The sequence below is a fragment of the Hoplias malabaricus genome, chromosome 12 (assembly GCF_029633855.1).
Source record: "Hoplias malabaricus isolate fHopMal1 chromosome 12, fHopMal1.hap1, whole genome shotgun sequence".
NCBI classification, from domain to species: Eukaryota; Metazoa; Chordata; class Actinopteri; order Characiformes; family Erythrinidae; genus Hoplias; species Hoplias malabaricus.
Window position 1 is genome coordinate 36,821,754 of NC_089811.1, and position 235,468 is coordinate 37,057,221.

The 235,468-nt window shown below is 40.2% G+C and overlaps 6 protein-coding genes across 14 annotated transcripts in view; 2 read left to right on the plus strand and 4 right to left on the minus strand.

The window, feature by feature from the left end:
• Window positions 1-14,981: 14,981 nt before the first annotated feature.
• LOC136664145 (cell surface glycoprotein CD200 receptor 1-A-like) lies at window positions 14,982-22,090 on the minus strand. The gene is made up of 7 exons (XM_066641222.1): window positions 21,750-22,090; window positions 20,022-20,096; window positions 19,331-19,633; window positions 18,448-18,705; window positions 17,998-18,118; window positions 16,569-16,635; window positions 14,982-16,450 (listed from the first exon to the last, which is right to left on the minus strand). Exons 1-7 carry the CDS (start codon window positions 21,817-21,819, stop codon window positions 16,358-16,360), a joined length of 987 nt encoding a protein of 328 aa, XP_066497319.1. The 5' UTR covers window positions 21,820-22,090; the 3' UTR covers window positions 14,982-16,357.
• A 31,421-nt stretch (window positions 22,091-53,511) lies between these two features.
• Window positions 53,512-58,527, minus strand: LOC136710439 (uncharacterized). Its single transcript, XM_066685937.1, has 5 exons — window positions 58,455-58,527; window positions 57,570-57,866; window positions 55,317-55,577; window positions 54,807-54,915; window positions 53,512-53,599 (listed from the first exon to the last, which is right to left on the minus strand). Exons 1-5 carry the CDS (start codon window positions 58,525-58,527, stop codon window positions 53,512-53,514), a joined length of 828 nt encoding a protein of 275 aa, XP_066542034.1.
• A 28,134-nt stretch (window positions 58,528-86,661) lies between these two features.
• cfap91 (cilia and flagella associated protein 91) lies at window positions 86,662-121,598 on the plus strand. 6 transcript variants are annotated; one of them, XM_066641165.1, is made up of 18 exons: window positions 86,698-86,835; window positions 86,967-87,044; window positions 94,456-94,532; window positions 96,310-96,467; window positions 96,858-96,935; window positions 97,252-97,308; window positions 97,691-97,875; window positions 102,819-102,996; window positions 105,117-105,274; window positions 105,863-106,045; window positions 107,037-107,170; window positions 108,691-108,804; window positions 109,150-109,221; window positions 110,590-110,736; window positions 111,820-112,041; window positions 112,677-112,822; window positions 118,053-118,144; window positions 120,654-121,595. In XM_066641165.1, exons 4-18 carry the CDS (start codon window positions 96,334-96,336, stop codon window positions 120,887-120,889), a joined length of 2,136 nt encoding a protein of 711 aa, XP_066497262.1. In that variant the 5' UTR covers window positions 86,698-86,835; window positions 86,967-87,044; window positions 94,456-94,532; window positions 96,310-96,333; the 3' UTR covers window positions 120,890-121,595. The 6 variants fall into 6 exon arrangements, with proteins under 6 accessions (XP_066497261.1, XP_066497262.1, XP_066497259.1 ...); XM_066641162.1 differs by lacking the exons at window positions 86,698-86,835; window positions 86,967-87,044 and adding an exon at window positions 91,882-92,069 and having other exon boundaries at window positions 120,654-120,898; window positions 121,321-121,592; XM_066641164.1 differs by lacking the exon at window positions 86,967-87,044 and having other exon boundaries at window positions 86,662-86,835; window positions 120,654-121,598.
• A 1,737-nt stretch (window positions 121,599-123,335) lies between these two features.
• On the plus strand, window positions 123,336-169,549 carry nr1i2 (nuclear receptor subfamily 1, group I, member 2). 2 transcript variants are annotated; one of them, XM_066686164.1, is made up of 9 exons: window positions 123,336-123,518; window positions 136,803-136,987; window positions 139,893-140,023; window positions 146,062-146,231; window positions 148,362-148,636; window positions 150,550-150,695; window positions 160,286-160,402; window positions 161,057-161,162; window positions 164,480-169,549. In XM_066686164.1, exons 1-9 carry the CDS (start codon window positions 123,516-123,518, stop codon window positions 164,619-164,621), a joined length of 1,275 nt encoding a protein of 424 aa, XP_066542261.1. In that variant the 5' UTR covers window positions 123,336-123,515; the 3' UTR covers window positions 164,622-169,549. The 2 variants fall into 2 exon arrangements, with proteins under 2 accessions (XP_066542261.1, XP_066542262.1); XM_066686165.1 differs by having other exon boundaries at window positions 164,495-164,624.
• A 1,495-nt stretch (window positions 169,550-171,044) lies between these two features.
• On the minus strand, window positions 171,045-222,952 carry gsk3ba (glycogen synthase kinase 3 beta, genome duplicate a). Of its 2 annotated transcripts, none has more exons than XM_066686187.1 (11): window positions 222,103-222,952; window positions 197,134-197,327; window positions 192,440-192,523; window positions 185,187-185,297; window positions 184,607-184,737; window positions 181,104-181,210; window positions 180,077-180,174; window positions 179,267-179,362; window positions 176,872-177,058; window positions 175,442-175,540; window positions 171,045-174,848 (listed from the first exon to the last, which is right to left on the minus strand). In XM_066686187.1, the coding sequence occupies exons 1-11, from the start codon at window positions 222,188-222,190 to the stop codon at window positions 174,778-174,780; spliced, it is 1,266 nt and encodes a 421-aa protein (XP_066542284.1). In that variant the 5' UTR covers window positions 222,191-222,952; the 3' UTR covers window positions 171,045-174,777. The 2 variants fall into 2 exon arrangements, with proteins under 2 accessions (XP_066542284.1, XP_066542283.1); XM_066686186.1 differs by having other exon boundaries at window positions 179,255-179,362.
• Window positions 222,953-230,360: 7,408 nt separating this feature from the next.
• Window positions 230,361-235,468, minus strand: part of gpr156 (G protein-coupled receptor 156) — a 26,526-nt gene continuing 21,418 nt past the window's right edge. For both annotated transcript variants that reach the window (XM_066685830.1, XM_066685832.1), the window contains exon 10: window positions 230,361-233,815. In XM_066685830.1, coding sequence (XP_066541927.1) covers window positions 232,475-233,815 — 1,341 coding nt within the window. In that variant the 3' untranslated portion in view covers window positions 230,361-232,474. The remainder of the gene's footprint in view (window positions 233,816-235,468) is intronic.

Below are 235,468 nucleotides of genomic sequence, written 5' to 3' on the forward strand. Positions count from 1 at the left end.
TTGTGCAAGGAAGCAATTAGGGGCAAATATATTTAACAATGACTGTTACTTTATTATTATTCTGTTTCTATAAGTAGTTGCAGTTTTGTATGAATGTATAAATAAATTCCAGTGGAGCTTGAAAGTAAAAGATGTGTACATGTGTCAGTAGGAAGAGGGGGGTGGGGATGAAAGGGGGGATGAAAATATTCTCCTCTACAAAGGGGGGAATGGCAGAAAAGTCTCAGAACCACTGCATTACGGGTTTCTTTGTTGCCTCACTAAATAGCACAATACTAATGATTACAGCCTAGTTTTTTTTTTAACAATTTATTAGTGGTTTTTAGAGCTGGATCTCTCAGCAATGTTTGATCAGATTGTAATGATGGTGTGTTTGGATAGGTGAGATCCCACATATTGTTATGCTGTGGGGATCATGTCTGTATGTTAAAGAATTTAACAGCACTCATAATATGACCCATGATTAAGTTTCCCTTGATTATAACTGCATAAACATTAGTGTATCAGAGCAGAATTAGTTAAATGTCAGGTTCACAACAGTTAAAAGTTTTAAGTCTAATAATAAAGTAAAAAGCATGCACATTAATGGGTTCGTTTTTTGTTCATTGTACATATTTAAATATTAAATATATATGCTCATTAATTTTAAAGTTAGATTTTTTGACATATGTTTAGTTAAATTTAAATTAAATTAAATTAAATTAAATTAAAATAAAGCAGAAATTTAAAAATATGCAAGGATTGTACAGCATTGAAAAAATCTTCATTTTAAACTTTGCATCTAAGGAGTGAGCAGTTAAAACACTACAATTAAAATAATTACAAATACATTTTTAATTAATAATATGAGTGTTTGAGTGTGTAAACTTGAAGTCACTGTGAGAAGGTTTTACATCATCTTCATGCCCAATACGAGCTATTCATAAAATCGTCTTTGCACAAGGGAACATTCACACATTGGTGAACTTGAAGCTCTAGAGACTGAAGTGACTATATTAAACCTTAACACATTTTTTTTCATGAAATCTATACTTTTATGTCATCTTTAAATAAAAAATGACCTGCAAGAAAAACTAAGGATTTAAGGAAACAAAATTAAGTTGCAAAATAACTTCTTTAAAGAAGAATCAGGAAAGGGGTTTTAACAAAAAGACATTTTTTCTGTTCATTTATCTACGAATTGCAAATATTTCCAAATCTCTTCTTGAAGAAACCCAGCATTTACCTTTAAAATCTAATCCCTAGTTCATCTCAGTATCCTCACTCCTTAACACTTTCTATGCTTCATATTTAATGATTTTTCCTTACTAAACATGAAAACAGGCAAAACTAAATTAACCTGATGATATACTTCCAATGTCCCATACAAATTTGCAGTATGAATTTGAAGTATGAATCAGTGTAGTGTCAGTTTGACCCCAAGCTGTTGATGCTGTATAAAACATTTCAGAAACATCAATATTTAACAAACTTATTTCTTTGGCTGTTGTAGATGACACTGAGGTCTCTTTAGCATGCAATTTTATATTTTATTAAAAACTCACTTTTATGAGACCTGATGAATAAACTTAGATAAAGCTTTAATTTAATAATAAATAAATGTATCATTTAATTTTGCATATAAAATTGATTCTAATGATTTTCTGGAGTTTTAAAATGCTAGTGTCAAAGTGTCTCTAAGAAAAACTAATTGAAGATTGCTGGGGGCTATATGAAGCTCTGAATTTACCAATTTTTTACATTAGAATGTTGCATTAACGTAAATCACATGCCGATATAAAAATTGAGAATGACTACATGTTACTTAAATTATATTTCTGGATGTAGATGCTATCATTACATACAACAGTTTCATTCATTCATTATCTATAACCGCATATCCAGTTCAGGATTCATGGTGGGTCCAAAGCCTACCCGGAATCATTGGGCACAAGGCAGCAATACACCCTGCAGTGGGCACCAGTCCTTCACAGGGCGAAACACACTCACACTTCCGGACACTTTTGAGTCGCCAGTCCACCTACCAACGTGTATTTTTGGACTGTGGGAAGAAACCGGGGCACCCGAAGGAAACCCACAGGGACACAGGAAGAACACCCCAAACTCCTCACAGTCACCCGAAGTGTGACTGCAATACTACCTGCTGCACCACCGTGCCACCCATGCAGCAATTTGACTTAAACAAAATGAATTACATTTTGTATGTCATATTTCAGTGTAAATAGACAAAATGAGCTGTATACTGACTGGAGAAAAGCCAGTGTCAGGAATTAAGTTTATAGTGTGTTCCTTAAAAAAAGAACACATAGCTTTAAAATTGGGAGAGTGTGGTGTAGTATGTTGTAGGACGTGGTGGCTTTAGAAAGGTGTTTGGACAGAAAGATCTCCTTAGATAGAGCTATGTGTGGACTGCTGTGTTTAGAGGGCTGTCTTTTTAGTAACTGTTTTGCATCTCTGAACAGAACCACGGTTGTATTTTTGTTTTAATAATACTACCCATTAATAATCATGTCCATGAGAATGATGTAGAAATAGTGTTAACACATTCAAATAAGCACAACACACTCCACACAGTTCCATCACTGTGTCTGACATTTCCGTACCAAAATACCTTTGAGGTTTATTTAGCTTCTGCGGCACAAATTTGAGAGGGAAGGTTTTGGGATCATAAAGTAACATAGTGTGTCATAACACACACACCAGGGAATATTAAGGTTTCAGTTCTTGATATGTGTTCAGTATAAGCCACATTAGACACTTATAAGTGGTATATTAATTGCAATTTAAATGAATATCTGTAACAAATGTGTTATTTGTTGTAATAATAACATCAAATGCTGTTATAAATTAGATAAAGCAGCATAAAAATGTGAAGCATGGAAATGTTTTCCAGTGGAAAGATATGATTCACTTTTATGCAGCAGGAAATACTAGACCTTTGGAGTCAGTTTTAAATGTGAATAGATTTTAAGAAAATCTATAAATGACATTAGCTACAATCAGACACACTGTTGGAACAAATTTAAATGTGAAAAAATACTATGGTCTGTCATTTACAGTATCAACATTTCAAAGCAAACAACTTCAGAGAGACCAGTGACACAGAATCAACTGTTGTACAATGAACTCCCATCACATAGTCACTGGCAGTGAATTTCAGTCAAATGTTTTTACGATTATTCCTTCTTTTGTACAGTTGTGGAGGTTAGAGGTTTTGTTCTGATAGAGATGATATAAAAAGGCAGTCCATCACCAGTGGACTACATTAAGGTTGTGTTATTTTCTAAATAACATTCCTGCCATTTCAATAACAATGACCTTTGAATGAACTTTATGCTTCTAACACACTTTTACACACTTTTCAAAAATGAATGGGACGTTTTTAGGAAGTAACACACACCAGGGGATAATTTAAGTTCTTGAAACATGTTCAATAAAATTTTCATTATACATTTCTAATTTTCTTATTTATTGCATTTTTAAATTAACATCAGTAAACATTTGTTATGTTTTTCATAATTAAGTGTATATAATGTTATGAACTAAATAAACTAATACCCAAATTAGCTTGTAAGTGTAGAACTGGCAGCTTTAGATCTCTGTATGTCCTAAATGAGTATATTGCTTTAGATCTAAAAAGAGTTCATAACTCATACATAATAATGAGTTTAGTGCTATATTTTTAAGTGCACTAAGTAGTGTCAAACTAGAGAGAATAAGACACATAGAACAAGGATTTTAGTTGTGTGTCCTCTTCTAAAGTAAATGTGGGTCTCAGTGAAATGTCATAAATGTAATACATTAATATAAAACCTGTTATTTGACCAGAATTATTCAAGCCTTAGCATGTAACTGCATTTGGATCTAGTAACTAAGTTTGGGTGTGATTTTCTTTCTATTTTTCTGTGCTGAGTCTGAGGATAAGGCCCTTTCCGTTTTGCTGTGGTTTTCAGGGTTGGTTCAGGCAGTGATGAGCTTCTCACCACATGTAGTTAGTGAGAGGTTTCTTCTGCTCACTGCATGTTTGGGTTTGGCAGATTCATTCTGGTATTCATGCCCATCATTTACAGTTAAACATATTTTTCTCATTCACCTTTTTTGGATTTTAATTTATTTGCATTTATTTAAAAATCAGAATACATTGTGGGTGCCCCTCATACAATGTAGCCGAGGCAATACAGAAAATTAAAAAATAATGTATTTATATAATTTAAAACTACAACAATAACAAAAGTTCAGGTATGACTAAAATTCTAATAACAAATAAAGACTACAATCATATAAAGTGTTGAAAAAATTAAATCAAACAATGGCAGGCTGAGGTGGTTAGGACTTTAAAGATTCTGTGACTTCAGCAAACAGAGCAGACTCTTGTTTTAGGTTATCCATTCATTGTCTGTAAGTGCTCATCCAGTTCAGGGTGGTACCATTGCTTTGTTTTGAAAGTGATTATTTATTACTCTTTACGTTTTCCCATAAAGGACCTGTTTGTACTCGAGTGGGTCCTCCACATAGGGGCAGCTATGGAATAAATAGATTTATTACAGAAACTCTGATATATCTGTTGATAAGCAAATAAGAGTAATAAGATCCATAAAATGTTACCATTTCTACAACAGTTGTCAGGCTGTGAGAAACTACAGAGATCTTAAAGCATCATAGACATTATATGATGCAGCTGTAGACTTGTCACTGAAGACAGGAAAAAGATAAACACTGATAAATGGCTGCCAGCAACTGAGAACTGATGATAAGAATCATCAGAACACTGCTGGAAATAAAACAGTTGTCAGGTGTAAGAGAATCTAAAGATAGACCCCCTCGAAATTCAAATATCACCAGTGGCCTACACCTAAATTATCATTTAATTTTTAGTACCACTGTTTACTGTTCAGCCTTAGCAGTGGGTATAAAGGGTTTCTCAGTATGAGCATATGTTTAAATTGAAAAATACAGCTTATTAAACAGAATATATGCTTTAGTGACTACTTTATTTTAAGTATTACATCAAATAATGTTTCAGTAAACAATCCTTGGACGCCTTCCTGGTGAGGTGTTCCGGGCATGTGCGCGAGGCCCCGGGGCAGACCAAGAACAAGCTGGAGAGACTACATGTCTAGAATGGCCTGGGAACACCTCGGTATACCCCCGGAGGAGTTGGAAGCAGTGGCTGGGGAGAGGGAGGTCTGGGTTTCTTTACTCAGACTGCTTCCCCCATGACCCAGACCAGAATAAGCGGTGGAAAATGGATGGATGGATGGATCAAATAATGTAATTTCTGGCTAAATAAGCTGTTTACAAAACATTTCACATATATGGCTTTGTTGGAAGGGCTCAGTTGTAAAATAACCTCATACTTAATGCATTGTATTGTTTTGATATCATGCTCTCACTGTTGGAGCATCACTTCCAAAACGTCTAGTCTTCTAAATACAGATACAACTTCTGAGATCTTTCTTTGGCTTCACTACTACCTCTATGCCACCCCACAGTTTGAGAAACACTCTTTAAGAGGTCTGAAATCCCATAGACATTTATCACTGCCCCATAAAACCACTTTTAACTCTGTAGCACAAACCTAAAAATTCATCAACACACTCTTCCCTCTCAAGTGAAGGCTTAAAAATACATCTGCCACAAAGGTTTTTTTAGAACAATGCCTTAAAAAAAACTTTTGGTTCCCTTATTTATTACAAGATGTGTGGGTTTGCAAAACCTATTTAAGATTTAAAGCATGTCAAATGTTAAAAAGGAATTTCAGTGTTACACTCTGAAAATGGTCCATTCCAGGGAATGGTTCATAGTTGTGTTGATAGTAACCAGACATCTGGAGCACTAAAGTTTGAAACACACTCTCATAGAAAAGCATTAAAAAGGATAGATACAAATACATCATCTGATGGCAGACACATTGTTTAATGATAGTTATGTGCAATGTTTTTGGCCAAAATTATTTTTAAAATCTAGTCATTCTGCAGGATGCTGTAAGCCATAATAATATTAATATTATTAATAATTATAATTAATATTAAAATTAAATAATAATAATATAATCCCAAAATATTTTTACATTTTCTAAACTTTTACAATTGTCACTATTTTATACAAAGGGTTCTATGTGTGATGCCATAGAAGAACCAATTCTGGCTCCATAAAGAACTATTTTTAGTAATGCATTTAAATGGGTGAAGAACCTTAATGTCAAGCAGTTTTAAAAATCTTTAAAAGGTTCCTCCCAATAACACATCTATTAAACAAACATGGTTCTTTACGGAACCAAAAGTGGATCTTCTATTGCATCATTCAAAGAACACTTTGTAGCCCCTTTTTGTTTTTAAGTATGTGTACTGTGAATAAAGCTGATGAAAAGTTCAGCAAGAAACAAGGAGGTCACTTTTAATGTCATTTTAATGCATACTTTTTTTTTATCTAGAAGAAACATGCAGTATGTTTTCACAATGAATGTCCTTGTGTGGTTAGTCCATGTTGGTGTATGTGAATGCAGGTAAAAATTTGCTTGAGGCAATAAAAAAAGAGACCTTGCTGCATAGCCCTTGTGCACAGAAACCACTGTGTACAAACCGCCGCAAGCTACAGATTACATCAGAAAACATAGTGTCAGATAGTGCTTTTCAATTTTCTATATCAGCCAAAAATACAAGGCATGAGGACTAGCAAAAGGTCCTAAAAAAGCAGAAAAGCTGGTGTCTTGGATGCTATGAGCTGATATCAGAGACAGTGCATAGACACTACTGTATTTGTCTAAGTTGAAAGAGGGCCTGGTTGTTTGTCTGAAGGAAGCTGATCAACAAGAAAGATAAAGCCTGTTGACAAACACTGTATTATTGTTTTAGGTCAGATGAACCCAACAGGCTGTCTGGCTCTTAGGAGTGCTTTTCTATATTATGAGCTTCACATGGTAAAACCTTTTATGTTAAAGGAATAAAAATTCATTTTAACTCTGAAACATTAAACATTATTGATACATGTTAAAATAATAAGTAATAAATTAAAGTGCATTTCACATGAGATGAAGAATCAAATTGTGATGCAGAAAAGTGGTGCAGATACCTTAGTGTTTGCTCTTCTCTCCATGGTGATACATCAGCCAGGCCAGGCCAGGAGCTCAAGTGAACAGGACTGGCCTCTGTTTGGGCTCACTGTATTTGGCTTTGCTCTCTTGTGTGCATAGTAAGGCTGCATTTCCTCTCATTATGCAAGCCAACACATGCAAACATAAGCTTGCATTAAAGATGTGAACTTGCAAGTGTTCTCCTTCGAGCATGTTCAGCTGTTCTGTGGGTTGCTTTAATGGCAGTTGGAAATGTATTCACATTTTCTTTCTCCAAGTTTAATTACATTGAGTGTGATTGGTGGATTCCTAGCTAACATGTGAAGCTGGTAAAACATGAATCATTCATTATCTGTAACCCTTATCTAGTTCAGGGTCGCGGTGGGTCCAAAGCCTACTTGGAATCATTGGGCACAAGGCAGGAATACACCCTGGAGGGGGCGCCAGTCCTTCACAGGGCAACACACACACATTTGAGTCACCAATCCACCTACCAACGTGTGTTTTTTGGACTGTGGAAGGAAACCAGAGCACCCGGAGGAAACCCACGCGGACACGGGGAGAACACACCAACTCCTCACAGACAGTCACCTGGAGCTGGAATCGAACCCACAACCTCCAGGCCCCTGGAGCTGTGTGACTGCGACACTACCTGCTGCGCCACCGTGCCGCCCTAAAACATGAATTAATTGAATGAATTTAAAAGCAAATAAAATGGAATAACAGCATTGAAAATTAGGGCTTTTATTACCATAAAGCTTTTTTTCCTGAAATTATCATTTATGGAGGAAGGCACTGTCTGAAATCAGTGTTTTTATAATCGTTGCCTCCTTTTTACTCCAATATTTTCAAAGTGTTAATTATTTTGACAAGCACTAGCTGTACTGTTGTCCTGGTAACATTCTGAAATATTTCTGTTTTTAAAGTCTGCCTCTAATGTGACTCTGTTACAAACATTTTATTTTCAAGTTTGTGAGACAGCAAGCCATCAAAGTTTCAGTCTGTGATTATTTGATTTCCAGTAACAAACTAGACGAGATGCTTTATTTTGAGAATGAAACTGAAATAATATGACTCTGATGTTTACACAGCTTTGCCAGATTCATTCTTACATTGTTGTCTTTCTGTGGACCAGGACTCACCTAAGGAGGATGTTCTCTATGCCACCATAGACCATGGGGAGAAACCGACAACAATGCAGTTAAGAAACTCACTCTCTGGCAGTGACTGTGATTATGCTGTGGTACGACTGCCCTGTGAGACCTCCACCAGAATGGACAACAGTGAGGATGGTGCTGATGACTATGTGCTCATGAGCTGAGCTTAGAAACATTGGACTTTTAACAAATGTAAATATTAGTTATTGTTTTAATGGACAGATCAACGTGCTCTATGCATGTGGGCTTGTGTGCACACACACACAATCTTAAATCTGTGAATTGTGAGGATGTTAGACTTCTGATTATTTTGTGGAGACTCTCACCCAGAGCTAGTACCACTAGCTTAAACCTTAACTGTAACACAAACTTAAACTTCTATGTCTTAAAATGTAATGATTTACATTGTGGGGACCAGTTGATGGTCTCCACAAGTAAGACAAATCTTTACAATGTGAGCTGTAAACAGGTTTTGGTCCTCACAATGTGATACCTTCCTTGTTCACTGACACACACACACACACACACACGCACACACACACACACTTATTAGTGTGAATAACACAATACAATGACAGGGTATGGGTTCATGCATATGTACTATGTACTATGTGGTATATGTGAGCACATATGTGGCCAAAAGTTTATAGATGCTTTCTCTGTGTTTCTTTTATAATTAATGGTATTTACAGGGAGGTTGGCCCCTGTTTGGGAGGGCTTTAAACTTGATATTGGGACACCGCACTGAGGATTTGTTTGAACTCCACCATGAGAACATTAGTGAGAATGATTTGTTCAAGAATCATAACTCGATTTGGATTCTCTAATGGATTGGCATTCCACTGCTTCTAAGATAAACAATGTGGGCTTTGAACTCCTCTAATTGATGCTTGACATTAAGCTTGTTGTCCTTAGGCTCATGTACCCTGGATTTAACTAACAATTCTCTTCTATTGGAATGATTCAGGCTGTGTGTCCACAGAGGAACATCAGGGTAAGCATCTTCAAAGTATCACGAATCAGGAAATTAACATCCAGAAGAGGTTTCTGCAAACATTTGGACAGTTAGTGTATAATAAATAGGTTCTAATCCTAAGGTTAATTTTCTGTAACCTTTATCCTGATTAGTGTTGTGGTATGTCCAGAGCCTACCTTAAATCAGAAGGCAAGAACACACCCTAAAGCGGATGCTAGTTCCACACTCTCACAGTCACACACACACACACTCATGCCTATAGATACTTCTGAATGTGTGTTTTTGGACTGTGACAGGAAACCAGAACACCTGGAGAAAACCCAAGCAGACATAGGGAAAACACACATCCTCACAGAGAGCAGGGCTCAAACCCACAATCCCAGGACCTTGAAGCTATGTGACAGTGACACTACCTGTTGCACCACCATGCCGCCCTTGTTTTACACATTAAGTTAAATAAAGCAAAACATCTGTACACACACACACACACACACACACACACATATGCAGGCTGTGCCGTAGTTTCTCCTGTGGAAATTATTTGCATGAAGATCAGTTAAACCAAATATCACCACACCTTTTTTCTCTCTGGCTCTTCTGAAGGCTATTAACTCTTTCAGTGATCTCTTCTACATATATATTTATAAACATATACATATCATTTCTTAAATATATTGACCTATCAGTTTTGTTTTTGTGTGCAAATCATTCTCATCACATTTCTAAGTTAATCAAATATATTTAATGTAACTAAACTATTGTTTGTGTAATAAACACTCTTTGTTGTAAAATGTGTTTCATTCGTCTGTGCTGAATTACATAGCATTCACAGTAAATTACAGTAATTCAGTTATCAATAATTTAGTCAGTAGATAGCTGTAAAAATATATTTTATAGGAATTATTTATAAGTTTAAATGCTCTGTAAAACCTTACTCCACAGGTGCACATCATTCCAGACCCACATTTACATCTCAGAGTCATTTTCTGAAACTGGAAGGACAGATCTATGGAAAATATAGATCTGAAATGAAAGCAGGGCTTGGTCTTCTCCTCTTTCTTTTAAAGATGACCTGATGATGACTGTGTGGATACACATTGTCTTCCAATTTTGCCTTGATGTATTTTTTCCATCTTTAAACAACTGAATATTCTTATTTGTGTGCTCCTATGCCAAAGTTTGCTTTGGAAATAACTTATGTGTGAAAGACTCTGGACGAATTAGAAGTGGTAGTAAAATTAAAGAAACACTTGGTATTATTTTTATTTCACCTCAAAATGAAACCTCAGCACTGCAGAGACTGCAATATGTAGCTTTTGGATGAGGGTAGGAGTTCACCCCCACTCTCTCCTCCTTAATTGTCCTCCTAGTGCTGTAAAAGTGAAGTCACTGTGGGGGAAGCCCAGGACAGGGCCGTAGCTAAATTAGACAAAAGTCCACACAGTCAGAGAGAGCTAATTCCCTGCATGCAAGTGCACATGCGCAGACACACTCTTCTTTCTGACTGTTCTACACAAACGCACATTCCCACAAGTCAGACTCAGAGCTGGAGGAAGAAGGGATTTGGGAGAGCAACGTATCGATGAGCAACAAGCAAAATCACCAAGTCTTGTGCTACTCCAATTTAACATTAGATATCTTAGGTTCTTCATACAGCACAATGATCTTAAATTAAAGATGGTATTTGGGGCAAGATATTTATTCAACTGCAGGCTTTAAATTCCATGTGTATGTTCCATATCTGAGAATCTCAAAACACCCCAAAACCCCAAGCATCAGAAACAAGCTTCTACAATTATATGGTTCAATAATATATATTTGGGTGTTTAGTATAATAGATTTGAAATGTCTTTGCCTTTTCTGATTTACCTGCAAAATCTTAAATAGATCCAATAAACTGTTCTGCAGTTACACAGCATTTTCTTAATGTAGACAAAAATTGGCCAAAATGTTTAAAACACTCAAATCAAGTGAAAAAAGACAATGTGCTTGATAAAAACAAGTAAACATTTTCTAAAATGGACAATATTCCTGGCGAGTGAGAGATCTTAGCACGTCGCCAGGTTTTGTCCTTTTCTGATCCCTACTATTGGTTTACAGAGGTATCAATCTCTTCTGACCCGCCTACGAAGTGCCGTGAGCGAATCACTGAGCAGCGTCCAGCAGCGCACCCCCCCCCCACCCCCCCGTTATTAGGACCCCACTCACAACCCACAGCTGCTCATTGGTGCACAGTAGTGATGGGAATTTCGGCTCTTTTTGGGGAGCCGCCTCTTTTGGCTCGGCTCTTCATAAAGAGCCGGCTTTTTCGGATCCTAAATGGCTCTTTGTTTTACCACTTATTTCCACTGGTACAGAACAATATTACCTACATTTTACATGACTATATGGACAAAATATTATTGTTCAATATTAAAAATAATAAATAGTGTTGCAATGGCCAATTGTTTTATGGCTGTCTTGTAATAACTCACTGATTGCACTCACACATTCAATTGTATAAATAACTGGATTTTTATTTAAACACCTTAATAAAAAAATCACTTGTAAACTCTGAAGTATAGCCAATGGAACCCAAAAGGTAGGTATTACAAAATAGCTTATTAAATTAAATAATCCATTATTTACCATTTACCCATTATTCTGGGTAATAAAATAAACAAATACTCTGCAAAGTGCAAAACAGCAGCATTCAACGGTAGTGATTAAAACAACCACAACTGTCAACAAACATTTAACTGATTTTATATTTTCTTCAACTATGTTTTGGAAGGCAGATTGGCATTCAGGAAAACCAAGTGTCTCAGCTCGGAGGGTTGGAGGGTTGGAGCTTGCTTGTTGTTCTCTGATTGGTTGAATGACAAGCCTTAGAAAAAAATGGCTCGGTCTTAGACGTGAACCGGCTCTCATCGTTCACTTACAAGAGCCGGCTCTTTGAACCGGTTCGTTCGCGACCGACACATCACTATGGTGCACAGCTACTGAAATTAAGAAGAAAAACCCTCAGATTTGAATTTGCCAAAACCTTAGGTCACATCATCCCTATGTCTGGGCGCTACCATTACACTAGAAATAAAAGCACGTTTACTGTGGTGTGGTCAGTGAGAGAATTACGGAGATTTAAATATTTATATAATATTTATAATGTTTAAAATGCTTAGTTTTAAAGGGAGGTGTGTAGCTGTTCAGTACCGAGCGGAGTGGGCTAGGTTTGTTTTCATCCAGAGAAAGATAGACAACTGAACATCGATGCACAAGTAGTTGGATTACTTCAGAAATCAGAGTTTGTGTTGTGTGATAAGAATGTGACGCTATCAACTAATTGATTTGGATTTACAAACCCACTAGAGGCATGTCCACCTCCAGATAACAACACAATCCTGGTAGGTGTATTAAATCCAGCTGGCGATCACTGGCTCACAACAAAAAAAAAGTAATTTTCCTAAAACCAATTTATTATGACCGAAGTCCTAAAAAGGTATTTGGGACAGCAATAAAACTGTGTTGGAAACTACTTAAACAATGTTAAATCTCACTGGGGTGCATTGTGTATTACATACACACATTTTACTTTTACTTTAATTTTTATTTTTTAGTGATTGTTACTGTAGCATGAGGTGAGTCCTGTTTTGGTGTGTAGATTCATTCAGTCCCTGCCCATACAGAGTTCACTGTGCCTCACCAGGCTTTTCATACCAGAGACCCAGTGTCATTTTTACTGAAAAGTGTGGTCTCTAACCACTACTGCCTAGAACTTAGAACACCACTAACTCCCAGTAGATGGAGCCATACATTTCCTTCTGAGGCCCTGTCAGGAAACACACCCACCCTATTTCATCACACCAAATGTAGTTTAGAAGCAGACTTATTTGAGTTATAAAATCAGGGGAATCCCATATTTGCTAAACAATCATCTCAAAAGGTGTAGTATGATTTCATAGGCTTCTCTGCCGAGGGTGTGTCAGAGCCATATCTGATGCTATTTCTGAGTTTTTCGTTCCTATGACACTTTCCAGTCTGATTCATTGGAAATAAAGGAGGGGAGATGAGCACACACAAGGCTTCAAACCTCTCTGAATCTTAATGTACAACAACCTGCAAAGAACATACCAGGTTTACGGTAAAAGAGTGAGGCACATTTCTCTGTAGTTAAGATGTTTCTTGGTGGATTGGGATACAAATACAGACCCTAACACCATGGTGTTTTACTCCGAGAACACTTTGGTGTTATTCACAGTAATACTGACTTTCTGATAGGATGTAGTGTTACTTAATTATTTTAAGGAAAAAAAATTGTTGAGCATAAGATGCTATTAATTTACCATCCAATGCTATCAGGTGAGCACTGGATACTACTGAGTGAGCACAAGATACAAGCAAGTGAGCACCAAAACCTACAGACTGAGCACCAGATACCAACATTTGGTCAGCAGATACTGCAGAATAAGCCCATGATCCTATTAAGGGAACAATAGATACTCAAAATTGATAATTAGATCATATTTGGAAGGCACCAAATACTATTTGGTAATCACCAGATACTACTAAGTGACCATTAGTCAAAATATAGTAGGCTCAAGATTGTTTGAGAAACAACATGTATTGTATGTATTGTATTTTTATTCCCAAAATGTAGTCATGCACAAGCACAAGTCATGACTTCCCACCACATTGTTACCTCCATTCTGGGTGAGCCTGAGGACTCTGTCCTCTCCCAGACTTCTGAAAAAAGCATCACCCATACTTAAACTTGTAATCTAATGTCCTGAAATCCAGGGGACAGTCAAAGAATTGGGGAAAAATACAATGACAATATACAAATATTCAATAATATGACTTGTTATTTTTCAGCATTCATGCTAATGTTGTAGTGATGTGAGCAAATGTGTGGCTTCTGATGGGCATGAGGCCTGACTGTCTAACTGCCTGATTATCAAGAGATCAAGGGTTCCAATACAGAGTGAAAGGTGTAAGAATGTGAAGTATTCTGCCCCCAGGTGGGAATAATGTGTGACAATTTATGAAATAACTAAAATGGAGGAAGAACCAAGTAAAAATCCACCAAAAATGTCTTTATATTATAGTTTTTATAGTGTTCAGCTTGCACAATGTGTTAATGACAACTTGCAGTACTAAAAATGATGAGAACCGTGTATGGTTCTACTGCTTTTTCAAAGTAGAAAGTAATTTAAAAAAAAAAAAACAAGCACCAGTTAGATAAACTGGGGTTAAAATGTTTTTCATTGCAGTCCTTGATGTTTTAGATATTTCAGAGGGTACCCAGTATCAGGATCCGTATTTGTTTTAGTTTAGTTTTGTTTAGTTTTTACCCCATTCACATGTTCTCCTTGTGTTATCTTAGCCATGGGCGATACACAGGTGCAGATCCTTGTGTTGCTCTTTATATTCTTAGTATGTTTAGTTCTGTCTTGTTGCTCATAGTAAATGTGTCTTCTCTCATGTTTAGTGTCTTCCCTAGGTTTAATAAATCCTTACTCGTCTTAGCATAAGCCTTCATTTCCATGGTTTCCATGTCCAAATCATGACACCCAGTGAGGGTGTGAGTTACTAACTATCTCTGTACTTACGACGGGGTGTTTTTCTTTTTTCAGCGTGTTTATAATGATAAAAAAGCGCTAGATTGTGCAGTTGGTGCTCTGCAGATTATAAAGAGAAACACCACGTGACATTCAGAGGGGAACAGAGGAAGGAAGAACCCACAAACAAAGGAAAAAACTCAGCAAACTGAAAAACATCTTACCATGTTTAAAGCACATGTTTATCACCTTTAAATTATGTACAACGCAGCAAAGATATACAATCAACCACCATTGAAATACATGAAATAAATCAAGCTTCTCTTTAAAGTGTACATGGTTCTGGTCTGAACTTTGATTTAAATATAATGAAATATTGGAATTCAAATACTAAGGTGCTACATACAGTAATGCCCATATCAAAGGCCACACTTAACAGCCATTATTTATAGGTTAAGTATTGCTGAAGAAATACAGCATATAAGACAAATGATAAATGTTAAAGATTCCAGGTTTATAAGGAAAACAAATGAAAAATATCCAGATCAAGTTTAGATAAGTCCTGAGTTTAGGACTCTATCCCCCATACATGACCATGCCTAAAATGTCGCCAACCAAATATCAGAACTCAAATATTAATCTATGACAGAATTTAAACAAATCAGCTGCCGGTGCTCATTGAACAATGCACTCATCTCTTCAGAATCCAGACTTGAACATCATTAATTGCATGTGGATTATGAAAAACCACATTCACCCAAATTTTAATACAGAATGTAGGTATTACAGTACAGTACAATGCAGATTTCTCTGGAAGTGTTTTTAAATATAATACTACATTAACATTTTCTGTGCAATTGTTCATTATATTTTCTACTTTTCTGTCTGAAATGACTGTAAATTCTATAATGATGTGTGATATTTGACTTTGCAAAACAGCGTAACACAGAAGTCCTGGAAAACACTGGTGAATATTTCACAACCAAATATATGTGTATTTTAATATGTGCTGAGTTGCATTGTGGGACTAGTGAGCATGCCATAAAGAGTTTTTACAGTGTGACTGTCTCAGTTTCAGTAGCAAAATTTCCCGGTCTCTTGTGTTAATGTAATTGTATATAAGAAACAATTCTCTTCCTTCCACTCCATCAACACTCGTAGTCCACTGGATTTCAAGGCCATGGCAAAACCCTGTGAATGGTCCTCAGATTCAAGCCTCCCTTTGTAACTGGGTGTTGTGTTAACATTTGTGAATTCGTCTGATTTCTGGACAAACTTGTAGTAACACCATCATGGCTCATGATGAGTCTTGGTATTGTTAAGCGAGGGCAAATCCTTCTCTTTCCACTCCATCTCTTGCATTGACTCACTCTGGTTTGCATTTCTCTCATCAGGGCCTTGTGGAGGCTGCTTTTTGGATGGGGGTTTCATTAGGCTTTTTTTCCAGCTGTATTAGCATTTGCACACACATGCTTTTTGTCCACAGAGTAGGTGTGCAACCATGAGCAATGCATTTCTCATGTGCAAATCTCACCACACTTTGCACTGTATACTTATCTTCAATAATCCTGCAGTCTCATCAAACTGTGAGAGTGTGTGTTTGTATCTCCTCGGTTCAGGCATTGATGAGTTCAGCAGAAGAGTTGTAGATGGAGTTCACTCTTTGCACATAACTAGCATAGGGCTCCACTTCTTCAGGATCACGAGGCTGAACGAAAAGATTATCATCATCAGTTCGTTACATCACATGCAAAGTTACCCATTTAAAACTTCATTAACATTCACTCACAGAAATGACAGCATTATCACATAATGACATTATTTACCTGTGGAGTTTTCTCCTCTCTTGGTGCTTGTGAGATTTGGGGTGTGCAGCAAACTCTTCTAAACACACTGCAAATGAGTACACAAGCATTTAAATCTAATCCTTACCTCCTTATGTAAGTGCAGTTTATAAAATCGAACTGTTCCAGGAAAACAGTCCATTTTCAGCTGTAGGCAATTCATTTAATGTAATTAATTTACATAACATATGCATTTAATCTAATGTACTATGCGTTTATGTAATTTAAATAAACAAAGTACAGCCAGCTCAAATGTTATGGCTCACTGTATTTGCAATAAAGTAGTAAAAATAATTTTATATTGTTGTATTTTAAGTTGTTAAATTTAACTGAGATATTTAATCAATTTGTTATGCCCTATACATTATATTTATGTGCAGTATATGAGTAAACAAACAATGAATTCTTTTAAAAGTACAAACAACAAACTTCGAGGAAGTCTATATTTGAAATATCCAAAGTATTTTCCATAAGAATAATCTGGCTTTTCGAAAGAAAATAAGGTAACACTAACACACACATGCAGTGATTTTCGCTTTGTGAATCCTCAGAATATTAAAAAAAAAATGCTACCACATAAAATCCACATCCAACATATGGAATCACTGTTTTCAGTAACACTATATCAATTTTCATACAGTTATAGGTGCAAAATATTCTGATATGATATTATCCTACAGGTATTATATCATTTGTATGAAGATGAATGAAGCAGCCAATTATTCCTCAATAATTCAGAAAGCTCTAATGTTTAAAAGTTATTTTTATGTAAATTAAGTATATTATTTAAAGTAATATTTATTAATTTGATCACAAAAAACGAACCAAGTGCTAGTATATGTAATAATAATATTAATAATAAAAATAATAATAATAATAATAATAATAATATAGAAAACATTACATATTGAGCATTAATGTTTAGTATTTACTATTTATTAATTGAAAGAGCTGTGCTAATGGTTTAATGGAAAGTTCAATGACCTGAAACGTTAAAGCAACCTGATCACAAAAATTTTCTTTTTCTTTCCTTTTTGTTAAATGGATCAGCTTTTTGATCAGCTCATCTCCAAAATGCGGTTTACATTTGTTAGTATATAATATTTTCTACAAAAATGTATGTCTATACTTTACATATATTTATGCATTATTACTGAATAACAATTGCTTGGAGATTTTTCAAACCTTTGAAAGCTAATGTATATTATTTGCAACTGAAAATAACTTGTAACAGTTTCTATTAAATATTACCTATAAAAAAAAGCCTAAAAGTAAATCTGTTAAAACTGGACCCTTAGCCTGAGTATGGTGTCAATCTAAAAATATTTATGCAGATTTTTAAACACTCAGAACTGTAGATAAACAGACAAAGCACAGTGTGATCAGAGACCATTTTCAGGAAGTGCCCCACCTTAACTGCCCCAGCTTATCACGCATGAGGTAGAGGCCGGTGAGAAGAGTCACGATGGAACATGTGGCACACACACCCAGGAGAATAAAAGGCCACTTTATATAAGTGTCTGTTGAGACATCTATAACAGCAATGAAATATTAATAGTTAATTAGTATATTAGTGATTAGTATAAATTGACTAATCAAATGTCAAATGTTTTTTTTTTTTTTTTTTTCCATCCAATATATTGTTAAATGAAATAACACAATTTATAAAATTAAAGCATTATGTTCATAGCAATTTTCAGCTTGTCCCAGATATAATAAACTAAATGGGCCCACCAGGTTGTTTAAAAGGAGGATAGAACAATTAAATTAAATATGAGAAATGAAATAACTTAAATATATCTGCAATTCCCTCTCTCCCTTTCAACTGTTTTATAAATCCTAGGGTGTTAGAGAAAACTACCTGAAAACTTAAAGGTGTTCTGCAAGTGGTTGGCAGTAGCCACACAGATCAGGCTCTTGTGAGAAACATTTTGTGGCAGCTCTATCCAACTTGTCACTGTGTGGAGTCCACTAGCTTCTCGGGTTAATTGATGCTCAGGTGGTGAGTTCCATGGTTTTTCCCAGTGAATGGAAGTTGCTGCTGCTTTACTCTGAGTTTTACAGAAAGCAATGGTACGACCATCCTTAACTTCCAGCCAGCCAGACAAATTTAAAGGGCCTAACGTCAGAACAAAAAAGTCATGTTAAAAATATTAACACTTCTGCACAGCAAATTCTCCAGTGTTAAATCAACACTATTAATGTTAACACTGAGAGTGATAAATTATTACATTGTTAATTTAACACTAATAGTGTTGATTTAACACTGGTGAATTTTCTGTGTGGCAAGGCATGGATCATCTTATGAGATTTATTTTAACTAAAATAAATTACACAAATCTACACATTACACAAATCTAGTATTTTCAAAAAGAAATATCTTAGCTACTTTCTTACAGCAAAGTCTGTATCTATTAAAATATGCTCAGTGTATTATACAGTATATTTATCCAGGCTCTCGCTTTGGAGAGCTATATTGTTTGAGGACAAAATCTACACACCAAATTCACCAGTGTTAAATCAAAGCTATTAGTGTCAAATTAACACTGAGAGTGTTGATGAGCATTAAATATTTTACACTGTGTTGAGTTAACACAGGTGAATTTGCTGTGTACAAAAGCTACTTTTATGTGTTTTATAGGAGAGTTCTAATGGTTCTAATAGGAGAGGTTTAATGTTTAAAAGACTTTAATGTGTCATCAGAAAATCAATGGAGTTTCTATGTGAATATAAAGTTCACTTACCCCATACAGACACATGAACTGTTTCTAGTAAAGCCCCCCCAGTGTAGGACACATCACAGGTGTAAGTTCCTTCATCTTTAGTGGAAAAGTGAGGAATAATCAAGCTGTATTCTTCTGTATTAATATATTTTCCATCTTCACAGCTGTTGTGGTCTGAGTCATTTTTGGCCACAGCAATACTACAGTTCTTCTCTGGTGTGCTGATTTTCCAAATTACATAAATCATCTCCCTCCATGGTATAGTTGTGTTGGTGCACAGTAAAGTGACTAATTTATCCTTTTCAACGCTCTCATTCCTGAAACCTGTAAAATGTATTCAGCATAAAATGCACTTTACATATTAGTATTTTACATATTATTATAATCACATACAACACACATTCCACATTGTACAATTAATTGTTTTAATACCAAATCTTCTGGAATATTTGAATGAATTTCTGTCCTCACTCCTAAATAAAAGTGCAATTTTTTTCATGTTACTTTTTAAAAACGTAACTTCCTTTTTATACCACACTGGCCTTATCCTTTGGGGCAAATGTGTGTAAGGAAATATATCACTTCCCCTCATCCCAACCAGAAATAGCACATGTAATTCTCGTCACAAACAAATGACGAATACAAGTGTTTCTCGTCTGCCCACAGATCAGTTTTCTAAAAGCATTGTTGTGGTGTTAGTTCAGTGTATTACCTTCAAGTTTTTCTGGTGCAGAATGGCTGTTTGGTGTTGTTTTGTTAGAATTCAGAGATGATGTTACAATAGGTCCTAGAAGTTAAGAGCCCACAGAATGTTAGTAACAGATTAATATCCATGCGACATAATTAGTTTCATATCTGAGTACACGATGTTATTTTATGTGTTAAAGTTAGTCGCAAAAAATGAGAGCTGTTAGATTGTGTCAGGTTTCAGGATCAGTGTTAGTCAGACCACTTAAGACAAGAGAATCATCTTGTTCAGAGGAACAATTCAAAGCGTAGATGCTAAAACAGGAAAAAGCTTTTTGAATCGACAGTATACCTAATGTTTTAAAGCTCCTCTCAAACTGACAGTTATAATAATCTAAATGTCATCTCCCTCCATGTTCCACTTCAAATGTTCCACTGCAGTTAGGTTTAAGCTCATGGAGTGCATCTTATTCATGTTTTCAGTTTCATATGTAAGGTGGTCTAAAAAAAAAAAGTGCAAACAAACAAAAGAAACCTCAGTAAGTTCCCCCTAAGAATCCCCCCAGGGAGGAAGCCAGCTGCGTCATGGTAAACACACGTGCTGCAGCACCTCTGTGTACACAAAAGTGAGGAAAACAGATTGTGCCACAGCCAAGATGGTGCCATCCTCCGCATAGTGCAGAACCCACTGAGTTTCATGGCAAATTTTCTTCCACTGTGGGTGAAACTATGCCAACAGGTTTCCCTCTTATGAACCACAACTGTAACTAATTTCTAAAAAATTAATTCAAACACATCCGAGTGATTCACTCAGCATTTACATTTTACTGTAAAACAGGTTTGTGTAAACTTGTAAAAAGAGATGTATTACAAATTAAAGCAACGCAATGTAAAGGGTGCACTTTACAAAAAAAAAAACAAAATTATTATTATTATATAAACTATAATACTTATAAACTATAAAACTTATATAAATATATTTTATATATACACACACAAACTGTTCAAGTGTTAGCACAAATTTAAGAAAAGGTAATATTAAATATTCTTGTAACTCCAGCACTCCAGCAAATAAAAAAAGAACCCATAAATCCAGCAATAAAAAAAGAAAACAATTGAAAAACAATTATAAAGACAATGTTCTTCTGTCAGTGATGATATATATCATCATCATTGACGTTTTATATATATATTCGCTGTCCAAAGAAATACATATATCTCCAAAGTTATTTTATAGCAAATGAAAAAACATTACTTTCAATTGAAGATATTGTAAAAAGATTATGTTCCAGATGATTCTGGAGCCTTTCTTTTGGTCCTTTCATCATGCAGTTTTCACGCAATGTGAAAGACATATGCTGTGTTCAAAAAACGGAAATGATTTTCTTTGAACAGCAACAATATAAGTTACAATTATAAATCAATATATTTCAGCTCAAGTCTTTTTGGGCTGTTTCTGTTGTTAATGACATCCCTGTGATGTCTTCTGTTTAATTTATAATATGATGATCGGAAACAGTTAGGAATGTAGTTGGTTTTTCCTCTGAGGATGACATACAGTAATGAGCTAACATTCAAGAAAGTCAGTAAGTGCCCCTGTTACCTGTAATATTTATATGTAATTATCATTTAAAGAAAGCCAGTTGATAACCAAGAGAACGCATACCGCCTGGAGAAACAGCTGGATGCAAAATTGAAATTCTTTGTACCTACTGTAAGAAAACACAGGCCAAATGGGAGCAGAAAACCACACCTGATGTAAGGGTTCCAGAAAGATAGATTGCCAGAACCAACACCATTCTCAACATCCACTTCTTCTCCATGATTCCAACGCTGATGTCTAAAGGATGGAACAGTTAATTTCTCAATGTCACTGCCACATGTGTGGCCCGTGTCTCTCCTATGAACCTGACACACTTGAGAGGTTCTTGCTGTGACTGTGCTCAGCCTTCTCCGCTTCTGATCTAAAACCTCAGCAAAGTTCTGCAAGACCTTAAACTTGAACCTAGGGTTCTTCTAAATCTTGTTGAGCAGCTGCATTCCTTAGTCCCTCTCTTTCTGTGTCTGGCGTGTTTGATCCTTTAAGCTTTTGCTTCTCTCAGCTCTGTGACGTGTCCTCAGACACACTCTAATTCAATTTAGCATTTCTCATACAGTTCCTTCATATGACAATGTCAACTTCCTGCACCCTCAACCACCATTGTCACATGAACACATTTTCCTTAGATCAATGCTTTACACGTTTTCTCTCTCTCACACACACACTCGTTCTCTTACTCTCTCTCTTTCACACTCTTTTGCTGTTTGTAAACCATGACCAGATAACTTTCAAATCTGTGCAAATTTCAGTCTAGTGTCTCAAGGCACTCCTTGCTTAAGCCTTACATAAACACATTTTAAGCACCCCTAAAGTTATCATATAAACCTAGAAAACGACTTAGAGTGGTGAATATTAGTTAACGTTTTTATTACAATAAAATAAAATAAATGTAACACATAACACACAGAGATGGAAAGACATATGTATTGTTGTTTACATAGATATACCCCCTTGGCCCCAAGCACTTCCACTTTAACAAGAATAATATTAATAATAAAGTAAAAAGCTGTATGTGTAACCCCACATTTATTCAGAGATACTGTTCCAGCTTTAACTGTTGCAGCAGCTAACTGTAGCTCTATTATCCTGTGATAATACAAGGCTTGTAAATTTACATTTTTCATTCCACAGAGGCTGAATTTTAGTTTTATTTATTTTCAATTTACAATGGGTGATTTAAGGCAGTGTTTCATTCAATTTATTTTTCAACTTAAAAATGTTAATGACACTGAAGTTGGCTTCTAATTCAAATGTTATAAATCACCTTAAACAATGAAGCACATAGCTACTGTGTTCTGTAGGTGTAAAGCTATTATCTATATATTTTAAAATACTGGAGCATGATTGATTCACACTCTGTCACGACTTTCAAAATTCAGCTTCTGCATGATGCATCATGAATGATTTTTTCTGTTGTGAGGAGAAAGGACTGGATTTAAATGTCACCTGCTTTTGCTGCTGGAATAAGCTTATGTACAGGTGCATCTCAATAAATTAGAACATCAACAAATTGTGAATTTATTTCAGTAATGCAATTCAAAATGCGAAACACATTGTATAGATCCATTATAAACAATGTGATCTATTTCAATCATTTATTTCTTTTAATGTTGATGATTATGGCTTACAGCCAATGAAAACCCAAAAGTCATTATCTCAGAATATTAAAATAATCAACACAAAAAGTTTTCCAAAGCCTTTAAAATGGTCTTTTTCAGTAGGCTACACAATAATGGGGAAGACTTGACACCCTCCTGCTGTATCCAAATATTCATTCATTCATTCATTATCTGTAACCCTTATCCAATTCAGGGTCGCGGTGGGTCCAGAGCCTACCTGGAATCATTGGGCGCAAGGCAGGAATACACCCTGGAGGGGGCTCCAGTCCTTCACAGGGCAACACAGACACACATTTACTCACACACACACCTACAGACACTTTTGAGTCGCCAATCCGCCTACCGACGTGTGTTTTTGTACTGTGGGAGGAAACCGGAGCACCCGGAGGAAACCCACGCGGACACGGGGAGAACACACCAACTCCTCACAGACAGTCACCCGGAGCGGGAATCGAACCCACAACCTCCAGGCCCCTGGAGCTGTGTGACTGCCACCGTGCCGCCCTGTATCCAAATATATTAATATTAAAAATTTGCACTTTGAGATTTCTTTGAAATGTAAATTGAATTACAAAAAAAAAATGTATAATAGAAAGTGGAAGGATAAAGTGTAGTAGAAAAAATGCACAAGCAACAGGGAAAACCTCAGACTTGAAATGATTGTCAAGATATATGCCATATATATATATAGCAGGTGAGACAGCAGCAGAAGCGTCTCACCTGGGCCCAGGAGAAAAAGGACTGGACTCAGTATTCAAAGTTTTCAGATAAGAGTAAATTTAACATTTCATTTGGAAATCAAGGTCCCTGTGTGTGGAGGAAGAGTGTGAAGTTTCCACAATCAGTGATGGTTTGGGGAGTCGTGTCATCATCTGGTGTTATATCAATTCAAATGTCAGCACAGCCATTAGAGAACTTCATGCTTCCCTCTGCTGACAACCTTTATGGAAATGTAGATATGTAGATGGAGATGTTCACACTGCCATAAGTATCAACACTATATAAGTATCAATATTAGTGCATATACTTTACATACTTTTCAGTAGGCCACTATTTCTGTTTTAAAAATTATTTCTAAAAATCTTCTTATATAATATTCAAATTTTCGGAGATTTTGGGTTTTCATTGGTTGTAAGCCATAACCATCAACATTAAAAATAAATTTATGCTTGAAATAGATCACTCTGTTTGTAATGAATGTATACAATGAGTTTCACATTTTGTATTGAATTACTGAAATTAATTAACTTTTTATGATATTCTTATTTGTTGAAATGCACCTGTAGATTACTGTGTATGATGTTATGTTCACTGTCTAACTATTCCATTTTAAAATTCATTATTTTCTAACTGTAATCCTAACAATTGTATTTATCATTTTATTTATCATTTTTTCTTTTACATGATGATATATTTCTTCACAGTCCAATGAAAAAGATGTATCTTTAGTTTATTGCATCATTTGAAACAATGGGTTGAAGGGTTTTTATTACATAGTGACTACACACACACACACACGCTATATTTGAACTTCAGTTTGGGTGTAATGTAATGTCAGCCCACTCTTTGCAGCTAATACAGCTTCAATTCTTCGGTGAAGGCTTTCCACAAGGTTTGGGAGTGTATTAAGCCAAATGTTTGACTATTTTTTCAGAAGCACATTTGTGAGGTCAGGCACTGGTGTTGGACGAGACCTGATTCACACTCTCCATTCTAATTCATCCCAAAGGTGTTCTATCAGGTTGAGATTAGGACTCAAGTTCAGTCAAGTTTGTCCACACCAGATTTGCACATCTATGTCTTTATGGACCTTGCTTTGTGCACTGGTGCACAGTCATGTCGGAACAGACTGTTCCCACTGTTCAAACTGTTCCCACAAAGTTGGAGCAGGAAATTGTCCAAAATCTCATGGTATGCTGAAGTATTATGAATTCCTTTCACTAGAACTAAGGGGCTGAGGGCAGCTCCTAAAAAACCAACCCCACACCATAATCCTCCTCTCCACCAAACTTTACAGTCAGACATGCACCATTCTCTGAGCAAATGCCAAACACAAACTCTGGTTGGATTGGATTGCTAGATGGGGAAGCTTCTTGGTTGTGGTTGCTCCATTGACTAGAATTATTAGTCCTTCTGTTCCATTCATTTGGACAGCTGCCTGCAAACATGCATTTCAAAGTGTTGAAGTGCCTTTAACCCTTTAACCTTTTTTGTTTTTTTAAGAAAAATTTTCCTGTGTTTGCACCACAGCAGGTAGTCATTTTACACTGGGGTATAGTCTTTGAAAAATGTTTGGCATTACACTTAATAATGAGTAAAATATGATTACATGCTCTCAACCATTGCAGGGGTCCGACACAGTCAGTCAGATTTATTAAGAGGCCCACCTATGACAGAAATTAGACACAAAGGTGCTGGAGGAATAACTTGACACACACAACATGACTGGCAATAACTGGAAAAGTGACAATAAAAAAATTTTAGAATGCGATTTTAAGCTTTCATAACACCCAGATAATAATAATAATAATAATAACAATAATAATAGTAATAATAATAATAAAACATTATATTTATATAGCACATTTTTTATTTCCAATTTATATGTTATTTGCACATATAGTCAGGTTCACTGTCACGCCCTCGTCCTGTCATGTCTGTTTTCCCCGCCATGTGCTCTCTCAGCACATGGCGCTGTTTGTTGTTGCCCTAGTCCCGCCTTTGTTCCGCCTCCTTGTCTGTGTCTCATTTGTTACCCTGCCCTCTCATTATCTGTCTCAGGTGCATCCCGTCTGTGTTTAGTATTTAAGTCCCCTTGTATCACTTCCTCTTGTCGGTCATTCGTTCTTGTACTGTTTCGGTCCCAGTTATCTAGTCTGTCATGTTATCAAGTCTGTCTGTCTCTGCAGTTTCTCCGTCATTGTTTTCCACGTCGTCGTTTCATGTTGTCGTTTCATTTCCTCTGTCGTTGTTTCGTTTTGTAGTCTGCTTATCTCTTTAGTCTGTCTTTCCTGTTTGCCCTATTTAGCTCCCCGTGTCCAGTTTAGCCTGCTTGGCTCCCTGTTTGTTGTCTTTCTGTTAAAGTGTCTTTGTTTTGTTTCGTTAATAAAGTACTGTGATTTAGCAAGTGCGTCCACCTCCGTCAGTCCGCCTATATAAGGACGCAGCTAGCACAGACAAGTATTTTCGGATAGTAGCGTCTAGGACTTCAGAGGAGCCGAATTATGGACAGAGAGACTGCTCCAGCGTGAATTGTAGGAGCTGGCATAAGAAGCGTGCTGGAGTCTCCCCCTCGCTGGTGGATTACCCCCTCAGGTCCGGGGAAATTTTTTTTTTGGGTGGGGGCTGTTAGCCTCACCTCCCTTGTCCTGAGGTCGGAGGCTAACAGCCCCCACCCTTAACCCCCCCCCCCCCAAAAAATTTCCCTGGACCTGAGGGGCGCACCTCTGGGGGATCCATGGTTAAAGAAATCCCTCAAGAGTGCGCCCATCAGACCCCCTAAACCCTTAACAGCTCCAGTACAGGATGTCGTCGCAGGGCCCCCTGCCTCCATGGACGTCGTCGCAGGGCCCCCTGCCTCCATGGACGTCGTCGCAGGGCCCCCTGCCTCCATGGACGTCGTCGCAGGGCCCCCTGCCTCCGTGGACGTCGTCGCAGGGCCCCCTGCCTCCGTGGACGTCGTCGCAGGGCCCCCTGCCTCCGTGGATGTCGTCGCAGGGCCTCCTGTCTCCGTGAACGTCGTCGCAGGGCCCCCTGCCTCCGTGGACGTCGTCGCAGGGCCCCCTGCCTTCGTGGACGTCGTCGCAGGGCCTCCTGTCTCCGTGGACGCCGTCGCAGGGCCCCCTGCTCCCAAGGACGTCGCTGCACTCCCTCCTGACCTCCAGGAGAAGCATGCAAGCCTCTTGGCACATCTGGAGGTCTCCATGAAGGCGGCACCCGCCGCTCCTGTCTCCGTGAAGGCGGCACTCGCCACTCCTGTCTCCGTGAAGGCGGCTTCCACGGCCGCTTCTGTCCCCGTGAAGTCGGCTTCCTTGCAGGACAGTGAAATTTAGACCCACACCACAAGATATTGTGAAGGGACCCACAAGTCCCATGCAGACCCCTAGTGTCAGAAACATGGGTGGTACAGGCTGGGCTTCTAATGGAGTATATGCACACAACAACCTGAGGGACTCAGGAGCAGTGTGAGGGTTTGAGACCAGCTGCAGTGCTTAGGCTGAGGCAAGCTCATTCGTCTTCAGGTCCACTTCATGCAATCTAACCTCTTTCTCACAGAGAAGTTCAGCCCGGTGCTCTGGGGGATGCAGTGCAGTCTGCACAGTAGATATGAACCAGCTGAAATCGCATAGTTTATTCAAAAGACACTTTTCCATTGCTGTTTTGTGCATTTGCTCTTTAGCGATAGTCAAACGTCTCTAATTCATCCAAGTGTAAAACTCTTTTTACTCTATTTGGGTGTTTTTGCAAATTTTGGGATTTTCCCATTGAGGTGTTTTTTGTTTTTTTTGTGAGCATTTTCAAAATTTGCAAAAATTTGATGGATGGGAAAACCTGCCACTGCAAGTTATTTCTGATTTCCTCTGGCCTTGTTCACGCAGGAATTAGTGATTGTATAACTTGGCATTTCCTATATGTACAGCCTGGGTCTTTTGATTCATTATAGCATGAAAACATGACACGAAGGCATGCCTTTTCAGGGCTATACAACATTATATGATTCAGAATAACACAGGGAATATATATTCCAGAAAAAACAGGAGCATCTAAGAACAAAGATAATGGATAATGTATACAGATACTTTGTGTTTGTGTGGCACATTGAGCCAGCAGTCAGCCTGCTAGAGATACCCACACTCAGCATGCCTGGAAGATAGCAGGCAGTTAGCCAGAAAATTAATATCATGCACAAAGAAAATGAAACAAAATTTGTGTGTATTTTAAAAATTGTTTTAATATTTATAGTTTTTCAATATATGGGCATTAAAGCCCTTCACAATCTAGAAGAACCTTGAGAGGGACATTTCTTTCAAATGATCTTTCAAGATATGTTTCCCAGAATTAGCCTAGCGTATCTTTATAATACAGTGCCAATTCCAAATGAATAATGCACAAATGCAAAATAAATCAGGGTGTAGTTCTGAATAGTTACACAGTTTAATGCAGTTTATTGGTTTTATATGTACAGTGACAAAATAGTCTCAGAGTTAACTAGGTACTGCCCTAGAGTACAGACACAATGTTAAATCAGTTGGAAGGTATTTAAGTGATGAAGCTAATATACATTTCTCTACATTTCTCGTGCCTCTGAGCTCTACCATGATGTACAGGACTGTTGTAAGTGGCAACAAACAGAACATCAAACCTGAGGCTTAAGAGATTGTATCACGTTCTAATTACCCATGTCATCAAGTGATCATCTGTGATGTCTTAGATAACTGAGGGCAGAGGAAGCATATGCTTGCCTTTACCCTCCCAGGTTTGTGGTGGGATGGCTTTTACTAGGGGAGTCTTACTAACAAGTGAAACTTGCATGAAATAAATTGGATAGATCATGAGATTAAATAAATAGAATATGAAACTTCATTTGCCAAGTTTCACACATTCTGTGTAGGCAGATGCTGTATCAAAGCTGTTGCTTTTGCTGATGCAAGTGTGAGCATGTAGTAAGTGTTGCATTGTTGCCAGGTTGATAAAAAAAGGAATGGAACAAAGGGTGTTTTTTGGTTTTGTTCCCTCTTTCAATTTACATTGCAGTTTTGAATTTGCACCTTGGCCTATTCTCTACATTGGTGTATAGCAGCTTTAATAGCGTCCTCTTAATTTCACTGTGGGTGACAGAATTAATCAGGAAAGAAACTGATACATGTAGGCATCTAAATTTTTTTGACATTTTGTTTTGCATACTACGACAGTTAGCCTGTGTTAATTTAGTTCAGTGAGAGATGTTTTCTCTCACCATATTCAGTGAGAGAAAACATGTAAGACACTACATGCAGTTCATACAGGGCCAGTTGTACCACATTTTTTATTTTATATTTTTATTGTAACTGGTACTATATCAGTTATCCAAGTTTTGCATTTAACGCTCTTTTGGAACTTATGGCCCATTTCCTGTATATGTATCTGCTCACGTATGGTGTGCCTATGCCAATATTAGTCTATCAGTGGCATATATGTCTCATATGCAAGAAATGTCTCATATGCATGCTATATGTGCATATTAAGCACATGAAGTCTCATTGTGAACGCCATGTTATAAATTATACACAATGTATCCACATATTATTGGTTCCAAATCCAATAATGTCACAAGGGTAGGTGTAACGGTGGTCAAGGAGCAAGGGAAGGAGGTAAATGCAGAAGACTTTATTAACAATAACCAAAAGGAAACTAGACAGAGGCTAAACGCTAAACACAAGGGCTAAACACTAAACAAGGCCTATACCAGGGGTCGGAAACCCGTGGCTCCAGAGCCGCATGCGGCTCTTTGATCCCTCTGATGCGGCTCAGCTTTTGAAAATAATTAATGAGTATTTAATTAAAATTTATTTTATTTTAGTTTGTTCATTTTCAAAATGTAATTCTATGAAGATTATGGTGATCTTGTAACATCTAAAATATTTAATATTTAATATTTAAAATATTTTTGTCGCTCTTAAACACGTCACAACTTCCAATGTATGACACCCGCCAGTGTGCGGTTTCTTGAACTTTTTGAGCTGACTGCACAGCGCCAGTACAATAATGACGGCACGCAGAGAGAGGACAGCATTTTTGTTTGCTGCCAGTGGATAATTTAAGTTCGCCATATTTTTTCCATTACTACATGGACTCAAATAGACATTGAGTATTTTTACTTAACCGTCAACACAACGTCTTTTTTTCGGAGTTAAAAATGTTTTGTTGCATGCAGAAAAGTTATTTCATTTTCTCTGCAGTCGTTCATTAATTTCATAAATGTAACACAGTATAGTTTGTTTATACACAGCACAAAGGCAAAAAAACCCTGTTATATACAGTGTTATTTCATTTAAAATTTCAAAAGGGTTTTGTGGCTCCCAGTGTTTTCTTTACTGTGTGAAATTGGTCCAAATGGCTCTTTGAGTGGTAAAGGTTGCCGACCCCTGGCCTATACATAACAAAGTGGCTAACACTAAACAAGGCTAAACTCAACAGAGCAGGCTAAACACAAAGGCTATAAACATGAAACCAAAACCTAGCAAGGCCATGAACCATAAACATATATACTACCACGATGACCCAGAAACAGGAACCACTGACGTGGACTTTAAAAAGACAACACAAACAAGAAACCCCTGGGACAGATAACGAGGGAGCAGGAACACAAATGAGGCACAAGAGGGAGGAACCAAGGCAGAGACAAGGAAGACAGGAACAAAACAAAGAGCCATGTGCTTATAAATACTTGACAGACAAAGGAAACAATGATACACAGACAGCAGGAAAACAGTAGACAGGGCTATACATGACAAATAACCTGCAAGATGCATGCTCACATGACAATGTTCATGCTTTAAAAACTTGTACTACTCTATTGTTTAAGAAATAATGAGAAGAAAATATGTATGTAGATGTTCAGTACAGATTTGAATTGCAAACAAGGTGAATAATTCACAAATAGTGAGTGCTGGACATAAATGGAGGACCTGTGAAATGGCAGGAGGCTACTGTAGTCACATGCAGCAAATTTAATATTTGTTTTCGGAACTTTCTGGAATTTATTTATTTATGTATTTATTTTGTTGTTTCCATGGATGTGGAACATGCAGATGTGGAGGGATGACTATTATCATACTACATAATAATAAATAGAATAGTATTGTTCCACAGTTATACCCATGAGCTTGAGGTTAGGGAAGTGAGCTTGAGACCAGAGGGTTGCTGATTCAATTCCCAGGACTGGATTAATTCATGGCTGAAGTGCCCTTTGAGCTAACCCCCAAAGTGCTCCCCTGGCACTGAGGTGGTTGGCAGCCCCCTGTTCCAGCTGTGTGTGTGTTCACTGCCCCTAGTGTTTGTGAAGAATTGCTCACTAGTGTGTGTTTGTGTGTTCATTGCCACAGATGGGTAAAATGCAGAGAACAGTTTCCCTAAGGGGATCAATAAAGGTGTTTCTTCTTCTTCTGTGTAAAATTTGGTGCCTTTCATGAGAATGTTGTAGCTTTCATGAGAATGTGTCAAGAAGAATATCAAGACATATGTTTGGGGTGTGAAAATGAATAGAGAAAAATAGCCACTGCTTACATATTTAGGGCTGGATTCATAGACATGTATTAAGCTTAGACTTGTACTATGTCTTCCAAAAAAAAAAAAATACAATTCAAAATTCTTGGCTTTTCAAATAAATTCCATTGCAACTTTTATTAAAAGATTTACAAAATTATAAACTTAAAATGTCCATCTCATGAAACAATAAGTAAACATGGATGATCAGTTAACTCAGAAATGTAAAAAATTAGTGATCTGCTGTTATTCACAGAATACAGGAAATAGCATTTCATATGTGCACTTCAAATGAGCATTCTTACCTTGCTGAGAATCGAAACACTGCACAAAGACTTATCGGTGCAAAAATCAAGTGAAGAGCTGGGGAATGCAAGCGAATTTCCTTTACAAGAAAATAAAATTGTTTTGTAAAAAAAAAGAATAGGTTTCATAAAACATTGATCTCCCTCAAAGAGAATGTTTGATTTAAATAACATTCGACCAATATAGCTACAGGGCCAAAGTGAAAAATTTGAGTGCGTTTGTTGGTGTGTGTTACTAGCCTGCTGAAAGATAAACACCATTAAAAAAAGATTAAGAAAGCAGCTCCTCAAATATTCATTGGAACGTTGCAGGTATTCCCAAGCACGAGGACAGAGCTTCTCAGGAGAGTTTGAGCAACCAGACGTTGGGTGTACTGTAATGGCCAAGCCATGTCCAATTCTCAGTCCAATCTGTTGGCACAGTTTGGAAACTTTACATTAGGCTCTGACGTTGGATGAATAGATCACAGACACTACTCCAACTCATCCCTAAGGTTTTGCATGCATTTCCACTGCTGCACAGCCCAATTCCAGGGTAGTTTTATATCCCTGTAGATGCTCCAGTGGTCCATTTTTAAATGCTTTACTCTCCATGGAAATGTGTGTGTGTGTGTGTGTGTGTGCGTGGGCATGCGTGCAGATTTGAATGTCTATATACACAACAAACACTTTGAAGTAGCCGAATTCTCTATAACAGGGGCAGACAAATATATTGTTTATTGTTTACTTAAACAGAGTCCATAACCTTTTAAACTAAGCAAAGTGACAGTCATTGTCAAAGCCGACTGTTAATATGTTCATAGACCAATGCTTTAGAATGCAAGAACTTTTAATCTGATAAGTCCAGTGCATACTCTGCAATCATGTGCATTGTGTGACAGATTATACAGGATGCGGTTAGAGATGCCCCCTATAACCATTCTATGCTATTAGGGCTCAGCCGAGATGAGGAGTATGTGGTGAAATTTAGCTGATTACACTTGCACATTTAGTGCAAACCATGAAGATGACAGTAGCCATGTTTTTGCTGACATGCGGAAATGCACCACAGACCCTTCAAAACCACCAACACTGGCTCATTATGAGTCATCGCTACTTGTTTTCATGCCAAAGTTATAACCCTTTAAAAAGTGATTGGGAAAAATGCAGAAAATTAATTGAGGGTTGGACTCCCTGAGGAAACACGGGTGCTACATTTTTTCATTTTTTCTGGGATAAGGATTTTTGTGTCTATTCCAAAAAAAAAAAAAAAAACATACAAATATACAACAAATTGGGGATTTGCAAAGTCACCGGCTGCATTTCATGGAGGGGCTGTGCTAGTGGAAATGCAATCAGTCGAGTCGAGTTGAGCCAATGACATGCAGTGGAAAAGCACCGTAAGAGGATAGTGTGGTCTGTATTTATCAAAAGCCGCATTTAGTTTCAAGTAGATCAAGCAAAGAGGCACAGGCATGATCAGAAACAAGAAAAAGGTAACTTGTTAAAGTCTCTGTGCTATTATGTGGCCTGAATCCAGATTGAAAATGTTTACATAGATGTGATTTGTTTGGCTACCGCTTTTTCTAGGATCGTAGACATGAATGAAAGGTTAGAAATATGTCTTTGCTGCTGCTCTGTTGGGCATGCCGACCCCGTGGGGCCGCTGTCTCTACTGCTTCCCTACGCTGCCACCGGTCAAGTCTGACTGGCATCCCCGTACTGCTATGCTGTGCGTGGCGGCTGAGTCTGGCTCCTGTCTTTGCTTCTACTCCGACAGAGTAACTATTTACCACCACTGTTCTTCTGATTCTTCATCTAAATCAAGTGTAACTACTATTGTTGCCCTACTTTACTAATCCTCTCTCTTCTCTAATAATGAAGTTGTTAACTGCTCTGGCCCTGTTATTGTTTGTACCAGTCCTTCCTAAGATTCAGTTCTTCCCACAGCCCCCATTACATCCACATTACATGACGTACAGTGCTGCTGAACTGAAGAAATGCAATAATAATTTTTATCGCCTTCCTAAACTCACTGCTACAACCGCCAGTAAAGCTGGCATACTGTCTCAACGCCACTGTGTTCACCGGGTTTCCAGACAGCTACGCAACAGAACTGTCAGTTTTTCTGGTGGAACAAATATATGCTCATTCTGTACTATATCTCGTCCAGCTGCACATTCTGTATATCGTACCCCTATTCGTTCTAACTTGTGCTCTCTTACACCCCTCTCATCCTCTGACTTCTTTTGCATTGTTAAATGTTTGCACTCTTTCTGACAAATCATCTGTACTCCAGGAATGTATACTAGATAATAGTGTTGACATGTTTTTCCTAACTGAAACCTGGCCACCAGCAGGCACCCCCTCCTAATTTCAAGTTTATATGCAGACCTCGCCCTTCTGGGCGCAGAGGTGGTGTCAACTTCTCACACTTGTGTGTTCATTTTCACCTCGCTTGCTGCTAGTTGGTGACTTTAATATTCATATAAATAATTTAGACCTTAACCTTACTAATGCTTTCCTCTCACTTCTTGACTGTTTTCAATTCATATCAAATATACGTTTTCCCACACATGACAAAGGTCATAATCTTGACCTCATCTGTTCATCTTCCTTACCTGTTTTGAATCTTTGTCCTCATCAAATTCCACTATCTGATTACAGGCGTATTACGTTCACAGTGCCGAAGGCTGTCCCTCGTTATTCCAATCAAAGACGCAACCCCCCCCCCCACTTCTCCTGAGGAACATGCCACACTGTTAAATTCTGCACTCATTGAGTCTTTTTTTTTTACGCACCATGAAGCAGACTGGCTGTCAGCTGGAGACACTTTGCTGGAAATCTAAGCTTTTTGTTCATGCTGAGGCCTATAAGCAGCACCTAGCTGCCTACAGAGGTGCCTTACATGCAGCCAAATCCTATCTGTCCTATCTTCTATCTATCTGTCCACCCTTATTAACAATGCTAATACAAAAACGCCGCATCTCTTTTCAACAGTCACTAAACAATTTAAAGCTCCTAACAGTGTTATAGCTGCTTCTCTGGCTCTGTGATTCATTTCTACATTTCTTTGAATCTAAAGTTCAACAGATCAACAGTGATCTTGTGTCTTCTGCTGCTGATGACTCTTCACTTTACACTTCAACTTTCCATTCTCCAGGTGTTAACACATTCTCCTTTTTTCTTTCTGCTTTTCATACTGTTGACTCCTTTTTCACTGCTAATATTTTAATGAAATCCAAAGCTACAACTTGTTCACTAGATCCTCTCCCTTCATCTTTAACTAAAGCCTGTCATTCTGCCCTGGTCCCTCATCTCACAACAATCTCACACTTATTAATCAATCACTGCGCACTGGTCTGGTTCCATCTATCTACAAAATTAATGCAGTCACTCGTCTACTTAAAAAAACGTGCTTGGATCCGCTGGCTCAAGTTAACTTCCACCCATCACTAACCTTCCCTTTCCGGCCAAAGTCCTCAAACATACTGTTGCTAGTCAAATTCAAAACTAACTTGAAACTAACGATCTCTTCTAACAATTCCAGTCTGGTTTCTGTCCCTTCCACAGCACTGAAACTGCCTTAATAAAATTTTTGAATGATCATCTTTTAGCTGTGGATTCTGGCTCTCTCTGTATCCTATTACTGTTAGATCTGAGTGCAGCTTTTGACACAGTAAGCCACTCCATTCTTCTATCCAGGCTGTGGGAGCTGGGCGTTGATGGTTCCGCCCTGGATTGGTTCACATCCTATCTAACTGACAAAAGACAGTTCATTACCCCTTCTGGTCACACTTCTCCAATTACTCAAGGGGTACCTCAGGGATTAGTTCTTGGGACCCTTCTTTTCATTGTATACATGCTTCCCCTTGGACATATCTTGCGTCATTTTAATCTCAACTTTCACTGATATGTGGATAACATCCAGATTTATTTTAGTACCCAATCCATTAGTAACCTGCGTCTTCGTTCGTAATCTGGGTGTCAACCTGGGTGTCTCAACTCTTTCACCTGGTGCCCACATCAGTTCTATAATCAAAACGTCTTTTTTTCATCTGTGTAATATCTCCACAATCAGGCCATCTCTTTCTCAACCTCTTTCTCTTTCATGCCTTCACCTCCACCTCTTTGGCATCAGCTCTTCCTCTGTCCACAGACTTTAGATTGTTCAGAACTCTGCTGCCCGCCTTTTCACTTGCACTCGCTCTCACCGCTACATCACCCCTGTTCTCCAACATCTTCACTGGCTTCCCATAAAGTACCGTATTCAATTCAAAATACTTCTTTTCAATTACAAAGCTCTCAATAACCTTGCTCCTTCACATCTCTCTGCTCTTCTCCATCCCTACAAACCCATGCACACACTCAGGTCTTCCTCAGCTGAGCTGCTCACTGTCCCTCCCTCCAGCCTCCACAGCTACGGTGATCGCTCTTTCACTAGATCTGCTCCGTGACTCTGGAACTCTCTTCCCCCTTCAGTCCAGCATTATCCAACTCTCTCTATATTCAAATCAAACCTCAAAAAATATATATTTTCTCCCCTGTTTATAAAACTCCTCAAACTTAATCAGTTCACGCCTGTTCTGTTTGTTAATATTTTGTATTCTGTATTTGCTCTGTTTTGTTTGTCTTTGAATGTGTTCTATGTTTTAACTACTGTAAGTGTCTTTGAGTTCTTGAAATAATAAATATAATGTATTATTATTATTATTATTATTATGTCCATAATTTGACAATTCACTGGGGTGGAGGTTTGGTTTCTTAATCAAAGGTTTAGTAACTGCTAAATTCAAAGCTCTAGGCATGTTACCAATTACCTAAAGTATTTTTAGAAGAGGTTTGATTATAACAGGCAATAATTATTTAAGTAGGTGTGTTTGAAATGCACAGTTTGTTTGATGAAGAACATTTTTTTTTTAAATTCTGATTGCTTAAAGCCCCTGGGAACCCATTTTGAAATTGTGTTGGGTTTTTTGTTGTATAATTCTAAACTCTGGGGTTATGTGAAACTTTCAGCAAAGTTTAAATAAAAAACAAAAAAACAGAAATATGATAAACCTCTCCTCAAAAATGACAAAAACACGTTCCTCGCGGTTCTCTGAGAACAGTGTGGGTGTGGTCCAAACTAATAACTAATAACTAACAGTTCTCTATTACTGGAGAACAGAAAGTTGTTTATGTTACCATGGCAACACAGCCTCTAGACAGAGCAGTCGCTGTTTTTTCTGGGTTTTTATTCTGAATTTTGGATGTCATTTTACACAAGGTACAAAATAAAATGGCACAGCGGGTAGAATTGGCATTATACAGCCATTCATATTCGAACCTACGAACTACTTTTGTATTTTATGTGTCTGGGGAGTGGTTTCGTGTGATTATTTATGTTATTATATATTTTAATGTAGCCAGGTAGTAAACTAGGTACAAATATTTGAGATGTGTGTGTACCTTTTTTACATATTTTGAGTAAAATCTAATTTAACACTGTTTAGAATTTACCAAACCTTTCAATACAGTTGCAGTAAGTCTAAACTCCATAGTGTATTTTCAGGTCCTTATGTTTGGTCAGCTATACCACAGATATTTGATGAGCACCAGACATATAGTCTGTGTACCTGAGCAGTATAGGTGCTGACCTGGTTATAGTTATTGCTTTATTTATTTTACCTTTGAGGTTCCTTGTGTGTAGGAGACCAGTGACTTCATTTTTTGATTATCTGTTTTCTTTTAATTTATTCTAACTATTTTAACAGAGTGGGATCTATCAAAATAAAATTCCCAGAAAAATCTTTTCTCATTTGGTTTGCGTTTTTCCCCCTGATGACATTAACATAATTGTACCTTCTAGAGTGTCTCCAAACTTCAATCTCAAGTAACACCCAAGTTTATTTATTCATTCATTATCTGTAACCCTTATCCAGTTCAGGGTCGCGGTGGGTCCAGAGCCTACCTGGAATCATTGGGCACAAGGCGGGAATACACCCTGGAGGGGGCGCCAGTCCTTCACAGGGCAACACACACACACACGGACACTTTTTTGAGTCGCCAATCCACCTACCAACGTGTGTTTTGGACTGTGGGAGAACACACCAACTCCTCACAGACAGTCACCCGGAGCGGGAATCGAACCCACAACCTCCAGGTCCCTGGAGCTGTGTGACTGCCGTCACCCAAGTTTTGAATTATACAAAATAAACACAATTTCCCAAGGGCTTTAAATGGGGAAGTGTTTCTAACCTCTCTTCTATAATTATCTTTTGTGCTATATCAGACACATCAGATAGCAGACTGGAGTCAGTACTACTGGTTGAAATTTTTGTCTAAATTTTTGTTCTAATGACATATCAGGCTCAGGGTAAACAGGATCTCATGCTCCCATTACTCACAAGAAAACTGCATGCACAAGCTTTTATGACTAAGGCTGAAGAACTATTTTTAGCCTCAGGGCTCCTTGCTAGGAAACACGTGAGCATGAGCTGGCCTTCACCAATTTAGGAAGACAAGTTCTTATTTTGACATTGTTCCCTCTGAGGCGAGAGAAGAAAACTAGGTATGATATATTTTCTCTGTGGAATACACTTGTCTCTGCCAGAACAGAGCCTTGTATCTGTTTTTAAAAGCATCTCTCCTTTGCCTTGTGTCAAAATGTCATGACAGCACAGTCTAATTCACTTAGAGGGCCTGGATTATACCCCTTTTTCCACAACCCAGTTACCTCTGGTCTAAATGAAAAGCTTTTGGAAACACAGCACTTGCCTTTCCCTGTGTTAACAGCCATGCTCAGAATGACTACTTTCAGTACCTTTTAGGAATGAGCCTTGTTTTATTCCAAAGACAGAGTGCCCAGAAGTGAGGGGTGAGGAGCTGTAACACCGTTGTTTTATTTGACAATAGGTGGGTAGTAAGAGCTTTATCTCCCCCCAATATGTGTATCACATGACTTAAAAAAATACAATAAAATACTAATATATATATATATATATTCATAAAAGGCTGTAGTATTCTAGTGTGTTGTAACACTTGTATTGACCTAATTATTATAATTCTAACCTTGCAGCATGAGACAATTTAAAACTGGTGCACTGAAAACACAACAAACCACAGGCATCAAGTCCCTGAAAACTGTCTTCAGCACTTACTCTTGATAATGATCACAGTGGTCTCATTAACCTACTTGTGGTCTTCTTTGGCGGTCTCACCCAAGGGCTTTATGACTTTAAAACCTCAGAGAACGTTATCATAGACAGCAGACCAACAGATCAATATGTTTGTTTTTTGTTGAATCAATATGCTTCATTTCATCTGCAGCATATTTGTTCTTTTAATTCACATAGTTCTATAAATAAAGCTTAAATATATTCACCTTTTTAGTTTAGAGAATGGAATGTTATTTATATTTAAGGAACAAAACTGGACTTTAAAACCACTATTGTACCCACAGAGTGTAGGGTCAGTATATTGATGAATGGTTACAGACTGTAGGCCCTTTTCTTCAGAGCTAAAGCCTCTGATTCAGTTGACCACACCACTTTAATAAAAAGGTTTGGTTGTGTAGAGTTCACAGATAACTCCTTAGATTGGTTTACAGACTATCCTTCTCTAAGATCACAAAATGTATGTTAACAGCATGTGACAGAGAAGCTGTTTTATACAGTGCTTGTGTGAATAATTAGTTCCCTCTACACTCTCAGAAATAAAGGTATATTAGAGGTACGTTACTGGTCACTAAAGGTACAACAATGTTTTAAAGTTCCTAAAGGTTCATAACATTCTCTTCTCCAGAAGGAGAGGTGAAAATTTGTAAAATTTCATTACAATCATTTCATTCATTCATTGTCTGAAACCGCTTATCCATTTCAGGGTCATGGTGGGTCCGGAGCCTACCCGGAATCACTGGGCGCAAGGCGGGAACACACCCTGGAGGGGGCAAATTTCATTACAGAACTGCGTGAAACAAATAAAAAATAAAAAAACATAATATACGCCCTGGAAATGAGGGCCATATGAAATCAACACAATTTTAATATTTACAATTATAATAGAATAAGGTGCGTTTATATTCCCTAATTAAATGTACAAATATGTTCCCTTGAGGGTACCACCACAGAGACTAATTTTCTGACAGTGTAGGGAACAGCACATGGCTGTGGGTGGCTGAGGACAGGCAAGCCTACACACTGCTTCTGTTTATCGTAGCATCAAGACGGTGTGGGGGAGGAACCCAGATTAGCATATAGTCTCTTCCCAGAAATGACAAAGCAAGCTGAGGAGCAGGGTGCTCATTACCGGACTCATGAAGAGGATGCCGGAAGCTGAAAACACACAGGCTTGTTTACTCTGAACCTGTCAGAGGTGGAAGGTACCAGTGTGAGACATGAGTTTACAACAACACATTCCTATAAAATGATCTGTTTCTTCGGTATCTGAACGTACCCTAACCATAATGGGTTCTAGGTCCACAAAAAAGGTTTAATGATTTCTGTGAAATAAGAAAATACATGTCTGCACTGTTTATCACTTATTGCATTTAAAACCAAAGTTTGTAATTTTAATCAAATAACACTTTTTATAAAATAAAATTTCCTCACCAGTTGTTGCTCTCTGATTGTGTGCTCAAAAGTGATCTAATATGTTTACAAAGCCCCAGTCAAACTGTCTTGGTCTCGTATGCTAGGCTCTCTCTCTCTCTCTCTCTCTCTCTCACTCTCTCTGTTCTCGGTCTCTCTCTCTCTCTCCCTCTCTCTCTCACTCTCTCTGTTCTCTGTCTCTCTCTCTCTCTCTCTCCCTCTTTCTGTTCTCTGTCTCTCTCTCCCTCTCTCTCTCTCTCTCTCTCTCTCTCTCTCTCTCTCTCTCTGCTCATGGCAGAGGTATCTGGAGTTGTTTTAGACAATGGAGAGAAGTATGAACCGAGCATGTAATGCACAAACCAAGATAAGGATATTGCTATATTCCTGCTATAGGTGGGTAATGTTGACTTATCTTTGCTGTCTCAGATTACTTACGATGTGTACGAAAGGTGCTCTATAAATAAACTTGCCTTGCCTTAAGATGGAAATGTCTCCAAATTCAGAAGACGGCAACTGCATTACTGAAAATACACAAATGAGATTATGTGTTAATTTAAATACTGTTTATAAAATTACAGACAAGTTAAACTTAAGCCACATACAAACAATCATTATTTTTCTCCCAAATTTAGCTTTCCACCTTAAAAGATTCCTTCTGAATGTTAACAAACCAGAGCGAACAGAGTTTCCCCACAATCGTAAATTTCCATTTAAAGCTTGTAAGAACTATATTAATATACTTATTTAATTTTAAAGTTGTGTTCTCCTGTTTCCTCCCACGGTCCAAAAATGATCTTGGTAGGTGAATTGGCTATTCAAAAGTGTCCGTAGGTGTGTGTGTGTGTGTGTTGCCCCCTCCAGGGTGTGTTCCTGCCTTGCGCCCAGTGATTCCAGGTAGGGTCCAGACTCACCACCACCCTGAACTGGATAGTGAATGAATGTGAATGAATTTTAAAGATTTGTTTGTCTAGATCGAGATACATCCCAGTGGTTAGCGCCTCTGGAGCTGACCTGAAGGATTACCGTGTACACGGGAAGTGACAGTGAATACAACCAGTCATTTTTTTTCACATAGAATGAGGGGAAACTCATTTTTTGAGGGGGAAAAATTCTACAGTCCCATGACTGCATTAGCATCATCATGGAGGTGGCGTCCTAACAGACCGCTCCAACACTGGTGCCGTCAAGGTCACAGTGAATTACTAAGCAACTCTTTTTACTGTAAAGCTACTAATAGTCTCTCCTGATACAGCCACACGCGTTTACACACACACATTCCTACACAGCTCGTCTGTGCGTGCAATCTTGAAAGCACAACCGAAAAGCAAACAATCAGCCATGAACAGTATAGCATTTATTTCATAAGGTCACATAATTTCCAGCAAGCGTGTTACCACGCATTGATACAGCAGCAGATCTGTGGTTTCAGTAGGGGCTCAGCAGTGTAGGTGTGTGAGCTGACAAGTGTTAAGACAAGCTCAATCTGCCACATTTCTGTTTCAGCCTCAGAGGTGGAGAAGCCCATCCTGAGAACTGTGTCACTTCTTGTAACCTGCAAATATCAGGTAACACATAATGAGTAAGCTCTAGTCTCTCAGAACAGAATAACATCCTTCTTTATTAAAGGCATAATATGTCCTTTTCAACACAAAAAATAGCAAACATGCTAGGCAGGAGGTGTTAGCATGTTGAGGTTTTGTTTTCATTTATTAAACTGAAAATAATTTGTAGATTTAACCCTAACCCTAACCTCACAAAAGGAGAAGAGGTGGCAGCACACAGCAGGTCCTAGAACAGGAAGCAGAAAAGAGGGGTGAGTGTGTCTGTGCCAGTCAGGTGCTTGCACAAAAATAGAACCATGAATTTTTGAGCAGTTACTAAAAAAATTGGAACTGTGCTCATTTAGGGGAAATGTGTCTTTCATGGACACTAGAATCTTCATTTGATTCTTTCTCTCATGTGAGCGCCATCATTTTTATGAATATTTTTTGCATAAGTCCATGTACATTTCAGGCTTGTGTATCCTTGAGAATGAATGTCCAGAATGCCTCCTGTTTGAAAAGCTAGGACAAGCACAGACTATTTTTTTTTAACAAAACAGAGGCACCTAGACCCATAGCAAAACATCTCACTGTCTGTCTTTGTCTCTCAGATTCTCAGGATGTGATGAATGCTCTCTGGACAAATGGCCAGAACCCAGACTATGGAGAGAGATTAGTCTCAAAATACTTTACAAATGCGTAAATGTTAATCCACAAATTAAAATCACAAATATGTTTCACTGTTCACATACGAATACATCCCAATCTGTGTCTCACAGTCTGCAGTTTGTACAAATACAGTTCCATTCATAAATTATATACATAAAATTATTTTGAGACTAATCTCTCTCCATACCAGACTTTCCCTTGATGATACCCTGCAGCACATCTGGCTCATGCACATTTAGCCAACACCAGGATTTAATTTCGAGTATGATTCAGATCCTTTTGTACAGAGTTGTAACAATGAGTGTTTTCTATTTACAACAGTGTGTGAAAGTTTAGACCCATTTCACATAGCATACACGGTAGCATACAAATATCATTTAGCTTTTCTTTTCTTTTTTTTGCTCAGCTGGACAACCAGCAGCTTTGTCTCTTCACCCTACAGATCTGCACATTTTATCAGGTTAGAAAAATGAACACAATAACAAAATCATTTGTATTTTTATAATCTTGTCATTATTTGCAAAATGAACTCTGCAATAATTAGTCATTAGATTCTATAAATAGTGTCTACTGTTGTCACCAATTAAGGACATACAGGGCGGCACGGTGGCACAGCAGGTAGGTGTCGCAGTCACACAGCTCCAGGGGCCTGGAGGTTGTGGGTTCGATTCCCGCTCCAGGTGACTGTCTGTGAGTAGTTGGTGTGTTCTCCCCGTGTCCGCATGGGTTTTCTCCGGGTGCTCCGGTTTCCTTCCACAGTCCAAAAACACACGTTGGTAGGTGGATTGGCGACTCAAAAGTGTCCGTAGGTGTGAGTGAATGTGTCTGTGTTGCCCTGTGAAGGACTGGCGCCCCCTCCAGGGTGTATTCCTGCCTTGCGCCCAATGATTCCAGGTAGGCTCTGGACCCACCGCGACCCTGACTTGAAAAAGCGGTTACAGATAATGAATGAATGAATAAGGACATACACAGCTGCTTATACGAAAAGAACAGCTCATAGTGAACCACTGAACCTTACATTTACATCTACATCCCATTCAGTCATTGACCGTAACCTTTTATTGAGTTCAGGGTCATTGTTTGTGCAGAGCCTACCCAGAATCACTGGGTGCAAGGCAGGAACACACCCTGGACAGGGCACCAGTCCATCTCAGGGCATCAGTAGAAAGTCTGGTATGGAGAGAGATTAGTATCAAAATAATTTTATGTATATAATTTATGAATGGAACTGTATTTGTACAAACTGCAGACTGTGAGACACAGATTGGGATGTATTCGTATGTGAACAGTGAAACATATTTGTGATTTTAATTTGTGGATTAACATTTACGCATTTGTAAAGTATTTTGAGACTAATCTCTCTCCATAGTCTGGGTTCTGGCCATTTGTCCAGAGATTATTCATCACATCCTGAGAATCTGAGAGACAAAGACAGACAGTGAGATGTTTTGCTATGGGTCTAGGTGCCTCTGTTCTGTTAAAAAAAAATAGTCTGTGCTTGTCCTATCTTTTCAAACAGGAGGCATTCTGGACATTCATTCTCAAGGATACACAAGCCTGAAATGTACATGGACTTATGCAAAAAATATTCATAAAAATGATGGCGCTCACATGAGAGAAAGAATCAAATGAAGATTCCAGTGTCCATGACTAAAAATGGTGTACAAAATGTCTTCCATGTTAAATGATTCCAAATAAGTGAACAGTTAAGCATCTTCTAAAGCCATGTTGGGACAATAACTGATCAGACATAGTGTATGTGTGTGTTTTGACACTTACTTTGTGACAGATATCAGGGGATTTACAGCTCCTGGAGGACAATATCCGTTAAGTTGTTAAACAGGAATTTTCCACTCAGGAGGAGGAACAGTGTGACTCCAGTTTGCCACACTGTGAATGGTAATGTGATAATGGTCAATTATTTGTCACTGTACAATGTACAGCTAAATATGCCTTCCGCATTTAACCCATCTGTGGCAGTGAACGCACATACACACACTAGTGCACTGGGGTGAACACACCCAGAGCGGGGGACAGCCATCCCTGGCGCCCAAAGAATGTTTGGGGTTCAGGGCACTTCAGCCATGGATGTTCCTTCCCTGGTCTCTAACTGCTGTAGGGGCCCACTGTTAAAAAGCTCCCACAACCAAAGTCCATTAGGGACCATTTGGGGTGGATGTTTAATATGACCTGAAACAGCTACTTGAGGATTTACTAAACATGAAAAAGAATATAGATTTAAATCAGCAGAGGCAGGCCATTAAAAATGTGTGCACAACAGAACAATGTGCTTGTACTGCAGGACATACTTTTTTCTGTATCAGAGATTCTATACCAAACATGACTGCCCTCGTGTGGAGGACCCACTCTATGAAGCATAAACTAGTTCACTGAGGGATGTCAGAGCAATTTTTCCACCTCTCATAACATTAACAAACATTTGTAAAATAACAAACACTGGTGAAAATGACAGCAACATTGTCTCTCACCTTGGTTTCCTTCTTACTAAAAATCCTCCTCTGTCCATCAGGTAATCGACCAGGTCTCAAAATAGTGTTGTACCTGTGGCACCATCTTCATATGCAGCTTTCAAAGACATTTGCACCACTTACAGTGGATTTTCTCTCTATTCTTCATCCACTGACTATAACAGTACACATTATTCCAGTTGTTTAAGACCAGTTCTGAAGTGTAGTACAGCCAGGCAGCCTCAGAAACAAACACATAGATGTACACAAGGGGGCAGCAGAGCACTCATAAGTGCTACAAATATCTTAGCATTTTTCTTTCATGTATGTTTTTTTCATCCAGCACATCACACAAAATCCACCTCTCAGCACCTGCTGTTTGTCAGGAGCTCCTCCCACCTTCAACATATGTCATCTGAAGGGAGTTGTGCTAGGCAGGGCCGTCAGTAGGGATTAATAGCTAAGCTTTCACCAGGAGGGTCTAGGGGTAGCTGCCTCATAGCAGCAAGTTTCTTTGATGATGGTACAGATTAAACAAAGCCACAATGTTATTAACAGAAGCAGGTCCCAAATACTGAGAATATAGACTGGTACAAACAATGTGCATTTGTTTTATAGTTGTAGTTCTGTTTAAAAACCTGGATGTCAAACCTGCATCTTCATTCAATCAAGGTTAGTCTCCTCTAAGTGTTTCTCTCTTTCATCAGGAAAGAACATAAACATCAATTCAGTCTGCGCTAAACACTGCAGTGTTCAATGTGTAAACATTATGACTGGCTTTTCCAGCAGCTTTACTTTACCTTCATCTAAAATCAGGTTTCCTCTGCTACATAGTACTATTTCAGCTAGTGCTTCAGTGGTATTTCAGTTTGATTAATTAAAGATTGTAACAAGCATTCAATTAATGTCTTTACTTTTGTCTTGAAAAGACACTCACTGTCAGGAAACTTACTACACATTTTCTGTCAAGAATGCAATACAGCCCTCGTAAAACAGGTCTAACAACATCCACGGTGCTAGACTTCCATCTGGAGGATATAACCTTTGTGACATTTTTCTTTTTGGTGAGAGCGACCCTTTAGGTCATTTTTTGGCCTGAGGCTTTTTTGTTCCTCGTGTGTAAAGATGGGCCTTGATTCAGGTTCTAGGGAGTCAGCAATGAGCTGCTGAGTCGAAGCATTAAAAAAAACATTGTGTGAATCTGTGTAAACTCGCAAGGTCTGCAGGGATGTTTGATAGCCACCGACAAGAATAGACTGGATTTATCAAACTACAGATAGTTATTCATAAATTAATGTATTCCTTAAATGCTGTCTATCCATCCATTATCTGTAACCGCTTATCCAATTTAGGGTCGCGGGGGGTCCAGAGCCTACCTGGAATCATCGGCGCAAGGCGGGAACACACCCTGGAGGGGACGCCAGTCCCTCACAGGGCAACACAGACACACACACACATTCACACCTACGGACACTTTCGAGTCGCCAATCCACCTGCAACATGTGTTTTTGGACTGTGGGAGGAAACCGGAGCACCCGGAGGAAACCCACGCGGACACGGGGAGAACACACCAACTCCTCACAGACAGTCAGCCAGAGCGGGAATCGAACCCACAACCTCCAGGCCCCTGGAGCTGTGTGACTGCGACACCTACATGCTGCGCCACCGTGCCGCCCTTAAATGCTGTCTGAACTCTAAAATTAGCACTTTTAGGATTAAATAAGCGTTGGATATTAAGGGTTAAGAGAATTTATTCAATCCAAAAACACATTCCTACAGCTCATTATAGCCATCCCACCTTCACCAGACGTCATATGAGTTTTTATTTATTTATTTAATTTATTCATTTTGCTAAATGTTGTTGTCATTCAGACGTGGCTTTTTTTCAGCCTTATCATAGATGTAAATGTGGGCTCTGTTTGTTCTGTCTGAATTAGTCCAACTTTAACCCAGGGAAGAAGTCATTTTTTCAGACCATTTATCACATTTCAACCAATTCTCGACATAGAGGGGTCTCTTTTTTAGACATCTTTTACATTACATTATCAACCAAATATAAATGTGTGAGACCAATGACTTTTTTTAACAGTGCACATCACTGATATAATTACAAATAATAATTACAATTATTACAATTATTGAATAATTACAAATATTAGTCCAAAGAAAATAAATGTATTTCTGAAAGGTTGATATTTAATGCTGTTTGCTGTATTTGTGTTTTTCAGGCAAAAATCGCCTCTCTTTGAAAATAAGATCCAACACACCTTAGATTCTGCACAAACTCAAAAAAAAAAAAAAAAAGTACGGTAGAGATACATTATTTGTCACTAAATGTACAAACAGTTTAAATGTACCTTTAACAGTAGTTTTTGAGTCCAGTTTTGTTCCCTAAAGGTACATTATATTCTCATCTCCAGAAAAAGATGTGAATATTTTTATTCAAAACAATTTTAATACAATTATTTTAATGAACCCTTCTAATTGTGATGTGAAATAATGAAAACATGAAGCAGTGTTTCAGCATTATGAAAGCTAAGAGAAGCACAGCAGCAAGACATTTTAAGGTGGTGGAGAGATGATTTTGTTACAGAACTGATGAGACTAAGATGTAGAGTTAAAGAAGATTTCTCATGTTTCTTGCACTTGCAGTGGGAACAACAGCAATAGCACTACAGTTGTAATGAAGGTTGATTGTTGAATGTGCTGATACAGATTTTAGCAGCAAACACTCCTGTATGTCAGTGAAGACATCAAAGACACAGAGACATAGGATGATATTCTGGATATTGTTTTATTAAGTGGATTGGTTTGACATTAAAGTTGAATCATGGAATATTGAGCAGTAGACTTGAATGACAAAGTTACAGAAGAATGATGAATAGTAATTGAGTCTGAAATGAACAACAGACCCTTACAAAAAAGAACTACAGTTACTTTGCAATTAACTACAATTACACTGCAATATTTTGCAGTATAAAGCAGTTTCAGTGAAGTACCTCATGGGCAAAACATAGTTATCATGCAGTTTGTATACTGCACTACTGAAAATACTGCAGTATTAGGTTTCCAAGGAACTGCATGTGTGAGCAGAACTGCATAATTTTTGTAAGGGAACGTACAGTATTAACTAGGAATCATTTCTACATGTTAATGTTGCTAGAATTAACTAATACAAGAAGTATATATACACATATACATAAATGGTGAGATAAACAAGGCTAATACACGCAACACCCATTAATATTATACCAAAGCACAAGCTATAATATCACATTAACGGTTGCACAGCTTAAACAATGGGTTTTTAGCGCTCCCATGTGGACAAAAAGAGTAGCAACAAGCTCTGAGCAGAAACTGATTATACACCAGTGAAATCGACACAGATTTATCACATTTTCACCAATTTACACCATCAATACTAACATAGAACAGCTCAATATCGTAAAATATATTAGAAAATATTACCAAACCTATGAATATTAAAGGAAATACAGATAGATACTGAAGCTACATTTCTACAGACCTAGCATACAATTAGAGCTAAGTTATTCTCAAAGAAATGAACATAATAGCTTACTTTTTGTGACAGACTTAAATGAAGGAAATAAACCCACACCGGACCAGCAATGGCAATTCTTTGTTGCAAGATGGCGCTGCTGCTTACAGCAGAGTCGGCCGTTGGCATATATGCTGACCAATGCGGAGGTGGCTTTGTGATTGTTTAACAGTGATGGGAATTTCGGCTCTTTTTGGGGAGCCGGCTCTTTTGGCTCGGCTCTTCATAAAGAGCCGGCTCTTTCGGCTCCTAAATGGCTCTTTGTTTTACCACTTATTTCCACTGGTACAGAACAATATTACCTACATTTTACATGACATGTATAATCTATATGGACAAAACATTATTGTTCAATATTAAAAATATTGCAATGGCCAATTGTTTTTATGGCTGTCTTGTAATAACTCACTGATAACTGCACTCACACATTCAATTGTATAAATAACTGGATTTTTATTTAAACACCTTAATAAAAATAAAAATCACTTGTAAATTCTGAAGTATAGCCAATGGAACCCAAAAGGTAGGTATTACAAAATAGCTTATTAAATTAAATAATCATCCATTTCTGGGTAATAAAATAAACAAATACTCTGCAAAGTGTAAAACAGCATCATTTAACGGTAGTGATTAAAACAATCACAACTGTCAACAAACATTTAACTGATTTAACATTTTCTTCGCCTACTTTTTGGATGGCAGCTTAGCTTTCAGGAAAACCAAGTGTCTCAGCTTGGAGGGGTTGATCCGGTTTCTTCTCTCTGTTATTATCTGCCCAGTTTTTGAAAAGATTCTTTCAGAGGGTACTGATGTCGCTACAATAAGATAAAACCGTACTTCCAGCATTGCATCCTCTGAGGGAACTCTTCTTGCAGTGTCCTCTGTGGCTTGCTTGTTGTTCTGATTGGTTGAATGACAAGCCTCGGTCTTAGACGGGAACCGGCTCTCATCGTTCACTTACAAGAGCCGGCTCTTTGAACCGGTTCGTTCGCGACCGACACATCACTATTGTTAAAGGGCTTTTCTAATTTCAAGGGCCTTTTATACAACAGTGATCCAGGTTAAGGGCAGAGAATTAGTAGACTAGTGGCAGGGGCTGAGGTTGTATGTTGAATAATAAAGTAGATGTATTGATTATCTGAATAAAGATTACACTTCAGTGTGAGCAGAAATTATAGAACCAAGTGCGGAGTACTACTTGATCAACAGGAGCAATGCAGGCTTTGTTTCTGCCAGTAGTCAGTGCTGCATGTCTGTTAGGCTTCGTTCACACAGCAGGTAAATGTGGCCCAAATCCAATCAGTTTCATCATATGTGACAGAGATGTGTTGTTTGTGTGGCTGTGTGATCAACACAAATTGCATTGACTGACTTTTTAAAATCAGATTTGGGCCACTTACGTATGTGATATTGAGATCTGATCCATATCCAGTTTGTGGCAATGTGTCTTTGAACGGTTAGATCAGAATTCATGTAACTTTTAGAAAAGAGAGGTTTTGTGACACAGCGCTGCACAGTCAGGTCCCATTCCTTCATTCATTTCAAAAACGAAAGTGCTTTGTATGAAACAGATGGAGATTTCCTTGTGGTCAGTGCCTGAAGCATTGTCCTTTGGGCGTGCAGGTCAGTTTAGGAGCATGATCTGTTCAGACTGATGCCAGGTAAAGGTGACACTATATGTCTCAGTGTGAACAGCAGAACAAAAATATCAGATTTGGGCCACTTTTACCTGCTGTGTGAACGTAACAATAGACTTGATATGAACCAGGATAAGACATTACCATGTGTAATACAATCATATGATCAATGATATCAGAAGCACCCCTTAGGTCTAAGAGAAGTGAAATTTTCATGAGGCCAGTGTAACCGCCTGTTAACTAGGGCTGGAGGATATGGCCAAAATTTATATCACAATGTACTGTAATTTTGATACAGTATAAAATCCACTGAAAAACTTCCCAGAACAAACAAGAAGCGTGACATTACCATCAACATAAACCTACTGGCCATAAACCAAAAGTTTAAATTGAGTGCTGAACTGACAACAGCGCCCTCTAATGACCATCAGTCAGTGACAGATGCTGTAAATAATGTATATTGAAATATTGAAAATGTGTTTAAAATTCATATCATTGTTATTGAAACATTTTATATTGCGATGTATATTGATATTGAATTATTGTCTCGCCCTAGTCTGTACTGTAATGAGAGTGAACACCTGACTGGAAAGTCTTCAGAAGATTACTGCTGTACATGTGTGAAAAGCAGGTCAGAATGGGTGTTTTAAGGATGGGTGTAACAGAATCAGTTCTTAGGCTGAGAGGAACCTGATCAGAAGCCAGTGAGTAGTTTGTTGTGTGAGAAATGAGAGCAGCAATGACAGGAAGATGAGCTTTGAGATGTAATGTGAGCACTGGATCTAGAGTATAATGTACTGAATTTAGTGGAGTTGATGTGTGGTGACTGAAGAGACCAATCCAAGATTTACAGCTCCTATCAAAACAGGAGAGTGATGAGGTCAGTGAGCCTGTCCATCACTAACACAGTTTTAATTTGCACATGTACACTTTAATTACTCAAAAGACTCTAAAGGCAATGGATTACTGAACAATTAAAATGTGTGAAACAAAGAGTGAATGACTTGCCTCGTTCAGTCAGGAACAGTGGCCCATTATTTTTGCTCACTTATAGATCCATGAGAGCTTGGACAGCAAATCCAAAATTTACCAGGGGAATACAAACAACATTAATGAAGAACAAGGTAAGAATATAATGACTGTTAAATAATATGACTCTATTTGATACTGATGATTGGTGTGTATAATGACTTTCGACCACCTGTGTTGTCTGTTGACCTCACCACTTTTTGCCTGGTATGTTCCTGGAGTAAGTAAGCGTGGCTTAGGGTTAGAAGGAAACAGGTATTCAGTCTTGAGTAAGTTCCTTTTTATGTTGAGAAGAGTCTTTACAACCCACTTCTGCTGCTGAGTCTCCTACTTAACCATTACTTAGGGGGTCAGCAGCAGAAGTGGGTTGTGAAGACCCTTCTCAACATTAAAAGGAACCCACTCTAGACTGAATACCTGTTTCCTTCTAACCCTAAGTCACATATATATATATATACGTATATATACACATTAATACTGTTGTGGTAGTTAAAGCTTGAGAGAACATCAACTAAATAACATCTGACAGAACAAATCCAAGGACTCGACTGCATCTTATCATTCATGCTACACTGATGCTTACACTGCTTTGGTTTTTATAGTTTGTATAACATTTCTCTTCAAATATTGGCTGTGCAAATACGTTTTAATGGTTTTTGTGTAACAAACATTTTGCGTCTCTTTTGTCATTTTGTGGCAACTGTTTTACGGTATTTAAAATAACAAAAAATAACCTAAAATATGCATCGTTTGAAAATGGCATGCGAGAAGAATTCATTCATCAGTACATTCATTATGAGTTCCATCAAGAAACAAATGCTGCAAAAGCCTCTGCATCGATTTGTCCTGTTCCTGGGTATAATATTGTATCCTAAAGTATGAGTGATTTTTGGTTTAGACGATTTAAATATGGTGATTTCAATGTTAGCAATTATAAATGTAGCATATCAATATCTAATTGTTAGGGTTTTTTTTTTATTCTAAATGTCATTTTAAAGACTATGCAACAGTTAATACAACGTGAAAAGAGCAAGAGAATGGTGAAATATTGAATTACAACCAGACATTACATAAATATGCATTAAACTTTATTTGTTCACTAAAAAGGTCTGTACTCTGAATAAGATAATTCCAAGTCCATTTCTTTTACCTCCTAATCATGAGTACTAATGTTTCCTTTCTTCAAGGTGGACTTCATGGAGGTGGAGTTTGCAAACTGAAGAATGAGACTTAACTGGTTTTAAGGATTTGAGACATGCCTTGGACCTGAAATGGTTAACTTGAAAGGATGCTTTTTTATTAAATATTTCTATCAGGTTTGGCATTAATCTGTAAGTCATTTTTAATTATTATGTCACTTCAGAAATGTTATATTTGGAGGTATATCTACAGTGAGTGGTACAGTGAAAATAGCACAGAATGAACTTGAACAAATGGGGGAACAAATACTTTCATAGCTGGGCTGCTGTGATAGCACGTGATAAACTGGATAAGTGTGAACAAAGGGAGAGGATTCTATAACAAGACAAACTCAGAAAGAACACCAGGGACTGTTATTTAAATTAACTGTGACTTTTTAACATTATTAGTTCATACATCCGAACCACAACATTTTGAATGATGACCCTGAATTTATTGCCTCTAAATTCATACATTGATACTAGCATCTATCTTTTTACAATATAAGTGCATTCACCTGTGAATAGTTCTGAAATTACAAATCCCTTACAGTCCACAGCTTGGTGCTCTTTACATTTCACCTAAAAATACGTCCACCACAGAGTCCTAACTGCACAGATAAACTGTCTTAACAGAGCATTCTTAACCTACAGTCCTTTTTCTCATATTAAAGTACAATATTATGAATATTTCACAAATATAGGCTGTGGTGATTATGGTGATGTACTGATTGATTTCTTTATTAATTCACAATGATACAGCAGCAAAGGGACGGCAAAAGTAAGATGAGAAAATGTGCTAAACTTAAACATTCTAAGAACAGAGAAAGCACTTGCAGGTAGCAGTTACATTAAAGCCAGTTTCAGTTTTAAAAACAATTGTTACATTAAGCTTAGTTTAATTACTAATGTCTTGCTAGTGTTAGGGTTAGTTGACAGTTGTCTGTTTGTGTGTGTGGAGGTGGATCAGATGAGTGGCTGGTGAATTTCACTCTTTCATAGAGTACCACTTCATAGACAGGAGGCTGAAAGAAATGTTATACTTCTTACATTTCATGTGTATCTTAGAAGTTAAAGTAGTCGATTTAATTGAATGACTGAAGTAAGAATAACGTTATCACAAAATGCTGGGCATTACCAGGTGGGGTTCCTCCTTCTTAGGTGTCTGTGAGGTTTCGGATGTACAGCAAAGCTCTCTAAACACAGCAAATCAATAAACAACACCATAAATAAGAGTACAGTTTGGTTGTCTACTAATATCTGGTAATTTACTGCTCTCGACTCTGTCCAAATGTTCAGTTGAAGTAATATATTTACTGTACTCAATGTTAAATGTCCAAGTAAAATGTTAACTGTGTTATTGTAGAAGCACTGCAGTCTCTAGCAGTGCTGAAGCCAGTATATTCTGTGGCTAGTGCTGCCCACCGCTCCAGGCATGTGTGCTCACTGCCCCCTAGTGTTCACTAGTGGGTGTAAATGTGTGTTTCACTGCATGGACTGAGTTAAATGCAGAGAACAAGTTCCTCTGTGTGCAAGCACGTGGCCAATAATGTGAATCCTCAGAATATTTAAAAAAATGCTACCACATAAAATCCACATGCAACATATGGAATCACTGTTTTCAGTAACACTTTATCAATTTTCATACAGTTATAGGTGCAAAATATTCTGATATGATATTATCCTACAGGTATTATATCATTTGTATGAAGATGAATGAAGCAGCCAATTATTCCTCAATAATTCAGAAAGCTCTAATGTTTAAAAGTTATTTGTATGTAAATTAAGTATATTATTTAAAGTAATATTTATTAATTTGATCACAAAAAATTAACCAAGTGCTAGCGTATGTAATAATAATAATAATAATAATAATATAGAAAACATTACATATTGAGCATTAATGTTTTGTATTTACTATTTATTATTGGAAAGAGCTGTGCTAATGGTTTAATGGAAAGTTCAATGACCTGAAACGTTAAAGCAACCTGATCACAAAAATTTTCTTTTTCCTTCCCTTTTTGTTAAATTGATCAGCTTTTTGATCAGCTCATCTCCAAAATGTGGTTTACATTCATTAGTATATAATATTTTCTACAAAAATGTATGTCTATACTTTACATATATTTATGCATTATTACTGAATAACAATTGCTTGGAGATTTTTCAAACCTTTGAAAGCTAATGTATATTATTTGCAACTGAAAATAACTTGTAACAGTTTCTATTAAATTTTACTTATTAAATATTACCTATAAAAAAAAGCCTAAAAGTAAATCTGTTAAAACTGGACCCTTAGCCTGAGTATGGTGTCAATCTAAAAATATTTATGCAGATTTTTAAACACTCAGAATTGTAGATAAACAGACAAAGCACAGTGTGATCAGAGACCATTTTCAGGAAGTGCCCTACCTTAGCTGCCCCAGCTTATCACGCATGAGGTAGAGGCCGGTGAGAAGAGTCACGATGGAACATGTGACACACACACCAAGGAGAATAAAAGGCCACTTTATATAAGTGTCTGTTGAGACATCTATAACAGCAATGAAATATTAATAGTTAACAGACCTGTTAGAAGAACACAACTTAGGGAAGGATTTTTAAAAGCAGTCTTCAGATCATGGGTGAATTTAGGGCATTCATCAATTGACTAATCAAATGTCAAATGTTTGTTTTTTGTTTTTTTTTTCCATCAAATATATTGTTAAATGAAAAATACAAAATTTGTAAAATTAAAGCATTATGTTCATAGCAATTTTCAGCTTGTCCCAGATATAATATGAACTAAATGGGCCCACCAGGTCATTTAAAAGGAGGATAGAACAATTAAATTAAATATGAGAAATGAAATAACTTAAATATATCTGCAATTCCCTCTCTCCCTTTCAACTGTTTTATAAATCCTAGGGTGTTAGAGAAAACTACCTGAAAACTTAAAGGTGTTCTGCAAGTGGTTGGCAGTAGCCACACAGATCAGGCTCTTGTGAGAAACATTTTGTGGCAGCTCTATCCAACTTGTCACTGTGTGTCCACTAGCCTCTCGGGTTAAGTGATGCTCAGGTGGTGAGTTCCATGGTTTTTCCCAGTGAATGGAAGTTGCTGCTGCTTTACTCTGAGCTTTACAGAAAGCAATGGTACGACCATCCTTAACTTCCAGCCAGCCAGACAAATTTAAAGGGCCTAACGTCAGAACAAAAAAGTCATGTTAACAGCAAAGATTTGTCTATGCCAATCAATCATTTCTGAACACGTACCTAACAACTTCATATGCAGCATCTCTGCTACAAATCTCTAAACAGATTTAAGGTTGTAATTTTGATTTAAATGATTAATTTAATGAAAAATAAATAAAGCAAAATAGTAAAGGTCAAGTTCCAAGTATCATTACAAACACATTTCTAACAGCAACAAACAGTGGTGCGATTACTGCTAAGGTGACGTGTTCACTGGACAGATTAAGAGCAGGCGATCTAGACAACTGGCACATTGCACTATACAAATTAATCAGAAATCTAACTTGACAGTGTCATCTAACGTTAAGTGTTTTATTTCTTTGGTCACCTCGTGTAGAAATACCACCAGTTACCACTAGATCCATAAAGCTTTCTCTTTATCTACACACTGTACTGTGTTAGTGGAGAGCTTTATCCAGGAGTTCATTATAAAGGTCTTCTTTAATTAAGTAATAAACTCTGGTCATAAATAAATAAATTGCCATTGAGCCGCCCTCACAGATATTTTGAAGAGAGACCAAGTTCATATATAAATCTCTACACATTTTTCACTCTTCAGTGTTCAGAGATGTTATTTTAGGAGCAGGAGTTCCTGAATATAGAGTGTTGTGAAGTTTATGGAAGTTGTACTGAACAGATCGCTAACTGCTCTCTCTACATGGCTCTGGCTGCTCTGGTATCCGTACAGGGCTGTGCCCAAAATTAATCAGTGCCCTATTCACTATATACTTCACTACATAGTGAACAATGTAGGGAATAGAATAGGGCAGTGGCTCGTTTGTTTACTACATGCTGGCATTTTTGTTACATTTCTTGCTCATGTTGGATATTTGTGCATTGTTGATGATTTTATCTGATCTATTCTGTAACAGATGTGTCAAAAAGTGAAACTCATATTATTAGATTAATTACAGACTGACTTCTAGGTTCTTCATTGGCTGTAGGCCATAATAATCAGCATTTAAAGAAAAAAAGGCTTAAAGTAGATCACTCAGTTTGTAATGAATCTATGTAACATGAGTTTCACTTTTTAAATGCATTCATTCATTATCTGTAACCCTTATCCAATTCAGGGTCGCGGTGGGTCCAGAGCCTACCTGGAATCATTGGGCGCAAGGCGGGAATACACCCTGGAGGGGGTGCCAGTCCTTCACAGGGCAACACAGACACACACGGACATTTTTGAGTCGCCAATCCACCTACCAACGTGTGTTTTTGGACTGTTGGAGGAAACCAGAGCACCCGGAGGAAACGCACGCGGAGAACACACTAACTCCTCACAGACAGTCAACCGGAGCGGGAATCGAACCCACAACCTCCAGGCCCCTGGAGCTGTGTGACTGCGACACTACCTGCTGCGCCACCGTGCCACACTACTTTTTGAATTACTGAAATAATTAGCACTAGGTTTTATAAACAAACCTAATTTTATGACAATTCTTATTTCCAATTTTATCGATTTAAACCAAATGTACATCATGTCTCTAAAAGATATACCTACCATAGTGAAATACTTGGGTTATTTGCCAGATTGCGTGTTCTTTATATAAAATACACAGAATATCGGGTTTAAGCTTTAATCTATGCAAAGGCATGTGTACATTTATTTTATTTGATTTTATTTTATTTTTTCCCCTTACCTGTTAAGGAGAAAATTAGCCTTGTCTTAGAATTTCCTGTAATAAATTACAATTTTGGACAAGAGGACTGATAGTGTAAAGTAAAGGCAAATCTGAAGTCAAAAACAAGCCAGGGTCAGCAATACCAAAATTATAACTTACAAAATAATTTTCTATAAATTCCTTAATTCACTGTAATCGTATTTATTGCAATTTAATACAGAAACTCGTAGATGTAATACATCTTTTTCATTTTATTTTCTATTTGGAGGACAGCATCATTAAAAAGCCAACATTTGTAGGTTTACTCAGGAAATACTTATCCCATACAGACACATGAATTGTTTCTAGTAAAGTGTAGGATATTTCACATGTGTATTTTCCTTCATCTTTAGTGGAAAAGTGAGGAATAATCAAGCTGTAGTCTTCCTCTGTATTAATATATTTTCCATCTTCACAGCTGTTGAGGTCTGAGTCATTTTTGGCCACAGCAATACTACAGTTCTTCTCTGGTGTGCTGATTTTCCAAATTACATAAATCATCTCCCTCCATGGTATAGTTCTGTTGGTGCACAGTAAAGTGACTAATTTACCCATTTCAACGCTCTCATTCCTGAAACCTGTAAAATAACATAAAAAAGCAAAACCTAATGATAAAACACACTTAAATTAAGTAATGCATTTTGCACTTCCCTTTAAAAAATAATATTGTACCACGATTTCTTTATATATATATATATATATATATAATATATATATATTTTTTTTACATATTTACACACCCTTCTTTTTTTATTGTACTCAATTGTAAAGTGTAACCTAGGTATGTGAAAGGCACTATGGAAGTGTAACATAATATTTCTATTATTATTATTAGTAGTAGTAGTATTGTATTAGTATTTCATTATGATTGGCTTTCTCCAAATTTAAGCTACCATAGCAATTATATTAGAATGCTTTTTTTCGTTGGCACATTAGCTGCCAAGTTACAAATAGACTTAAGACAGACTATCTAGTGTGGGTAATATAGAGCATTCTCAGTTTGTGTCCAGTGTTAGTGCTATTGTATAAATGTGGAATCGTATTCCAACATTTTAGATATGGTTTTTAATTTTGTTTATATATATATATATATGAGAGAGAGAGAGACTACCTCACCAGTTGACCACAGTATGTGAGGACACGGGACTGTGTGTCCGACAGGTTACATTGCGGACAGGTTACTCTGCCACAAAGCACAGTCGCACTGTTTCTCTTCTCCCTGTACACTGCAGACTTCATGTGTAGATCACCAAACTGCCACCTACTCTGATGACTGTGATCGTTGGCCTCATGACAAATCAGAACGACAGAGAGTACAGAGAACTGATCCAGGACTTTGTGGAGTGGTGTCTGCAGAATCAACTCCAGATCAACGAGGGGAAGACAAAGGAATTGCTGGTGGATTTCTGCGGATGTACACACTCCCCTTCACCAGTGAACATCCAGGGAAAAGACATTGAAAGGATGACCTCTTATAAGTTCCTGGGTGTTCACCTGAACAATAATTTGGAATGGGCAGATAACACTACTGCACTTTACAAAAAGGACAGAGCAGACTCCACCTGCTCAGGAGGCTGAGGTCATTCGGAGTGCATAATTTTTGTTATTATTATCAGCAGCTGAGAAAACTGCCAAAGTATCAAAATATGTTTTATTTGTTGAGATATTGTCCATATTTGCCCTGAACTAAATTCCTGAAAGTCTGGGCCTGCTGTGACTGTCAGAGCTTGATCAGTCATACATCCCAGAGCTTAGAATATCAAGAAAAATATGTCCGTCTGATGCTACAATTTTATTTTTTCACAGTAATAAATTAGCATCAAAAATGCTTATGTTTTCAACTAACAGACACCTCACACTAACAATCTGTGTCAAGATGTCTGATGTGGGAGCATGATTTCAAGGCTGTACATTGAGAAATATAAAAAAAAAAAGCAGGCGCTAAGTAAAATGTTTGTCAAAACATGACCAATTTATAGAAAAATTGATTTATCGGTCAGCATGAAAACCTCATGTGATTACATATTTGAGTAGCAAAGGGTATTTAGAAAATAAAACAACATATTGAATATGGCTATGTCACATAATTACTGTTTAAATGCAACTGAAAGAGGCACTGAAAAAAAAAAACGGAATAGCAAAATAGCTATATAGATAGGGTTCTATCACCCATATATCCTGTATATATCCTGTACAATAGTCATGTTCATTAGTTGTAAATATTCTTCAGAGCTTTTTGATATTTCTATTTTTTATTATATTTTATATTTCATTATTTATGTTTATAGTAATTACTATAAACATAAATAACTAATTACTACACTATTACTAAGTTTTTCTTTGTTACCTCCTTTTATATTACTGAGTACTTTACTCTCCATTTGCTGCGGTGAATTTCTCCACTGTGGGACTAATAAAGAATTACCATTATCTTATATACATTTTTCCTTGCTCATATATCAGTTATTAAAATATAATGTCCAGTTTTCTAAACGTTTAATTATGCATCAGAAGTTAATTTAATTAATTACCTTCAAGCTTTTCTGGGACTCAATGACAGTTTGGTGTTGTTTTGTTAGAATTCAAAGATGATGTGACATCAGATCCTGGGAAATAAGATTCCACAGAGTGTTATTAATAGGTTAAAATACATGAGGCATAATAAGTTGCATATGTAAATACATTACATGATGTTATTCAATATGTTAATGTTAGTCACAAAAATGTGAATCACTAGATTGTGTTGTTGGGTTTCAGGATCTATGTTAGTCAACACGAAACAAGAGAAACATGTTTTTATGATTAAACACAACACAACACTTACAACTGACCAAATGTAGAAATGAATAGGGTAAAATGAGAGCAGAGTGGAACAGAAATACTAACCTGATGTGAGTTTTCCTGTAAGACAGAGAGCAAGAAAAAACATCCACTTGCACTCCATGTTGCTGATGCTTATAACTGAAAAGCTCTTTCCCATTCAGCTCCAGCCTGTGACAACATCAGCTTTGTGCACATAAACCACCTGAGTTTATTTTCTTGCTCATTCTCTTAATGAATCACAATTTCAAACAGCAACGTAGAGATACGCAATAATCAGTTTTCTCCTACTCACCAGACTCACTCTTCTGTACAGTTGGCTATGTTGCTCTGGACTTGTGTTAACAGGTAAATTGGTGTCTGTGTTAATTTGTATGTATGTTCTAGTTAAATAACCCTCTGTATAAACCACTAATGCAAAGTGTCTCCTGATGGTGTTCACTCCTTCATTTAGTAAATCGGCCACAAAACACTGAAACGCTGATTATCATAGTGTGTCATAATGGTATATATGGTGTGTTTGTGTGCTTCTGAAAAACATTACCAGTAAACAGATTGAGATAGCATGTAATTCACAGGATGCGGTTAGATCTGACCATAACTTGTAGAATGTTAATAGATACTTGTAAGGATGTGGTGAGGTGTGACTGTGACTGGGACCCCGGACTTTTGTCACATACATATCTTGTAGGTGTTGCACACTACCTCCTGTACGTTTAAAACAAAACAAAAGAACATTTAATAATAATAATAATAAATAATAAAATATGACCTAATAAATGGAAGAAATGGTTTAGGGTTTGCTTGATTTCAAGTAAAGTACATCAATTCATTCTAAGCTTAAATTGTTTTTAGAAATGTGTCACATACTGTATATGATTATTTCACTGAAAGAGTCTTGTTCATATAAAAATTAAAAAAGTAAAGATGGGCATTTCCAGCTTCAATTTATGGCCATTTATATCTTGTCAACACTTAAGCTGTAAATATGTGATTTTATAATGTTTCAAGTCCCCTCCAGGGTGTATTCCCGCCTTGCGCCCGATGATTCCAGGTAGGCTCTGGACCCCCCGCGACCCTAAATTGGATAAGCGGTTACAGATAATGGATGGATGGATGGATATATATATATATATATATATATATATATATATATATATATATATATATAGAGAGAGAGAGAGAGAGAGAGAGAGAGAGAGATTAAAGCTATTTACATGCTTTGCCTCTCTGTTCATGTCCTGTTGTGCTTTGTGTGTGAAAATGCTCAGCAAGTCGAGTTGATCTCAGTTTTGGATCAACCTAGTAAGTTTGTCCTGGGGGTTCTGGATGCCCAGACTAAAGTAACATCTGTGTTTAAATCCATAAGAAATTGAGCAACAATCTGTGTTAGAAATTGTTGTCAAAAACATGAATCTAATACACGAGACCTCGTGAATTAATGAAATCTGTGAACAAAAACAGGCGTAGTTGTTTCTTAGATGCACAAGAATATTCATCCTGGGTGTGATCAGACTTTGTCAGCAAAAACAGTCTATCTGTCACACTAAGCGGGACACTGTAGTAGAGTTCCAGTGCAATTAATCGTAGGCACTAGTCTACAGAACTGTGGAAAAAGGTGATCTGGTAAATTGATGAAATAAGGGGGTTACCTGAAATGCTAAAATGTACAGTGCACAGGGATCTAACTGGGCAACACATTTATAATTCACCCAGTACAACACGGATACATTCCACAGGTCTTTAAGCCACTCAAAATGAAGATCTAATATAAAGTGCTTATCATGTCTAGACCCAACTATAGACTAGGGTGACCAGACGTCCTCTTTTTCCCGGACATGTCCTCTTTTTTAGACTTCAAAAATGTCCGGGCGGAATTTCACAAACGTCTGGGATTTTGTTTTTCTAGAGATTACATAGAACTTCGAGAAGCGTTTCATTCACAAACTAGTCCCGCCCTCCCCTACTCCGATTGGTTCACTTGAGTGAGAAGGGGGCGTGGTGAAGTAGCCTAAAATCTTCTGATTGGACGGTCTGACTGTAGAGCTACCGTTATTGGTCGATAACCTTCTCTGTAAACATTTAATTGGTCAGTCTGCACGTCAGTAGTCCTTGTTTACGTCAGGCAAAGCTCATGTACCTACCCTCATCTCGAGCAGCTATGCCGAAACGTAAATGTAAGTTCTCGGGTGAATTAAAAAAGAAATTCCCATGTTTTGTGTAGAAAATAAAGGTGTAAAGAGCCTAAAAGCACACATAGGTTCAACGGCAGCGAAGGTTGAGAGCTCATCACTCCCCCCCAACGTGTCCTCCCCCCCCAATACGTGTCCTCTTTTTCACCATCTCAGATCTGGTCACCCTACTATAGATATCACCCTGCAGTGCTCAGACATTTCACAACTCAGTGTGGTTTTGATGTGATCTAATCATGAGGCACAAAACCGTAGCAAAAGTCTTATAATGCCACTGCAAAGTTAAAGAAACAACACATGGCAAGTTATGTTATGCAATCCATCTTTAATTAGACGAGCTATAACACAAAAGCAAGTTTTAATGCTCACAAGTTGCTTTTTGATGGAGCAGGAGACTTAAAGATTCTCCTAAATTCCAGATGAGAAATTGCAATAGAAAACAATGGCACATGAGATATTTCTAACTAAGATAAGTATGATATCAGATAATTACATCATGAAGGAAGGCTTTTGATTTGCGCGAGAAAGTAAGAGCTCTTATTTCTGGTTGCAGATTAAGAGGAGGATTATTTATTGCCAGATATCTGCATAAATTTAGATTTTACCGAGACATTCACTTAAACTAAAGAGGAAAGACAAGTGAGAAATCTGAGCAAACTGAGAGCCCTTTTCTTATCTTGTTTTTTAAGAACAGATACTACATATTAAGGGGGTATCATATGCTGAATCTTATGTCCCCTAAAAATGCATTTATAGGCCCAGAAAAAAAATCTGATTTCATAAAGAAGCACCAAAACAGTGGGTCAAACCGTCAGCAAAATCCTTAATGTACAGAAACATAAAACTATGACAAATTCACAATAATTTTATAGTTAATAGGTAATTACATATCTCCTGGAGAAACAGTGAAATGGAAATAAGAAACAGAATGAGAGGTGGCAGGTCTTTGCCTCTTTCTTCCCACAATAATCTAGACACAGATAAAATTGTCACTAAAAAACCCTTAATGATCTTCTTCTTGCCTCTGATCAAAGCCATGTATCCCTGTTGGTGCTTCTTGACCTCAGTGCAGCTTTCGATACGATAGACTACAATATTCTCCTAGAAAGGTTGAAACACATGGTTGGAATTACAGGGACAGCCCTATTATGGTTCAAATCTTACTTAACGGAATGTAAAAGTAAACAATTTAAATTCAAATTATTCTAAAGTAAGATTTAGAAGAATGCCGCAAGGCTCTATCTTTCTATTATTTACATTATATATGTTACCACTAGGCACAGTTATAAGAAACCATGACATTAACTTTCACTGTTATTTGCTCTTATGATGTGGGTCTGTTCTATAGAAATCACTAAAGGATGAAGGAGCATTCCGTGTTTAGAGTTACTAAACACTGCACATTAAATAACACATAACCTTTTGTTACATTTTATATATTACCCATTTTATGACATTCATTCTTTGAATTAAAACATTTGGAATTAGGTCACGTTAGGTCATGTAAAATCTAATGTTATCCCTGTTCGATTGATCACTTTATGGCTGAAAGAAGTTTTGTCTGTGTAAAATTGTGTGTCTTGGCAACCCTGTGGGTTGGGTCTGTGATGTGGTTAGACTCGTAGATGTAATACATCTTGCTCATTTTATTTTCTATTTGGAGGACAGCATTATTAAAAAGCCAACGTTTGTAGGTTTACTCAGTAAATTCTTACCCCATACAGACACATGAACTGTTTCTAGTAAAGCCCCCCAGCGTAGGACACATCACAGGTGTAAGTTTAGTGGAAAAGTGAGGAATAATCAAGCTGTAGTCTTCCTCTGTATTAATATATTTTCCATCTTTACAGCTGTTGTGGTCTGAGTAATTTTTGGCCACAGCAATCCAACAGTTCTTCTCTGGTGTGCTGATTTTCCAAATTACATAAATCATCTCCCTCCATGGTATAGTTCTGTTGGTGCACAGTAAAGTGACTAATTTACCCATTTCAACGCTCTCATTCCTGAAACCTGTAAAATAACATAAAAAGCAAAACCTAATGATAAAACACACTTAAATTAAGTGATGCATTTTGCACTTCCCTTTAAAGAAAATAATATTGTACCACAATTTCTTTGTATATATATATATATATATATATATATATTTTTTTTTTTTTTACATATTTACACACCCTTCTTTTTTTATTGTACTCAATTGTAAAGTGTAACCTAGGTATGTGAAAGGCACTATTCAAGTGTAACATAATATTTGTGTTATTATTATTATTAGTAGTATTGTATTAGTATTTCATTATGATTGGCTTTCTCCAAATTTAAGCTACCATAGCAATTATATTAGAATGCTTTTTTTCGTTGGCACATTAGCTGCCAAGTTACAAAAAGACTTAAGACAGACTATCTAGTGTGGGTAATATAGAGCAATCTCAGTTTGTGTCCAGTGTTAATGCTATTGTATAAATGTGGAATCGTATTCCAACATTTTAGATATGGTTTTTAATTTTGTTTATATATATATATATATGAGAGAGAGAGAGACTACCTCACCAGTTAACCACAGTATGTGAGGACACGGGACTATGTATCCGACAGGTTACTTTGCGGACAGGTTACTCTGCCACAAAGAACAGTTGCACTTCACGTTTCTCTTCACCCTGTACACTGTAGACTTCATGTGTAGATCACCAAACTGCCACCTACTCTGATGACTGTGATCGTTGGCCTCATCACAAATCAGAACGACAGAGAACTGATCCAGGACTTTGTGGAGTGGTGTCTGCAGAATCAACTCCAGATCAACGAGAGGAAGACAAGAGGAATTGCTGGTGGATTTCTGCGGATGTACACACTCCCCTTCACCAGTGAACATCCAGGGAACAGACATTGAAAGGATGTCCTCTTATAAGTTCCTGGGTGTTCACCTGAACAATAATTTGGAATGGGCAGATAACACTACTGCACTTTACAAAAAAGTACAGAGCAGACTCCACCTGCTCAGGAGGCTGAGGTCATTCGGAGTGCAGGGACCACTCCTGAGGACCTTTTTTTGATGCAGAAGTGGCATCAGCCATCTTTTATGGAGTGGTATGCTGGGGCAGCAATATCTCTACCGCAGACAGGAGGAGACTGGACAAACTCATTTGGAAGGCCTCCTCTGTCCTGGGAAGCCCCCTAGCACTAGAACTACCAAACCACTGCCATTTGGCAGTTATACGTTTAAATCCCAAAGAACTGCTTTTGGCAGTTGTGAATAGCTCTTCTTGCCTCCAGTGTTTTGTAAATGAGGCCAGGAGTCAACCCATGAGTCACAGGGGTTGACATGGTTGAGGATCATGTCCAAAGCCTGTTGTGTACTGTAAACCTTTGCCATCTTTGCTTCTCAGTCAACAGAGTAAGTGAAATATGTGTGGTGACATGGAAGTGGATACACACATAATCGTTATCATCATCGTTCACGCTATCACTCATCACAACCATCCCTGTTCACTGTTACCTGGTACTGGCATATTTCGATCTAATGGCTGCAATAACAACATTTTTAAAATAAATATAGAACCCATCTCAGTTCCCTCCATCGTGTATATTTGTAATATTGTACTATAGTGAGAAATGTTTATTCTATTTTATTTCACTCAGCATGTAGCCAGATAGGCTATTTACTTTGTAGCAGTTTATTATATAAAGTTCATGCACTTTATTACAAGTTTTCCTGTGTCTGCAGTCATCTTTCTCTTTATTCTAAAACTGACACAAAGACATTATTTGAACTATAATTCCAAAACACCTCAAGTCTGCCTCCTTTGTACTAATTTTGGATTGTTTTCTCACTGATGATTGGTCAAAATAGGTAAAGTTCAGATTTTTTAACCGTTATTTTAAGTAATTTTGTCTTTTGAAAAACTGCCAATAGGTAAAGATATTTTTACATAAATTTATACAAAAAAAAACAACAAACCTCAGCTACTTGTAAATAAGAAATTTTTACTTAAACTTTTTTAAAACCCAAGGTAAAAGAATCTTTCAGGACATTTTGTCTTGTTTTAAGTCAAAATATCTCACCCCATTGGCAAAAATTATTTTTCTTGACAAGTAAATATGACTCAAATTAAGATAAAATACTATTTTTGAGCAATTTTTACTTATTAACTGATTTTTTTATTTATATTTTTCAAGGTTTTTGTAGGATTCACATCAAATAATATTGCATTAGATCATCAAATGTAAACTAAAAAGCTTAAATAATTCATTATTGTGTGTATTCTAAATAAACAAGTATTATTTCATCATATTTTTAAAAGATTATAATAATAATAATAATTGTTATTATTTTCAGCAGCTGAGAAAACTGCCAAAGTACCAAATGTTTAATTTGTTGAGATATTGTCCATATTTGCCCTGAACTAAATTCCTGAAAGTCTGGGCCTGCTGTGACTGTCAGAGCTTTATCAGTCATACATCCCAGAGCTTAGAATATCAAGAAAAATATGTCCGTCTGATGCTACAATTTTATTTTGTCACAGTAATAAATTAGCATCAAAAATGCTTATGTTTTCAACTAACAGACACCTCACACTAACAATCTGTGTCAAGATGTCTGATGTGGGAGTATGATTTCAAGGCTGTACATTGAGAAATATGAAAAAAAAAATCAGGCGCTAAGTAAAATGTTTGTCAAAACATGACCAATTTATAGAAAAATTGATTTATCGGTCAGCATGAAAACCTCATGTAATTACATATTTAAGTAGCAAATGGTCTTTAGAAAATAAAACAACATATTGAATATGGCTATGTCACATAATTACTGTTTAAATGCAACTGAAAGAGGGACTGAAAAAAAAAACGGAATAGCAAAATAGCTATATAGATAGGGTTCTATCACCCATCCCCCATGTTTAGCACCTAGTAGTGGCTTAATATACATAACAAAAGATGGCCTAATGGGATGCAAATTACCCCAGCACTGCCATTTGGCAGTCTCTGGTAGAAAAAGGGGTCATATGAAAATCCTGGTAATTCTAGTGCTAGACCCAGTGCAGGTTGTGGGAGAGAGGAGAATGACTCTCACACCATGCATGAGACTCAGACACAGAAGGAACTGCCCAGCGCTGTCAGAATGCTTCACCCAAAGTGAAGATCCGTCCTTCCTGCTGCTGTTAGATTTTACAACCAGCCCTTCTCCCAGTAAACCACTTTACCACCAAAATTTCTTTAAAAATCCTAGTAAACCACTCACATCTTTGTACACTGACACTTTACTTACACTAAGAATACAGAACGTACATTTATTTAGATGATATATACATTGTGCAATACTTATATTGAATACTAATACAATACTGTGATATTCTACAGTATAATGTGCAATATCCTGTACAATGGTCATGTTCATTAGTTGTAAATATTCTTCAGAGCTTTTTGATATTTCTATTTTTTATTATACTTTATATTTCATTATTTATTTTCATTATTTATTTACTATTAGTTTTTCTTTGTTACCTCTTTTTTTTATTACTGAGTACTTTACTGTCCATTTGCTGCGGTGAATTTCTCCACTGTGGGACTAATAAAGAATTACCATTATCTTATATACATTTTTCCTTGCTCGTATATCAGTTATTAAAATATAATGTCCAGTTTTCTAAAAGTTTAATTATGCATCAGAAGTTAATTTAATTAATTACCTTCAAGCTTTTCTGGGACTGAATGACGGTTTGGTGTTGTTTTGTTAGAATTCAAAGATGATGTGACATGAGATCCTGGGAAATAAGAGTCCACAGAGTGTTAGTAACAGGTTAAAATACATGAGGCATAATAAGTTGCATATGTAAATACATTACATGATGTTATTCAATATGTTAATGTTAGTCACAAAAATGTGAATCACTAGATTGTGTTGTTGGGTTTCAGGATCTATGTTAGTCAACACGAAACAAGAGAAACATGTTTTTATGCTTAAACACAACACAACACTTACAACTGACCAAATGTAGAAATGAATAGGGTAAAATGAGAGCAGAGTGGAACAGAAATACTAACCTGATGTGAGTTTTTCTGTAAGACAGAGAGCCAGAAAGAACATCCACTTGCACTCCATGTTGCTGATGCTTATGACTGAAAAGTTCTTTCCCATTCAGCTCCAGCCTGTGACAACATCAGCTTTGTGCACATAAACCACCTGAGTTCATTTTCTTGCTCATTCTCTTAATGAATCACAATTTCAAACAGCAACGTAGAGATACGCAATAATCAGTTTTCTCCTACTCACCAGACTCACTCTTCTGTACATTTGGCTATGTTGCTCTGGACTTGTGTTAACTGGTGAATTGGTGTCTGTGTTAATTTGTATGTATGTTCTAGTTAAATAACCCTCTGTATAAACCACTAATGCAAAGTGTCTCCTGATGGTGTTCACTCCTTCATTTAGTAAATCAGCCACAAAACACTGAAACGCTGATTATCATAGTGTGTCATAATGGTATATATGGTGTGTTTGTGTGCTTCTGAAAAACATTACCAGTAAACAGATTGAGATAGCATGTAATTCACAGGATGCGGTTAGATCTGACCATAACATGTAGAATGTTAATAGTTACTTGTAAGGATGTGGTGAGGTGTGACTGTGACTGGGACCCCGGACTTTTGTCACATACATATCTTGTAGGTGTTGCACACTACCTCCTGTACATTTAAAAATTATACATTACCCCTGTACATTGAATAACTTGTATTGTATAATTTGCACATTTCTTACGGACTGCTGTGCAGGTCTTCCACAGAACATAGTTTACACTTTTTGTCTGTATTGTGTTGTACTGTCTGTTTGCACTAGTACTTGTGCTCCACTTGCATTTCTGTCTGCACTCGTGTTTTGTGTTGCACCATGGTGCCTGAGGTGTACTCTGAATATAGTTGAAATGAAAAAAAAAAGACTTAAAAGTGCAACTTGAGAACATCCATGTGGTGTAAATTATCATCTCATGTGCCCTTCAGAGAAAAATCATAAATCTACAAGCAAATATTTACTCAATAAAATAATAAATAAATAATATGACCTAATAAATGGAAGAAATGGTTTAGGGTTTGCTTGATTTTAAGTAAAGTACATCAATTCATTCTAAGCTTAAATTGTTTTTAGAAATGTGTCACATACATTAATCAAATGTATATGATTGTTTCACTAAAAGGGTCTTTCACTGAAAAGTAAAGATGGGCATTTCCAGCTTCAATTTATGGCCATTTATATCATATCAACACTGAAGCTGTAAATATGTGATTTCCATCCATCCATCCATTATCCACCGCTTATCCGGGTCCGGGTCGCGGGGGAAGCAGTCGGAGCAAAGAAACCCAGACCTCCCTCTCCCCAGCCACCGACGCCAGCTCCTCCGGGGGTATACCGAGGCGTTCCCAGGCCAGTCGAGACATATAGTCTCTCCAGCGTGTTCTTGGTCTGCCCCGGGGCCTCCTCCCCGTTGGACATGCCCGGAACACCTCTCCAGGAAGGCGTCCAGGAGGCATCCGAACCAGATGCCCGAACCATCTCAACTGGCTCCTCTCGACGTGGAGGAGCAGCGGCTCCACTCCGAGTCTCTCCCGGATGTCCGAGCTCCTAACCCTGTCTCTAAGGGAGAGTCCAGACATCCTGCGGAGAAAACTCATTTCAGCCGCTTGTACCCGCGATCTCGTTCTTTCGGTCACTACCCAAAGCTCGTGACCATAGGTGAGGGTTGGGACGTAGATTGACCGGTAAATCGAGAGCTTTGCTTTTCTGCTCAGCTCTTTCTTCACCACAACGGACCGGTACAGAGCCCGCATTACTGCTGACGCTGCACCGATCCGCCTGTCTATCTCACGCTCCATCTTTCCCTCACTCGTGAACAAGACCCCGAGGTATTTAAACTCCTCCACTTGAGGCAGGATCTCACTTCCAACCTGGAGAGAGCACTCCACCCTTTTCCGACTGAGTACCATTGACTCGGACTTGGAGGTACTGATCCTCATCCCTACCGCTTCACACTCGGCTGCAAACTGGTCCAGCAAGAGCTGGAGGTCCCGGCTCGATGAAGCCAACAAGACCACATCATCTGCAAAAAGCAGACATGGGATCCTGAGACCACCAAACCGGACACCCTCCGCCACTTGGCTACGCCGAGAAATTCTGTCCATAAAAATTGTGAACAGAACCGGTGACAACGGGCAGCCCTGACGGAGTCCAACTCCGACTGGAAACCAGTCGGACTTACTGCCAGCCATACGAACCAGACTCCTGCTCTGTTTGTACAGGGACTGGATAGCTCGTAACAAAGAGCCCAGTACCCCATACTCCCTGAGCACCCCCCACAGAATACCCCGAGGGACACGGTCGAATGCCTTCTCCAGATCCACAAAACACATGTAGACTGGTTGAGCAAACTCCCATGCACCCTCCAGGATCCTAGCGAGGGTAAAGAGCTGGTCCTGTGTTCCACGACCGGGGCGGAATCCGCATTGTTCCTCCTGGATCTGAGGTTCAACTATCGGTCGGACTCTCTTCTCCAGTACCCCCGCATAGACCTTACCGGGGAGGCTGAGGAGTGTGATCCCCCTATAGTTGGAACACACCCTCCGATCCCCCTTTTTAAAAAGGGGAACCACCACCCCAGTCTGCCAGTCCAGAGGCACTGCCCCCGATGTCCACGCGATGTTGCAAAGACGTGTCAACCAGGACAGCCCCATAACATCCAGAGCCTTGAGGAACCCGGGGTGAACCTCATCCACCCCCGGGGCCCTACCGCCAAGGAGTTTCCCTACCACCTTGGCCACTTCAGCCCCAGTGATAGACGAGCCCCCCCCCCCCCCGGGGTCCCCAAGCTCTGCTTCCTCTGCGGAAGACGTGCCGGTGGGATTGAGAAGATCCTCGAAGTATTCCTTCCACCGTCTGGTGACGTCCCCAGTCAAGGTCAACAGTTCCCCACCCCCACCATATACAGTGTTGGTGGAAAACTGCTTTCCCCTCCTGAGTCGCCTGACGGTTTGCCAGAAACTTCTCGGAGCCGACCGAAAGTCATTTTCCATGTTCTCACCGAACTCCTCCAACACCCGAGTTTTTGCCTCAGCGACCGCCGAGGCTGCGAGCCGCTTGGCTCCTCGGTATCTGTCGGCTGCCTCCGGAGTCCCCTGAGCCAACCAGGCTCGATAGGACTCTTTCTTCAGCTTGACAGCCCCCCTCACCCGGGGTGTCCACCACCGAGTGCGGGGATTGCCACCCCGACAGGCACCGACAACCTTGCAGCCACAGCTCCGTTCAGCCGCCTCAACAATGGAGGTCCGGAACATGGCCCACTCGGACTCAATGTTACCAGCCTCCCCCGGGATGCAGTCGAAGCTCTGCCGGATGTGGGAGTTGAAGATCTTTCTGACAGGTTCCTCTGCCAAACGTTCCCAGCAAACCCTCAACACACGTTTGGGCCTGCCAGGTCTGTCCGGCATCCTCCCCCGCCATCTGATCCAACACACCACAAGGTAGTGATCAGTTGACAGCTCAGCGCCTCTCTTCACCCGAGTGTCCAGAACATATGGCCGCAGGTCAGATGATACGACTATAAAATCGATCATCGAAATGCGGCCTAGGGTGTCCTGATGCCAGGTGTACTTGTGGACACCCTTATGTTCGAACATGGTGTTCGTAATGGACAAACTGTGACGAGCACAGAAATCCAATAACTGAACACCACTCGGGTTCAGATCAGCGGGGCCGTTCCTCCCAATCACGCCCCTCCAGGTCTCACTGTCATTACCCACGTGAGCATTGAAGTCCCCCAGCAGAACAATGGAGTCCCCAGAATGAGTGTTCTCCAGCACTCCCTCTAGGGTCCCCAAGAAGGCATGGTACTCTGAACTGCTGTTCGGTGCATAAGCACAAACAACAGTCAGAGCCCTTTCCCCAACCCGAAGGCGCAGGGAAATTACCCTCTCGTCCACTGGGGTAAACCCCAACGTACAGGCGCTAAGCCGGGGGGCTATGAGTAAGCCCACACCTGCCTTACGCCTCTCACCCTGGGCAACTCCAGAGTGAAAGAGCATCCAGCCCCTCTCGAGGAGATTGGTTCCAGAGCCCATACTGTGTGTCGAGGTGAGCCCAACTATATCTAGTCGGTACCTCTCAACCTCGCGCACCAGCTCGGGCTCTTTTCCCACCAGAGAGGTTACGTTCCATGTTCCAAAAGCCAGTTTCAGTAACCGAGGATCGGAACGCCAGGGCCCCCGACCCCGACCACCACCCGATCCACAATGCACCAGACCCGGATTACTACCTCTCCCACAGGTGGTGGGCCCATGGGAGAGTGGACCCATGTATCCCCTTCGGGCTAAGCCCGGCCGGACTCCATAGGTGAAAGTCCGGCCACCAGGCGCTCGCCAAGGAGCCCCTCCCCCAGGCCTGGCTCCAGGGTGAGGCCCCGGTAACCCTGCTCCGGGCAAGGGAGGCTGTGTCCTCGTTGTCTTTTTCATCTGTGTCTTTAAATATGTGATTTTATAATGTTAAAGTGTGTATGTATACATGATTCCAGGTAGGCTCTGGACCCACCGCGACCCTTGAACTGGATAAGCAGTTACAGATAATGAATGAATGAATGAATGAATGAATATATATATATATATATATATATATAGTTATAAGAAACCATGACATTAACTTTCACTGTTACGCAGACGACACGCAATTGTATATTTCAGCCAAGCCCAATGACAAACACAGATTAAAGAAAATAGAGGACTGTGTAAAAGACAGGAAAGGCTGGATGTTGCGTAACTTCCTCCTTGCCACTGTCGCCCCTGGCCTTGCTCACCTGGGGATTTTTACATTTCATGTCAAATCTTTGTCTTACTGGAATTCTGTGAAGCTGCTCTGTGACAACCTCAGTTGTAAAAAGTGCTATACAAATAAATTTGATTTGATTTGATTAATGTATATAAGGACGGCTCCCGGTTGTGACATGATCGATTATTATAACTCAAAGATCATTTCCATTTAAATGATTTCATTTTGTTATTATTTATGTTTTTTAATCAACTTTTTTGTAAATAGGGTTTGTAGAAAAGACAAAGTTTAACCTATTGATAAGAGTGCTTTCAAGACTGAGACAAATACATATTTGCTCTTATGATGTGGGTCTGTTCTATAGAAATCACTAAAGGATGAAGGAGCTTTCCGTGTTTAGAGTTACTAAACACTGCACATTAAATAACACATAACCTTTTGTTACATTTTATAAATTTCCCATTTTATGACATTCATTCTTTGAATAAAAACATTTGGAATTAGGTCACGTTAGGTCATGTAAAATCTAATGTTATCCCTGTTCGATTGATCACTTTATGGCTGAAAGAAGTTACGTCTGTGTAAAATTGTGTGTCTTGGCAACCCTGTGTGATGTGGTTAGACAGAGAGTGGGATCTACTTAACAGAGCTCTGTTCTGTAATTGGCACGTCAAAGAGAATACACTTGGTCACACACCTTGGCCTTGTCTTAGAATTGCCTGTAATAAATTACAATTTTGGACAAGAGGACCGGTAGTGAAAAGTAAAGGCAAATCTGAAGTCAAAAACAAGCCAGGGTCAGCAATACCAAAATTATAACTTACAAAAGAATTTTCTATAAATTCCTTAATATTCACTGTAATCTTATTTATTGCAATTTAATACAGAAACTCGTAGATGTAATACATCTTGCTCATTTTATTTTCTATTTGGAGGACAGCATTATTAAAAAGCCAACGTTTGTAGGTTTACTCAGTAAATTCTTACCCCATACAGACACATGAATTGTTTCTAGTAAAGTCCCCCCAGCGTAGGACACATCACAGGTGTAAAATCCTTCATCTTTAGTGGAAAAGTGAGGAATAATCAAGCTGTAGTCTTCCTTTGTATTAATATATTTTCCATCTTTACAGCTGTTGTGGTCTGAGTCATTTTGGCCACAGCAATACTACAGTTCTTCTCTGGTGTGCTGATTTTTTTTTTTTTTTTTTTTACATATTTACACACCCTTCTTTTTTTATTGTACTCAATTGTAAAGTGTAACCTAGGTATGTGAAAGGCACTATGCAAGTGTAAAATAATATTTTTATTATTATTATTAGTAGTAGTATTGTATTAGTATTTCATTATGATTGGCTTTCTCCAAATTTAACCTAACATAGCAATTATATTAGAATGCTTTTTTTTTCGTTGGCACATTAGCTGCCAAGTTACAAAAAGACTTAAGACAGACTATCTAGTGTGGGTAATATAGAGCATTCTCAGTTTGTGTCCAGTGTTAATGCTATTGTATAAATGTGGAATCGTATTCCAATATTTTAGATATGGTTTTTAATTTTGTTTATATATATATATATATATATATATATATATATATATATATATATATATGAGAAAGAGAGAGTCTACCTCACCAGTTGACCACAGTATTTGAAGACATGGGACTGTGTGTCCGACAGGTTACTCTGCCACAAAGAACAGTCGCACTGTTTCTCTTCACCCTGTACACTGTAGACTTCATGTGTAGATCACCAAACTGCCACCTGCTCTGATGACTGTGATCCTTATCCATACTCACAATCCTGTGATCCATACTCCACTACATGTGTAGTGGAGTATGGATCGAATAAAGAAATGAAAAGTTCTGAATGAAAGACTCTCCACTCTGATAAGGATTTTTTGGAACAGAACCCCACATTCCACAAAATTGCGTGTGTGCGGAAAGACTCTGCAACTCCACACACACACACACACACACACACACACACACACACACAAACTCACGCACATCAAAGGCTAAGCAGGACACGTTCCGTCTTCTTCAGAAATGGAAAGAAAACAGACCCAGTTTATGACGCTTTTAAGCCAGAAGGAGATCAAACAAAGTGTTGGAGAATGGGATTAACAAACCCAGTTTTATTTGCCTTCAGCGTCAAGATGGCGACTGATTATCTTCTGCAAATCGACAGATGGCCCCCAGAATTGACCTTGCGGTGAACTCCCATAACTCCGCTCAAACCAAACAAATAGCATGGACCAACAGTGCCCCCAAGTGGATGTTTGCGAAATCATGTTTCGCCCTGCCGCCTTCTAAATGCATAACGAGTGTTTATAAACATGTTTATGCAATATGTATGATGCTAGTATGAATGTTACTCTCTGTTATTCTCAAGTGAATGTGTACTAACTAATGAAGTGATGTGTATTACTGTTCCAATCCTGAGGGAAAACTTCTGTCTCTGTTTAAGAATACGAATTAGTTTTTAACATCTAGAATAGTGGTAACGTATTCAAGCTCTATATATATATATATATATATATATATATATATATATATATATATATTTGATAAAAATTATCGAGTACACTCATTATGCTATACCACAAGTATGTATAAGTATTTTTTACTTTATTCAGTTTTCTATGTATACGTGACTCTCTTCCCTCTCTGAAACGTGAAACAAGTCACGTAAGCCTCAGACCCAGGATCCAATCAAAGAAAGGAGACCTCCCAAATGGGCGTGACCGCGCCACATCTGAAAAGGCAGTGCCCAGCTCTAAGCTCGCACTGTTCAGCACTCTGTTCTACTTTTTCCTCTTCGCTTTTTAGCTTCACACTCTTTTACGCTCCTCACATCGCTCTCTCTTTACTTCACTTGCGACGCTCTACTTCTTCTTACGCCGACAAACTACTCTCCAAGCGAACTTTATAGAGGACCTCACTCAACTTCCAAGGGACGCCTTGTGCCAGTTAGCAGTGTGATACAGAAACTACAGAGTAACGTCGAGCAATTTTCAGTAATCTTTTCTTTGTTTATTTGTGTTCATGTTTGTCGCCCAATCAAAGTTTAATCTTACGACTGATCAAAGCAGGTGAAACTTATTCATGGCCAGAGTAAGAGACACCGCCAAGATAGAGGAAAATCGTAAAATAAGTAAAAGCTTATTAATTCGATTTTTAGTTCTGGAGACTGCAAGGACAAGCAAACTTCTGTTCCAAAGCTTCCATATGGATGGAACATCCCACTCAGGACAGTGAGCCAGAGAAAATCCTTTCATCTGCGTCACCACGCTCTGAGCACGCCCGAGGCGGCCTGACTCGAGAGTGACCAAGTCTATGCTGACCCAGCCTGAAAAGCTCCCATGGAAGAACTGCAAGAACCAAGCGGGACTCCGCTCTCCCATAACCTCAGAGCGCCTCTGTACCCATCGAGTGGTTGAAATCAACAGAAAAGTAAGCTAAGATTCCTCATTTCCAGAGCTGAAATTTGAATTAAATCTCTTAGTAACATAATCTTAATCAGACCATAGCAACACATCTTTTCCAAGTCATATCGCCTGGCCTATTTCTAAATTCGAACCGGTTTGACCTGCGCTGATCCCGTGAGACCCAGTGCCTGGCCCCCTCAACCTCTACACTCTCCCGGTCCCTCATACAAGGACCTGGACAAAATCGCGCAAGATCCACAAAGATCCGCCCGGGACCCTTCCCCCACTCCATGGGCCAGTGAGGGCCCGAAATCTCCTCCACCCTCACACCACTACAAGCGCTACCCTCCTCGCAGGCCAGACAGAAATCGTGGCAAAGATTTCTGGAGCCCTCGGGACAGGGCTGGGTATGGTCGTGACTACTACCCTGCAGAAAACTGCGGTGCCCTGATGCCTGCGAGCGAGGCACCCTCATATATGTGGATGACATACTCATGTGTAACCACTCCCTACAGGCACACATTGACGAGATTGATCATGTTCTTGACCAGCTCACAACAGCAGGTGTGAAAATATCACTCTCCAAATGTCAGTGGTGCAGAACAAAGGTGAATTACGTCGGTCTGCTCGTAAGCACTGATGGTGTTGAACCACAAGTGAGTCGAATGCAAGGGTTAACAGACCTTGCAGCACCCACCAATCTTAAGGAACTCCGTAGTTTCTTAGGAGTATGCAACTACTCACGCCAGTTCATAGAAAACTATGCAGATCTAGCTCGTCCACTTTATGACCTACTAAAAAAGGATACTCCATTCACCTGGGGCGAAGCCCAGGAACAAGCCATGCAGGCACTGAAATCGAAACTGTGCACGGCCCCATGCCTTGCCTACCCTGACAGTAGCAAAGAATTCTACCTAGAAGTAGGGTTCTCTGACCACTGTCTCAGCTCCGGTCTGTAACAATTACATGACAGAGACAAACGTGTCATAGCCTATGCTAGTAAAACTATGCTGGCTGCTGAACACAAATATAGTGACTGCAAAAAAGCATTACTAGCAACAGTGTGGGCAGTCAAACATTTCTCCAACTACCTAGGTGGTCAGAAGGTGATTGTTGAAACTCATCATCAGCCAGTCACTTTCCTGAACAGCCAACGAATTCGAGAGGGTGTAGTAACTAACGCTCGAGTGGCCTCCTGGCTAATGGCTCTCCAAAGCTTTGATCTGGAGGTGCGTTATGCACAAAACTACAAGAGCCCCCTAGACACAGGCCTTGCTTCCTGCAGGCGATGTGAAGGAGACATTCCTTCCCAAGTGCCACAAGCTCCAGAAACCCTCTTACCTACCGTGGCTAACCACCACTATTTCGACCCTAACACATGCAAAGACCTTGTCACTGCATATGTAGATGGTTGTTTGTTCCGCCGAGAACACACCCTAATGTCAGGGGTGGGTTTGTCGGAATAAACGGGTGGCCTCATGAACCCCTAATGTTCAAATTGGGTGCTCAGTCCTCCCAATATGCTGAAATAGAAGGAATTCTCATCACAATTCAGTCTGCGGTCCAGAAAAGCGTAAAAACGTTGGTGATCTGCACAGACTCCAACTATGCGCGCCTAAGCTTCACATGCTACTTGAAACTGTGGAAAACCAACAACTACACCACATCAAACAAAAAGCCAGTCAAACACAAAGAGCTTTTCGCGGTGTGTGAACACTTGGTAGACACACATGACCTGCAGATCTACTGGAAGAAAGTGAGGGGTCACTCCCGAGTCCCGGGAGATGACAAAGAATTCAATGACCAGGCAGATAGCTTAGCCAAACAAGGGGTCCGCGAAGGCACATCATGGACATTCAATCCCTCCCTTTATCCAAACCCGCCCGACATCGAAGTCCTAGCTATTACACGGTCTCGAACTGTAGCGACGGCGTCGCCTGACAATGCTAAAACTACCATTGTCTCTATTAACCCTGCTTTTTCTGACGCTGACTTAGTTACTCTCCAAGCTCGGGACCCATCTATTTCTAAAATGCTTAGCCATGTCTCTGACCCATCTACAGGTCCCATCTCAGCCCAAGATCTTGACACCATACCAGGCCTTAAAGACCTATACGGCGCCAGAGCGTCCCTCCAAGTTGTCTAAGGCTTGCTTGTTCATGCCACTGACTCACACACTTCACCTGCGTTCGTGGTTCCTCAGTGCCACAGGGGGGTGATGCTGATGCACGCCCATGACTCCCCATCTGCGGGACACAAAGGGGTTAAAGCAACACACCATGTGCTCCGGCAGGTGGCATATTGGCCCCACATAGTAAAAGATGTGGCTGATTACATTAAAGGCTGTCTGGTATGTTGCCAATTTCAACCCTCAAATCCTCTTCATAGAGCCCCCTTGCAAAAGAAAGGGTTATCCTTCCCTTGGTCAAACCTCCAGATAGACTGGGTTGGACCACTCACTCGAACAGTAAGAGGTAACAAGTACTTCCTCACAGTCACGTGTGCATTCACTAAATGGGTAGAATGCCTCCCCGCACCGGATGACACAGCGCTAATCACTGCATACTTACTGATGAACCATGTCTTCTCACGGTTTGGCCTACCCAGCCTTGTCGACTCTGACAGAGGGACACATTTCACAGCTGAGGTCATGCAGCAGCTCTGGCAACTCTTAGGAGTAAAAGCCAGCCTTCACATTAGCTACCATCCTCAAAGCTCAGGTCAGGTAGAGCGAGCCAACCGAACTGTTGTTAGCATACTGAAAAAGTACGTAGCAGCAAACCAGCGAGACTTGGATGTCAAGCTACCCCTTGTACTGATGGCCATACGGGCGACCCCACAGGATGCGGTCGGGGTCTCACCCTTTGAGTTGATGACAGGGAGACAGATGACTCTGCCTCTACATCTGTTATATCAGCCAGGTGAAGCTAGCATAGCAGTAGCCTACACCACTCATCAGTATATGGAGGATCTGCAGAAACACCTCAAAGCCACTTTCGCCTTTGCCCAGCAGAAACTGGAAAAAAGTGCAGAAGGTCACAAAGCGACCCCCTGGGGATCAATCTTGAATTTCCCCTGGGGATCAATAAAGTATCTATCTATCTATCTATCTAAGCGTACTATGATCACAAGGCATCCCACGACGAACTCCAAATAGGGGACAAGATATGGTACTGCATCTTTGTCCAACCTGTTGGAAGGTTGCGAAAAACAGGGGGGAATCTGGCCCGCAAATTCCTACCCCGATGGTCCGGTCCCTATAAGATCACAGACAAACTGTCCCCAGTTGTTTACAGGATCAAGATAAACAAAGTTCGGGGCAGTACTGAGCTCAAGTGGGTCCACCACAACCAAATCAGACCACACACAACCCCCATGGGACTTGTAGGGGATACTAACACTTGTGTTAGGTCATAAACAATAGAACCAAAGGCAAGAAGGGTGTTGGTTAACAAACAACTACAGCCTTCTACTCACACCTTAGTTCTTCTATTCCTTTTTCCCCTTTTCCTCTCACTCTTCAACAAGCAACAAGCTTCTAACCAGACTGAGGACACTCAGGGTGCAAGACCCTAGTCCCTCATCGTCAATTATTGTAGAGTGTTTACCCTAGAAAAATTTTTATCAAAAGGGGGATATAGTGAAAAATTTTATAACTTGTCTAAAACGACTCGCCATAAATACCCTAAATCTAACCATGAGCATCTCTCCTGGTAGGATGGCCCCACTGCTCATTCTCCTGATCGTCAGCTCCCTAGGAACCGCCATGCTCCCTGAAGTGATTGAACCGGGTCTTGACTCCGGAATAATACTGAAAGACCAGCCGGGACTGCTAATCACTAATTGCCGCCTCCATACCCAGAGAGTTTTCGTACGGTTGAATCCCGCCGAAGCGTGTAGTAAAAACCTACCGATAACCAACTTGCAGACTGGCCGGAATGGAGTAAGTTGAACTGAGGAAGCTATCAGCCATGCCGAAGCTGATGTAACTCATATGCTCCCCCAGCTGCTACAAACGTTTACCGTAACGCAAACAGAACTAAGTGATTTTAACAAACTGTCTAAACGTTTCATAGGCGGATTGCTAATGGCAGCTGCAACCGTGGGATCGCTACTGAGTCTCGGAACGTCTGCCGTCAACGCCGTCAATGTAGCCACTGTCAAACATCAAGTAGGAGAATTGCAGGCTGAAATTCCAAACATTAAAACCCAATTAAACAAGCAGCAGCAACACCTGCAAACAATTGAGCAAACCCTACGTGGCACCGTCGTAGTACTCAATGCTCACAGTGTCGCTTTGAACAAAACGCTCCAGACGGTTAACTCTATGCTTTCAGTAGTGCAACTTGACCTTGCCCACATCCAGCTTGTGAATATGCTATTGTCTGATATGCTACAAGAAATCAGCTCCTCTGTGGATAGCCTAGCCATGGGGAGAATTCCTCCCTATCTGGTGCCTCTATCCTTAGTACAGGAGATTTTGTCTACAGCAACTTGAGAAGTAGTTACTGATCTCCAGGCCCACCTAGCCTTTACCTTAGGTAGCGCCATCCCAATTTATGTCAATCCTCAAGACAGAGAATTAGCATTCATCATTAACCTTCCCATAATGGCGCCTGAAAACATCTACTATTTGAAAGATGTTGTCAACGTTGGCTTCTGGCAAGATTCTGCCTATGTTCGTGTAAAGACAACATCTCTTGTAGCATACCAAGACGATAACCCTGACCTATATCTGGTACCCAACTTGCTTATGTGCACACTCACTAAAGACATCCACTACTTGTGCCCTAGCAAACCTTTTATTCGTGACAGCGCAAATGGGATTTATGGCCTTAAGCCTATGATGAGTAATACTCAATGTCCGGTGGTCGTCACACCCCGACGTTTGGTAACCAGTATCCAAGCTGAGATTGTTGGAAACCGTTGGTTGGTTAACACCCCCTTTAGAGAGGCCCTATTAACCTATGATCAACGTGACACCTCAGAAAGGGTACCCCTTCCTAGCCAGACTTTCTGGGTAGACGTCCCTGTAAACGCAATCCTACATGTAGGAGACCTGGCCCTGTATCACCTGAGCCCTGACCAATATGAGAGCGACATAGAAATCTCAGAGTTCTTCTCCAAACACACCATCGAGCTAGATACTAAAACACTAACTCGCCTAGAATATGAGGGAACCCAAGTCATTGACCTAACCTCTATTGATAACACTCTTAGAGAGCTGTCGTCTCAACCCCTCTGGCCAGTCCAGCCTGTCACCTATGCATGGTCCACTCCAGACACCTTACTAGTTACACTGGTAGGATTAGGATATCTTTTGACCTTTGGTATAGCTTGGTTCTATTTCAAACGCACTCGAGCCCTACAGAGCAGGTTAGAAACTTGGTCTAATAAAATGGTTAAATTCATTAGACATAAGAGAGCCCAGAGAGGTGATCCCCCAAGTTTTAGATATGAAGCCGAATGCCATGTCAAAGAGCCAGCTCTCGAGGTTGCGTTTCAAAAAGACCTACCCCTAAGTAATTAGAATCCCTTCAGCATGCAAACATCAACACTCCATATGCACCCATACACTGATAGGAAGACATCAGCTCTGGAAATGTGTTTGAAAATGCTTGCTGATCTCACCTTCCTCCACAGCAAAGTTCTTTTCAGCTCCATGCTCCCTGCCGGACCATAAAACTGAAAAAAGGGGGGAATGTAGTGGAGTATGGATCAAATAAAGAAATGAAAAGTTCTGAATGAAAGACTCTCCACTCTGATAAGGATTTTTTGGAACAGAACCCCACATTCCACAAAATTGCGTGTGTGCGGAAAAACTCTGCAACTCCACACACACACACACACAAACTCACGCACATCAAAGGCTAAGCAGGACACGTTCCATCTTCTTCAGAAATGGAAAGAAAACAGACCCAGTTTATGACGCTTTTAAGCCAGAAGGAGATCAAACAAAGTGTTGGAGAATGGGATTAACAAACCCAACCTATATTTATCAAATATATACATATATATTTGATAAAAATAATCCAGTACACTCATTATGCTATACCACAAATATGTATAAGTATTTTTTCTTTATTCAGTTTTCTATGTATACGTGACTCTCTTCCCTCTCTGAAACGTGAAACAAGTCACGTGAGCCTCAGACCCAGGATCCAATCAAAGGAAGGAGACCTCCCAAATGGGCGTGACCGCGCCACATCTGAAAAGGGAGTGCCCAGCTCTAAGCTCGCACTGTCCAGCACTCTGTTCTACTTTTTCCTCTTCGCTTTTTAGCTTCACACTCTTTTACGCTTCTCACGTCGCTCTCTCTTTACTTCACTTGCGACGCTCTACTTCTTCTTACACCGACAAACTACTCTCCAAGCGAACTTTATAGAGGACCTCACTCAACTTCCAAGGGATGCCTTGTGCCAGTTAGCAGTGTGATACAGAAACTACAGAGTAACGTCAAGCAATTTTCAGTAATCTTTTCTTTGTTTATTTGTGTTCATGTTTGTCACCCAATCAAAGTTTAATCTTACGACTGATCAAAGCAGGTGAAACTTATTCGTGGCCAGAGTAAGAGACACCGCCGAGATCGAGGAAAATCGTAAAATAAGTATAAGCTTATTAATTCAATTTTTAGTTCTGGAGACTGCAAGGACAAGCAAACTTCTGTTCCAAAGCTTCCATATGCATGGAACATCCCACTCAGGACAGTGAGCCAGAGAAAATCCTTTCATCTGCGTCACCACGCTCTAAGCACGCACGAGGCAGCCTGACTCAAGAGTGACCAAGTCTATGCTGACCCAGCCTGAAAAGCTCCCACAGAAGAACTGCGGAAACCAAGCGGGACTCCGCTCTCCCATAACCTCAAAGCGCCTCTGTACCCATCGAGTGGTTGAAATCAACAGAAAAGTAAGCTAAGATTCCTCATTTCCAGAGCTGAAATTTGAATTAAATCTCTTAGTAACATAATCTTAATCAGACCATAGCAACACATCTTTTCCAAGTCGTATCGCCTGGCCTATCTCTAAATTCGAACCGGTTTGACCTGCGTTGATCCTGTGAGAATTTTTATGATTGTGCTATGTTTATTAACTAAATTATTATTTCCATTATTTGAAATAACAGTGCATGGAGTTTGTTCATTTAGAGTCCTGAAGAACTCACGTAGCGGTCACAGTATTCACTCTCTAATTAATTGTTAAGGTTTTATCATTTAAGTCAATCCTAATAATAATAATTATTATCATTAGTCAAAACCATTATTAATCAAGAACGAGTAAGAATAAGGTCAAGCCGCTACAATTGGCCTCATCACAATGCAGGACGACAGAGAGTACAGAGAACTGATCCAGGACTTTGTGGAGTGGTGTCTGCAGAATCAACTCCAGATCAACGAGGGGAAGACAAAGTAATTGCTGGTGGATTTCTGCGGATGTACACACTCCCCTTCACCAGTGAACATCCAGGGAACAGACATTGAAAGGATGACCTCTTATAAGTTCCTGGGTGTTCACCTGAACAATAATTTGGAATGGGCAGATAACACTACTGCACTTTACAAAAAAGGACAGAGCAGACTCCACCTGCTCAGGAGGCTGAGGTCATTCGGAGTGCAGGGACCACTCCTGAGGACCTTTTTTTGATGCAGAAGTGGCATCAGCCATCTTTTATGGAGTGGTATGCTGGGGCAGCAATATCTCTACCGCAGACAGGAGGAGACTGGACAAACTCATTCGGAAGGCCTCCTCTGTCCTGGGAAGCCCCCTAGCACTAGAACTACCAAACCGCTGCCATTTGGCAGTTATACCTTTAAATCCCAAAGAACTGCTTTTGGCAGGTGTGAATAGCTCTTCTTGCCTCCAGTGTTATGTAAATGAGGCCATGAGTCACAGGGGTTGACATGGTTGAGGATCTTGTCCAAAGCCTGTTGTGTACTGTAAACCTTTGCCATCTTTGCTTCTCAGTCAACAGAGTAAGTGAAATATGTGTGGTGACATGGAAGTGGATACATACATAATCGTTATCATCATCGTTCACGCTATCACTCATCACAACCATCCCTGTTCACTGTTACCTGGTACTGGCGTATTTCGATCTAATGGCTGCAATAACAACATTTTTAAAATAAATATAGAACCCATCTCAGTTCCCTCCATCGTGTATATTTGTAATATTGTACTATAGTGAGAAATGTTTATTCTATTTTATTTCACTCAGCATGTAGCCAGTTAGGCTATTTACTTTGGAGCAGTTTATTATATAAAGTTTATGCACTTTATTAACAAGTTTTCCTGTGTCTGCAGTCATCTTTCTCTTTATTCTAAAACTGACACAAAGACATTATTTGAACTATAATTCCAAAACATCTCAAGTCTGCCTCCTTTGTACTAATTTTGGTTTGTTTTCTCACTGATGATTGGTCAAAATAGCTAAAGTTCAGATTTTTTAACCATTATTTTAAGTAATTTTGTCTTTTGAAAAACTGCCAATAGGTAAAGATATTTTTAGATAAATTTATACAAAAAAACAACAACCCTCAGCTACTTGTAAATAAGAAATTTTTACTTAAACTTTTTTAAAACCCAAAGTAAAAGAATCTTATCAGGACATTTTGTCTTGTTTTAAGTCAAAATATCTCACCCCATTGGCAAAAATTATTTTTCTTGACAAGTAAATATGACTCAAATTAAGATAAAATACTATTTTTGATTTATGTTATTTTTATTTGATTTATGTTATTTTATGTTATAATTTACGATTTTTTTATTTATATTTTTCAAGGTTTTTGTAGGATTCACATCAAATAATATTGCATTAGATCAACAAATGTAAACTAAAAAGCTTAAATAATTCTTTATTGTGTTTATTCTAAATAAACAAGTATTATTTCATCATATTTTAAAAGATAATAATAATAATAATAATTGTTATTATTATCAGCAGCTGAGAAAACTGCCAAAGTACCAAAATATGTTTTATTTGTTGAGATATTGTCCATATTTGCCCTGAACTAAATTCCTGAAAGTCTGGGTCTGCTGTGACTGTCAGAGCTTTATCAGTCATACATCCCAGAGCTTAGAATATCAAGAAAAATATGTCCGTCTGATGCTACAATTTTATTTTGTCACAGTAATAAATTAGCATCAAAAATGCTTATGTTTTCAACTGACAGACACCTCACACTAACAATCTGTGTCAAGATATCTGATGTGGGAGTATGATTTCAAGGCTGTACATTGAGAAATATGAAAAAAAAGCAGGCACTAGGTAAAATGTTTGTCAAAACATTTAAAAATTGATTTATCGGTCAGCATGAAAACCTCATGTGATTACATATTTGAGTAGCAAAGGGTATTTAGAAAATAAAACAACATATTGAATATGGCTATGTCACATAATTACTGTTTAAATGCAACTGAAAGAGGCACTGAAAAAAAAACGGAATAGGAAAATAGCTATATAGATAGGGTTCTATCACCCATCCCCCCCGTTTAGCACCTAGTAGTGGCTTAATATACATAACAAAAGATGGCCTAATGGAATGCAAATTACCCCAGCACTGCCATTTGGCAGTCTCTGGTAGAAAAAGGGGTCATATGAAATTCCTGGTAATTCTAGTGCTAGACCCAGTGCAGGTTGTGGGAGAGAGGAGAATGACTCTCACACCATGCATGAGACTCAGACACAGAAGGAACTGCCCAGCGCTGTCAGACTGCTTCATCCAAAGTGAAGATCCGTCCTTCCTGCTGCTGTTAGATTTTACAACCAGCCCTTTTCCCAGTAAACCACTTTACCACCAAAATTTCTTTAAAAATCCTAGTAAACCACTCACATCTTTGTACACTGACACTTTACTTACACTAAGAATACAGAACGTACATTTATTTAGATGATATATACATTGTGCAATTGTAGCCAGGTGAAAGAAAGAAAGAAATAAAATAAAAATAAAAAAAATAAATAAATAAACGAAACCATACTTAGATAAGACAAATATTGGGAATATATAAATATGTATTTTACTTTAATTGCTACATCGGCAGGGTTTCAGATTTTGTATTGTAACTAATTTGCATTTGCTCAGTTCGCTTGGCTCCGCGTGGGTGGTGCCTGGGGTTCAACAGACAATCAGGAGCTATTCAGGGGACGTTCAGCCTATCGGTTGGAGGTGTAGGGAAGTGCGTAGTTCTCCCGAGTTTTGCTTTCTGGACCTCGGTCACGAGAATGAGGGCAGCTTCATGCTAAACAGAAGAAAGAAGAAAAAAGCCCTCGACAAAAGTCGGCGGTACACCACGGCACGGAAAAAGAGTAGGCGAACTTTCCTATTAGGAGTCAGAAGCCGAGAAATTGAATAACGACAACGCGTTGTATCAGATAAAAGAGTGCTTGTTAACATTTATCTTTTTCACCCATGCTAATGCTAATTTGGTGTATCATAGGCTAATTACTTACCTTCCAATTTCGGGGCCGCTTCAAGCCGAGGACGGCGGGCGCAGTTTTGAAATACGGAGGCAACGGTGAGAAACATGTCTCTTTTTGATGTCCTGGTGCTAAAATTATCTTACGCCTAGTGTGCTATCAAAAGCTGGGGTATTTCTAAAGTCTGTGAATGCACAGAAGTGAGTAATTGTGCGAAGTTTGGAACATGTATATTGTATTTGTTATTTTATATCAATGTATAAGAGGAATGGTTTTATTTTCTGTTGCCAATTTAAGAAAAGAAAGGGAATAATAATGATTTAATAATTCATATGATGAGTGTAAAACTATATTCTATTGTACTTGTAAGTGCAGAAATGTATTAATTCCAATTGTGAATTTGAGGAATTAAGAGGGTAATTTTTGGTGCAGTCTTCTTCACACTAGTAGGCCTATAGTGTATGAGGAGTAATTAAGCACACTTCTTTGATACCTCTGGAAGAAATTCAGAATGTTAAGTATCTCACTGTGAGTAACATTGAAACATTTCATATGAGTGGAAACCAATATTTTTGAATGTTGTACAACTGAACTGAAGATTTGAGATCTGATAAGATTTGAAGATATATGTATGAAGTTGGGTGTAGTATGTAGAAATTAGACATTTAAACTTTTATTGATGCATCTGAGACTAGAAATAATAGATATGACCTTGTTTATAGGTCAGGTTTTTTGAGAGGACGGGAAAATTCAAGAATCAGGACGTGATTCCGAATGCATTAGATGGCGAGCCAGGAACATTGAAGAAAAGACACGGACAAGGAGATACCTACGTACCCACTCATACACTCATACATCCTCAAGACACTCAGACGAACATTTAATATCAGGTGCACCTGTAACAAATTCTCAGGTCTGAGGGATCCCAAACAGACACTTTATTTTATTTTGTGTGTGCACACTTTTGTTTATTTTAGACATTTGGGTTTTTGGTTATTGATTATTCTGTGAAACAGTATTTTGGTTAATTGAAAAATACAAGAGAGGTTAATCAATATTCATTCCCTTGTCTGATTCTTTATTGCTGCTCAACACACCGGCTCCTAGAGAATTTGGTGTCTTCTGGTTCGAGTCATAGATTGTTACCGGTCCAACACGTTATCATACTGTAACTTACTATTATATTATTGATAATCGGTTACAGAATACTTATATTGAATACTAATACAATACTCTGATATTCTACAGTACAATGTTCAATATCCTGTACAACAGTCATGTTCATTAGTTGTAAATATTCTTCAGAGCTTTTTGATATTTCTGTTTTTTATTATATTTTATATTTCATTATTTATGTTTATAGTAATTACTGATTACATTACATGATGTTATTCAATACTTTAATGTTAGTCACAAAAAATGTGAATCACTAGATTGTGTTGTTGGGTTTCAGGATCTATGTTAGTCAACACGAAACAAGAGAAACATGTTTTTATGCTTAAACACAACACAACACTTACAACTGACCAAATGTAGAAATGAATAGGGTAAAATGAGAGCAGAGTGGAACAGAAATACTAACCTGATGTGAGTTTTCCTGTAAGACAGAGGGCTAGAAAGAACATCCACTTGCACTCCATGTTGCTGATGCTTATGACTGAAAAGCTCTTTCCCATTCAGCTCCAGCCTGTGACAACATCAGCTTTGTGCACATAAACCACCTGAGTTCATTTTCTTGCTCATTCTCTTAATGAATCACAATTTCAAACAGCAATGTAGAGATACGCAATAATCAGTTTTCTCCTACTCACCAGACTCACTCTTCTGTACAGTTGGCTATGTTGCTCTGGACTTGTGTTAACTGGTGAATTGGTGTCTGTGTTAATTTGTATGTATGTTCTAGTTAAATAACCCTCTGTATAAACCACTAATGCAAAGTGTCTCCTCATGGTGTTCACTCCTTCATTTAGTAAATCAGCCACAAAACACTGAAACTGTTTGTGTGCTACTGAAAAACATTACCAGTAATGTTTACATAACAGAATAACAGATTGAGATAGCATGTAATTCACAGGATGCGGTTAGATCTGACCATAACATGTAGAATGTTAATACCGTGTTTCCCCGAAAGTAAGACAGTGTCTTACATTCTTTTTACCCCCGAAAGTCCCACTATGTCTTACTTTCGGGGTATGTCTTATATTGGTAAAAAATGTCGATTTTTGTTTTAACCATAAAATTAACATTTATTAACAACCTGAACATTATGGTATTCACCATAAAACAGTTTTATAAAAGCAAGTGCCAAGAATGTCTTGTTACAACCGTATCATGACGGTATTTCCATGTATAACATGTAAAACAATGAAAAACGGTAAGAACGAACAGTTTGAATATGTTATACTGGAAGATAAAACAGATTTATTCCATGACAACCATGGCCATGCCAATCAGAGCGGCCACCAGCGGCTGCACATGAGGGCACTGAGGCTGCGTGTTGGACCACGGACAACATTACTGCTACTCCCGCGGCCTCCACATCCCTCCGCTCATTCCGCTCCAGATCCGTCCGCATCCCGCAGTTAATGCAGCAAAAGGTACCGGTACTATGGCTTGTATTTTTCCAACGTACAGTTTACTATGTCTTACTTTCGGGGTACGTCTTACATTAGCCGACCCCCCTAAAACCCACACTGCGTCTTACTATCGGGGGTGTCTTACTATCGGGGAAACACGGTAGTTACTTGTAAGGATGTGGTGAGTTGTGACTGTGACTGGGACCCCGGACTTTTATTACATACAAGTTCATTCTATATATATCAGTGTTCATTCTATATATATCAAAGTTCATTCTATATATATATCAGTGTTCATTAAATATTTCCTGTTTGGCTTGCCACAATATATATATATATATATATATATATATATATATATATATATGATCCCAGGGCCCACTGCACCAGCATATGGTCTTACAATGGGTCTGAGGATCTCATCCCAGTAGCTAATGGCAGTCAGGCTACCTCTGGCTAGCACATGGAGGTGTGGCCCTGCTGTGTGGCCCTCCAAAGAAACGCCTCCTCACACCATTACTGACCCACTGCCAAACCAGTCATACTGAAGGGTTTTGCAGGCAGCAGAACATTCTCCATGGCGTCTCCAGACTCTGTCACATCTGTCACATGTGCTCATTGTGAACCTGCTCTCATCCATGAAGAGCACAGGGAGCCAATGTTGAATCTGCCTATCTCTGGCAAATGCCAATTACCTTGCACGGTGTTAGGCTGTAATCCACTTGTGGACGTTGGGCCCGCATACCACCCTCACGGAGTGAATATTAGTGGCCTGCTGGAGGTCATTTTGCAGGGCTTTGGCCAGCTTCTCTAGTTTCTCCTTCCATATTTTATATATATATATAAAAATACCTGCTGCGGCACGGTGGCGCAGCAGGTGGTGTCGTAGTCACACAGCTTAAGGGTCCCGGAGGTTGTGGGTTCGATTCCCACTCGGGTGACTGTCTGTGAGGAGTGTGGTGTGTTCTCCCTGTGTCTGTGTGGGTTTCCTCCGGGTGACTGTCTGTGAGGAGTGCGGTGTGTTCTCTCTGTGTCTGCATGGGTGTCCCCCCCCCCCCCCCCCCCAATAATTTACAGAGATTTTGTGTTTTCTTGTGGTTATATGTTTGACCATATACAATGGAACGTACAGCACCAGTTAAATGTTTGGACACGCCCACTCAGTGAGAGTTTCCTTTGTTTTGGGCCATTTTCCACATGTGAACGTACAGCACCAGTCAAAAGTTTGGACATCTTCTCATTCAATGATTTTTCTTTGTTTGTTAAATTATTTTCTACATTGTAAATGAATGTGGAAGACATTAAGACGATGAAGGAACATGGTAGTAAACAAAAAAAAGTGTAAATCAATTTTTTTAATTTATTTAGACTCTTCACAGTAGCCCCCTGTTGCTTTGATGACAGCTTCAAACACTCTCTCCATTCTCTCAGTCGGCTTCATGAGGTCGTCACCTGGAACGGTTTTCAGTGAACAGCTGTGGCCTCGTCGAGAGTTAATCTGTAGAACTGCTACCTTCTTAAGGGAGGTAGGGGCTGGTACACAGTTCTATACAGTGAACAGCCCTATACCACCAATCACTAATGAGAAGTTGTGGCCAAACTTTTGATGGGTATTGTATATGTGGGACCTACATTTAACCAGTTGTGTAAAACATGTAGGTACCCAGCTTGGCTGCTCATATGAGCCCCAGCTGACTGTGCTGACTGAATGATTGAATGACTCTAAGGTGTTTTTAAGGTGGTATTATTTGCTTACAGCGCCCTCTGCTGGACACTGTCGGTAAAAAAAACAGTTTACAATAGTGATGAGAATTTCGGCTCTTTTTGGGGAGCCGGCTCTTTTGGCTCGGCTCTTCATAAAGAGCCGGCTCTTTCGGCTCCTAAATGGCTCTATGTTTTACCACTTATTTCCACTGGTACAGAACAATATTACCTACATTTTACATGACTATATGGACAAAATATTATTGTTCAATATTAAAAATAATAAATAGTTTTGCAATGGCCAATTGTTTTATGGCTATCTTGTCATAACTCACTGATTGCACTCACATTCAATTGTATAAATAACTGGATTTTTATTTAAACACCTTAATAAAAAATCACTGGTAAACTCTGAAATATAGCCAATGAAACCCAAAAGGTATGTATTACAAAATAGCTTATTAAATTAAATAATCATCCATGGCTTGCTTGTTGTTCTCTGATTGGTTGAATGACAAGCCTTAGAAAAAAATGGCTCGGTCTTGACGGGAACCGGCTCTCATCGTTCACTTACAAGAGCCGGTTCTTTGAACCGGTTCGTTCGCGACCGACACATTACTAGTTTACAATCTCCATGACAACAAGCGCAGCCCTGGCAGTGTTGTGCTGTTTCTATTTATTGACGGCTTGTGCAGCTAATTTTCATATAATATCACAAGATAAATACATTAAATTAGCTGTAGACCGCTCTGAATATAGGAATGAACGTCTCCTTGACATTAAACAAGAGAAATGGGGGCAGCAAATGCTACAGAGAGCAAAGAGTTTATGATTATTTGTACGGTAAGACCAGAAGGAGCTAACTTCAGCTCCTTCCCTGACTTTTTTTTTTTACACAGATCCATTAGTTTATCAAAGTTTTATATAGCTAATGTTCATTAACCTATTTTAAATAATCCAAAGGAGTATTTTAATGCTCTAGTTAATGGTGTGATATTTCAGAGTAACATGGGCGCAAATGTGCACAGGAAAAACGTAATATCTTGGGAATAAGTCAAGTCAAGTTTATTTATATAGCACGTTTAAAAGACAGTGAAGTGCTGCACAATATCAAATTAACTAACAAACAAATCAGATAAAATTATAATAATTTTTTAATTAATTGACATACATATAAAAAGAAATAAAACAAGTAAAAGAATCTAATAATAAAACGTTGTGGAGAAAATACTGATGGCAAGACAACATTAATCAAGGCAGAACAAATGGCTAAAATAATTTAAAAAGACCCAGAGGCCAGAGAAAATAAATAGGTTTTCAAATTGGACTTAAAAGTTACTATTGTAGGGGATTGCTTTATGAAGAGTGGGAGACTGTTCCAAAGTCTTGGAGCGGCTACAGCAAATGCCTGATCTCGTTTGAACTTTAACTGAGAGCAAGGGGTGTCTAAAAGCAATTTATCAGAGGAACGTAGGGCACGTGGGGTAGATCAAAGACAAAGAAGATCCAAAATATATTTCGGAGCCAGGCCATGGAAAGCTTTAAAGACAAACAGTAACATTTTAAATTCAACTCTGGATTTCACTGGTAGCCAGTGCAACGATGCCAACACAGGGGTAATTCTCTCCCTTTTCTTAGTACCGGTCAAAAGCTGTGCAGCTGCATTTTGGACCAGTTGCAATCGTTACAGGCTCGAATGAGATATCCCCAGGTACAGAGAATTACAATAATCGATACGGGAGGAGATAAAAGCATAAATAAATGTTTCCAGGTCTTTAAAAGACAGTCTAAGTAGTAAGAAAGAAACTACCTGCTTTTCAAATGTAAGATCAGTGTCAAAGATGAAAGCACGTTTTTTTTTACTTGGCAGTGTACATTAGACGACAGATGCCCCAGTTCATTGGCCATGGTTGGACTCAAGTGGGAATTTCAGAAAATGATCACATCTGTTTTGTCTTGGTTCAGTTTGAGAAAGTTCTTAGACATCCAGCAGGAATAAGTAGCTAGCTATGTGCTGGTGTAGAGTGGATCAGACACAGCAGTGCTGCTGGAGTTTTTAAACCCTGTGTCCACTCTCTGTCCACTCTGTGAGACACTCCTCCCTCGTTGGTCCACCTTGTAGATGTAGAGTCAGAGACAGTAGCTCATCTGTCACTGCACAGTGTGTGTCGGTCGTCCTCTAGTCCTTCATCAGTAACACAGGACACTGTCGGCTGGATGTTTTTGGTCGGTCCAAAAGTGCCAGTAAAGTGTTTAAAAAAATCCACTCAGCACTAATTCACTCACACACACTTAAAAATGTTGGTTCTACTCCCTGAACACTTGAAAACCCTTTAGAATAGGGTCCTATATGGCACCAAAAAGTTTCCTCTGTTGTTAAGATATCGAGCTTGATACAATAGAGGATATTTGGTGCCATGTAGAACCCTTCTCTAAAGGGTGCTGTGTAGAACCATCTATAACACATTCTCCATCAAACTGAAGAACCCCTTCATGATGCAAAGAACACTTTAATTATGCAAACGGTTCTTTAAATGTTCAGGGTTCCATTTTCTTTACAAACGAACCCTTGTAGAACCATCATTATTAAGTTTGTACCAGATCAGTGTGAAAGGGGACTAACAAAGTATGAACCACTTCAAATGTAATTATAGAGCCACAGTGTGCACCTTTATGATCAATGGAGCTGATAAAATGGGCAACGAGTGTAGAAACAAGTAGATGACTTTAAGGTAAAGGCTGATCAGTAAATATATTCCCACTCAGCGTGAAGTTAACCCTTTTTCATTAGGAAAGGTGAATCCTAGTTATCTTTTGGACAGAAGCTCTAACATAGAGGATTCATTAATGAGAAAAATGTATTCTTTACAGAGAACAGTAATGAGTTTTGAACTGATGTTGAGATGGTTATTAAAGGGCTTCATAGTGCTCCAATGCCCTTGAGGTGAATTGGGGATCCAGAACTAATCAACCATGAAGAAAATAGATCAGATGATTTGGCAATGAAATCCTCACAGCAATGTTCCAGAGTTTAGTGTCAATCAGTGTTGTTAGAAAAAATACTTACTAGCAAAGTATGAGCTGAAACTACAGCACAGGGGACACTCACTCAATATTCATTTCCTTTGTTACAAAAGATGAGCAGGTCTTTGTAACTGTATGGCATTGCTGCGCTGACACAACTTTAATGAGACTGAAGATAAAGCGCTTTTTTTTCTCCATTTTTCAGATCCAACTTTCACTGTGTCAAGCGAAAGAGACCATGGAAAGGTGGTCTTCCAGGCTCAGGTTTCTTCAGACCGAACGGTGAGAGACTGAAACCACACTCCTTTCTCCCTGGACTCTCACATGAGACTGTTTTATAGTAAAGTGTTTTTCTTTTTAACATTTATATGAAGTGTGATATAAACATTGTACTTAAATAATATGTTTATGCAACATGTGGTTTTGGTGGCACGGTGGTGCAGCAGGTAGTGTCGCAGTCACACAGCTCCAGGGGCCTGGAGGTTGTGGGTTCGATTCCTGCTCCGGGTGACTGTCTGTGAGGAGTTGGTGTGTTCTCCCCGTGTCCGCGTGGGTTTCCTCTGGGTGCTTCGGTTTCCTCCCACAGTCTAAAAAACACACGTTGGTAGGTGGATTGGCGACTCAAAAGTGTCCGTAGGAGTGAGTGTGTGAGTGAATGTGTGTGTGTGTGTTGCCCTGTGAAGGACTGGCGCCCCCTCCAGGGTGTATTCCCGCCTTGCGCCCAATGATTCCAGGTAGGCTCTGGACCCACCGCGACCCTGAATTGGATAAGCGCTTACAGTTAATGAATGAATGAATGAATCAACATGTGCTTTTGGATGCACCAATAATTAAAATTTTCAACATTAAACATAAATATGTCCAAAAATCCAAGATGACTCAAGCCACTCTAAATACCTTTAATCCATTCAATCAAAACAATGATTGAATTATCCTGGGTTTTTAAAAATTCTGCTGAAATACCCCTCTCCGAGGAACTATGCTGTGTCCTCCCTGTGTCTGCACTAGTTTTCTCTGGGTGCTCCTGTTTCCTCTTACAGTCCAGAATCCCATGTTTGTGGGTTGCCCACAGTGTGTGTGACTGTGAGTGTGTTAAGTCCACTGATGGACTGAAACCATACTCTATGTTTCTGGGTGGGCTCTGTTCCCACTCCTAACCCTGATCAGTATTATCATTAATTATAATCATACACATGGTAAGATGTAAAATATCCAATGCCAATCTATTAGAGCTTCACATAGGGCCCACCACACTCTCTTCCCACCTGCAGCCACAAAATTGTCCCTATACCTCAACACTAATGTTTACGATTCCTATCAGCAACCAGCGACCCCTAACAACTATGGTTACTCATTGAGCCCAGCCCATGAGAACCCAAACCATCCACTGCATCGCTAGCTCTTCACAGGGGTCATCAGGTAGGCACATGCCCTCGTCAGTGTTTTGCTGAGTTAAGCCCTCACCACCTCCAGAAGTATTAACAGTGAAGTCTGGCGTCCCAGACGCACCCCCTCCAAGCCCCACTGGCACCGTTAATGTATGCCACCAGTTCCTGGTAAACTTTTACAAACATGCTAAAACCCTTAGCACCTGGTTATTTCTCTATGCATACCTCGCCTGTGACAAACTAACCTTACAATCTGAATCTCTCTCTCTCTCTCTCTCTCTCTCTCTGTAGTTTCTGTGTAACTACCTCAAGTTACATTTAATTTCATTTGTACTATTCTTAGACAACCAGCAAGACCTCAAATCAGCATCTCAAAGGAAAATGAAACACTTTGCTGTTGCTGGCATTTAATTGGGAAGATTAGACCCTTACTCTACAGCTTTACTGATTATAAAACCATGGCAGAATGCCATTATCCTCTTTCCCAGAACACAAGGCTGCACAGGCTTGCAATGAATGTGGTTTTGTCCTGCTTTAGCTTAAATAGGATGCTATTCAATTTCAAGTTGTATAATTGTCAATAGCTCACAGGCCAGTTCTTTGTTGTTTTTAATAAGAGATATTGGGTAAATGAATATGAAAAACTGAATCACTTTCTGTTTCTGTTCCAGAAAAAGGTTCCAGAGTTTACTTCTATGTTCAGTAATCTACCTCACCACCCGCGCTTTACACTGCGTCTGGACGCTGCTGATCCTGTGCCTTCCTTCATTGATCGCCGGTGGAAAGGTCACTCAGAACAAAGGAGAGAGGCTCTGAAAACACTAACAGGGTAAACACTGTACCTTCAACACAGGGGGGTGAAAAACACTGTTTGGATCAAGCATATACAAAAATGTGCTTTCTATTATACTCCGGCAATGAAGGTAGACATTGTGAAACAATAACTCAGAACTGCAGCCACATCATCACATCTGTCTACACAGCATTAACAGAACTGTCATAGAGAATGTGTGAAGCAGACCTCATTTCTAACTAAATCTAAAATAAAAAAGATAATGGATTTTTTACTTGTTAAGGAAGGAAATTGCTTACTTGTGGTATAAGGAATATCATCTGAATTAGTCGTTTTCTGCTCTTTAAATCCACTAACTCCAAACTGCTCTGATCTGTTTCATGATATAAATCTGCCTGTGTGTGTGTTTGTGTGTGTGTGTGTCAGGGTATTGCCAGGATTTCAGCTTTACAGGTCAGACAAAGAGGATGTATCTGGTGTGGACCGCTGGAAGTTTTTTAAACGGTGAGAAAGAATCAAGGAATGTAGTACTTGTCTGTTCCTTGTGTTCAAACTCAACAATAGCAGCCCATCAGAATTACTGGTATACTGACTTTGCCTCAGATAGCGCTGGACTGGAATGCATGAATATGAGACAAATAAAAGATGAATGAATGAATGGATAATAGTTGCACATATTTAATTATTTTGTAGACACTCGAAGTGCTGTACGTGTAATTAGTGTTCTGGTATATACAGGTACAGACTAATAAACACGGACTAAACACGTGTCTCATTTTTTGCCTTTTGTTCCTCTTTTCCATCTGTTCACCTTTCTCAGTCCGCTCATTCCCTTTTCACAGCAGATCCCGCCTGATGTTGTTTTTGCTTTACCCAAGTAAGTAGATAGAAAGAAGCATATTACAAAAGCTGCAGAGTTATAGATATTCACCTGTTGCATTGAGCAATGATATGTCCAGAAACCTTTTAGAACACTAGATATTATTGTATTATTAAATAATTCAATATTACTATTACATAATCATAAATTATAAAAGGTAAAAAGAACATATAGTGTTTGTTTTAACACATTTAATTAAGCACTGAATTTGATTAGATGTGGAATTGTTAAACAATATATAAATCAAATAAAACCAAGCATTGGAGAAATAAAGATTAATAATTAAGTATTAAATTAAGAAACAGTATCTCAGGACATCTTGCCGGCACAACAGTGTTTTGTTTGTGTCTGATAGTTGTGCTTAATTGTTCTATTGCAGAGCTGGCCCTGTGTCTGTTCAGAAGAGTGATGATGATTGGCCAGGCAGTTCTTCTCAGCGCACGGTAGGGGTGCAGACCGATTACAGAGACAGTGAGGCTCAGACCGATCCCTACAGCCCCGAATACATTCTGCGTCCTGGGACAGCTCCCCCAGAACTCCTTACCCTCGCCACATTCACATGGGGTAAAGGCTCTCTCTCTTTATTTCTCTGTCTCTGTCTTTCTGTCTATCGCCCCGACTCATGCTTACATTCACAGTGTTCTCTTAATACATACAGGAATATGAAATACAGAAAAGAACCGGCAGAATTCTAGTATGTGACCAAAGTGGTATGTGAGACTCAATATACATGCATACCACACATGTGTATGTGTTCTTAAAGGGCAAATATTATGAAAAATCACTTGCGTCGGCATGTGCACTTCACTTGAGGATATGGAGCTCCAACCAGCCACAAACTGAAATAAAACCACCCAGTCAGCTTTGTGTGCTGATTCAGAAAAACCTTGGATAAAACAAGGCATTCTGATTTTGTACTGCATCTTACATAGAGTACAGACACTTTTGAATTGACCCGCCTCCTTTTTTGAGCATCTCCCATCACAACAGTGGCCAATTTTAGGTTAGATCACAAAGATAAAATTTAAATGGAGCAAAAAAAAAAAGGATTAAGCGTAGAGGAATAAGATTACTGATTATATATTGAGAAAATGATTGCAGAGAAGAAAGAGAAAAGAGGAAAAGTTAGTAAAAAACAGAGCTCGTGCTCCTTGCTTCTCACTCCTGGACTCAGGTGTTGAAGTTATCTGTGGCTCATTCTCATTTAAAAGGAGCAGGCGCTGATCTTTCAGTCATCCTTCCAGTGGGTCTTCCATTTTTTTATTTGCTTGCTGTTCATTTATTCATTTGGATGTTGTGAAACAGCTGAATATGAAACCACTTTGCCAAATGGGTTTATTTTGAGCTAGAGGGGTATGTCCCCAGCACTGGGCTGTGTAGCAGCCCCCAGCGCTCTCTTAATATCTTTAATTTTTTAAACAAATGTTTAATTTTTAATGTTATTTTGTATGGCAGCTGCCATTTTGAAGACTTTTTAATTACATGTTTTAAAACCTGTAATTTCCACATATATTTATGTATAGAAATATAAGGACAGAGAATTTAATCCTTCTCACAGATGTACGTGAATTTCTTATTGACCACAAAATAAGCATTATGAGGCTTATTAATAATTCTAATGGGCAAGAAAGCATTTACTGAGCAGGCTGTGTTAATATAGGCTAAGCCAGGATTATGTATGTGTGCTGAAACTTTTCTGTTATTTTAGGCCCCCCATGATAGAATAAGGAATTTCCAGTCATGTTTTTTTTTTCTTAAAGCTCTTAGAACATTTCCCTCTTTACAGAGAATTTTACACCCATAGAGCTTCTCTGAATTGTGGCCTGCAGCATTGATGCAGTCATGCTGTTCACATTCTGTTACATTTTAATGGTCTAGTCTCCATGGTGATCAGACTGTTTTAACAGAGAAAAATATTCAGCATAAACTCTGTTGGATCATTTGTATTCTTTCTGTAAAGTCCTCACTGAAGCCACATTTTGGATTTATGCTCAGTAAGAGTAAAATGTAGCATGATTATTTTTATTTTATGTTCGAATGCAATCCAGGGGTCTCAGGCAGTGAACTGATAATAACAGTGCCGAAGATCATGCAAGAAAAAATTTGTTCTGTTATCTACATCATTAGAAGTTATATCGTAGCAAATGACAGCATCTTAATCATCAATGAGAGACTATTCATTATGAAAAATGACTGTCATTTTATATTTTAAAAAATCCTTGAAAATTGACTTTTGATATGCAAGGTTCAGTCACATTTAAGATAAAACCAAATCTTTTTTTTTGGATACAGTATTATACCCAATAACAGAACAAAATGATGCACATGCCTTTGCTGTGCTTTTTCTTTGATGGAATTCATAACGAATGCAGTGATAATAAAAAGAGTAAAAGGGTAGAAGACTCTTTGATTTTCAAATTACAGCTATATGTTACACAAAAACACTTTTAAACTTGTATATACGCCTAATATTAACTTTACCCATCATGGCTCAATGGAGAATAGTTTAAGGAATTGACACATTGGTGAAGATTTGATTACTATAATGAATAATTCTCATAAATCATCAAAACATATATTTCACACATACTTCTTTTTCAAAAACATTTCCATGTGCACACACCATGTCACAATTTTTTTCTGTATGTTGTATGGGTATACATCACGGGTAACATAATTCATAATTCATTTTAGTACCGAGTCATTAAAATATAAAATATTGTGACCCCTCAGCAATAAAAAATAATAATTCAGCCTCACATTTTTTCCAGTCACAGAGCTCTCACAACCTTTCAAAAACAAGTCAGTGTTAATCCTGGACTTTATTGTGCCCTAAATTCTGCATTCCTTTTGTTTGACACTGGGTGAATATGAAGATGAAGACTAAGTTTGCCATCCAAGTGTCTTCAGCTTTACAGCGGCTCCTGTATTTAGCTCAGTTTGTAGCATTGCAGTTTCTCAGATATCTACAAAAGATGCCAGATCATTTTTAGAGGCTGTGTACGTGACAAAGTAATTAAAGCTCCTGCAGTAACTTACTGGACCACTTACTGTTTTTAGAATTTATATTATTACACTTTGCAGGGATGGCCACAACAGCACAGTGATGCCACTTTTTCTAATATGTTGTCCTCTCTGGGATACTACTGCTTTCAAATGTACAACAACAAACAATCTTAGAGGACAGTCACTTTAAGGACAGAGAAAAAAGGATGTCAGTTTATTAGCAGCATGATTTATTCATGTCACTGGCAAACAACAGGAAATATGGATTTTACCTGGCACACTATTTCTGACAGCTTACTGTCTCCTCCTACTACACTGAGATGTTTAATGTGGCTGCAGTGTCAGCCTTGTGATGGAAAATGGCACTTTTAGGCTATTTCCATTTTGTTGTATAAAAAAAAAATCAAATATTGTTATTTGCATCAACTGTTGTTATTTTATTTAATTAAATAATTGAATTAACTGTATATTTCCACAAAAAATTGCTAAAATGTTATTTTAATATGAATAATCAAACATTTTTCACCTTGGGAGGGACAGATGCACCACAGGTGTTATTGCCACTGTAGCATAGTATGATGATTGTGCATTAATTTCTAATAAAAAATTGGGTGACTTTTTGGGACTTAATCTACTGAAAAGCTATCAGTGACTTCTCTCTCTCAGTCACGCTTCAGTCAGCCCGAACCAAGATAGGAATTATAAGATAACACCCAAAGAGGATCATAAAACCACACTACATGGACGGTTTATGACCCAAGGTCTCATAGGTTCAAGAGAGGAATCTTTGGTCTTTGGAAACTCACGCAGACACAGGGAGAACACACCACACTCCTCACAGACAGTCACCCGGAGGAAACCCACGCAGACACAGGGAGAACACACCACATTCCTCACAGACAGTCATCCGGAGGAAACCCATGCAGACACAGGGAGAACACACCACACTCCTCACAGACAGTCACCCGGAGGAAACCCACACAGACACAGAGAGAACACACCACACTCCTCACAGACAGTCACCCGGAGGAAACCCACGCAGACACAGAGAGAACACACCACACTCCTCACAGACAGTCACCCGGAGGAAACCCATGCAGACACAGGGAGAACACACCACACTCCTCACAGACAGTCACCCGGAGGAAACCCACGCAGACACAGGGAGAAAACACCACCCTCCTCACAGACAGTCACCCAGAGGAAACCCACTCAGACACAGGGAGAACACACCACACTCCTCACAGACAGTCACTCGGAGGAAACCCATGCAGGCACAGTTAGAACACACCACACTCCTCACAGACAGTCACCTGGAGGAAACCCACGCAGACAGAGAGAGCACACCACACTCCTCACAGACAGTCACCCTGAGGAAACCCACACAGACACAGGGAGAACACACCACACTCCTCACAGACAGTCACCCGGAGGAAACCCACACAGACACAAAGAGAACACACCACACTCCTCACAAACAGTCACCCGGAGGAAACCCACGAAAACACAGAGAGAACACATCACACTCCTCACAGACAGTCACCCGGAGGAAACCCACGCAGACACAAGGAGAACACACCACACTCCTCACAGACAGTCACCCGGAGGAATCCCATGCAGACACAGGGAGAACACACCACACTCCTCACAGACTGTCTCCTGGAGGAAACCCACGCAGACACAGGGAGAAAACACCACACTCCTCACAGACAGTCACCCGGAGGAAACCCACGCAGACACAGGGAGAACACACCACACTCCTCACAGACAGTCACCCAGAGGAAACCCACGCAGACACAGGGAGAACACACCACACTCCTCACAGACATTCACCCGGAGTAAACCCACACAGACACAGGGAGAACACACCACACTCCTCACAGTCAGTCACCTGGAGGCAACCCACGCAGACACAGGGAGAACACACCACACTCCTCACAGACAGTCACCCGGAGGAAACCCATACAAATATCCAATAACAAGCAAGAATTTGAATTCATATTCAGAACTACAGTGACTGGTCTCCTCAGTTCCCAAATGTTTAAAGAGTGTTGTTAAACACAGTGTTAAATGCTGCCCCCATTGCTGGCATTAAATTAAAAATGGGCAAATATTAAGAAAATTAATAAAAACAAACAAAGGAACATTCTTAATTTAATTAAATGTAGGGTTTAAATGATTTGCATATCATTGCATTAAGATTTTGAAAAAGAAATGTTTTTTTAGAAATGGGGTCGTATATTAAAGAACACATTTTGAATGTTAGTGCAAATCTTCTGAGGCCAGGCTGAGCTGGTTATAGTGGTCACTTCTAGTCGTTAAAATGGACAAGCAGACCTTAAAATTAACAGACAGAGGAACTGTACTCAGACATGATTTGAGTCTGCTTATTCGTACGTCAGGTTCAAAGTTTGATATGAATCTTGTAGAAAAGGTTTGAGAGCTTGTAAAATCGGGCTAAACTATGCGGTTGTGTGTGGGTGTTTGTGGGTGTTTCTCAGGTCGTGGGCTGCCTGCAGGGCTTGAGGAGGTGGAGATGATAGAGAGGGCGAGGAAGAAGCGAGCATGGGAGTCCACCCTGCCCCCGCTCAATGATCTGACACAGCTGGAGAAGAGGAAGAAGATGATGGACGAAATGGAGAGAAAAGAGTGGGCTTTCAGGGAGCAGGAGATTGAGAGGTAAGGAACATCTTTCATAGCCAAACTTACAGGTCCCCTTCTCCTTCCAATTAATCTGCCATATAATTACACGCACACAAAGATATACACACACACAAACACACACACACACACCCACACACACACACACACACACACACACACAAACAAACACGCACACACACACACATATTTATAAGCTCTTAAACCAAAAGCTATCTTAGGCATTTATCCTAAATGGCAAATTTTGTAATTTACATTTTTTATGTTTAATTTTGTCATTTGGGCAGAGCACAGGGCCACGCCATTGAAAAATATAACACTACTATTCTGAGAATAAAGTCAGAATTCTGAGAATAATCTCGGAATAATTCTGAGAATAATCTCGGAATAATTGGCTGCATGTGTAATGGGGCAGACACAGTGTAACTGAGGAAGGCAGCGTGTGCCCTAAGTTATACTATGATATAGATTTTAGTTCGTTTTAAACGCTGAATCAGTGCATGAACCTGTTTATTCAGAAGAGGGCATGTAGCTTTACAGGATACAATTAATGATCACGAAAATGATGGACCAGAGTGAGTCACGTGGTACGGCTCTGACTCGTAGAGTAAACTAAAGCCTTATGCATCGCAGTCAGGGGCTGCACTGACGGGGTTTAGTCGTTATGTCGTGTATATGCATTTAATAAATAATTCTGCTCACTTCACTGACTGCTTCTTTCACATCTGGTGTCTGTCTATATTTTATAGAAAATAATAACCCAAAACAGTGTTTCTCTAAATATTCTGACTATATTCCCGGAATTATACAGACCTTTTTTACTCAACTATTCTGAGATTTTTCTCAGAATTATTCAGAGATTTTTCTCAGAATTCTGACTTTTTTTTTTTCAACACCATGGCCCTAAAACTCTGTCGTATTATTTAGCATTGGGCAAAGGCAAATTCAAACACGTGTCAAATCATGCAAAGTTATTTAATCCTTTTGTGCTTTTGTTTTGAAATATATGATTGTTATATATAAACATGCACAATAGATTGAACATAATGCAGGTTTACGTATACAACACTTTTGCTATTATTAAAAATCTAATTTTACAATGTCAGAAACCACATGACAAAATTTATTTGAGTAAGTGTCTAAGTAGGATTCAGTTCTCATCTTGGGCAGCGCATCATGCTCATATGAACCCTTGGACAAGATTCCTAATGCTAGGTTGCTCTGGAAAAGGTTGTCTGCCAGAGGCAGTAAATGTAAACTAATGTACGTCATGGACGTCCAAACTGTAATCTACATTAAAGGCTTTTTAAAATCGAGCCCAATTTTTACAGATGGTATAGGTATGTCAAATTTTGAGAACAAACACACATATATTAACAGTATCTTTCAAATCAAGTCCAAAATGGTCTCGTTGTTCTGTAGATTGGGTGAATTCAATGTGTGTCATGATTAAAGTAAAGCGTGTGTTAAAAAGTGTGATAAATACATCATGGTTCCTACCAGTGAATCAAGTTCTTCTTTCTCTTCCAGCGGCTTTCAGAGTTTTAAGACAAAAATATATCGGAATTCACGTCATGTCAAGTTTCCACTATGTTAAAAATCTATGGGGTTTTTTTTCAGTTTTTTTTTTCTGTGCTCTGTATGAATAGGTGAATCTGCTGATTACAACATTATTATTATTACCAGAGGAATAACGACACAAAGTGCTGGACAGAAACTCGTTATGAAGCCGTTCCTAAATTTGAATGAGCATGTGAAATAGGGCCCTTGTGGTGCAGTGTAGTAGTCATATGAGTGCGAATGTCTGTGAGAGATTGAATTTCTACGTCGTTCTGTGAGGTGTTTCACGTCTTAATTCAGTTCTGTTTGTCTATGTGTTGTGTTTTGTTGTGTTGTTGTTATTAAACACTGACTAAAGGCATTAGTGCATGAGTTTTAAAAAGGATGGACCTTTGTTTAAAAACAAGCTTTTCCACTTGTTTTGCATTTCTGAATGTGTAACTGGCAAGATATTCAGTCTGATATTCACGTGAGGCTGTGTGTGGGTGTGTATGCAAATTCGTCTATGGCAACATATGTATTTGCAGCTGTGTGTGCCCTTAAGTCTGCTTATTGACTTGTATGTGTGAGTACTTCAGGCTGCAGGAGACTCGTCTGGCTCTGCTGATGCAGCTCTTGCGGCAGAGGGAGGCTCAGCAGGAGGAGGCTACCGTTCAGCAGCTGGACAAACGCTTCTCCCAGAAGCACAGACAGATGGAGGCTCTCCTCCTGAAGATCCGCAAGAACTATGTCCTTTGTAAGATCACAAAGATTTAACGACCCCAATAACCTCTCATTAATGAATGCCTTAATTCATTATACTTACTGTACAAGGGGGAATTTAACAGTAAATCTGTTAATCTTTTCAGTGTCTCTATTATTGTTTAAACAGATTTCTTAAGAATGATCTTACGTTAAAAGAATTAAAGCAATAGTTTAAACAAAAAAAAACCTCTCTAAGTTACATAAAGTCAAGACAATAACTGTTTTGATGTCCAAAGGTTTTTACTTCTGCTCTGGAGCTTCACTGCTAATGTGGCTATTAAGTAATTATTGCTTAATTCTACCAATTAGCACTGTGCAAACTGAATGCCCTAATCCTCTCATCTGCACTGAGTATTAAAGTAATCTTAACCAGACGTCTAGTTCCTCTAATTACAATTTCAGACAAGAATAACACTTTACATTAAACCACTCTGAATATTTTTCTTTATTTATATAATTGTGCACATTGTTGAAAACCTGATGGAATACTTTGTTCTCTCTTTACTGCTGAAATATATGTATTAGAGTATGTATTATGTGACTTTCATTGGTTTTATTGGTTTGTTTCTGCCTCTCTCAGCTCTCCGGAAACTCACAGAGAAGAGAAAGAATGTGGAGGGGAAACTGGAAAGGAGGGACATTATTAATGACTACTCAAACTATGCCTCACAGACGTACGCCCCTCTCTCTCGCCGTGGTGTCTACCCTGACCAAGATTCTGAGCGCTACGTGGTCAATAACCGCTTCCTCAACACGTATCAAGGTCAGACTCGAGTGTATCAGTGTATGTCAACGTTAGAGCTTTAACCAAGCCTCACATTTTCATCCAAACCTGAATAATGTCTATAAACACTGCAGCAAGTGCAGCTTTATGAAGTCTGTCTGATCATACTCTTCTGGAACAAACACATTGAACACACCCAGTAAAAGTGGCGGGGAGTGAATATATTATATATATATATATAATCCCTGGCAGAAGAAGGCATTATCTGAGCAGAGGTTGTGTACTGTGTATTAATTAAAGAGTTGCACCTGTGATCATTTGCATGAAATGTCTAGTTGAAAACATGTTAGATTGGCCTCCCCCACTGTTAGTAGAATGTCAGCAATTAGCATCTCTTTATATCAGTTTGTGACTACCTCGGTTTTGAATCTTTTCTGAAACAGGACATATTATGAAAAAATATATATTTCCAGTGTGTTAGCACGTTGATGTAGGCATCTGGAGCTCCTTCCAACCCACAACCTGTGAAACAAAACAACCCAGAGCTGCCTTAATCTGTAATTGTAGGATAAGACAAGAGGTTCTGATTTTGTGCTGTATTTCCTGTAGATAGCAGAGGGTTGTCCCACCGTCTGAGTCTCTCCAGTCTCAACACTGGACCCATGTTTATGTGAGAGTGTAAAGATAAGTTAAAGAGGGCAAAACCAGCAGAATTAACACTGACTAATTTTTTAGTGTAAATTTTTTTCCAACAGCCCCGACACCTCTGAAGCTGGTCTGACATGATTAGAGAAACCAGGAAATTAGAATAAAATCCCAGTGAGGATTTTTACTGTTGTTTTAAATTTGTGCTACCTCTGATCCCAGGTTTTGAAGGTTCTAAAAATGTGTGGATTGAAAACAGCTAATGACAAATCAGGATGAAATGATTTTGAGATGGGAGATGGGAGGTTATGATAAACAGAAAATCTAAAAATTAAGACCTCATTGGGTTTGGAGAAAGCTCAGTGTGTCACATGCTGTGTCTAAGGTTTACTGGAGCTGGAGGCAGATCTCCCAGCATCTGTCACAGAGCCAAGAATCAAAGCCCCGAGACCAAAAGAGAGCAAAGGATTCATCAAACGCTCAGATCGCAGAGAGATGGAGCTGATGAGGACTCATCAGGTAAGAAATCACACAGAGTGCGTCCTTCCTTAATCAGGCTTTCACAAGAGAGGGGGGAGTGCGATGTGTTACAGTGCAGTATAATATCCATATAAAGAACACTGTAATATGTGTATTTAGCATAATGTAGCAGCGCTGGAATCTGGACAGGGCTGGGAATGAACAGGGTAGCTCCCAGCATGCACTGCATCACACCCCATTCATAGCTTTGAGGTATTGTGTGTTGTTGTGTGCTAAGTGGGTGAGGAACATTGCTTTGTGTGTTTGGGTTGTTTGTGTGTGTGTGTGTGTGTGTGTGTGCCTGGTGTGTGATGATTGGCAGTTTTTCACATTCTGAGAGACTTGTGTGTCAGTGGATGAGGCTCTGCCACTCATCATCATCAAACACCAAGCCCAAATACTGCCTTGTTCCTTTGTTTCCTATTCCCTCATTAGGGCAATAAAAGACACTCACTGGCAGAATGGCCTTGTCTCAAAACCAATCTGTTTATTTAAAGCCTTATGTGTGATCACACAAGTTTCTCCATGGTGCATGATGCTCTGCCCAACTGTCACAAACCAGACACACACACTCTCACTTTCTCTCTCTCTCTCTCTCTCTCTCTCTCTCTCTCTCTCTCTCTCTCTCTCTCTCTCTCTCTCACACACACACACACACACACACTTTCTCTCTCTCTCTCTCTCTCTCTCTCTCTCTCTCACACACACACACACACACACTTTCTCTCTCTCTCTCTCTCTCTCTCTCACACACACACACACATACACACACACTTTCTCTCTCTCACACACACAATACACACACACTTTCTCTCTCTCTCTCTCTCTCTCTCTCTCTCACACACACACACACACATACACACACTTTCTCTCTCTCTCTCACACACACACACACACACATACACACTCTTTCTCTCTCTCTCTCTCTCTCTCACACACATACACATACACTTTCTCTCTCACACACGTACACAATACACACACACTTTCTCTCTCTCTCTCTCTCTCTCTCACACACACACACACACTTTCTCTCTCACACATACACAATACACACACTTTCTCTCTCTATCTATCTCTCTCTCATGCACACACACACACTCTCTCTCTCTCACACACATACACACACACTCTCTCTCACTCTCTCTCTTACTGTCTCTCTCTCTATCTCTCTCTCTCTCACACACACATACACACATACTTTCTCTCTCTCTCTCTCTCTCTCTCTCTCTCTCTCTCTCTCTCTCTCTCTCTCTCTCTCTCTCTCTCACATGCACATACACACCCCCAAACACACAAAACAACAACCCCTGCCCCATTAAGGGTCTGTGTAACTAAGATGTTTTTTCAATCACTTTATTTAATATTGCTATATGATTTTGATTTTAATTTTGCACTGAAAATGTATTGATGTGATGTAAATTATGAAAAATGTAATTATTTTTAAGGTAATTATATATGGACACAGGAAAATGCAAGATGATCATTGGCCCTGATATAATCCTGCTTATCTGTCACAGGCTTTGAAAGATAAAAAAGTCAGTGCTGAAGAGAAAAGGCCGCTGCGCTTCCTTTATAAGATAGAAAAACCGGTACCTCGTCCCCCCACACCTGTGGTTGACGTACCTCCTGAGGTACTGTACGCTCTGTGCTGTAAACACATTCTCTCACGTTCTCTGCTTTGTAGTGTACCAGGCTTTTCCTGGGCCTGTCTATGAGGACATAACTGTAATGTACATGTTAAAACAAGCCACTGGTATTTCAAGGCTGTCGCAATCACTAGCAGGAATCACACTGTTATTCGTCTAAAGCAATAATAATTTTAAAAAATGTTTTTCCTAGCAAATGTTCATATGGCATATGTTATTTATACCATTTTTATCAGGTGTGAGTAATGGTGTTATTCTGAGATTATGTACGGATTCAGGATGGTACTGTGTGAGTCAGTGAGTTAATTGAGATTACTGCACGTACTGCAGGGAGAAGAGGAGAAGGACCATGCTGTGATTTATCTCCAAAAGCTTCTCCGGGGCAGATCTGTACAGAATCAGGTACACAGGAAGTAGAATGTTTGAATATTCCTGGTTATATGATATGTTTTGTTGATTTTGAGGGTATAAACAAATTCAAAATGGAAAACAATTCAAAATGAGAGTTTTCTGAAACATTTAGTGCAGGTTTCTTGAACAAAGATTACAGCCCAGATTTTTTTATTATTAATATTATTTTCTCTTATTATTTATCTATTTGGTTAATGTAAATTACATGGGAAAAATACATATTTTAAGTCATTACAGAATGAATGACTTTGGGTTTTATTCATATTTGATAATATCATTCATTCATTCATTCATTATCTGTAACCCTTATCCAGTTCAGGGTCGCGGTGGGTCCAGAGCCTACCTGGAATCATTGGGCGCAAGGCGGGAATACACCCTGGAGGGGGCACCAGGCCTTCACAGGGCAACACAGACACACACATTCACTCACATACTCAGACCTACGGACACTTTTTTGAGTCGCCAATCCACCTACCAACATGTGTTTTTGGACTGTGGGAGGAAACCGGAGCACCCGGAGGAAACCCACGCAGACACAGGGAGAACACACCACACTCCTCACAGACAGTCACCCGGAGGAAACCCACACAGACACAGGGAGAACACACCACACTCCTCACAGACAGTCACCCGGAGGAAACCCACGCGGACACAGGGAGAACACACCACACTCCTCACAGACAGTCACCCAGAGCGGGAATTGAACCCACAACCTCCAGGTCCCTGGAGCTGTGTGACTGCGACACTACCTGCTGCGCCACCGTGCCGCCCTTTGATAATATCAGCCATGCATTTTAATTGCGCACTAAAATGCAGTTTAGTGTTTGATAAGGCGAAGCTAAACCAAATGATTTGTGAGTAACAGCACTGGCTTTTTCATTCTAGACTAGAAGAGTGGCAAATTCCTTTGGGCAGATCTTCTAAAGCTACATTAGCCCCTACATCTGAAACATGATATAAAAACTGTAAATTTCTCTGGATAAGATTTTCTGCCAACAGCCATAAATGTAAATGCATAATTTGCATTTAAATAATGCATTAAGAAATGATCACAGAGAAATTCAACAAAACATGAAATCTGACCTGGACACTTCTTTGCATATGACTTTCTCAGGTTTCTACTCTCTCAGAAGAGCTGTCAGTGGGTTGAGATTTCATTATTGGGATTTGCACCCTATTCCACTGCAATATATATAAAAAAAAGAATAAGTTACAGATTCTTAATGATTTTTCTACAGTGTGCATGTGTCCCTCAAGTGTCTGTATCCCTGAGAGACTGCTGTCCCATGGCTTGTGTGAGTTTATAATTGGCGCCACTTCGGAGAAAGGTAGTAATTGGTGTACTGTGGTGCTGCACAGATGCTGGAGGGAAAGGAGAAGCGGTTGGAGCTGATCCAGGAGCTGCGCACCACCCATGCCCTGCAGCAGCATGAGCAGAAGCAGCAGACAGCAGGTAAACAGGTCACACAGGCCCTGCAGCATCAAAGAGAGCTCCACAAATGCATGGTAAGCTGCCCTTCACATTTCATAAACATACCCCCTCTCAGTTAGCCGTAGCGTTCAGCTGTCACACAAAGCTGAGACTGGCTCAGCGGGAAGGACGTACGTTATCTGATTTTCATAACTGACTTCTGATCCACTTTTTTTTCTGCTAAACTGTCACTTTCTATAAAGCTGTTAATGCTGTGCTTGATTGTTTTCTTGTTGCAGAATGTGTTCACTCAACATCTGCTTCATTTTCCACTCATTCATTAAATACTTCACAAATTCCATGTTCTTTAGGTCCACTGTGTACCTGTTTAGTTACAGACTGTAGGTATTTCCTGTTGCTTAAAGCCCATAGTTCAAGCAGTTTACCTTTCAGCCATTAAAGAAAATATGAATTGAAAAACTTGAAAAAACAGTAATAAAAAAACTGCCACTGCAATGCTCTCCTGTCATTATATATGCTGTTCCTGTATCAGTTTGCTAATATTACTGTATCAAATAAGGGGTTAACAACCTATTACTCAGCTCATCACTGATCAGTAACTGAGAATATAGTCCCCTACCTTTAGTTTTTATAATTTAATGCATTTGGTGGATGAGCGAGACCTGCGAGGCCAGAGCACTGTGTAAAAATCGATGTAGTGCTGGACAGTGTACTGGCTCATTCAGTTCAACCAAATTTATGGCTGCAAGATTTAGGCAAAGCACAAACCTGTGGCTAACAACAGCAGGCTAGCACACATGTGCTAAATCTCTAATGACCTCGAGGCAGTTTTCACATGGTCACCAGTAGCTCTAAGAGACACCATAAAAGACACTCTGTGTTTTCTCTCTCTCTCTGTCTCTCTCTCTCTTTCTCTCTCTCTCTCTCTCTCTCTCTCTGTCTCTCTTTCTCTTTCCCTCTCTCTCTCTCTCTCTCTCTCTCTCTCTCTTTCTGTCTCTCTCTCTGTCTCTCCCTCTCTTTCTCTCTGTCTCTCTCTCTCTCTCTCTCTCTCTCTCTCACTCTCTCTCTCTCTCTCTCTCTCTCACTCTCTCTCTCTCTCTGTCTCTCTCTCTCTCTCTCTCTCTCTCTCTCTCTCTCTCTCTCTCTGTGTCATTCAGAGTTCTCAGATAGAGGGTTATGTAGCCGGTCTCTCAGGTGCAGTGCTGGTGGACATGCTCGATTTCCTGGCCAAAGAATTGGTTCGGCTGCAGGAGGAGAGGCGGATCCATGCCTTCACGCTATTGGCAGAGAGGGACCGCCGTCTTCGTGAAGCAGAGGAAAGTGGGCGGAGACAGGTGGAAGAAAGAAGGCGGAGAGAGGAGGATGAAATTTTTAGACAGGTTCAAATTATTCTTTTCTCCTAGTCACCCTCTCTCCCTTTGTCTGTAGTAATATATACTTGTGCCTCAGTAATGTGTATTGATACATGGGTCAAATTTTATTGGTCTAATCACAGCTGATGGTAAAATCCATGTGCTTTTGAATGAATCAAACCATGTGATTGCCTGGAGGGACTGCCTTGCTTTCCACAAAAGCAATGATTAAATGTTCTTGTCCTGGGTGGGTCTTTGTTATTAGTTACATTCACCGTCAAAAGTGAGTCAAAAATGTGGACTCAGGGCTAATAATCAGTATATGAAATATGGATCATGTGATTAATAATTATCATTGCAAACTGGATCATCTGCACTAATTGGTGCCCTACGGATTCAAGTTTGTGTGTGTGTGTGTGTGTGTGTGTGTGTGTGTGTGTGTGTGTGTGTGTGTGTGAAGGAATACAAATGCAGAAGTACTAACCTGACACAAACCCATGACTTGACTGAGAATCTCAATCCCAGGCCCACACCTCAATTAGTTATGTATTTTGTATTCTGCACATGACAGAGAAAGAAATGAGAGACAGGGAGAAACAGAGAGAAAGAGCAAGACAATTTAAAGCGAAAAATAAAATAAGTAAATGTGTGCTCCGTCTCAGGTGATAAAGGTGCACCAGGCCACAGTGGATCTGTATTTGGAGGACATCATCTTGGGCACCACTGAGCGAACGGCAGAGGCCCAGGCCAGAGAGGAGATCCATCGCATGGCCCAGGAACTGAATGACATCACCTATGACATGGAGACGTATGTGACCCCTCAATCTCACAATCTCTTACAGCTACAATTAATCCTTTAAATGAATATGTGGACCCTCTCTTTAATTCCTCACTCAAAACTACACAACATATTACACAACATATACAAGAATATAATAATTCAGACCTGACCTCCATGTGCTAATCCAGTTATAAACAGGTTAAAGGGGTGTATTATTTATTTATATTTAAGTATGTCGTGAATGGTGGTACAGCAGGTAGTGTCTCTGTCACAGCTCCAGGGTCCTGGAGGTTGTGGGTTTGAGTCCCGCTCCGGGTGACTGTCTGTGAGGAGTGTGGTGTGTTCTCTCTGTGTCTGCGTGGGTTTCCTCCGGGTGACTGTCTGTGAGGAGTGTGGTGTGTTCTTTCTGTGTCTGCGTGGGTTTCCTCCAGGTGACTGTCTGTGAGGAGTGTGGTGTATTCTCCCTGTGTCTGCGTGGGATTCCTTCGGGTGACTGTCTGTGTGGAGTGTGGTGTGTTCTCCGTGTGTCTGTGTGGGTTTTCCTTCGGGTGACTGTCTGTGAGGAGTGTGGTGTGTTCTCCCTGTGTCTGCGTGGGTTTCCTTCGGGTGACTGTCTGTGAGGAGTGTGGTGTGTTCTCTTTGTGTCTGCGTGGGTTCGGACTCACCACCGCCCTGAACTGGTTAAGGGTTACAGACAATGAATGAATGTATCATATTATAATATATATCATGATTATATATGTATATATTAATACTGGATGTTTTATTTAAAGTGTTTAATTTAAAAATATAGTCTTAAGCAGAATAAACATTAGAAAACTTCAGAGATGATGCATCACTGAAAATAAACAGAGGAAAAAAACATATATTGGCCATTGAAAACATTTCAAAGAAAACCAACTGAGCTACAAAAGCATCATTATATCTCTGTATTATTTTTATTAATGTAAGTGCCATCAAGACGATTCTGTCTCCTGGTGAATATATGGACAGTGTTTCTCTAGAAAATCCTGGCTTCTATTTGGGAATTCAGGCTTCTTCATGGCTCTTATTATTTCTTTGATTGTATGCATCTATTTGGTTTCTGGCTGTTCTCATCCTCTTTTACCTTCAACTCTCCCAGGCACGGCTGTCTTTCAATTAACTGGTTCTTCTCAAAATGTGACCAAAATAGTTGAGTTTCACTGTGGTTGTCTGAGCTGTGGTGAAAGGTGAGGCTTCATTTTGGTCAAGGATCCAGTTGTCCTGCTACAAGCAGGCAAACACTGTCCACTACTATCACTGTCCTCTCCATCAGTGATAAAGTTGGTGTTCTTTCTTATTACACTGAAGTCCCCTCTGTTCCTTCTCTTATTTACATTTTCTAAGAAGGATTTGCAGGTTTTTCTGCAGTGAGTGCTGTGTGAATTGAAGTGAGTGAGTGAATTGTAATGTGTTTTCTGCCCATTTTTAATCCTCAACCATCTTTCTCTAGTCCTGTTTCTTTAGTTATATGTTCAGTGTATGGGTTGAACAAATATGGTAACAATGCACATGCTTGAGTGACTTGAGTGATTTCTGAAAACATACAGTATAAGATCCCTTGATAGGATACTTTATAGAAATACTTCCAAATCAGTAAAATGCAGAACAGGTGAAATGTGTCCTTAACAGAAAATGAGTGAAATTAGGCATCAAATGCAGACAAAACTTACTGTCCCTGAAATGTTAAGCCTCTTTCAAGTGCACAGTTATGCGAAGACGTACATTACACTGAACCTGCACAATAAATAGTGAAGGGTATTAAGGGTATTTAAGACAAGATGCTTATGTTTCATTCTAGCGATAACAGCTAGTTGTATAGAGCCAAAGATATTTAATGACACTCTATAACACATTGTGCATTAGTAAAACACAATATTTCATTTATCTATCCAAGACTGAACTGTGAGGATCGTGACCAATAATAGTTCCACGACATGTTTGTTCATTTATATTTCAGTAAATAAATGGATTCATGTAATTCAACTAAAGTACGTTGATCAGTGTAATGCAGCCCAGTCATTTGAGATTCATTCACCAGTGCATTTCAGTATATTAGGTATTTGTAGTGATATTATATAACAGTTTAACAGAAATATGATTATTTTTTTACATATAACACATAGTGTGGGATTCTAAATTTGGAGACCAAACTGAAGAGTAGCTATTATTTATTTATTTATTTAATAATAAAAGGATTTTGTATAATTCCTAAGCAAGGTTTTGACATTGACCATGCTGAGGCTTTTGTAATGAGACATGATATTTTTATTCTGTCAAATTTAAATTGGAGACCTGCCAAATACTAAGAATTTCACAAATCCAAGTGAATATTTCAGATGTTCTTTGCATTGGTGTTCTTATGATGATAATATTATGTGTAAAGAAATACATAGAAAATTAAAATATGAAAACACTTAATTATGCGTCATGCAGAAGATTTTTTTCTAGTGGATTTTTGATCCCACTTTAAATTTGTAAGAATGTGTTTAAATAGCCACAGGATTTATATAAAAAAGCATTCCTGCTCATTCATTCTCACTTTCAGTGCAATACCAGATCACACCTCTGTTTTGCACATTTCATGCTTTAGTCACTGTTGCTCAGGTTCAGTGTTGCTCAGGTTCAGTGTTGGTCAGGTTCAGTGTTGCTCAGGTTCAGTGTTGGTCAGGTTCAGTGTTGGTCAGGTTCAGTGTTGCTCAGGTTCAGTGTTGGTCAGGTCCAGTGTTGGTCAGGTTCGGTGTTGGTCAGGTTCAGTGTTGCTCAGGTTCAGTGTTGGTCAGGTTCAGTGTTGGTCAGGTTCAGTGTTGGTCAGGTTCAGTATTGGTCAGGTTCGGTGTTGGTCAGGTTCGGTGTTGGTCAGGTTCGGTGTTGGTCAGGTTCGGTGTTTGTCAGGTTCAGTGTTTGTCAGGTTCAGTGTTGGTCAGGTTCAGTATTGGTCAGGTTCGGTGTTGGTCAGGTTCGGTGTTGGTCAGGTTCGGTGTTGGTCAGGTTCAGTGTTGGTCAGGTTCAGTGTTGGTCAGGTTCAGTGTTGGTCAGGTCCAGTGTTGGTCAGGTTCGGTGTTGGTCAGGTTCAGTGTTGGTCAGGTTCAGTGTTGGTCAGGTTCGGTGTTGGTCAGGTTCAGTGTTTGTCAGATTCAGTGTTGGTCAGGTTCAGTATTGGTCAGGTTCGGTGTTGGTCAGGTTCGGTGTTGGTCAGGTTCAGTGTTGGTCAGGTTCAGTATTGGTCAGGTCCAGTGTTTGTCAGGTTCGGTGTTGGTCAGGTTCGGTGTTGGTCAGGTTCAGTGTTGGTCAGGTTCGGTGTTGGTCAGGTTCAGTGTTGCTCAGGTTCAGTGTTGGTCAGGTTCAGTGTTGGTCAGGTTCAGTGTTGGTCAGGTTCAGTGTTGGTCAGGTCCAGTGTTGGTCAGGTCCAGTGTTTGTCAGGTTCAGTATTGGTCAGGTTCGGTGTTGGTCAGGTTCAGTGTTGGTCAGGTTCGGTGTTGGTCAGTTTCAGTGTTTGTCAGATTCAGTGTTGGTCAGGTTCAGTATTGGTCAGGTTCGGTGTTGGTCAGGTTCGGTGTTGGTCAGGTTCAGTGTTGGTCAGGTTCGGTGTTGGTCAGGTTCAGTGTTGGTCAGGTTCAGTGTTGGTCAGGTTCAGTATTGGTCAGGTCCAGTGTTGGTCAGGTCCAGTGTTTGTCAGGTTCAGTGTTTGTCAGGTTCAGTATTGGTCAGGTTCGGTGTTGGTCAGGTTCAGTGTTGGTCAGGTTCGGTGTTGGTCAGGTTCAGTGTTTGTCAGATTCAGTGTTGGTCAGGTTCAGTATTGGTCAGGTTCGGTGTTGGTCAGGTTCGGTGTTGGTCAGGTTCAGTGTTGGTCAGGTTCAGTGTTGGTCAGGTTCAGTATTGGTCAGGTCCAGTGTTTGTCAGGTTCGGTGTTGGTCAGGTTCGGTGTTGGTCAGGTTCAGTGTTGGTCAGGTTCAGTGTTGGTCAGGTTCAGTGTTGGTCAGGTTCAGTATTGGTCAGGTCCAGTGTTTGTCAGGTTCAGTATTGGTCAGGTTCGGTGTTGGTCAGGTTCAGTGTTTTTCAGATTCAGTGTTGGTCAGGTTCAGTATTGGTCAGGTTCGGTGTTGGTCAGGTTCGGTGTTGGTCAGGTTCAGTGTTTGTCAGATTCAGTGTTGGTCAGGTTCAGTATTGGTCAGGTTCGGTGTTGGTCAGGTTCGGTGTTGGTCAGGTTCGGTGTTGGTCAGGTTCGGTGTTGGTCAGGTTCAGTGTTTGTCAGATTCAGTGTTGGTCAGGTTCGGTGTTGGTCAGGTTCGGTGTTGGTCAGGTTCGGTGTTGGTCAGGTTCGGTGTTGGTCAGGTTCGGTGTTTGTCAGGTCCGGTGTTTGTCAGGTCCGGTGTTTGTCAGGTCCAGTGTTGGTCAGGTTCAGTGTTGGTCAGGTTCAGTGTTGGTCGGGTTCAGTGTTTGTCGGGTTCAGTGTTTGTCGGGTTCAGTGTTTGTCAGGTTCAGTGTTTTAACAAAAGATGACAATTGGTATCCTTTTATTTGGCCTAAAAAAGAATAAAAAATATATTTTATTCTTACTTTGATGTGAGAAGTCAATAATAAACTATCCTTCACTATCAGAATTTGCCCAGAAACCACTACCTGCTGCGCCACCGTGCCGCCCCATATCTCATAATGATATATTTTGGTTATAGTGCCTTATAACTATATAATGTACCAAAGAAAAAAAAAATAAAATACACTACTAAAGCAAAGGCTTCTTCCCTTCTCTAATTTTTCATGAGAAAGTTCATTTTAAAACTGTAGTTTATGAATCGTTCAGACGATATCATATTAAATTAGGAACTGCAGAATTACAGTTCTCCCATGTTTGGTGCAAAGCTGAGAAGACCTGTACCATTTCTGTTTTTATTTGTTCAAGAATGTGGACATTAACAATATTAATGCATAATTTCTTTATTGTTAATTGTTTTTTCTATCACAAAGGGAACTGGTGCGACACTCTAAACTCTGTGTGCCCAGTACAAAATGCCATCTACAGGTTACAGATGAGATCTCATGTAAAATGGTAAATATGAGGTCTGATCTATCTCCTTCTTTTCTCTTTCCCTGCTTCTGTGTGTCTGTGTCTGTGTCTGTGTCTGTGTCTGTGTCTGTGTGTGTGTGTGTGTGTGTGTGTGTGTGTGTGTGTGTGTGTGTGTGTGTGTGTGTGTGTGTGTGTGTGTGTGCCCATGTTTTACACGATACGGAACAGAAGGAACATTGCTCAGTCGGAGGAGATTGTGGCGGAGCTTGTGTACAGTTTCCTCATTCCTGAGGTGCACAAGATCACTGTCAGAGAAAGAGGTGGGTCAGCAGCCCTGAGCACATTTCTGAACACAAAACAAACAAGATTATCTTCTGAGATCTCACCACAGAGTTTAGCTTTTGTAAAAGTGGTAAAATTGCTCATAATAAATCTTCGGAAATTTTTTATCAAAATGTCATCCCAATATCAATGTCAGTGCACTTCTGTAAGATGCATCCAGGTCGATAGATGAATTAAAAAACCTCCAGCGAATGAGCTCACGCAGAGACACACACATGCACCTAGAACAAATTCCTGTTTTCAGTAGAAACGTGCTACTTCCAAAAAACCTTAACATTTGCACGTCGCATCACAGTTGTGATTTGGTGATAGTAGAGCTTCTCAAGATTGATGTTAATTACTGTGTTCCTCTGTCTTTAAACAACAACTAAACCTCCAAACCAAAGCAAAGACGTTGTGTTTGAATGTTAGTTGTTGTTCCACCATTTCCAGAAGTTCCACCCTTCGGAAAATGCATCTAAAAATGTTGAGGGAAAATGGAAGGTTCTAATAGTGCCACACTTCTTCCAAAAATGAACAAAAGACAGACTTCATGTAAAACTTTACATGTTTTGAAACCAATTTTGCTCTTTCTGTTTTTGTAAAGTATTTGTTATGTTTGATGATTTGCAGTTGCTTAGTGTAAAGCATCCTCTTATGTTACTTAGCAACCAGGGGCAAGAAGACCACCAACATCAGGGGGGTGGGTGATCAGGAGACTCACAGGAATTACTATTTACCATTTATTATAGACTAATAATTGAGGTCACAAGACAGTAAAGATAATCTGATAAACCAGCCCGTCCTGCAGGCTCTGCTTTGTCAGAGGTAGAGATTAATTTCAAATGTGTTGCTGCTGTATGAATCTGGTTGACGCAGCAGTTAAAATTCACAGATGATGCAGAGGGAACTAAAATAAAAGCAGTAAAATATGGGATATGACCAAGCAGGTGGAAAAGTCTATTTTTATAGTAAATTCAACTTCAACAAAGCAGATAACACCAGTTCCCTCCATGTGGTTGACTGTGGTTCAGTTCCCTGATTGGGCAAGAACACTGTGCTATTTCCGTAAGTTCTGGAGCAGCAATCCCAAAGACATATTAACCTACCTCTGTAAAATAATTACAACTGGAAAACTGGAAATAACTATGGATAGAAGCATCTGTTAAATGACATGTATAAGTTGTACACAGGCAGTGAGAAATGCTGGTGATAGTTTAGCTATTTACCATTAGATTCATGCAGTGTTACTGTAATGGTTATATTGTAAAAAAGAAAAGTTTTTTGTTGAACATATTTTTATTTCATCACACACTCAGTCTGAAACCAAGAGACTCTGACCCTGCTGAGTAATACAAACATGGCAAAACAAACATGCTATTTTCAGATATAATAAACATGGACAGAGTACTCTTCATCCAACAGAGTGTCTGTTTAAACCGTACAGTTGTAATGTTCTATAAATATTAATCGATGTAGTAAAGTATAAATCATATTGAAGCTTTTGAGTGAAAATGGTCTGCTGCTGTTTAAGAAACAAGTGGAGAATAAATAAGACTTACCTGTGTTTTTATAGCTGACATCCCACAGGTGGAATCGGCAGCTGAACAAAAGCATTTATCATTTTTTAATGGTCATTTTTTTGCAGTCAGCTACTTGGAGAAAGACAGCAATTATGCGGTGCAGCAGTACACCTGCTGCCTAACAACAGCTTCCATCTATAAATGGCACTCTTTGGAAAATGAGTGCTGTCACCCAATCACAGAGATATACATTAAGCATTCTGTGAATGGCCTGTCAAATTACATCCATTTATTCAGGTTGATGAAAACACTCTGACTGCGTAAAATATGCATATCGCTAATTGCTATTAATAACTATAACGAGCGTTTCAGTTTATCAGTGCATTTAGGATTGTGCAGATGTTTTTAAGATACTGGTTCCATGGAGAAGGTGAAAAAGGTCAGTTTGGTGGGCAGACCCCAGCGAATGTATTAAATCTGAGAGATCCAAACATTCAAAGCAGCCAAATCCCCACAGCATACAGTGTGATGCCTAGAGCCTGGTGTTGCAGGAAGCGCAGGAAACTACCCACTAAATCTTTCATTTCAGAATAAACAGACAGACAAAATAACACACAGATGATTTGTTTTATTTATTTAAATAAATAACAAATAACAATAACAGCTTTCTCGAATATGTCACACTCAAATCAGGTGTTAAATAAAAATGTGTTTTCAAAGCAAATGTGGAGAACATTTTGGTGAAGACTGACTGTAAACAGCGCTCAGAGCCTTTGTGTTTCGTCCTGTTCTCCCAGCACAGACATCAATTCAGACATTCTCTGAAATCCATTTTTTTTTTCTTAAATCAATTTGGCCTTAAATCAATCTCTCTCTCTCTCTCTCTCTCTCTCTCTCTCTCTCTCTCTCTTTCTCTCTCTTTCTCTCTCTCTCTCTCTCTCTTTCTCTCTCTCTCTCTCTCTCTCTCTCTCTCTCTCCTTCTCAGTCAGACAGAATCAGAGGAAGCACTTGAGTGCTGCACGTTTCCTTGTCCATGGCAGTGACAGCTCGTGTCAGGGTGATCTGCCCCAGACCCCTCGGGCCACCTCCCCCCCATCCAGGGCCTCCACCGCTCTGCTTTCCCAAATACTCACCCAAGTGGACGAGGCGATTATCCCTGATCCAACAGAAACTTCAGAGTCCGGCAGTGACTTCCGTCAGGAGGCTGAAAATACTGATTAATGAAGGAAGGTTAGAACAGAGCTTTGTGTTCAGTAACAATCTGCATTTCCTCGCTGTGTGTGAACAAAACCTTGTACCTGCTACTATTTATCATGTTTCATTTATACATCATCTAAATATATATGACTTATGTCTAAATGATTGACTGATTGACAAATACATAATCTGCTCTTCACAATGTGTTGACGTTTCATCAATGAGTGAACGTAGAAATGATCCAAAACTGCACCAAATAAAATCATTTTATATTCATTTCTATTAAAAGTTAAGGATGTTTTTATGTTCTTCTGAAGACGAAGGCACCATTTTGAGGAAACAAGGTTTTGCTCACACTCTCATGATATGTTTAGTGCTCAATAACTTCACAGATTTGCTGTGGATGTTGGAGATCTCTTTTCTCTTGTTGACTGAATTGCTTTCTCTTGATGCAGAAACAGTCTGTGGAGAGACGTGAGACACAGCCATGTATTAAAAATGGAATATAAAAGCAGCTTTGTCTAAAGAGACAGACTGACAGTTACCCAATAAAGCAATATATCTCAGAATGTTTGTGGACAATTCTATTTCAGCAGTATGTCATTAAATCAGCAGGATAGTCCAGCGCTCGTGGCTTGTTATGAAACAGAAACTCACAGACAGGGACTCTAATTGCTGAAGAGCATAACACATACAGGTTTTCTATCCTGGGTAAGGCTGCACGATATTGGAAACATTATTTTCCGCAGTATATATAGTATTATATTTCATATCGCAGTATGAACACCTACAGGAATTTTCACCAAATGACTCGAATAGCTCTGTTTGGAAGAGGTTAGTCTGCACAGGACATAAAAAGGATTTTAAAAACTTGTTGAAGAATCTTTTGGGTGAAAACTACTTTTTTAACTTTCATGCTTTACAATGGTTTCTACTCATCAAACCCAAATGTGGTGAGCACCGTGACTTCTCTTCAGAAGTGATTTTGGAGTGGGATCACAGGGTTTGCATCGTTGTATTCATGTGATACTATTTTGCAAATCCAGGCTAAAATCGACTGATCAAGAAGGATTGCGATCGGTGTCTTGCTGTGCAATTCTACGCCGGCAGAAAAAAATGTGTATCCAAGAGCCCTTAAATCAGAGAACATTATGTTACATCAGATATTTTTTTATAGATTAGTCATGAAAAATTGAACTCTGGGAGATTTTCAATCAGCTAAAAATTCGTAGCATTATGTGTTTGATTTAATTTTCAATAATTGGTTTTGCGCGTCCTACGATGAGACTATTGCGAATTTCTGTCATGACGAGGACCGTGTTGAAATGACATGTTCTGCAGCCTGTGTCCTCAGTTCCAGCGGTCACTATGAGTTTTAAATTGTCTCTGGAATCAATGTCATGGTAAGTAGCTCTTCATGAGAAGAAAATCAAGTCTAAGTTCACAATGAACTATACTCAGCAAAGGCTTCACTGGTGTTGGACCCTTCACAATTGGTTTGTGGAGTAGTTAATGCACGTTTTCTGGGGCGATGAATCATGCTTCACCATCTGTCGGACCAATCTGGGTTCTGAGGATGCGGGAAAATACAAAAATGCATAGTGACACCTGTTAGGTTTGCAACATTAATGGTCTGGGGTGATTTTTTTTCATGTGTTGAGCCTTCTCCATTTAAAGGAATTCCTAATGCTGCCACATACAAAGACATGAGTCCTAACACCATTTTACAAGTTACACCATTTTGAAGCAATCCACAATAAACTGAAAATTATAAAATGGGCATCTACTGAGGCTCAGACATTGGAAGAAAAGTGGGTCTGTGGTTCACCAAGAAATGCACCATAACTCTGTTATGTAAGAGGAGGGACATATATCAGTTCTCTGGGCCTTAGCTCATCTCTGAAGGTCAGAGAGACAGTGAAAGTGTGTGCTGTGATCAGATGAGCCTGTGTTTCAGATGTTTTGGGGGAAATTGCAGTTCTCTGTGCCAAAGATGAAAGGGATCATCCAGACTTTTCCAAGGAATAAGTGCAAAACCAGTATCGGTCATAGCTTAAGGGTGCATCATTGCCCATTTCATGGGTGACTTCTGAGCAGCTGAAGTGTATTAAACCAGAATGGGAATAAATTCCACTTGCAATTAATATCCTCAGTTCTCAAATGAATAAAAATTATAGTTAAAAAGAAAAGTGATGCAACTCAGTGGTAAATATTGCCTCTGTCCATATGTTTGTTGTTAAATGAAACATATGGAAACCTTTTTTTTTAAACAAATCAAGTAAAAGTTCAAAAGAACTCATTAAGAAAACAAACCACTGCTACTTTATTTTATTGCCTTTTACGGAGCAGGGGGCGGGACATCACTAAACAATCAGCACAGGAGGCAGGGAGAAACGAGCCAATCACAGCGCAGAAGCCGGTATCGTGGCCATTCCGCGGGAAGAGGTGGGATCCGCCTGGAAACGGGTGGGAAATATGACAACGCAGTTGTGAACCGTCAACGAGGCTTTCTTTAAACGAAGGGAAAAAGACAAAGTGTCGGAAATGCGAGAAACTGAGTGCTCCGTCGTGCCCCCACTTCTAAAACACATGTCGTGATGGAAAGAGTAAGACTGGACGCGGACCGCGACGGGATCTGTCTGTACGTGACATGGTGAGTTCAGCTGTCCCCGGCGCTGTTTTGTTTTGGAGTAAAGTGGCAGCGGTTGTGAAATCCTCTGTGTCTTTAACTTTTGCAGCCTTTGTATTCAGTAAAACGTTGTTTATGACGTCAGAAGAGTTCACCCAGAATCGCTGAGAGAAACAGAACGAGTGTCACCTGTGGATTTGGTGAAACTACTGGCTCCTGAAAGGATTAATTGTTGGATTAATGTCACACTCAGTGTGTGTTTAGAGCTTTTACCCACAACATATTTTCCACGTTGAAGCCAACTGTTACTTTTCACACTGTGGGGAACTGGACAGTTGCTGAAGAGATTAGGTTCATAGGTGAACTACTGGTGTTAAGTAAAACCAAGGCCTACACAGTGTGCAGTGCTACAACTTTCTCTGGTGTGGGTTAAAATACTGGACAAACTGCATATTTTAACCCATTGTGTGTTCTTATTGCAGCAGTTATAAACTGACGTAGCTGTACTTTATAGATTTATATCAGCTGTGTGTCTCAAAGGCTTATTTTCTTTTTCTTTTGTTGCTCAGTTTCTCTCAAAAACGCAAAATAAAGGTAGAATGAGGATCATCTCCTTGCAGTTGTTTCCTCTTAGACAACAGTGAGATTAAACAAAACCACACACACCTATTTGCTTAAGTCTACCCTACTGTTCAGACACACTACATGTACAATTAACAATGTCAATGTACGTCAAAATACAGCTGCTTTAAGGACATAGACGCTTGGTTGTGAGGATACAACTTGTGTAAAATCCAAAGAACAGCACGCGGTGTAATGAGATGCTGCCCATTGACTAAGGACACCATGCCTTATGCCAAACATCAGCAAGAGGTGTATAAACCCACACCCCCGGGCTGTGGAGCAGAAAAACGGCATTCTCTAGAGCAATGAAGTGCCATCTGATGTTGTAGAACTGAGCCGGAGTGTTGTTTGCATCCAGAACTAATAAAAAAACAAAACAAACAATACCTGACTTCACCAATGCTCTTGTGGCAGAAAGCCAGCAAATCCTCACATCAGTGTTGCAACATCTAAAACAAACTACACCGTCTTCAGTACCTTTAGTTAGGGAACATAACTGTAGCTTACTCTGTTTTCATCGTAGATTTAAAATTGTGTTGATGTCCTTTGCCCGGTATTTTACACAGCTCTATAGTGAATTATTACAAATACACTCTCTCCTGGATAAGAGAATGTAATATAACTTTAGGGAACGCAACTGGACTTTAACTCCACTGCTGTACCTTTTAAAGGTACATTACACAGTTTGTAGCTTTAGTGACAGTGATGTTCCTGTACAGTACCTTTTTCTGAGAGCGTAGAGTCGAAGCTGTTACTGCTGTGTTTCTCCCGAGGAAAAAGAATCCAACCTGTGTCTGCTCCTGGGTTGGTTTTAAAAGTCACGGTAATTTACCTATTTTTAAGATGTAAGTGGCACACCTCTATTCAGGCACAAACAGGAGGTTCTGCTGACTCTGTTTTGATACCACTTTCATCTTTTTGTCTTGGCGAAGCTTCTTTTGAAACCACAGCCTTATTTAATCTTATTAACAAAATAATTTGCCATTTAGATTAAGGTCCTGTTATTCACACAGACGTTTTCTTTAGTCGCTGTTAGATCATTTCAGTAAAGCAGAGAAAGAGTATGTGCTCTTAATGGCTTCTGTGTCACGGACCATGGCTGAGGCCTTTGTTTTGGTGGGGTCTAGGTTCACCGTGTCCTCACTGCCTTTTTGTGCTGAAGGATGATTTATGAATGCAGTGCTTGTCCAATCATTTCTACCAAATGGCAAAGTGGTGATTAAACGAGGATGAGTCACTCAAAAATGCTTTGTCCTTGTACCTTCAATGTGTCTGTTATTAATTGAATGATTTTTTACACTTTTATATCAGTGACTTTGAGTTACCTTGAGCATTTTTGGTCAGAGAGGCAACTTATCCATTCTCATTTTTATAAGTGGCTCCCACTGTAGACACAGACCCTCAGTTGTGCTCACACAGTTTGAATAATCTCCAGAGAGAAGCATGAAATGAAACAACTTGTTCCAGGGCAGTTACATATAAGCCTAAGGTAAAGAGTGCCAAGTGTGTTAGACAGTGGCAGATTTAGACATGGGTGACATGGGCAGCCGGGTGGCATTGTGTCAGGAGGCGGTATGGGGCTTTTCCAAGAGGGAAAAAAAAAAGGAATGGGGACAGGACGGACGCCCTCGGTCACGTTTCATGTAGCTTCTGTCTGTCTCTGTCACATCCACCATGTGCTTGTGTTTACCTCGTAACCCCACCTTGGTCTGCATTGCCCTTGATGTTGAACGTATGAATTATCCCCAGTTGTCATTTACCTATTAAACTGCCAACTAAGTGCAGTTCTTTTCAGAGGAGAACGTTCTGTTTCCCCTCTGTTTCAGTCAATGAGGTCCCACCATTCAGCTCCAGGGTGCATCCAACCTTCAGCTCCCACATGGCTGTGTCATAAGGCATAACACAAAGGAGTCGTTCACTTCTGACTGTTTCACCAACTTCACCCATCTGCATTTCCTGCATTTCCGGTCAATGTGTGGCAATGTGTCCAACTCTTCCTCTGTGAACTGATGTAAAATGGTTTTGTACAACAACATTTTAGGAACAAAAACATCTGAAATATGGAGTTTTGAAGTGTAAAATTATAAAAGTAAAATAAAAAGTATAAAATAGGAATGTTACAGGGACAATTGGCAATATTTTGATTTTAAAGTAGTAATAAGTAACAAGTCTTTGGGTTCCTGAAATGCGCTATATAAGTATAACTTTATTATTAATAATAATCAGCAATGAAGTCCATTATTCTTGACACATTTTTCAAATTTATTATAATTAATAATAATTATAATGTGCAAATATTTGTCATTGTACAAAATACAATTCAGTGTGTCTTCCGCATTTAACCCATCTGTCGCAGTAACACACACATACACACTAGTGCACTAGGGGCTGTGAACACACACTCAGAGCAGGGGGCAGTCATCCCTGGCACCCGGGGCGCAGTTGTGGATTCAGTGCCTTGCTCAAGGGCCCCTTCGCCATGGATCATCCTACCAGTCCTGGGGATCGAACCGGCGACCTTCCGCTACTGACCCCACTCTCTAACCATTAGGCCACAGCTGCCTTTCATTTTAAAATTGTGCACATTAAAGTCCATATTTCAATAATAACGTTGAAAACTTTGTTCTCTGGAAATTCCAACTTTATTCTCAGAATCAATTTGTTTTGTTCATTTGGAATACACTGTTTTCTATGTTATATTTCACCACTCACTGTTTATTCGTATTACTTTTTATGCTGATGTTTGTGTAGATGTACAGACACATTTCTAATGAGTGAATTCCAGTTGTATACTCTCCATAGAAAATAGAATTATCCACAGCAACTAGTCCTTGACGCTTCTGGGCCCATGCTTTAAGCCACAGTGCCCAGTGCCAGGGACTGGCCGGAGGTGTGAAGCAGTTGCGTTGTATTCTTTGGAGCGACAGAGATTTTGGGTTGAGTTAGAGTTGGAGGGCAGTTAGTTATTCATAACTTATCCAACATCAGTACCTGAGCTCACCTATGCTCTAAACTTTAAGACGTACAGGCTATTAATGTAGCAAAAGACAACAAACTCTCCATCTTTGTTTCAGACTGTTGAATGTGCAGGATATGTGAATATATGTAGGTGTAATAAAAGCCATTTGCAGGTGTAGCCCTAGTTCTGCTAACACAATAGAGCCCTATAGGGATATTTGAAACGAAGGTGTGTAACCGTTTATGGAGCACTCATGTGATTCAGGTGTCGGGTGACAAAACACAAGCTGATGGCTCCAATTGGTCAGAAATGCTTTAGTTATCATCTAGATTTCTTTTATTGAGTGGTAAATCATGCAGTGAACACATACAAGAAAATGTATGTAAGATAATTACTGCAGGTTCAGGTGATGGATGTGATACAGCTAGTCACATACAGTTATGATCATTGCTGTAATCCGTGTTCTTTATGTAAATGCGTCTTTTCTTAACTTGATTCATGCGTTCACAGGTAACATGACAACATTTAAATTGATGCTTCAATATTCAGAATTTTCCAATTTGGCTTTGGATGTTACCATTTTCCCAAGGTCTAAGGAATCATTAGCACAACAACAACGATGATGATGATGATGATGATATAAATGATTATAATTATAACAAGAAAAGGAACTGAAGGTATTGACTTTATTTAGAGTTGAGGTGTTTAGATTATTCACTACACTTACCTCTCTATGAACACCATCTCAGTGTAATCTCTGTACTCTGCTTGGAGCAGTAATGGACATGTCGGTGGGAAAGTGTGTTTACTGTATGTATTGCTGACCCCTGCCACGGTCACCTTGTTGTCAGCATGCTTGGTGGTCTTCTAAGGGCAACGGAATTAACAGCAGAAAAACAGGTCAGAGCTCAAGTTACAGGCTTAGGTTCACGGCAGTTTGCTTGGTATTGAACATGGTATTTGTCAAATATTTGATCAGGGATTATTCAAACCCAAAAACGAATACAATAGCAATATAATATTTTGCTTATTTACATTTAACATTTCATGTCAAGTTTCATGTCTAATTTTTTTTCTCTAACATTTAATCAGCGAAAAACTGAAATTGTAAGAAATGTATTTAAAAATAAAAGTTGTTCAATGTAAAAACAAAACAAAAAACCCATATATAACATTTTACTTTGTGTTCATTCATATAGCTACATGGCACCTACTCAAGTCTTTCATGACAACTGACAAAAACCTAGGCTTCTCCCATCAGAGGTTAGCAACATTAGTCACTTTCACCACAGAAAGTGTTATGAATAACGTGTTTTTTATGTGGCCATATGTCAGTTATTATTAGAGGTTTATGTATGTGCCATGGAGTGTAATGAACAAACTCCAGTTCAGGGTCACGGTGGGTCCAGAGCCTACCTGCAATCACTGGGTGCAAGGCAGGAACACATCCTGGAGGGGGCACCAGTCCTTTACAGGGCAACACACAACAACGGAAACCCACACAGACACAGGGAGAACACACCACACTCCTCACAGACAGTCACCTGGAGGAAACCCATGCAGACACGGGGAGAACACACCACACTCCTCACAGACAGTCACCCGAAGGGAAACCCACGCAGACACGGGGAGAACACACCACACTCCACACAGACAGTCACCCGGAGGAAACCCATGCAGACACAGGGAGAACACACCACACTCCTCACAGACAGTCACCCGAAGGGAAACCCACGCAGACACGGGGAGAACACACCACACTCCACACAGACAGTCACCTGGAGGAAACCCATGCAGACACAGGGAGAACACACCACACTCCACACAGACAGTCACCCGGAGGAAACCCATGCAGACACAGGGAGAACACACCACACTCCTCACAGACAGTCACCCGGAGGAAACCCACGCAGACACGGGGAGAACACACCACACTCCTCACAGACAGTCACCCGGAGGAAACCCACGCAGACACGTGGAGAACACACCACACTCCTCACAGACAGACAGTCACCCGGAGGAAACCCACGCAGACACGGGGAGAACACACCACACTCCTCACAGACAGTCACCCGGAGGAAACCCACGCAGACACAGGGAGAACACACCACACTCCTCACAGACAGTCACCCAGAGAAAACCCACGCAGACACGGGGAGAACACACCACACTCCACACACCACACGTCACCCGGAGCAGGACTCGAACCCACAACCTCCAGGACCCTGGAGTTGTGACAGAGACACTACCTGCTGCACCAACGTGCCACCCAACTATACACACACACAAATTAGTTTTTTTTTATAAATATTTGTGTGCTTATTTTATTTTTATTTTTTTTGTCCAGCTTGACCTTATTTTTTAACCTGGACCTGAAGTTTCTGGAATGTTAGCTTCATCATTAGAACAGTACTTTTCTATGTTTTATGCTCTGTGCAGAAAAGTAGTTACATACCCCAAGAAAAATGGCTTTTACCATCAGTTTGTTTTGTTCTCTTTGGAGATATTTTTTTTCTGTTTTATGTATTTAAGTGTAAATAAAATATTTTTAAATGGGTAATTAACTGCTTTAAAATTATTCATCTAAGTTTGGAAAAAAAAACCTCAAAAAACCATTTGTGTGTAATTGCCTGTCAGTGAAACACAAGGCCATGCCCAGCACTCTGATTAAGGCTAAAATGATAATGAATGAGCAGTCATTGCTCAATCTCTCACCACTCTCCCCACTAAGCACCCATTCATCATTTACCATTTAGCTTAAATAGATGTTCCTATCGAACACCACTTACCTCTGATTGTTCCACTAACATTTCTGCCTTTTAAGCCTGCAAACAAAAGAACCCCCTCTAGGCCCCATTTTCCAATACTTTTACACGGTTCTGCACTATCACGACTTAATGATAATCATTAAATATCCAGAGGAGACCGCCAGGGAACATTTTGTTATGATTTCATCAGAGAGAGAGACCAGGGTGAAAGAAACTGGCCAGTTCCATTTACAAAAGAATTTCTCTTTTCCTGAGTTAAAAATAGACTTTGAAGAACATAGTGCACTGAACAGAGATTTTTTTTTCCTTGAGAATTGTTGTTTATTGTTAGTGTTCTGGACCATTTAATCAGTTCCTATTGACCCACGAAGGGAACTATTCTCCAGATCTCTTTTTATTAGAGATCAGTTCAGAGAATATTACTATACACAGGACCTTGGATCAAAACCACAACCTTGGATCGACTGTATTTACAATCATGTATTCATTGGAATAGCTGTGACATAGTTACTGGAATTCATCTTCAGATGAGCAGTACCCACGTGTGTTTTGGAGCATGGGAGGAAACCGGAGCACCCGGAGGAAACCCACGCGTACACAGGGAGAACACACCACACTCCTCACAGACAGTCACCCGGAGGAAACCCACGCGGATACAGGGAGAACACACCACACTCCTCAAAGACAGTCACCCAGAGGAAACCCACGCAGACACAGGGAGAACACACCACACTCCTCACAGACAGTCACCCGGAGCGGGAATCGAACCCACAACCTCCAGGCCCCTGGAGCTGTGTGACTGCGACACTACCTGCTGCGCCACCGTGCCACCCCGGAGTCTATTTAATGATAAAATAATATTGGCTCAGATTAAACATTGTTACAACACTTTTCCCAGTAACACTGGTTCAGTTTGACTAAGAAAACAAAAGCATTTATGAAGTACTATTAGAATCAGGTAACTGTTCAGGCAGGAATTGGCACATCTGAGCTTTGTGTGATCACAGTGTCACAAAAACATTTCACCATTATATTTAATATATTAATAATAATTAATAATAATATATTTAATATCACAGTCCTAAACAGTCTTAGCTCCTAGCACTTGGCTTCTTCAGTTATTTATCTCAAGACGGCATAGTCAGTAAATATTATTTCTAATTAATTCCATTGTAAAGAGTATCATACACCACACTTTTGATTGTTATTTAGACAGGAGTTACTCAAAAAAGCAGAAAACAAAGTTAAACAGGCAACTTCAGAAAAGGCCTACAATTAAGAACACCATCAAAGACATCAATATTTTCTTTATTAATGAGTGTAGGGTAAAATAAAGTAAGTAAAGAATGTGATGGTAAATAAGTGAATCAGAGTTAAATTCTACCTTAAGGTTCACGCATTTTGGACACACCTTGAGTTATCTTCATAAAAAAATTAAGACGTAGAGGTGCCCTGTAGAAGCTGTAAACAAGCTAACGTTACCCAATATCTATTGTAAACTAGGGTGAAATAAAGTCTATAGAAACATAGTCGTCTTTTTTACAGTGTATAGTGTTGTACTGTGCAGCATTTTTAACCATTAGCTATATTTATATATCATTAAAACCAGAGTCATTGCCGCTAGTGCCCTTTTAGCAGCAGCAATGTGATTAATATCCTTTTTTCAGAAGAAATGGTGGGGTTTAAAATTGTTTGTTCATGTGTGCTATTTCCATCAGGACCAAAAAAAGATGTTGTTATGCATAGACCTGTTCTGTCAGTTTTATTTCTTTGACTTATTTCTCTAAACTTTGGTCAGTGTTGCTTAAACTAGAATGATCTTTGCCCATAGTTCAGCATAGACTTGAATAAATGAGGGTCATTTGGCAAATGGTGATGACTTTTACATAATTTTTAAACGGGCAGCTCAGCCAGGATTAGTGTTGTGAAACTAGTTTTTCTTTCATTTACAAGAACCAAGGCCAAACAGAGATTACATAAATACAACAATAGAATAAAAAAACATAAATTGGAACTAATTCCTGCAATATGAATTAAATTAAAAAAGTTTTTCAAGTAACGATTACGTTGAGTGTACGTCTAACGAGGTCGCCGCAGGTTACACTAGTGCCCTGGACTACACACACTTATTCACTCTCTCAGTGCTCCACAACTCTCCAAAACATCATGCTCCTGCCGAGAGCACAGCACTGTGGAACAAAAAAAGAAAATCTGTGACTGCCTATGGTGCACTTTGCTCTTGCACATGCCTCTCTTCAGCATTTTCCCTTAATGCACAGTTTATTATGGCTTTTTACTTTATTCAGTACAATACACACGTTTTTAGTAGTAATTATAGTATTATGATTATTTGGCCCTGTTATTAATAATGCTGCAGAAGGGGTGAGATGTGATGATGGAGGAGGATCACTGTTTCTACGCCACGCTCCGTAAAATTACTCACTACATTCACATTAGAACACTTTATTCACCATTCTGAATAACACGCATTGACTGAAGGGGTAGAAAATTAAAGCGAAACAGTGTGCCTTGGAACAGTGGACCTGCACCCTCTGGCTTCATGGAGGTCGATCCAATAACCTAATGAAGGGTACATCACACCAGGGAGGAGTAGCAGGGCATTTTTGAGCCAGTTCCTGATCTCACTCTCACTTGGTCACGTCGTGTAATTTGACCAGGGGTCTTCAGATGATTGCATACAGGATTATTAGATACGCCTGTAAATTAGTGGTGTGGAAATGTTTTGATAATTAGCATACCTCAGTTCTTGAAATGTGTGTAATAATAATTAAATATTACAAAAATAAAACTTGTGAGGAGTGTGGTGTGTTCTCCCTGTGTCTGCGTGGGTTTTCTCCGGGTGACTGTCTGTGAGGAGTGTGGTGTGTTCTCTCTGTGTCTGCGTGGGTTTCCTCCGGGTGACTGTCTGTGAGGAGTGTGGTGTGTTCTCCCTGTGTCTGTGTGGGTTTCCTCGGGGTGACTGTCTGTGAGGAGTGTGGTGTGTTCTCCCTGTGTCTGCGTGGGTTTCCTCCGGGTGACTGTCTGTGAGGAGTGTGGTGTGTTCTCCCTGTGTCTGTGTGGGTTTCCTCCGGGTGACTGTCTGTGAGGAGTGTGGTGTGTTCTCTCTGTGTCTGCGTGGGTTTCCTCCGGGTGACTGTCTGTGAGGAGTGTGGTGTGTTCTCCCTGTGTCTGTGTGGGTTTCCTCCGGGTGACTGTCTGTAAGGAGTGTGGTGTGTTCTCCCTGTGTCTGCGTGGGTTTCCTCCAGGTGACTGTCTGTGAGGAGTGTGGTGTGTTCTCCCTGTGTCTGCGTGGGTTTCCTCCGGGTGCTCCGGTTTCCTCCCAGGCTCTGGACCCACCACGACCCTGAACTGGATAAGCGGTTATAGATAATGAATGAATGAATATTATAAATAAAACTAATATCATTGCATTGCTGCTGAATATCCTTAGAACTCCATCCATCCATCCATCCATCCATTATCCACCGCTTATCTGGGTCCGGGTCGCGGGGGAAGCAGTCGGAGCAAAGAAACCGAGACCTCCCTCTCCCCAGCCACCGACTCCAGCTCCTCCGGGGGTATACCGAGGCGTTCCCAGGCCAGTCGAGACATATAGTCTCTCCAGCGTGTTCTTGGTCTGCCCCGGGGCCTCCTCCCCGTTGGACATGCCCCTTGGCTACGCCGAGAAATTCTGTCCATAAAAATTGTTAACAGAACCGGTGACCGGCAGCCCTGACGGAGTCCAACTCCGACTGGAAACCAGTTGGACTTACTGCCAGCCATACGAACCAGACTCCTGCTCTGTTTGTACAGGGACTGGATAGCTCGTAACAAAGAGCCCAGTACCCCATACTCCCTGAGCACCCCCCACAGAATACCCCGAGGGACACGGTCGAATGCCTTCTCCAGATCCACAAAACACATGTAGACTGGTTGAGCAAACTCCCATGCACCCTCCAGGATCCTAGCGAGGGTAAAGAGTTGGTCCTGTGTTCCACGACCGGGGCGGAATCCGCATTGTTCCTCCTGGATCCGAGGTTCAACTATCAGTCGGACTCTCTTCTCCAGTACCCCCGCATAGACCTTACCGGGGAGGCTGAGGAGTGTGATCCCCCTATAGTTGGAACACACCCTCCGATCCCCCTTTTTAAAAAGGGGAACCACCACCCCAGTCTGCCAGTACAGAGGCACTGCCCCCGATGTCCACGCGATGTTGCAAAGACGTGTCAACCAGGACAGCCCCACAACATCCAGAGCCTTGAGGAACCCGGGGTGAACCTCATCCACCCCCGGGGCCCTACCGCCAAGGAGTTTCCCTACCACCTTGGCCACTTCAGCCCCAGTGATTAGACGAGCCCCCCCCGGGGTCCCCAAGCTCTGCTTCCTCTGCGGAAGACGTGCTGGTGGGATTGAGAAGATCCTCGAAGTATTCCTTCCACCGTCTGGTGACGTCCCCAGTCGAGGTCAACAGCTCCCCACCCCCACCATATACAGTGTTGGTGGAAAACTGCTTTCCCCTCCTGAGTCGCCTGACGGTTTGCCAGAAACTTCTCGGGGCCGACCGAAAGTCATTTTCCATGTTCTCACCGAACTCCTCCCACACCCGAGTTTTTGCCTCAGCGACTGCCGAGGCTGCGAGCCGCTTGGCTCCTCGGTACCCGTCGGCTGCCTCCGGAGTCCCCTGAGCCAACCAGGCTCGATAGGACTCTTTCTTCAGCTTGACAGCCCCCCTCACCCGGGGTGTCCACCACCGAGTGCGGGGATTGCCACCCCGACAGGCACCGACAACCTTGCAGCCACAGCTCCGTTCAGCCGCCTCAACAATGGAGGTCCGTAACATGGCCCACTCGGACTCAATGTCACCAGCCTCCCCCGGGATGCAGTCGAAGCTCTGCCGGATGTGGGAGTTGAAGATCTTTCTGACAGGTTCCTCTGCCAAACGTTCCCAGCAAACCCTCAGCACACGTTTGGGCCTGCCAGGTCTGTCCGGCATCCTCCCCCGCCATCTGATCCAACTCACCACAAGGTGGTGATCAGTTGACAGCTCAGCGCCTCTCTTCACCCGAGTGTCCAGAACATATGGCCGCAGGTCAGATGATACGACTATAAATGCGGCCTAGGGTGTCCTGGTGCCAGGTGTACTTGTGGACACACTTGTGTTCGAACATGGTGTTCGTAATGGACAAACTGTGACGAGCACAGAAATCCAATAACTGAACACCACTCGGGTTCAGATCAGCGGGGCCGTTCCTCCAGGTCTCACTGTCATTACCCACGTGAGCGTTGAAGTCCCCCAGCAGAACAATGGAGTCCCCAGAATGAGTGTTCTCCAGCACTCCCTTTAGGGTCCCCAAGAAGGCATGGTACTCTGAACTGCTGTTCGGTGCATAAGCACAAACAACAGTCAGAGCCCTTTCCCCAACCGGAAGGCGCAGGGAAATTACCCTCTCGTCCACCGGGGTAAACCCCAACGTACAGGCGCTAAGCCGGGGGGCTATGAGTAAGCCCACACCTGCCTTACGCCTCTCACCCTGGACAACTCCAGAGTGAAAGAGCATCCAGCCCCTCTCAAGGAGATTGGTTCCAGAGCCCATACTGTGTGTCGAGGTGAGCCCAACAATATCTAGCCGGTACCTCTCAACCTCGCGCACCAGCTCAGGCTCTTTTCCCACCAGAGAGGTTACGTTCCATGTTCCAAAAGCCAGTTTCAGTAACCGAGGATCAGAACGCCAGGGACCCCGACCGCCACCCGATCCACAATGCACCCGACCCGGATTACTACCTCTCCCACAGGTGGTGGGCCCATGGGAGAGTGGACCCATGTATCTCCTTCGGGCTAAGCCCGGCCGGACCCCATAGGTGAAAGTCCGGCCACCAGGTGCTCGCCAAGGAGCCGCTCCCCCAGGCCTGGCTCCAGGGTGAGGCCCCGGTAACTCTGCTCCGGGCGAGGGAGGCTGTGTCCATGTTATTAACTTTTTCATCCTTGTCTTTATGGATCACTCTTTGTCTGGCCCATCACCTAGGACCAATTTCCCTTGGGAGACCCTACCAGGGGCTATTGCCCCCGACAACATAGCTCCTAGGCTCACGCAGGCACGCAAACCCCCCCACCACGTTAAGGTGGTGATCCAAGGAGGAGTCCTTAGAAATCTTAAAAAAAAAAAAAAATAAATAAAAAATAAAAAAATACTTTATATATTATATATTTTTATATATAAGACTATATATATATATATATATATATATATATATATATATATATATATATATATATATATATATATATATGATATAGTGCATTAATCTGCCCTCACTATCAGGATTCTGCCAGCTGCATTCTGATTGTTTATCTGTACATCCACATATACACACTTCTGTGCAATGCTTTGTACTGGTACTGGTCTGATGTGAATAAAGATTGCTGCCTCTTACACATCTTACCAAAACAGCAGAATTTTGATTGGTCCTTTTGCATGTCAAGGCCACGTTGAAAATCTCACATAGAGAATCTGACAGTGTGAGTCTAGCTGAAGGTAGTAAACAGACCAGTTCTGGTAGCTTGGATACTTCATGATCCTTTTGCAGTTTTCAGATCTCTCCTGGTTTAGATGTCTTTCAGGGAGTGAAGCTCAGTTTTAATAAATCTCTGGGCAGTTCACACAATTTTCCACAGATATTTGTGTTTGAGACGGGTGCTGTTCCCAGACCATTGTAGTGATATTACCCTGTTTGTGCACTCCCTATGGTGCAGTTGTAGTACTTTTTGATTCAGGGCCCCATATTGAAAGTGTCCACAGCATGAGGGACATTAACTAATTAAACTGGTGGAGGGTTGATTTTATAAGCATTGGGATTTTTCCAATTTTTATTGGAAATGGTGAGTCTAAATGTATTTAAAAATATGAAAATATATTAAATAAATAACTGACTCTCTCTCTCTCTCTCTCTCTCTCTCAGTGTGTAAATATGAGCAGTGAGAGTGAGGTGAGGTCTCCTCTGGATGACTCTGGAGTGGAGGAGGGCTTCAGGGAGGAGGTGGAAGACGACGACGATGAACCAAAAGTGTGTCAAGTTTGTGGAGACAAAGCTACAGGATACCACTTTAATGCCATGACCTGTGAGGGCTGTAAAGGCTTCTTCAGGTGTGTAGAAGCATTTAAACACACACATTAGCAGAGGTTTTAAAACAGCCAGGAAAATGAAATTAATAAGTTTCACCACATAGAAAAGCATTTAGAATTTCACTGAGCCTCATTATGAAAGATGTGGGTAAAGAAATTTCCTGAATTTTATACTGTTTTCACTGTGACTGTGAAAGTGGATTGAGAAGGATCTCTCTGTCTCTCTCTCTCTGTGTGTGTTTTGTAAGCGAATCCCTCATTAGAATGTCCTTGGAGAAACTGCATCTCTCTAAACTGGTCTCTTAGTGACGTTCAGCTATCACATGATCACATGACCCTTTTTTTTGTAATGAGGCTGGAGCTCAGTATACTATTGGAAAGCCTCAGGTTGTGCTTGTTCTCTGGAACTATGGTGTTTTTTGGACCATTAATGTTCATCAGTCATTAATAACATTAAATTTAAGCTGTTCAGTGCTATCCAGTTCTCACAGACTCTCATGTTCCTTCCCAGATGAGTAAAGGCTATTACTGCAGAAAATGTGTTTACAAACCCTGATGTTCTTCAGTTCATCCTAAAAAATGTACATAATATCAAGGGCACCCTGTGTTCTAGTTTTGTCAAGATGATGTTTGTGGGTAAAAATGGAGGTGGACGGTTTTGTTCCAGTAATGACTTTTTACTTCTTTACACATCTGGTGTGCTGATTTTTTATGTTAATTGAGAAATCAAAAAAATAAATCAGTTACAATTAAACTTTGTATTTTTTTCAGATTCATGGAATTCTTAAAATGTGTCCATTCCTATTTCTACTGTACTGTATCACATGGCCTAAGCTTTAATGAGAGGAACTCTATGGCCAGTTCATTTATTCATTCATTCATCCATTCATTGTCTGTAACTCTTATCCAGTTCAGGGCGGCAGTGGGTCCAGAGCCTACATGGAATCATTGGGCGCAAGGCAGGGACACACCCTGGAGGGGGCGCCAGTCCTACACAGGGCAACACACACTCACACATTCACTCACTCACACACACCTATGCACACTTTTGAGTCTCCAATCCACCTACCAACGGGTGTTTTTGGAGCGTGGGAGGAAACCGGCGCACCCGGAGGAAACCCTTACAGACACAGGGAGAACACACCACACTCCTCACAGACAGTCACCCGGAGGAAACCCACGCAGACACAGGGAGAACACACCACACTCCTCCCAGACACTCACCTGGAGGAAACCCACACAGACACAGGGAGAACACACCACACTCCTCACAGACAGTCACCCAGAGGAAACCCACGCAGACACAGGGAGAACACACCACTGGTTGAGACCCCATCACACAGTTTACACGGCTAAAGGACATGCTGCTGTGGATGACAGAGCTGTTTCAATGGCAAAAAGACAATCTACACAATGTCTACATACTATGTGGTTTTAATGTTATGGCTGATCAGTGTATGTCCATGTCCAGGGCATGAAAATGGGAGAGGGAAAAAAAAAAGGAAAATGACTAAGAAGACTTTCAGCACACATCTGTCATTTCAGTTGATTCTTTTAAAATACAGTGCCCACAGTCCTCACGCTTCCATCAGCAAGAATCACAGGATTCAGATAAGAACAGGGAATGGTGCATAAGATCAAGAGAAGGCGTTTAAGCCTTTAGTGGTTGTGTGTGAATTTGATCAGAGTGCTTTTCAGAAGCCACCCACTGACACGTCATTTGTAAATGTATGTTGGCGAGGCTGTTTCCTGCAAGACGTCACACATGCAGCTGGACCCTGTAAGTGCAGGGTCTCTTTTCTAATACGGGCAGAGAAGAAATATATTTGCTGTCATTGCAGATTTTATTTATCCATGTTTTATAATTGTTTAGTGGTATTTATCTAGTTTGATGTGCATTCACTACATTTATATAATCAGATAAACTGAAGATTCACTATATTGTCTTCATTTTCAGAGCTTTATTCATGGGCATATATCCAGCATTGGTTGCTCAGAAACTTTATACATACAGATTTAAAAGTGACAAACATGTTTTTAATAATATATATATGTATATATATTGTAAATCAAATTCTGAGGGTGATTTGCTAGCACTCTAGTCTGTTTGTGCTTGAGACCGGTCTAATGTTTATATGAAGACCCAATGTCTTTAAATGGGTAAAAAACTGTCCGGTATGCTAGGCTTTGTCTCTCTCTGATCACAGCAGAGAAACTGCATCTAAAGGATTTTAAACAACAGAGAGACTCCAAACATTGAAAAGCATGAGCCAACATGAGGATATTGTTCTATTCCTGCTCCATAGGTGGGTCATATCTACTTTCTGTAGCTTGAAAGTAAACATTCATTAATTGTCTGTGACCCTTATCCAGTTCAGGGCGGTGGTGGGTGCGGACCCTACCCAGAGTCACTGAGCACAAGGCAGGAACAGACCCTGGAGGGGGCGCCAGTCCTTCTGACACTAAACAACTCAAATTATAAATGAGTGCCTGTAGTAATTCAAATAGTGAATAAAAATGTACAGACAAGTTAAATAAACTAGACATAACAAACCAGAGAGGAAAGCGTTTCCCGGTAATTGTAGTTGTTGACTTTAATGACATACATGAGTGACTGAAAAGCCCTGACACTGACTGACTGAGTAAAAGACTAAGACTCACTGTTTGAAGAATTAACATTCTATCTTTCTTCATACTGCTGGTGTTTGTCTTTGGTCTTTCTTTCTGCTGTAATATCTATATGCTTGGTTACAAAATGTTTTCCTCCATTGCCCTGTTTTATGTTGTACCAGCACATTAGGTGATTATATGTTTAATGGCAGAGTGTGAACGTTTACCCTCACATATATGAAAACACACACACACTGTACTCCAATAGTCTGGAAACAACTTAAAGTACATGGAGAAGGTTATGTGTGTTTTCCAGACGAGCCATGAAGGGACCGGCCAAATTCCGCTGTCCGTTCCAAAGCAACTGCACCATCACCAAGAGCAATCGGCGCCAGTGCCAGTTCTGCCGACTGCAGAAATGTCTCTCTATTGGAATGCTCAAGGAGTGTGAGTATTTCTCAAACATTGAAGGCACAACTCCCTTCATTCAGACACTCTCATACGGTATGGACTTCTGCTTGTTGGTAAAGGATTTGGTCAGTTTTCTACCTCAGCATGGCTAGGAGCCACATCATTTAATCGATAAAGAAAGTCACCAACTAGGAGACACATCAATGTTTGGGAAATGAATAATTGGGTTTAATTGGGAATAATTTGGGCATAGCTAATAATTGGGTTTGTTTTAGGACTTGAGTTTGAAATGCTATTGTAAATTTAGTCAGCACTTAGAGTTGGGCAGACTACCCTTTGAGGAATGTTGTCTGAGGGGAAGGGCAGTCTTTTCAAAGCAGTGCTACAAGAAGAAACCTGTGGGATATGCATCACTGTGCATCATTGTGATGCGATGAGATTTTTTTAAATTTTATGACTGTGAGGATGTTTCAACCTGACCACATCACCAGTCTTATTCCTGGATTTGACTAAGCCTTCAGAGTGGAAAAATACATTTGTTCTACAAGGCAAGGCAAGTTTATTTATAGAGCACCTTTCATATAAGAGCAATTCAAAGCGCTTTACAGAGAAAAGGCGGACGCATTTGCTAAAACGCGGACAGTTTAATAAAGCAAAACAAAGACAAGATACAAAGGAAACAACAAAACACGTAATGAAACGAAACTATCACAGAGACAGACTAGACTGGGAAACGAAACGACGACGAGGGAAACTACGGAGACAGACAGATAAAATGACCGACATGACGAAGGAGAAATGAGAATGTGAATGAACGACAAACAGGACACGAGACAAGAGGGCTTAAATACTAACACAAACGAGACACACCTGGACAGATAACGAGGGGACGGGTTAACAAATGACAGACGAGGCGGCGGAACAGAGGCGGGACGAGGGCGGAGACAAGGACATAAACAAAACATAGCCATGTGCTAAAAGCACATGGCCGGGGACAACAGACATGAGAGGACGAAGGCGTGACAGATGCCCCCCCCCAAGAACGCGCAACTCCCGGGCGCGTACTCCTAAACCCCCCAGGAGCTGGCACAGGAGAGGGCACGGAAAACAAGACAGGACAACAAACCAACGGGTGACAGGACTCAGGACAATACGGGAACAGACACTGGAGCTGGGGACACAACAGGACCGAATATACGAGACGGGACATGGGACATGACAGGTGACTGACAAAGGGGGGCAACAAGAGACGAGGACGGACTGGACAGGACAGGAGTGGACACATGGGAATTGACAGGAGACTGGACTGGAGACAAGACTGAACGTGGGACGGATACGGAGACTGGACACGTTTGAGGACAGAAGACTGGACATGGACAGGTGACAGAACAGGGGACTGGAATGGAGACGGGACTGATGATAGGACTGGGTGCTGGGAATGGACGGGAGCAGAGATTGGTGACGAGACAGGGGACAAGACACTGGACAGGATAGGAACATTAGACTGGACAGGGGTATGTGACTGGACAGAAGACAGGACAGGTGACAAGACACTAGACTGAAACAGAGACGGGACAGACTGGAGACAAGACAGGGGACTGAACATGGGACGGATACGGGAACTGGACGTGAGACAAGACAGAGGGTTGAAACAGGGACTAGACAGGACTGACAGGGGACTGGACAGGAGACGGGACCAAGGGTTGGAATGGGGACAAGACAGAGGGTTGAAACGGGGACTGGACAGGACTGACAGTGGACTGGACTGGACTTGACAGGGGAACAGGGACCAAGACGTTTACGGGGACAGACATGAATACAGTAACAGGTACAGGGACAGAGACAAAGGCTGACACGGGTACTGGGACAAGGACAGAGACAGGAACCAAGACAGGGAAAGACAAGGGAACCAATATAACAGGGGGGTGCCCAGGACTGGCTAATGTCTGTGGGGCAGTCTGAGGAACCAGCCTGGGCACAGTTCTGGGGATCGGCCCCGAAGTCCTTCGGGCCGACCTACGGACATGGACAGGAGCGGCGGGTGCCGCCATAGTCACGGGGACAGGAGCGGCGGGTGCCGCCATAGTCACGGGGACAGGAGCGGCGGGTGCCGCCATAGTCACGGGGACAGGAGCGGCGGGTGCCGCCATAGTCACGGGGACAGGAGCGGCGGGTGCCGCCATAGTCACGGGGACAGGAGCGGCGGGTGCCGCCATAGTCACGGAGACAGGAGCGGCGGGTGCCGCCATAGTCACGGAGACAGGAGCGGCGGGTGCCGCCATCACGGAGACTGGAGCGGCGGGTGCCGCCATCACGCAGGGGAACCTGCGACGTCGTCCACGGAGGCAGGGGAACCTGCGACGTCGTCCACGGAGGCAGGGGAACCTGCGACGTCGTCCACGGAGGCAGGGGAACCTGCGACGTCGTCCATGAAGACAGGAGAGGCGCGCGTCGCGCTCACGAAGACAGGAGAGGCGCGCCGCGCTCTCGAGAACAGGGGTTTGTGCTGCTCGCCGGGCTCGCGCTGGAGCTGTAAAGGGTTTAGGGGGTTTCACAGGCGCACCCATTAGATCCCCTCGAGGTGCGCCCCTATTAGCCTCCGACCTCAGAGCTACGGAGGTGAGGCTAACAGCCCCTACCCTTAACGCCCCCCCAAAAATTTCCCCGGACCTGAGGGGGTAATCCTCCAGCGAGGGGGGAACTCCAGCACGCTTCTTCCGCCGACTCTTTCGACTCCCGCTGGCGCAACTACTCGATTCCCGAGTCGACTCCTCCGCTATAGGATCCGGAACAGCGCCAGGCAGGAGCTGGAGCCGGCGACTCCATTCCGAGGCCGCTTTCAAAGCCTCCCCCACAGGATCTTTGGGGCCTGTGCAGAATGGAGTCCGGCGAACGGCACACCCTTTGAGGTAATAATCCGCGCTAGCTGCGTCCTTGCGGTCGTTCATTCTGTCAGGAATCACGGAGCGGACTGACTGAGGCGGACGCATTTGCTAAAACGCGGACAGTTTAATAAAGCAAAACTTTTAAAAAAAGCAAAACAAGATACAAAGGAAACAACAAAACACGTAATGAAACGAAACTATCACAGAGACAGACTAGACTGGGAAACGAAACGACGACGAGGGAAACTACGGAGACAGACAGATAACATGACCGACATGACGAAGGAGAAATGAGAATGTGAATGAACGACAAACAGGACACGAGACAAGAGGGCTTAAATACTAACACGAGGGGACGGGTTAACAAATGACAGACGAGGCGGCGGAACAGAGGCGGGACGAGGGCGGAGACAAGGACATAAACAAAACATAGCCATGTGCTAAAAGCACATGGCCGGGGACAACAGACATGACAGGACGAAGGCGTGACAGAAAAACAGTTCAATTAAAAGCAAGAATGAAATCATAAAATTCCATTAAAAAAATGAAGATGCATAAAAATAGTAAAAGACAGCATGATAATGATTAAAACAATTTAAAATTACAATAAAAGAAAAGAAATAAAATGCCGTTACAGAAGTAAAAGTGAAGAATGTTTTAAACTGAGCTGTAGCTGCTCAAACAGGAATGTTTCAAGTCTTGATTTAAAAGTGTCTAAAGTCGGGGCTCTTCTAATGTTCTCAGTCGGCTGGTTCCATTTAAGAGCGGCGCCGAAGCTAAACACTGCCTCTTCATGTTTAGTTTTGACCCGAGGCAGGACTAACTCTAGTTCCTAAAGCTCTGCTCGGCTCATATCTTTGTAGCAGATCTGATAAATACACTGGTCCTACCCCATTTAGACATTTATAGACCAGTAATAACACCTTAAAATCTATTCTGTAACAGACTGGTATCCAGTGTGAGGATGGGTGGGGTGGGGGGTGATCTCTTCTTTTGCTCCGAGTGAGACTCTGGCAGCTGCATTTTGAATCAGCTGATTTCTTTAATTTTGTTTAATTGTGTTTTTTGAAAGTCCAGTTAAGAGACCATTACAGTAATCAATGCTAGAAATAAAGGCATGGATAAGTTTCTCCAGCTCTGGTTTAGTCAGAAAATCTCTAATCTTACTGATGTTCTTAAGATGGTAAAATGCTGATCTAGTAACCGCTTTAATATGAGACTAAAACTAAGATCTGAGTCCATTAATACACCAAGGTTGCGAGCCAGTTCTTTAGATTTGAGGGCTCTCGAGTCCAGATACACAGCCAATCTTTGTCTCTCAGTGCTATTCCCAAATAGAATAATCTCAGTTTTATCTTTATTCAGCTGCAGAAAATTGTGTCCCATCCAGTTAGCGATGTGTTCAAGGCACTTGCTTAATGAGTCAACTGGACCAGAGTCGTTTGGGGACAGAGCCATGTAAATCTGAGTATCATCTGCACAGCTGTGATAGGACAGCCCATAGACCTGTAGAATCTGGCAAAGAGGAAGCATGTATAAATTAAATAAAAGTGGACCAAGAATAGAGCCCTGGGGGACACCACAGGTCACTGGCATGTTCTCTGAAATATTATTTTCTATTTCTACAAAGTAGTTCCTGCCTTCCAGGTAAGAAACAAACCACTTTAGGACTGTTCCTGAGAATCCAACCCAGTTTGCGAGTCTATCTATAAGAATCATATGGTTAATGGTATCAAAGGCAGAACTAAGGTCAAGACGTAATAGATGAGATACCTTTCGATCCTCCGTATTTAAGCGAATGTCATTAATTACCTTGATTAGAGCAGTCTCAGTGCTGTGATTAGACCGGAACCTGGACTGATGTTTATAGACAAGAAGCTAGTGATTTTCCTGATTCATTACATCTCTCAGTTGATACTAATTCAGGGTCCATTGGTGTGGGTGAGTTTGTAAGTTTGTCGACCATGGCGAGGAAGTGCTGAAAATGGTATCCTGCTTTTTAATTAGTTTCCATCTTTCATTTCTTTTTTGTAATTCTATAAGCATGTGGTTTCTGGTAAAAGCTGCAGTGTTTAATAACAATATGTAGAAGATGCCGGAGAGCAGCATAAACCGTTTCTAGACACTCTTTGTTATTAGTGAATTCAGCACATATTATGGACATAGATGTGAAAAAGGGTGCCATGTATTGGTTTAAACTTCTTTAACATTGAGCTGTGGAACAGTGAAACAGTGGAATCGTGGAGCTCTGTCCAGTCCCGATACATTTGGGATGATCTGAAGTGGCGTCTGTGATCCAGAACTAATCATCCAGCATCAATACCTGACCTGGTTTAGTTCCTGAAGGCAGTTAAATTTTCTCCAATGATTCCTTATTCTGATATTTATGAAACAGCTCTTACGACAGCTAGTGGTCTGGAGGTATCACAGATTCAGTGATAGGAGATTCAGGAGTTTACTCCTATGTGGGGGACCCATACGGAGCATAAAACGGTTCATTCAGGCACTACAAAGCAATTTGATTTTGCACCTCGTGAGTTGTAGCTACTTTGCAGGAAAGATGTTATATAACACACATGTATGTCATATACACAGGTGCTGGTCATAAAATTAGAAGATCATGAAAAAGTAGTTTTTTTTTCAGTAATTCCATTCAAAAAAGTGAAAGTTGTATATTATACTCATTCATTACACACAGACTGATAGATTTCAAGTGTTTATTTCTTTTAATTTGATGATTATAACTGACAACTAATGAAAACCCCAAATTATCACCCTCCCCAGGCCTCACCACTCGCTGCAACATCAGAGAAATAAATATGTAAATAAATGGCAAAGTTACATGAAGACATTTTATCACATTAAAATGGAAGAGACCTATGCCTGTCTAGGAAAAATATGCTTTTAGAAATATGACAGTGTAATTCCAATATGCCACAAGTTAGGATCTGAAAATGTGGACTGTGCCCACTGAGGAGTGAAGCATATAAAACTTATTCACGGGGAAAGTCTAGCTGCAAATGCTAATAGATAGAATAGTCTCTTGTGTTCAGTATTTGCAGTCTGACCATTTGTAAAAGCAAGGAGGGGGCTGATTGGTCTTTGTTTAGAGGATGTTTTTTTTCTGCTCTTTCTATTGCTGAAGAGAGAACTAATATGTTTTTCTTTGTGTGGCGGGGGTGGGGTCAGTGATCATGTCAGATGAAGCTGTGGAGAAGCGAAGGATGCTGATCCGGAGGAAGAGGATGGCTGAGGAGCCTGTGGTTCTCTCAGAGCAACAGGAATCTGTAATCCAGGAGCTGCTAGAAGCACACAGGAAAACATACAACGTGAGCTACTGCGACTTCAACCAATTCCGGGTCAGCATTTCAACCCTTAGAACTTTTGTATCTTTCCTTGACCACTACTCCTTCTCAAGCTCACTGTGATTGATTGATTGATTGATTGTTTGTTTATTTATTTATTTTCAGCCACAGCATTTAATGCTATATATAAAGTCATGTAGTTTTGAGGAAGGTAGAGTGTTGAGGTACCGACACCAACTCTTTAATTTTGTTTTATTTATGCTTTTAGCAAAATATTCAGGCACAGCCATGAAGGAATTGTGTAAATTCAAGGCACTTTTTTTTAAATGCAGCAAAGAATTCATAATCCAGTTTTCAGTGATTACCGACCTTTTTCCGAGTAAACAACCCCCACCTGTCCGTCTGGACACTGATGGATGACTGTCAAGCTCCTGCTCCATGCTTCAGACCAGCTGCCCACGCTCCAGCCACCACCAAGTGTCTTGGAGCTGCCCCTACACTGAAGTTCTCACTGTTACCAGTAGATTGACCAGAGGAGGATGGGTCACCCCTTGTGAGCCTTAGTTCCTCCCAAGGTTTCTTCCTCATCTGAGGGAGTTTTTCCATGCCACTGTCGCCCCTGGCCTTGCTCAGCTGGGGATTTTTACATTTCATGTCAAATCTTTGTCTTATTGGAATTCTGTGAAGCTGCTTTGTGACATCAGTTGTAAAAAGCGCTATACAAATAAATTTGATTTTATTTTATTTGATGGGGACGGCACGGTGGTGCAGCAGGTAGGCATCACATTCACGCAGCTCCAGGGTCCTGGAGGTTGTGGGTTCGAGTCCCGCTCCGGGTGACTGTCTGTGAGGAGTGTGGTGTGTTCTCCCTGTGTCCGCATGGGTTTCTTCTGTGAGGAGTGCGGTGTGTTCTCCCTGTGTCTGAGTGGGTTTCCTCCGTGAGGAGTGTGGTGTGTTCTCCCTGTGTCTGCGTGGGTTTCCTCCGGGTGACTGCCTGTGTGGAGTGTGGTGTGTTCTCTCTGTGTCCGCGTGGGTTTCTTCCGTGAGGAGTGCGGTGTGTTCTCCCTGTGTCTGCGTGGGTTTCCTCTGGGTGACTGTCTGTGAGGAGTGTGGTGTGTTCTCTCTGTGTCTGCGAGGGTTTCCTCCGGGTGACTGTCTGTGAGGAGTGTGGTGAGTCCAAAAACACACGTTGGTAGGTGGATTGTCAACTCAAAAGTGTCTGTAGGTGTGAGTGAATGTGTGTGTCTGTGTTGCCCTGTGAAGAACTGGTGCCCCCTCCAGGGTGTGTTCCTGCCTTGCGCCCAATGATTCCAGGTAGGCTCTGGACCCACCGACCCTGAACTGGATAAGGGTTACAGATAGTGAATGAATGAAATGCCTCTCAGCCAGTCATACACACACACACACACACAAACACATAAACTTCACACAAATAATCTGTGAAGTGATAGAAACACAATCCATTTGGTAGAGTCAAATGGATGTAAAGCCTATACTGTTTTTATTGTCTTTATGAAACTAACTATATTTTAATTGACATTGCCCATTTAATACAGAGTTTAATAATGATAAAAAAAAAAAGACGTTTTTTGTCACGTTATGCCGTGTGCATCAAGAATATGTAAATACCCTGTGACATTCAGTTCTGGTCTCTGTGCTAGCTGAAGAACATTGGGCCAAACCGAGCATAATTTCTGGATAAAAAGATATTCTGAAAACTTTTCTGGTAGACTCCTGAATTGAATGCTAAATATTTTTGGTTGTTTTGAACATGTGTATGTTAGTGAATACCAGATGTTTGTAGCTTGGGACAATGGGCATATTTTCTACAGTTAACAGACCATTACAATTATCCTCGCCCATGAATGTCAAAAAATTTCCAAGGAGCCAAGCACGGACTGCACCTGCACAGGTTTGGGAACAGCATGGGATTGCTCTCCCTCCTCAAAGCTTGTTTTGAAATGTTGCACAAATACAAAGTAATGTATTTCAATTGTTAACTACCAACCGAGTCATTATTCAGCTAATAAATCATAAACATGTATTGTCTAGAAACACACTATAAAGTTCTTAAGGCAGATCTGTCTGAAAATATTTTGGCTCATGTTTCGAGAATGAGCTCCATTGAGTCTTCACATCCCTCTCATGTGTTTTTCTCCTGTGTTTTATGTGTGACCTTCACAGCCACTCGACCGTGATCAGAACTCAATGGCTGAGGGCTCTCAGGAGTCCAGCGGATCAGGACATTCTTCTGAAAACACAGGCACGGAGTGGGCCAGAGAACCAGTGGTGAAATTGCTCCCTCGCGTCTGCCCTTCCTCTAGCGACTGCCAAACAGAGGAAGTGGAGAACAAGAAGAAGGAAAAGAACATTTTTACAAATCTCCCTCACATCATTGACCTGACCACTTACATGATTCAGAACGTCATCAACTTCGCCAAGGCTCTTAAACCTTTCAGGTGGTTCTACAGTAATATACAGCTGTATCCAAATACTTAGACACATCCTGGTCTTTTACTTTTACTCAAATTACTTCTCTTATTATTTGAAGGGAAAATAAGTGAACAAATTCTTAATTCTTAATTAAATATAGTATTTATATTGATTTGCTGAATTTAACATGCTTTTAAAACATATTTTATGGAGTCTAAACTTTAGGTCTAAACTTTTGCAAAATTTAAATTTTATGTCCAAATTTTTTTCTTGGTAATGTTTCAGTACAAAATTGTGCATTATATATATGTTCTCTATAGAGCTCACATATTTTCACATACAAAATCAACGCCGGTTACAAATATAACCATGGTTATGTGAGTAGTGGATGATCGCCAGGGCCGTACAACCAATGGATAACCAATGACAGAGAATATAAATACCAAACAGTCATGTATGACATAACGAGTTACACAGTGAGCATATAAAAGCTCGACCCTCATTCGCAATTCCCTCCCACTCCAAGTGACCAGGAACCATGGTTACATTCATAACCAGCATTATGCTTCATATTTCCTGACCTCCAGGGCGGTACAACAATTGGATGGCTTATGCCCACAGACAATAACGAGGAGTGCTCAACTACAGCCCATGCTGTGGACATGTTTTTTTCTTAGCCAGTAGAAGCAGCTACATTAATACTGTAGAACCTGGGGAAAGTACATGGAGAAGACCAGGTGGCTGCTGCACATATGTTGGCAATGGAAACCCCTTCTCAGGCAGCCCTGTGGCCAATGCAGGCATGGAACCTTTGGCATTCTCGAAAGCCATACTGATGGCTGCCACAAGCCAGTGTGAGAGCCTTGCTGTAGACACAGCAAGCATCAGCGCAGTTTTAAATGACAGCCATCTCAGAGTGGCTTCTTCTGCTGGTTCAAAGTAAGGAACAAAAAAAAAACTCAACACCGATTTTGCAGGACAGGCAGGAAATCCTTCAGTGCTAATCGTACTGTTTCAACTTGAGGATGTTCATGTGCTCTAGGGCCATCCCACATTATACCCATCTGTAGTGGCAAGTTGTTCCCCACCCCATGATGGAGGCATCCGAGGCATCTGTGCTCACCACTTCTCTGCGTGAGGGAATTCAGCCCATAGCCACCCTGGAGCAAAGAGAACCGAAACTGTGTGAATCATGTGGAAGGGCAACACTTTCAAGTATTTGTTTAACTAACGGAGGTCTAGAATTGGACACAGGACTCTGGTTGTGAGGGTCCACCACCTCTACTGAACCTTTTGCCAGGAGGCAATTGACTTCTTGAGAGAGCATGAAAGCCCAAACTGGGTCTTGAACATTTGTGACCTTTGGGCGAGAACGAAGAGGCTGGTGACTGAACTGTAGTCTTTACCCTTCCAACATGATGGGGGTAACCCACTGGTCTGTATTCATGTTTTCCCAATAGGACAGGTGACTGGCCAACAACAGCCCCCCCACAAACGGGGTTGTCCCATTGCGAGACAGAAGCTGGGTTGTCTGTCTAGGAAAATGCAGTGGCCAAAGTGTGGCTCTGCCAGATTCTGACAGTGGGGTCTGAAACATAGACAAACAGATTCTCGGGCTGCAGTTGGCACAGCAGGGGATTATCCACTTGTTTTACCGCCCTGGTTGTCAGGAAGTACAAAATTATTTTACACAACTGCAACTCTTCATATTCGCTATCCTGTAATCAGAGTTAAAGAGAACCCAAACATAAGATTATGTCCTCCCATTTGTTTCCCTGTGATGGCTCAAATTTGTTTAACTGGCATGTACATTTTTAAATTTTATTTTAAGTTATTTTCAAAATAGCAGTTGTAATGTTGTTTTCTTTTGGGTTGTGCAGAGTGCATTCTTTATTTTTATTTTCCCACAATGATATATTTCACTGATATATTTTTTCAGGGCTCTTGCCATGGAGGACCAGATTTCACTGCTGAAGGGTGCCACATTTGAGATTGTACAGATGCGCTTCAACATAACCTTTAATGTGAACAAAGGGATATGGGAATGTGGCACGCTGGAGTACTGCATGGACGACGCCGTGCGTGGTGAGTGAATTCAGTTTTACACATTTGAACAAACCACATTACTATGTACATTCTGAGAGTGGTTTGTACTGCACCAAGCCCAAAAAGCACCCAAATGACAATGACTATGTTTACATGAAAAGATTTTCTGAATGAATTCTTTCTGATAGAAGTGTACAGGTACATTACAAGTGACTTTAACACTTAAATTATTAAAAAAAAAAATACTTCTGAGAGTGCAAAGTTGAGAGACTGGTCTCAGGGAAACATTTTCTGTTAATTTGGATATAGATTGGATATATTTGCGGGCGGCACGGTGGCACAGCAGGTAGTGTTGCAGTCACACAGCGCCAGGGACCTGGAGGTTATGGGTTCGATTCCCGCTCCAGGTGACTGTCTGTGAGGAGTTGGTGTGTTCTCCCCGTGTCTGCGTGGGTTTCCTCCGGGTGACTGTCTGTGAGGAGTGTGGTGTGTTCTCCCTGTGTCTGCGTGGGTTTCCTCTGGGTGCTCCGGTTTCCACCCACAGTCCAAAAACTCACGTTGGTAGGTGGATTGGCGACTCAAAAGTGTCCATAGGTGTGAGCGAATGTGTGTGTGTTGCCCTGTGAAGGACTGGCGCCCCTTCCAGGGTGTATTCCCGCCTTGCGCCCAATGATTCCAGGTAGGCTCTGGACCCACCGCGACCCTGAATTGGATAAGGGTTACAGATAATGAATGAATGAATGAATTGAATATATTTCCTTAAAAGATATTAAACTATATAATAAGCTGTTTTTCACTTTATTTCCACAATTCCTCAGCATGTAAATGTGCTTGTCACTCCATATGGAGGCATAGTCAGAAGTGTTGAGAGTTTAACCTTATGCCATTTGCAAGTGGCAGCAAGGGAGCAAGCACAAGATTGGAGGCTGTTAACAGGTTCAACTTTGCTTTGCAGAATCTGCTACATAGGGGCCGGATATTGTGTTATACACAAAGCAAGTGGATAGTTTGTTATAGGGCTAGTAGCTCCATTTGAAGAGGAAACTGATGGAGCTTATGAAAGAAAAGTTCTAGATGTACAGAGTTCGTTGCCGAAGTGGAAGTGCGTGGGTGGCAGGCACATACTAGACCCGTAGAGACAAGCGTTAGAGGTTTTGTAGTGAAGTCAGCTACATCTTTTCTGGTTGAATTATGATTCAAAGGCCATGTGCTGAGGGCAGCCTTGAAGGACATTTCTGAGGGAGCTGAAAGATTTAGTCAGTGGTTGTGGATAAGAAGGGCTGAGACTGACTTGGGAAAAGTAGTGTGTGATTTGAAGGTGTTGCATCATGGGAGAGATAGGCTGCTTGCGAATGTTCTGTCAGTACAGTGTTAATGAGGCTGTGAGTACAATTCTGTGTAATCCCATGAAGTGAGCTTGTAGGGTGTGTGGGTCTGGGATGCCAAACTTCAATGATGAGCCTTCAGAAGGTGTTGTTGACTTAACTCAGTGAAAAACTGAAGTTGACTAGTTGATGACCCTTATGAAACAGATAGTAATGTAGTGGGTGATTTCAGTACGGATAAAGGGAATGAGCTGGGTCCCTTGTGTTGCTTTAACCGGTGGGTATTTTCATCTTCCAATACGGTTTTACTTATTTAGCTTAACTGTCGACGATAGATGATAACCATAATGTTGTTGATCAGATCATAAACGGCCAAAGCATAATAGATGAGTGAGAAGGATGAAAGCAGAATTGAGTGCAGGTCAGTGAACTACTGCTGAGGGGAGCAATCTACCTGATAGATGTGGTGTTGTATTGGATCATTAGAGAATTGGGGTTGGGTAAGGGCTGAGCCCTATGTTTAACCCCAGATGTTAGTTGCAGGACTTTCCATCTTTCTGTATTATTTCACTTCACATTATTCCACAAGAAGAAATACACAGCTAGCAATATCATATCTAACTGTGTGTGTATTTTGGGATATATTTGGTTACTGGACTGAATCAGATTTATTCTTCTGCATATTTCTGTAAATTTCTTTGGCCAACTTTTGGTCAGAGTACTGCTCACTCCTTCATAACTTATTAATCTCTATAGTTATATACATAATACCACTCCTACATTTAAGTAGTAAGTAAACACCAATTTAAGTCTTTTAATGTTAAGTGACATATACCTTGATACACATCTGTATTTGACCACTTTTGGCTTCTTAAAGAATCATTTTTGTTTGAGAAATGCCTGCGTGAAGAACCATTTAAAGCATTAAAAATCCATCACTCATTCTTAAGGTCTTAAGTTTCTTTACCCATTGAAACATATCAGCAAAACTGGTACTTTATGGAACCAAAAGTGGTTCTTCTATGGCATCCCTCAAAGAACCTTTTGGAGCACCTTTATATTTAAGAGTGCAATGTTCCAATCCGCCCATATTCAAACTCGAATATCAAACTAAGAGCCTACTAACAATAAACTGGAAATGCCACAGCTCATTTTTTCAGCTTTGTACCTCAACTTAGACCCTCCACAAAGCTCTGATTTTTAATGAACCTATTCATACACTATGCCCTAAGTTTAGTGAGCGAAGCTCTGCCTATGAGCTGAAGTGATCTGTGAGCAAAGCGGTTTGGATTTTAAAGCAGGTGTCAGACACTCCCCAACAGTTGCTGAATATCCCTGCCGAAGCTCTGAAAACCAAAAAAATGGTATTTGGAGCAGCGATATTTTCTAGGATCAGACTACTGCAGCTTACTGACAACCTGCTTCCAGGAATAAGCTTTTAAAAGTGTTAATGTAGATTTATGTCAGTTATAACCTAAGGTTTACATCAGTGTCATTTCGTCTTATAACCTACAGCTAAAGGTTACCATCAACCCTTTAACATACGAAGATTTAACTCCTGTTGCTTGCCTCCAGATATGTCAAATCAATTGGCCTTCACTGTGGTCAGTATATGGTCAGTATGGCAGTGGCCTCTACAAGGTTAGCCATCATTATTATTATTGGACTTTCCCATTAGTGCTTTCTAACCCCCATTCCTTCTGCTAACGCTCCCTGACCAAGTTGGATTGTGAAGGCGAGAGAGCGCTAACAAGCTCTTGCCACACTGAAGGAGATAAAGAGGGTTCTCCAGAGGAACGACAGAGAACATAAAAGCATTGAGTCTGTCACTCAAGCGTGACATACACAAATAAGCCTACATCTGGGACTTGTTGTGACATGTACAATGAGAAGACAGCTCTGAAAAAGGTCACACGTTGGTGCAGATGTTGTTCCAGAGACAGCTAATGTACACAAGTCACTACAGTGTTTTACTGGCCTGTCTTATCATGTTCAGACTGGTCCACAAGAGAATGTCTGTCTTATGATTCCACTTTTATAAAACATAACTTTAGGAAATTATAAAGCTGTTTGATCTCAATCTACTGTGGGTTAAATTCTTTGGGCAAACTGGTGGAAAACATCAGTATGATTCAAGCATTACATTCAATAAACACACTGCGGTAAAGCACCTGGTCCTGATGGCTACCCCATAGAATTCTGTCAGGCATTTTCTAATAAATTGTCACCTCTTTTATAGGACATGTTTAATGATTCGTTATCTCGTGGTCTGCTCCCTTCAGCATTGACCTCGATAAGATAAAATAGAATGCAGTTCATATCGGCCTATATCTCTACTTAACATTGATGTGAAAATCTTAGCTAAAGCCTTAGCATCACGTCTTGAAATTGCAATGCAAAATGTGATCTCTGTCTGTTCTCCTCTACTAGAGAAAACAAAACTAGATTTGAAGAAATGGCAGTCACTTAACGTATTTCTGGCAGGGAAAGTGAATAGTATTAAAATGAAGATACTTCCTAAATTCCTCTACCACTTCCAGTGTATCCCACTTTATCTTTCAAAATCATTCTTTTAATCTGTTGATAGAAGTTTTGTTGAATTTATTTGGAATGGTAAACATCCCAGAATCTGTAGAGAACTATTACAAAGACCTAAACTCCAAGGTGGTTTGACCCTCTCAAATCTCTATTATTATATTAATCTCTGTTATTATAACTAGGCCACAAATATACAAAATGTAATTTTCTGGGTTCATACCTCGTATAACGACTGGTGTTGACTTGAAACTTCATCCTGTTTCTCATCTTCCCCTGGGGCTCTGGTAACTTCTGGTAACTAATTTTGCAAAGCTAAGACCCTAAATTTCCTAACCTTCCCTTAAAATCAGTGTTAGAAGACCTATTAGAAACCTCTCAAGGAGGAATGTCATCATAACCTCACTTAAAAATATATTCTTAGCAAGAATTAATGCAGATTGGGAGAAGGACCTTGGACTGAACATAGAGGAGGAGTCAATAATAGTATTTCTTCTGAAAAATTAGATATAATACAGTTTAAAATTTTACATCGTACATTTGTCTAAGTTGAGGTTAGCCAAAATGTATCCCAATATTGATTCCTACTGTAATCGATGTCAGAAATACCCCAGCTAATTTACCTCGCATGATTTGATCTTGCCCTGCTCTAGCTACTTACTGGCTTACAATTTTTCATTATCTTATCAAAATCTCTTGAAGTTGTACTTCAGCCTAACCCTTTAGCTGCCATATGTGGTATTTCAAACAGCAAAACGTTAAAAAGTTATAAAATGGTTACAACCACACCTTGCTCATTGAAGAATTCTACTACATTTTAAATTGAAAACCTAAAGCTTCTATGTGGCTTAGTGATCTGTTACAACGTACACAGCCGGAGAAAATTAAATATTCACCTAGGAGCTCTAGGAACAAATTTTTCTTCATTTTCGCCAGTTCTTACGTATTTGAACAAACTCAAATTTCTACCTGATGCTGTTTAATTTATTTAAAATCATGTTCTTTTTGAACATCCTATATTTGCATAGTGCAAGATTTGTATTTATTATTATTATTATTATTATTATTATTATTATTATATATAATATATAATGGCAGATTTCACCCAGGACAGAGTGCCAATCCATATCTGGCCACACACACATTCACTCACACATACAGACATTCATTCACATACACACTCATTCATTCACACACCAGGACAGTTATTAGAGAAGACAATTCACCTACCCTCCATGTGTTTGGACCGTGGGAGGAAACCGGAGCCCCAGGAGGAAACCGGAGCCCCATGAGGAAACCCACGCAGACACAGGGAGAACACACCACACTCCTCACAGACAGTCACCCGGAGGAAACCCACGCAGACACAGAGAGAACACACCACACTCCTCACAGACAGTCACCCGGAGGAAACCCACGCAGACACAGAGAGAACACACCACACTCCTCACAGACAGTCACCCGGAGGAAACCCACGCAGACACAGGGAGAACACACCACACTCCTCACAGACAGTCACCCGGAGGAAACCCACGCAGACACAGAGAGAACACACCACACTCCTCACAGACAGTCACCCGGAGGAAACCCACGCAGACACAGGGAGAACACACCACACTCCACACAGACAATCACCCGGAGGAAACCCACGCAGACACAGGGAGAACACACCACACTCCACACAGACAATCACCCGGAGGAAACCCACGCAGACACAGGGAGAACACACCACACTCCTCACAGACAGTCACCTGGAGGAAACCCACGCAGACACAGGGAGAACACACCACACTCCTCATAGTCAGTCACCCGGAGGAAACCCACGCAGACACAGGGAGAACATGGAAACTCTACCCAGATAGGACTTCAACCCAAGATCCCAGCACTGAAAGGCGAAAGGTGAACCTGCTCACCACTAAGCCACCGTGCCGCCTGTTCTGTTTATTAGGTAGGAGGGCATCAGGGAGGGAAGGGGTGGGAGTTCTATAAAAAATGTATGCATTAAAAATTGGAACATGCGCCATTGCTGAAGTTTATACAGTTCTGGGGTCTTAATGAAACATGTGACATACTCAAAATACCACAAGGGTCCAACCCCACAGCAGTGTTCTGCCCTGTCTAAACAGCTTTGTTCAGAATAACAGGTTTCAGCACTTGAACCTTTAAATGAAAATGAACCACAGATCAGTTTTGCACAGCATTCTGGGAGTGAGGGGTGAGGAGCAGAAAAACTCTGGTTTTGAACTGTTTTTTTCTTCGTTCGATCCCCAGAGCAGGTCATGACTGAAGTGCCCTCGAGCAAGGCACCTAACCCCCAACTTCTCCACGGGCACCTTGGCTAGGGCTGCCTACTGCTCCGGACACAGCTCACTGCCCCCTAGTGTTCATTAGTGTGTGTTAATGTGTTTCACTGCACGGATTGAGTTAAATGTGCAGAACAAATTCCTCTGTGTGCAGCACAGTGGCCAATAAAGTGATTCTAAGATTCTAACATGCAGTACAAAATCAGACGGACACCTTTTATCCCCTGTATTCAGACATAAACAGATTGAAAAAGAACTGTCTGGGTTGTTTCTTTAGAGTTTGTTGATGGGTAGGAGCTCCACATCCCTTTATTAACGTGTCAATGCAATGAGAAAGTCTTTATTTCCCCCTCCTTCTAATAAATGCCAGTTAATAAAAGCTGTGAGGAAGAATGGAAACAATATAATCAGCTTTCAGAAGTAGGTAATGTCTTCAAATGATTGATGGATAGTTAAAATAAAACTTGGAAATCTTTAACTCCTCATTTTGAAGGAGAAGGTGAAGCTAAGTCTCTACTCCACAGTCTGAGACAATTTATTAGGCTTTGTACTGTATAAAGAACTTGTACAAAGAAATGTACAATTCACAAACTCAAGACAAAACATAGACAAGTGAAACAACAAGAATGATAAGTCAAAATAGAATACATCTCCTGTCATACAAAATTGGGTCTTATTACAGGCACTGAACGTAACCAGTTTTCATTAAAGACATCAGTTTGTGTTCTCAGCGTAAATGTAATTCTCTCCATAATATATATGTGATAAACTGAATCTGTCTGTTTGTTTACCGTTGGTGAATCCTTTTTAAGCCATTTTCTGGTCAAGGACTTTGTACATGCCACTAAAAGCACTCTAAGCAGTTATTTATCTCGCTTGGTGCACTAAAGTTTTTCCAAATCACAAAGGTACATTACTTTGAAGTCCAAATGAATTTTCATCTTAAAAATGGCTTCCAGGATGCTATGAATATTTTTTTCCAAAATGAAGCCACAGAGTGGCAGTTACAGATGATGTGGAACTGATGTGCTACAGTTTCTCCACAGGAATCAGACCGACCAGAATAATAGAGCTTTTCAGCTGGAGTACAGACAAAACGAATCTGATTTTTCAGCTGAAGAATATTCAGCGAATATTCTGTGGGGGTTTATAATGAAAATTAAGGACCTGGGTTTTTTGCTGCTTTACTTTGTAGCCTGAGTATGTCCCGAATTCATCCAGCATTGTCATCAACGCAGGTAGCGAATGTGTTAGATTAGAAAGATATACAAGTATATCATCTACAAAAAGGGCCAGTTTTTGTTCACCTGCGGACAAACTAACACCCTTAATAGCATTGTCCTGTCTGATTAGTTGTGACGATGGCTTGATAAATATCGAAAAAGAGAAAAGGACTCAGTGGACAGCCCTGTCGCATAGATCTCTCTAACAAAAAGGTATCAGTGAGCTCTCCATTCATTTGCAGTCGGGCTGAGGGACAGTTGAGGGTGTATAGCTTTTAATGTCCTAATGATTTCAGCATTCAAGCCAAGTTTTTCCATGATTCTGAAAAAAAAATTCCATCTGATATGATCAAAGGCCTTTTCTGCATCCAGACTAATCAGCATGGCCTCTGTTTCATTTTTATTTATATGTCTCATAATTGGGTGGCACGGTGGCGCAGCAGGTAGTTTCGCAGTCACACAGCTCCAGGGGCCTGGAGGTTGTGGGTTCGATTCCCGCTCCGGGTGACTGTCTGTGTGGAGTGTGGTGTGTTCTCCCTGTGTCTGCGTGGGTTTCCATCGGGTGACTGTCTGTGAGGAGTGTGCTGTGTTCTCCCTGTGACTTTGTGGGTTTCCTCCAGGTGACTGTCTGTGAGGAGTGTGGTGTGTTCTCTCTGTGTCCGCGTGGGTTTCCTCCAGATGACTGTCTGTGAGGAGTGTGGTGTGTTCTCTCTGTGTCTGTGTGGGTTTCCTCCGGGTGACTGTCTGTGAGGAGTGTGGTGTGTTCTCCCTGTGTCCGCGTGGGTTTCCTCCAGGTGACAGTCTGTGAGGAGTGTGGTGTGTTCTCCCCGTGTCTGCGTGGGTTTCCTCCGGGTGCTCCGGTTTCCTCCCACAGTCCAAAAAACACACGTTGGTAGGTGAATTGGTGACTCAAAAAGTGTTTGTTATAGGTTTATTATTTTGGGCATAATGTAGTCAACTCTTTTAGCAATTATTGAGGTGAATAATTTATAATCAGTGTTTAACACACTATAATTGAAACATTCTAATTTATCCTTTCCTTTTTTAGGTATAACTCAAATAATTGCTTCACTCCACGAAACTGGAGTTTCCCCTGATTCTAGAACCTAGCTGAAGGTCTTGAGTAAAATGTGTGTCAAAGCCTCCTTCAGGCTTTTATAGCACTCTGTGGTGAATCCATCGGTACCAGGGGATTTATTAACTGAGACCACATATTCTTACTCATCATGGTCTAAAGCCTGTGTGTATTCTGTTCTGCTGTGACACAGTGACTGTGGCTAGTAAAAGAACATTTGTTCAGCTGATGAGCAAAAGCCTGGACCTCATTTGGCTTCTATTTCAAAGCCCACTTTCTGTAATAGTTCCACAGAAAGGATGGTCTTACATTTCTGACAAATTACAGCTGTATGGATCCATGCATGTTATCAGTTAGAAAAGGGTACATATTATTGTCTGTTCTTTCATGGCCCTGGTTTCTGTGACAACCAAAAACACAGTTCTCACAATGACACAAGACCTCGGCTTATTGTTCCTGCTGCCTGTACATTTTTAATTAGCTCTGGGCTTATTGAGCAGATGCCCCACACAAAGACAACTGCATAACACCCCCCCCCCCCCCCACACACACACACACACACTCCAACACACACCAATTAAAATCCCATTCATACCATGCATTTACCGATTCTGAGCTCTTTAACCAGTGAATTATTTGTTTTAATATAATTCTTTTGCCTACATTTTTTTTTATAAATGGATCAGCAGGTCTCATTTTAAAAGGCTTTTCTTTCTGAGTCCTGCCTCTTTTCTGTGTTTCTTCCTCATGGTTTTAGAGTATTTCCTTTTGGTTCTTGGTTTTTCTCAGAATGTTATTCCTCGTGCTCTATGACACTGTCCTTGGGTGATGCTCGTTATTGATTGGAACATGATTTACGGCTTTAAGGTGATGTCTGTTGAGGACAAAACAGCAGTAATTATATATTTTCATGCAAATATCTACTGATGCCTATAGAACAAAGAAGAATTATGCCACAGTGCAGCACCACTCCAGCAGAGAGGTGTAAATGAGTAAATAATGCTGAATTTTTCTACAGTGGCATTTATACGTTTTTGTGTTTGCTGTACCCTGACTTTGTTCTTATCCTCTTTTTTTCTCTTTCATTTTTCCCTCCACTGTTTTCTGTGTCTCTCTCTCTCTCTCTCTCTCTCTCAACTTCTATATTGCCATTGATACCTCCATCCAGCCGGTTTTCAACCCCACCTTTGTGACCCTCTGATGAAGTTTCATTACACACTTCGTAAACTATGCTTAGACGAGACGGAGTATGTGCTGATGCAGACGATCTCACTCTTCTCACCAGGTAGACTACATACATTTACACTCATACGTATTTACATATCACATTCCTCCAGTGTGATCCTCTGTGTGTGACTGTGTTTAACTTTGTACAAGTCTCTCCTCGTGGAGTGTGTATTATTTGAGGTGATCATCCAGTGCCTAGTTTTAGTGGTGAATCAATAATGATTTTAAATAATAAGGAGAATCTGAACAAAACACTGTTCTTCAAACTCACTCTCACCCACTGCTTTATAGAGAAACATTATCTTATATTTCTGATGTGTTTTATATTATCATTAGTCTGTGTTTACTGTGATTATATAGAACTTTATACCAGCCCCACACTCACTGAGGAGGCACTAGTTTAAATATATATCACTATCTCAGGGGCCTAAGACTTTTTTGCCATTTAAAAAAAAGTGCTATTGCTTTTTCTGTGTTGTTAGTTTAGTGTAGAGACTGAAACGGAAAGAACAGTCCAATCAAAACCAGAAAACTAGGTTGCTTTGAAGCTTTAGTTTTAGAAGACTTGTATTAATTCTAATTCTGTATCCCCTCATACTCTATTAGATCTCTTGATGTTAAATTCAGTAAAACCTAGAACTCTATTCCTCTGGCTCAGCTGATGTTGTAATAAAACAACACAAATCCTAACTTTGCCCTGTTTTGTGCCCAGATCGGCCAGGCATTACGCAGCACGGTGAAATTGATAAATATCAAGAGATGGTGGCCCTGGCGCTGAAGACCTACATCGAGACCAAAAGAAGCAGCTCGGAGAAATAGTAAGAATTTAGTGCTGATATCTACACACTGCAGCTGACACTGCGTCATGAGGAAAAATCAATTCTCCAGTGATAATGTCATCAACAATGTCTTTATTATCTGGATGTTGATGAATGAATATTTCGTTGGCTAAATTTGTTCACAACTCTTAGTTTGAAAAAGTTCCAAAAACATAAACCTCACCTGCTGCCACATGAGACTCCTGAAATTCTGTTACAATTTAAAAATTAAACTGTTGACATCTGGTGTGAAAATAGATTACAGTATCATTAGTGGAAATCCAAGTCTCTTTCAGCTCAGTGCAAGGTCTTAACTCTCTCTACACGAGTATCACAGCAATACAGCCATCTTAGGAATTATAGAAGTATTCTCTAGGCCAGGGGTCGGCAACCTTGACCACTCAGAGTGCTAATTTTTTATATTTTAAATGAAATAACACTGCATATAACAGGGTTTTTTATTTATTTATTTTGCCTTTGTGCTGTGTATAAACAAACTATACTGTGTTACATTTATGAAATTAATGAACGACTGCAGAGAAAATTAAATAACATTTCTGCATGCAACAAAACATTTTTAACTCTTGAAAAAAAGACGTTGTGTTGATGGTTAAGTAAAATACTCAATGTCTATTTGAGTCCTTGTAGCAATGGAAAAAAAAAACATTTTAACTCTGAAAAAAAGACGTTGTGTTGACGGTTAAGTAAAATACTCATTGTATATTTGAGTCCTTGTGGTAACGGAAAAAAAACGCCGAACTTAAATTATCCACTGGCAGCAAACAAAAACGCTGTCTTCTCTCTGCGTGCCGTCATTATTTTACTGGCGCCGTGCAGTCAGCTGTCAGAAAATTCCAGAAACCGCACACTGGCGGGTGTCGCACGTTGGAAGTTGTGACGTGTATTAAGAGCGACAAAATATTTTAAATATTAAAATATTTTAGATGTTACAAGATCGCCATAATCTTCATAGAATTACATTTTGAAAATGAACGAACCAAAATAAAATACACTTTAATTAAATACTCAGTAATTATTTTCAAAAGCTGAGCCGCATCAGAGGGATCAAAGAGCCGCGGGTTGCCGACCCCTGGTCTAGTACAATTAGCACAACAGCCAATAATAAATGTTCAACAAGAAACTCACTCAGAACTCACTACATAGTGTTTGGTGTAAAGTGAAGTGATCAGAGAATGTCTACAGAACTGAAAGACTGTGTTAATGAGAATGTGAACATTGTTTTGTGCACTGTATCTGTATTAAGACTTGATTTACCACTTTACATAAGGAAACTAGTCTAATTTTCTGTGATTTAAGGAGGCACCAATCACTTAAAGATTTAAAATAAAACATTAAAGTCACTTTTATTACAGATAAAACAACAAAATAAATCCATGTCATAATTAAAAGCCACTTGTTGCTGCTGTATAACAGTTTTTTAAAACTAATCTCAAGGTTTTTAATAATTTCATTTTGATTTATTGCACTATTTAACAGTAATCATTAGAAATAGCCCAACATTTAACAGACAATATCTTGTAATTAGAACCATGAACAAGTTTAGAAATATGTTTTAACAATTTAGAGATTAATATTTCTTTTCAGGGGTTGGTCAATAGAGGGCGCTACAGCGGGTTAGCTTCAATAGTGGAACAATAATTCAGTCCTTTCTAAAATAAAAATAATTTATATAATCATTAACTAAGGGGGGCACGGTGGCGCAGTCACACAGCTCCAGGGACCTGGAGGTTGTGGGTTCGATTTTCGCTCCGGGTGACTGTCTGTGAGGAGTGTGGTGTGTTCTCCCCGTGTCTGCGTGGATTTCCTCCGGGTGACTGTCTGTGAGGAGTTGGTGTGTTCTCCCTGTGTCCGCGAGGGTTTCCTCCGGGTGACTGTCTGTGAGGAGCTGGTGTGTTCTCCTTGTGTCCGCGTGGGTTTCCTCCGGGTGACTGTCTGTGAGGAGTATGGTGTGTTCTCCCTGTGTCTGCGAGGGTTTCCTCCGGGTGACTGTGAGGAGTTGGTGTGTTCTCCTTGTGTCCGCGTGGGTTTCCTCCGGGTGACTGTCTGTGAGGAGTGTGGTGTGTTCTCCCCGTGTCCGCATGGGTTTCCTCCGGGTGCTCCGGTTTCATCCCACAGTCCAAAAACACACGTTGGTAGGTGGATTGGCGACTCCAAAGTGTCTGTAGGTGTGAGTGTGTGAGTGAATGTGTGTGTGTCTGTGTTGCCCTGTGAAGGACTGCCGCCCCCTCCAGGGTGTATTCCCCCCTTGCGCCCAATGATTCCAGGTAGGCTCTGGACCCACCGCGACCCTGAACTGGATAAGGGTTACAGATAATGAATGAATAATCATTAACTAATTATTTGATATAAAAGTTGGTTAAATTGTAAAGTAATGTGTAATATATAAAATACATTGACAAGAAAGGGGCGTAATGGGCTGCTTTGTGCAGAAGGGCGAGATCCTGGGTTCCAGTCATTCATGTGTTAATGACTGGAGCACAGACAAAAACCATTTCTGAGAGAAAATACAAACATAGAGACATACATTTAGTCTGAATCCTGGATGATCTACCTCTCACCCCAAAGAGAGTCAGTGAGTGGTGAATAAAATCCTGATGGTTGTTGATTGTTCAGAGCCCAGAATTCCAGCAGCGTCCTCATTCAACAACATCTCTCTCTTCTCCAAATCGGTCTGAGAGGAGAACTTTGGTGAAGAAACTACACGTCAAAGAGCTTGGTCCAGATACACTCACATGCAGATTTTGGTTTTGCTATGTTTATTATTATTATTATTATTATCATTACCCTGTAGCTACACCTAACTCTAACCTTACCCTCAGAAACCAAATGTCATTTCAGTCATTTCAGTCTTTAGTTTATCTACATTAAAGTACCAAAGTGTCTAGTCTGTTTTTATTGTCAATTAAAAGGACTGCTTTTTACAGAGATGTGGTGTCCTACCTCATGCCAATCATCCCAATACAATTTAACACAATGTGACACAAACACACTTAAAAAATAAAGGTACTACAAAAGGTTATTTGAGCGATGCCATAAAAGAACCTCTTTCGGTTCCTTAAAGATCCATTTTTGTTTAAGAAATGTCTGTGTGAAGAACCTTTTAAAGGTCTAAAAATCCAGCACTCGGTCTTAAGGTTCTTTACCCATTTAAACATATCATCAAAAGTGGTTCTTCTATGGCATCGCTCACATAACCTTTAGTGACACCTTTATTTTTTAGAGTGTAGAATATTTGTCGCCAGCTGCCACTGTTTCTTTCAAGCCTCTGACTTTTTTGTTTCCCCCCTCCCTGACAGTTTACTGTTCCCCAGGATCATGTCATGTCTGACTGAAATGAGGACTATGAACGAGGAGTACACAAAACAGGTTCTGCAGATCCAGGACATCCAGCCAGAGGTGTCTCCTCTCATGCTGGAGATCGTCAGCAAGCACAGCTAACACGGCTCATCTCAAATCTCCACGCTACCACAGTCTCACTCTGCAGCCATCAGCATCAGCTACGCCTCCACAGCTGCGTGTCACGGGTTCGATTCACATGTTATTTATGGATATTGTTTCATTTTTTTGAAAGGCATTTTCATACCTAGTTCATTTGGAGGCAGTTGAAGCCCTTTTGTTTGAACTGTTTGGGTCAGTCATGCTCAGGTGTGCATCAAAACAAATCACATAGCGGTCCCAGTTTGGTATTAAACAAACCTTAGAATGGTTCATTTGAGATATAAACACAATGTGCCTATGGCATTTTTGTCTTAAACCAACCATTGTTTACCTTCCCTCACCATTTTTAGAAAAAACCCAGAGAATTCCGTCGATATTTCTTCTGAATTTCTGCATAATTCAGATATATTTAAAGAAATATGACATAAGACATTGTGTCCTGTAGCAGTGACCAGTTGTTAATGAGGTGGTGTAATAAATAGTGAATATCTGCTCTAATTGGGGTTTTATGTAATTAGTCTCTCTTGTCAGTAACTGAGAGCTGCCGCTAATCCCCACGGGCGTCACTTCATCTGGGACAGTGTGTTCTCGCTGCTTCCCTCGTCCACCACGAAGCCACTTATTTTTATGTATGAAATCATCAGACTTTTGCATGTAAACAACATCAGAGAACACAACAAAAGATGCTCAAGAAAAACACACATTAAATTACACAAATGCTGTTCACCTCAAATTAACAGTCAAACTTTGATAAATGATTTAATGTGACGTGAACGTCTGAGGTCGGTCGCACTATGTTTATGGCTGATTGAACAGTTCAGTGGGGTTTAGAGGGTTGAAGATTGACTTGGAGCAGTGAAGTATTTGGAGAAATGACTGCGGCAGCTCCTCATAAAGAGATCAAGCCCTGAACTGATTCACAAGTAGAGCTTGTGTAGAGACTTTGTCTTAATAGTTTTCTAAGGACAACGTTACTGCACTCAATATGAGGAGTTCACTAAATAATATTCTGTGGTTCATATTTATTTATTATTATTATTTTTGTGCTGAGAGGCACCGATTCTAGGTTTGAAAACGCCTTTTGTTTTATAGCTAGAGGGTCAAATGGATGGGGTCAGGCCCTTATTGCATTTTTGCAATAAAGAAGTGACATTTTAGTGTAAGCCTTGTGCTGCCATCTAGTGTTCCGGGCCAGTACAGCCGAACTTGGGTTAATAATGCATATGATCTTTATATTTGTACAGATTCACAAAAGCTTTCCAAAGGAAAAACAAACACAGGAAAATAAGATAAACACTAAGAAGTTCAAAAGAATGTTTTTAATTGCAATTCTTCAAAAAAAAATCCTATTTATTACAAATATTCACTAGGCATTCAAAAAATTTGAGTAAACAAATATTAGAAGTGAGGGTGGAGGAAATAGCCAATAGAAAACACACACACACACACACACACACAGAGAGAGAGAGAGAGATTCAAGTCTGCCATCATTGTCCTTATGTAGAAACTAGCAGTACTTTTAAATCAAATTATTTTTGATATTGATATTAATTCAGCAATTAAAACTGATCATTTAAGAGGGTTACTGAACTCAGTCAATCATAAGACAAGCATAGACTTTTCCCTAAGAAAGAGTTAATGGAACAATTAGCTTCTTAAGAAGATGTTTAAAAAAAATTTATTTATTTTATCTGAAGTAGCTTATGATTTGTGAATCCGGCCCCTGGCTTTTAGAACATTTCACGAAGTCCAAGGGTTAAAAATATTACTTTATTTGATAAATGTTTGGCAGCTCAAGGTGTTAAATTCTAAATAATTTATAAGAGAGAGAGAGAGAGAGAGAAAGAGAGAGAGAGAGAATACATTATTGCTCATCATATTTTTCTCTTGCTGGCTGTGATAATCTGAATCGACCTGGTAGCGTGTCGCTATGCTGTAAGTGCTGCTGAAATCCAGGTAAAGCACATTATATATATATGCTCTAAAACAATCGCTGAAAATGACGCACATGCCTTTGGAGAACAAACCTCAGGAACAAGACTGTTGCATTTGGTCTGCACTGGTTCTGGTATCAGCCCTGAATCAGCAGGTTTCCAGGAAAAACAATTATGTCGTTAAAACGTGTAAGTTATTATCTTGAGGTTAATCATAAAACCACACAGACCTCAGAAGCCAAAGGTGTAACCACATACTCCCCATTGGCTTCTGTTTATTGTTCATACGTCCATCTTCTCACAATATGCTCACTATACAAATATTGAACATAAGATTTTTCTATGTAGCTGTGCAACCTCTCAATTAGACTACAGCCATTAACCTGTTTCCTCTGTGAATCTAAACATTCCTAAAATATTTAATTCAATTCCCTTTTGGGGGATGTCCCTGCGATCAAACACATATCAAACAAACCTTAACCATTCCGCCACATCTGGGCTCAGTAAGAAAATGTCCTTTTTCAAAGGACTTATTTTTAAACAATGTGTTGAGCCCTTACAGCTACAGTCACTGTGGCATTTGAGATGAGATCTATCTTCTGGCTTCGATGTATCAGACGTTTTACCACAGAGAAAAGCACAATAATTACCAAATGATGTATTGGCTCACCTCTACACAAAGGTAACCTCATACTGTGTGGTGAAAATGATCTATTAGAAAAACACAAGTATCTGAGAAAACAAAACCAGATCCAGGAAGCCTCTTCACAGAGTAAAGGTTGGAATGACCTCCTGAAAGTAAGGAATGAAAACACTAAACTACATGAATGTAACTCACAGTTGTAAAGGTTTATTGTTGCACAGGGACCTGCTGTAAATATGCAGTGCACTTACGCTGGTTAAAATTGACGAGACCTTTTCCGTTCTACCTCTGGCAAACACAGTGGAACCAGCACTAAGAGGATGTTCACCAAGTTTAACTTCATACAGATAAACAAACCACACACATGGGCTTTTGTTTACTTGCTGAATTTTCGCATTTGTGAAACACAACTCGATGGAAGCCCTGGAGGATAAGGTGAAAACAAAGTTCAAAGTTCATTCCTGAGTCTAAATTTCACTGCTTGTCCAACAGGTGTTAAACGTTTGTAAAAAATGTGTTAAGCTTCATTTGTACAGGTTTTTCTACCACTGAGATAAACCTGAAAGGACCTAGGAAAGAAAATGGCTAACACTTAGCGCCTGTCTTACTCTTTACCTTTTAGCATCTGAGGGGGAACATTTATGAGTAGCTAAGTGCTAAGATGTAGCATTAGCAATGCTAAACCATATTTGATACAACCGAATAGACTGCCAGCGCAGACACAGGTGAGGCATTTTGTTCAGCTGTTTTATTATATAAAAAAAGATTATAATAGAATTTCATCCAGAAATTATAATAATTTATAAAAAAAAAATACAGCTTAAAGTCTCACATGTGGCCGTATGTCCTTCTTGTCAAATTTGGTAGAACACAGCCATTTTCTGCATGTTACCCTTGTAGTTCACCTCTGTAGGAATTCTGTGAAGCTGCTTTGTGACATCAGTTGTAAAAAGCGCTATAGGAATAAATTTGATTTGGTTTGAATAGTACAGGGAAAAAAAGAAAAAAAAAACAAATTGTAGAAGTGATTCTGAAAGAGTTTAAACTGTTTTTTGGTGCTGGAGGAGCTTTTGCTGCTAGGAAAAATAAATTGTGTGGAACTTAAACTCAGGAACACTTTCAAATTTTTTTATTTCATTTATTTATTTATTTTTTTTTACATTGTACACGTTGGTACAAGTTCAGTCGATTTACTGAAGAAATGGAATATTCTGAAGCTGATCATCCTCTTTTTATGCAGCAATTCCCTGCTTTTTCCAGGGTTGGGGCCTGGGGTTCGTAAATGCAGCTCATAACGAGTTCTTCTGCCTTTCGAGTTCACGAAGCTACACAGTGCCAACTCAGTTTAACGTCATGTTTATAGTTTTGAGTTGTGGAAACGCTCTGTCCGTCTAAAATGCGAATTGTTTGATGCCAGGTCGTTGTCCACGTTGCCTCATCTTAGGAAAAAAAAAAAGCTAGTGTACGTTTTGTTGTGTGTTGAATAAGCTTTTCTTGTGACTTTCAGGTGTTTTGTTACTAAAAGAAATGATCAATTCTGTGTTTAAAAAGAATGTTAATGGCTTATGAGAAATTGTAATATATTTCTAACTTCTATACCTCAGCGATCATCAAAATCAGGTGGATTTTAAAACTATAACGAAAGGAAAGTGTGTAAAAAGTTTCTGAAAGTAAAGATGATAGACTTCAGAACACCATTCATAAAAATGTTAGAACATGTGCAAATCTGTGTTTATCAGGCTTTTTAATTTCAGCCTCTGCACACATTCCTTTACAGCTGCCCTTCTGGAAAAATATGTTGTGTCCAGTGGACCTCAAGCGTTTTGTACTAATGTATAATCACCAGCACTTGTTCATGTTGATATCAGGAAAAGGGTCGCCATTCCTGCTCTTTGGATCAGCTAGCTGCTGGACACGAGTTCTACTTTATACAAATACACCAGTGATTTTTCAGCCTAAACCAGCAGTTCCCAAACACTGGACTGTTCCTTTAAAACTGTAATATTTGGCTGTACACACTACCCACTTAAAGGAGGCAGTTGAGAGTTTCATGTTACAATAAGCACATGCAGCCGTTTATATATATATGTAATCTCCACTGCACAACAAAGAAAGAGTGTGTGTGTGTGTTACAGATGTGTTCAGAGTGTGTCCAGAGCAGGAATGGGTGTTTAGTTGGCTTCTTGAATCCCTTCAAATTAAATATTTAAAATTTCAAAGCAACTGTTTACACAGGGTGAGCATGTCCTGAAAATACCACAAGGAAAAAGCACAGAGGTCTGTTGTGACACACTTAGAAAAAATGTCGAATGTGATTTTTTTTTTTTTCTGTCCCACTCAGGAAAATAAATGGAGGATTTAAGGTAATTGTGTCCAGTGTTTATTAAAGTCATCAGTTCAACCAAAAACTGATAAATCTAATGTTTACATAAAACCCCAGAACATTATATTATTCACGACAGAGGCTTGGAATTTTTCTTTTTCCATATCTTTCTCTAATACAAACTTGGATGAATTAAAAGAACACTAAGGTAGAAGTCTGTGGGGCGCCCCGTACCTGTTCCTTAGGGCAATTCACATTTACAGTACTGCTGTGTAATGAAGACCGAACCCACTCTCTACAAAATGAATGAACAGAATGACGTAATGAAGCTTTACATCTGCTGAAAAGCTCTGTCATAACAAGTGAAGCTAACAGAACGTGAACTAGAGGCAATGTGTTTCAAAAACCTATGTATTTTCTGTGGAACTCTAGCCATCAACTGCACAGCAACCAACACAAAAGCACATGTCACTGGAATCGATGTCTTAAAATCAGGCTGAAAAGTTAAAACCAGTTAAAATTAGCAGCTGCTAACTCTGGAGCTGAGCTGTACCTCTCAAAAAACAAACGCCGTCGTCCACAAAACTCATCACTAACACAGCAACAAGGTGTCATGTCTCTTTCAGCCCACTGCCCTGATAATGTAAAAATACTAGTGTTCCTTTAAGTCAAGGCTGAATAATGCAGGAGATTCATTTCAAAATGGAGGAACTGCAGGTCCGGCTTTAGAACAGAGACATTGCAAAAAGATTTCTCCGCGGACTGGAAACTCAAGCCCAATGTTTAATTCTTCTTGTTGAAATTAGTACAAACACATTTCAAAAATCAGTCATGACACAATTTTCTTCCTGAAATGGTATCAACGTTATTAAAAGGGGGTGTATTCCACTTTTGCTGAAATACCTTTGGCTCTTTTATGAATTCTTTAGAACACGCATCAGTGGTTCTCCAACCTCAGGAGGAGCTCATTAAATCACATGTTTTGGGAGCAGAGGAATCTGTAAAATGTGAAGCGCAGGAGGATTGAGAAACACTAGATTAGATGCTTTAACACTGCTGTGAGGAATTGACTGCATTCAACCACAAGAACATTACTGTGGTCAGGAACTGATGCTGGACATAGACCAAGGGACTGGACAGAACTCCAATAGTGGGGTGGTGTTATAAAGAGTTAGAGGCAATGTCTGTTAGCCACTGAACACCTGTGTCAGCATCTCAGGAGTTTAAAAAAAAAAAAGTGTGAATGGACACTTCGGGAAGAATGAGACAGACCTGTGTTTTCACTCACCGTGCAGCGGCACATCCAAAGTCGTGTTATAGATGAGAAATACTCAAAGAACCGGTTCATTTCCAGGCTATTTCCTACTCTTTATTTAATGCAAATTACAGTACCAGGTAACTATTCTCTGAATCCGAGTCACACCAAGGACCAAAACAGACATATTTACAAGGAAAGGAAACATTTAGCATACCTTCACAGGAGGGGAAAAAAAGAAAAAACAAACAAACAAAAAAAAGATATATTTCAAATAAAATAAAAATTTCAGTCACAAACAGTGGCATTCAAGTAAGTAATGTTTTACAGGTTGTATTTTTGTTGCATTTTTTTTTCCTTTTTGTTTTAAACCAAGATATTTTTTTTTACCCCCAACAATGTACATCATGTGATGTCTGTTTATAACTGAGTCTTTGTATAGTTTTTTGTGTCTTTACATGTGTTTTTTTTTTAAACTCTAGTCACAAGAAGTGGTCACACCGTCCGTGGAAAGTAACACATCTATGAACGCAAATCTTACAAGCAAGCATTACACACAGGCGAAGGAATAAAGGACCGGGAGGTGCTACGTGACGCCCCTGAGCTCTGCTTATGGCAGGACGCTGCAGTGGTCAGTGCAGAAACACACAAAGACATTATTGCCCAAGGGATGAAAATAAAAATGGATGCTTGGGGGCGGTTCCTTGTTATCGTCTGCCCACGTCTCCTTCACAAACAACTTCATTAAAAGGCGTAAAGAAAACCTTAGTCTGATCTCTAAATCAGGAAGTCAGACCAGTGCCAGAACTGGATCAAATCATACACAATGTCATAAAAGTACATTAAAATGTGTTGTTCTTTACAAATAAGATGCAGCAGAAATTAAAATCAAGTTTATTATTGCATTGGGTGCTCTCTACCTAAACCTAATGTATATTAGATTCTTAAAACCAATCTAACCTCTCAATATACACAATATGGAGGTGTAGCAATCATTTATTTAATGTCACCAAGTGTTCTTCAGCAGAACAGAAGCTGCACTTAACAGTGAACAGAGAACAAAAGCTAATGAGTTGAGTCCAGAGCGTCCACTACATTCACACTAAGAAACACTGGTGTGAACTCGGCATATTTCATGCTGTTTTCCACCAACGGACACAAACCCGATCAGACGAATAACACACTACAGGAACCCAGCTGACTGCCGTTAACAGAACCGTGTCAGAACCTTGTTTTTTTTGGGAACAGAGTTAATAATCGTCTTCATAAACAAAATATTATTAAGCCGTTTGTAACATCGTTGTCACTGGTTCAAACTGTGGCTCAGACGCCTTTTACACTGAAAATAAATGATAGCCTTTGATCATTTTCAGTGTGGAGTGGAAATAAAACATGAAAAATGTGAATTTGTTGGTAACTTTTGCACAAATTAACATCAGGCAAAAAAATACACGTTTAAATTTAAAGTCCTCTTCTGATGAGGGGTGTGTATTTTCACAGCGGTGCCTATCTTTACCCATGACTAATCGTAAACGTCTGATGTCACGTCAGATACATCTCATGCTAATATTTGTTCCTGTAGTCACCTGACGACATCAACCTTAAGTCATGTGTTTTCACTATTACTAACTAAACTGTAATAACTGAACAGACCGCTGTGACATGGTTATGACACGGTGATGTCAGGGTCACGCAGTCAGTAAAGTATTAGCAAAAGTGACAACTCTGACCTATGGGAATACTGTATATTTACATATTTAGAAGAACATTTTGGTGCAGTGTAATATCTGCGGTGGCTTTTTGAACTGACCAGTCAGCAGCTGCAGAGGGGTCACTCAAGGTGGGGGGTGGTTACAGTACTGTGTGAGTAAAGGGTGACTTGGGGCAGGAGGTGTATGGAAGCAAAGGCACTCCAAACTATAGATACACTATACAGTTACTACTTATTGTTACAATAATAGAGCTGGCACCTACTGTACAGAGAAGATTGAACTATGGCTGGAGATAGCTCCTCATCTACAGCATCCAACAAACGGGAAACTGCCCTGATCTTTTAAATCTTTCAGCTGTTTTTTTTATTTTTTTATTTATTTTTTTTTTAATTAATGATTAATTCTTTAAACACCCTCATCTTTGTTTTTGCTCGATAACAGTTCTCAGGTCAGCTTATGTACATACCATGAAAACACAAATAAAATAAAATAAAACCCAAAAATAAAACTAAACTATATAAAAAAAACTATATAATAAAACAAAAATAAATTTAAAAAAAAAAAAAAAAAAAAAAAAAGGAAAAGAAGCTGGAATTTGGCGAGGAGCAACTGTGCTGCACTGTATTTACAACATTTGCCGCTTTGTCTTTTTCCTTTACGTCGTATTAAGGTTTAAACTTGTGTGTGAAGACGTTCTGAAAACTGAAACATATATAAAACAACAGCTTTTCCACAAACGTAAGAGGCTGAGAAAGAGGAGAAGGGGATGGGAGAAGGTAGTGGGAGTAGTGGTTACAACAGCTCCTATGATTCGTCTTGAATCTTCGAAAAACAGAAGATACCCATGAAAAAGCATTCTCCGTCATCGCTGACAGTCGGCAAAGTCTTTAACTGGACATCGATTATGTATCGCCTCAGCTATCGCTCATCATTTATTCACTGATTACGCCAGAGTCTAGAGAACGCTGAAGTTCTGCATTCAAAATTATTTATTTTTATATTCGATTTTTTTTTTTAAAAGTGCAAAAACATTTTCTTTGTTTTTTTTGACGTGACTCAAAACACGGTGTGACCAGAAAAGAGGCCAAGCACGAACCTGAGGACTACTGACACAGAGGAGACAATAAATAACAGATAAAACAAACAAGGTCTAGAACTTTATCTACTCTTTAAAAAAATTAAAAATAAAAATAAAAATCAAAACTACTCTACCCTCTGCTCCGTGGGTGAGTGAATAAAAAAAAGTGTGTGTATATTGTGTGTGTGTGTGTGTATACACACACACACACAAAGCAATGAGTCAGCAGCCAGTCAGCCACCACATAAAAACACCTCTGGATTTTGATGATATCTGAACCAAAGAACGTTAGATATATATCTGTATACTGTATTCCTATATATTTATATATAGTTTTTATTTTACATAATGCAAAGTAATATATAAACTGTGTGTGTATTTATATATGTATATAATACAAGAACACAGAAAACTGAGACATAGGCTTAGGTCTCCTTCATCGATCAAGCTCCTCCCCACCGAGACCCTACTAACCTTCTGCTTTTTCATATAAAACAAAATCAGCCATAAAACTTTATATGTTTTGATTTAAAACTCACAAATAAAACTTCAGACCACGCTGAGCATTTTCTTTTTTGTTTTTCGGGTGTTCGCTGAATCAGGAGCCGCTTGCTTCACGCAGTGATTTTTTGATTAAATACATTTCTATGACTTTACTCTTGTTTTTATTTCTTTACTTTAAATATTACTGAATGCTCCCAACCAAATTCAAGCCATGCACTACAGGACTTTGCCTGAAGGGGGCAGGGTGAGGGGGATGAGAGAGAAAAAGAGGAGGAGAACAGAACATGTATGATACAGCCTCAGAGAGAGAGAGAGAGAACAGAGAGAGAGAGAGAAAGAGAGAGGGATGCGGAAGATGATGGATTTGGCTACCGGACTGCTTCCATTAACAGACTCTCTATTGTGAACGAGAGATTTGAAAATAACAGGTTTGATGCTGCAAGCTCTACCCCCGTAGTACCTTGCTCTCTGCTCTCTGTCACTTTCCTCAGCTACCTCTCTCTACTCACAGACGGGAAAGAGAGCTGCCTTCATCTTCACTGGTGAACTCTTTTTTTTTTTGGACAGTGTCAGAACACACTTAAATAAGGGTTGGCTCTTGCAGTCTTGAGTAAGTGGTTACGATGATTCAAACCCTGCCCAATTCATCTGTAGAGCAGGGGGCATGGGCCTGGAGGGCTGTGCTGGATGTGAGTGGCTGGGGACACTCAGGTAGAGGCATTTGAGGCAGAGGCAGAGGCTGCTGTGGTGGTCTGACAACGATCTCCACTGTTGCCATCTAGACACCAAAGAGAGACAACCTTTAGTGTAACACTTGTGCAGAAACTTGAAACACACACTGGTAAATACACGCTCCATTTTCTTATAAATTAATTCATCAACGTTTTTCAAAAGCTCCAGCGGGGGGGGGGTCTCAACAGATCACCAAAGAAGTCTTACACATTGTGCCAGATCACAGTGGGAGCATGAGACGGAAACTGGCTCCTTATTCAGAAATGGCCATTGCAGAATTAAGGTCAGATATTGTGAAAAAAAAAAAACTTGAGTGCATTAGCATTTGCATATAAACATAAATAAAACAATACGTTCTGATTTTGGTGTTTGGTTTTACGCAGCTGTGCCTTAGATCAGAGTCTGGACCTGCGTCTGTATCAGAACGCTAAAGGAGGTTGAAATTAGCAAAACAACAACTAGAGTGACAAGAACATGTTCAATGTTTCTACTCCTCACTCCTAAAAACTCAAATTTGGATTCAACAGAGGCTCTTTTAAAGGAACAGGTGCTGAAACCTTGTGGTGCAACAGAATACAGCTCAAGACCTAGTGAATCCAGACATCTGTCTGTGGTGATGAGCAGGTGGAGGAGGTTAACCTGTGGTGGAGGAGGCATTGGTGGGGGTGGAGGCTCCGGCCTGATTACGTGCATGAGCCGGAATCAAGATGTTTGCGAGGGAGGGGTTACTGGACAATTCTGTAAGAGAAACGCAGGAAAAACATTTTTAACCCTGAGTTTTCATCAGTGAAGAAAAAAAGCACAGTGTAAACTCCTTTGCAGAAAGCAGAACAAATCTGTCAGTACTGAATGTTAATAAAACGTATAATTTCCTACATATTTAACTCACTTCTCGTCCCAGTTTAAAGTTCTCTTAACATGAACAGAACGAATGAAGGTGGAGCATGTCGTCGTTGTCCAATCAAAAGCATGCGCAACATCACAGGAAAAGAAAAAACCTCTTATATTTCAATTAAAGTTAATGTAATTTTAGACTTTTTCTATTGATCCCTTCGTCACAAAATCTTCACAAAGTGTAAAGGACAGGTGCTGTGTTCCAGTTTTGTAGTAAAATAAAAATGGACAAAAACGTTTTTGATTGGACATCGATGATATTTTAAAAAGTAAACACTGCAGCAGAAAAAACAAGTTCTAAAGGAAGGTCACTGCTTCAAAACTTCAGCAGGAAACCACCGTCCCTTTTTATTCCTTCTGCTGATGAGTTTTTGTGGAGTACAGCTTCAGTCCAAATTCAGTCAGTGATCAAAACACTATTCTGAGACAGAGCCTTGCCTCTTTCACTGATTTGGGAGGCAATTCCAGCTGCAGATTCCGCTGTAACGGTCTCAGAAGCTGCATTTTCTGAAGAACGATTTAGTCACAATGTAAAGATGCTAAATTCTAGAACGTACACCAGTGGAGCGCCCAACTTCTCCTGGACTAAAGTCGTCATCCAGTGTTTTCAATAACTTTGGGGAAGCTCCCCATTTTGCAAAACAATGTGTCGCCAATGTCAGGTTTGTCAGATAATTAGGAGATTTAGCACCAGTCTTCTCTGATTTATTACAGCTTTTATTATTATTTTTTTATTAGAGTTCAAAACATTTTGCTCATTTGTTTTCATCTGTGAAATACAATTTTTTTAAATTTATGATTTATGTTAGTTTCACTTTAAAGGAACACTGAGATTTGGGTATTTTTGACCCATCCACTGTTACAGAGCTGCACTGAAATAAATGGGAAGGGGATGGGAGTGCGGGTGGTTTCCTACTCTACAGATTTACAGAGTGCAGTTCCAGCAGTGCTGAGCCTATAGTAGCACTTTCACAGGTCAGTGGAGCATCACAATTATTTTGAAGCTGTACTTTTTAAAGGTTCTAATATTTAACCTCAGCTCTACACAAAAAAAACGTACTAAAATGAGAAAAATGCTTTAAGTTCATTCCCTGTAAACGAATGTGTTTATTTTCTTGTGTTTTATTATGAAACAAATAATCAACCAGATTCTCTGAATGACAAACAGCTGTGACCTTGAGTGGTGAAGTTGAATAGTGACGGTTTCTCTCGGCCGTTAGGGAGCTTAATGTTGGGGTCTCGCAGTTCATCGAAGAAGGAGTGAGCGCAGGCCTCGAGGGGAGTGAGGCGGGCAGTGGGGGTGTACTCCAGCAGCCGAGAGCACAGAGCAATGGCTTCAGGGGGCGTGCGAGGCCTGAACACCTGTAACCCAATCAGCACAGAGGACACAGTCATTCAACCAGTCACGACACAGGAGACATTCAGCCAACCAACCAGCCCAGAGATCAGCAAACAAACAAACAAGTGGGTACAGTACCTGAGCGCTCAAAACAGACAAGCTCCAACAAATCCTCAATAAATGACACGAGGCAAACAAGGCACAAGCTTTTCTTCTACTTTATCCAAGTCTTGTACAGCATTGTGGGTCCATTTATTGTAATCAAGACTAACCTGCTCCCCACCTATTTGAGATTCCTGAAACTGAGCTGCTGCCTCCTGCTGTTTGAGTCATTTATAGCTTTATATTTAAGAAGTAAATCATAAAGAGAGATCGGGTTAAAACATTTTTAAAATATGGGGGGTACACTACTGGCCTAATGCCACATTTGCAGTATTTTCCTCAGTGGACACTAATGCATTCATCCAAGGCACAGTTTGAGTGAGTGGCAAGAGAAAATAACCCCAAATTGAGAAGGTTTTTCTTCTAATGCCTTATTCACTTCATATTGTTCTGAAAGAATGTGTCTCGCTGTTCATTTTCAAATATAAAATGCAGGTGTTATCACTCTGTAGTAGTTCAGTAATATCTTCAGTGCTCAGTCCTGTCCACTGTCACATGACGGGGGTTTATAAATGTCTATTAGAGGCCTGGCATTGAGAATGGGGACCTTGTCGTGTTCAAATTTCAATCACATATAAAGTTAACTTCTTGCCTCAGTGTTAGACGAGAAAATAACAAACAGAGAAAGAAAGAGAAAAAAGAAAGCAGGAGATTAAAACAGACTGTAACCACCAGGGGGCATCAGGCAGCTCCCAGCAACAAGAAGTACAATGAACCAAGATGAACTCCGATACCTCAGACTCTTTTTATATATATATGAATATGAGAGAGAGAGAGAGAGAGAACACGGCACTGATAAACTAGTAGGTTTCCAGCACTGAATCATTAAAATATTATCCTTTAGAGCATTGAAAGCCCGTGTTAGTTTTCTACATTCACTAAATAGAGGACTAAGTGAAGATGAAAGAATAAAGTTTCTACTTAATCCTTTAATCTATGTTTGTTAACCATTTTAAATGTCTGTTCACCAAAAGAGGACCCTTTCCATATCAGACACACACTACGCGGCCCAATACAGAACATCCTTAATCCTCCTTTAAGGTAAAGCCAATGCTGACACTAGTGTCTAACAGAGAGGGTCATCTCCATAGAGAAGCAATGACAAAAGAATGGGATTCTCTCAAACAGCTGGAAGTCCATTGAATACCTCTGGGATTAGTTAAGAGTGGGGTTTGTGATACAGTACTAATCACCCTACAGTACCTAACCTTAGTAAGTTGTTGGATCTGAACAGCAGCCTTCTAACGTACAAACAGAGTGTAAACTAAATTACTAACTACAACTAAAAACCACACGACTACTTTAATTCAACCCAGTGTTTTTAGGAATGAATCAGGATTATCTCCTGATGGAAGAAAGCATTTATAACATTTAAATAAAACTGGACTGAAAAACCATGAAGTGGTGCAGTGGTGTAAAACGGATTGTGAGTCTTGTTATCAGAATGGTGCAGATGAGACAGATGCTTCTTTCACACATGAACTCCAGAGAATTTCTAGAGAAAGTCTGGATTATGAGATCCAGAGATGTACCGGAGTGGCTTTTCACACGGGCAGCTCACAGCGGGAGATTTTCCGAGTCAGATGTGCTCTCGCAGTGGGAATTGAAACGTGCTTTAGGCGTGGAGCGGCGCCCTGGTGCAGAGCATTCAGGAGAAACGCCAGAAAATGTTCCGCATGGTTCTCACATGCATTGACTCAGAGTGTGTCTGGAGTCTGAACTAGGGCTGTACCAGGATAAAGTCCAGGTAATGTCCATAATGAATGTTGTGGGTGGTCGCATTCACACATACATCTCCTCCGGGTGAACTCAGGAACATTTCTGGATCACTGCGCATGTGTGAAAGTGGCATAATTAGTACACAGTCCACTGTGGTCTGCCCTAGTGAGTGGTCAGCAAGGTTCAGACAAAGTGTCAAACCAAATAAACCTACTCAGTCAGGGCAGTGAGTGGAAGAGGAGCAAAATGAATGGAGACAGTGAAACAAGCCGAGTGGAGCAGTGTGGTGGTAGTGGCATTCAATGAAGCAGAAAGAAGAAAAACGGATTTTCCTGTACCTGTTGACTCACCTTAGTCCATGGGTGGGCCTTTATCTGAGGAAACTTAAACTCTGTGTAGTTGGGGTTCATCTCCCTAATCTGCTCACGAGTGGGTGTGCCCAGAACCTGAGAGAGAGAGAGACAGAGAGAGAGACAGAGAGAGAGAGAGAGACAGAGAGAGAGACAGAGACAGAGAGACCGACAGAGAGAGAGAAAGAGAGGGAGAGAGAGAGAAAGAGAAAGAGAGAGAGACATTAAACAAGGGAATAAAAATAATACGAAGAAACAGCAAAGCTAAGAGTTAAGGTGTGAAGGAGTCGAGTGTTAAATGTGTGTTAATACGAGCACAGAGTCATATTTATAGTATATTGCAGAATGATGTGAAAATGTTATGAGATTATTATAAAGTATTAATAGTCAAATTACATCTGAACTGGAACAAAAACAGCTTTAAGCAAATTTCCACTAAGAAAAAAAAAAAAAATCACAAAATCATTTTAATACGGAGGGGATGTTTTTTAAAGCAATCAGTGGATGGGAAAAAAAAAAAAGGAATCACAATTTCAAAAATTCAAAAATCACAAAAACACACACACGTCAGCTACATTAATCTAAAAGATCCAGCTACAAAAAATAAAACAAAATCTAAACACAAAATTAAAGCAGCAATCTGCTGACTGGTCCACTACATTTGAGCCAAGGAGGAGGAATGAGTCTAAATCAGGTTTAAGTCTAAGACTCGCTTTAAAACCAGATACTTGTGATATTCTGGTAGCGTCCGTCTCAGACGAGAATGAGCTTTTCTGAATGAACACACACACGCACTAGACGCGCCTGTACCTTGATGATCTCGACCAGCTGATCCACTCCGCTGTCGCCGGGGAAAATCGGTTGCCCTAGCAACAGTTCAGCCAGCACACAGCCTGCCGACCACACGTCTGGAGAGAAAAGAGGGTCAAAGGTCAGAGAGAGGAGCACAGGGTGAGGCAGGGAGTGTGGCTAATCAAATCAACCACACGCCACACACTTCTTTTGTGGATAAAGATCACAAGCTCTTTACACACACACACACACACACACTTTTAAGAATTATAGAGTAACTGAAATTGTGTGTGGTTAAAACTGTGCATGTAACTTAGCATCTAATTTACTAACGGTTACGAACGTGCAATCAGAAGTGGACAATAATTTTTCCATTAACGTTTGGTCCTGTAAATAACATGGCAAACTTTCACTGAAATGTATTTGAATACGTTGTTAAATCTGTACCTAATGTCTTTGAATAATAATTAGCCAAATGTCTCTTATTTGTCATGATGCACTTCATCTGGTTTTGGATCTTTCTTACGGCCCTTTTAAGGGTAAATGCTTATACAGCAGCTTTGCTAATGCAAACCACTGGAAATACGCTCTTGTACATGTTGAGCTAGTTTCTCTGCCATAGGAGGGAAAATCTAAAATGTAATTTATCTGTATCATACCATACTCCAACAGGATGTGCCTTTTGCCATTTAGAATATCTGCCCTGTATATAGAGAGCAGCCTTGGGCTAATGGTTAGAGACCTGGCTTTGTACCAGAAGGTTGCTGGTTCGATCCCCTGGACCGGCGGGAACAGCCATGGCTGAAGGGCCCTTGGAACCCCCAAATGCTCCCCGGGTGCCGGGATGGCTGCCCGCCGCTCTGGGTGTGTGTTCACAGGGCACTAGTGTGTGTGTGTGTGTGTGTGTGTACGGCCACAGACTGGTTAAATGAGGAAGACACAGTTCGCTGTACGTTGTCCAATGACAAATAATAACACATTACTTTCCATATAGACTACTATCAAATTTGGATGTGCATTTTTATGGAATGTAACTGTATCATACCTATGCTCGAGGTGTAATCGGTGGCTCCAAAGATGAGTTCAGGAGCTCTGTAGTACCGTGAGCAGATATAGGACACATTCGGCTCTCCACGAACCAACTGCTTAGCACTGAATGAAGGAGAAAATAGCTTTTAGTGGACAGTTAAATGATCGTAAATCCCATAAATCTAAATAATACGTCAGAACTCAGAGCCAACACAACACTAACTTTGAACGACTGCATCAAAAGGTCATAGTATTAACAATTAGCCAAACTTCTAGGAGACCTCACGGCTGGGTAAAGGTTCTGCAGCACGACAAAATCTTACATGAGGGATTTTCCACTTTGGGTAATGTAATGTAATGCAGAATAAACACTTGTGACTGAAAAGATTTAAACCTTCATAAGTTCTTAAAGTCTGTATTGCACACACAATAAGGCTGGCCCTGAAGTGCAATCACTGATGATGCAGTACCAGGCCCAGGCCAGGACTTAATTTTACAACACTCAGTTCCCAGACTTCAGAGGGATTTAAACTATACCTTATTTTAATTTTTTTACACTTACTGTCCCAGACTATCTTTAATGGGCTCTGTTCCAATAACGAACATTTGCTGATCTGCAGATATTCCCTGGATGTTTGACAATGTCAGAGAAGCTGAGATTATTACAGATACCATTTAGATCCAGACCAGCTGGTTTGTATTGAGGAGTCCTGTAGCACTGTAATCTAAATTCAGCCAAGTGCTCAAAATATTTTTAATGAGCTATATCTGTATACAGCGTTAAGAGAAAGATTGTCTTGCACCTGACCCTCCACTAGTGCACTCCCTCCTTTTTTGGCTTAAACATTAACAGCCACATACAGAACACAATGAGGTGTAAACAAATGATATTTATATAAAAAACTTAAGGTGGAACAGAAGAAAAAGAAGCAAAAGTAGCTGTTTATTCTCCAGCCTGCAGCTCTGTGTCTCCTTAAATGATGCAGTAGTTCTGTCCAGGAGCCTGTAACTGCTTCACTCTATGACGTTTAACACTGGCGTATTTGATGTTTTCGTGAGTGAATTGAGTGAATATTGCGGCAGCATTTAAGGTGGAACTGAATCTGCGAAGAACTCAACTTGGCACTTGGAAATGATTATGTCATTTGTTTAAGGTGGAATGGAATAGTAAAGAATTTTATTGTGTACTTGTGTGTTTGGGGAAGTTTAAACGAGTACCAGACCATATAATCATCGATACATGTTCACTTTTCACCTTCTAATTTGGTTCATGGTGCTGTAGCACTGAGAGGCTTTTAAGATCGTGAAGAGCAGCTGCGCAGTGCAAGCCACCTCTAAATACATATCTCCTAGACTATTATTTATTAACAAACCCTCCTTGAGAAGAACAGTCAGAGGCTTCCCTGTCTGCTGTTCCCACAGCTCAGTCTCATGAGTCTTTTTCCCCCCTGTAGCAAGGGCGTATGAGAGAGTTTGATATTGGAGACGGACAAAACGCACCCCATTCCCAAAATATTAGCTATAAGCTGATTGCTGTAGATAAGGCAATAAAATACTGCATTTATAATGATGTGGAAGAGCATTTGAGTAACGTTAGAGAGTGAGGCTGTGTTCCAAACCACTCACTATGGAGCTTTACATATTACACTACAGAGAGCACTGCTGAGGGTGGTATTTTCACACTATTCGGCGCAGCAGTGTGCAGTTCGGGACACGGCCGGAGACTAACCTGCTGCTTGTTTAGAGCTCTTTCTCACGACCTGAACACAGCTGATATTAACATTCACTAACTCTCAGATCCTCCTCCGTTTCCCTAACAGTTAAATACAAGCCTCTTTTATAACTGTAATTATCCCTCACTGTTATCTGTTGTGCTCTCGTCACTGACCTCAGCCCAGAGCTGGTCAACACTAACTTTATAAACCAGACTCTGACGGTGAAGCGGAGGTGAAGCTGATGATCGGAGCAGCTTTATATTTTAACAGGGGCCTTAATGAAGGCTGAAAACCCACCTTCTCCGACTCAAAACGCGTTAATCAGGGTGGCGTACTTTCAACATAAAAGTTTGCGAAAATAAGCGACAGTATTTTTTCTCTCAGTGGTATAATTTTTAGGGGGGGGGACAAACGCAGCTGTTTCCAAATTTGCGAGGGACACGTCCCTCCCCCCACGGGTCCTACGCCAGTGTCCTGAAGGATAGTTTCGTTTCAACTTCTAATGATACAAGGGGGCAATTGTTAATTTGCGGGGCCCGGGGCTGCGTGCGTAGTGAGCGTATAGGGCGGTCCAGCTCTGGTGCTAACTACCACAAGCATCTGTTAGCTAAGGTGACAGATCTGGGCAGTCTGCATTATCCTCCAGAGGGTTAATCTGGTAAGGTGCATTGCATCAGTGGTAGCTCAAAAAAGATGCCCCTAGGGATATCCTCCCAAGGCTGTGGGCTTGTGCAATGCACCGTCAGCGTCTGTAGCATGATAATCTTCACAGCTTTTAACAATGTCTATTAACATATGCCAGTTGTAGACAATAATTTACTTGCACATACTGGAGAATGAGTTCATTATACACAATTAGCTTGTTTCCTATTGCTAAATTACACTGACATGTCAAACTTCATGGGACTGACTGTGTGGTAGTATTACCTCAGGGCACAGCTTTGGAACGGCCATATTGTGAGGGAGGTGGAACACTGGCCGGTGTGCTATCCCTTCAAGCATATCCTGCAGGTCAGTGCAGCATTCTTTAGCTTCCATAGTATATGGGAACAGAAGATCCACCAGAGTGCCTGAGGGGCCCATGGCTTCATAAGATCTGCACCAGTTACTAATTCTACCATCGTACCTGAAACTATAGGTACACCCCATGTTACCAGTCCACTAGGGACCAGTTAGCAACCCCAAGAGCCCAGGTGAAGCTCTGTGTCAGGCATCAGGGTGTTAACAGAATCACTCTGGTGGGTCTCCTGCTCCCATATCCCATAGAAAGTTATACAGGTTATTGAGGGCGTTCCCAAGCCACCCCTGAGGTAATGCCACTTCATAAACAAATCACATACCATCTATGCCATGACAGTTTATAGCAGCAATTTTAATAAATACTAAAAGGTGCCATTTTGATGTGTTAAATATCTATTTGTTAAATTGTAGTTATATTAAAACTAAAATGTGAAAAATAAAATGTTTTGAGTCTAAATTTACCACTGCTTTCGTCTTCTTTATTATTTTAAATATTTTCCAATTCTGAAACGTCCGAGTGTCTCATGTCATTACGGCGAGGAACGGGGATTTTTCACCATAAAAAAATAATCCACACGAGCCTTACAAACATTCCTATTAATTCATTGATCACAGACCTATCCCCTCTGTTAATCAATGCCTTCATGACCGCTATCATCAGCAGTAAACATTGTTGTTAGATATGGTTTCCTGTGGGTTGTGGTTGGCTTCATTTTTGCTTGAGGCAGTTCCTCATTGGGCTACAGACGGATGATGAGGTCTGATTGAAGCTCTAGACACACACCTGCCAAAGTCGCAGAGCTTGAGGACGGCTGTTTCAGGGTCCAGCAGCAGGTTCTGTGGTTTGATGTCCCGATGGCAGATTCCAAAGGAATGGATGTAGGCCAGACTCCTGAAGAGTTGGTACATGTATAACTGCAGCAAAGAGACCAAGCAACGAAGCAGGTTATAATTTGCTGTCTTTATCTTACAACCTTTAGATGGCACCAACTTACAAATGTCCTTTAGGTTACTGAGAGTAGTAGACGTTAAGCTACAGTCAAAGTAATATGAAGAACACAACAGACATAGGCCTTCCTAAAAATAGCAATACAAGTAGGGGTGTGCAGTCCAGTCTGATTCCATGTGCAACATCTCACTATAACAATAATGTGCCATGGCTAAGCCTACAAAGTTTCCTGCCAGTCATTTCTGTGTGTCTTTGTTAGCGCCACATCCTGGTCGCAGCAGGAAGGATATAGCTGCACACAAAGGAGTGATGTCATCACAGCGGGCCGAAGAATGGTAATGCAGGATTGCACAGAAGGAAAGAAGTGATATAGGCCACACACACTTGGTAGAAGAGCAGAGGGGCTCATACACACCTTAACATAAACCATTGGCAAGGTTTGTTTGGCTCTGCTGTAGTGTCTGGCTACTCTGTACACAGTCTCAGGGACATAGTCCAACACCAGGTTCAGATACACTTCATCCTTCTGTAGGGAGAGAGGAGAGGGAACAGTCTGATTAACAGTTACAGGACACAAGAGCATTCTTCCACCAAAGCACAATAGTCTCTAATGTGTATCTAACACAGTGGCACACTGCAAAACTGGAATAGATGTTGATTCAAAATATTTTGGAGGTTTGAACTGATGTACGTTAACATCTGACATATCACAGCATCAATTCCAACATTATCCAATGATTTAATGTGAATATTAAAACAAGAAAAAACAGACAATAGTTCTCCCATCAAACCATCGCCGAAGTCTGAGCCGTCGGGAGCACACCACAGCGCCTTTATTCTGACACTGAAAATGTGCCTGTGACAGTGAAATCACTTGAAAAGTCTTGTGGTGTAAGGTCAGCGTAACTGTTTCACTTTGCATCATGTCCTTAAAAAATTAAAGTTAAAAATATTAAACAAACCTCATTCACAACTAATCACAGGGATTAGTTTCCTGTTCCAAATGCAAAAAAAAAAACTAAAAAAGGTATGATATCACTCTTAATAAATCCACTGATATTTTATATGGTTTAAAAATGAACAGAATGGACTCCAACAGCAGCAAAATGAAGTACTCTTCTGTGGTCTGAGTTCATGCACAGCTCATGTGCATCGTCATTTTTAATGATTTAGTGATGGATTGAATACACACACATTTATATTTTACTCCTAACAGGGAATTTAATGTAATGTATGTATACACACACGTTTTGTGAGTCTTCCATCATGTTCATGGAGTAAGCTTGCTTTCTATACATCTGTGCCTTTTCACCCCTGAATGACTTGCCTGTGGCTCAGAATGTAGCTTGCCATGACAGCAGCACAAAAACAGGCCTTTTTCCGACATGAAGTCACTGCGGTTGTTGACTGGTACGCATTGTGTAGGCCTCTCCCCTGAGGGAGACGGAGCATCACCCCCACCATCTTTACATAACACGAATGTTTAGACACAGATGTCACATCCTCACAGGCCATTTAAAGGCACCAGGCTTGGGCGGGCTGGAGGTTGTTGTCTACTGGGCTGCTAATAGTCTGCATGTGATGTCACTTCTTATTCTTTAGCATCATTTTTCCTTCCTAAGCTTAAGAATGACCCACATGATCTAGTTATTGACATTTGGATCCAGCTCAATCCAGCTTTCCTTTTAAAGGAAGAAAGGCCATCTTTGATGCCACAGTGAAAACAAACTACATATTAATTACATCAAATTTTAAACAAGGTTTCCACAGATGGCTTTAAAAGTTGGGATTAATTCAATGTAATGTTCATAGCTACTTCATAATGAACTACTGTACATTAATTCAGAACTATACTATTTTGTCCCTTTGTTTTAGATGAGGTTCAGTTCTTAATGTAGAGGCTAGGATTTTTATATGTAGCTGAAAGCATACTCTATCAGTAAGAAAAGACCTGTCACAAATTAAATGCAGCATCAATAAATACACTGAAAGATATTTTAATTAACACGTTTTTTTTATATATACACACACAGTTTCTGCCACTAATTGTAGCAGCTACAGTCAAAACAGACTATGCACAAGAGAAACCCCCACACACTATGAGCTTTCTCCCACGTCTCTTAGATACCCTGGCAACCCTAACGGTCACGGCACAGTCTGACCCCTCCGCCCTCTCCCGACCTTGTGATTTGTCAGCTGCTGACCACAACAGAATCCCACTGATGGGACACTGACAATACTAAAGAGATAGAACAAAAGAAAGACTGGGAGCTAACAAATCAAGGGTTAAAGAAAGGGATTCCTTGACCTCACTGACCTCTCGGGCACAGTTTACCTCCCTCCTCAATCTCTACACCAATCACATGTCTCTTTAAAACACAGGTGAAGTTTGCCTCCATGTATTTTACTGCCTGGCACTTCAGATCCAATTCAACCATTCAGTTCTTTCCTCACAATGGGGAAAGGATAACCATCTCCCTCCCAGGGCAATAGGCCGATTATGTTCTGCTGTGTCCTGCTGATCTTTGTAGAGTTTGTAACAGGACTGATATGCATAATACATAGAACTCCACTATGAGGCAGTAGTAGTAGATGAATCAGAAAATAATTGGATTTCAGATAATGAATATCATTTAGATTATACTCATGTGTACAGTAATTACGTTGCAGTCTTTTAGGCTTTTTTTGGGCCTTAACATTGACACTGAGACCAGGACAACTGCGGTCAAGTCACTTGTAACACCAGCACAGACAGCACCACCACCACAAAATACAACGTCCACATCACTTCTGCCCTGGACCGATCTACCAGCCAAACAATGTCTGAAGAGCAGCAGCTCTGTGGTCAGAAACAAACCAGTGAAGAACGGGATCGATAAATGTTGCATGACACCCGAGGAGCTGCAGTCAGTAAGTGTACACTTACTGTAATAGACCTAAGGTTCATGGAGTTCAAAGAGGTCAGTGAGTTAAAGGGAATTCTAATAAAAGAGGGTGAAAATGTGGAGCAGTAAATGTAAACATTCTCATGTCCGTTTAGTTATAGTCAATATTTTGGGTTATGATATCCCTAGGTCTTGTACGGTGATGTACTTGGGTAATTTCTCAGGAAAAAGTGTGTTAAGATCAGACAGATGTGTGTTAAAATGTTCTTAGTACCTTATAAAAAAGCCATCACGAGACGATGGTACAAACAAGACCCACCAACACGAGGTGAATGGTTGAAAACAGTGAGTGAGATACAGGACAGAGAAGAGTTGACATATGATAAGAACAAAGTCAAGAGAAATGGACAAAATGGACATTGTTTACGTATCAACTGCAGGATGAGGACTGAAATGTTGATGTTTCAGGAACAAATTGCAGTACCAGTGTAGTACCAGTGTTGTCCCATACCCCCCCCCCCCTTTTTAATTTGTTGGGTTGATTGATTTCTCCAAAACATTTTCTAGATGTATGATTCTTTAAAGAAAGAGAGAGAAAGAAAGAAAGAAAGAGAAAGAAAGAAAGAATTAAATAAGTGCTCCGAATTTATTTGGAAATAAATCTTTTTGACTTCCACTGAAAATTAAGTGTTTTTTTTTAACCTCCTCTAGAGTTACCATTTTGGACATGTTTTTCTTTGGACAACAATGATATATAAAAAATATTCAAAGTAAACGGATATTAACAAACAAAACTAAGAGCATCACATGGACACGGTTCTATATTTTCTCTTCCATACATCAGTCTCTCTCCCTCTCCATTAGTTCTGATGCATTAGCGCCAGCAGGCTGATCTTTAATGACAGATGAACCAGCTCATTGAGGAGAGGTTGCTGTATGGGACTGAGAGCTGCGAAGAATGGGCCCACGCCGCCTCCTGACAGCGCCGGGTGGCTAAAATTAGTCCAGCAGCCGATGAGTCACTCTCCTCCCTCACTACAGCAACAGCCTCACTTCCTCAATTACAGCTGATCGGCTCTGCTCAAAGCTGACTGGCTCCTGAGCACCTCCAGACAGAGCGGTACAACTCCTGATAGGCCCACGCACAGAGAACACATGACTATGTTTGAAGATTAAAGAAAGGAGACAGAAAAAGGGGTGAGAGAGTGAAAGTGTCTCACAGGCATTTTCCTGCATTCACAAACTGATAATGACCCAGGCAGCACCACGCATGATCCACCAGAAAGACGGGAGGTAAAAGGTCTATATTAGTGTTTGTTAGTGAACTGAGTTACTGAAAACATGAATCTGCAAATGTGTTTTTATCTCATGACAATTCTTAACTTTAAATTCTACAATCCACGCAGGTGAATCACTGCCATTAGGTTGATTCATAAGAATGTGTAGAAGCTTTATTAATAAAGTAGTACATATTAAAGTAACTTTGAATCTGATGCCTGCAACAAAATTAAAAAACAAAAAACCACTGCTATACCACTTTTCCTTTTCCCTACAGTTCTCGAGATGAGCTTGGGCTCGTCTTTCACCTTGCCCAAGAGTCTTAGATTGCAGTTTCTGACATAGTGGCAGACTGTGTTAAGTAGCGACTGTTTTCTGAAGTACTCCTGGGGCCCTGTTGCTACATTTCACAGAAGCATAATAGTTCATCACACAACATCTCCAACGTCACACATTCAGCAGCGGTCTCAGCTCTGCCGTAAACGGACTGATTTCTCTGGATTCTGTAAATGTTTTCACAAAACTATGTGCTGCAGATGCTGAAAGAACGGTGTAGAGATGTTCTTATTGAATAGTTGGAAAATTCTCACAAAATTGAAATAAAATGGTGAGATGTGACATCTTTGGAAGCAAAGACTGAGATTTTGGTGGATGCTCCTTTTATAACCTCAGCTTTTACCAGTTCCTCTGATCATTGTGGAACGTTTCAAAATTGTGTAAAGACTATCATTTTCACTTTAATGTATGTCTCTCCCAAAGCTGAGTGCGCCAAAGACATCTATGTATTTCTGTCAGATGAAGTTTAGTGGGAATAATCTCCAGGTTTTTATTTTTATTGCCTCATACAGAACCTCCTGGCTTTTCCAGAAATGGGGTTTCTAATGAGCATTTGCTCGTTATCTTGTCAGGAATAGCACTCTACATTACCCAGACAGAGACAAAATGAACCATTCAAAAGAAAGTAGAGAGAGAGAGAGAGAGAGAGAGAGATTGATTATGTAAAGGGTTAAAGGTTAGCAGGCCACTGTAGGTTTATGCAACGCTGCGGATGCTAAAAAGGGCAGTTGGTCAGAGGGGAACTGGATGTGCAGCGGACGAGGGACACACAAACTCCACGCCATTAACATCTGTGGGTCAAGTCTTCAGGTTTGTGTCTGTATTCTGCTACAGCACAGTATTAAGGGGTTCACAAAATGATAAAACAGGAAAACAACAGAAAAGAGGGAAAGAAATCAGGAATATAAAATACACTTAGCAAGGTTTGCATAATAAATACCATTTATTAGTCATTAAAGGCAAGCAGCAGCGATATGAAAGTGTCAAACAAATAAATACAGTGGAGTTTGAGTTCCTAACTTGTGTTTATTGATGGTCACAAAACATGTTATTTCTTACTAATTCAAGGAAGAAGGTTTAAAAGACCGTTGTTGCCCCCCCCCCTGTAATTCTTTTTACTGCCAGAGGGTGTCGTGAATATTCACTCAATCCTTTGGTATTCAGCTCAGCACATCAACGGTCAACAGAATGAGGCAAGTGACCAAGTAATGGCTGGCTGTGACAAATCTATTACAGTAACGAAGAAATTTAATTCCTGCATTATGGCATTGGCTGTTGTAAGGTTTATACTGCAGTATGTTGGATAATCACATTAAGTCAACAATTATCTTCATTGGGACACAACCACCACCAAACCTTAAGCAACACAAAATAGCAACACTTAGTAAATATTACCAACCTATGGAATACGAATAGAGGAATATCCTCATCTCGGTTGATGCTTTTCAGCGTTTGGAGTCTCTCCGTTGTCTAAAAACCTCCAGATGGCGCTTCTCTGCCATGAGCAGAGAGAGAGAAAGCCTAGCACCGGACCCAGACACTTTGTTTTTTTACCCATTTACAGACACTGGGGCTTCGTAAACACATTAGAGCGGTTTCCAGAGCAGCACACGGAGAGGACACACACTCAGTATTTTTTTAAAAGGTGTTTTTCCCTTCAAAAACAACAACAAATCAAGCCTCATAAACCTACAGTGAGAACGAAGGGGTCCGTAAATCAGCAAGAAGTACTATACTATGAGAGTGAATGGTATATTAATTTTAAAAGTTTCCAAAGAGTTTTCCTATTATTCCAATTAATACTTTATATATTTTAATACATTTCTACTTCTCTGCGACTGAAGCTGAATCTAACTGTGCTGAATCATAGACACATCCACACCGCTGACATACTCACACTGCCATTAGAAACAGTGCAGTGAGCAAATATATGGTGAGAACTTGGCAGTTTTGATTATCAATAATTATTAATAACTATTACTTTTCCATTTTGCAAAGAACAGTGCTAACATTTCAGGAACTCCTATTCTCTCATGTCCATTATTTGTATTCCCTTTCTGTCCCCAGCTGATTATTAGTCTCCCACTCTCACTACCCCCTGCAGTTTATAGGTCAAATGTGTGTGGGGAGATGTGAGAGGAAACCAGCTCTGTCTCTCCTTCTGTGTGTGTGAGAGAGAGAGAGAGAGAGAACCACAAGCTAACATTTTCCCAGAGCCTTTAGTGGGTGAGAGGAGTGTGTGGCGGCTGCTTGGGCAGTTCTGCTGAGTCACTCAACGTCATGTGTGTGTGAGGTCAGCGGTCTGGAGTCTGTCTGTCTGTCAGGGTCCTCCATACGGACGCTGTCTGCTTCAGTCAGACACACTCAAACACACGAGCTGACACCTGTTCCTCCCACACTCCTACAGTAATGTGAGATGCTACAGTGTCAACACACCGCCCAAATTCACCCCTCATCTGCATTTGGCTGATCCAGTGTAAACTAGAACCCTGACCAACTGACCTACCTGAGCCCTGTCAACAACTCTCTCCGTTCATACCCACTGTAGCTGTGTTGGAAAAGTGTTACAGTTCCTGTCAATATATTAAGATTTACACATTTTACAGCAGACTGAGGCTTTTATAACTGTAATTATCCGTCTGTTCTCTGTTGTGCTCTCGTCACTGACCTCAGCCCAGAGCTGGTCAACACTAACTTTATAAACCAGACTCTGACGGTGAAGCGGAGGTGAAGCTGATGATTGGAGCAGATTTATATTTGAACAGGGGCCTTAACGAAGGCTGAAAGAAGACCACCCTGTGTCTGACTCACCGCCAAAACGCTTTAATCTCAGTGGCGTATTTTTGACTAAAATTAAAACTATTTATTTATTTAATAAAACTATTTTTCCTCTCTGTGGTATAATTTTTGTAGAGGACAAATGCAGCCATTTCAAATTTTGCGAGTGACACCCCCCTCCCAACATTCCCCTGCAGTTCCTACGGTAATGGCTGAACAGTACTGAGGATTACATGCTTAGTAAGAGTGAAAAGGGGGACTGGAGGGCGCAGCTCAGAGTAAGTGTGATAACCATTAGTTTTATTAGTGGTTTATGTTGAATACTCAGCCTTGGACCTAAAATCAGGGTTTGTACAGAAGAGTATTTCAAGAGATCTTTAAGGAAACCTGCCTTATCTCCACTGGAGTAGAAGAAGTATCGGAGGCGGACAATGTTACAGTGGTCCAGTTTCCTCATGATCTGAAGCTCACGGTTCTGCAGAAAAGAGAAGAGAAAAATAAACACACATAAGTTGGTTGAAATGTAATCGGCTCACGATCATATATTACACACGTAGCACATGATAGAAATGGTTTAAAATAAAAGATGCTAAATAAGCTGAAAGAAAGAAGGGTCATCCTCAACATCAAGCACCAAGCATCTGCACCTGAATAGGAACAGTACATTAACTTCATCCGCTGGGTTTATGATTCATATTCTGACTGTAACAACCGCTGAGATCATTTCAATTACACCTTCCTTGTGTTGTTTTCTAAATTCATAAATGTGCCTATTGCCTACACACACACACACCCTGTTGTAAGCCTGGCCTAGATTCATGCATGGTCACCAGTAATGAATCAGTGGCTCCAAAACTGAACACCGATACAATGCTCTCCCTCTCTCTCTCTTGTTCGGAACCAAGAACACTGTACCGCCCGCAGGCTGAGCGCTGAGGGTCCAGGTCTGGGCTCATTTGTGACGAGACCAGAATAGAACCGACGCAACGGGCCAGAACCATGGCAACCAGTCTCTGACAGACACGCCCCCTGAGCCACACTGGCTGATACCGAGACTGTATTTAGCACAACACCCACACTGCGATGGAGAGGGAGAGAGAGCGAGAGAGAAATTCAAGGGAAATGCAGAGGTGGGATTTTAAAATAAATCCTGTTGGAATTGTCGAAAGCTGAAAATATCAAGAACATTTCTAGACATCCTCCTCTGCAGCTGAACAGTGTGGGGCTGACAACAGTCGACAAAGCAGTGGCTCAGCCCTATGTCAAATGCCAAAACACACAGAAAAATGAGGGGGGTGGGGGGGGGTGGACTGAATACACTACATCTGGGTCAGAGCAAACATCTCACAATCAAGAGCCCCTTCCACTCCGTTTTGTAGACAGCCAGAGAGGTGGCCAGATACAGACACCCAGTCAGACATGGTGATAGTAATCTAGTGCTCTTCTGAAATGAAGGACATTGATAAGGAGACCACCCCAGTCCCTTCGTTAGAGCCAGTGATTGGCCGATCTGCATTTTTCAGTTCCGATCTGATTCTGAAACTGCTATTTTTACATTAACATTATTAATGTTGGTTTTTATGTTTAAAGTTACATCATGAGGCTGAAATAGACCACACAGCACATACTAGAAGAGCAAACAATACACACACAACGCATTCTCCTACACATCAACTCGGACACATTCTCAGCAAGTAACGTTAGTAAAAATACCACCTTGTGGTAAACACCTAAGTGTCACATTTGTCGTCAGGTCAGTGCTATGATATTTTCAGGATGTCAGATTACAGCTGGGAATAATCTATTTAAACCAACAGCTAAATTTTATTATGCTCTCACTGAGGCCCTGTGCACACATTTCTGAATACGGTTTAAAAACATTATTAAAATCATCCAAAAAAGGCAGACAAAACATCTGTTTACTTTCTCCGTTTTCTCACTGGTTCGCGAGCTAAGGACTGGAACACGAGAGGATCAGCGCTGTCCACGCGAAAGCCAAAAAGTCAACGGCGCAAGTAAGTGTCGGATTGGGGCCATTTCTAGTTAGAACATTGAAGTCAGAATACCATCAGTGAGGTCCGGTACCAGCACCAGTCTAAACCCTCCTAAAGATCCTCGAACTCTGATTTATGACAGCCCTGAGTTGGGGGAGTTACTCTTTAACGGCAAATCTATGGAAGGATATAGAAGCTGTGTGTAACTGACCTGAACCCTTCTGACAATAACGGGTTCTCCTTAAATTACATGAATACGCTAAAAAGAAGAGGTGAGTGGGAACATATTGATTCACATGAATCTGACAAAGTGCATGCAGACAGTTAGAAGCTTTACTGTCCGAATAGAGACGTTTGTGTTCACAGCCTCTCACACGCTCAGTGACATCATCTGGTTTCGTGGTTTTACACATCTCACCGGCGGTCTGCCAGGACAACACTACAGCAGTTAATGCATCAGTGCGCTCTCAGACACACAGATAAAGCATCTATGCACAATCATATAGGTCCTACCGTTACAATCTTCTTCTAATATATACATGTTGAACACCAGCGGTGCTCCTGAGTGTACAACACAAACCTGTAGTAGGTAGTGATCTCTTCAAACTGATCATCCATTTACTTGCATTTAATTAAACAGGTCTTCAGTAGATGTTCATCTTTTTTTATAAAGCAAAGCTTTATTTTTAACAACAGTTTTCCCATTAAAAGATGACTATATTAAGTAATTATTACATAGTATTATACAAAGCAAAACATTAAAAACACCGTATCAAACCTGTGGAAGGGTTTACAGCCCTTAGTCTATGATAATCTGAAAATAAAATAATTGAAATTTGCTTTCAGGAAGTGGCATGGACAGCCTGCCCGTGGCATCCAATCAGAGAAGAGACTAAAAATGTAATGCAAAATGTGGTGTTTGAAACATATCTTCGATCGCTATGTGCAAAGGTCGCTCATGAACTCAGTTCGAGAGCCGAAGAGAAGACCACTTCATTAAAGAGTGAATGTGTGGAGATGTGAGCTAGTCTGATGCTGAGAGTGAATGATGAAGTTGCCATGGTTACAGCACTTGATGTGATTACTGGATGATGAGTTTAATATGTCAAGCAGAGAGAGTGTGAAGGGAGTTTGGGTCACAGACTTTACCACAGACGCCCTCACCCTGAAAGACCCGAAGTAAGTTACAGGAAAGTGCAGAAACACAGACAGCGTCACATCCTCAGGTGGGTTCCTTGTGTATAATTACACACATCCTTACACTAATTACTATGTGTCATAGATGAGGTGCCTGTAACGATACAAATCAGAGCAGTGAAAACTGGTGACTGCTGTCTGGGCTAAACTTAAAACGTAAAAAGTGACTGGGGAATGGTTATGGCACACTGTACAATTTATGCCATCGTTTATGTTCACAATGGAGAGACATTCGGCACTAAAATGATAAGTAAAATGCCATGTATAAAATTGTTCCTGCAAAACTCCAGCAGGCCTCTTAAAGCTGTGTTCTACTGTCATCTACAGCAGTGTCCAGAAGATGGATGGATGACTATGATCCTGTCTCCTTTTGAGCTACAACCCTCAGATTCCTTCATCTCTGTCAAAAGCTCTACAAAAGCAAACAAATCTGCAAACGAAATTCTTTGAACCAAGAGCAGAAAGTATGTCGTGAAAGCAAAATTTTAAAAATATAATTCAGAAGTTAACTTTAGAAGGAATCTTTTTGCTTCTGGAATCTCTTTGCTTCTGCTCAATTTATTTATTTATTTATTTATTACTTTTTTTTTTGGCTGGACCACATTTTTTTTTTGGAGTGGGTGGGTCTTAAAAGAAAAAAAAAAAAGTGTTCACCTTGAACTGATCATTGATTCTGGACTGAGAGGTGCTCCAAATCATCCTCTTTGATCTAGCCATGCCCAGTCTGTCAGTTTTTTTAAGTTTTCGAACATGGCAGAACAAGCTTTTTTAAAGTTCTCCGTCACATCTACAGATTTCTGTCAAAGCCGTTACCCACCAAGTTGCGTCACACTGTTGACAGATGAGGTTGTGTGTGTGTGTGTGTGTGTGTGTGTTTAAAATCTTAATCATGTGACTGAATAACAGAGGTTTAGATCAAGCAGGCATTTGCAACACCCTTGCTGGCAAAAGAAAGAATTACAATTTTGGAATACAGGAGGAAACACACTGATTTATAAAAAGGACATTTCTGGAAAACATCATGAAAGGAGGGTTCCTAGAATTCTATTAATTGCAAACACTATAGTCTTTGGTTCACTGGGATCAAATGACAGGTGCTTGGTGCTTTCAGTGAGACATTACAGACTCTACTCTGGGTCTCCAAAACATTTAGCAATTATAATGTTTGCATCAACTTTTTAAACACAAATAAGTATCAAATGACAGCAAAGAATAACAAGGAATCTTAGAAATATAGATTTATATTTTTAAAAGTATATAAAATATGTTCTTTCAGTAAGAACATAAGCTTTATTTCAAAAAGCTTCTTTCAATAATGTCATGACCAAGACCAGCTCTTGCCTTCTTCATATTTCTCTGCCTCTTACCAAAGTTCTGAAAGAGAGACACTGAGGCGCTAGTTTTGAATCAAACTTCAACAAGGAATGAAATATTACTGACAAACAACCACATCATCAGTCAAATCACAATCACAACAAAAACAGACCCTGATAAAACAAACTGTCAAAACACATCTGTGACCAGCAGAAATAGAATAGTGTTCCCAGTAAAACTTCCTGACAGTTAGTGATGCTGTTTCAATATTAATTACTGCAGTTAAAACACTCACAAAACCTGAGCTCCTGAAGACCATTAAACAGTAAGATAATGGGCAACCATTAGCTGTCTACGCTCTTGTAAACCCCTGGTTTACAAGACAAACAAGGCAACTCAGGCAAAAAAGATGGCACAGTACAAGTTCAGTTCCACCTTAGGTCTTTGATGTGAATTTTACAAATGTATGTGATTAATCCAAGTTCCCTCGAGATCTCAAACCCTATAGATCCACAGGCTGGTAATGCTTTTAAAGGGTATCATTTGGGACAGAGCTACTGCCTGAAAAATGTATTCTTACCTTAAATCTCTTGTCCTGCAAGACTTTCTTGATGGCCACCAATTCTCCTGAATCGCAGAGCTTGGCCTGATAGACCACGCCAAATGAACCATTGCCGATGACCTTGGTGTCTGTGTAACTGACCTCCTGCGGCCTGTCTGGACCCTGGCCTGGGGTCGCCACAACTGTAGTCACTTTACTTCCATCTTTATCTCCTAAAACACAAAACAGATAAGAGAGCGTCAGGATGTAACGGCACAAAGAAGCAGAATCAACTGGCCATGGGCTTTCTTTCAGGGCACAGTCATTTTAAAAACAACATACACCACTCTTTACATTTATATTATGACGAAAAGTAACGTTTAGCCCTAATTTGAGTCTATTCTGTATAACTTCTGGCATAAAACAAGTTGTAAACCTGTTGATATGGTATTTTCAAAAAGTGTCAGGTATCAGAAGTGTATCCTAAAATGCTGTGTTTATGCTTTTGAGCTCTCAGGCGTTCCAGTGATAAATTATGTGGGTCTTGAGGTTAAACTAAAAGCCCCTCGGCTAAAAAACACGAAACAAAGTAAATCAAAGGACATTCAGGATTTTTAGGCTTACGGCTTACAAGCAAAGGCAGGCAGCAAGCGCTGACCTTTTAGAACATGAGGCACGTGAAAATTAATCCCACGTATGATAGAAAAAACCTCAGAGGATTTGGAGGTGCTATACATTCTTTTAGAGCACAGACCCAACAGGATCTTCATCAAAGACATGCAGCGAATAAGTCCGAGTGCCATTCCACCAGGATATTATTTCAAAGTCATATGTAACATGTGGCTGTGGTCAGTGCTGAGAGAATTCCATCACAATATTTTTCACATATTACACAGTATCAGATGGTGTTTAAACCTGAATAAACTGATGCATCTATGATGCAAGTACTGCTTCTACACAGTAAAAGCTAGTTAAGAAAATAATTACTCCAGCATTTACAGTTGTATACAATGGGCACAAAAGGACAATAAACAATTGTTAATAGTCATGACATGACAATCCTGATTGGACATTATCAGATTTTCAAGGCAGTCATTCACCAAGTGAAAAATGAAAGGCAATGCTTTGTTATTTTATTTATATATATAATTTTTTTTTTTTTTTTTTATGTTTGTGTGTGCTTTTTTTATCTGCAACTGGCTGTGTGTAATTCTGGATTGGTGTTCTGTGTGTTCCAGATTGACGTTCAAAGTCCTAGACAACTCTGTTAAAGGTTAACAACTGGCTCCTTCCCCACATCGACTCAAACAGTGCCCGACTCATTCCTGCACCCACAGGAAAAAAAAACATACAGTTAAAAACGTTTTATTATTTAATGATAACCACTATTATTTAAAAAAATAAATAAATGATCAAAATCAGAACATTGAAAATTTGCACAGAAAATTTGCCAGAACAGTTACACGCCAACACTCCACAGTAGGGCTTTTTCTTTCTCATACACAGAATTCATCCTCCTTTTCGTCATAAACCTGAAACTCTGCCCGACAGCAGTGCAGCTACAAACCAGACATTTCTACGTAATTTCCACAGCAACACAGGCCTCTTTATGAAGCGTTGGCCCACTTCCTGAAGTCACACGGACAGCTCACAATTGGGCGATACATAAACGATCACAATATTTCTTAAAAAACACATGAATAAAATCAAATCAACACAGATCATGATTAAACCAAATTAGCCACAACAATAAAACCACCTTTATACATCTTTACTCATTCTACATTTTAATTGCATTTGAACTGGCGTGTTTGTGCTGGAGGTCTAAATTTCTATTGACAGGTCTCTCTGGCCAATCAGTGCTCAGCAAGGTTTACACATCACACTTAGTTCTTACTCTGCCTGCGTCGTACCAGGCATGAAAAAACACCCTGTCCCAGGGACCAGATTTGGCTTGTGGAAGGTCAACAATGCCGAGTCAAGTCCAGGAGGTGCCCAACACTGGAAAAGTGCCAAAGGAGTGTGTGTATCAGGGCAGTAGAGTGGACACAATGACCAATGACCGTAGAAACGAGGAGGGTGTGCGTGTGTGCGTGAGAGAGTGAGTACAATCACAAAGTGAGATCAAAATTTTAAAAAGAGCAGCTCTGTCAAGCCTCAACCATCTCAGCAAAAAAATCTCACACATAAAAGCATTCTCTAAATATACGAAGTTAAGTACGATGTGGTGCTGCGATGCCGTCAGACGGGTTTTGTGAGCTTCACAGACTCCCACAGAACAATGAACTCACTTCTCCACAAAACTAATCTTAGGCCATAGATGTGGTCATCACAGTTTCACAGAGTGTACAACACCAGGCGTAGCGTCCTGACAGATAAACACCACCACACCGCTGTAAACATGCAGTGAAACCACATAAATATCAATCGTTCCATTCCAAAAAACATAGCCTTCCTTTATTTAGCAGCCTCTAGTTTAGTTTAGAGTCAGAGGACAATTTGGTCCAAATTTATATCACAAGATAAACAGCACAAAAAGTAAGGAGATGTGTGTTTGTAGATTATCTCTTTGTAGTAACACCGCTTCTTGGCAGTAAATCTTACACCGCTGGAGTCTGTTAATATCCCTTTTAAATGGCGCCTCATTGGTAAGGAACATGTGTTTGTGGGAGGAGCAGTGGAGCCGAGTGTGTGGGTTGTGCCCATGAACAATTTTAACCAAACACACATTTCCTTACATTTTGTGCTTTGATTATTTCTTCATTTCTGTCGATACGATATAATTCTGATATCAATATGAACAAAGAAAAAGCCACAAAAAAACTGCAACACAACATCACCCTCAAACATCACTCTCTGGGCTTTTTCAACATTAATATTTTTAAACTGACATTAAAATCGAGGGCAGTAAACTGACGACAGCGCCCTCTAATGACAGTCAGTCAGTGACAGATGCTGTAAATAATGGGCACTGAAATACTGAAAATGTGTTTTTAAAACCATGTCATTGTTATTGAAACAATTTTATATTGTGATATTAATTGACATTGAATTATCGCCCAGCCCTAGCTGACGTTTACAGAACTGTGAACGCTTCTCTTTGGCGTAAAAAGACAACACAAGCCAATGTTGCTCAACAATTATAACCCTCTAAAACTGAATCTCCAATTATCCAATATTTGCAGTGTATACTTTATACCTGACCATGCTGATGTTGATAAAGAAACCTTTATAGAAATGTAACAACGGAGACTGAATTAATCTGGATTATCATCAAGGAGAAAAGGATTAGATGAACACTGTAGATATTTCGGCACAGTAGCCCCTCTCACACACAGTGTACACACAGTTGGGTGCCTTTCTCCAGGGAAAATCACCAGGGCCGAGAGAGAAGGAAGATCTAAACCCGCCCCCCACCCCACACACATTTTTCCTGAGGGTGCCAGGGATTGAGACAGTGACTTTTCTGTCCTAGGCCCGTTTCTCTAAGCTCTGATATAAAAATATTCTATACCATAAAAAGTAATGACGAGTAACTTCCCACTGGAGTAAATTTAGAAAAAGACGAATGGCAGATCTGTCCAATGAGGACAAGCTCTGTGAAGTCTGCAGGACTTTCTCAGATTAATGCATTCAGCGGCACTTGGCATAATGCCTTCACTAACTTTGTCTGATTATAAAGCTTAAGTTTTGCATTAACAACGTAAGAACCTGATGTATGAAACTGGACCCGCGATGCACAGTGCGACCCGACACACACCGACCACCACGTCTGCTTCATAGAAAGAAACAAGGCATTGAAACTTCAAAATAAACCCAAACCAGCGAACTCAACGAGTACGAACAACACCAGCAGCTAAAAAAAATGTGTCTGAGGGAGTTTGGTATCATCAGCGGCTGTAAGGTGACTCTTTTTCCACTGACGTAAAGTTTCCCTCTCTCTCTCTCTCTACCGTTTCTGGCCGAGACACAAGCTGTTTTCTAAGGACCCCTCCCAGTCGAGAGAGACTTAAAAAGGAAGACGACAACAGAAATCATGGGGATTCCAAAAAATAGAAATATAAAACACTGAGGAAGGAGAAGGAAGCAGTGCAGACAGAGACAGAGAGAAAGGAGCATCCTGTCGTAAGTGACTCGGGGCTTATGTATGGACTCACCCTGAGTGCACACCTTAACACACAGGCAGCTTAATTTCTAAAGGAAACGCTCAGGCTCTGGACCGTAGCCGTCAGAATAACATCAGACCTGAAAGATGCAGAGATGACTTTGACCAGAGCCAATATCTAGGAAGAGATCTGGCAGATATTCGCTGCTTTAATAAAAACACTGAACTAAAATCTCTCTCCAACGCTAACACAAAATGTAAGAGAATTCAGTCCAAATGATTAAATATCAGCAGATATTTACATAAAACTTTCAGATCTCACCCAGACACTGCTATATTTGAGCACCACTAATAAAAGGAGTTGCCTCTTTGTATCTGTAAAGGATTTTTCCCAGAATGCCCTTCAGGAACCAGAATCAGTGGATGTCCCTTTAATAAAATCATGTGGTATTTTCCCATCACTTACACCATCTTCTGGATATTTAAATCATCTCTAGATTCGCTTTAATAAACAATATAATCTACATGTAGTTCAATTGTTATACTGTATTAATTCGTTTGAAAATTAAAGAGAGGAAATACGTGTTCCGTGGCTCCTAACGTCGCTCTGTTCTCTACGATGTCGAGCACACGGTGAAACTAAGAGCACGAAGTAGGGCTGTGCCTTATCAAATCATTTGTGATAATCTTGTCCAACACGATCAACAGTGATGTTCTGACTGTAATTACATCAGGCAGTTACCCACAACACAAAGTATACCCAGAGCTTCGTGGAGGGGGTGTGGTCTAATTCAAGGTATAAACCTGAGAAAATGAACTGACCACGCTTCAGCGTAAATATAGATTCATTCAGAAGACGACAAGGAGAGCAGGACTCCAGAGAGGAGAGGGTTAAACCTTTGGGAAAGGAAGGCAGACTTCAGTGGGGTAATGCTTCTTCCTAATGACAATCAAGAGTGAACACAAGGCTGAATCTAAAAACCAGAACTGAACAAAATAGAAAAGAAAACTCACTGCGTAAATTCAAAAACGTTTGAAATAGTGAGAAATCACAACAGAGTTCAGGGAGGAGTCCATCAGCAGCATTTTTACCACAAAAGATACTGCTCTTAAACACCTCCCTGACCCTCACCTGGTACACCCCCCCCCCCACAGTTTACGCCAAGCTCCCTCCCTCACACCCATTTACCTCTTTCTTGAATTTACTTGATCATTCCTTCAGTCCTTCCCTTAAAAGCTCACTCTTTTTTTTTTTAAATCACCTTCCCCCTGCATCACTCATCACTTCTTACACCTCCCTTGACTCTCCATCCAGTTCCTTGTTGATTCTTTGCTCATTCCCTCCTCCACTTTCCCCCTTTTCCTGTGTTTCTTTTCTCCTTCTGTAATCACTTGCTCCTTCCTTCCTTTCTTCTCAAAATAAAGACATTAAAGGAGCAAGTCAAATTCTGCCAATTCACCATCCTCTCTTTCTCCTTCAGTTTATCACTCCCTGCTTCGCTGCCTCCTCCTTCCCTCACTCTTTTACTTTTCTTCCCTCCACCTCTTTCTCAATTTGTTAAAGCGAGAAAAATGCATTAAATTAACTGTAATATATTGAGCATGCGTTCAGCTGCACTTCGTCAACTTGTTCAGACCGAAAGTGTCCTGAAGGTCTGTTTCGGAGCCGGAGAGGTCTGTGCAGCCGTGTGGAAAGTCATGGAAAGATTTGCTTGTTAAACTACAGCATTTTTGCAAGCACACACCTGTGGTTAATGCCAGAAGTTAATGATCTGATAAGGTTCTACAAACAAATGGCAAAGAGTGAGAGAACGAGAGAGAGAGAGAGAAAATGTGAGACAGGGATTGATATAAGTCCATATCGAGCATGATCAGAATTGCAAAATGCTCCGAGAGTTGCTTTGTCACATTAACCGCCTGGACGTTTTATCAAAGGCCTTAATATGCTTTCATCTCTCCATCAAAAGCTCAGAGAAGCCAATTCAACATGAAGCGTAACTCCTACTACATCTGATGTTCATAAACAAATCCAGCCGTGTGCGATGGAGCTCGAGCTTGAAATCAACACAGAAACAAACCTGGCTCAGACACGCAGCACAACACTTAATCGATCTGCGTTGGTGAACACACAATCACTCCCCTCACACTCTGAGTGACACACATCAAAGACGACACAATTAAAAATATTAGTTTGTGTTCATTAGGGCTGTGCCACATCGTATCGTGTGCAATAACGTCACAACATATTTAAATGATAAAAATGTAGTGTGAAATTCTGACTTACGTAAAGCATCACTGCCGTTACACGTAAAACGACGTACGTTCATTCAGGCACAGAGAAGTACGGAGGAAGTGTGATCTGCGTTCAAACGTTTGCTCCAAAAGAAGAGTGACTCCAATTGTGTGGAGGTGGTTTGGGGGAGGGTTATTTTTTTTTTAATTAATAAAGTTTGTGTTTTTTGGTATCGCCAAGAACATCGTAATCACCAAGACACCATGAAATATTGTGATATTATTTTAGGGCCATATTATCCAGCCCTAGTGTTCAAACATTTTTAGGGTTAAAGATCAAAAGATTAAAGTGACATCACTGTTTAATGCTGTAACTGTCTCAGTTATTATTATTTAATTCTAAAAGGTCAAATGATTTTATGGTTGTATTTATTTGTACAAAATGTGCTAATGCAAAGAAACATTAAAATCCGTTCCCAAAAGAAAACATTTTGTCTTCTCACTGATGTAATAAAATTCGGGGGCGTGTTGTACTCGTGTTAGAATCACTTTCTCATTCTCAAGCTGCACACTGCTTTCGACTGGACGCTTGTGAGAAATTCAAATAAAAATCCTGCCACTTAAAGCACAAAACAACAGCAGAAATGCTGGACTTGCTCCACTTTAAAAGCAGGGAAATGCTAAAAAAAAAAAAAAAAGCACATAGACCACAATCATAAATGTGCAAAGAATTAAAGAGTTTCCCGTCTGAAGATTAAAACGAACAGAAGGAATTTCTGAAAAGGTCAGGAGCGAACTGAAGCTGCAGCAATAATTCAAACAGCTTTCTGTCAGCTGAGTGTTTAACCCCAATTATCCCAGAAAATGGAGAGAGAGAGAGAAATGTGAACCATTAAAATCCTGCTAAGACACGTCGAGGAACAGCACACTCCCCAAAGCAGGTATTCACTCCCACTCCCGCTCTCACCCTGCCTTTAACGAGCCGGGTGTCTCTTAGTCGCTGGGGATGGAAGTCACGGTAATGACTTACACACTCACTCAGCTCAGCTGTCAGAACTAATTTCTTTTCTAAGGCAAAGGCTAATGTCAGGTAAGTTCAACGTTTGAACACGTCAGCGAAGCGGCACGCTGTAGTTTGTACGTTTTTGTCTCACATAATGAATCTCTAACATCACCGTCAGAGCATTTCTTCATCGAGCTGCTTCTGCCAACGCGTGCGCTCTGACGACCTGCTGGAGAGGGTCATCAGGACCAGGATAAATTAGAACCAACAAGAAAAAGAGAAAAGAAAACCCTCTCTTACTCCTTCATTTGTATCTATTATCTTTAAAGTAAGAGTACAATGACAAATCGAATTCACGCTCCTTAATGCACCGAGGAAACGTGGAAATCCAATAGATTTACCTCTAACCACAAACGCTGCTGACTGGCAAAGACACTGTTGTTTCTTCCGATAACCTTTATGCTTTTCACAGCACATAAGGGACATTTTACAACAGAACACAGAAGATCAGCTTGAGGTCCCGAGAAAATATATCTAGCTTTTGTATATCTTCAGTTTATTCTGAATGTTTTTAATCATAAAGTTGACAGTGATGCTATGGAGGCAACAGGAAGATAGTCATGTGAGAGAGAGAGAGAGAGAGAGAGAGAAAGCTGCTGTCATGGAGCCAATCAGAGCACAGCGCATCTCTGAGTGGAGGTGGGTCTGAGTGCATCTCTCTCCAGCAGCCATCAGTTTAATCCTATAAGTCCTATAAATAAATTATGATTAGTCAGACTGTGTCTGTGCACGCGCACACACACACACATGCAGATGCGTGCGTGCGCACACACACACAGACACAGTGTGCGTGTTCCCCTTACTTTAATGAATACGATGGAGAACACAAGGTAATGACTGTTTTTGGTGTCTACGGGACACAAAGAAGCAGGCTGGTGAACACATGATCGTGTGTGTGTGTGTGTGTACACATTCTCTGGGCCTCCCACCTGCTCTCCAGATGACCCACATCTTTACGAGTGCTTAAGGCACACACAGACCCCAGACACAGGGCTGTGTTTGCTGTCGTCAGAAAAACTCCAATCTCTGAAACAGTAACCAATTCTGTTTTATATTTTAGAATGATCATTCTGGGCCATTTTCAGGGGAACATTCTACGGTAAACATTAAAAAAAGCAGGAAAAATAAAAACCCTGACTGCAGAAAACAAATAAACAAATATTTAGCAAGTGCACACACACACACACACACACACACACACACACACACACACACACACACACACACACACACACACACACACACACACACACACACACACACACAGAGAAAAGCAGCAGTGTTCTGCTCTCTGACAGCTCTGTCCAGACATCAGCACATTATTCTACAGCTCATTTATTCATAACATACCCCCTCTCTTTCACTCAAACTGGGCGTCTAAGCACCCGGCGTTATACAGTGTTCACCTAATGGCAGTGTGTGTGTGTGTGTGTGTTACCAGAAGCTTGAGAACAGACATTTATAACATCAGATCAGTGGGGTAAGTGCATCTCAGAAAGCGTTACAGGAAAAAAACTAACAAAAATAAAGCCTGATTCAGCAGAAGGTTGGTGAAGTAATTTTATCCTGTTGTGGGCTTCATTTTGCAAAAACAAGCACACAATGAGTGTATTTTGTCATCAGTCGAGAGAAGAGGTAAAACCTGCCTCGTGTGTCCACTACAGCAGCAAATAAAGTGGTCAGCAGATCAACAGTCCAGTCTTCATAAGATCTTCACTACTGTAATCCTTTATAACGTCACAGAAACAATGGCTTCTCAGGCTGAAGACGTCAGACTGTTTGAGGTGGAGCTGGGCAAAGCAGGATATTGTGAAAGTGGGCATTTTTCCTTCTTTAAAACATGATCAGCCAGATTCTGAATGTTGCTGGCGTACCACAGTAAATACAGCTTTAAATTTACCTTTGTCTTTTAGTCTGATATTGTTAAATATACGCTTCAGCACACAGTCTGGTGAATATACTACGACTTACTCATTGTTTGATCAAAATTAACAACATATCAGCAGATCAGTGCCCACCTACAGGGGCTAAAAAATGCCCAATATCAATCTGTCAATCAATTCTACCAACCATAGATTTACAGCCTTGAAAACATCCCGCGACTGAGTTAAGAGTCTGAGACAAGGTTCGCTGTCTTTCACGTCGCACGGACAGAACCGGTCTTCACGCTTCCAACAAAAACATGAACTACAGGAGTTTTTTGCAGTGAGCCTTTAGTAGAGGAGAATACAAGAACCTGTGCTGAAAGTCTCTGAATGACAACTCAATCTGTATTTAATTTGGCTGAAAAACACACTGCGGAAAGCAGTGTCATGATTCTGTCAGAGCTGAATCTGTTCAGAGTCGATTAGACTGCATACCTGCAGTGCCACTTTATGAGGAGCGATTTTATATAAACACCTGCTAACTGTAGAATCTCTCCATCTAAATGAATATTAGAGCTAAGAAATAACTGCAGCGGAAAAACTATATACAATCAAAAGGCTGTGGTCCGCAGCTGTAGTGAAATAATTCAGCTACTGGTTGGACGTCGATGTTCCGTTGTGCAAAGAGCTCGTATAATCTCCAGAAAAAAATTACAACACGAAATTAAAAGGGGACGGAATAAAATCGGTAAAAGCTCTTCAGCAATGGGTCAGTGGAGCAACGGAGCATCATCCAATATTTCAGATGAACTGGAGAGACATTTGTGATCCAAAGCCAAACCTCCAGGATCACTACCTGACCAGTGTCCACATGCAATCAAATTCACACTACGTAGTGTAAAGGTTTCACAGAAGAGCAGAAGTTGGATGAACAGCTGTCCACGTTTGCCTTTTTTAGATCAGGTTTCAGCAGTGGCTCAGAGTTTTTAAAGCCTGCACATCACAAGGCGTTTTATCTTTCAGGGCATATGTCAGAGTTCAGCAAACTGCTCAAGCAGCTCGTGACGTCTCACCCTACGCTCACTAGAAGGTGACAAGACTGTCGCGATGCCCTACGTTTGTCACTAATGATGTTAACGGTGGGTCTCTGATTGCGAGGAATTGTCTGCACCCATCATTTCATTGTGCTGCCCCTCCACATCATAACTCACTTGGATACAGTAGAGAAAATCTCAACACGAGGCGCTTTATAGCTCTGTGGCCGAGTTGCCTGCCACCTGCCACTGAATTAGGGCAATACATCACCCGCTCTCAAAGGAAATGACTGGTCAAGTGTCACTCTGTCACCTTCTGGTGTGAAAAGGGGGGTCATGGTACAATTATAGACAAAAACAAACAAAAGATAACCCAACATACATTTAGGTATTATTTGCTTTCTCAAAGTTCCCAAATGCCAACGTCTGTTTACTACACTAGCGTTTCATTCTTGATTTTTACGAATCACACTTTCCACCGCTATAAAACATTAACTTTCAACTCACTTTCAAAGGTAAATTGCAGTTGGCCACTGGGCTTTTTAAATTCTTTCAGGGGCCAGTGAGGGCAAATGTGTGGAATGCACTGGCAGATATTTCACCTTGTGAAACAAGACCTGATTGTGAAATAAGATATTATCTGCTCGGTTATACCACTTCAACAAAATACCAGCACTCGTGCAGGAGCTGGAACTGGCAAATGATTTAAGAATGGGTCTCTGTTCCACTGGATTGAAAGCTCAATAATTAAAGCACTGGATGTGGGTGCTCCGTAACACAAACATAAGTTGGAAGAAGACATATAAAACACATTTCACCTGTAACTAAAAGTAAATAGCGTGATAAGAATTAGAGATAAATCCAAAAGCACAGCAGACAGGAGAGCACCATTTAACACTGGTCCATTTACAACACTGTCCCAGCCATTCACAGCCATAGGAAAATGTGAATACAAAAAAATATATATAGATCAGTGTCCAGTTTCTACATTTATCTTGTATATTAGCAAACACACTATTGATTAATAATTAAGTGTACAAAAAAAGTAGCTTCTCTTGAGCAAACAATTGATATGATTTTGTTTGTTTTTCGAAACATGACGCACTGAGCATTCAAATGTGCAGCAGTGTGTTCTGCAGGTGATGTGCAAATATTCTCACTTAAGACATTCCACTCGACCTGGGGAATATAAACTGCTTATTTACCAGAATCAGAGTCTTATGATTTACTACAAACCAAGAAAACATGTGTAGCTCCAAGCAGATGACCTTTCTTCACTTTTGCAACCGTCTGAAAACCATTTCCTTTGCAGTGTGTCTAATGACGACATGTGCGTTCCTTACATCTCAACCACTCTCAATTCATACTCGGTTTTCAGACAGCCTCAATGTCACAGCTCATTTTCTCACAGACACTGATACAAACATCCTGTGGTAGTCGTGAGGTAGTTGCGTTAACACAATTCATATAAACTTTTATGTGAATTACTGATAAAACAATCAGATATATTCCCACATGAGAATCAGAGTTAAGTGTTTTCAGAGCTGGGATTCCTTTTTAAATTTTGCTTTAGCTGACAATGCCATTTCATTTTGAAATCCAAAGAGAAACACGGTACTTGTGAAGTTTCACGTTCTGTGCCATAACCCCACTACTGACAGACACTGTGATAAAGGACAAAGCCTCGAGTGAGAGAACAAACGTTGTTATCGCTGGTGTCCGAGTCAGTTTCTACTCCTGTTAAAGTGTTTACCAGTTCAGTACAAAACAAGTTTACTTTGCTATTGTGTCACTTCCCAAATGCCACTGCACTGTGTCTTACATTTCTTTAAGCAGAGGACTTTTCGACTGAAATCCTGCCGTCACATAAAACTCATCTCCGTTTAAACTTTTAAGGAGGCTGAGCTTCAAGTCAATATCCAAAACACTGCAGTACAAAAGTAATCTCAGTGACGCAGCAAGCTGACAAGTCTGTGGTCACATACAATGCTTAAACATAATACGGCATTGTGACATTCCTCTTGTTCTCCCAAATCCAGGGACATGGCTCTTCTGAAGGAGCTTCCCACTGTCTGTCAGGCAACGCTCAGCTCAAAGTTACACCGCGGCTTTTGGGAAAACAAAACAACCTCAAGGCAAACAGCAGAGTGGCTCCACAACCAACATCACAGTATTAGGACACAGTTCAAATGGTGAACAAACACAATTGCTATAAAACTCTAGCTTCCTTTTGATGTCCGTTTAATGATTTGGACTAAGGACCTGTGCTGTTAAAGGGTGGTCCTGGTTTCTGGTATTTATTACGGAGAGCAAAGATGTGGTGCTGACTTTGAGCTGCCCGCTGTACAAAGCTAGCTACGCTCACACCAGAAGGTATTTAGCCAGGATTTACAATTCACAGACAAACGTTCATGATCACGAAGAAATCACTAAAGGAAAGAGCCTGCCGAGGTTTAACAAGTGCTGGGCCATTTTCACTGAATGATTGACATGTAATAATCGAGATTGTACATGTTTTAATTAAAACATACATAAACGTTATTCAAATGATCACGCATTAAGAATGAAAGCACATCTTTAACTGGATAAACACCGCCACCCCCAGCCCCACACTGATCCCAGTCACGCTCAGTAAAAACGTTTTAAAGAGTCTATTAGCCGTTAGCGTTGCCCGTGCGACACAAAACTAATTCATCTTTATCACGTCTTTGCTCATTAGAGAGAAGAGCAAACGTCACTAGAGAAATTGGGCTTTCCGTCAAGACCTGATTTCTAAATGTCGCGTGCAGGTTTAATACGGAAATCTAAAGCCCAGATTTGTAAAACAAACGGGTTTAGAGACAGCACCTCAGATCCAACACAGCACAAAGAACAGAGAACATGAGAATGCAATATTAACACTTTTCCAACTATTTATTTATAACTGAAGGAGTTTTGCTCTTGCTGTTCCATCAGAATTACTCTTTAGACCCAGAGTCATGTTACTCAGGGGACGAACAAGAATTTGACGCAGTCAGGAAAAATAAATAAATAAAATATTGATTTAAAAAGTAACCAAAAAAAACAAAGTTTCCCTCTGGTGTGAAGTGTGTGTAAATGTGGACAGAAACTGTGAAAAGTTCCCAAAAAATATGTACGTTACCCAAAAGATTCTTTAACTTATTTGTAACTTTTTGAGTCTTTGGCTCCTCCTTCCTCAGAGAACACTCAATAGCGTATGTTACTATAATTAATACTATAACTGTAACAGGGTCAGATCTTAACTGTGATTTTAAACACAGCAACGGACAACTTTCAAATAAAAGAAATATAGAAATATTGTTTGAATATTTAAATGACTTAAATTGTTTGTATGACACAGTTCTTCTGCCATGACAATAATTCCATCACCATCCATCGCTGTTAAAACAAATAAAATTAATCAAATAATCACTTAACACAGGGGTCTTCAAACTACAACACGCTGCTTTAATTTGATCGACCGCTTTAACTGCGGCAGCGTACCGCGTGTGGTCTGGCCAAGGGCGTAGGATTGGGAATAGAGACCGTATGGACATGTCTCTATACCAGTCCAGCCACTATTGAATTGTTCCTAGCAGTTTTGGATGAAACAATGAGTCCCGCCTCCCGAACCCGTGCAGTTTCTCTCTAAAGTGTAAGAGACTGTGGCTGTAGGGAGACAACGTGCTGTAAACACGCGGCTGCGTGAGAGACGCCATTCACGTCGCATCTCGTACTGGAACAATGGCATTTTAGGGCCAGCCCTTTTTAAAGATGAATATCTGCACTTTTCAGCGAGAAGTTTGTTTTATTTATCAAAATAAAGACTGAAATACATGAAAAATGACTTCATTAACTTAGTGTCTGTGAGGTGCTTTAGAGAACAGTGTACATTTGTTAAATGTTATGAGTTACTGGAGACCACTGTCCACAACTAGATGTTCCAACTCAGAGAAGCAATGATTTTATCAAAATGAAACCCACGTGTTGCAATGAGAATTGTAAAGTTTGAGAGAATTATAAGTTTCTACCCAATTCACGGATCTGTAAAAAAGGGCCTATCCTAAAATAAACGTTCACAGCAGCGTTAGTACATTTGTACGTGGTGTAAATCTAGAGTACTATACAATGAAAATGATCCTGTTACAGTGGATTTGTTATAGAATAGAAGAGGGGCATTGTTGAAGAAGGGCACAGTCATTTGCACAAAAACCAAATGCACAAACAGGGATCTGTGTAAGAGCTGTAAGTGAGATGTAAATTATAATACAGCACACAGCCTTTTTTGAGAACGGGACCGGTCATGCTCTCTGCAGGGTAAACACCACTGTGTTAGCTTAAAACGGCAAGAAACGCTCCAACAGAAGGATAACGAAAACAAGAGTTAAAGCCTCGAAGTGTTTCACAAGTTCTTCATTCAGAATTTTGTGAAACGCATTCAGGTAATTAACAAGAACAGCGAAACCAAACAGGCTTTTACTGCTTCTCCCACTTGTCTCTAATCAGCACTTTATGCAGTGAAAGGAATATAAGAGAATGAGAAGCAGGTGAACAGCTGAACCAAACTAAACTGTACTGATGCTCTCTGCTGAGTCTAGAAGGCACAGGAAGATCTGCATGAAGCTGGGTTTGACCTCATTTACGGGAGTCACGATCGCAGGGTTTGAGAAACACAGAAGAGAGATGACATCAAATTCTCACAGAAAGTTTCCAAGCCACCTTAAAAGAGCAGGTGATTTATTTTTATATATATATATTTTTTTTTTTTCATGATTTAACATTTTCTTTACGTTAAATACAGGGACATCAAAGACGGCTGCTTACAAAGTGCTTCCTTGAAATCCACAGTAGTGTTTCCTCAACTCACACTAAACAAAAGCTCAGTCATAAATGTGTGGGAAGGTCACTCCCTGCTCGTGGATCCTTCTTCATTCCCTGTTCTCCCCTTCCCTCCATAAAAAAACACCCGAGTGGTTTGGCATCAAGAACCAAGCCCTGATCCTGTGACCACTCTCAAGATAAAAAAAAGAACAGACACTAGATCAGGACAAAACCTCAGATCTTTTGTGTGAACCAGTTGTGGAGATATGCTCAAACAACATCTACACACCCCTGATCATTTATAACTGAAGGTTTGATCTGAATCCAGTGTCGCTGTAATGGAACACAAACTATGGCAAGATCTGTGCTCCTCCAGAACCAGAACTGATTAACACACCATCAAAGGCTTGTCTGTACTTTTTTATCATTCAGTCTAGCCAAAGAGTAAATATTCTCTCATCCATTCTTCTCTGTTTTCGTTAACTACACACCGCTCTGGAAAGAGGATTTTCAGTTCCACTACATCACCTCTGGGTTTGGAGATAAAAACTGAGGTTTTATATCTTATTCTTTATTATATTTATGATATAAAAACTAGACATGGAGCAACAGGAGCTACAGTGGACAGAAACTAATATAAGTCATTTTCTTATGTGGCTTTTAAGCCCTAAGTACACCAACTCAAGTTTCAGACGATGCCAGCAGATGAAGCATTGTGGGGAGAACACAGGTGGAGAGTGATAGTTTGAACATAACTGATCTCAGAGAGTAGTGGCTAATGAAACTAATTAAATTAAATCAAAATCACGGGCACTATACACTTCAGTTTCCCAAAGTACAAACAATATAAAACATTCCCTTGAAATTTACAACATGGCTTTAAAGATTTAACTGTACTTTAAATAAAAATGAAATGAGCAACTAATCATTTTCTCACCACCAAATGTAACGAGATATAATCTTTCCATGTTTTCATGCATCTCACAACATGAAAAGGGCCATGTTTGATATTTAGTAAAGTATCTCTGATATATTTATTTATAAATACACAGCCATGGCCAAAAGTGTAGGCACCCCTGGAGTTTTTCCAGAAAATGAAGTATTTCTACCTGGAAATTACTGCAGTTTCATGTTTATTGCCTTTGTGTACTGGAACACCACAAAAATATATATATATATATATATATATAGACAAAATACTTGGCCCTTTTTCAAAACTGTGGGTAAATAACTTTGTTTCAAGCTCGTGATGCTCATTTAAACCTGTGACACATAACAGGTGTTGAGCAATGTCACAATCACACCTGAAACCAGATAAAAAGGTGACTCAATCTTTGAAAAAGTAATTCCAGCCGGTCCTGCGGGCTCGGTGCATCGGTGTCGGCGTGAACCACCCGTCGACATTCGATTGAAATGAAACGCTGTGGAAGGAGACCCAGGAGGAACCCGCTGCTGACACAGAGACATAAAAAAGCTAGACTGCAGTTTGCCAAAACGTACGTGAGTAAGCCTAATTCCTTCTGGGAAAACGTCTTGTGGACAGATAAGACCTTTTAGTAAAGCACATCATTCTACTGTTTACTGAAAACAGGACGAGGCCTACAAAGTAAAGAACTCAGTAACTACAGTCAAATATGGTGGAGGTTCAAAGATGTTTTGGGGTTGTTTTGCTGCTGGCACCGGGTGTCTGAAGATTACCAAAGGAGGTAGGGCCCAGTATCAGAAACTGGGTTTGAGTCCTAGGTCAGGAGTCTTCCAGCAGGACAATGATCCCAAACATACTTCAGAAAGCACCCATAAATGGAAGGAAACAAAGTGCTGGAGAGTTCTGAAGTGGCTAGCAATGAGTCTGGGTCTAAATCCCATTGAACACCTTTGGAGAGATCTTAAAATCGCTGTTGGGAGAAGTCACCCTTCACATGAGCGACCTGGAGCAGTTTGAAAAGAAGAGTGGTCCAGAGTTCCAGTTGAACCTAAGAAGCTTGTTGATGGTCGAGGTGCCAATTTCGCCCAATTTTGGAGTTCTGCGTGAAATTGTGTCAGTTTTGGCTTTTATCTCTGTTTTATGTGTTGTTCCAATAGACACCAAGGAAATACATGTGTAAAAAAATGTGTCATTTCAATCATTTTCTGGGAGAAATTACAGGAGTTCCAACACTTTTGGTCATGACTGATTACACACACACACACACGTGTAAATGGGTCTCAGAATAATGTAATTTCCACTGGATTAAAAAGTATTTTCAAATATGAAAATGACTTCCTTCTCCCTAAAAAGTACAGTGCTACACTAGTTTTATGGAAAATGTGCATTTATTATTATCTTTTTATTTTTTTTAAAAGCACTTTCAAAGACAAGCCTGGGTTATTGACAGGATATGGAATAAACACAGCTGCAACAAAATGTTATACAACTACAATCCCTAAGTGAAGGGACTAATCACTCATGTGTAATAGTGTATATAAATGTCAGTAAGGCGATTACATTATCAAATTGAGGTTCAAATCCTAAACTGATCTACTGCTGAAATTCTAAGCTCCACAGACCTCAGTTTGCTATTTGAGCCACGAAAAGACAACATCCTTTTTACAACTACTAAACATTGCAGGTTAATCCTGTTAAATCCACTTTGTGTTCATTCATGAGGAGATGGTCACTGCAGTGGTTTTTAAATCCTAAACAAGGATCCCGTTGTTCCTGGACAGCTGCCTTTCCAACAAACAAACCCAGGGGAGGCAGTCTGACAAGTCAGGCGTCCCACTTCAGACCTTGATTCTGCCACTACAGCAGCTTCCTCTAATCGTCTGCCCAGACTTGTATATGTGCAACTGATTGTAAATGAGACACGCTTAATGTCCCTGTGTCCCCTCCCTGTGTGAACTCAAATTCCAGCACAGAACTAGGTCTGTCGCAGTCAGTGGTTTTACATTTATTTAAAAGGTTTACAGCCAGAAATACTTCAGATGACTGCATCCTGCAGGAATAAAACCTTCTGCAAACTTCTGTTAACAGTGGAAAATTAAACATTACAATCTGATTTGAACGGTTTGTGTAGTAAAACTAAGCGAGAGAGATGATAGAATGACTTTAAAGATGTCTTTCAAAAAAGAAAGCAAGATGATTAATTACAGTGAAAACATGTGATTAAACTCAAGTGAGAGACGTCATAATTAGTAACTGATATCATTTTTAGACATGAAGGTCCAACGTGCAGCCTTTTGACCCTAAAGAATACACCAGCTCCACCCAGCCGTCCACAAGCTGTGGTCATCAGTTATACACCGCTATGATGATAATGATAACGAGACCACATTATTTATTCCTCTTCAGCATTTCCATTACAGTTATTTATATAAAAATTGTTTCTCGTGCAAAATCCACACAAGGCTTTCGTCATTTTAGGAGATAATCATTAGCTTTACAATTAATTATGTATATTGTGTTCAGCTATTAAAGTAAGAAGTGGTTAAACTGGTTTATTTGATTATCTGGTAAAATTAATGTTCTGCTTTCTTTTATTAATATGAATTGTATTTAAAAAGGAAGGGGGGGGGGGTGGAAATCACACCCAGTTCTCACTGTGTTTGTTGCAACATAATCATAAGATTTTGAAAGCTAACAACTGTGAAAGAATATTGTGATCAGGAAATTATGTAAGAATTGTGAAAGGCTTAAGACAAACTCATATCTAGTGAACAATGATCAGCAGCAACATCAACCCATAGCAAAAAAATAATAAATAAAAAAAATAAAAATAAGAGGGGTGTCCTTGCACGGTCTGTTTAAGTTTTAAGTGACAACTATTCTATTTTATATTAATAGATGACGCATCTGTGGAGGAGAGGAAGACACAGCAAGTAGTGAGAATGCCAGCATAAACAACATATGTGCTCTTACTCAATGAGAGAGAGAGAGAGAGAGAGAGAGAGAGAGAAAGTCAGTAGGATAAAAGGCTGAAACGATTTTTCTGAAAGTGCTCTTATTACACACATGGGAATTGTAAATGGATCTACAGTTCTCCATCTTCCAAAATCTCAGACCCTGCGCCTTCATCATCAAGATTAGATCTAGATAATTATCCACATAGAGGCTAAATATAGGTGTAAACGCACCCAAGACACATTTAAAACAGATTTACTCAAAACACTAGGAGGCGATGAGAGACATTTTGGCCAAACCTTATGGAAGTTTAAATGTTTTCAAAAACATGTGAACAACCAAAATCCTAAACGTCCACGAGGAGGCTAAGCATGGAGGATGAGCACAAACTGTCCACAGATGAACCCAAGAGCAAATCTGCATAATACATGCCACAGAGCAGCTGGATTTCTAAGAGGCTAAGCAGAAAAGCTTTAGAATACATTGCATGTGGTTAAAATATTATCAGGACGCAACCCAAACACTAGTCTGATGAAACTACCGCGTGTAAACCGGGTCTCAGACACCCTCCAAATTAATTTTTTAAAAATATTTTATCAAAAAAATGTGCGCTCACCATCAGATTCTCAACCTCAGGGAAAATGCAACATTAAAAACTTTAATGCACTCCCTTGGATGCTCCTGAGCCCAGAAACGTGACGCCTTTGTCATATGAACATTTCCTTAACGTTCTTCACCAACAACCATTAATTTCTCAAATTGTCCCAATAGCTGCTACTTTGTGGTTTGGTTCATAACCACAGAAGTGTTTGGAGCTTTGTCCAGGTGAACATAACAGGTACAGAGCTCAGTACATTCTGGCACACCCAAGTGCAATGTAGAGGTAAAGAGAAATGCAGTTATACACATGTAATCAAATCTCAAACTGCAGTGTAAACAGAAGCAGCCCGGTGGCCCGCCAGAGAAGGACACGTGGTGTCAGAACGTTCAAAACGCTGTGATTTTCCAGTCCACACACTCACACTGAAAAGAGAGATTTCAAAACTCTCCCCTGAAAGACACTTCTGAAAAGCTCCTGAGACGAGACCAGCTGGGTGACCCGAGACGTCGGTTTCGTGTGGACAGAGCCTAAGGTCCTCAGCTGAATAGGGATAAAGAAGTTCAGTGAAGTTTAAAGCTCTCAAGAAAACGAATATAAGAGAGGACTTGGGCAAGATGACGAGTCCGTGGGAGGAAAGATTTCCTTTTTTCTGCTAAACAAAAATCTGCCATTCAGAGCAGTGGTGCAGAAGTCTGAAAGCCGGAACTGAAGTGCCCTGCTCAGATCCAGAAAACCAAAGTAGGGCCACTCTGCACTTACTGCGTTCAACCCTCATTTTCTGCATGTTACTTTGAAAAACTCCTTCAGCCATTAACCCAGGATTACGTAACTGCACTTATCCATTTATTACAGATTTGCATTGTGGAAGGAAAAAAAAAAAAACCTCAGCGTTACTTCGTCATGCCGTTGAGCTGACTGGCGTCGTGGGGCAGTCATTTCCTGCTGATAAGGTCTGCTGATTCTGTGATTCGGCCACTTGTGATGCGCAGAACAAAGGCTGGCTAATTTTTACGAGCCGTGGGAGGCTTTCTGAGTGTTCAGCACATGAATGAGACAAGATCAAAAGGAACCTTATGTGCATCCTGAAGCAGGTTAAAATTCATTCTGAAACACGTTTCCTTTCTCGTTTCATGTTTATAAAAGGACAGGTGCTTATTATTGCACTGAACAAAGCCACGTTCTTTCCTTCACAGGGACATCAAAATATTTCAAATCCGTAATCGAAGAATAACTAATAACTACGTACAGTGAAAAGGCCTGTAATGTACAGTGGCAGAGAACACAGAATACACACAAACTCTAAACTGACACACATTACTGACACTATTTGCTCAGGGTTAAGTTTCTGGATCTTTACATGTTGATTATTTTCGTATTCTACACGTCTAAGGTTAAGTGAAACTACACCTACCTTCCTCACTCCCTCCCTCTACTTGGCCATTAGGCATCACCCAATCAAACTCAAATAACTCAGTTAATAAAAGTAGACAGTGTAGTACTTTTTAAATTGTGCTTTCATCACGTCTTTTTGCGTAAGTGGACGCATCATACGACTTGTTACTCGTTTAAACGTTACGGCAAGAGAAAACTATTTCCCATTGGTGTTTCTGTTCCACGTCTCGCGCTGTGGGGGATCCAATAAGATCAGCTCCTCTCCTAAATTAAGAAGAAATGTGAGAAGAAATGACATTCTGGTCAATAACGCTAAACAGGACAGAAACTCAAAGGCTTTCCATTCACTTAAAGAAAGCTGAGTGCACACAGAGTACAGCATGTTCCCCTGCTCTCTCATGGCACTACTGTCTTTAAAAAGCCTCTGCTGCTGTACTTCAAACAAAAAGTACCCAGGCAACTGAAGCCATTCCTGGAAGGGGCTTTAAAGAACAGGTGGCAAAATTACTGCCTCCACCAACACCCTCAAGGAAGGAGGTACAGAGAAACAGGGCCAACCAACACCGAGCAAAATCTACTCCATCTACCCTTTATCTGTACCCCTAAACCCTAGTAAACCCCAAAACTGTAATTACAACCTCCAGATCTAATGTGGTCTTCTATTCATTCCACAGATAAACAGCAATAAGTGGGCTTTGAGGGTTTTCCATCCACCGAGTTTCTTGCAAAATATGAAAATACGTATTAAAAACTGAATGGAAAACGTCCAAAATTTAAAAAAAACCCACCAAATATCACAGAAAATTTGAGGCTCGGACGCGGTGGAAAAGTTACAATATCACTAAAGGGTTTTTCGAATAAACGATGATGTTTTAGCTGGTTTATACATCACTGCACATGTGACACAGCGCCCCCTAGTGCCCTGAATGACTGAAACTCTATTACAGCTCGGTCAAACATCTCAAAGATTTCCAAGCTATAATTTTAAGATGAAAATATTACAAAGGGTTCCTTTAAGAAGAAAATGGGTAGAATATGATTTTGTAACTAACAATGCTTAATTTATTTAAAATGAACAGTTAAAATTAGATGAATATGACTTTCTCTACTAACACACAGGACAAAACCGCTAACGTGACAGTGCCTATGTGACAAGTTTTTCAGAAAAGGTTTGGTACACATTCTGTGCTTTTCTACCTCCTCCTGCTGATGTTTGATTCTGTGTTTTCTGTCGTTTTAAGCCTGAAATTGAACAGAAATGAAAATGGTGCATCAGGTAGTGTCTCTGTCAAAGCTCCAGGGACTTGGGGGTTGTGGGTTCGAGCCCCGCTCTGGTTGACTGTCAGTGAGGGGTTTGGTCGGCTTGTCCAAAACTGCGCCCTATTCACTACATAGTGCACCATTTTTGGGTTCCACCATTTTGTATGAGTGTCCGAAAACCTAGTGCAGAATTTTCAGTGCACTCAAACAATACCACAATGCACACACATGTGAAAAACAGATACCCATAATGCACTGCATTTAGTAAAAAACTGCATAAGTTAGTGTCCGAAATCGTTCACTACCTTCCTGACTCCAGTTCTCTATAAAAGTGCTCTGTATAGTGAGTAACACAGAGAACAGAGCAAAGGGAGTCATTTCGGACACAGTGGGTGTGTTCTCTCTCTGACTGCATGGGTTTCCTCCTGGTGATTGTCTGTGAGGAGTGTCGTGTGTTCTCCCTGTGTCTGCGTGGGTTTCCTCCGGGTGACGGTCTGTGAGGAGTGTGGTGTGTTCTCCCTGTGTCTGCGTGGGTTTCCTCCGGGTGACTGTCTGTGAGGAGTGTGGTGTGTTCTCCCTGTGTCTGCGTGGGTTTCCTCCGGGTGACTGTCTGTGAGGAGTGTGGTGTGTTCTCCCTGTGTCTGCGTGGGTTTCCTCCAGGTGACTGTCTGTGAGGAGTGCGGTGTGTTCTCCCTGTGTCTGCGTGGGTTTCCTCTGGGTGCTCCGGTTTCCTCCCACAGTCCAAAAACACACATTGGTAGGTAGACTGGTGACTCAAAAGTGTCCGTAGGTGTGAGTGAATGTGTGAGTGTGTGTCATCCTGTGAAGGACTAGCGCCCCCTCCGGGGTGTGTTCCCGCCTTGTGTCCAATGATTATATTTAAGCGTATGAATGAACATCAAAAATATTTTAGCCAGTCGTTATATTCTCTTGAGACTTATTTGATTTGTTTGCAGAAGATGGACTTATTTAATTTAGGTTTAATTTAATTAATAAACATTTAGCTTATTGCTCTCTAAAGAAGTGAAACTGATTGTTATTATATCATAATTATGCTAATGACATAATACAGTTTTAAAATGAAAACAATATTGTTTATGATAAATATTTCTGGGGCAATATCTCCACTAAAAAAAAAAGCCTATTGTGACAGGTTCACCTTTGTCTAGAATATCACAGAGGCCTATTTACAGTGCGCAATCAATCACATGCAGATTCTGAGTGTGACAGCCCTCCATTTGCTGTTAAAACTTACTGACACACAATGTGCTGGACACACTCTACAACAATACGGCTGGTCAGCAGTTATTGATTTTGCCAGAGGTTTGACGTAACCATGCATCATGTTTAAAGAACCCTTCCAGTGACCATGAAGTGTTTAACCTTGTTAACATGTCCGTGTGGTGTTTCTTTATGTGCTAGAAAATGCATCATAAATTAAATAAGCAGTAAACACCATGGCTGGGCATTTCAGCAAAAAAACTACAATGTCCCAAAGTAGCATTTAGACAGCCAGGATTTCCTACATCATAAAACTAAGGAACAAATCCCTTCAACTTCCGGAGTGGGGCTTTCGTGCAGCAGGCGAGCAGTGAAGGGGTAATTGAATTTGAGGTGGGGATAGATCCCCATGTAGTGAATGAAGGCAAAGTGTAGAGCAGAACTTTAAACGGCGCTTAAAAACAACTCAAAGGAACCAATGCCTCAGGAGCGCAAAAGCTTCACCTATCACTTCCCTTACTGGGCAAAATGAGGTAGCCTTGGATCATTTTTTGTTGGCGCATTAATAACAAAAACAGAAATTAAGTGTAAGTTATTTTTTACTTAAAACCACAAGTGTTCAGTGTTTATTTCCAGACCACCTACAGGGTCGGCCTAGAAGAGGCATTTTCACTGACTGACAGGAACCCGCCCTGTTTGTGTGTGTTTCTGGGGCTGTGTTTGGCTCGACACTCAGAACCTCGGCTCAGCATTGGTTAGTTCACAAGCTCAGCAGAACGCCTCTGAACTCTGCAGCATTTACACAGTGACATATCTCACAGAGAGATGAGGACTGCTGAACAGTTTTTTGTTTTTGGAGACAAATTTTCCTTTCATCAAAATCCTGAGCACATTGAACTAGGATAAATGCTACTCTCAGAAATGTCTGATACAATTTACTAAGGCACCAGGCAGTGTATTCCCCACCACTTCACGTGAGAGGACTTTCAGAGGCGTTAAATGTTTTAGACTGATTCCTATCTTCACCGCGGTGAACAGTTCTCCATCAACTCTGAATCTGGATGTCTCCCTAGAATAAAGCGTTTCAGATTAATCCACGGTGCATGGCCTTGTTTTCACTGTAAAGGTTTGATAAAGCAGAGGTTATTCAGTGTCAGTGGAATGCCTCTTTAAGGTGGAAGGGACATATTTAAGGTGGATTCCAATTAGGAAATCAAATGTGGCTTCGTGGAAGCCGTTGTGATGTTGAAGGCTGAATTCTGCACGTCGTTTATATTGAGTCTTTCTCTCTCTTTCTCTCTCAGAGTGAGGCCTGGTCTGGAGTGAGTCTCAAAAATGGGGCACGTCTCACTACTCTTCCCAAAAGGTGACACTTCTGAGCTCCAAATCTCAGCTGTAATCACTGAGCCGAGCCCATACACAGAGGTGTACGCTGTTCTCCCTCGTCTGCTTGTTAAGACTGAGCCTAACCTGAAAAGTCGTTGTTGTTGTTGTGTTGTTTCTCCAAATAAATTCAGTAAAAACAGATACTTACTGCTGACTTTCATGCTGCCGAAGGCTGATGGCTGCGGCACTGGTTTGCAGCTTTCTGCGAAGGAGGTGGTCCTAGGCCGCCCAGACATCCTTAAAAACCCTTCAAGTCCAGCAATTCTCCGTGTATCCCAATAAATCTCGTTATTTCTATTAGCAAATTATATCCTTTAGGACCCAGTGGGGTGTAAGAGTTAGAAATTTTGCTTAAAATCCTTCCAAAGGACCCTTCCCAAGCGTCTGTTTCTCTCAAATCATTTTTCCCAGGATCTTAGCTGCTGTAGTATAGCGTTAAAATGTTAAAACACACGTCGTCTATCAACGCAGTCATGAAACTGGCCTTTTCACAGGTTCCCCATCAAACAAACACGGAGTCGCCGGCTCTCCTTTTCTAAAGGCTGTAATTCCGTTAACGCTACCGTTACACTATTTTTTAAGCCTCAAGCGACTAAACACGCGTCTAAGCATCGAGAATTCAGGGCTGTTTGTCATCTAAACGCGATAACATTAGTTATTTTCCTCCATACACTTCATATACTGAGGTGAGGATTCAACGACCCAGCAGCTCCAGCCATGGCGGCTCCCTTCACTTCAGACGGCGATTCAAACGAAGGTTTTTCACTTCGGCCACTTTACACACGGATACCAACGGCCTCTCAGCTCTGGAGACCTCCATACACACCGAATATTACTAAATAAACTCCGACCAACACGGCTCGCTGGTAAAAGACTCACAAGACTTCAATCCCAGGAAGAAAAACCCCGAGCAAAAATCCACACAGCGAGTCTGAAAACCTGCTTTTTTATCTCCTCTCCCTCCGAGCGCCTTCTCTTTGTCACTCCGACAGAGATGAATCGTTTGTTAGAGTCGACTCTTTGAGTCGGATCTTTTAGGTGGCCGTTGGGAGCCGATTTATTTTTAGGGCTCCAAGCACAAAAGCCCCCCGGATCACTGTACTGTACTGTGCTCATATTCGTGTTGTCGGGCCTGTGCCTCTTTACACGGCTGCAGTTGGTGGTTTTGCTTAAAGGAATATAACACATATAACTTTACATATATTCATGCAATTTATTCAAACATTATTAAATTAATTACCAGTGTTTGATTTAATTCCTGCAAATACCAGCTACAAACCCCCTGACAGATCATCTTTGCCTCTGGTGTAGCACAGCAACAACCAGCCAATCAGCTTCAACTATTTGTGCCTCACCACCCAGTAATTTTGGACAGCGCTACACAGGATCACTGAAATAATGTCCAAAATTTGTGGAGACCATTTATAAATAAATTAGACAGATTCACACATCTAAACTATTGCACAAAACCAGCTCTTGAATATTTTGAATAAGATTATAAAACTCTTCATCCTTCTTTCTTTAATCAAGAATCAAAAAAAAAATATTTTGAGTCTGTGAGTGGATGGCTGTGGTGCAAAAAAAAGTGTTTAGAATTTCTGCAGGTTTTCTTCAGTAAACCAAATGTGTTTGTGAGTTTGTCAGAAGTGTTCAAGCCTTGTCTAAGCATGTGCCCTATTTTGGGAGATTGTAAGTTCAGTGCACATGTCTATCTGAGGCAACATTCAGGATGAACATTCGGGATGATGTAAGCAGCTTCTTTATTGGACATAAGCGAGACAGGAGTCTTATCCAAGTTTGTTGAGCTCCAGTGGCTGTTTCTCATGTTTTGGAGGAAGTATGTGCCGTCATCCGCAAACCTATATCTGTGAGTTCTGTGGCCTCACACTATGATATCTGAGAAATGGGACACACTTGTGCACTTACTGAAAGCATTTTTGCACACAGCAGTGTACAGTAGGCACAACACTGGGACAGACCACTGGACCTGAGTGAGGCGCTACAGTATATTTTGGACTGTACCTGCTCCTATACCATGAGGCACTGAATGCACAGCGTGATACTGGGAACACAATACTTCGGTTCTCACTTAACTTACATTTGTCAAAAAATCACATTAATTTCCATTTTTGTCAAAAAATTAACAAATTATGAATTTATCCTAAACAAACAGATATTTTACATTATAATTTACATTGAACGTTAAAAATCACAAACTAAATGATACATAAAATCGCTACTGTGGGAACAAAAATGTCTAAAAAAAGAACACACTGAATAAAGAGCCGTTTGGGATTTGAAAGAGTTGACTCTTATTTGTGAGCTGAGTCAAATAATCTGACTCTCAGAAAAAAGCCGAATGCCCATCACTACACTCAGTAACGACCGTACGCAACCTGCGTATCTCAAGAAGGTTCTCAAGGGCAGCGAACGGGCGTGCATGCAAGCCGTAGGTACAAGAATCGGAAAATGTGAACACGCGCGAAGGCCTCGCAATTTCGGAGGCGACCAATCAGATTATTTCTGCCCTTATGGGCCGGGAGAACGTGGTAGTCTCTACCAATCAGATCCCGGCGATCGCTGAACACATGGCAAGATCTGTCCAACCGGCGTGCGTGAATGATTTAGCCACGCTGAGAGATTGAGTCCAGAACGAACCAAAAGGCTTTAAGGTACTGACGGCGCACAACCAATCAGAAAGCAGTTGACCGGTAACCAAGCAGCACTGTTGCTAGTTGCCTGAAAGGTTTGATTTTCTGCTCTACGGGGCAGTGAGCAGGATTAAAGGGCCAATAGTGCTAAAAACGAAATTAATTTCTTTGGAAAACAGATACATATTTAAGAGTCTAATGCAGGGTATAAATATTGTTAAGGTTTCAGGATCATTCAGTCCTTAACTCTATATATGGAAACAAAGTGACAAAAACAGAAATGTGGTAATGTCACAAAAACTACTTACATAGCACTTAAGTTATGAGGAGTGTTTCGATCCACACTGCTTTACTAATGCCTTACTAATCCACACTGCTTTACTAATACTTTACTAATCTACACTGCTTTACTAATGCTTTTCTAATCCACACTGCTTTACTAATGATTTACTGATCCATACTGCTTTACTAACGCTTTACTAATCGACACTGCTTTACTAATACTTTACTAATCTACACTGCATTACTAACACATTACTAATCCACACTGCTTTACTAACACTTTACTTATCCACACTGCTTTACTAATGATTTCCTAATCCACACTGCTTTACTAACACATTACTAATCCACACTGCTTTACTAACACTTTACTAATCCACACTGCTTTACTAATGCTTTACTAATCCACACTTCTTTACTAATGCTTTTCTAATCCACACTGCTTTACTAATGATTTACTGATCCACACTGCTTTACTAATGATTTACTAATCCACACTGCTTTACTAACACTTTACTTATCCACACTGCTTTACTAATGATTTCCTAATCCACACTGCTTTACTAATGCTTTACTAATCCACACTGCTTTACTAACACTTTACTAATTCACACTGCTTTACTAATGCTTTACTAATCCACACTTCTTTACTAATGCTTTTCTAATCCACACTGCTTTACTAGTGATTTCCTAATCCATACTGCTTTACTAATGATTTACTGATCCACACTGCTTTACTAACACTTTACTAATCCACACTACTTTACTAAAGCTTTACTAATCCACACTGCTTTACTAACACTTTACTTGTACACACTGCTTTACTAATGATTTCCTAATCCACACTGCTTTACTAACACATTACTAATCCACACTGCTTTACTAACACTTTACTAATCCACACTGCTTTACTAATGCTTTACTAATCCACACTTCTTTACTAATGCTTTTCTAATCCACACTGCTTTACTAATGATTTCCTAATCCACACTGCTTTACTAATGATTTACTGATCCATACTGCTTTACTAATGATTTATTAATCCACACTGCTTTACTAACACTTTACTAATCCACACTGCTTTACTAACGCTTTACTAATCCACACTGCTTTACTAACACTTTACTTATCCACACTGCTTTACTAATGATTTCCTAATCCACACTGCTTTACTAATGCTTTACTAATCCACACTGCTTTACTAACACTTTACTAATTCACACTGCTTTACTAATGCTTTACTAATCCACACTTCTTTACTAATGCTTTTCTAATCCACACTGCTTTACTAGTGATTTCCTAATCCATACTGCTTTACTAATGATTTACTGATCCACACTGCTTTACTAACACTTTACTAATCCACACTACTTTACTAAAGCTTTACTAATCCACACTGCTTTACTAACACTTTACTTGTACACACTGCTTTACTAATGATTTCCTAATCCACACTGCTTTACTAACACATTACTAATCCACACTGCTTTACTAACACTTTACTAATCCACACTGCTTTACTAATGCTTTACTAATCCACACTTCTTTACTAATGCTTTTCTAATCCACACTGCTTTACTAATGATTTCCTAATCCACACTGCTTTACTAATGATTTACTGATCCATACTGCTTTACTAATGATTTACTAATCCACACTGCTTTACTAACACTTTACTAATCCACACTGCTTTACTAACGCTTTACTAATCCACACTGCTTTACTAACACTTTACTTATCCACACTGCTTTACTAATGATTTCCTAATCCACACTGCTTTACTAACATATTACTAATCCACACTGCTTTACTAACACTTTACTAATCCACACTGCTTTACTAATGCTTTACTAATCCACACTTCTTTACTAATGATTTCCTAATCCACACTGCTTTACTAATGATTTACTGATCCATACTGCTTTACTTATGATTTACTGATCCACACTGCTTTACTAATGCCTTACTAATACACACTGCTTTACTAACGCTTTACTAATCCACACTGCTTTACTAACGCTTTACTAATCCACACTGCTTTACTAACGCTTTACTAATCTACACTGCATTACTAACACTTTACTAATCCACACTGCTTTACTAATGCTTTTCTAATCCACACTGCTTTACTAGTGATTTCCTAATCCACACTGATTTACTAATGATTTACTAATCCATACTGCTTTACTAATGATTTACTGATCCACACTGCTTTACTAACACTTTACTAATCCACACTGCTTTACTAACGCTTTACTAATCCACAATGCTTTACTACTGCTTTCTTAATTCACACTGGTTTACTAATGATTTCCTAATCCACACTGCTTTACTAACACTTTACTAATCCACACTGCTTTACTAACGTTTTACTAATCCACACTGCTTTATTAATGCTTTACTAATCCACACTGCTTTACTAATGCTTTACTAATCCACACTGCTTTACTAATGCTTTACTAATCCACGCTGCTTTACTGACGCTTTACTAATCCACCCTGCTTTACTAATGCTTTACTAATCCACACTGCTTTACTAATGATTTCCTAATCCACACTGCTTTACTAATGCTTTACTAATCCACACTGCTTTACTAATGATTTCCTAATCCACACTGCTTTACTAATGCTTTACTAATGATTTCCTAACCCACACTGCTTTACTAATGCTTTACTAATCCACACTGCTTTACTAATGCTTTACTAATCCACACTGCTTTACTAATGATTTCCTAATCCACACTGCTTTACTAATGCTTTACTAATGATTTCCTAACCCACACTGCTTTACTAATGCTTCACTAATCCACACTGCTTTACTAATGATTTCCTAATCCACACTGCTTTACTAATGCTTTACTAATGATTTCCTAACCCACACTGCTTTACTAACGCTTTATTAATCCACACTGCTTTACTAATGATTTCCTAATCCACACTGCTTTACTAATGCTTCACTAATCCACGCTGCTTTACTAATGATTTCCTAATCCACGCTGCTTTACTAATGCTTTACTAATCCACACTGCTTTAGCCACCACACAATGCAGCAAATGAGAACTGAGTTCATACAGTATTATGTTTGCAGACACCCAAAGTGATTTGAGCTAGTTTTAAGTGCACACCTTGTTCAACTGTATACACACACACACACACAGAGAGAGAGAGAGAGAGAGAGAGAGAGAGAGAAAGCTTTTACATACTTTTGTTCATTAAATAATTAACAAAAAATGTAATTAAAATTCAATTACTGGTCAGTTAAAAAAATAACACTTGAAAACGAATATCATATGCAGTTTCTGGGAGAATGCAAGAAAATAATAGGTTATTGGACTAAAAAACTACCATTCAACTTTTATTTATCTTCATCTACATCTGAGGTTATAGCTGTGGTTCCTGTTTCACCAGTTTAATACCTTGCTTTCTTTTGTTCTTCTAATGCAATAAAGTGACCACATTATGTTTTCAGTGGTCACACTGACACTTGTTAGGGTAATGTCAGAATTTCCATATGTCCAGACGAGCTGAGATTAATATCAACAGCAAAATAACCTTTCTTTTGACCTTTCATCTGCATGACAACAGCATCGACAGCAAATGACGTTTGTGCCCTGGGCCGTGACACTACACAGAAACACTCACATTCATTTATGTGTTAAGTATAGACATGAGGGAGAGAGAGAGAGAGAGAGAGAGAGAGATTGCTTGTTTTCAGTTTAGACTGTAAACATTCCTATGTCCAAATCAATCTATTTATAATTATTAATTGGTAAATTCAGATTTATAGGCGATTGCCCATTTCAATCCACTGTAAATCACTGACAGATTGATTTGCTCTAGGGAAACCACACTTGAGACTATATCCACCATATCCAGTGTCAAGTGTTGACTAACTCTCCCAGCCTGGGTCTGTGGGGTAGCAGAACTCTGGAGTTGGACTGGTGTTTGTAATCCTGAACATCCGAAATAAAACTCTCGATCTCTGCAGAAATGTCGTATGAGCAGGTCGTCTTTTGGACTTTGGGATAAATAGTGTTTTACTGTTGTTATTACTCAGTATTAATAGATAAATGTACAGTCTCTTATTGAGCTTCAGCATCACAGCAGAGAAAGTGAATAAGAAACTGAGAAGTCTGGACTCTGGAGACGGTTTGGAGCAAGATGATTTCTCATCCATTATTCATTCAGAGCTGGGTAGACTTTAGGAAGGCTGCAGAGTTTTTACAAATGTTCTAGACTGAATTGTGCATTTTTGTACAGAGCCCAGAATGGCATTGCAACTAAATATAGAATTTATATGAATTTTTAAATAAGGAATTCCACTGATTTTTCAAAATGTCTGCACAAATATCTGCCTTAACGTCTAGACCCTGTCCAAAACCATCCAGACACCACCTCTACTTGGAAATTCAGCTTCAGATGCCCCCATTCTGAACACACACACACACACACACACCACAGCACAGGATGCTCTGACACATGAGCTTAAAATTGCCATCCCAAATGCTATATTCCAGCTAGAGTATAAACCCCCAGTATTTGAGCTGTGGGGCTGTGGAGAGTGAGTCTTCTGTGGAGGGATGGCGCTTGTAAAAATAGAATTGGGAAAACAAACTCTTGATTTCTGAATATTTTTTTATGGAATAGTATATTATTGTCATTCCTATTAATGTAATTGTCATAAGGTTTATGAAGATTGCAGTGCAGATATAAGTTGTGTAAGTACTTCACTGAAAGGGAAGCTTTATAAGAATCCGTTATTGTCTTTGCTCCTCCATTAGTTACAGGCTGCAGTTTGTTTACGGCTGGACTCACAGGAGACAGACACACGGACCTCTTCCCTTAGGTTCTTTTACAAAATCTGTTTTGTTTTCTGTGGATTGAAAGTGGATCTTTTTGCTCAGAGAACATTTTACTGGACGCACGCACACACACACACACACAAACAAACACACACACACACACAAACAAACACACACACACACACACGCGCGCGCGCGCACATACAAACACGCACACACACAAACACTCACACACACACACACACAAACACACACACACACAAACACACATACGCACACACATACAAACACGCACACACACGCACACACACACACAAACGCACACACACAAATGCACACACACACACATGCACACACACACAAATGCACACACACAAACGCACACACACACACACACAAACGCACACGCACACACACAAACGCACATGCACACACACACAAACGCACACACACACAAAGACACACACACACAAACACACACACACACACACACACACACACACACAAACACATACTTTAATGGGTTTATCCTCGCCTGTTATTAACATATTACTGTTCTCTTAAATAAGCTGATCTTATTTATTTCTTTATTACATCGAACAAATTCAGTTATTAGTAACTGATGCACAGAACAATGTGTGATAACGACATTTCAAACAAGTGTATATTTCTGATAGTTTCCATTTAACAGGTTTAATTACAATTACAAATAACTGCTTTCTGTTTTCCATTTCATATATATTCCCAGTGTTTTTGGAATTTAAGAATTTCTAGAATTGCACTTAAGTGTTGTTATGGGTTAAGACCAAAAATAAATGATGAGCTATAAACTGAAACTCTGAACTAACAACCTATATTTGGACATTACATGTGCAAGGAAACTTCATCGCATCAAAACGTAATGAAAAAGCATATGTACAGAAGCATGAGATTTTCAGCACAGCTTCAAATACAATAAAACAGGAGCTGAGGCATGCGTCAGTGACATACCTTTAAAAAAAAAAGTTAAATTACATAAATAATGCACATAATCACATTTAAATAAATAAAAATGAAAAAACAACGTTACGATCCAGAATGATTTCTGAGTATTAACACACTAATTAACTAACGAGGTACACTGTCCATTTGGTCTCTTAATGTAAGTAAATGTACATTGTTTTATTTCATTATATATATATATTTACCCAGTTTTCTCTCAAATTTAGTCATTGCCTATTCCCCCTGGAGCTAGGACTCCCCCCAGTCATCGGCAATAAAACCAAGCTGGGGGAGTCGAGGAAAGCACATGCTTCTTCTGAGACATGTGAGACATTACTAACAGAACACCACTGGACGGCTCAGAGGTGAAGGCAAACTGTCCAGATCTGATAGATAGCTCAAACATCAAATCGTATTTTTAAAAATATATACATTATTGTGTAATATCAGAGGCCAAAGAACATCAGTGTCATAACTGCAAAATTTTCATTGTGATCAAATTCCTCTTTAAAATATGTGCATCATTCATTAAAAGCTTTTCAGTTCAGTCATTGGTTCAGTCATTTACAGTAACATTGCCAAATATTTACAGTAGTTTATGTAAGACGCCCCACACACAAACACAGTGTAAAGGAAAGGGTGAGCACCTCAGTTTTAAAAGGAAAAAAATGTAAACAAGTGCCCTTTTTTCTCCCTGTAAAGGCCTCAGATGACCTTGCTGGTGGCTCTCTCTCTCTCTCTCTCTCATTCCTGCAAGATCAGCTGGTTGTAACACAGCTATGTTAATTAGGCCATGAGGGAGCAACCATATCATCACTTTATGACCCAGTGCACTATGGGTAATGGTGCATCATTTGCGCTAAGTCATGCTCAGGGCCGAGCCACTAGTCACTAGCACGAGCTACGGAGCTTATCAGGAGAAAGCACAACCAAAGCTTTGATGTTGCTTCTCATCTCGTCTAAAGATGCAAGCCATTTTAATTAAAATCGTCTTAAATTATGTCTAAATATCGAATAATTTACTTCGTGTGGGATTGCTGTAATAATATTATACATGAAACGTTGTGTTTAAATTTGTCTTGTCCTAAAACACTGTAACTACGGTAACCCTCTGGGGTCTAAGAGCTTTAATTTTTGCACTTTTTTGCACTTGATGTCCTTATGCTTCAAATCCAGCTGCTCAGAATAATCTCAGCGCTCTGTGATGTGGACACATTTGACCTAAAGTGAAAGAGATCTGGACTGAAAGCTGAACAGCTGAGGTTTCAGTTTTAGAAATTACTCATTACCCTCGTGAAAAAAAAACATGCATTTATTCAAAAATGTCCACTGGATTTTTTTTCACTCAAAATGTAGATGATCCCACAAATCCACCAATTACACGTGGTGAGAAACAGATGGGGTGTATTTAATCTGTCACAACCCCTCTTTATAGCTTAATAACTCTGGATGTGACTCATGTTTAACCTCACATTAAAAATTGGGAGTTGCAGACTCTACAGAATCAGGAAATGTATTTTTGCACTGTATTATCACAAAGATGTGAATACAAACACAGATAGACACTGAATACGGCGTGCAGGTTTGTTTGTAGACCACAGAGGGTTAAACAGATGCTTTTCTTACCAAGAGAACACTTCTGGCAGTGGGGTAAATTATAGTAACGGACCTATTCCTTAAAATGTCTACTGTAAACAAGCTACAATTGTCAGAATGATGCCTTGAAATTAACCTGAAGCATTATTGTTAATAGTCAATTTTGTAGAGTTGAATTTCTAACGTGTCATGTGTCATTTTCCCTCTGTTCAGACAAAGGTGGGTTTGAGGTCCTCTTTGAAGTTGACCACCGGGTGAGAGGAGGGGTAAAGGTCCTCAAACTCACTGTCCGAAGTGTCTGAGGTGCTGCTGCTGCTGGAGGCATAGGGGTTGTGGAGACAGGCTTCGCAGTAAGGTCTGTGGTAGTAGCAGTAATCCTCAGAGCTGCTGGACTCTGAGTCTGAGTAGCCATACAGCTCTGTGGCCTTTGTCTCTTCCGTACGGCTTGCCGATACATTTTTGGGATGATGTACAGAAGAAGACCCTCTCCGGGCTCGTCTGGAACATCTCCTCCCCAGCCGTGACTCGTGCCGTGGTCCTGCCCCTTCAGCTCCATCTCCTTCCTCCTCCTCCTCCTCCACTCTGTCTGGGGGCTGAGTGTAATTTGTGAAGGTGGAACTGGAGTCCTGTTCCCTCGGTCTCTCTTGGCCAGATGGTACTGACCCTCTCCTACAGCCAGGAGGTGCTGAGCCTGGGTAATAATAAGGAGGAGGACCTGTTCTGGAGGTGTGGAAGGGAGGTCTGCGTTTTCGCATCATGTACGGAGAGATACTGGGAAAGTAGAAGTTCAAAGGAGATCGAGGGGAAAGAGGAGACAGAGGAGAGAATGTGATAAGGGAACTGAGGTCATCACGAGCAGGATATGAGGGTCTTCTCTGTCCACTTGGGGGTCGGTGTGAACTGGTAACTGCGTCCATGCTCAAGTCCTGCAGAATCTCCTGGAGTTGTTCACTGCTGACAAAACCCTGCCGACCTGCCCCTGTTACCCCTGGTGGTAGATTGGACTCTGCTGCGTCTCCTTGAGTTGGACCAGTCCAAGCAGGGGACAGGGGTACTGAACCCTGAGATTTATTCTGGTTAACAGAATTTAATGTCATATTTACTGCTGCCGAGTGCCCAAGCCCAACACATGCACTTACAGTGTTCAGTTTCTGCTGACTGTCATCTGTATTTCTTGTCAAATTGCTGCCCTGCGAGTTCTGTGAGGCTCCGTCTGGAGAGCGAGGAGACAGAGGTGGAGAAGGAACTGAAGGAGCTGCGTCACTTGCTAACAAGCGTCCAGGACTTCTTTGATACAAAGTTACCACAGGAGGTTCTGAAGGAAGCGGTGGAAGAGAAAGAGCTGCAGTGGAAGACGTGTCTGAGACTCTGAGAGGTGACGGGTCAGCCTCAGGAGTTACCACTGTGGTTTGGGTGGAGCAGGAGTTGAGGTTGGTGGTGGAGGAGTCCATTTCTCCTTCATCCTGTGGGTGGGGCCCAGACATCAGCTTCAGCAGCTTGTCCTTGGCGTTGTTCACTTGCTCTTGGAGGCTGTCTATCACAGCGTTTTTCTGTCAATCAAACAACAGAGAAGTTAGGATCATGTCTTAAATCTAGTTTGTGATTCCTGGTTCAATCATGCTGTGGTGTATCTTCTGTTCTGATAGAAACGAACCAGTTAATCAGCCAATGTCCATTCCCTTTCAGAGCTGAAATATGTTGGTACATTGATATGAGCAGGGCATAGGTCCAGGAAGTAGGGTGGGAATCACTGGCATAAAGCAACACTAATAAAAAGGCTAATCAAGGCTTTCTGTAACAGCACTTTAGTGTTTTTTTCTTTAATTGTTTCATTTTAATTGTTTGAATCTTTTTAATCATGTTTTCTTTTACTCTTTTTATGCATCTTCTCTTTTAATTGTTTTAAATTACTTTTTTTTTTTTTAAATTATTTTTTTACTTTTTTTCTTGCTGTTAATTTAACTGCTTTTTGATTGTTTCTTTTAACTGTGTAAAGCACTTTAAATTGCTGTTGTGTATAAAAGGTGCCTTGCTTTGCCCAATCTACAGTAAGACCCCCACTCACTCCGGACACTACCATTTTCAACTCCTTCCCTCCGGCAGGCGCTACAGGACCCCGATTACGAAGACCTCCAGACACAAGAACAGTTTTTTTCCCTCTAGCCACCACCCTCATAAATGGCTGACATATGCTATCACTTACTAGAACAATATTTACTCCAGTTCTCACATCCACAACCTCTTTCTTCATCGTTCTTGAACTCTACTGTTCTCTGCACGACCACTTTATTGTGTGTATTGTGTATAATGTCTGTGATATTTTGTAGATTGTCTGTAATTTTTGACTTGTGATATAGTGTAGTCTGTGTATCGTGTGTATACTGTGTATAGTTACTGCATTCTGTTCAGTAGTAGAAAGCGTCACTAACAGTCGGGAACTAATTCCTTGTGTGTGTGCACATAACTAATAAATCTGATTCTGATTCTAATCCGCCCATACTTTCAGATCAAAAACTCTGAGTCATGAAGTCATGATAACTTTCCAGGAGGAGAAATATAGTTCCTAACTTTAAAGGAAGGTAATGGAACATGACCTTTTTTCCAAATAATTCTGGACCATTTCTGTTGCTCCATTCATCATCATCATCATCATCATGAAAGGTTCACACAGTATAACTCTTTCTATCAAATTATAAAAATTGTGCCAGATAATGAAAGCTGTTTGTTTTGTTCTGACACTGATCACTGCGAGTGTTCCCTGGAAAAGCTGATTCTAGATCATAGCTTCTTCTGGGACTATAGGTGATCTCTGGTCTTTATCAAGGTGTAGGCCCTGAAAAAGCACAGGCACTTCGAACGGATAAAGATCACTTCCAGTGAATGAATGAGGAAGGAAAAGCTTAACAGGACGTGAAGTCACAAAGCAATGCCTTGAGGAAACGTACAACAAAAGGGCTGAGCCTTAAATATGGGTCAGTGACGCATAGAAAAACACTCCTCACACCCACCTCTGGAATCCTCATTCAGGAGCGTTCACGGTCCACTAGTCTCTGAGATCATGGTCTGATCATCTTCACTAACAGCAGCATTAGAGCTGCTTATGGAAGGTAACTTTAGTGTTAAAGCATGTTCACATCTACTCACCATGATCCTGAGACATAAACATTCATTAAAAATAGAAACAGAGACTTATAAAGAAAAAA

Bases quoted from the DNA above. Each gene is read 5' to 3' on its own strand.
- LOC136710439 (XM_066685937.1), bottom strand. From the start codon at position 58,527: ATGAAGTCTGCAGTGTACAGGGAGAAGAGAAACAGTGCGACTGTGCTT. The intron at 57,867-58,454 runs GTAACCTGTCGG...GTTATTTTACAG, and splicing joins CAGAGTAACCTGTCCGCAAT to GTTTCAGGAATGAGAGCGTT. The intron at 53,600-54,806 runs GTAGGGCACTTC...TTATTGATTTGC, and splicing joins GATAAGCTGGGGCAGCTAAG to TGTGTTTAGAGAGCTTTGCT.
- nr1i2 (XM_066686164.1), top strand. The intron at 140,024-146,061 runs GTGAGTATTTCT...GGGTGGGGTCAG, and splicing joins TATTGGAATGCTCAAGGAGT to TGATCATGTCAGATGAAGCT. The intron at 150,696-160,285 runs GTGAGTGAATTC...ACCTCCATCCAG, and splicing joins CATGGACGACGCCGTGCGTG to CCGGTTTTCAACCCCACCTT.
- LOC136664145 (XM_066641222.1), bottom strand. From the start codon at position 21,819: ATGGAGAAGAAGTGGATGTTGAGAATGGTGTTGGTTCTGGCAATCTAT. The intron at 19,634-20,021 runs GTAATACACTGA...TACATTTTACAG, and splicing joins TGCACCAGAAAAACTTGAAG to GTTTCAGGAATGAGAGCGTT. The intron at 18,119-18,447 runs GTAGTTTTCTCT...TTGCTGTTATAG, and splicing joins GAACACCTTTAAGTTTTCAG to ATGTCTCAACAGACACTTAT.
- cfap91 (XM_066641162.1), top strand. From the start codon at position 91,988: ATGAACGTCTCCTTGACATTAAACAAGAGAAATGGGGGCAGCAAATGC. The intron at 97,309-97,690 runs GTAAGTAGATAG...GTTCTATTGCAG, and splicing joins GTTGTTTTTGCTTTACCCAA to AGCTGGCCCTGTGTCTGTTC. The intron at 108,805-109,149 runs GTACTGTACGCT...CACGTACTGCAG, and splicing joins TGGTTGACGTACCTCCTGAG to GGAGAAGAGGAGAAGGACCA.
- gsk3ba (XM_066686186.1), bottom strand. From the start codon at position 222,190: ATGTCTGGGCGGCCTAGGACCACCTCCTTCGCAGAAAGCTGCAAACCA. The intron at 185,298-192,439 runs GCAGGTTTCCTT...CTCTCCCTACAG, and splicing joins TCTACTCCAGTGGAGATAAG to AAGGATGAAGTGTATCTGAA. The intron at 179,363-180,076 runs GTACAGGCGCGT...TCTCTCTCTCAG, and splicing joins AGCTGGTCGAGATCATCAAG to GTTCTGGGCACACCCACTCG.